Here is a 288,358-nt window from a genome sequence, read left to right as displayed (position 1 = left end):
TAGTTGACACAGTTTACCTTGATTCATGGAACTAACATTCCAGGTTCCTATGCAATATTGTTCTTTACAGAATCATACTTTACTTCTACCGCCAGACACATGGACCATCACCAAATGGCCAATACCAAAATCAAATTGATTACATTCTTTGTAGCCGAAGATGGAGAAGCTGTACACAGTGGGGAAAAACAAGACCTGGAGCTGACTGTGACTCAGATCATCAGCTTCTCATAGCAAAATTCGGGCTTAAACTAAAGAGAGTGGGGAAAACCATTAGACTAGCCAGGTATGACTTAAATCAAATCCCCTAGGACTAGGACTATGCAGTAGAGGTTCAAGGGATTAAATCTAATTAACAGTGTGCCTGAAGAACTATGAATGGAGGTCCATAATATTGTACCTCCAATATTATGGAGGCAGCAAACAAAACCATCCCAAAGAAAAAGACAAGCAAGAAGGCAAAGTAGTTATCTGAGGAAGACTTACAAATAGCTAAAGGTGGAAGAGAAGTGGAAAGCAAGCGAGAAAGGGGAAGGTATATCCAACTAAATGCAGAATTCCAAAGATCAGCACGGAGAGACAAGAAGGCCTTCTTTAATGAACAGTGTCTAAAACTAGGAGAATATAGAAGTGGAAACACCAGAGATCTCTTCAGGAAAGTTGGAGACATCAAGGGAACATTTTGCCCAAAGATGGGCACAATAAAGGACGTAAATGGCGGAGACCTAGTAGACACAGAAGAGATCAAGAATAAATGGAAGGAATACACAAAAGAACTGTAGAAAAAAGATCCAAATGAACCACATGGTGTGGTAAGCCACACAGAGCCAGACATTCTGGAAAGTGAAGTCATGTGGGCCTTAGGAAGCATTGCTGCTAATAAAGCTAGTGGATTGATGAAATTCCAGTAGAACTGTTGAAAACCCTAAAGAATGATGCTATCAAGGTGTTGCATTCAATATGTCAGCAAATCTGGAAGAGCCAGCAATGGCCACAGAACTAGAAAAGGTCAATCCTCAGCCCAGTTGCCAAGAAGGGCCGTACTAAAGAATGTGTTAACCATCTGACAGTTGCACTCATCTCCCGTGCTAGTGGGGTCATGCTTAAAATCTTGCATGCTAGGCTTCAGCATTATGCAAACCAAGAACTTCCAGATGTCCAAGCTGGATTTAGAAAAGGGAGAGGGGCCAGAGATCAAATTGCCAACATTCACTGGATTGTAGGGAAAGCTAGGGATTTCCAGAAAAACATTTACCTCTGTTTCATCTACTATACCAAAGCCTTTGACTATGTGGACCATAATAAACCATGGAAAGCTCTTAAAGAGATGGGAATACCAGACCATCTTACACGTCTCTTGTGAAACCTCTATGCGGGTCAAGAAGCAACAGTTAGAGAACCCTGTATGGAACAACTGATTGGTTCGAAATTGAGAAAGGAGTACAACAAGGCTGTCTGCTGTCACCCTGTTTGTTCACTATATGCTGAGCACATCATGAGAAATGCTGGGCTGGATGATTTACAAGGTGGAATCAAGATAGGTGGGAGAAACATCAACAGCCTCAGATATGTGGATGACACCACCCTACTGGCAGAAACTGAAGAGGAACTAAAGAGCCTCTTGATGAGGGTGAAGGAGGAGAGCGAAAAAGCCAGCCTAAAATTAATTATTAAAAAAAACTAAGATCATGATGAAAACAAGGCCCAGCTGTGAATATGCCTGGTGGTGGAAGTAAAGTCCTATGCTGTAAAGAACAGTATTACAAAGGAACCTGGAATGTTAGGTCCCTGAATCAAGGTAAATTGGAAGCGGTAAATAGGAGATGGCAAGAGTGGACATTAACATTTTAGGAATCAGTGAACTAAAATGAACTGGAATGGGTGAAATTAATTCAGAAGACCATTATATCTACTACTGTGGGCAAGAATCCCTTAGAAGAAACAGAGTAGCCCTTATAGTCAACAAAAGAGTCAAAATGTGGTATGTGGTACAATCTCAAAAATGACAGAATGATCTCTGTTTGTTTCCAAGGCAAACCATTCAATATCACAGTAATCCAAGTCTATGCCCCAACCAGTAATGCCAAAGAAGCTGAAGTTGAACAGTTGTATGATGACCTATAATATCTTCTAGAACTAATACCAAAAAGCAATGCTCTTTTCATCATAGGGGACTAGAATGCAAAAGTAGGAAGTCAAGATACCTGGAGTAACAGGCAAATTTGGCCCTGGAGTACAAAATGAGCAGGGCAAAGGCTAACAGAGTTTTGCCAAGAGAACGCACTGGTTATAGCAAACCCCACTTCCAACAACACAAGAGATGACTCTACATGTAGACATCACCAGATGGTCAATTCTGAAATCAGATTGATTATATTCTTTGCAGCTGAAGATGGAGAAGCTCTATACAGTCAGCAAAAACAAGACCAGGAGCGGACTGTGGCTCAGATCATGAATTCCTTATTGCAAAATCCAGATTGAAGAAAGTAGGGAAAACCACTAGACCATTCAGGTACAATCAAAATCAAATCCTTTATGATTATACAGTGGAAGTGAGAAATAGATTCATGGGATTAGATCTTATAGAGAGAGTATCTGAAGAACTATGGACGGAGATTTGTGACATTGTACAGGAGGCAGGGATCAAGACCATCCCCAAGAAAAAGAAATACAAAAAGGCAAAATGGTTGTCTGAGGAGGCCTTACAAATACCTGAGGAAAAAAGAGAAGCTAAAGGCAAAGGAGAAAAGGAAAGATATACCCATCTGAATGCAGAGTTCCAAAGAATAGCAAGAAGAGATAAGAAAGCCTTCCTCAGTGATCAATGCAAAGAAATAGAGGAAAACAATAGCATGGGAAAGACGAGATATTTCTTAAAGAAAATTAGAGATAGTAAGGGAACATTTCATGCAAAGACGGGCTCAATAAAGGACAGAAATGGTATGGACCTAACAGAAGCAGAAGATATTAAGAAGAGGTGGCAAGAATACACAGAAGAACAAAAGAACAAAAAGATTTGAATGACCCAAATAACCACGATGGTGTGATCACTCACCTAGTGCTAGACATCCTGGAGTCTGAAGTCAAGTGGGCCTTAGGAAGCATCACTATGAACAAAGCTAGTGTAGATAATGGAATTCCAGCTGAGCTATTTCAAGTTCTAAATATGATGCTATTAAAATACTGTACTCAATATACCAGCAAATTTGGAAAACTCAGCAGTGGTTATAGGACTGGAAAAGGTCAGTTTTCATTCCAATCTCAAAGAAGGGCAATACCAAAGAATATTCAAACTATCACACACTTGCACCCTGTTTATTTAACTTCTATGCAGAGTACATCATGCAAAATGTGGGCTGGATGAAGGACAAACTGGAAACAAGATTGCTGGGAGAGTTATTAATAACCTCAGATATGCAAATGAAACCACTCTTATGGCAGAAAGCAAAGAGAAACTACAGAGCCTCTTAATGAAAGTGAAAGAAGAAAGTGAAAAAGCTGGCTTAAAACTCAACATTCAAAAAACTAGATCATGGCATCTGGTCCCATCACTTCATGGCAAATAGATGGGGAAACAATGGAGATATATATATATCTATATCTGATATATGAGTACTGCTACTCCCACTTTCTTTTGATTTACTTTTGCCTGGAAATACTTTATCCAGCTCCTCATGTTCAGTCTGTATGCATCCCTAGGTCAGAGATGGGTTTCTTACAGTGTGTATAGGAATCTTCTTTTTTTGTATCCATTCAGCCAATCTGTATCATTTGGTTTGAATATTTAGGCCATTTACACATAAGGTGATTATTGATATATGATCCTCTAACCATTTACTTTATTGTTTTGGGTTGTTTTTTGGATTTCCTATCTAGAGAAGTTCCTTTAGCCATCTGTTGAAAAGCTGGTTTGGTGGCGCTAACTTCTCTTAACTTTTGCTTTCTTTAAAGTTTTTGATTTCTCCTTTGACTCTGAATGAGATCCTTGCTAGACAGCATAATCATGAGTTTAGGTTTTTCACTTTTATCACTTTAAGTGTGTCCTGCCATCCCCTTCTGATCTGTAGAGTTTCTGTTGGAAGTTAAGCTGTTAGCTTTAAGAGGATCCCCTTGTAAATTATTTGTTGCTTTTGTGTTTAATTTTTGTTAGTTTGATTAACACATCTTTTTTGTCAGGGAATATTTAACAGGAGGATTCCTACGTGCTGTTTCTCATAAATTCTCTTTTCCTTATCAGTTCCTATTCCGGAAACAAGTAGAGTTGCACGCAGCTCTCAGGACTGAGATCATGAGAAATGGTATCTGCTTGGATTCCTTTCAGTAACTCCCTTCAGTGACTCTTTTCAGTGTCAGCGACCTTGTATGTATTAGACTATCCATATTGTGGCTACTGATAAAATTTCATCCTGTGTAATAGCTGAGTAATCATCTTACTAAAGGCTATCTGTTTTACATACGGTAATGTAAGGTTCCATGTTACTCTTTCCATACATCTCACCCTCTCCTCCCCTCTCCCCATGCCCATAAGTCTATTCTCCATGTCTGCTTCTCCAGTGCTGTTGTGTAAATAAATTCTTCAGTACCATTTTTCTAGATTCTATATATATATATATGTTAGAATATGATATTTATCTTTTGCTTTCTGACTTCCTTCACTCTGTATAATAGGCTCTAGGTTCATCCACCTCATTAGAACTGACTCAAATGTGTTCCTTTTTATAACTGGTAATATTCCATGTGTTATCTTTCAATTTTTAAATATGGTCTATCATGTTGATTGATTTGCTTATATTGAAGAATCTTTGGATCCCTGGGCTGAACCCCGCTGGACCATGGTATATGATTTTTTTAATGTGTTGGTGGATTCTGTTCATTAGAATTTTATTGAGGATTTTTGCACCCATGTTCATCAGTGATATGGCCTATAATTTTCTTTTTTTGGTGATATCTTTGTCTGGTTTTGGTATCAGGGTGACAGTGGCCTTGTAGAATAGGTTTGAGAGTTTTCCCTCCTCTGCAAATTTTTGAAACAATTTGAGCAGGATAGGCGTTAGCTCTTCTCTGGGTTTTGATAAAATTAGATTGTGAAGCCATCTGGCCCTGGGCTTTTTTTTGTTGGGAGATTTTGATCAGCTTCAATTTCAGTGCTTGTGATTGGTCTGTTCATATTTTCTATTTCTTCCTGGTTCAGTTTTTGAAGGTAGTGCTTTTCTAAGAATTTGTCCATTTCTTCACAGTCGTCCATTTTATTGGCGTATAACTCATAGAACTCTCTTGTGATCATTTGTATTTCTGCATTGTCTGTTGTAATTTCTTTTTCATTTCTAATTTTATTGCTTTCAGTTTTCTCCCTTTTTCTTTTAATGAGTCTGGCTAATGGTTTGTCTATTTTATCTCCTCAAAGAACAAGCTTTTGGTTTCATTGATCTTTGCTATTTTTTCCTTCATCTCTTTTATAGTTATTTCTGCTCTGATTTTTATGATTTCTTTCCTTCTAGTAAATTTGGGTTTTTTATTCTTCTTTTTCTAGTTGCTTTCAGTGTCTGGTGAATTTTTGCCATGCTTCTTCATGTGCTGCATGTTTCTTTGTCTTTTCATTTCGTTTAATTACTGTTTGGAGTCTCCTTTCTGCAGACTGCAAGGTCCCAGTTCATCTTACATGTGGAGTCTCCCCCGAGTGTGTGCAGTTGGACCAATGTGTTGTGAAAGTTTCTTCGTGAGGGGACTGGTTCCTGTCTTCTGGTGAATGGAACTGGATCTTGTCTCTCTAAGGGGCAGTGTCATGCCCAGTGGTGTGTTATGGAATGTCTGTGAGGGTGGTGTGACTTCGGGCAGCCTGACTGTTAATGGGTAGGATTGTGTTCCTGTTTTTGCTAGTTGTTTGTTGTGTGATGTCCAGCATTGAAGCTTGCTGGCCTTTATATGCTGCCAGGTCTTAGTGTTAAGATGGAGGCCTTTAGGAGAGCTCTCACCGATTAATATTCCTTTGGTTTAAGGGTTCACTGATGATCCAACATATTGGATTCAGGTCTCTCACCTTGGAGGTTCAGGCCCAACCCCTTGCTGAGCACCAAACCTCCACAAGTCACATGGTACAGAATTGTAAAAGAAAGAGAGAGAAAAAAAATGAAACCAACCTCAAAAAAAATTAACAGGCAGACGAACCTCCAAGATAAACAGTAAAACAATATTAACTAGACAGGAACACACAAAGAAACTCAAACTCACACTCAGAAAAGGAAGAAAGAAAGAAAGAATAAAGAGAAGAACCAAAAAAAGAAGAGAGCAATCAAATCAATAAACAAATTCATAAATGAAAACAGATACTAAAAACTCGAGTAGCAAAAATACAAAGCCAAAACATGGGAAAGTACATTATAATGAAAAGGTATTGTAGAAATAGGGAGGAAATAAAATAAATTTATTTAAAAAGAAAACATAAAAAGAAAAGGCAAGCAAAAAAAATTAAATGATTATTAAAAAGGAATAAAAATAGAACAAAACAAAAACAGAAAAAAAACTACATATAGATATATAGACAGAGAGGTACTAAGAAGAATATTATCCTGTGGCATTAGTTGTCCTCGCCACACATTTTGCCCCAGTCAATGCGCCTACTCAGAAAGTCCTCCAATATTTCTCAGAAGGTCTCTTTCTGGGCCTGCTCTGGGCACTGTGGAGTCAGCTCCTACTCAGATATGCCCTAACTGAAGCTTGTTCTTGCTTCCAAAGTCCACAACTGCCCCCAGGGTCCACAATCTCAAGCTAATTGTAGGGTTTAAACCCAAAGCACCTGCTTCTGCAGGAGTGAATTCTTTCCTTTTCTTTATTCATACAGCTTCTGTGTTCCGTTTTGGTATTGGTCCTGCCTCTGCTTGCAGGCTGCTCTCCAGCATCTGTTCTCTGCCCAGAAAAGAGGGAGTGAAGGTCCAGGCTTATTAAGGCTTATCTGTTCAGTCAGACTGGGGAGAGGGAGGGGTATGGCAGCCACAATTGGAATGTGCAAAGAGTGCCTGGAGGAGTAGAGACCTGCCATATGTTGCTACAGTCTGAGGCAGGTCAGGAGCTCTGCCAGAGGGATTAGCCCTAGGTCATGGATCCCTAGAAAGAGGCAAGCTGCACAGGCTCACAGGAAGTTGTGGTTAGTGATATGCATCTGCTCACAGGTTGACAGTCACTGAAGCCACCATCACACCCACCTCTGGGATCACAGACCCCAGCCTTGTCTCATCCACACTTCTGGCACTCTTGACAGCCTTGGCAATAGCAGGTCGACAGGTGTGTCAATCTCTGGGTTTGGAGACCACAGCCAGCTCATTCCACCTATGGCACTTGTGAAGGCAGGATCCTGCAATCTGGGAACACTTAGAGTTACAGGATCCAAGGAGTTAGTCCCCATAACAATGATCTCTTGCCTCTCTGCAGGCCCAGAATTTTCCCTGGAACCCCTCAGCTTTGTCATAGTAGACCCTCAGAGTTTCTTCACAGCAGTCAACCTCAGGCTTCTCCCTGGGGTCTAACCCCCAAAGCCTGAACCTCAGCACCCAGCACCAGTTTTGCAGCAATGGACTTACATACAGCTTCTTGGTTGTGAGTTGCTAGTCATCACTGATCTCTCTGCCAAATTCTCTCCTCTTTGTCTTCCACACACTTGTAGCTGCATTTCTCCTCTGAATTTCTGAAATTTCCCCTGGTCCTTGCCTGTGAGAAGGTTTCTGAGTGTGCAGAAACTTTTCCTCCTTCAGACTCCCAAGGTGAAGGATCCAAAGGCTGCAACTTCAGCAAAGGGAATAAATTATTATAGATGAGGCCTTTTCTGTTGCTTCTTATTTACATTGTCTTGTACAAAAGCTTTATCAGCCGTGTAGAAAAATTTGACAGAAGCAGGTAAGAGAGAAGTTAAAGGGTAAATAAGAGCATTTAAAAATTTTACTTATTTTTAATTGAAGGATAATTGTCTTATAATATTGTGTTGATTTCTGCCATTCATCAACATTAATTAGCCATATGTATATATATGTCCCCTCCCTCTTGAAACTCCCTCCCACCTCCCACCCCATCCCAACTCTCTAGTTTGTCATAAAGTTTCCTGCATCATACAGCAAATTCCCACTATCTATTTTACATACGGTGATATGTATGTTTCCACGTTACTCTCTCAAGTCATCCCACCCTCTTCTTCTCCCATTGTGTCCACAAGTCTGTTCTCTGTGCCTGCATCTCCACTGCTGCCCTTCACATATGTTTATCAGTACCATCTTTCTAGATTCCATATATGTCCATTAATATATGATATTTGTTTTTCTTTTTGTGATTTACTTCATTCTGTATAGTAGGCTCTAGGTTTATCCATCTCATTAGAATTGACTCAAGTGCATTCCTTTTCATGGCTGAGAAATATTCCATTGTATATGTATACCACATCTTGATTATGCATTCATCTGTCAAAGGACATCTAGGTTGCTTCTATTGTCCTAGCTTTTGTTAACAGTGCTGCAATGAACATTGGAGTACATGTGTTTTTTTCAATCATGGTTTTCTCAGGGAATATGCCCACTAGTAGGACTGTTGGGTCATTTGGTCATTTTATTCCTAGGTTTTTAAAGGAATCTTCATACTGTCCTCCAATACTTTGACCACTTGATATAAAGAGCTGACTCACTGGAAAAGACCCTGATGCTGGGAAAGATTGAAGGCAGGAGGAGAAGGGGATGTCAGAGAATGGGATGGTTGGATGGTATCACTGACTCAATGGATATGAGTTTGAGCAAACTCTGGGAAATAGTGAAGGACAGGGAAGCCTGGCATGCTGCGGTCCTTGGGTTTGCAGAGTCAGAAACAATTTAGTGACTGAACAACAAACAGTACTGTTCTCCATAGTGGCTGTATCTATTTACATTCCCACCAGCAGTGCAAGAGGGTTCTCTTTTCTCCCCACTATCTCCAGCATTTGTAGCTTTTAGATTTTTTGTGGATGGCTTTTCTGACCAGTGTGATGTAATACATCATTGTAGCTTTGATTTGCATTTCTCTAATAATGAGCAATGTTGAGCATCTTTTCATGTATTTATTAATCACCTGTATGTCTTTGGAGAAACATCTCTTTAGGTCTTATGCCCACTTTTTGATTGGATTGTTTATTTTTCTGGTGTTGAACTGCTTGTATATTTCAGAGATCAAGCCTTGGTCAGTTGTTTCAGTTGCTATTATTTTCTCCCATTCTGATCTTGTCTTTTCACCTTGTTTACATTTTCCTTTGCTGTGCAAAAGCTTTAAGTTTTATTAGAGCCCATGTATTTATTTTTGTTTTTATTGCCACTACTCTAGAAGATGGATCATTTTAGTATCTTGTTGTGATTTATGTCAAAGAGTGTTCTGCCTATGTTTTCCTCTAAGAGTTTCATAGTTTCTGTTCTAACATTAGGTCTTCAATTCCATTTTGAGTTTATTTTCATGTATGGTGGTTTCATGTTTGGTTTTCATGTTTGTTTTCATGTATGGTATTCTAATTTCATCCTTTTACACATAGCTGTCCAGTTTTCCCAGAACCATGTACTGAAGAGGTTGTCTTTTCCCTATGGTGTAGTCATGCCTTCTTTGTTGAAAATAAGGTTTCAGGATATAGTGCATGGGTTTATCTCTGGCATCTCTCTCTTGTTCCATTGATCTATATTTCTTTCTTGTGCCAGTACCATGCTGTTTTGATGACTATAACTTTGTAATATAGTCTGGAGTCAAGAAGCTTGATTCCTCCTGCTCCATTCTTCTTTCTCATGATTGCTTTGGCTATTTGGGATCTTTTGTGTTTCCATACAAATTGTGAAAGTTTTTGTTCTAGCTGTGAAAAAATGCAGTTGGTAATTTGATAGGGATTGCATTTAATCAGGAGAAGGCAATGGCAACCCACTCCAGTACTCTTGCCTGGAAAATCCCATGGACAGAGGAGCCTGGTAGGCTGCAGTCCATGGGGTTGCTAGGAGTCGGACACGACTGAGCAACTTTACTTTCCCTTTTCACTTTCATGCATTAGAGAAGGAAATGCCAACCCACTTTAGTGTTCTTGCCTGGAGAATCCCAGGGATGGGGGAGCCTGGTGGGCTGCCGTCTATGGGCTCACACAGAGTCGGACACTACTGAAGCAACTTAGCAGCAGCAGCAGCAGCAGCAGCAGCATTTAATCTATAGATTACTTTGTGTGGTACAGTCATTTTCACAATATTCATTTTTCCAGTCCTGAAACGTGGTATACTCTCCATCTTTTAATGTCATCTTTGATTTCTTAGACGAGAATATTTTGAAAACTTATACCAGAACATCCTCATGTGTCTCCTTGATTGATAGTTGCTTCAGTTTTCTAAAAAGCTTGCTAGGACTGCCTTAGGCCAATATAGTTCATAAGCTTAAAAACATTCTTAGGAGGAAGAATCTTCACTAGTGCAAGTTGCCAATGTAATATATTAGTTTGTTAACATTCCTTATTAAACTATGATAAATACATATCAATCTGCTTACATGTGTCATTTTAAAAATATTTTCTTAAAATTTTCCTGTAAGTCTACAATTCGTTTTACAGTTTTGTACTTTAGCAACTTTTAGCATTAAGCTTAAAGTGTTAAATCCTTTGGATTAATTTTTTAAAAATTAATCATAAATATTCATTGAATCATTAAATGACAATCTCTAATGGCAAGTCTAATACTACTGTAATTTTTGAAATTAAAACATTTTTATTTTTAGAAACATTTTGGGTTTACAAAAACTGAGCAGAAAGTACAGAACAGATTTATTTTAAATTGGTGCCAGAAATTTTTTACCTTCTAAATTCTGCTTATGATCAGCTTCATTGTCATTATCATCATTCTAATCATCAGATTGTCTTCATTCTTTTTTTTTCCTTAAAATCTTTACGTTTGAGACAGAAGTGTTACAGGTACACATGAGAAAGCAATACATGATCCCAGTTGAAAGTGAAGACGATCTAGTCAGAAAGTTTTTACACCTGTCAGCTAATGCTGACGCTCTGATTATGATATGCCGCGGGGCTCAAAGAAATGGTAATTAGTATTCCTCTCCTTTCTCTCCCTTTCCTTCAACAGAATCCACACCAACCTCCTCATAATCCTTCTCAAGGGCAACCATGTCCTCACAGGCCTCAGACCTTCCTCCATGCCCTCACCCACATACCACTGAACAAAGGCATGCTTGGCACACATCGGGTCAGCTTGTGGTCCAGGCAAGCCCAGACCTCAGTGATGGCTGTGGTGTTGCTCAAGATGCACATAGTTCACTGGACTGGTCAAATCTCCACCAGGTACCACAGTGGGAACCTAGTAATTAATGCCAACCTTGAAGTCAGTGGGGCACCAGGCCGCAGACTGTGAGATGCACTTGGTCTTGATGGTGACAATGGCAGTACAACATCTTTGGGAACCTCGTCACCATAGTACAACAGGCAGCAGGCCATGTATTTACCATCACGAGGGTCACTTTTCACCATCTGGTTGAATGGCTCAAAGCAAGCATTGGTGATCTCTGCTGCAGAAAGCTGTTCATGGTGGGCTTTCTCTGCAGAGACGACAGGGGTATATGTAGCCAGAGGGAAGTGGATGCGGGGATAGGGCACCAGGTTGGTCTGGAACTCTGTCAGACCCACAGTCAGGGCTTCATCAGACCTCAGGGAAGCAGTGATGGGGGACACTATCTGGATAATAGGCAGTTAAGATTTGTGTAGGTTGGGTGCTCAATATCGAGGTTTCTACAACAGGTGTCATAGATGGCCTAATTGTCTACCATGAAGGCATAATCAGATGCTCCAGGATGCTGTGGTGGTGAGGATGGTGTTGTAGGGCTAAACTACAGTTGTGGAAACCTGGGGGGCTGGGTAAATAGAGAATTCCAGCTTGGACTTCTTGCTATAATCAACAGAGAGATGTTCCATCAGCAGGGAGGTAAACCTAGAACCAGTTCCCCCACCAAAGCTGTGAACACCAAGAAGCCCTGAAGACCTGTGCACTGGTCAGCCAATTTCCAAATTCGGTCTAAGACAAGGTCAACGATCTCCCTGCCAATGGTATAGTGACCTCAGGCACAGTTATTGGCAGCATCTTCTTTATCTGTGATAAGCTGCTCAGGGTGGAGGAGCTGGAAGTAGGTGCCAGTGTGAACCTCATCAATGACTGTGGGTTCCAGGTCTACAGACACTGCCCTGGGCACATGCTTGGCAACACCTGTCTCGCTGAAGAAGGTGTTGAAGGTGTCATCTCCTCCCCCAATAGTCTTATCACTTGGCATCTGGCCATCAGGCTGGATGCTGTGTTCTAGGCAGTAGAGCTCCCAGCAGGCATTGCCAATCTGGACACCAGCCTGGCCAACGTGGAAGGAGATGCTCTAACATATGGTGGCTATAGGTCAGCAGGCACAGGCAATAGTAGACACCAGGTCCCAGTTACCATTCCTGACAATCTAAGAGTCAAGGTAAGTAATGTACTCTGTCTTCACTCTTTAGCTATGTACTCATTATTTAGCTAATTCTCCAAAAGTCTGATGGAAATTCTGAGCTTGATTTTTTCCACCTTTTACTGTATAAAAGAATAGGCTAGTCAGGCACATTATCAGGACAAAATAAGAATCAAGACAGTCTCTCTCTTATGAATGTTAATAAATGTATACAGATCCTCAACTTTTGAAAAAATTCTTTTGTAAGTAGGTAAAAGCCAGAGGAATTGACAGGCTCCCAGATACCGCTCAAGATCCTTGTTGTTGTTTAGTTACAAAGTCATGTCTGATTCTTTTGCAGCCCCATGGACTGCCAAACTCTTTTGTCCATGGGACTTTCTAGGCCAGAATACTCAAGTAGGTTGCTATTTCCTTCTCCAGAGGATCTTCCCAATTCATGGATAGAACCCATGTCTTCTGCATTGCTGGCAGATTCTTTATCTGTGAGCCATCTGGGAAGGACAAGTTTATTGAAAGATGAATAGGAGTTTGTTTTGTGGAAAATATTAGAGTACATGCTGGAGAGGGTACAAAATAGGAAACGAGAATGAGTAAAATGAAAAAGACCTCAAGAGAAATGACAATTTTTTGATAAAATAATAAAAGGGAAATAAATTCTAATATTACTACTAACTCAGGTATTTTTAAACTTTCAGAAACAAGGGAAGGCTGTTGTTTCTGGAATGGAGATCACTCTGGATTTCATAGACAGTCTGAGACTCAGTAGTTCTAACATTAGAATGGTATACCTGTCACTGTGATCCTTCTGTTCTGCACACAAGGAAAGCAGAAATGCTTAAAAAAAATACAGAAGCATAACTCTGCTAACAGCATTGACATCTACAGAAAAACAAATCATTTGATGTTACTCTCTTCATTAACTTACTCACGCTGGCCAGTACTCCATCCCCATATAGGCTCAGACTGGAAGATGATGGGGATTCAGTCCCTGAGAGTTCATCAAGTAACATGCAAACCACAGTCCTTTCTTCTGGTTTCTACCTGTAAAAGATGCCTGGTGGTCCATAAAAATAATAATCAGCTTATGATTAAATGCATTCACATCTTTACACATATCCAAATAGCAATTTTGCCTTTTCATACTCTTCATGGGGTTCTCAAGGCAAGAATACCGAAGTGGTGAACAGCTGGCTTAAAACTCAACATTCAAAAAACTAAGATCATGGCATTCGGTCCCATCACTTCATGGCAAATAGGTGGGGAAACAATGGAAACAGTGACAGACTTTATTTTGGGGGCTCCAAAATCACTGCAGGTGATAACTGCGGCCATGAAACTAAAAGACGCTTTCTCATTGGAAGAAAAGCTATGACCAACTTAGACAGCATATTAAAAAACAGAGACATTACTTGGCCGACAAAGGTCTGTCTGTTCAAAGCTATGGTTTTTCCAGTAGTCATGTATGAAAGTAAGAATTGGACCATAAAAAAGCTGAGCCCTGAAGAAGTGATGCTTTTGAAGTGTGGTATTGGAGAAGACTCTTGAGAGTCCCTTGGACTGCAAGGAGATGAAACCAGTCCATCCTAAAGAAAATCAGTCCTGAATACTCACAGGAAGGACTGATACTGAAGCTGAAGCTCCAATACTTTGGCCACCTGATGCGAAGAACTGACTCATTGGAAAAGACCCTGATGCAGGACAGGACTGAAGGCAGGAGGAGAAGGGGATGACAGAGGGTGAGATGGTTGGATGGCATCACTGACTTGATGGACCTGAGTTTGAGCAAGGTCAGAGAGTTGGTGATGGACAGGGAAGCCTGGCGTGTTACAATCCATGGGGCTGCAAAGAGTCGGACACGACTGAGTGACTGAACTGAACTGAAATAGCAATTTTAAATCTGGATAATTTAAAAGATTTTTTCAATTGACAAAGTAATTTCAACTGAAAATCCCATTTGAGAACTGATAATATTAATAAGCCACTGACAACTGATGTTAGTTAAACCCATATTGTTATTTCTTTGAACAAGGATTAAATCAGTAAGAACAAGGATGGAAAACAAGCAAATAAACACAGAGCATGTGTACCTTTGTATTTATGAGTGAGTGATCATTTACAAAAATCCCTGAACTAAGAACATGAATCATAGTCTACCCTAAGCTACCATAGGCCTCTAAGTTCTTATATTGACATTATCAACCCATAAAACTCACAGTTTGTCCAGAAAAGGCTATTAATAGAAGTTCAACAAAAAAAAACACGTGTGCATATGAAAATATTGACTTTTTGAGAGGTCCTCCATAAGTTATCTCAGAACTAAAGTCAAATTTGAGAGCCCAGCACACAATTCTGTTGTTAAAATGCTTGTAAACCATTGATATACCTGAATTAATGTCTGCTTTCCTCTTCTTCTTTCAATTTCACTTGAGATTTGGTGCTCAAGGCTGGTGCATTGGGATGACCCAGAGGGATGGGATGGGGAGGGAGGTGGGAGGGGGGTTCAGGATGGGGAACACATGTACACCCATGGCGGATTCATGTCAATGTATGGCAAAATCGATACAATGTTGTAAAGTAAAAAAAATAAATTGATTAATTAAAAAATTAAAAAATTAATTTTTATTGGAATATAGTTGATTTACAATGTTTTATTATCTGTTATACAGCAAAGTAAATCAGTAATACATGTTGCACTTTTTTATATTTTCCCATATAAGTTATTATAGAGTATTGACTGGAGTTACCTATATTATACAGTAGGTCCAGATTAGTTATGTATTTTATATATAGTAGTGTATATATTTCAATACCAATCTTTCAATTTATTCCTCCCTCCATTTCCTCTTTGGTAACCATACATTTTTTACTACACCTGTGGCTCTATTTCTGTTTGTAAATAAGCTCAGTTGTGACTTTATTTTTAGATTTCACATATAGGCAATATCATATTTGTCTTTGACTTACTTCACTCAGTATGATAATCTCTAGGTCCACCCATATTGCTGCAAATGGCATTATCTCATTTTTTATGGCGGAGTAATTTTCGATTATATATATATATCAGTTCAGTTCAGTCACTCAGTTGTGTCCGACTCTTCGCGACCCCATGAACCACAGCACACCAGGCCTCCCTGTTCATCACCAACTCCCAGAGTTTACCCAAACCCGTGTCCATTGAGTTGGTGATGCCATCCAACCATCTCATCCCCTGTCGTCCCCTTCTCCTGCCTTCAATCTTTCCCAGCATCAGGGTCTTTTCAAATGAGTCAACTATTCGCATCAAGGGGCCAAAGTATTGGAGTTTCAGCTTCAACATCAGCCCTTTCAGTGAACACCCAGGACTGATCTCCTTTAAGACGGACTGGTTGGATCTCCTTGCAGTCTGAGGGACTCCCAAGAGTCTTCTCCAACACCTCAATTCAAAAGCATCAATTCTTTGGTGCTCAGCTTTCTTCACAGTCCAACTCTCACATCATGACTGATCTCCTTTAGGATATATACCACATCTTTTTTTATTCATCACTCCCTGATGGACATTTAGATTGCTTCCATGTCTGGCTATTGTTCAGCTCAGTTCAGTTCAGTTACTCAGTCATGTCTGACTCTTTGCGACCCCATGAATTGCAGCATGCCAGGCCTCCCTGTCCATCACCAGCTCCCGGAGTTCACTCAGACTTGCATCCATCGAGTCAGTGATGCCATCCAGCCATCTCATCCTGGGTTGTCCCCTTCTCCTCCTGCCCCCAATCCCTCCCAGGATCAAAGTCTTTTCCAATGAGTCAACTCTTCGCAAGAGGTGGCCAAAGTACTGGAGTTTCAGCTTTAGCATCATTCCTTCCAAAGAAATCCCAGGGTTGATCTCCTTCAGAATGGACTGGTTGGATCTCCTTGCAGTCCAAGGGACTCTCAAGAGTCTTCTCCAACACCACAGTTCAAAAGCATCAATTCTTTGGCGCTCAGCCTTCTTCACAGTCCAACTCTCACATCTATACATGACCACAGGAAAAACCATAGCCTTGACTAGAAGGACCTTAATCGGCAAAGTAATGTCTCTGCTTTTGAATATACTATCTAGGTTGGTCATAACTTTTCTTCCAAGGAGTAAGTGTCTTTTAATTTCATGGCTGCAGTCACCATCTGCAGTGATCTTGGAGCCCCCCAAAATAAAGTCTGACACTGTTTCCACTGTTTCTCCATCTATTTCCCATGGAGTGATGGGACCGGATGCCATGATCTTCATTTTCTGAATGTTGAGCTTTAAGCCAACTTTTTCACTCTCCTCTTTCACTTTCATCAAGAGGCTTTTTAGCTCCTCTTCACTTTCTGCCATAAGGGTGGTGTCATCTGCATATCTGAGGTCATTGATATTTCTCCCGGCAATCTTGATTCCAGCTTGTGTTTCTTCCAGTCCAGCGTTTATCATGAAGTACACTGCATAGAAGTTAAATAAGCAGGGTGACAATATACAGCCTTGATGTACTCCTTTTCCTATTTGGAACCAGTCTGTTGTTCCATGTCCAATTCTAACTGTTGCTTCCTGACCTGCATACATGTTTCTCAAGAGGCAGGTCAGGTGGGCTGGTATTCCCATCTCTTTCAGAATTTTCCACAGTTTCTTGTGATCCACACAGTCAAAGGCTTTGTAAACAGTGCATATATCTTTTGGTTTTTATCTGGGTATATATACCCAGGAGTAGGATTGCTATATTATATGGTAGTTCTGTTTTTAGTTTTTTGAGGAGCCTCTATATTGTTCTCTGTAATGGCTCTACCAATTTACATTCCCACCAACAAAGTAGGAGGATTCCCTTTCCTCTACATCCTCTTATTGTTTGTAAGTGTTTTGATGATGGCCATTCTGACCCGTGTGATGTGACACCTCATTGTGGGTCTCATTTGCATTTATTTAAAAATCATTAGTGATGTCATACATGTCTTCACGTGTTCTTTGGCCATTTGTATGTCTTCTTTAGATAAATGTCTTTCCAGGCCATCTGCCCATTTTTGACTAGGTTGTTTGTGGTTTTAATATTCAGCTGAATAAGCAGTAAAGCTGCTTTTGTGAGCTTGGATATTGGGCCCTGATGGCAAGAACATTATTTTCCCCTTATGAAAGCTAGAGAGTTGCAGCCTCAAACCTGCCTCTGGTTCATTTATCTTTCCATTACAACAAAAAGTTTGGTCAAGCATTTGAGTTTTCTGAAAGAAACAGTCTGCTTGTCCCTACTTGCTGGGAAGTCAACTGACAGTAAAGTTTCAGCTAATCAGGGTGACAACCGATATGGAAGTCAACACTCATAGAACACTTTCCCAAGACATGTTTACTCATGAAAGGGTGCAGTGTGTCCTATGGGTGTCTTCTACACTGCTCAGAAACTGCAGGGCCAGATGGCAAAAGCAGTGTTATTCCACTTTGAGGCTAGAAAGTTGCAGACTCAAACCTGCTCAAAAAATACTCTGGTTCTTTTATCTCTTGATGTCAGCAACAACTTTTGTCTGCATCTGAGTTTTCTGAATGAAACAGGCTGCTTGCCACTCCTTGCTGGGGTCTTCACATGGTAGAGTTTGGCCTAATCAGGGTAACAACAGGTATGACAGTCAACACTCACAGAATACTCTCTCCATACACCTTTACTCATGAAAGTGTGTAGTGTGTCCTAGGTGTGTGATTTACACTGCTTGGAAACTGTAAGGTAAATAAGGTAAGTTGTTTTTGAGAGCCTGGGTACCAGGCCCTGATGGTAAAAGCAGTATTTTCTCCCTGTGAGAGCTAGAGAGTTGCAGTTTCAAACCTGTAAGAAAAGCAGTGTTGATCATTTATATCTTAATTACAGCAAAATCTTTGGTAAAGCATTTGAGTTTTATGAAAGTAACAGGCTGCTTGTTACTGCTTGCTGGGAAGACATAGATAGTACAGTTTTGCCTAATCAGGGTAACAATATGTATGGCAGTCAACATTGAAAGAACACTCCCCCCAGATATCTTTACTCATGAAATGGTGCAGTGTGTCCTAGGTGTATCTTATACACTGCTCAGAAACTGCAGGGAAAGCTGCTTTTGTGAGCCTGGATCGTACGGACTGATAGTAAATTCAGTATTTTCCACTTGCGAAAGCTAGATAGTTGCGGCCCCAAATCTGCCTTGGAAAAAACCTCTGGTTCCTTTATTTCTTCATTGCAGTGACAACTTTGGTCAGCATTTGAATTTTTTGAGTGAAATCGACTGCTTGTCATTCCTTGCTGTGAAGTCATCACACAGTACAGTTGACTTAATCAGGTTAACAGAGGGTATGGCAGTCAAAACTCACAGAACTCTTGGCTCAGACACCTTTTCTCATGGAAGGGTGCAGTGTGTCCTAGTCGTGTCTTTTACGCTGCTCAAAAACTGCAGGGAAAGCTGTCTTTGTGAGCTTGGTAATGGGAGCCTGATGGCAAAAGCAATATATTTCCCTGGTGAAAGTCTGAGAGTTCCAGCCTCAAACCCACCAGAAAAGCACTCTGCTTCATTTATCTCTTTATTACATGAAAAACTCTGGTCAATCATTTGAGTTTTCTGAAAGAAACAGTCTGCTTGCCAGTAGTTTCTGGGAAGTCTTCAGAAAGTTCAATTTTGTATAATATGGTAATAAATTGTATGACAGTCAACACTTACAGAACATTCTTTCCAGACATCTTTACTCATGAAAGGGTGCAGTGTGTGCTAGTTGTGTCTTTTACACTACTCAGAAGCTGCAGGGAAAGCTGATTTTGTGAGCCTGGATATTAGGGCCTGATGGCAAAAGCAGTACTTTTCTCCTATGAAAGCTAGAGTTGCAGCCTGAAACCAGACAGGAAAACACTCAAGACCATTTATCTCTTCTTTACAGCAAAAGCATTATTTTACCCCTGTGAGAGCTAGAGAGGGCAGGCCACAAGGCCACCAGAAATACACTCTGGATCATTTATCTCTTCATTGGAGCAAAAAATTTGGTCAAGGATCTGAGTATTCTGAAAGAAATACGCTGCTTGCTACTATATGCTCGTAAGTCATCAGGCAACGCAGTTTCACCTAATCAGGGTAACAACAGGTATGGAAGTCAGCACACACAGAACACTCTCCTCAGACATCTTTAACTCATGAAAGAGTGCAGCGTGTCCTAGCTGTGTCTTTTACGCTTCTTGGAAACTGTGGGGAAAGCTGCTTTTGTTAGCCTGGATATTGGGGCCTGATGGCAAATGCAGTATTTTCTCCCTTTGAAAACAAGAGAGAGTTTCAGCCTCAAACCTGCCAGAACACCAATCTGGATCATTTCTCTTCATTACAGCAAAACCTTTGATCAAGCAATTTCGTTTTATGAAAGAAACAAGCTTCTTGCCACTCTTTGCTGAGAAGTCATCGCACAGTACAGTTTGGCCTAATTAGGATAATGATGTATGGCTTCAACATATACTAAACATTCTTCCCAGACATCTTTTCTCATGGGAGGGTGCAATATGTCCTAGGTGTGTTTTTTACATGGCTCAGAAACTTCAGGGAAAGATGCTTTTTTTGAGCCTGAATATTGGGGCCTGATGGCAAAAGCCATACTTTACCCTGTGAGAGCTAGAAAGGTCAGCCTCAAACCTGTCAGAAATACACTCTGGATCATTTATTTCTTCATTGAAGCAAAAAATTTAGTCAAGCATATGAGTATTCTGAAAGAAACAGGATGCGTGCCACTATTTGGTAGGACGTCATCAGATGGTATAATTTCGCCTGATTAGGGTAATAACAGATATGAAAGTCCCCACTCACAAAAGATTCTACTCAGACATCTTTACTCATGAAAGGGGCAGTGTGTCTTGGTGTGTCTTTTACACTGCTCAGAATCTGCAGGGAAAGTTGCATTGCTGAGCCTGTATATTTGCGCCAGATGACAAAAGCAGTGTTTTCCCCCCTGTGAAAACTAAAGAGTTCCAACCTCAAAACTGCCAGAAAAACCCTCTGGATCATTTACATTACAGCAAAAACTTTGGTTGAGCTTTTGAGTTTTTTGAAAGAAGCAGGCCGCTTGCCACCCTTTGCTGAGAATTCATCAGACATCACAGTTTTTTGGTCTAATCAGGGTAACAACAGGTACGGCAGTCAACACTCAAAGAACACTCTCCCGAAACATCTCTTCTCATGGAAGTGAGCAGTGTGTCCTAAGTGTGTCTTTGACACTGCTTGGAAACTTCAGGAAAGTCACTTTTGTGATCCTGGGTACTGTGCTTGATGGCAAAAGCGTTTTTATTTTCTCCCTGGAAAAGCAAGAAATTTGCGACCTCAGACTCCCCGAAGAACACTCTGTTTCATTTATCTCTTCATTAAAGTTAAAAATTTGGTCAATGAAGTGAATTTTCTGAAACAGGATGCTTTCTACTATTTTCTGGGAAGTTATCAGATAGTACAGTTTTGCCTAATAAGGGTAATAACAGATATGGTAGTCAATACTCACAAAACACTCTCCCTAGACATCTTTACTCATGAAAGGGTGCAGTGTGTTCTAGGTGTGTCTTTTTACACTGCTAAGAAACTGCAGAGAAAGTTGCTTTAGTGAGCCTAGATCTTGGGGTCAGATGGCAAAAGCAGTATTTTACCTGTGGAAGCTGGATAGTTGAGGCCTACCTTGAAAAACAGTCTGGTTCTTTTATTTCTTCATTACAGCCACACAGAGAGTGAGATACTTTTGACTGCTGTATTTTGTCCTAAAGAAGTAGCTGTTATGGGTATTGGCCCTTATGGTGAAAGCTTTATTTTGCACCTGTGGAAGCTGGAATATTGGAGCCTCAGACTTGCCTGAAAAACACACTGGTTCATTTTTCTCTTCATTGCAAGAACAGCTCTGGTCAAGTTTTAAGTTTTCTTAAAGCAACAAGCTCAACAATCTGCTTGGCATGTTTTACTGGAAAGTCATCTGACATACAGTTTCACATAATCAGAGAAACAACTGGTGTGGTAAACAAGATTCCCAAAGCCCTCTCCCATGACATCTATTTTCATGAATGTGTCGTAGGAATGTCTTTATACAGCTCTGAAACTGCAGGGAAATATGACTTTCTGAAACTGGGAATGGGACTAATGGCAAAAGAAGTGTTTTCACTCAGTGAAAGCTGCATAGTTGCAACCTTACACATGCCAGAAAAACACACTGGTTCATTTTCCTCTTCTGTAATTACAACAACAGTTTTCATGATTTTGAGTTTTCTAAAATAAAAAGGATGCTTCCAACTTCTTGCAGGGAAGTCATCTGACAAAACAGTTTCTTGTCAGCAGAGTAGCAATGTGTATGGCAGTCAACACTCACACAACAGTCTCCAATGACATCTGTTCTCAGGGAATGGCAGAGTGTGTTCTAGGTGTGTCTTTAGACAACTCTGAAATAGCCAGGAAACTTGCTTTTTGAAGGTGGGAATCAGGCCCTTATGATACAGCCCTTATAAAGCTATATTTTCCACCTGGGGAAGCTGGATAATTACAGCCTCAAATCTGCCAGAAAAGCACACTAGGTCACTTTTCTCTTTATTACAACAGCTGTGGTCTAGTTTTTGCATTTTCTGAAAGAAACAGGCTGCTTGCCATATCTTGCTGAGAGTCATATGACACCATTTCACCTAATCAGGTGTATGTATGGCAACATGTATGGCAGTCAACATTCAAGAACACTTATCCCTGCCCTCCTTTTTCATGGATTGGTATATTGTGTCTAGGAGTGTCTTTAAAAAACTAAGATCATGGCATCTGGTCCCATCACTTCATGGCAAATAGATGGGGAAACAGTGATGGACTTTATTTTTTGGGCTCCAAAATCATTGTAGATGGTGACTGCAGCCATGAATTTAAAAGACGCTTACTCCTTGAAAGGAAAGTTATGACCAATCTAGACAGCATATTAGAAAGCAGAGACATTACTTTACCAACAAATGTCCATCTCGTCAAGGCTATGGTTTTTCCAGTAGTCATGTATGGATGTGAGAGTTGGACTATAAAGAAAGCTGAGCACCGAAGAATTGATGCTTTTGAACTGTGGTGTTGGAGAAGACTCTTGAGAGTCCCTTGTACTGCAAGGAGATCCAACCAGTCCATTCTAAAGGAGATCAGTCATGAGCGTTCATTGAAAGGCCTGATGTTGAAGCTGAAACTCCAATACTTTGGCCACCTGATGCAAAGAGCTGACTCATTGGAAAAGACCCTAATGCTGGGAAAAGTTGAAGGCAGGAGGAGAAGGGGACGACAGAGTATGAGATGGTTGGATGGCATCACTGACTCAATGGAAATGGGTTTGAGTAGACTCCGGGAGTTGGTGATGGACAGGGAGGCCTGGTGTGTGTGGTCCATGGGGTCGTGAAGAGTCGGACAAGACTGAGAGACTAAACTGAACTGAACTGAGGAGTGTCTTTACACAGCTGTGAAAATACAGGGGAACATGTTTTTGTGAACCTGGGACTTGAGGTCTGTTGGCAAAAAAAGTATTTTCTCATTGTGAAATCTGGATCAGTTCAGTTCAGTTCAGTCACTCAGTCATGTCTGACTCTTTGAAACCCCATGAACCACAGCACGCCAGGCCTCCCTGTCCAAAACCAACTCCCAGAGTCCACCCAAACCCATGTCCATTGAGTCGGTGATGCTATCCAACCATCTCATCCTCTGTCATCCCCTTCTCTTCCTGCCCCCAATCCCTCCCAGCATCAGGGTCTTTTTCAGTGAGTCAGCTCTTTGCATCAGGTGGCCAAAGTATTGGAGTTTCAGCTTCAACATCAGGCCTTCCAATGAACACTCATGACTGATCTCCTTTAGAATGGACTGGTTGGATCTCCTTGCAGTACAAGGGACTCTCAAGAGTCTTCTCCAACACCACAGTTCAAAAGCATCAATTCTTCGGCACTCAGCTTTCTTTATAGTCCAACTCTCACATCCATACGTGACTACTGGAAAAACCATAGCCTTGACTAGATGGACCTTTGTTGACAAAGTAATGTCTCTGCTTTCTAATATGCTGTCTAGGTTGGTCATAACTTTTCTTCCAAGAGGTAAGCATCTTTTAATGTCATGGCTGCAATCACCATCTGCAGTGATTTTGGAGCCCAGAAAAATAAAGTCTGACACTGTTTCCACTGTTTCCCCATCTATTTGCCATGAAGTGATGGGACCGGATGCCATAATCTTAGTTTTCTGAATATTGAGCTTTAAGACAACTTTTCACTCTCCTCTTTCACTTTCATCAAGAGGATCTTCAGTTCTTCTTCACTATCTGCCATAAGAGTGGTGTCATCTGCATATCTGAGGTTATTGATATTTCTCGTGACAATCTTGATTTCAGCTTGTGCTTCCTCTAGTCCAGTGTTTCTCATGATTTACTCTGCATAGAAGTTAAATAAGCAGGGTGACAATATACAGCCTTGACGTACTCCTTTTCCTATTTGGAACTGTCACGCAAGTGTATGTTCTTCGGTTCTTTGTCTCATCACAACAAAGATTTGGAATGATGGACATTAAAGCCCCCTTGGCTTGTCACAGCTCTCGGGTCTTGGATAGACCATGTTATAGCTCTCAGGTCGTGAAAGAACCGTATTATAACTCTTAGACAAATCAGTGTTACAGCTTAGTGTTACAGCTCTATTTTATTTAGAAGATAGCAGGAAAATCCATCTTCGAGGCGTGAGGGCACGTCGATCCAAAGACGCGAAGAGAAGAGCGCTGCAGCACTCAGGAGAGAGAGCGCGAGAGCTGGCTTTGGCTCTTCTTTTTATATGTTTTTCTCTCCCTGGGCCTGTCCTATGTGAATTGGGCCAGCTAGGAGTGTTGTTTGTTTTACCTGAGGTCCTCACTCCGGTCCTCGGACCTTCCTTTGTTCCTTTTTTGCGGGCTTTTCCCTTCCTTGTCTTTTAGCCACCGCCAATTTGGACTCCTTTTCCCTATTCTACCTGTCTAACAGAACCAGTGTCTTGTTCCATGTCCAGTTCTAACTGTTGCTTCCTGACCTGCATACAGATTTCTCAAGAGGCAGGTCAGATGGTCTGGTATTCCCATCTCTTTCTGAAATCTGGATAGTTGCAGGCTAAAACCTTCCTGGAAGACACACTGAATGGTTGCAGCTGTGAGCTGTGAGCTACATGGGGATTCATGACCTCCAGAGGAGAGGATTTTAATCCTGGGTCAGAGACAAGGCTTGATCACTTGAAGCTTTTGTGTAATAAAGTTTTATTAAAGTATAAAAGGGATAGAGGAAGCTTCTGACATAGACATAGAAGGGGGCAGAAAGAATGCCCCCTTGCTAGTTTTTAGCAAGGAGTTATATATCTGTTAGAAAATTACTAATTAGATAAAGAATCACATCAAAACAGGGAGTTGCATCAGGCCCCTCTCCAACAACATGCTTTTTCAGATAGCACTGGGACAAGGTGTGAGTCATCCCCAACCATAAAACAATTGACCTGAATCTTAAAGAACGGCAGAAATACTGGTTTGTTGCGACATTATTGGTTCAAGATTTGTCTTAGGCTGAACCAACTCGAAGAAAGGCAGATTCCAAGGCAAATACATAGTTCATTAACGTAACTTAAGATAAATATTTCCATAAGAAAAACACATTGATTAGTTCAAGGTTTGAGAAAAGTTAAGTTCAAGCAAACAGTGTTGTCATGACAATGCAGAATTTAAAAGAAATCTTCTTTTATGTTTGTATACAGAAGGGGGAAAAAAAGGTCTGTGATTTGCAATTTATTTCCTCCTCCTGTTAAGAGAAAAAAATCATCTGCCACTTGCAGTTTATTTCCTCCTCATGGGGACCCCTAGCCTTCCTACCTGCTACCCTCATGAATCCCCATGTAGCTCATGGCTCACAGCGGCAACTGTTTACAGTGTGTCTTCCAGTAAGGTTTTAGCCTGCAACTATCCAGATTTCGTAGTGAGAAAATACTCTTTTTGCCAACAGGCCTCAAGTCCCAGGTTCACAAAAACATGTTTCCTTGTATTTTCACAGCTGTGTAAAGACACTCCTAGGACACAATATACCAATCCATGAGAAAAGAGGGTCTCAACTGGTTCATTTTTCTTTTCACTACAGCTACAGCTTTGGTCAAGGTTTTCAGTTTCCTGAAAATTGTGAAATACTGGGCTGGATGAAGCACAGGCTGGAATCAAGATTGCTGGGAGAAATATCAGTAACCTCAGATACGCAGATACCACTCTTATGACAGAAAGTGAAGAGGAACTAAAGAGCTTCTTGATGAAAGTGAAAGAGGAGAGTGAAAAGCTGGCTTAAAACTCAACATTCAGAAAACTAAGATCATTGCATCTGGTTCCATCACTTCATGGCAAGTTGACGGGGAAGCAATGGAAACAGTGAGACTTTATTTTCTTGGGCTCCAAAATCACTGCAAATGGTGACTGCAGCCATGAAATTAAAAGACACTTGCTCCTTGGAAGAAAAGCTATGACCAACCTAGACAGCATGTTAAAAAGCAGAGACATTACTTTGCCAACAAAGTCTAGTGAAAGCTATGGTTTTTCTAATAGTCATGTATGGATGTGAGAATTGGACTATAGAGAAAGCTGAGTACCGAAGAATCGATGCTTTTGAACTGTGGTGTTGAAGAAGACTCTTGAGAGACCCTTGGACTGCAAGGAGATCAAATCTGTCCATCCTAAAGGAAATCGGTCCTGAACGTTCATTGGTAGGACTGACGCTGAAGCTGAAACTCCAATACTTTGGCCACCTGATGAGAAGAACAGACTCATTGGAAAAGACCCTGATCCTGGGAAAGATTGAAGGCAGGAGGAGAAGAGGTCGACAGAGGATGAGATGGTTGCATGACATTACCATGAGTTTGAGCAGGCTCCAGGAGTTGGTGATGGACAGGGAAGCCTGACGTGCTTCAGTCCATGGGATCTCAAAGAGTCAGACACGACTGAGCGACTGAACTGAAAATTGGCTGCTTGCCAGTTCTGCTGGGAAATCATCTGACAAATTTGTTTCAGCTAATCAGGGTAACAACAGGTATGGCAATGAAAACTCACGGAACACTCGCCCTGAACGTCTTTTCTCGTGGATTCGTACACTGTGTCCTAGGTTTGTCTTTACAAAACTCTGAAACAGCCAGGAAACATACTTTTGTGAACCTGGGAATTGGGCCATTACGCTAAAAATCTTTATTTTCCACCTATGGAAGCTGGGTAATTGCAGCCTAAACATGCCAGAAAACCACACTGGTTCACTTTGCTTTTCATTACAACAGCAGCTTTGGTCAGGATTTTGAGTTTTCTGAAAGAAACAAGCTGCTTGACACTTCTTCCTTAGAAGTCATTTTCACCTAATCAGTGTAACAGCAGGTATGGCAGTCAACACTCACACATGTTTCCTGGCTGTTTCAGAGTTATGTAAAGACACTGCTAGGACACATTGTACCATTCCATGAAAAAAGATGTCATTGTAGAGTGTTCTGTGAGTGTGTTGGCAGCCAACACTCTCCCCTCTTTTCTGATGGAATGTCACACTGTGTCCTAGTAGTGTCTTCACACAGCTCTGAAAGTGAAAGTGAAGTCGCTCAGTCGTGTTCGACTCTTCTCAGTCCATGGAATTTTCCAGGCAATAGTACTGGAGTGGGTTGCCATTTCCTTCTCCAGGGGATCTTCCCAACCCAGGGATTGAACTCCCGTATTGCAGGCAGACGCTTTACCGTCTGAGCCACCAGGGAAGCTGCTGGGAAACATGTTTTTGTGAACTTGGGAATCAGGGCCTGATGGCAAAAGGAGTATTTTTCGTCTGTGAAACCTGTATAATCACAGCCACAAGCCTGCCAGGAAAGCACACTCGTTCATGTTTCTCTTCATTATAACAACAGGTTTGGTCAAGTTTTTAATGTTTCTGTAAGCAACGGGCTGCTTGCCTCTTCTTGCTGGGAAGTCATTTGACAGTAGTTTCATCTAATCAGAGTAAAAACCGGTATGGCAGCCAACACTCACAGAACACTCTACAATGACATCTTTTTTCATGGAATAGTACAATGTGTCCTAGCAGTGTCTTTACATAACTCTGAAACAGCCAGGAAACATGTGTCTGTGAACCTGGGAATTGGGGCCTTGTTTAGTACAGTTCAGTTCAGTTGTGTCTGAATCTTTGTCACCCCATGGACTACAGCACACCAGGCCTCCCTTTTCATTGCCAATTCCTGGAATTTACTCAAACTCGTGTCCATTGAGTCGGTGATGCCATCCAACTATCTCATCCTCTGTTGTCCCCTTCTCCTTCTGCCTTCAATTTTTGCCAGCATCCGGGTCTTTTCAAATGAGTCAGTTCTTTGCATCAGGTGGCCAAAGTATTGGAGCTTCAGCATCAGTCCTTCGAATGAATATTCAGGACTGATTTTTTTGGAGATTGACTGATTTGATCTCCTTGCTCTCTGAGGGACTCTCAAGAGTTTTCTCCAACACCACAGTTCAAAAGCATCAATTCTTTTGTGCTTAGCTTCCTTTATAGTCCAACTCTCACAATCCATACATGTCTACTGGAAAAACCATAGCTTTGACTAGGCAGACTTTGTTGACAAAGTAACGTCCCTGCTTTTTAATATGCTGTCTAGGTTGGTAACTTTTCTTCCAAGGATCAAGTGTCTTTTAATTTCATGGCCACAGTCACCATCTGCAGTGATTTTAGAGCCTGAAAAATAGTCTGTCACTGCTTCCATTGTTCCCCCATCTATTTGCCGTGAAGTGATGGGACTGGATGCCATGATCTTAGTTTTCTGAATGTTAAGTTTTAAACCAGATTTTTCACTCTCCTCTTTCACTTTCATCAAGAGGCTCTTTAGTTCTTTACTTTCTGCCACAAGGGTGGTGTCATCTGGATATCTGAGGTTATTGATATTTCTCCTGGAAATCTTGATTCCAGCTTGTGCTTCATCCAGCCCGGCATTTCACATGAGGTACTCTGCTAGAAGTTAAATAAGCAGGGTGACAATATACAGCCTTGGCATACTTCTTTCCCAATTTGGAACCAGTCTGTTGTTCTATGCCTGGTTCTAACTGTTCATTCTTGACTTGCATACAGATTTCTCAGGAGGCAGATTAGGTGGTCTGGTATTCCCATCTCTTTCAGAATTTTCCACAGTTTCTTGTGATCCACACAGTCAAAGGCTTTGGTGTAGTCAATAAAGCAGATGTTTTTCTGGAATTCTCTTGCTTTTTCAATAATCCAGTTGCTGTTGGCAATTTGATCTCTGGTTCCTCTGCCTTTTCTAAATCCAGATTGAACATCTGGACGTTCACAGTTCATGTGCTGTTGAAGCCTTGCTTGGAGAATTTTGAGCACTACTTTGCTAGTGTGTGAGATGAGTACACTTGTGTGGTAGTTTGAACATTTTTTGGCATTGCCCTTCTTTGGGATTGGAATGAAAACTGACTTTTTCAGTCCTGTGGTCACTGCTGAGTTTTCCAAATTTGCTGGCATATTGAGTGTAGGACTTTCACAGCATTATCTTTCAGGATTTGAAACAGCTCAACTGGAATTCCATCACCACCACTAGCTTTGTTCATAGTGATGCTTCCTAAGGCCCACTTAACTTTGCATTCCAGGCTGTAGTGCTCTAGGTGAGTGACCACACCATCATAGTTGTCTGGGTCATGAAGATATTTTTTGTATAGTTCCTGGGTGTATTCTTGATACCTTTTCCTAATACCTTCTGCTTTTGTTAGGTCCATACCATTTCTATCCTTTATTGTGCCCATTTGTGCAAGAAATGTCCCCTTGGTATCTCTAATTTTCTTGAAGAGATTCCTAGTCTTTCTCATTCTATTATATTCCTCTATTTCTTTGCATTGATCACTGAGGAAGGCTTTCTTAGCTCTCCTTGCTATTCTTTGGAACTCTGCATTCAGATGTGTATATCTTTCCTTTTCTCCTTTACCTTCAGTTTGTGTTCTTTTCTCAGCTATTTGTAAGTCTTCCTCAGACATTTTGCCTTTTTGCATTTCTTTCTCTTGGGGATGGTCTTGATCTCTGCCTCCTGTACAAAGTCTCAAACCTCTGTCCATAGTTCTTCAAGCACTCTATCAGATCTAATGCCTTGAATCTATTTGTCATTTCCACTATATAATCGTAAGAGATTTCATTTAGGTCATACCTGAATGGTCTAGTGGTTTTGCCTAGTTTCTTCAATTTAAGTCTGAATTTGGCAATAAGGATTTTATGATCTGAGACACAGTCGGCTCCCAGTCTTGTTTTTGCTGACTATATAGAATTTCTCCATTCAGTTGCAAAGAATATAATTAATTTGATTTCAGTGTTGGCCATCTGGTGATGCCCATGTGTAGAATCATCTTTTGTGCTGTTGGAAGAGGTTGTTTGCTATGACCAGTGCTTTCCCTTGGCAAAATGTTACCCTTTGCCGTGCTTCATTTTGTACTCCAAGGCCAAATTTGCCTGTTACTTTAGGTATCTCTTGACTTCCTTCTTTTGCATTCCAGTCCCCTATGATGAAAAGGCCATCTTTTGGGGGTGTTAGTTCTGGAAGGCATTGTAGGTTTTCATAGAACCGTTCAACTTCAGCTTCTTTGGCATTAGTGGTTGGGGCAAAGACTTGGATAACTGTGACATTGAATGGTTTGCCTTGGAAAGGAACAGAGATCATTCTGTTGTTTCTGAGATTGTACCCAAATACTGCATTTTGGACTCTTTTGTTGACTATGATGGCTACTCCATTTCTTCTAAGGGATTCTTGCCCACAGTAGTATATACAATGGTCTCCTGAGTTAACTTTGCCCTTTCCAGTCCATTTTAGTTCACTGAATCCTAAAATGTCGGTGTTCACTCTTGCTATCTCCTGTTTGACCACTTCTAATTTACCTTGATTCATGGACCTAACACTCCAGGTTCCTATGGAATATTGCTCTTTACAGCATTGGACTTTATTTTCATCACTAGTCACATACACAACTGGGTGTTGTTTTCACTTTGGCTCCTTCTCATTCCTTCTGGAGTAATTTCTCTACTCTTCTCAGGTAGCTTGTTGGACATCTACCAGCCTGGGGAGTTCATCTTTCAGTGTCCTATTTTTTGCTTTTTCATACTGTTCATGGGGTTCTCAAGGCAAGAATACTGAAGTGGTTTGCCATTCCCTTCTCAAGGGGACCACCTTTTGTCAGAACTCTCCACCATCTCACATAGTTTGCTCAAACCAGTTAACCATCTCATCTCTGCCATCCCTTCTCCTTTTGCCTTAGAATGCCAGTAACAGCTGCCAGTGGCAGAATCCTTATTATTGGGTTGGCAATTTTTTTTCCCATAAAATGTTATGTTAAAATAAAAAAGAACTTTTTGGCCAACCCATTAGCTTAACTAATGTCAAGCTTAGTTCTTAGTGTTGTATCTGTACTATTTATTTAACCCTCTGGGACATTCTATGGGGTAGGTTGTTACTATTATTAGCACTATTTTTTTTTTTTGGAAGGAAAACCAAAGCTCTGAGAAGTTAAGCAAGTGAAAGGAGCACAGATGTTATAACAACATCAAGCAATATTTTCACTGCTCTCAACATTTTTCCAAGTCATTTCATACTGGACTTCAGTCTGCCTACTCGAAAAGATTCATGCTAATTTTCTGTTAGTCTCTACTTACCTTATTTGTATTTTAAAAACAATCTATGTAGAGATTTTCTTGTACTATCAGATTGGTTCCGTTGATGCTTCTGTCTTTCTCTTAATTGACCTTCCTGATGATAATTTTCGGTGTAGTTTTGATGTGTCTGTGGAGCTGCCTGTTTCGAGTATGAAATCTCAGGGCATATTTATCGATCACATGTGTACGCACATGCAAAGCTCTGAGAATTATATCCACTTCTTGCCCCAGTGTGTGCTCCTTAGTGAGGTCTACCCCTTCCTGTGATGTGGGATCTGTCACAGCCTCTATTCTCCAGAAGCAACACTTTAAGATTTCCTTTAGGCATGTTATTCTTCCTGCTCAAATTCTGATTTGGATTTTATGTGATCAAGTTGGTGAGGCTCCTGAAAAAGCATTTGTGCTTAAAGGTGGAGAGCAAAAAAGCACAATCACATGGATTCTTTGTAAGGAAAATGCACTACAAAATTCTAAATAATTGTCCTTGTCTTGGTGTTGGATGAAAGCACCATGTAAGAGCATTGAAACTGAACCAATTAGCACTTTCAGATGATGACAACCTGACATGTGTTCTAACAAAACAAAACAGTCTGAACCAGTCTCTCGCTGGTACACTGAGGTCAGATTCCCATTTTGAATTTTTTATGATCTCCATAACAATGAAAAAAGAACAAAAAAAAAAAAAAATCAAAAAAAAAAAAACAAAAAAAAAAAAAAAAAAAAAAAACAAAACAATTAGAACCAGTCTCTAAAAAAAAAAACCGTGTACAATGGTAACAGAAAGAACTGCCGTTGCACATCTGTAGTCCGTGCATGATAAGGTCACTCTTTCTTGATGAGTCTGTATGCCATTCCATCACGTTTTATTCAGAATGGTTCTCTTGAAATCCAATTTTGAAAATACGAGGTTCAAATGAGCATCTGTTCAGTATTCAGCCAGATGATATTTGAAAAATGACATGAATGGCAATCACTTTGATCAGAAGCACACAGAAAAAAAGAATCAAAAATATTATTAAAAAAAAAAAAATGAGAAATCAGATCTGCTGAAAAAAAATAGAGATGCTATACATTATGAAAAAACAAAAAAACAAAAAAAAAAAAAAGAAAAACAAACAACAGCAACAAAAACTTTATTTCTTATTGGGCTTCCCTGGTAGCTCAGCTGGTAAAGAATCTGTCTGCAATCTGGTTCAATTCCTGGGTTGGGAAGATCGCCTGGAAAAGGGAATGGCTATCCACTCCAGTAGAATTGCCTGGAGAATTCCACTGGACTGTATAGTCCATTGGGTCACAAAGAGTCAGACACAACTGAGCGACTTCCACTTTATTGTGTAAAGGCAGTAGAATGTTTATAATATTTTTACCTTTTCATAAGGTTGAGAAAAGAAAGACCTTATCCGTAGAGAAAGGCTTTGTTTCTTTTGCAAGTTGTATATGAATGTTCCTATAATAGTCCCAGTACTTATGTTAGCATCTAGAATCATGATGCTAATTCAGTGATGACTCTAATTAGTGGAGTACATACCTCACATGCTGAGAAGGAGAGTGTCATGAAAAAACAATGATAAGGAAGAGAGGAGGGAAATGAGAGGAAGAAGCAAGAAGTCATGGAGATCCACCTTTCTCCAGGATCCCACCAGTCAAGCCAAAGGACCCCTCCTCTACTCTCCTCCAGTTGCAGGCCTTCAAGATTATCTACTGCTTTCTGCATCTTTAAATGCTTCCTTCCTGACACACATACATCTTTATCTTCATCCTGTGGCACACGGGACCCTGCTCATGGAACACTTTCCAAGAGGTATACTTTCTTTGTTTTAATCTATTTTTAAATTTTTTATTTATTTAGTTTTGGGTGTGCTGGGTCTTTGCTGCTGTGGAGGCTTTCTCTAGCTGCAGCAAGCAGGGGCTACTCTCTAGTCATGGTGCCCTGGCTTTTCATCGCGGTGGCTTTTCCTGTTGTGGCGCATGGGCATGGGAGTGTGGGCTTCAGTAGCTGTAGCAGGTGGGTTCAGTAGTCACAGCACATGGACTTAGTTGCTCTGCATACCACATGTGAAATCTTCCCAGACCAGGGATTGAACTCTTGTCTCCTGCATTGGGAGGCAGACTCTTATCCACTGTGCCACCAGGGGAGTCCTGAGGCATACTTTCTGGGATTCAAACACATACACTGTGCCTTGTCTCAAGAGATTTTTGCTGTTGGGCAAGCAAGGCTGTGGTTTCCTTGACATATTTCAGCAATTCAGTGACATGATCTCCGCACAGCTGGTCCTACTCGGTCATCATCTGTTGAATTGCTGTGACACATGAGTAAGACATGTAAAATTGACCTAAACACTAGAGCATGTGGGTCTGGAAGGATGGTGCCTGAACTAAACGAAAACCTCTGCAACTTTCCCCCCATTTCCTTACCACATCTCACATTATCTAATGTGAATCTTTCAGGTACTTCTTATGTCAAGCAGTCTCTGTGAGGAATAGTCAGATAAAGATAAACATCTCTTCCTTTGGACCTTTTGCAAAGCAGATCCAACTGGAATAGCCATTTTGTAGAGTCAAAACTCTAAATATCAAGGATTTCAATGCTCCACTCACTTCCCACTGTGCTGAGATGTAGGGAAGGCTGGCAGCGGGGTTTCTTTTTTCCTTCTTTATTTATATTTAATTGAAGGATAATTGCTTTATAGAATTTAATTGCTTTCTGTCAGACTTATGAATGTAAACTCAATCAGCCATAGGTGTACATATGTCCCCTCCCTTTCAAACCTCCTTTCCATCTCCCTCCCCATTCTATCCATCTAGGTTGATACAAAACTCCTGTTTCAGTTCCCTGAGACATACAGCAAATTCCCATTGGCTATCTATTTTACTTATGATAATATAAGTTTCCTTGTTACTCTCTCCATTCATTTAACCCTCTCCTCTCCTTTCCCCATGTACATAAGTCTGTTCTCCATGTCTGTTTCTCCATTGGTCGTTGGTTGGTGTTGATTTAGTCACTAAGTCATGTCCGACTCTTGAGACCCCATGGACTGTAGCCTGCCAGGCTCCTCTGTCCATGGGATTCTCCAGGCAAGAATACTGGAGTGGGTTGCCATTTCCTTCTCCAGAGGATCTTCCCACCCCAGGGATTATACCCAGGTCTCTTGCACTGCAAGCAGATTCTTTACCAACTTAGCTACATTACTGCCTTGCAAATAAATTCATCAGTATCATCTTTCTAGATTCCATATATATATGCTGCTGCTGCTAAGTCCCTTCAATCGTGTCCGACTCTTTGTGACCCCATAGACTGAAGCCCACCAGGCTCCCCTGTCCCTGAGATTCTCCAGGCAAGAACACTGGAGTGGGTTGCCATTTCCTTCTCCAATGTATGAAAGTGAAAAGTGAAAGGGAAGTTGCTCAGTCGTGTCCAACTCTTAGCGACCCCATGGACTGCAGCCTATGAAGCTCCGCCATCCATGGGATTTTCCAGGCAAGAGTACTGGAGTGGGGTGCCATTGCCTTCTCCGATATATATGCTAGTATATAATGTTTATCCTTCTATTTATAACTTACTTCATTCTGTATAATAGGCTCTAGGTTCATCTACCTCATCAGAACTGATTCAAATGCATTCCTTTTTATGGCTGAGTAATATTCCATTGTGCATGTACCACAACTTCTTTATCCATTCATCTGTTGATGGACATCTAGGTGGCTTCCATGCTCTAGCTATTGTAAATGGTGCTGCAGTGAACACTGGGGTACATGTGTCTTTTAAAATTTTTGTCTCCTCAGGGTGTATGCCTAGGAGTGGGATTGCTGAGTCATATGGTGGTTTTATTCCTAGTTTTTTAAGGAATCTCCATGCCATCTTCCATAGTGGCTGTATCAGTTTACATTTCCACCAACAGTGCTAGAGGGTTCCCTTTTCTCCACACCCTCTCCAGCATATGTTGTTTGTAGACATTTTGATGATGGCCATTCTGACCAGTGTGAGGTGATATCTCATTGTAGTTTTGATTTACATTTCTCTAATAATGAGTGATGTTGAGCATCTCTTCATGTGTTTGTTAACCATATGTATGTCTTCTTTGGAGAAATGTCTGTTTAGATCATCTGCCCACTTTTTGACTGGGTTGTTTGTTTTTCTGCTATTGAGTTGTATGAGATGCTTATACATTTTGGAAATTAATCCTTTGTCAGTTGTTTCATTTGCTCTTATTTTCTCCCATTCTGAGTGTTGTCTTTTCACCTTGTTTATAGTTTCCTTTGCTGTATGAAAGTTTTTAACTAAGCCCCACTGTTTACTTGTGTTTTTATTTGCATTACTCTAGGAGGTGTGTCATAGAGGATCTTGCTTTGATTTATGTCATCAAGTGTTCTGCTTATGTTCTCCTCTAAAAGTTTTATAGTTTCTGGTCTTAAATTTAGGTCTTTAATCCATTTTTTAGTTTACCTCAAAAAGTGTTCTAACTTCATTCTTTTACACCTAGTTGTCCAGTTTTCCCAGCACCACTTACTGAAGAGTCTGTCTTTGCACCATTGTATATTCTTGCCTCCTTTGTCAAAAACAAGGTACCTTTAGAAGCATGGATATATTTCTGGGCTTTCTATCTTGTTCCATTGGTCTATAATTCTGGTTTTTTTTGTGCCAGTATCATACTGTCTTGATGACTGTAGCTTTGCAGTATAATCTGAAGTCAGGAAGGTTGATTCCTCCAGCTCCATTCTTCTTTCTCAAGACTGCTTTGGCTATTCAGGGTCTTTTATGTTTACATATGAATTGTGAATTTTTTTCTTCTAGTTCTGTGAAAAATCCCATTGGCAATTTGATAGGGATTGCATTGAATCTGTAGATTGCATTTGGTAATACAGTCATTTTCACAATATTGATTCTTCCTACCCAGGAACATAGAATATCTCTTCATCTTTTTATATCATCTTTGATTTCTTTCATCAGTGTCTTATAATTTTCTGTATACAGTTCTTTTGTCTCCTTAGGTAGGTTTATTTCTAGATATTTTATTCTTTTTATTGGAATGGTAAATGGGATTGAACTCTTTCTGAGTTTTCATTGTTAGTGTATAGGAATTTTGATTTTGTATCCTACAATTTTGCTAAATTCACTGATTAGCTCTAGTAATTTTCTGATAGTATCTATGTATAGTGTCGTGTTATCTGCCAACAGTGAGAGCTTTACTCCTTTTCCGATCTGGATTCCTTTTATTGCTTTTTCTTCTCTGATTGCTTCTCTGATTTATTCTGATACAACTTCTAGAACTATGTTGAATAACAATGATTGGAATGGACATCCTTGTCTTGTTCCTGATTTTAGGGGGAATGCTTTCAGTTTTTCACCATTGAGAATATAATGTTTCCTGGGGGCTTTTATCTATGGCCTTTACTATGTTGAGGTAGGTTCCTTCTATGCCCATTTTTTGAAGAGTTTTAATCATAAATGTGTGCTGAATTTTGTCAAATTTTCTACATCTATTGAGATTATCATTGGTTTTTATCTTTCAATTTGTTGACATGGTATATCACATTGATTGATTTGCATGTATTGAAGAATCTTTGCATCCTTGGAATAAACTCGATCTGATCATGGGATATGGGCTTTTTAATATGTTGTTGAATTGTGTTTCCTAGAATTTTGTTGAGGATATTTGTATCTATGTTCATCAGTGATATTGGCCTGTAGTGTTCTTTTTTATGTGTGCTATCTTTGTCTGGTTTTGATATCAGGGTGATGGTAGCCTCATAGAATGAGTTTGGAAATGTTCCTTCCTCTGCAATTTTTTGAGAGAGTTTTAGAAGGATAGGTATTAGCTCCTCTGGAATGTGAAGTCAAGTGGGCCTTAGAAAGCATCACTACAAACAAAGCTAGTGGAGGTGATGGAATTCCAGTTGAGCTATTTCAAATCCTAGAAGATGATGCTGTGAAAGTGCTGCACTCAATATGCCAGCGAATTTGGAAAACTCAGCAGTGGCCACAGGACTGGAAAAATGTCAGTTTTCATTCCAAGCCCAAAGAAAGCCAATGTCAAAAAGTGTTCAAACTACCGCACAATTGCACTCATCTCACACACTATTAAAGTAATTCTCAAAATTCTCCAAGCCAGGCTTCAGCAATATGTGAACTATGAATTTCCAGATGTTCAGGCTAGTTTTAAGAAAGGCACAGTAACCAGAGATCAAATTGCCAACATCTGCTGGATCATGGAAAAAGCAAGAGAGTTCCAGAAAAACATCTATTTCTATTTTATTGACTATGCCAAATCCTTTGACTGTGTGGATCACTATAAACTGTGGAAAATTCTGAAAGAGATGGGAATGCCAGACCACCTGACCTGTCTCTTGAGAAACCTATATGCAGGTCAGGAAGCAACAGTTAGAACTGGACATGGAACAACAGACGGGTTCCAAATAGGAAAAGGAGTATGTCAAGGCTGTATATTGTCACTGTGCTTATTTAGCTTATATGCAGAGTACATCATGAGAAATGCTGGGCTGGAAGAAGCACAAGCTGGAATCAAGATTGCCAGGAGAAATATCAATAACCTCAGATATGCAGATGACACCACCCTTATGGCAGAAAGTGAAGAGGAACTAAAAACCCTCTTGATAAAAGTGAAAGAGGAGAGTGAAAAAGTTGGCTTAAAGCTCAACATTCAGAAAAGTAAGATCATGGCATCTGGTCCCATCACTTCATGGGAAATCAATGGGGAAACAGTGGAAACAGTGTCAGACTTTATTTTTTGGGGCTCCAAGATCACTGCAGATGGTGATTGCAGCCATGAAATTAAAAGATGCTTACTCCTTGGAAGGAAAGTTATGACCAACCTAGATAGCATGTTGAAAAGCAGAGACATTACTTTGCCAACAGAGGTCTGGCTAGTCAAGGCTATGGTTTTTCCAGTAGTTACGTATGGATGTGAGAGTTGGACTGTGAAGAAAGCTGAGCACCAAAGAATTGATGCTTTTGAAGTGTGGTGTTGGAGAAGACTCTTGAGAGTCCCATGGACTGCAAGGAGATCCAACCAGTCCATCCTAAAGGAGATCAGTCCTGGGTGTTCACTGGAAGGACTGATGTTGAAGCTGAAACTCCAATACTTTGGCCACCTCATGCAAAGAGCTGACTCACTGGAAAAGACCCTGATGCTGGGAAGGATTGGGGACAAGAGGAGAAGGGGACGACAGAGGATGAGATGGCTGGATCAACTCGATGGACATGAGTTTGGGTAAACTCCAGGAGTTGGTGATGGACAGGGAGGCCTGCATGCAGCGACTCTTGGGGTCGCAAAGAGTCAAACACGACTGAGCAACTGAGCCGAACTGAACTGAAAGGTTTGATAGAATTCACCTGTGAAACCATCTGGTCCTGGGCTTTTGTTTTCTGCCAATTTTTTTTTTTTTTAATCACAGTTTGGTTTCAGTGTATGTAATTGGGTTACTCATAGTTTCTATTTCTTCCTGGTTCATTCTTGGAAGATTGAACTTTTCTACGAATTTCTCCATTTCTTCCAGGTTATCCATTTTATTCCATACAGTTGTTCATAATAGACTCCTATTATCTTTTGTATTTCTGCATTGTCTGCTGTTACCTCTCCTTTTTCATTTCTAATGTTGTTGATTTGAATCTTCTTTTTTTCTTGAGGAGTCTGGCTAAAGGTTTGTCAGTTTTGTTTATCTACTCAAAGAACCAGCTTTTAGTTTTATTAATTTTTACTATTCTTTCTTTCATCTCTTTTTTATTTATTTTTGCTATGATCTTTATGATTTCTTTCCTTCTGATAATTTGGGTTTTTTTGTGTGTGTGTGTTGTTATTCTTCTTCTTTTCCCAGCTATTTTAGTGTAAAGCTACGTGTGCCTATGTTTTTCTTGTTTCTTGAGGTATGATTGTATTGCTATAAACTCTGGAGCAGCAAGTGGCCGAGAGGAGATACCCTACGTCCAAGGCCAGGAGCGTGGCTGCAGGGTGCTGGAGCAGCAAGCAGCTGAGAGGAGATAACCTATGTCCAAGGTCAGTAGCAGCAGCTGCATGGTGCTGGAGCAGCGAGCAGCTGAGAAGAGATACCCTAGGTCCAAGGTCAGTAGTGGCAGCCATGAGGAGATACCCCACATCCAAGGTAAGGAGCAGTGGCTGCACTTTGCTGGAGCAGCTGTGAAGAGATAACCCATGTCCAAGGTAAGAGAAACCCCAGTAAGATGGTAGGCACTGAGAGAGGGCATCAGAGGGCAGACAGATTGAAACCACAATCACAGAAAACTAACCAATCGAATCACTTGGATCACAGCCTTGTCTAACTCAATGAAACTAAGCCATGCTGTGTAGGGCCACCCAAGATGGACAGGTCTTGGTGGAGGGTTCTGACAAAATGTGGTCCACTGGAGAAAGGAATGGCAAACCACTTCAGTATTCTTGCCTTCAGAACCCCATGAACAGTAAGAAAGGGCAAAAAGATAGGACACTGAAACATGAACTCCCCAGGTCCATATGTGCCCAATATGCTACTGGAGATCAGTGGAGAAATAACTCCAGAAAGAATGAAGAGATGCAGCCAAAGCAAAAACAATACACACAGTTGTGGATGTGACTGGTGATGGAAGCAAGGTCCAATGCTGTAAAGAACAATATTGCATAGGAACCTAGAATGTTAGGTCCATGAATCAAGGCAAATTGGAAGTGGTCAAACAGGAGCTGGCAAGAGTGAATATCGACATTTTAGGAATCAGCGAACTAAAATGGACTGGAATGGGTGAATTTAACTCAGATGACCATTATATCTACTACTGTGGGCAAGAATCCCTAAGAAGAATTGGAGTAACCATCATAGTCAACAAAAGAGTTCAAAATGCAGTACTTGGATGCAATCTCAAAAATGACAGAATGATCTCTGTTTGTTTCCAAGGCAAACCATTCAATATCATGGTAATCCAAGTCTATACCCCAAGCAGTAATGCTGAGAAGCTGAAGTTGAATGGTTCTATGAAGACCTACAAGACCTTTTAGAACTAACACCCAAAAGAGATGTCCTTTTCATTATAGGGGACTGGAATGCAAAAGTAGGAAGTCAAGAAACACCTGGCGTAACAGGCAAATTTGGCCTTGGAGTACAGAATGAAGCAGGGCAAAGGCTAACAGAGTTTTGACAAGAGAACACACTGGTCATAGCAAACACTCTCTTCTAAGAACACAAGAGAAGACTCTACACATGGACATTACCAGATGGCCAACACTGAAATCAAATTGATTATATTATTTGCAGCCAAAGATGGAGAAGCCTATACAGTCAACAAAAACAAGACCAGGAGCTGACTGTGGCTCAGATCAAAATTCCTTATTGCCAAATTCAGACTTAAATTGAAGAAAGTAGGGAAAACCACTAGACCATTCAGGTATGACCTAAATAAAATCCCTTATGATTATACAATGCAAATGAGAAATAGATTTAAGGGACTAGATCTGAGAGACAGAGTGCCTGATGAACTATGGATGGAGGTTTCTGACATTGTACAGGAGGCAGGGATCAAGACCATCCCCAAGAAAAAGAAATGCAAAAAAGCACAATGGCTTTCTGAGGAGGCCTTACAAATAGCTGTGAAAAGAAGAGAAATGAAAGGCAAAGGAGGAAAGGAAAGATATACCCATTTGAATGCAGAGTTCCAAAGAATAGCAAGGAGAGAAAAGAAAACTTTCCTCAGTGATCAGTGCAAAGAAAGAGAGGAAAACAATAGAATGGAAAAGAATAGGAAACTCTTCAAGAAAATTAGAGATACCAAGGGAATTTGTATATCATGCAAAGATGGGCTCAATAAAGGACAGAAATGGTATGGACCTAACAGAAGGAGAAGATATTAAGCAGAGGTGGCAAGAATACACAGAAGAACTGTGCAAAAAAAGATCTACACAACCCAGATAATCACGATGGTGTGATCACTCATCTAGAGCAAGACATCCTGGAATATGAAGTCAAGTAGGCCTTAGGAAGTATCACTACGAACAAAGCTAGTGGAGGTGATGGGATTCCAGTTGAGCTATTTCAAATCCTAAAAGATGATGCTGTGAAAGTGCTGCACTCAATATGCCAGCAAATTTGGAAAACCCAGTAGTGGCCACAGGACTGGGAAAGGTCAGTTTTCATTCCAATCCCTATGAAAGGCAATGCCAGAGAAAGTTCAGACTACCACACAATTGCACTCATCTCACATGCTAGTAAAGTAATGCCAGGGTTCAACAATACATCAGCCATGAACTTTCTGATGTTCAAGCTGTTTTAGAAAAGGCAGAGGAACCAGAGATCAAATTGCCAACATCTGAAAAAGCAAGAGAATTCCAGAAAAAAATCTATTTCTGCTTTATTGACTATGCCAAAGCCTTTCACTGTGTGGATCACAACAAACTGGAAAATTCTGAAAGAGATGGAAATTCCAGACCTCCTGACGTGCCTCTTGAAAAATCTGTATGCCGGTTAGGAAGCAACAGTTAGAACCGGATATGAAACAACAGACTGGTTCCAAATTGGGAAAAGAGTACGCCAAGGCTGTATATTGTCACCCTGCTTATTTAACTTCTATGCAGAGTACATCATGTGAAACGCTGGCCTGGATGAAGCACAAGCTGGAATCAAGATTGCCAGGAGAAATATCAATAACCTCAGAATATGCAGAAGACACAACTCTTATGGCAGAAAGTGAAGAAGGACTAAAGAGCCTCTTGATGAAAGTGAAAGAGGAGAGTGAAAATTTGGTTTAAAGATCAACATTCAGGAAACTATGATCGTGGCATCCAGCCCCATCAGTTCAGTTCAGTTCAGTTCAGTCACTCAGTCGTGTCCGACTCTTTATAGTTTTAGTTTTAGTTTGAGAGCCTTCCTGGGTAGTAATCTTGGTCGTAGATTTTTCCCTTTCAGTAGTTTAAATATATCCTGCCATTCCCTTCTGGCCTGCAGAGTTTCTGCTGAAAGATCAGCTGTTAATGATTTCCCTTGGATGTTACATGTTGCTTTTCCTTTGCTCCTTTTAATGTTCTTTCTTTGTGTTTAATCTTTGTCAGTTTGATTAGTATGTGTTTGGTGTGTTTCTCCTTGGGTTTATCCTGTATGAGACTCTTTGTGTCTCTTGGACTTGACTGACTGTTTCCTCTCCCATGTTGGGGAAATCTTCAATTATAATCTCTTCAAAAATTTTCTCATACCCTTTATTTTTCTTTTCTTCTTCTGGGAACCCTATAATTTAAATGTTGGTGTGTTCAATATTGTCCCAGGGATCTCTGAGACTATCCTCAGTTCTTTCCATCCTTTTCACTTTATTCTGCTTTTCAGCAGTTATTCCCACCATTTCATCTTCCAGCTCACTGATCCATTCTTCTGCCTCAGATATTCTGCTATTGATTCCTTCTAGAGTAGTTTTAATTTCAGTAATTTTGTTGTTTGTCTCTGTATTATTTAATTCTTCTAGGTCTTTGTTAATTGATTCTTGCATTTTCTGCATTTTATTTTCAAAGTTTTGGGTCATCTTTACTATCATTATTCTGAATTCTTTTTCAGGCAGTTTTTCTATTTTCTCTTCATTTATTTGGACTTGTATGTTTCTAGTTTTTTCCTTCATTTGTGCTGTATTTCTCTGTCTTTTCATTATCTTTTTTAAAACTTATTGTGTTTGAGGTCTCCTTTTTCCAGCCTTCAAGGTTGAATTCTTTCTTTCTTTTGGTTTCTGCCCTCATAAGTTTGGTCCAGTGGTTTGTGTAAGCTTCATGTAGGCTGTAACTTGTGCTTGGGTTCTGGTGGGAGGAGGTGAGTTTTCTTTTCCTCTGATGGGCAGGGCTGAGTGAAATGGTAATCCTGTCTACTGATGACTTGGTCTGTATTTCTGTCTTGTTTGTTGTTTGGATGAGGCGTTCTGCACAGGGTGCTACTGGTAGTGGGGTGATGCTGGATCTTGTACACAAGTGTTGCCTTTGTGGGAGTTCTCACTATTTGATACTCTCTAGGGTTAGGAGTTTTCTGGTAGTCTAGGGTCTTGGAGTCAGTGCTCCCACTCCAAGGCTCGGCGCTTGATCTCTGACCAGGAACAGAGATTCCACATGTGGTTTGTTATGGCATTAAATGGGATTAAGACAAATACCCAAAAATGAGAAACCAAAGATGACTCCACACAAATGGCAATTACAAAATCAGGTAAATAATAATTAAAATAATGGCATATACATGCATATGTGATAGCCATAAGCAAAATCAAAACAGTCCAATGACAATAAAGTACGGTAGATTGACCCAGTGAACAAACGAAACCAAAAATGATATTCACCAATTAAGAATAAAACTAACTAAAGCACAAACTGGAAAGCAAAACTAACAAAGGTATCAACTGGGGAATAAAGCAATGAAAACAAAACTAAAAAAGAAAGAAAAGAAAGACTAGAAATGCAAAGTTAAATAAAGGTACATAAGATTTACATACATTAAAGATTAACTGCAAGGGGAAAATAACAGGAGGAAAAGCAAGCAAAAGAATAAATGCAGAAAAATAATGTTTAAATAATTTAAAAATTAAAATTAAAAAAGAAAACTCTACAGAACTGCAAAAGGCTAACAGAGAGGCAGAAGTTTATAACAGAAGTTAAAAGTCTGACTGAAAAAAAAACCTCAAAAGCTTAAATAGATTTCATAGTGCTAATAAAATTGACAACTACACAGGTGGTGGGGGGGGGGCGAAGAAAAAGAAAAAAAAAATCCAAAAGAAACTACAGAACAAACAAGTCAAAATATAAGAGTAATAAATGTTTTTCTCGAGTCTCTGCTGTCAGCATCCTTTCCTTTGCGGGGAGTCACAGTCCACCTCACCTGCCTAGGATGCCCTCCAACACTGCTGGTCCTACTCCTTGTACAGCTGGTGGGAAGGTTTTGGGTCCTCTTCCTCAGCTACACTGCCCCTGAATTTCAATTGTGGTTTTAATCTCCACCTCTGCATGTGGGTCTTTCACTGGGATTTGCTCCTGAGGCTGGCCCTAGAGGACCTGGGTCTGCTCCAGTGAGTGCCAGGTGTGGAAGTGGTGCAGCTTCTTAGGTCACAGGGCACCTGGCAGTACCAGGTATTCAGTGGAGTTGGCACCTAGGGCAGCAGGAAATGAAATATAGTGCTCTAGAAGGGTATGGCAACCCGCTCCAGTATTCTTGCCTGGAGAATCCCCCTCTTACAGAGAAATCTGGCAGGCCACAGTCCACAGGGTCACAAAGAGTTGGAAATGATTGAAATGACTCCGTGTGCATAGATGCAAGGCTTTCTTTTGCCTGTGGCATCTCTGCCTCAGTGAGCATTGAGAGTGACGCCCCTTGGGTCTCGGGGACCCTGGCGGTACCAAGTGTACAGGGACATCGACTGCCACAGCCGCAGGAGTTACGGCTCTATCAGAGTCTTTTTTCAAGCCTCTAGCAGCTGGCGATCAGAAGGCCTCTTTGGCTAGTCTTTGTCCATTAGCTCCGCTCATTCAGGCACTTAAAGGGCTCCCTTGCCCTGGGTCCTCCTCTGTTGTTTGGTGCCTCTGGCATTTGAAGCAGCACCCTGGGTGGGGTCCTACTCTGTTGCTCTGGGCATCAGGCGCTTGATGAGCCAGCGTTTCTATTGTTCAGCTGCCGATATGGGGAGGAAGAGAGCCTACGGTGATGGCTCCACCCCTTACGCCTGACTTAGCAGTATCGCCTTTCTTCCACGGCTGCCTGGCTTTCCTCCACTGGCATCTTCCACCACAATCTCCTCCCTGACGGCCCCTCGGTCCATCTCTTCACAGTCAACAGTGGGATTGCTCACGATCCTTACACTCCACCCCCCAGATGCTGCACCTTCTTGGGGACCTGCGTTCCTGCCTGGCGTATGTAAGCTGTGGCAAGGACTGTCTGATTTTCATTCCATTTAGGCTGCCACAGATCAACTGCTTCACACTCAGGCGCAAATGTTTCTCCTCTGACTCAGACTATTGCCCTGATGCGGGGATCGGACCCCTGCTTCAGTTCCCCCACCCGCCGGGCGGGTCCAGTCCTACTAACACTCCTGTTTTCCCCCCTAGTTCCTTTGTCCCACCCAATTTTGCATGGTTCTACGTATTCTTTTCCTGTGGTCAGGTACTCCTGCTGGCTCTCAGCTGGTGATCTGCAAGCACTTGTGTCTGAAGGTGTGATCCTGATGTGTCTGTGGAGAGAGATGCACTCCACATCCACCTGCTCCTCCACCACCTTGGCCTCCCTCTTCAGCAGGGCTTCTTTAGAGTCCATTTGCCCATCTAATGAGCCCCTTGAAGCCACCAAACTATAAAAGCTGAAGTCCATTTTTCCACTTGCATTCAGATAATCCCAGCCACTCACATCACACAAGGACGTGGCAGGACTTCTTCAGGGCTGCCCCCAGGAGATGACAGACTGACCTCCCATAGGTGCGATGTGGAAGTCGGCCCTCCTCCTGCCACCCCGGTAGGTGGGGCCGGCCTCGTGCTGGGGCCTGGAGCCCTGCTGTGAAATCCTGCTGACTTTCATGAGTTTCCCTTACAAAGCTGGCTTCCAGCCTGCATCTGGCCTCAGGATGCAGCTGCTTTGGATCTTCCTCATACCTGTAAACCCAGGATCAAGTCTTCTCCAGCTGCCCCTGTCATGTCTGCTCCCGAGGGGCTGGCCACTGTCAGATGTGACATATAGAAGCACATTCAGCTGCAGGGGATCTGGTTTCCAGGGGACATTTTTAGTTGAAATTAGCACCTCCCCCATTTTCCATGTTTCTGTGTGCTGTGCTCAGTCACTCAGGCATGTCAGACTCTTTTGCGACCCCATGGACTGTAGTCTGCCAGGCACCTCTGTCCATGGGAATCTCCCAGCAAGAATTCTTTCCTCCAGTGGATCTTCCTAAACCAGGGAAAGTGGGTTCTTAACCACTAGTGCCACCTGGGAAGCCCAAATCTTTGCTCTTCTATTATTTTTTTTGCTTTTTGGTTGCATCATGTGGCATGTAGGATCTTAGTTTCTTAACTAGGGATGGAACCCACACTCCCAGCATTGAGTGCATGGAGTTTAAACCACTGGACCACCAGGAAACTCCCAATAAGGTTGAAAGTGAAAGTGAAAGTCTCTCAGTTGTGTCTGACTCTTTGCAATCGCATGGACTATACAGTTCATGGAATTCCCCAGGCCAGAATACTGGAGTGGGTAGATTTCCCCTCCTCCAGGGGATCTTCCCAACCCAGGAACCGAACCCAGGTCTCCCGCATGGCAGGCGGATTCTTTACCAGCTGAGCCACGAGGGAAGCCCAAAGCCCAATAAGGTTGGCTCTTATTAATATTACATTCTCTGAAGAGAAATCCAATTTAACCGTTGCCTTTCATAGACTCTTGGTTTCCTTTCTTCATAACTAACAAAACAAAACAAAACTCTCGTCCAAATGGATGTTCAAAGTCTATTAACTGCAAAGAATTGGTTAGTCAAAATGTCACAAGAAAAATGAACATGTTCCACCCCACCATGTTACCTCCTGGAAGATGTCCAGCTCTCAAAGTATCCATCACCATTGTTCTGTAGCTTGTCTTTAAATAAAAATCTTTTCTCGACTGATTGTAAAGAACTTGATGTTAGAAAAATTAGCAACTTTAATGCTCATGCAGAGTCAGAGACAGTTGTCCCACAGGTGCATTTTGGGCTTGTTTTAGCCAAGTCAGTTCCAGTGTTTGGTAAGATCAGATTTTCAGCTGTTCTTCCGTAACACAGAGACATAGCACTATAGTGTTCATTTCATAGAAGATAAACCCTAAGTCTCAGTGTTCCCAAGGGCTCTCATCATAGACCAATGAAAAGAAGAGACCAGAAAGGCATTATTATTATAAGATTCTTAGTTCTGATCTTGGGCTAAGCACAGAGATCTGGGTTTAAATGACTTCATCCAGGATGTGGGATAAAGAGGAATGCTGCTGCTGCTAAGTCACTTCAGTCGTGTCTGACTCTGTGTGACCCCATAAACGGCAGCCCACCAGGTTCCCCCATCCCTGGGATTCTCCAGGCAAGAACACTGAAGTGGGTTGCCATTTCCTTCTCCAATGCATGAAAGTGAAAAGTGAAAGTGAAGTCGTTCAGTCGTATCTGACTCTTTAGTGACCCCATGGACTGCAGCTTACCATGGAACTGTGGAATATTTGGGATGAAATGTAAGCATTTGGGCAATGTCTATCAGTAGACGTGGCTTCCATCCTCTTGCTGCCTGTCTGGGCGTCCATCCACACCACAGCGCCATTGAGCACGTATGAGGGGATACAGCCCAGCATTCCAGGGAAAGCAAGACAGCAAATTAACCTCCATGCTCCTAGCATAGAGCAGTGCTAAGAAGATACATATATGAATAATATAAATGCCAACAGTCGACACATGAATGCAGACATTTCATAGTCTCACACTTTGGTTATAATCACACTGTTGGAGTCCAGGGCTAAATTCTGAAATGTGTATGGTAGCACAGTCTGCATGGATACTTGGGTCTGCTAAGTAGTCATTTGTTGCTGGAACCAGAGAGAAGCTCTATTTTATGATCTCAGGCATGTTGAATGTTTATTCTACTAGGAGTTAAAAAAGAATTTGTTTCTTCATAGTTTAGTTTTTACTCTGAGTTTAGTAGGGAAAAAATAAAATGAAGAGGATAAATAACATGCAAAAGAAGAAACAATAGTGCAGATTATTAATAGTTCCTTATAAATGTTAAGAGTATCAGACATATATTTTTCAAAAATGCATTTGAGGGGGAATTCCCTGGTGGTCCAGTGGTTAGGACTTGGTGCTTTCACTGCCAAGGGCCTGGGTTCAATCTTTGGTTTAGGAACTAAGAACCCATGAGCCATGTGGTGCAGCTGATAAATGCATTTGGGAAACTGAATAGTCGAGGTTCTATAAACTATTGGAATGATCAGCTAATAGGTTGCATGTTGTTGTTCAGTCGCTAAGTCATGTTGGACTCTGCAACCCCATGAACTGCAGCACATCAGGTTCCCCTGTCTTCCACCATCTCCCAAAGTTTGCTCAAGTTCATGTCCATTGAGTCAATGATGCCATCAAACTATCTCATCCTCTGCCACCCCCTTCTCCTTTTGCCTTCAATTTTTCCCAGAATCAGGGTCCTTTCCACTGAGTCGGCTCTTTGCATCAGGTGGCCAGAGTATTGGACTTTCAGCTTCAGCATCAGTCCTTCCAGTGAATATTTAGAGTTGATTTCCTTTACAACTGACTGGTTTGATCTCCTTGCTGTCCAAGGGACTCTCAAGAGTCTTCTCCAGCGGCACAATCTGAAAGCATCAGTTCTTCAACACTCAGCCTTCTTTATGGTTGTATAATTGCATGCAAAAAATTTTTAAAAACCACATGAAAAATTGTGTCAGTCAATAAGTCAAACACTTATTCCTTTGACAAAATAGGTATGAACTAGCCCAAATCACACCCTTCAGATGGCCGGGAATTCTACTTCTGCAAGAAAAGGCTCGGAGTAAAGGAACTGTAGTGTTCAATGTCCTTGCATGGAAAGGTGTAAATCAAATTGTATCCATCTGAAAGGGGCCAACTATTTTGGAATGGTTTTTAAAAGCCAAAGGAAAATCAACTCTGCCATCTGGTGTATAAACGGGTTATTGCAACTTCTTTCTTTAAAAAAAAAAAAAATAATAATAACAGCTAACTCAGTTCTTCTCCCTTTACAAAGAATTTTCAGGACACCATGATATTCCAGCTGAGTTTTCCCTGGGTAATTGAAGCCTTTTATCGATTTTTAAAAACTTGTTGATGGGAGTATTTCTAACACAAGAAGTCACTGCCCATGGTGAACCCAAAGGCCCTTTTCTTCTGAGACTCAGATGCTCATATGAACATCAGTTACTGCGCGGTCCCTCTAGCTCAGGGTTCCCCATGTGGCTCAGTGGTAAAGAATCTGCCTGCCAATTCAGGAGATATGGGTTCAATTCCTAGGTCAGGAAGATCCTCTGGAGGAGGAAATGGCAACTCACTCTATCATCTTGCCTGGAAAATCCCATGGACAGAGGAGCCTGGCAGACCACATTTCATGAGGCCGCCAAAGCGCTGGATATGACTTAGTGACTAAACAACAGTGACAATCCCAGACTTAGTGAGATTCGGCCCTGCCCCCAGGGAAACCCTGGCCTACACTTTTCTGGAGGGCAGCACAGTTGGGAGCTGGCCAGGCCGCTGGGGCTGGGAAACCAGAAAACTGAAGCCATGAGGCAGGGATGGATCTGGTAGGAAAACAGGTGACCTCCAGATGGCGAGGCAAACCTGAAAGATGGGATGGAAAGTCAGCAGGTCAGCTCAGCAGGGGACATTTGGGACAGGAGAAAATGTGACCCCAAAAGGATGATGATGGAGGGAAGGGATGAAGGGAGACACAAGAGCTCTTAGTGGGATTGTTGAGTCATATGGTAATTTTATTCATAGTTTTTCTTAAGGAACCTCCGTATTGTTCTTCATAGGCACTATATCAGTTTGCATTCCCACTAAGAGTGCAAGGGGGTTTCCTTTACTCCATACCCTGTCCAGCATTTATTGTTTATAGATTTTTTGATGATGGCCGTTCTGACACATGTGAGTTGATACCTCATTGTAGTTTTGATTTGCATTTCTCTAATAATGAGTGATGTTGAGCATCTTTTCAGGTGTTTATATTCATGAGGGAGGGACATACATATACCTATGACTGATTCATGTTGATATATGGGAGAAACAAACACAATATTGTACAGCAATTATCCTCCAAATAAAAATAAGCAATTAAATAAAGAAGCACTCTTAGATGGAGTCCTGTAGCCCTGCCCAGCCCTGCCCAGCCCTGGCCCCCACTCTCCTCCACTGAGATCACCATTGCTGCCCACGAGGGACTAGCCTGAGGAGGGCAAGAGGTTGGGTTCAACTGAGTCCCTCCAAATTCACAGCTTAAAGACCTAACCACCAGTTCCCAGAATGTGACTCTGGGTGGCTGCAGATAGAATCAGTTAAGATGAAGTCATATTGGAGGAAGGTGGGCGCTTAATTCAGTATGACTGGTTTCCTTATAAAAAGGATAACTTTGGACATAAACAAGAACACAAAGAGAAGACCAAGTAAGCATGAAGGCAGAGATTGGGGGAACGCATTACAAGGAAAGGGCTTCCCTGGTGGTCCAGATGGTAAAGAATCCACCTGCAATGCTGGAGACCTGGGTTTGAACCCTGAGTTGGGAAGATCCCCTGGAGGAGGGCATGACAACTTCACTGTAGTATTGTTGCCTGGAGAATTCCCATGGACAGAGGAGCCTGGTGGGCTTCAGTCCACGGGGTTGTAAAGAGTTGCACACGACTGAGCAACTAAGCGCATATTACAAGGTAAGCCAAAGTTTCCAGCACACTAGGAGACACCAGTGGGGGCGGGAGGGCTGGGACAGAGACTCAGTAAGATCCTGCAGGAGGGACCATGTCTGTGACCCCATGACCTCTGATATCCGGCCTCCAGAACCAGGGACAATACCCTTGTGTTGCTTGTTACCTGGTGGATGGGCTTTGTCACAGCAGCCTTAGAAACCTGATACAGCTGGGGAGGGGGCTGTTGATGACAAGGGGAATGATTGGTTCTTCTTGCCTTCTCTTCTCACACGTCACTGGCTGCCGGCATTTCAGACGCAAGCCATGTCAGGGCAGGTGGGGGCAGTGAGGACAGTGTTTGGACCGTAAGCAGCTACGTGGACAGCAGCTGGCCTTGGGCTTCCTCCCTGGTTTTCTGTCCACATGTTGGTCTCTGGGAGGTGTTCTCCAGACCTCTAGAAACGGGCTGACTGGCATTTGCCATAAATTAAGAGGCTTAGGTTTGCCAAATGCAAACTCAGGTTAAAGAGAAAGGCCTGCTCTTAGGGCAGCTGATGGGAACCAGGCCTCTGAAGTCCTCCCCTGCAGCCTCCAGACATCCCACGTGCTGGTCATCCTGATGTGCCTCTCAGATCACAGCTCCTGTCTGCACAGCTGGGGCTGAACTCCAGAGTATGTCCTCACATGCCCCCCTGGAGGGAGCTAGTCTCAGGTACAGGACATGAGGAAGGGGCCATCCAGTCACCTCCCTGCAACCCCTCCACACAAGCCCCAAGTCTCCCAACTGCGGGCCCCTCCCACCTGCAGAGCTGTGCACCTGAACACTGGTGGAGACTCACCTGCGCCCCAGGGATTCCTGCTCGCCCAGGGCCTGTGGACCAGTTCCCACCCCGCTATTCCTGCCAGCAGCTCCTCCATCCGGGGCTGCAGCTGCACTTCCCTGGGAGGTCTGCACTGGCCTTGGGGTGGCCTTTCCCAAGTTTGTCCCTCCTTGGACATTGTCCCTCCACCCTGGGAGCCACAGAGAAATCTCTGTACATCTTACATTTACTTTTTAAACTCACAGCATAATAATTCTTTCAACTGAACATCCTCTGTTTAGACCACTGTGTGGTCCTGTCACCCCTTTCTCTACCTCTGTGGTCAGCATGGAAAGGAGGACCACACTGAGTAAGGAGGACCTTGAGTAAGGCCCAGGCAACACAGAGGACCACGTGGATCATGGCTGGGCACAGAGCAGATACTCGGTAACTTCCTGCTCATCATCTCTGCTAATGATATTGATAGATCTGGGCAAATTAAGATTGAGATGTCATGAAATTAGATGACAAGATGAAGAATCTAAACAGCCAACTCGAAACTATAAAAAGCAATCAGATGATGATTCATATGGTTGTATGGTGGAAGCCAATACAACACTGTAAAAATTAAACAAAGAATATGAAAAAAGAATATAGCTGAGTCACTGCTGTACACCAGAAACTCACATATCATTGCAAATCAATTATTGAGCCTGTGCTGTGTCTGGGCCTTTGAAGCTCTGGAGCTGAGTTAAAGCTTGCAGTGAGTACACAGCTGGCTGGGCATGATGGGAGTTTCCAAAGCCCCAACTTGGCCATCATACTCGTCCATGTCCCTGGGGAATTGAGAACAGCTGAATCAAAGCTCTTTTCTAGAGATGTGCTACAGAAGGATAGCATTGCCCCTGACAATCTTTCACATCAAAGTGGCTCCGCATGCAGGCTGCAGCTCTGGGGGAGGACTGGAGTGCCACATCAAGAATGTCTGCTGCAAAGAGGAGTATGGAGATGAAATGAAGCCAACTGTGAGAAAATGGCCCAGCAGTAAAGGCCAGGACGGGACTCTGACCCCGGGTGTGCCATAGCACGTGACTCCTGGGTGTGCTACAGCAACAGAAATGCAAGGGCTTATTTGATTCTAGACAAGTCAGCAGGGTGGGGCTGTTTCCTGGGGCCATTTGCTCAGCAGTGTGGAGTTAAGAAAAAGCACAGAAATCCAGGGAAATCTGGCTCCTCTGCTCAGCAGCTCAGAGACTTCAGGCTCAGTAATGACTTTTATGGATATTGGGGGGCTCATTGATCAAGTGAGGAGAATTCTCACCTCTGTCAAGATTGTCTCCTTCTTTGGGACAATGACTTGGGTCTCTAGTATGCCACCTGGCACCCTGTGACCACCCAGGCCTTGTGGCCTTGTGCTGGGTCCCCTGCTCAGTCCACCCAGCCCAGTCTGATGCATGATCCTATTCCCTCATCAGTGTTGTTGTTCAGTCGCTCAGTGAGTCCGACTCTTTGGGACCCCATGGACTGCAGCATGCCAGGCTTCCCTGTCCTCCACTAGCTCCTGGAGTTTGTTCAAACTCATGTCCTTTGAGTCGATGATGCCATCCAACCATCTCATCCTCTATCGCCTCTTTCTCCTCCTGCCTTCAATCTTTCCCAGCCTCAGGATCTTTGCCCCATTGGTCGTGTCCACTCTTTATTCTGGCTGCCTGACAGTCAACACAGCCTCTGGTGACAGACATAGCAGCTGAGGCTGCTCTGGGTGGTATCAGTGGAACTGGAATTTAGTCAAGCAATTTCTTCCCACCTGATACAGAGAGCCAACTCATTGAAAAAGACTGTAATGCTGGGGAAAATTGAGGGCAGGAGGAAAAGGGGATGACAGAGGGTGAGATGGTTGCATGGCATCACCGACTCAGTGGACATAAGTTTGAGCAAACTCGAGGAGATGGTGCAGTCTGTCGGGCAGCAGTCCGTGGGGTCACAAAGAGTCGGATATGACTGAGCAACTGAACAAACAACATAGCTGATTTACAGTGTTGTGTGACTTTTTGCTGTACAGCAAAGTGAATCAGTTACAGACACATCCACTCTTTCTAGATTATTTTCCAACATAGGCCATCACAGAGCATTGAGTTGAGTTCCCTATACAACATAGTAGGTTCTTATTAGTTGCCTACAGGGGGCACACCTGTCCTGTAGGCAATCAACAAACATTTATGAAATGAATTAACAGATTTATGGACATGGGAGTGGCGAGGAAGAAGAGGGTGGGGTGTATGGACAGAGTAGCATGGAAACATATTCACTACCATATGTAAGTAGACAGCCAGTGGGAATTTGCTGTATGACTCAGGGAACTCAAACTGGGGCTCTGTAACAACCTAGAGGGGTGAGAAGGAATGGGAGGTCAGGGGGAGGTTCCAGAGAGAGGGGACATATGTGTACCTATGGCTGATTCATGTTGATGTATGGCAAAAACAAAAGCAAAATTTTGAAGCAATTATCCTTCAATTAAAAATAAATAATTAAAAAAAAATGAATTAATGCATGAAGAACTACAAACCAAGCCAGGAAGGGCAGTTAAAATACATAAGCAGGATTAATTTAAACATTCAACCCGGTATTCGTACAAACTTTGGATTTTTACTGCTACTGCTGCTGCTAAGTCGCTTCAGTCATGTCCGACTCTGTGCAACCCCATAGACGGGAACCCACCAGGCTCCCCCATCCCTGGGATTCTCCAGACAAGAACACTGGAGTGGGTTGCAGTTTCCTTCTCTAATGCATGAAAGTGAAAAGTGAAAGTGAAGTCGCTCAGTCGTGTCTGACTCTTAGTGACCCCATAGACTGCAGCCTACCAGACTCCTCCATCCATGGGATTTTCTAGGTAAGAATACTGGACTGGGTTGCCATTGCCTTCTCCATGAATTTTTACTGGAAACATTTAAATAATCAGATACAAGTCGGCCTCGCTTGTGTGTCTTTCCCATTTCCCCTGGTGTCTGTTGTTTCTCTGCATGAAGTGGGAGTGGAGAGTTCAATGTCAACAAGAATCTGCCCATCCTGGCCCCAGGGACTTGAGCAACAATATCTTGGAGTGAGGGGGTGGGGGTGGGGTGGCCCTGGAATATTTTAAAACCCAGCATCTCCTCCCAGGGAGCGTGGAATGTGATTATAGCCTGGCCCTGGGTACAGGAGAGTGCGTCTTTGTCTTTTCTGGATGAGCAATGCTCATGAATATTAATTCTCCAGCCTTTGAATAAATGACACCCCAGTGGGCCATGTCCCCAAATCACAGAGACGGGAGCACTTACGCAGGGCCTGTGGATGTGGAGAAGTCAGACAGCGCAGAGTGAGGAAACAAAAACCAGGGTCTGAGGGTGTTTCTGCAGTTTGGAGATGAGCGAAGTGTCCAGGGAATCTTGGAGATGAGCAAAGTATCCAGGGACTCGACAGAGCTAAAAGCAAAGGCGGAACAACCCTTAGGAGCCCTGAGCCCTGAGCTCCTCATGCCACCCCTGACTCCCGGAATTGACTCCCGCCCCATGGAGACACTGTTTGCTGTGACTGACCTACTTTTCCACTGGAAAGATGAGCTTGCTGAGGTGTCCTCCCCCCTCAGTTATTTTAAAGCCTTCTTTTTCTAGCTCCGGCACAGCAGTGCTGGGGAATGGTGAGCCACGCTATGGCTGGGCTGCAGAAACTTCTGGGATGATGGCATGAGTGCAGTGGGCAATCCAGGACCACGGCTGCAAGCCCACCAGCCTGCTGGATGCCTGGACACATGTGGCTACGCATGTGACTGAGGAGCTGAATTTTTAAAATTCAATTTAATTAGTTTAACTTTAGCTACTGCAGCTATTCCAGCTATGGTTAAATTAAATAAAATTAAAAATTTTGATTCCTCAGTCACACATAGCTGGGGCTTCCCTGGTGGCTCGGATGGTAAAGAATCTGCTTACAATGTGGGAGACCTGGATTTGATTCTAGGGTTGGGAAGACCCCCTGGAGAAGGGAATGGCTATCCACTCCAGTATTGTTGCTGGGAGAATTCCATGGACAGAGGAACTTTGCAGACATGACTGAGAGACTAACACACGTAGCTAGTGGCCACAGTACCCACTACATCAAAACAGCCCTGTCAGCACCTCGACTCAACTTCCAGCCTCCAGACTGTGAGACAATATGTTTATGTTCTTTGCAGTCACCAGTTTTTTGGTCCTTTGCTACAGCAAAAGAACATACCCTGTGAAGACCAGGGACAAGCCATGTGACCCGGGCCTGGCCAGCAGAGGCCCCAGCCATCCTTTGCCCACCATGATCACAGGCCAGGAAGGGGTAAGGAACACATGCCAGGCTGATGAGGGGCATCAATGCTAAGTGCTACATCACTTCAGTCATGTCTGACTCTTTTTGTGACACCGTGAACTGTAGCCTGCAAGGCTCCTCTGTCCCTGGAGTTCTCCAGGCAAGAATACTGGAGAGGGTTGCCATGCCCTCCTCCAGGGGATCTTCCCAACCCAGGAATCGAACCCATGTCTCTCGTGTCTCCTGCATTGGCAGGTGGGTTCTTTACTGTCTGAGCCACCAGGGAAGCCCCAGCGCTTCAGGCAGGGGTGTGTGCTGGTAACTTTAAGAATATCACAGCCGTTCACAGGTGGACAGGGCCAAGTCATCTCCCTGAGAGCTAAACAAAGGCACCAGTGTTTGCCAAAACTACAGAGAAGGAGAAGTGTTGTTTTCTGACAAATTCCTCAGCTGCCAGTGTTGGCTTGGAGCATCTGTTGATTGCCTGGATCCAGCCATGCCTGCAGCCATCCCCCTTTTAGACACACAAGCTCCAAATCCCTCTTTTATTTTTCTTGGTCATGCTTCCCTCACTTGTGACCAGAGAGTGGTTGTGTCAGATAGACCCTACTGTCACTGCAGCTCTGTGCTGGGAGCCTGATGGGCCAGCTACCTTCCTCAGTCCCACCTTCGGCACCTGGGAAACTGATGCTGTGGAGTAGCCAGCTAAGAAACTGTTTAGTGACACTGCCAAATCATAGCCTCTTAGAACAGCTCGTGTCTTTTTCTTCATGTGGTTTCCAAGCGGGATGTGAGATTGGCATGTCTCTGCTGGTGACTTACGCAGCAGACCAGGGAAGGAGATTGGGGCCCTGCAAAGCCTCCCCTTCCCCTGCCAGATCTCAACCTGCCTCCCACCTCTCACACTATTTCCCTGGGCTAGGACTTTGCTGCTTTGAGTGAAACTCCAAGGTGAAGTGACTGAAGCCCAGGTTGCAAATTAGTCTGGAAAGACCTTGCTCCTGGAGGAGGGGGAGTGGTTGGAATGAAACCTGCTGAAAGAAGGAAGCACATGACCTTAACAGATGTGTAACCCTTGATCCTGCTGGAAAAAAATTAGATCATTGAGAAACTACGCATTTTACATCAAAATTTGGTACTTTTATAAAGCGAGTATAATTTCAGTATTTTTATTCTGTGCCCTCAGTGCAATTTAAATATGACACACTGAGCAGGCACTCAGTTATGTCCTTAAGAGAAAGAGTCAAACTTGTGACTGTCTAAAATTCAGCATTTCCTTGAACAACCCATGTTAATTGGCAGAATTTTTGAAGTATATATATATATAAACTTGCAAAAGTGAGAAGATGATTTAACTTGAACAGATTAGTAGTGGGTATCTTCTAATACAGGGAACAGAAAACCAAACCATTTTTGGCCCTTGACCTTGAAAGCTGTCAGACAAAGCATGATAAAACTTGAATTTGGGAAAAGTATATGGAATGCTTTTAGTGGCAAAACATAACCTAAGCAATATAGGAAATGTAAAAACTCACAAGAATTTCTTAAAGTCTGAAGGAATGGTGCCTTCATGTAAGGCTTGATCCAGGGCCTCCAATGCTCTGATCAGATTAAGTTTCTGTCTTTCCTCTGTCTCATCATACCCTCCCCATTCTTGGAAGTGTCCTCTCCACTCACCCAACCCAGTCTGTTCTCTCAATCCCTCCACTATCCTGTACCCAGTGGATCAGGAAGAGGAGCTCAGAGAAGCTTTGAATCTGGAAGGCAGAGTATGCATTGGATTGACAATAGAGCACACTGCTGCAGAAAGTATCCTCCCCAAAGGCATGGAGGAGTGAACTTGCTGGAAACTTGAGGAGCTTTGAGTGGCTCCTTGTTGCTGACAAGTGAGTTTTGGGAAGACAGTGAGTTGGGGGTGGGTAGGGTCTCTGCCCCAAGCTGAGCTGAGGAGGCAGCACTGTATCCTGAATGTGATGGAGAACACTCCGCATTGGGTATACAATGATAAGATATGTGCTTTAGAAGGAAAACTAAAGAGACTGGTTCAGACTGGTCTGAACAATAAGGAAGTTTATCATCGCACACGAGGCAAGTTCAGATGGAGGGCAGGTCCAGGCTTGGCAAGACCTGCACCTCAAAGATGCCCCCACAGACCTGACTTCTTCCTACTTCTCTGCTCTGCCAGCCTCGGTGTGCACTTCAGCCAAAGTCTGGCTCTCCTCATGGTCACAAGAGGGCTGCGTGAGACAGGCAAGGTTTATGCCATTCCCTACACACCCAGTAGTAGGCGTCAGGAGGCTGTGAGGGAGAGAACGGCATCAGGAGGGGAAGAGAAGTGGTAATAAAAGGAAGAGAGGGGGCAGCCAAAGAGATAGAGAGAAGCCAGAGTGAGAGAGAGAGAAAAATTCTCTTCCAGGAGCAAACTTGAACTTTTTCTCAAGGAGCCTCTGGTGGGAGACCAACAGTGGCCATATAGCAGGCCCTTGCCTTAGCTTACACCACGGGGGCTATTGTACTTGGGAACTGGCAATGTTTTGATTTTAGAAAGGAAACAGAGAGCCTGTGGCTCGTAACACAGTCCATCCCCAGGGACTCTGGGCTGATGTCACACTCAGCCATGGGAGGCCTGGGCGGGGACAGTGGCTGTGGGGCTGGACAGCTTGGTGGACACAAGGGATTTGGGGAAATAATGAGGCAGACGTGGAGCCAGAGCACCTGGAGAGACAGCAAGCTGGCTCTCCTGCCACTAGAGGTCATGAAGAACTGAGACCAAGTCTGTTCGTAACTGTGACTATTGAGGTGTCTGCATTCATTCCTGTGAGATGCTCCCTAGCACACAGAGCTGCGGCTTCTATTTGCTTTAATACTTTGTTTCAGATGCAGAAGCAGGAGCTCCCCAGGCCTCCCTGACCTATGGAAGCGTGTGTTCCCCTGTGTGCCTTCACCTGTGCATCTCCTCCGTTCACGTGTCTGAAGGACAGGCGAGAGAACACACCTGGGGCTCTGGGCTCAGGCCCCCTTCAGGCCTGCATCCCACACCTGGGGGTCTGCCTCTTGCACCTCTTGCCAGGAAGGGAGGCCGTTTGGGGTGGCAGAGCACATGGAGCAGAACTTGCCCGTGATCGGTTCCCTAGCTGGAAGGACAGACCAGGAGCCGAAGGTACTTGTGTTTCCTCCACGGCCAGCAGCCCTGACCCCTCTGGACCGCTGGTGCTCCCGCCAGAATTTAAACTCCTTTTCCCAGGGTTTTAATGGTTGCTGACTTCCACCCTTCTCTTTGTGGCCTTGGCCTCTTTCTCTCTGACTGGCTGGTTTGCAGCCTGGCCTTGTGGCAGATACTGCTCCCCAACTACAGACACAGGTAAGATCCACCTCCCTCCTCCAAGGCTCTACCTGCCTGGTCTTTCCTGGTTCGAACTTCCTGTGCCTCTTGTCAGCAGCCCCCACCAACCATATCTCTGGATCTATTGTGTGATGCTGACAGATGGAGGCCACACTGCTATCTGGGCCAAGTCCCCACTCTGAGATGACTGGTGCATTTCGTCACACATGTAGTCCTGTATGGTGACTGTGTGTGTGTTGTTGTTCAGTTGCTAAGTCACGTCCGACCCTTTGCGACCCCATGGACTGCAGCGTGCCAGGTTTCCCTGTCCTTCACTATCTCTTGGAATTTGCTCAAACTCATGTCCAATGAGTGGGTGATGAGATCCAAAATCTCATCCTCTGCCACCCCCTTCTCCAGGCCTCAATCTTTCCCAGCATCAGGGTCTTTTCCAATGAGTCAGCTCTTCACATCAAAATATTGGTGCTTCAGCTTCAGTGTCAGTCCTTACAGTGAATATTCAGGGTTGATTTCCTTTAGGATTGACTGGTTTGATCCCCTTGCTGTCCAAGAGATGGTGACTGTACATGAAGCCAAAGATGCGGGTTCCTTTAAGATTGCAGTTAATCCATTCACCTGGATGGGCTCAGATTGTTCCTTTCAAAGTAGGAATCATCTCAGCCCAGAAAGATAGACAGTTTTAAGGATGGGTGTGTGGGTAGGGGGTGGCTCAAATATAGACAAGAGAACTCACCTGGAAGAAGACTTGTTCACAGTAAGCAGTATCACTATGTCCATTGGCGGTTCACTAACAAAATGCCCCATTAACCCTCCATTAGTAGGGCCCATTGGGCATCTTCAGTGGTCTGTGGTTGCTCATAGGAAGCCAAGGTGCAAATAGATTGAAAACAGGATCTCACAATCCCAGAACGCAACTACTGAAGTCTGTGTACCCCAGAGTCCGTGCTCTACCACAAGAGAAGCCAGTACAATGAGAAGCCCAAGCACCACAAGAGAGAGTATTCCCCATTCACGGCAACTAGAGGAAAGCAGCAAAGACCCAGCACAGCCAAAAAGAGATAATAATAATAATAATAAATATTAGCCCAAAGAAAACAGAACATAGTAATAAAGACAAAAATAAAATAAAAACAGAAGCAATATTGTAAGAAATTCAACAAAGCCTAAAAGAAAAAAAAGGTCCACACACAAAATAATCTTAAAATATCCCATGACTGCATGTATATGATTGTTTCTGAATCCCAGAAGGATGGCCTTTTGCTCAGAGAACTGACTTTTCTTTGCAGCCTTCTTTCTGCTCTGTTTATACTTTGGCGTTTCACAGCACCTCTTCTAGGTGAAATGATTTCACAATGTCATTTGTATTAGGCTTCGCTTTGTTATTCAGTTGAAGCCTTCTGTAGGTGGAAGACAGGAGTGAGTTCTGGCTTGTTTACCGTCTCTTTATCTGGCTTGATGACCCCATGTTTGTATAACAGGAGCTCAGGAGATGAATCAGTATTTCTCATGAAGCAACACGCTGCTCCTTTGTGTACAGAATAACTAGGAAAATTTGGGGTGATTGCAAATGACCACTGCTCTGGCCCCTTATTTTCTATATTGGAAGGGTTCTGGCTTTTATTCACCCTGAATTTTCTAAAATGTCAAGTCTCACACCTGTTGAACTCTAGCCTGTGCTCAGCCTCTCAGTCACATCTGACTCTTTGCAACCCCCCTGAACTGCAGCCCACCAGGCTCCTCTGTCCATGGGATTTCCCAGGCAAGAATACTGGAGTGGGTTGCCATTTCCTTCTCCAGGTAAACTCTTGCTAAATAATGTTGAGCTATCAATATGGGAATGGGTGCTTTCCTGAGATGTGTTTTTTCATCCTCCAGCAGCTTTAATTTCCTGCATCTCTTTCTTGTTTTCGATTCTCCTGGCAACCCTCCACTTTTCACCTCATCGTTCTGTAACTAAGCTTCCAGAAACAGAACGGTCCTCCAGGTGTGGTCTCCTCTAGTCTCTGAGCAGTGAGGTCACTCTTCTCTTCATAATGGTACCTTGTTCTTACCTGGCACACACACTCCTTCCAAAAGCCGAGCCAAAGTAAGTTACCAGCTCCTTCAGCAAACAGAGACCTGCCAGCCAAGTGCCACACCCCCCCCCCCGCCCCATATTTTTAGAAACTTACTCAACAGGCATGGTGTGTTCCTAACAGAAACCAGCAAAAATGACCTTGGATGTTCAGGGGTCCTTTACTCTTGGATCTCAAAGTGCAGGGGAAACTTGAGTTTATAACATCCCTGGGGAGTAGCTCCCCTGCTGTTTAGTCTAAGTGGAAGGTGGGAGGCTTTGGGGAAAAGCACCAACCCCCACAAAGGCCTGGAGAGCTGCGGTCCGTGGGGTCACCAAGAGCCGGACGTGACTGGGCGACTGAATGAACAACACCTACCACCCCCCCAGAGGGCGGGGCTTTTGAAACTGGATCCAGGGTGACATCAGGGAAAACGTGCTTGGTAATGGGGCCTCCAGAGTGTCATTTTTACTAAAAGATTTACGTAATTACTGGCCGATTACCAGGTGACTCTAATGGTAAAAAAATCCCGCCTGTCAATGCAGGAGACGTGAGACACAGGTTCAATCCCTGGGTTGGGAATATTCCCAGGAGAAGGAAATGGCAACTCACTACAGTATTCCTGGCTGGGAAATGCTGTGGACAGAGGAGACTGGTGGGCTACAGTCCATGGGGTCACAGAGTTGGATACGACTGAATGACTTAACAACAACAACCAGCAAATCACAGGAATGAAAACAGGATACAGTGAGGAGGAAATTATTTAAGAAATAACAAAGAAGAGTTTCCTAGAACCTGAGAGGGGCTTTCCTAGAAGGATAATATTTTCTAGATTAAAAGGGTCCACCTTGGACCCTGTCTGAAGTCTGAAAATGAGCCAGTCCAAGGACATCACTGCCGAATTTTAGGACCCCACGAAGGAGAAGATCCCAAACACTTCCAGGGGTGAACCAGCCATTCACAGGTCAAGACTCCAGGACAGAATGGCACTAATTGCCCATCCTTGTACCAGGCCTGGAAGATGGGAGACAGTGAAGCAGAGCTTTCAAAATTCCAAGGAGAAATGATTCTGATCCTGGAATTCTGACTCCAGCCAGAAAATCAACGAAGTGTGTGGATGGAAAAAAGACTTGATAGGATGTGTGAGATTTGCGGAAATTTGTCAGGAAGCCGCTGCAGGGTATAGCCTCTAAAATGGGGGAGGGAACCATAGAAGAAGAATTGGGATTCAGAAAACAAGGGCAGAACAGGGCATTTCCTCGGGAAGAACGGACAGACACCCTGACATGTTTGGCTATAGAAATGGGAGATTTACACTAATAAATTTCAGAGTTTGAAAGTATGGTAGTAATAAATAGTTAAATGTACACACACACACAACCCTGGTACAACGGTAAGCTCCAAAGAAAATGTTGTGTAAGAAACAAAAAAACAAATAGCTTGCACTGTGACTCAGCTGTGAACAGCATTTACGAGCATCATTCTGTAGACACTGAACTGCTGTAACCAATTCATGTGGAAACTTTATTGATGCTGAGAGGATGGGAAGCCAGGAAACATGTTTGAGTGAGGTGGGGGCACAGCGAGTGAGGGGGAGCGCTGTTTGAGGACAGACTTGGCATCTCAGGCTGGGGAGCCTGGAGGCAACGCCTAAATGGGAGACTCTGGGAAGAGGAGCAGAAGCGTGTTGTCTGGAGACAGAAAAGGAAAAAACCAAGGATATGCTCAACTGGTGCAGGTGGGCTGCCCACCAGGAGCAGAGTGTGCTCAGAGGCTCTGTCGCTCTTCAAAAAAGCTTGTATAACCCCCGCAGGATTTTAAAATTGCACATAGGTAATTTGTGCTGGAGCAGACTCTTGAGAGTCCCTTGGAGTATGAGGAGATGAAAATAGTCAATCCTAAAGGAAATCAAGCCTGAATATTTATTGGAAGGACTGATACTGAAGCTGAAGCTCCAATACTTTGGCTACCTGATGTGAAGAGCCAACTCATTGGAAAAGACCCTGATGCTGGGAAAGATTGAGGGCAAGAGAAGAGGACGACAGAGGGAGGATGAGATGGTTGGATGGTATCACCAACTCTATGGACATGAGTTTGAGCAAACGCTGGAACAGGGAAGCCTGGCATGCTGCAGTCCATGGGGGTCACAGAGTTGGGCATGACTCAGTGACTGAATAATAACGTACATTATTGGGATGGAAAAGCCCCAGATAGCTAAGTTGGGAATGATAGGGACATTGCTCTCCAAGGGCACTCAGGGGCCAGGGTGAGGACTCAGATGGGGCAGGTGATGCAGGTGAGTCAGGTGTGGGCATCCTGACTGCAGGCTGGGGTGGAGTGAACCTTCAAGGACTCCTCCCTCCTTCCAGGGACCTACAGACCTCACTTTGTGGAACTTAAGATTCCCTTGGAAAACAACTGGTCTCCAATCACTGGACTGGTCTATTGCTGGAAAAAAAAAAAAGCTAAGAGTGTGTTTCAAGGGTAGGACATATGGATCATAATTAGAATTAATGAGTAAAAATTCCAATGTTAGTCTGGGCAGCATGAGGATTCATTACAGATTTGATGAAAGAGATTCGAGTTCATTAAAAGTTAAATGTTCTCATTCCTCAGGACGTTGCTCTCAGTTAGTGACATGAGGGTCTCCATTCTCCAGCACGTCCTGCTGGGGATCCCTGGGCTGAAGCTAAAGCAGGTTAAGTACTGTCTCATCTCCTGGTGCCCCAGCTGTCCTAGAAGCCGTGCTCAATTTCCACGATGAAACCTCTTTAATCCTCTCTGTTTCCCCTCAGGCTGGCTGCAGGCTCTCGACTCTGTGAATTTTTAATTAAGCTTGAGCTGGTGATGCACATGCAGTTCTGCAATCCCTGAGACCCAAGTGGTTTTTCTGCGCTCCTTTTGATGGCCTTTTCCAGCATGGCCTGGGGTATGGTTCTCCAAGAGATGGATGAAGAGGGCTCAGGGTAGAGGAAGAAAGAGAGGTGGTTATCATGGTCAAAGGCCCTGGGACAAAGCCAGTTCTCTTCTCTGCTGGTTATTTGCAGGCGCCCCACCACATGGTCCCACTTTCTGCCTCCATTGTGCTTTGAATCCCAGGATCTAGGCTTTCTAGGCTCCTTTGCTTGTGCCCTGGCTTCTTGATTTCTGGTTAGCTCTGGAGTCATCAGGGGAGGACGGTGGGCAGTAGGCAAGTGTCTCTGGCCCCAAGTTCTCTCAGGGCCTCACTCCATGCTCCCTCTGCTGACCCATCAGCTCCCCAGATGCCAGTCACCACGGGAAACCCCTCCATACCCCCTGAATAGCTATTTAATTAAACTCACTTCACTTAGACTTAATGACTGGGCCATCTGTTTCCTGCCAAGACCCGAGCTGATAAGAGTCTGGTTTCAGCGGTGTCATCTATTTGTCTCTAGGTCTCCCCACCAACTTATGAGTCCCCAAGGGCAATGGCTCTGACCTATTCATCCATGTCTCCCAGGATCTAGAACATGGGCTGGCATCCACAGGCATTCAAGGTATAATTGACAAATGAAACACGCAGCTGCTAGGGAGTGTCTGCATGCGGTGCTGAATTTCAGAGAAACCCTGAAGCTATTCAGCATATGCAGACTCGGAAACAAGAGTGGAGACTATGACAGAGAAAGAAATATTTACCACTGTGCTATTTCACAGTCACTAATTTTTTTTAAGATTTGTTTTTCTTTTGAACTTTTTATTTTGTATTGGGGGTATACCGATGGTATACCCTGGTGGCTCAGATGGTAAAGAATTTGTCTGCAATGCAGGAGACCTGGGTTTGATCCCTGGGTTGGGAAGATCCCCTGGAGGAGGGCATGGCAACCCACTCCAGTATTCTTGCCTGGAGAATCTTCATGGGCAAAGGAGCTTGGCGGGCTACATTCCATGAGGTCGCAAAGAGTCAGACACAACTGAGTGACTAGGAACATAGCCGATTAACAATGTTATGATAGTTCAGGTGAACAGCAAAGGTACTCAGCGATACATATACATGTGTCCATTCTCCCCCAACCCCCTCCCGTCCACGCTGCCACATAACATTGAGCTGAGTGCCCTGTGCTGTACAGTAGGTTCTTGTTGGTTATCCAGTTTAAATATAGTAGTGTGCACATGACCATCCCAAACTCAACATCCCTTGTATGTGGAACCTAAAAAGAAATGATACAAATGAACTTGCAAAACAGAAAGAGACTCAGAAAAGAAACTTATGGTTGCCAGGGGTGGGAGTTGGGGAGGAAAAGGTATAGTTAAGATTTTTTTTAATGTGGGTCATTTTAAAAATCTTTATTGAATTTGTTACAATATTTTTTACATTTTGGCTGAGAGGCATGTGGGATTCTAGCTCCCTGATCAGGGATGGAACCTGAAGCCCATGCATTGGAAGGCGAAATCTTACCACTGGACTGCCAGGGAAGTCTGTCACTAACTGCTTAGGCCAAGCCCTTTTCCACTCCAGACATGAACGTCAAGACTGTCTACAACCTACTAGCCTCTACAACCAACTTCACAGACTCTCACCTGAAGATACTGGATAAACGTGTGAAACAGAAGCCAAGGCATACAGAACCTAGGGTGGGTTTGGACAACAAGCCCACCATTCTGGATGCTTTCAGCCATTTTTAGGGGCTTAAACAATAAAGTTCATTACTTATTGCTGTTGTTCAGTCACTGAGTGGTGTTCAACTCTTTGTGACCCCATGACTGCAGCATACCAGGCTTTCCTGTCCATTACTAACTCCTGGAGCTTGCTCAAACTCATGTCCATTGAGTTGGTGATGCCATCTAACCATCTCATCCTCTGTCACCCGCTTCTCCTCTTGCCCTCAATCTTTCCCAGCATCAGGGTCTTTTCCACTGAGTTGACTGTTTGCATCAGGTGGCCAAAGGATTGGAACATCAGTTTAAACACCAGTCCTTCCAATGAATATTCAGAACTGATTTCCTTTAGGACTGACTGGTTTGATCTCCTTGCTCTCTGTTATTATCAACCACAAAATTCTGGAGGCTCAGGGTCTTCTCTGATGCCTCATAAGCTTGACTTTTATCCTTGCTGCCCCACCAAACTCCCGCATTCAGAGGCCACCACATGACAGCCACTGGCTCAGGGGTCACCATCACACCAAACACAGGGAAGGAGGTTCTTCTCACCTGCCTGGTTTTCTCAGCAAGGCCTCAGTACATGTACCCTCTTGTTCATTGGCCTCAACTGGCTCTCAGGCCCATGACCTGGCCGCAGAGAGGGTGGTGAACGAATGTCTGGTGTTTTCAGGCTCCATGATGAGAAGCGGTCACCACCAGCAAGAAGAAGGGGCTGAGGACGGACTATTGAATAAACAACCAACAGTGTCAGGAACACAGACCAAAGATTCAGTAGAGCACAGGTGCCAGATTCCTGGAGGGCACACACACTTCACTGAGAAAGTTATCTGATGGACATACTCACTCCATTCTTCACGTGGATTGATTTATTTGAGCAGAGTAACTCCGGAGGCAGAAGCCACACAGACTTCAAGCTGCCCCTCCAGGAGATGCTCTGTTGATGGCCGTGTCACAGAGAAGGACAGGTGACAAGCGAATGTTTCGAGGGGCTTTAGGAGGATACACACAGATGAAAGCTGTCATGGGTCTTAAACATACACACACACCTCTGTATCTGACGCGATTCTCACACTATTCCCAACTGCATTTTCATGGTTTATTATATTTACTTGCATTTTATGGTAAAGGCATCTGACACACCAGAAAAGTCAATATTTGTCAGTAATTCTGCTGTCAGTCTCCTTTTGCCAAAGTGCTGTTTAAGCAAAAAAAGACATCTCTGGGTTAAAGCTTAGGGTGGGATAGATCATGAACGTCTGTGCTGGGTGCTCAGTTGCGTCTGACTCTTTGGGACCCGTGGACTAGAGGCAGCCAGGCTCCTCTGTGCATGAGATTTCTCAGGCAGGAATATTGGAGTGGGCTGCTATTTCCTTCTCTGGGGGATCCTCCCGACCCAGGGATTGAATCTGTGTCTCCTGCATTGGCAGGTGGATTCTTTACCACTAGTGTCACCTGGGAAATTCAGTCATGAAAAGTGAGGGGCTAACATTCTCTTTTGATTAATGAAAAGATGTAAGCTTAAAAAAATTGTTTGAAAGAGGAGAGATCAAATGTTTCTCGAGTTCCAAATGTGAGTCAGTTACAGTGAGGTGGCTGAACCTAGAGCCTGTCACACAGAGTGAAGTCAGTCAGAAAGAGAAAAACAAATACTGTATTTTAATGTGTATATGTGCAATCTAGTGAAATGGTACTGATTAATTTATTTGCAGAGCAGGAGTAGAGACACAGAAGCAGAGAACAGACTTGTGGACACAGTGACGGAAGGAGAGGACGTAAGATGAGAATGTAATTGACGGAACTGAGAACGTAAGATGTTATACATGACCACGTGTAAAAGAGACAGCTAGTGGGAAGCTGCTGTGTAGAACAAGGAGCTCAGCTCAGTGCTCTGCAATGACCTAGAGGGGTGATATAGGGATGGGTGGAATGGAGGCTCAAGAGGGAGGGAATATATGTACTCATAGAGCTAATACATACAGCAGAAACGAACACAACATTATAAAGCAATTATCCTCCAATTAAACATTTTAAAAGAATAAAAGAACATTTATCAGGTTCCTTCTGCAGGCTACATATTCTGCATATAATCTCATGGCCCCATGCATGGGGTGCATACTGTGTGTGTGTGTGTGATGTGCGTATCTGGTGTGTGTATCTGGTGTGTGTGTGAAGCCATGTATGTGATGTGTGTGTGTGTGGTGGTGGGGGTATGTATCTATGGGGATGTATGTATGTGGTGTGTGTGTTTGGTGTGTGTATGTGTGTGATGTGTGTGTATTTATGTGGGGTGTGTGTGTATGCTGTGTGTGTATGTGTGTGGTATGTATGGGTGTGTTGTGTGTGGATGTGTGTGGTGTGTGTATATGTGTGTGGTGTGTGTGCATGGTGTGTGTATGTGTGTAGTGTATGTGTATGTGTGTGGTGGGTACATATGGTGTGTGTATGGTGTGTGGTGTGTGTGTGTGTATGGTGTGTGTATGTGTATGGTGTCTGTATGTGTGTGGTGTGTGTATATGTGTGTGGTGGGTACGTATGGTGTGTGTATGTTGTGTGGTGTGTATGTGTGTATGGTGTGTGGTGTGTGTGTATGTGTGTGGTGTGTGTGTGTGTGGTGTGTGTGTGTGTATGGTGTCTGTATGTGTGTGGTGTGTGTATGTGTGTGGTGTGTGTGTATGATGTGTGGGGGGGATATGTACATGAGGGGGTGTATGTGTGTGATGTGTAGTGAAGGGATTGCAAGCCCCTTTTTACAGTGAGGGAGCTGACTCCAGGACAAATCCCACAGCTCATCGGTGGCCGTGTCCAAATTCACAACCAGGTTGGGGCACGATTTTTGACCACCCCTCCCCAGACACTGTGACTGGGCTAAAAACATGTAACCTCACAGGAGCCCTCACATCCGTGAGCCAAAAATCCCCTCTTCCTGAGGGTGGAAACCCCTTCCCTGAGCAATAGGGCGTCCCTGTGACTCAGATGGTAAAGAATCTGCCTGCAGTGTAGGAGATCCCGGTTTGATTCCTAGGTCATGAAGATCCCCTGGAGAAAGAAATGGCAACCCACTCCAGTATTCTGGCCTGAAGAATCCCATGGACAGAGGAGCCTGGTGGGCTATAGCCCACTGAGTTGCAAAGAGTCGGACACAACTGAACGACTAATGCTTTCATTTTCCTTAAGCAATGAGCAGCCCTGGCAGGAAAGACCACTTTCATGAAATTCTGTTGTTGAATGCGTGGCCTGTGGCACTGCAGTGTCCTCAAGCCTGGCCTGTGTTGAGGAAACGACCAGCCAGTTTGCTGACCCTACAGTTCCAGTGGTAGCTGCTGGGGAGGAGGGGAGGCTGTCTTGGTGTGGGAGATGCTTACGTCTAATTATTATCCACAGATACTCCTCCTCCCTTTACTGATTAAAAGTCTACAGTTGTCTTCCTCACATTCTTATTTAATTTTTTCTTAAAGGAGGATAAGAGAATGCAACCTATCAGTACCTTAGGCTACAAGTGAGAAGCCAGGTTCTTCTCCCCCAGGCCCTTAAGTCTGGCTTCTCAGTCAGAGCCCAGCTCCAGTCCTGGGTCACTAGCCAGGCTGGGCCTGTCTGGGCTGTGTGGCCTCCTCCCAGCTGGCAAGTCTCTCTAGGGATCAGTTTCCTCATTTATAGGCAGAAAGGGCTCACTCAGATGCTCTCAAAACTTGTCTCATGCTTTGAAATATTTGATTCTAAGATTTGGGGAAAACAATAGCGTTTTCAGATCAGGGATCATTTCCAGATCACAGCACAATCCATCCCCACAAGAACCTAAAGGAACCTCTGGGACAGGATAGTTCCTTCAGCTCCAAGCATGCCATCTCTAAGGTTGCATCTGAGATCTCTCCTTTCATGGGAGACCATTTATCTAGTCCTCATGTGTCCTTGATTCAGTCTGATGAAATCCAAGAACACAGTAGTTATCAAGCCATGCCCAGGGACAGGCCCAGCTGTAATCCCTCCCTGAGAACAAATGAAGCGAACAAAATTAAGCAAAGAGACTTGTTAACCTCTCTACGAGTTTGTTTGCAAAAGAAAAAATATATATATATGCGAGAACTTTCCTCTAGCTTACCTCTAAAATAGATCTGAATCAGTGGTTTCTTCCCTCAAAAGCAGAGCTGTAAAATGTTTCCCTACATCTCCTGTGCCTCTGTCCTGAGAACAGAGGTTGGCAGGTGGTGTGATCATAACCAGCAGACAGGGTACCAAGCATATCTTAGGAACCCATTTCTACCAATCCCAGCCTCCCGGGGTGTACTTACAATACACTGCACTTGTCATTGCTGTTGTCCAGTTGTTCAGTCATGTCCGACTTTTTGTGACCCCATCGACTGCAGCACACCAGGCTTCCCTGTCCTTCCCTATCTCCCTGAGCTTGCTCAAACTCATGTCCATTGAGTCGGTGATGCCATCTAACCATCTCATCCTCTGCAGCTCTCTTCTCCTCCAGCCATCATTCTTTCCCAGCATCAGAGTCTTTTCCAGTGAGTCGGCTATTGCCATCAGGTGGCCAAAATATAGGAGATTCAGCTTCAGCAACAGTCCTACCAACTGATTATAATGCCTGGGTTGGATGTGATAAACCTCTTAACACAATAGTTTTTTAAAAGTCTGTGCTGAACAACATGAATTGTGGGGTGTCACCTAATGTGCCTAGCAAATATTCCTGCCCAGACTGATTGTTCGAAGCCTTGATAACCAAAGCTGAGCCTTAATGACTCTCCCCTCCAGGCAGAAATGATTGAGTCAAAGAGGAAAATAAAAACTGAGCATACTTATTCCTCTTCACAACTTTACAGTGTTAACCATTTGCCCCAAGGATGCATCTCAAATAATTACACTGTTAACCACTTGCCCCCAGGAGGAATCTCAAATAATTCCATGTGTAACTGTGACTGTTTAATAATTGGTTCTCTGTTTCTCACCATTGCCATGGAGATGGACATCTTGGGCCATAGTGCCAGAGGCATCTCCTGTCTAAATGCGTTCTGATCATCAGTGCGATTCTTGATGAGCCAGAGGCAAGCACGGCTCGAACAGTGTGGTTGATGAGCCAAAGACTAGTGGTGTGCGTGCCATCTGATTCCTTCAGTGACACTGTCAATGCCAAGGCGGCAACTTGAAAGAGTTTCAGTCAGTGAAATGCTCCTTCAAACACAATCTGACTCAGAGAGCTTGTCCATCAAATAGAAAAGTGGAGAAGCTCAGGATGAAGGTTGTAGCTCTGGGGAGAATGGCCAGGTTGGGGGGAGGCTTTGCTCCCTGGTTTCCTGGGGGCACTTCTGCAGGGCCCGGGATGCTGAGATTGGAGGAGGTTAGCACATTCTGCCTGCAGTGCTCTGGGAGGGGCAAAAGAGAAAGCAACCAGCCCTGATTCACTTCTTAGCTAGAAAGGTTAGAACTAACCAGCCTATTTTTTTGTTGTTCTTTTTAAAATTTATTTATTTTGAATTGAAGGATAATTGATTTACAATATTGTATTGGTTTCTGCCATGCATTAGCATGAATCAGCCACAGTTATACACATATCCCCTTCTTACTGAACCGCCCTCCCACCTCTCACCCCATCCCATTCCTCCATGTTGTCACAGAGTACCAAATCAGTCTTTTTTAATTTAATAAATCCACTAGAATACGCACACACAGAAACAAAAACAACATTTTAAAGATTGAATCACAAAGGGACTTCATTTAGAGACACCCAAGAGCTCAAGTTTGAAGTACAACTTAGAGGAAGGGTGGGGACAGAATGACAGGACAGAGATGTGTTAAATCTGGTTTATGCCAGCTAACGAAAGCTGCTCAGCCTCCAGGAATTTTCCAGGACAACTGTTCAACACTGACTTTATTAAAAATTAAAGTATGTATCCAGCAATCGCACCCCTTGGTATCTCTCCAAATGAGTTGAAAACCCTCACACAGATGTTTATAGCAGTTTTCGCTATAATCACCAAAACTTGGAAGCCACCAAGATGTCTTTTGGTAGGTGGTGAATAAATAAACTGTGGTGCGTCCAGACAATGGAGTATGATTCAGCATGAGAAAGAAAAAGAGTATCAAGCCATGAAAAGACGTGGAGGAACCCTAAATGTTACTAATGTTACTAATGAAAGAAGCCAATATGAAAAGTATACATACTGTGGGATTTCAACTCTATGAGGTTCTGGAAAAGGCAAAACAATGGAGACAATCAGAAGGTCAGCAGTCGCCAGGGATTAGGGTAAACAGGCCAAGCAGAGGATTTTTAGGGCAGTGAGATTGCTCTGAATGATACTATAATGGTGAGTACATGCCATTATACACATGTTCAAACCTATAGCCTTGTGGACTGCAGTCCATAGGGTCACAAGGAGTTAGCACAGCACATAGATTACGTAGAGATTCCCAGGTGACTCAGAAGTAAAGAATCTGCCTGCAACTCCGAAGACGAGGAATTGATCCCTGGGTCGGAAAGATCCCCTGGAGGAGGGCATGGCAACCCACTCCAGTGTTCTTGCCTGGAGAATTCCATGGACTGAGGAGCCTTCAGGCTACAGCCCATAGGATCGCAAAGAGTTGGACATGACTCAGTGACTGAGCACAGCATGGAAATTATCCAACACCAAGAGTGAGCACAAATGTAACAGTGGACTCTGGGTGATGGTGTGTCCATGTGTGCCCATCAGTTTTAACGAAGGCACCATCCAGGGTAGGGTGCTGGTAACAGGGGAGCGTGTGAGTAGGGTGGAGGCAGAGGACTATGGGAGAATCTCAGTGCCTGCTCCTCAGTGTTCCTCTGAATCTAAAGGGCTCTAAAAAAGAAAGTTTATTAAAAGTTAACCATAGTGTATGGAAGAAGAGAAGGTTAGCACTCCCCTTGACAAGGATGGAGGAGGCTCTGGGGCCTAACAACTGGCATTCGGTTAAGGCATTACCACCTACTTTGTGGCATCTAACCACTGCTTTTTTCTTCTGCAGTTTTGAATGATCTGTGGCCACATGCAGCAATATATTTAAATCTGATCACAATGCAATTAATCATGTATTACTATTCGGTAATTAAAAGATAGTATTAAAATTTTAAAAATTAAACTAAATTTTAATTCATAAAATACATTAAATTAGAGGTAATAAACACTCAAAAGTCACCACTTTCTCCTTGTTTATCACATTTTACTTTTATCTTATGTTCTCAAGTTTACTCACTTGTATCGTATCTGTAGAGTAGAATTATTATGTATTGCTTGCTACTGGACTGCTCTTCCCAGCTCTGTGATAAGCGGCCTCAGTTGGGTAGCTTGAAATTACACTGCCTGTCATGGGAATACTTACACAATAGAAATCACTATGTACAGGATTTTTCCCCAGGAAGGCTGATTATTAAACACCACACCACTGATAACATGTACAGTATGAGCTCAGATATTGGGATAAGTAACATGTGCATCTGAGGATGCTCATCAAAGGACAGCTTTTGGGAAAAGATTATGGAAACATAGATCTTCATATATGATTAAACCAAGTAATACACTCTGAATGCATCCAAAGACCTCTTTAAAATGGTTCCAATGATTCTCTCTCCTGGAAGCCAGGAACCCTCACCAATTTGAAGAATTAAATCACTCAAATTTGAAGAAGAAACAGCTGCCTCAAGAGCAGCCCTCTTGCCATCAGAATTACTCAGATCTCGTTCTGAGAGACAGAAGTTAATTGCCAAACTGTTTACTGTAATTAAGTCTATCAGCATGGTTTTCTCCTGATGAAAATAAAGATCGGTATATTGCATCTTCTGGGAAAGGAGCCTTTTATCTCCCCTAAATTAGAAATCTATGATTCTATGCAAGTTCTCTTCAAGACATGGCTTCCCCTGCCTCAAAATAGGAAGGACTTAAAAAAATTAATATTTGCCACAATAGAGAAGCTGGTTGCAGGTACTATTAATTCACTGCAAGCACTATTTTTAAAAAATTAATATTTGCCACAATAGAGAAGCTGGTTGCAGGTACCATTAATTCACTGCAAGCACTGTTGTATCCTGATACATCTCATCGAGGTTATTTAAGTGTGTCTGAAGAATGTGTCTTTCACCAGCCTTTGCTTCCAGTGATAAACTATGAAATACTGAAATAGAGGTATTACATACCCTCTATTATCTATCTAAATGTATCCATCTATGTATCTACCATTTATCTGTCATCATCTGTCAACATATCTATCAATAATCTATTATCTATCTACTTGTCTATCATATCTGTCTTCTATCCATTGTACCTATCATCTATCTATCATATCTATCTTAGTGTCACACGACAGTAGCAATAAAAAATAATTCTTTGAGGAGAGATAGGAGTAGAAATAGCTATATTTCAATGATAATGAAGACCACAGATTTGGGGTATATATTTCCAGATACCTCACTATGTTTTATCTATCTCAAAAATTGTTCTCTATATGGTACTTTAAAACCTGCCTTTCTTCTGAATAATTTACTCCAGATATCTTTTTCAGGTCAGTTGACCTTGGTTGCCACACTGGGAGGCGGGACAGGCAGGAAGAGCCCCAAACTGGCCCCTGGTGGCATGCCTCATCACCTGTGGGCTTCACAGGAGTCCTCCCGCGGGACTTCTGCCTGGCTCCGGCAGCAGCAGCTCCACGTGGTGTGGCCAGAGGGTGGGGTGGGTTATGTGTGGGTATGGCCTGGGGGTAGGTTGGGTTCTGTGTGTGTGTGTATGGACACATGGCTCTGGGGCTGTGGAGGCGGGACTGGCAGTGGAGAGACAGGGAGCAGCTGCAGGGGCTGCCCCCATCTTTGGGTGCTGGCACGACAGCTGAGGAAGCTGAGCCCTTAGGCTGGAAGGTGGCCTCTCAGGTCGACAGAAAGAGAGAGAAGGCTAGAACCTGTGAACTGTTGGGCTGGTTTAGAAATTAAACATTTAGACATGTGCTAGGTGAGTTTCCACCCCTCCTCCCCTGGACTGGAAAATACTACGGGGAGACCTGAAGCCTTGTCTGTCTAATTTTTGTGCAGCTTGTCCTCTGGCAGCATTTGCAAACCAACTGGGAAATCATGTGTTTTTAGTGCCACTTTTAGACACGCAAGTTCACGTATAATCCTGGATTTCAAATACCTTGAATCACACTTGCCAGACTATGAAGAGCTTTCAAACACAGTTGACCTTTGAATAACAGGCGTTTCAACTGTGTGGGTCCATTTACACTCGGATTTTTTTCAGTAAATCTGTCCTACAGTCTGTATGCTCCCTGTGCAGGTGAATGCAAGAATACGGCCCCTTGGATAAGGAGGGTCCTTGTATTTTTCACTGCATGGGGGTTGGCAACCCTGACCCTCAGTTGTTCAAGGGTCAACTGTGTGCCATAATTTCACTCAGAGCTCTTTTGCTTTGAAAGGACAGTTGCTTTCTGTCTCTTTACACAGAGAGTGGTGTCCAGATTCAACAAGGCTGCAGGACCCACGTCTTACTCACCTGCCCTCCAGTTTCCTTCCTAATGTCCCCACCATGCTCTATTTTATTTATTTTGATTTTGGTTCAGTGCTGTCCTTATCCTAGGCTTTGTGGGGCTCTTATGATCACAAGTCCTTCTCTGGGTTGGTGTGGTAGGAATGGCTGGAAGCTGCTACTTCTAACCTCCATGCTGTTACTTTGTCTCGTTGTCACTGGCAGTCCTGTGACTCATGCAAGTCACTTCACTTCTGAGTGCAAGTCTCTTCCTCTCAGGAGCCAGGTGACCACGCCCTCCCAGATGCACCCAAGGGGTGGTGCTTTCTCAGAAGAACCTCTCAGAAGGTGTAAGAAGCAGACGCATGTACGGCACAGGAAACTCCACTCCATGTTCTGTGGTGACCTAAAGGGAAGGGCATCCAAAAAGGGGATATTTGTATACGTATCGGTGACTCACTTTGCTGTACAGCAGAAACTAACACAACATTGTAAAACATCTAAACTAATTTTAAAAAATGTACCATGAGAAAACAAAAATTTTTTAAAAATGAAGAATTTTTCTTGAAACCAACGGCAGAAGGGTATGCTTAAAACACCATGAATTTTCTGGATGCCAATAATAATATCAGACTTCCCGGGTGGCTCAGTGGTAAAGAATCTGCCTGAAAATGCAGGAGATGCGGGTCCAACCCCTAGGTCACGAAAATTCTCTGGAGAAGGGAATGGCAACCTGCTCCAGTATTCTTGCCTGGGAAATCCCAGGGACAGAAGAGCCTGGTGGGCTACCACTCAGGGGGTCGCAAAGCATCGGACATGACTGAGCGACTGAGCATGCACACAACAATATTGAAATATTAACAAACAAATCTTGTTGACATTGAGTCCCTCGAGTCCTTCACTTCGTCCCAGGTTACAGATGACAGCGTCACGGCAAGATCCGATCCAAGAGGCTGGGACCTGGGGTGTTTATCTTCCATCCCACCACCTTCTCCTCCAACCTAGGCTTCTTTCCTTCTTGACACCCAGACCTTCCTTCCTGGGTTCCCCAAAGGCTGGCTTTCTGTCTTCATCTTTCTACCAAGTGGACAGATCCCACGTCTCTGAGTGGCTATGGCTGCCATAAGCACAGCCCAACTAACTCAGCTAAGGGAGGAAGAGTGGCCGGGAGTTTATGTGTAGCCCTGTTGTCTCCTCAAGGTGTTGACTGATCACCGGCAGAGTGGACCCCAGAGGGCACCATCTTCCTGAGTCACTCTCTAGTGAGCACCCTTTCTCATGGCTACTGCAAACATCTGAGCATAATTCTCCTAGCTTAGGGATGTGTTATTTTTGCAGCAATTGGAAGCAGACTTGGTACCCTTAAGGGCCCTCCTCACCCACAGCAGTGGCGTCTGTCTCTATTTAGAAAGGACACATGACTGCCTCTCCTAGCCCCACATCTGGATGCTTGAAGACGTCTGGGATGAACGGACCGGGGGGTGACTCAAACACCATGGTTTTCTCGAGATGTCCTGGAGTCCTCCCAGGAAGGGCGGCTGAACAGCTTTCTGTGTCCTGGGTGCAGTCTCCCCAGGCGCCCAGCTGCCCCAGGATAGGGCCAGGCTGCTCCCATGTCACCACCAATTCCCCTGCCCCCATCCCCACAGCCAGCTCTCAGCAACCAACAGCTTCCTCAAGGGCCTGAGGCTGTGGAGCCCAAGGAGGGCTGGAGAGGATGTGGGAGGCAGGCAAGGGCTGAGTCTGGGAGGGGCCTGGCCTGGGAAGCAGCCAGCTTCCTATGTGAGTGGATGCTCTTTGGCTGACTGGCCACTTGACCTTGGCCTGAGCCCCTGGGAAAGCGCACCCTCCATGCTCTTGATTTATTTCTGGCTTCTTGCACGCTTCCTATTTATGTTAACGTTCTGACAGAAGAGGGCTTTCTGGAGAATTCTAAACCCTCAGCGTGACCCACCCCTGCTCCTGTAGGCCTGTCACACTGCCTGCCTCTCACCCTGTCTCAAGATCTTTCCATTTGGGCTTTTAAATTCTAAATAGGCTGAGATATCTGATGCACAGAACCCTCTGGGATGCGATTCTGGAACATTCAGAGTCACACCCTTTTTGAACACTGTGAACTGGGAGCTTGTATGCTCAGTCACTTCAGTCATGTCTGACTCTTTGCAGCCCCATGGACTGAGTCCACCAGGCTCCTCTATCCATGGAATTCTCCAGGCAAGAATACTGGAGTGGATTGCCATGCCCTCCTCTAGGGGATCTTCCTGACCCAAGGATTAGACCTGTGTCTCTTATGTCTCCTGCATTGCCAAGTGGATTTTTTACCACTAGCGCCACCTGGAAGCAGAGTGGAGCTAAACCCACTCATGTGATGAGTTTGCATGCAACCAGGAAAACAGTAGATATGTTGGGGGAGCTTTGTGACTTCCCAGAACACAGTGAGTCTGAAACCAGGGTCTCCTGAGCAGGCACTGGTTTACTGTGGCCAGGTTTTTTTTGCTTTTTTGTGTTTTTTACTGTAACTCGTAGAACAGAGCGGGAGAGGCAGGGAAGTTGGGGGAAGGGTGTCAGCATGCAGGACAGTGTCACATGAGACAAAATGACAAAAAGAAACCAAATTCATATGGGATGATAAGGGCTTCAGTCTGAAAGTGAATGACCTTGGTCTGACCTCTGCTCTGGCCCTACAAGCAGTGGGGCCTCCGGAGCACCCGGAATGTGTGGCACAGAGACACAGGGACCCAGAGGTGACCTCAGGACACATCCTCTGATGCGAAGGCCCAGAGACCTGAGGTTCCCAGGCTTCATCTCTGAGGAGCAGCTGAGGGTCAGGAGCAGGGACTTGGGAAGGAAGTGGGGTCTTTGAGACCCTCTGAAGCCATCCTGATAGATGCTCCAGCCTGGTCATGGTCCTGTGAGATGGGGGTCCACAGGCAGAGCCTCTGTTGAGTGGGCAGGCGGGCCTCCTCTCTGTGACCTCAGTAGACAGATGGTTGTGGACCATGGCATTTTCCCAGCAAAGAAGGTTTCGCTGACTTCCTCTGTTCCCAGGCTTTGTAGGGAGCACTGGGCACAGAGTGGGGTCATCAACCAGGATTCAGCTGCTCCTTCTGCCCACTGGGCAGGCGCTGCCCATGCTTCAGGAAAGGGCGACAGGTGAAGAGGAACCTGCCCACATGTTAAATCAGAGACACAAACTAACCGAGGAAAGAGTCAGTGAAACACAGGGTGCCCGTGTGCCGTGGGTCCCATGTTCGTGCTCCTTTCCTCCCCAGCCTGTGAGTTCTGTTCCCTCATCCATGCTTACAGGGCATGTAGAAGGCAGAGCCTCGGGGATCAACCCTAGGAGATCCAGAAAAGCACTGTGTCTCCATCAACCTATCAGACTTTGCTTGTTCTATCTCTCAAGGTCTCCATGAAGAGGGTCAGAGAAATACGGGGCATTGAGGTAAAGGGTGATAATGTAAAGATGAGAAAATGTGCCTTCAGGGATGGCACCCAGGGGTGCAACCACACACAGGACAGCCTGGTTACCAGTTGATGAAAGCCACAGAGAAACACAGAGAAGACAATGTGTCAAAAATTAGAGGAAACTCATGGATCTGTAGCCAAGTGCATGATGCATTAGAGACAGAATGAAAACAATTGCACAGGTTGAAACTTTGTGAATGACCCAAGATTTAAAACAACTTGAAATGTTTTCAAAGTATTCCTTTATTGCTTGGAAATAGTTTAAGCTTTAAAAATATTTCCAAACCCTACCAATGAAGGACATACTCGGATTCTTAACCAGGTGATGTTTTTGAAATGCAGATTGTGAAAGCAGTTCTTTTAAAAGAACATAGAATGCCTTTCATGTTTGACTTCTAAAACTTGTATATGTTTTAGCAATAATGTAAGACTGCATGGCTTGAAATGTGCAGGGATTCAAGAGTTTTAAATAAATGTATGCTTTTGGGGAAACGATATTTTGGTGGTTCATCTTTGATCTTCAAGTCGACCTGTCGGTAGTATGGATGGGATTTTCTGCTTGTCAAGCCTTCACATTTCTATGAACCTGTGGCAGAGGTTCCTACCTTGGCCACTCACTGACCCACAAACACTGGAGAAGCTATTTATAAAGCTTTGACCCCTCCCTTAAATACATGGGGAATTTGGACAGGTAATTTTAGATTTTAAGCCCCAGAGCTGAGGTACCCTGGGAACACAATTCTGAAGCAAGCTTTGACCAACTGGTCTTGGAATATGATGTCTTGTTTCCTTGTCTTCATGGATTTGCATCCCATATTGGAGTATAGTTGATTTACAACTATATTGTATTAGTTTCAGGTGCACAGCAAAGTGAGAAGTTTGAGGGCAAGAGGACAAGGGGGCAGCAGAGGGTGAGATGATTGGATGGCATCACTGACTCAATGGACATGAGTTTGAGCAAACTCCAGGAGCTAGTGAAGGACAGGGAAGCCTGGTGTGCTATAGTCCATGGGGTTGCAAAGATTCAGACACAACTGAGTGACTGAACAATGATAGCAAAGTATGCCAGTTATACATATATACATATCCTCTCTTTTTTAGATTCTTTTCCCATATAGCCTATTACAGAGTATTGGGTGGAGTTCCCTGTGCTGTACAGTTCAGTTCAGTTCAGTTCAGTCGCTCAGTCATGTCCAACTCTTTGCGACCCCATGAATCCCAGCATGCCAGGCCTCCCTGTCCATCACCAACTCCCGGCGTTCACTCAGATTCATGTCCATCGAGTCAGTGATGCCATCCAGCCATCTCATCCTCTGTTGTCCCCTTCCCCTCCTGCCCCCAATCCCTCCCAGCATCAGAGTCTTTTCCAATGAGTCAACTCTTCACATGAGGTGGCCAAAGTACTGGAGTTTCAGCTTTAGCATCATTCCTTCCAAAAAAATCCCAGGGCTGATTTCCTTCAGAATGGACTGGTTGGATCTCCTTGTGAGTCTCCAAGGGACTCTCAAGAGTCTTCTCCAACACCACAGTTCAAAAGCATCAATTCTTCGGCGCTCAGCCTTCTTCACAGTCCAACTCTCACATCCATACATGACTACTGGAAAGACCATAGCCTTGACTAGACGGACCTTAGTCGGCAAAGTAATGTCTCTGCTTTTGAATATGCTATCTAGGTTGGTCATAACTTTTCTTCCAAGGAGTAAGTGTCTTTTAATTTCATGGCTGCAGTCACCATCTGCAGTGATCTTAGAGCCCCAAAAAATAAAGTCTGACACTGTTTCCCCTGTTTCCCCATCTATTTCCCATGAAATGATGGGACCAGATGCCATGATCTTCGTTTTCTGAATGTTAAGCTTTAAGCCAACTTTTTCACTCTCCTCTTTCACTTTCATCAAGAGGCTTTTTAGTTCCTCTTCACTTTCTGCCATAAGGGTGGTGTCATCTGCATATCTGAGGTTATTGATATTTCTCCTGGCAATCTGGATTCCAGCTTGTGTTTCTTCAAGTCCAGCGTTTCTCATGATGTACTCTGCATAGAAATTAAATAAGCAGGGTGACAATATACAGCCTTGACGTACTCCTTTTCCTATTTGGAATCAGTCTGTTGTTCCATGTCCAGTTCTAACTGTTGCTTCCTGACCTGCATACAGATTTCTCAAGAGGCAGGTCAGGTGGTCTGGTATAGTCCTTATTAGTTATCTATTTATAACAGTATATATATGTCAATTCCCATCTCCCAGTTTATCTGGTAACCATAAGTTTATTTTTCATATCTGCATCTCTTTTTATTTTGTAGATAAATTCATTTGTACCTTTCTTTTAAATTCCACATATAAGTGATATCTTATGATATTTGTCTTTCTTTGTCTGAATTACTTCACTCAGTATGACAATCTCTAATTTTGGTTTTCTGAGCAGGAACCACACAGTTCTTTGTTATGTAGGCCATCCTTTGGACAAAGTTATTTTTAAAGTATCACAGTCTCTTAATTCTGGAACCCCAGGTGGATCACCTATGGGAGAAGACAGGGATGAGCTTACAGAGATGGAGTTGCCTTGGGTAAGCCTCCCCACGCTCCCCCATGGGTGGACGTGGACATGGGGCCCCCCTTCCCCTGGTGGCTTCATCTCCTTACCACCAATTGCTCAGCTTCCACAGAGCTTTAGCCTATAACTCCTGAAGATTCAAGATCCTGCCTGGTTAGAAACAAATCCAGGTGCTAACCTGCAGACATAAGTCATATAATCCAAACACTGAGATGTCACCAATCATAGTTTACATTTTCCCATATTATTTGCAAATGTATAGTCTGGACATAACTGTCCCAATGGTGAGCAAGGCCATCCCAGAGCAAGAATTCTAGGTCAACTTTCAGGCCATGGCAGCTCTGTGCTAGGACATGGGCAGAAAGTCTGGCTATACTTTTTGTTAAGAGAGTCTACATTTTGTTGTCTTTGCTCTGGGTTCTGACACCACCGCCCCCAATGCTAGTGTTTATTGACTCTTTACACTGCTGAACTGGTGGCTCCTGGCTTCTCAGTGACACTTCTTACATCACTGCCAGTGTTAACCATCCTGGTGTGTTGCAGGTGAGAAAAATACAGACTCTTAAGAGCCCCTTGAAAGCCCTGATTCCAGGCCTGAGAAGCCACTGCTCTCTCTGGTGTCTTCTGTCGTTAATTCCACAGGTATTTTCCAAGGGCCTCCTGCACACCTGTGGTGGCGTGTCCTGTCCAGGAGCAGCGCCCACCCGTGGGGTCGCACCAGAGACCCAGCCTGACACTGTAAGTGGTGTGGAAAGGTCACATGTGGGGGCGGGAAGAGCAGATGAGTGTTGGACTGGGCCTGCTATCCCCTACTTTGATGACTCCCCTTCTTCACCCACGAACTGAACCCATGTCCTTATCTCCACTCCTGGTCTGTTTGAGCCATCAGTGGGGACTTCCCTGGCAGGCCAGTGGTTAAGCCTCTGTGCTTCCAGTGCGGGGTTGTGGGTTCCATCCTTCGTCAGAGAGCTAAGCCCCCGCATGCTTCATGGCCAATAAACCAAAACATAAAATAAAACATAAAATAGAATTTGTATTATAAAAAATTCAATAAAGATTTAAAAAATGGTCCACAGCAAAAAAATAAAAGCATCAGGGTAACCACGCAGGAGATGAAGATTTGATCCCTGGCTGGCAAAGATCCCCTGGAGAAGGAAATGGCAACCTACTTCACTATTCTTGCCTGAAGAATCCCATGGACCTACAAACCTGATGGGCTACAGTCCATGGGTCGAAAAGAATTGGACATGACTACCAACTAAACAATAACAACAGAAGGGAAAGAGTGCTGAGGTCAGCTGTAACATCTGGAAGAGACATTTCACAACCCAGGGAATGCACGTGAGGCTCCTTGTATGGGATATTTACCAGCCAATATGTTATCCTCAGATGGGGACGGCTGGACCATAGATGCCAGGAAGGACGGGCAGACAGCCTGTGTTTGGACCAGGTCTCCAGTCTGTGAGTGTCAGTTCATCTACTCAATAAACCCCAAAGCCCATGCGGGGTGCCTTATGGGGGCCCCATATCTGCTAAACAGCCATCGAGAAGGAGCCCCTGGCACGGGACCATCCCAGGTCTTGCCCTGGAAAAGAGACTCAGGCCTGGGGCTAAAGCTGGGGGTGGGGGCAGTGGGAGGGACAAAAGGGTCCAGAAGGAACCCCAGAGCTGGCTGAGGGTCAGATGCCCTCTGACAGCTACTCCTACCTCTGGCCCAGCCTTACCCTCGAATAATGTCTCAACAAGGCCATGTGTTGTCCCCATCTCCTCCCTATTAAATGTTTATGCGTAGGAGAAAACAAGTACAACAATAAAGTTATGCCCGCATATGACCAGCACTAAGGTCAAGACGAGGCAGCTTCCTGGGTGAGCCCAGGCAGAGGAGACAAGGAGGCCCCTACTGGCAGTGACTTTTTAGTCTGGTGGTGCACACACAGGGTGCCTATAGTACCCTCTGTGTATTTACCATTGAGCGGGCTGGGGGTCTTCGTTGCTGCTCGGTTTCTGGTTGGTTTTTCTCTAGGTGCTGTGAGTGCGGGTTGCTCGTCACTGCAGCGCTCAGGGCTCTCATTGCAGTGGCTTCTCTTGCCGCAGCGCACAGGCTCTAGGCATTCAGGCTTCAGCAGTTGTGGCACAGCGGTCAGCAGCTGCGATCCCCGGGTTCTAGAACAGGCTCAGTAGTTGTGGCACACGGGCTTAGCTGCTCTGAGGCCTGCGGAACCTTCACAGACTGCAGATTGAACCCATGTCTCCTGCACTAGCAGGCAGACTCTTTACCACGGAGTCACCAGGGAAGCCCAGGATTGTGTTTTAAATGTCCACAATCAGTGTATTATTAAGAAGACCTCCCTTTGCCTTCTTGACCCGCTAGACTTCGGTTCTGCACCCTACCAAGCAGCCTCGGCCCCTGCTGGGTGTGCCTTGCAATTTCTCCTTATGCTGTGTCTACCTGGGACCCACAACATACTCTTTCAGAAAATGAAGAAAACAGCAGCTCATGTATCTTCCACTCTTACAGCCTGGCCCTTCCACGGTGTACAGTGACAAAACCGCACCAGCACTTTTAAGAAAACTGCTGAGGATCAGGCTTCCCACCATCCAGGCTGGAAACTGCCTTGTGTGCGTCTGGGCTTGTTAGCTGTCTGGTGCAGGGAGCAGTCCTTTCATTTTGTGATCAGCGTCTGGATCATTTTCGTCTCTGTACACACCTGTGGAACAGCCCATCACCCACACAGCATCTTCGCTGGTCACAGAGAAACACTCCTTGCAGGTCAGCCTCACTGCTTCATCTTCTGTAGTCTCTGGACTTTGATTTCCCAGAGATACATCAGGCTCCTAGCTTCTGGGGAATCAGCTGACAATAGTGTAAATCTTTGGGACCTCCCCGCTCTAACTGCTCCAAGCCCTGCAGATACCAATGTACCATTTGGACTGCGTTTTCTTTAAGGCTTGTCTGAGCTCAGGCTGATGTAACAAAATACTGCGGACCAGGTGGCTTAAGCTACAGACTGTGATTTCTCACAACTCTGGCAGCTGAGTCCCAGAACAAGGCACTAATGGGTTTTGTTTCTGGTGAGCGCTGTATTCCTGGTTGGCACAGGACTATCGGCTGCGTCCTAACATGGCAGAGAGAGATACTAAGCTCTCTGATGTCTCTTCTTATTGGGTGCTAATCCTGTCATGGGAGCCCCACATCATAATCTTATCTAACTCCAGTTACCTCCCAAAGACTCCATCTCCAAATATCACCCCAGTGGAAATTAGGGTTGTAACATGTAAATTTTGGGAAGACATGATTCAACCCAGAGCAAGGCTCAGACACCTTGGAGCTTTACAATTTGCATGTCTTGGCGTTTAGCTCAGCCAGTTCCAGGATTCATGTTGAGATGGCTTCTTTCGCCTCTGGGAGGAGGGAACCAGGCCTTTCTATGCCTGGGGCTGTTAGTACAAGGAGATTATCATGTGAAACCAGGCCCAGAATCCACACTGGCCTTCCCTCCTGCTCCCTGGGAGCCCCCCTGTGTGTGCACCCCATGCTAGGACATGGTCACAGTGGTCCTCCCAGACCCCTCTGCCCCCAGAGCCAAGAAGTAACAAGTGTGATGGAGGCTCCCAGATCCACTGGGGCTGCTGATGGCTCCCTGGGACTCACCCTGGGTCAGGACCCTGCATGTTCAGAAGGAGTCCACACCTGATGTGGTCAGTGTGGGGTGCTGGGTGGCTCGACCCCGCGCTTCAGTCTAGAACATCTCCAAAGCGCCTCCCTGCCCTGGAGCTCCCTGGGGGTTGGCTGAGGTATGTGCCCTGTCCCTCTTCTGTCCTGTCCCTGCTATGCCCTGTTTTCTGGCCAACTACACAAAACCTACTGAAACTAAATTTGAAGCTGGAAAGAGCAATGTGGGCTGAGATGGCAGGTTGAACCCACATGTTTTATCTCCTCTCTGTGCCCCCTTCTCCTGTCCTCAATCTTTCCCACCATCAGGGTCTTTTCCAATGAGTCAGCTCTTCACGTTAGGTGGCCAAAGAATTTGTGTTAAACCACCTGCATGTATTTCAGTTAAGCAACAATGAAACAGCAAGATGGAGGTTTTAAAGAAAATCCCTTTTTACTTCTCCCTACTCCCCCTGTGGTCAGAGGAGACCTCAAGCAGGTGATACAGAAACAGGAGCCATGTTATGATGGCTCCTCTTTCTCATGGCCCACCAGACCCTTCAGACAGTTCTGTGGGACCACAGGACTCCAAGGACCGGAGTTTGGGAACCACAGCATAAACTAAGGGCTGGAGACTTCATCTTCTTCAGGCAGTATTTCCTTTCTGGGGAGTGTGGTTTTCGGTTTTCACCCCACCAGTCCTGGGCATGCATGTGTGCCTGCTAAGTCACTTCAGTTGTGTCCAACTACAGACTATGGACTGTAGCCTGCTAGGCTCCTCTGTCCACGGAATTCTCCAGGCAAGAACACTGAAGTGAGTTGCCATTTCCTCCTCCAGGGCATCTTCCCAACCCAGGGATCAAACCCATGTCTCCAGTGGCTCCTGCTCTGCAGGCAGATTCTTTATCATTGAGCCACTGCCGATCCTGTGCATGAGTCTAATCCCAGCAGCCATCTCAATCATGGCATCATTTGAAACCAGAGATATGAGGGACCTGAGTTAAAAAGAAAAACATATCCTGCAACAGTTCATGTATGGAGAGCCTTGAGACGCTCCTGGGGTTTGTGAAGGTCGTGAGTGTCCTTCAAAACTAGTGAAATGCAAAAGCCTGGCTGCACTCCAGAAGGACACTACTGGTGGGATTTTCCATCCCAAGTACCTGGAGCTCCGTGGGGAGCTGCCATGGGAGGGAGCTGGTGAGAAAATATCACCTCGCAGAATGAAGGCATTTTAAAGAGGTTCAAATGGCGATAAGGACGTGGAAGAGATTTGGGTGGGCCAACTTGCCAACGATCTGGAACAATCAGGGAACTCGGCGGCTGAGAGCAGCATGTCTGTCAGTCATTCCACAGCAGGTGTGGGGGAGGCAGGCACAGTCCCTCCTGAGCGTCCCAGGCAGTGATGGGCAGAGAGGACGTGTAGCGAGACAGAGGGAGGGGAGATGCACGCGATGTTCAGCGAGCAGCATCTCAGATCTGTGTAACGCAGGGCTTTTCACAGCGTGTTCTAAGGAAACCATACAGGACTGATGAAGCACGTGGCTGATGACCTTGTATGGGACAGCTGGCGTCGTCAGCCAGGGTCTGAGTACAGTGACAGCTCAGCTTCTGTTGAGCTTCTGTGCTGCTCTGTCTCCCGGTCCCCGCATGGGGCAGCCTGTAGCTTGGGTTTCACTTGGGTCCCTGACTCCCAGGAAGATGGGCCTGGCAGGTGGTCTCTGGATCTCCGAGGGGGAAGGGGAAGCAAACTCCCAGGCCTGGGGTCTTCACTAGTGAGTGACTGCAGCAGACACAGAGCCGAGGTCCCTCCTCAGCTGTGTGGGAGCCTATGTGCTGTAACAGCCTTTCAGGTGATTCTGATGCTCAAGTTGGAGAATCCACGCCCTCTCTGACTTCCCCCCAGAACAACTAACTCAGGTTCACAGGGACCACAAGGGAGGTGTGGCAGAGGTCAAAGTTCAAGGCGATGCTAGCTTGAATTGTGGTGTTGGAGAAGACTCTTGAGAGTCCCTTGGACTGCAAGGAGATCAAACCAGTCAATCCTTATGGAAATCAACCCTGAATATTCACTGGAAGGACTGATGCTGAAGCTGAAGCTCCAATACTTGGCCATCTGATGCGAATAACTGACTCATTGGAAAAGACCCTGATGCTGGGAAAGATAGAAGGCAGGAGGAGAAGGGGACGACAGAGGATGAGACGGCTGGATAGCATCAATGACTCAATGTACATGAGTCTGAACAAACTCTAGTGATGGTGAAGGACAGGAAGCCTGGTGTGCTGCAGTCCATGGGGTCGCAGAGAGTCAGATACGGCTTAGTGACTAACAACAGCAATCAAGGTGGGAAGGTCCTGACACTGCCCTAAAATGAAAGTGCTGCCAGAAGTAGGATTAAGGGGAATCAGCGCGAGAAAGAGACAGAAGCCAGGGAAGCAGGAAGTCATTTTAAATGCACCCAGGATTTAGTTCTAAACAGTCACGGTGAGCTGACAGGTCACAGCCGGAAGAAGACTGTTCTTACTCACAGTTCCCAAGGGTGGGGGCAGCACAGGGGAAACACCAGGGGAGTGTGGAGGTGGAGAAGCAGGTGGAGGGCTTCTGTTGTGGTTTTCCTGATAAGAGGTGGGGAGGCAGGGTAGGGAGGCTGAGTAAACTCAGAATTAGAGGGTCTGAATAATGTCAGCAGGCTCCGGGCTGCAGGGCTGGTCTCTGGTCTCTGGTACCCAGGGGACCTTCAAGGCAGGGGACATAATTGGCCTGGGGCACGAGTTACAGAGAGAAGATGGCTGAATGCGTGGGCTCTGGGCTGCTTGGTTGCACATCAAATGTTTGCTCCTCTAGGAAATAATGAAGCCAGTCCCTCCCCAGGTCCTCGAGGTCCTAAGGTGTCAAACCCTCATTAAATCCCGAGGAGCCTGGCAGGCTACAATTCCTGGGGTCACAAAACAGCTGGACACAACTAAGTGTCTGAGTACACAAACACCGCATTGCCTCTGGGTGGCAAAGGGCACCCGAGAATAAATGTCTGAGAATTTAATGTCTGAGAGAACAAATGTTAAAGCCAACCCCACTGTCTGAATTTGAAGGCAATAGCCCCTCCTGGAGAAGGAGGTGAGCACTTCATCACTGGGGACTCATGTGGAAGAAGTGTGGAGATCAGGATGAGCAGGATCCAGAATCTTGCAGTGGCCAGGCGCCTGCTTCACACACTCGTTTGGTCCCCTCCGCAGCCCTGGGACTCTGTGTTGTGATTCCCAGAACTGAAGCTCCTGAGACCGCAGCACACAAGAGCTTCCCGGTCCTGTTCCAGCCCATCCATGGGCACACACCTGCCCTGCTTCTCTTCTCCCAGGACTCTGTAACTCATGAGTCCAGAGAACACCTTCGTCTGGCTCTGGACAGGTCAGGAGGAAGCTCACAGAGGTTAGCAGACACACCCGATCCCAGGCCAGGCCAGTTTGCATTGGAACCTGGAAACCCTCTCCCATACAAAATTCAGACTGAACCAGGGGATTCTCATACACACTGCATATGGTATCAGTAAGCACCTTTTGTCATTTGAATGTTATTCAGATAAAGCATTAGGAACCCTCCGGCTTACATTACCAGCTCCACATGCAGCAACAAAAAAGACCCAGGGTTTAGGACAAGGGGTTTGTTAGTTGACTGTAAACAAGAAAGGCCTCTTTCACTTTAAATGAAAAATAATGGAAACTCAGGTGTGAACAGTGGGGAAGAAATCAAACTCTGAGTAACTAAAGTCTACAATATAAACAAGAATGGAGGGAATCTGACTGTCGTTTGTTTCTATGTAAACCTCTTCCACCAGAATAAGAGATCCCAGAGGGGTAGCACGCATTCCCTGGAGGCTCAGCCAATGTACCTGAACCGCTGAGTGACTCTCCGAGTTCCTACAACACAGCAGGTGCTTGTTAGATGTTTATTAAACCAACAAGGGGATGAACTTGGCAGGATTATAGAAACAGCTGCCTTCAAAGTAGTTAGTATGAATTTGTTATCACCTTTCAAATAAAAATATTTGGGAGTACACTTGTGTGTTATAACATGAACCCAACTTTCCATTTCAACAATAATAAGGCCAATTATTTAAATAAACTTCAAATATGTTGAGAGTTTTGTCATTCACGTGTGTGTGTGTGTGTGTGTGTGTGTGTGTGTGTGCTCCGTCATGTCTGATCCTTTGTGACCCCGAGGACTGCATCACACCAGGCTTTCCTATGCTTCACCATCTCCCAGAGTTTTCTCAAACTCATGTCCATTGAGTCGGTGATGACATCCAACCATCTCATCCTCTGTCACCCCTCTGCTTCTGCCCATTTCCCAGCATCAGGGTCTTTTCCAAGCAGGAAAGAAATGCAATGGGAAGCTAGGAGGTAGGTGATGGTCGAGGGAGAAGCTGAAAGCAGATAACTCAGAGCAACGTGGGGTCCACAGCATAGGAACCAGTGGACTGTCTCCTGCAGGAGCCACCATGCCTGTAAACCAGCTTCAACCTCTCCCATGAGTCATGCAACTCAAGAGTCGCATCCCCAGAGAGGAGAGTCCTATTGGTCTGGCTCAGGTGGCATGTCCATCTCTCGGTCATTAGAGAACAGGACTGATGACTAAGCACCATCAAGAATGTTCACTGTGGGGACTTCCCTGGAAGTCCAGTAGTTAAGACTTCCCCTTCCAATGCAGGGGGTGTGGGTTCAATCCCTGGTCAGAAAGCTAATGTCCCACATGCCTCGAGACCAAAAGATACAAGACATAAAACAGAAGCAATACTGTAATAAATTCAGTTAAGACTTTTTAAATGGTTCATATCAAAGAATCTTAAAAAAAAAAAAAAAAAGAATGCTCACTGTTCAGGACGGGGAGTTACTCAGGAAAAAAAGAAAGGATATTGTGGCTCAGATGGTAAAGACCCCGCCTGCCAATACAGGAGACATGGGCTCGATCCCTGTTGGGAAGATCTCCTGGAGGAGTAAATGGCCACCCACTCCAGTATTCTTGTCTGGAGAATCCCATGGAGAGAGAAGCCTGGTGGGCTACAGTCCATGGGGTCGAAAAGAGGGACACAAGTGAGTGACTAACACATCAGAAATCAAGAAGGAATGGAGGATGAAGCGTCATACATCGACCACAACCAGCAAAGCTTCATGTCACCCCAGTGCCTAGAAAAAGGAGCATTTGAAACCCAGTTGTTCAGCACTGTTTGTGGATCTGAATTTGTGAGTTCTCCTCCTCACTAGAACGTGTTTGCAACCACCCTGATCAGCACCCTGGTGCTTTCAGGTCCTTCATAGACATGTGTGGGGCAAGTCTGTGCTGCTGGACATCAAGGACACCCACTGGGGTGGACCGAAATCATGCCCTGACTTCTTGGTTTAGCTCCCACACCGGAAACAAGTGTCTTCCTTCCAGCCTACTTAGTACCACTAAACTTTTGTGCTTTTGTTGGTGACTTCATGTTTATTTTATTTTTTTATTAGTTAATTAGTTTTTTGGCTGCACTGGGTCTTCATTGCTGCGTGGGCTTTCTCTAGTTGTGGCGAAAGGGGACTACTTTCTAGTTGTGGTGTGCGGGCTCCTCATTGCAGTGACTTCTTTTGTCGTGGAGCACAGGCTCTAGGGTGCGTGGGCTCCACTACTGGTGAGGCATGGGCTCAGTTGCCCATGAGCAGGGACTGAACCTGTGTCCCCTGCATTGGCAGGCGGATTCTTAACTACTGGACCACCAGAAAAGTCCCTGACTTCGTACTTACAATGGCCCTTGTGAGTTGTGTTGAGGTGCTGTCCATGCTCCCAGGAACAAGAAGGTTGCAACGTGCCTGTTGGAGAAAATGTGTAAGTTGGATGACCTTCCTTCAGATCCTCTAGGCTGTGAGTTCGATGTCAGTGGATCAACAGTATGAGTTGAATAAGGTGTCTTTAAACAGAAACACACATGAAACAAGGCTGTGTATGGCTCAGATGACCAGAAGCTCGCAGGAACTGAATCTGGTCTTACTCCTGGGAGCAGCAGTTCAGTTCTCACCAACTCAGTGTTTGAGGCGATGTTATAGATAGAAATGCCAATGAATAACAAGATTAGGCTGTATGCATGTTGTGATGATTGGCCTTTGGACTTAATTTCCACGCTGCACCTCTCTCAGATTTATTGTGATTTCATTTCACTTCAAACTAGCCGTTTTCTCAGAGCTCTTGCATGTTTATGAATTGATTGCCATTTGATTGTGTGCTGTACTCGCATCTTAAGCCTCTCATCCCAGGGTAAGGAGGGGAGAAAAGATGGGGAGACGGGCAATACAGAAAAAAACATCAAGAGCCTCCCCAGCAGGTTAAAGAGACAGCAGTCCTCCCATTTAAGGAAAGCAATCAGCTGAGCTCATAGATATACTGCATTTCCCTTGCAAATGAGGCTCATCACCAGCTTCTTTATGATTTCTCTCTTAGCTGGAGTGAGCTTCTTTCTTACAGCTCACTGTGTCCTCCTAGAAAATTGTCTCAGACCTGAATTATGTTCTCAGCCACATTGAATTATGAAGCTTGCCACGAGGCTATGTGTGAGCACATGTGTTGGAAGGAGCTGTCTGGTCCTGTGAGATTTCTCCCAAGTAAACGTGTACCCTGGATTTATAGAAATATTCTTTTAACGTATTTTATTTACCTTCAATATGAAACATATGAATGCCAGGCTTATAATTATTAAGAAACTTTATCAAGTGACTTGGCTCAAAATAAAATCTAAACCAAAGAGAAAAAGAGTCTGAATGCATGTAATTATCTAGTTGTCTCCTGATAGTACCACCTGACTTGATCAAATGCCCCGCTCCAGACAGACACTGTTTTACAAAACAGCTTGTGTTTTTATGGGAATTTTTTATGCAACTGTATGGGTAGGAAATTTGTTTTAAATTACAATATTTTCAAATTTCAAGCAATCTTATTCCATGGACATTAATATGAAAACAGGGTCGCCTGCACTGTACGTAGATGCTTTACCGCCTGAGACACCAGGAAAGCTCACGAAAATAGGGAATGAGAATTAATAATTCACAGAATGAGAAATAATCAATAAACACATGATGAGAAGACCAAACTCATGCATAAGGAAGTAACATGCAAATTTAAACAAGTTACAATTGTTCATCCATTAAATTGATAAATACCATTTATTAAGTAATATTTAAGTAGTGTTTATAGAGGAGTAAACCAAGAGGCACACACAGAAGTTGCCAGTTGAGGGGACTTTGCTGGTGGTCAAGTGGTTAAGACTTCACCTTCCAATGCAGGGGGTGTGGGTTTGATCCCTGGTCAGGGAGTTAAAATCCCACATCACTTGTTGCCAAAAAACCCCAAACTCAGAAGCAACATTGAAGCAAATTCAATAAAGACTTTAAAAATGGACTGCATCAAAAACAAACAAGCAAAAATAAATAAATAAATAAATAATTTGTGGGTATGTTCTCACGATGGGAAATTTGGCAATGTATGTAAACACTTTGAATTATGCACATCTTCATAAATTTATCCTAAAGAATGTCAAAGCCATTTTCATTAAAGAGCTGTGTGTGTGCGTGCTCAGTCATGTCTGATTCTTTGGGACCGCAAGGACTGTAGCCCCACCAGACTCCTCTGTCTGTGGGATTCTCCAGGTAAGAACACCAGAGTGGGTTGCCACTTCCTTCTCCAGGGAATCTTCCCCACCCAGGGATGGAACCCATGTCTCCTGTAGCTCCTGCATTGGCAGGCAGGTTCTTTACTTGGGAAGCCTAGTTAAAGAGTTACGTATAAGGATGCTCAATGAAACGTTGTTTACATAGTGAAAAACTGGGAACACACTGTGTGCCCAATAAGAAGGGAAAACTCAATAAATTGTGATCTCTCTTAAGGATGAAATGTCATAATGCATCTATTAAGATTTGTGTTTTGGAACAATGGGCAAGGTAATCAAACCACAGTGATTGTTGCACTCATCAGACAGGTAAAAATCTAAACCTCTAACAGTTACAGTGGGAAGCGATGCAAACTCTGTGCACAGCTCATGGGAATAAGGCTGTGAAAACCATTTTGGGGATGAATTTGGCCAGACAGTTGTCCCCACTTTTCCGAGGGGGATATGGTCCAAGGTCTCCAGTGGGGGCCTGGTTGTACCAAACCATGCACACACTATGGGCTTAGCTGGTGGTGCAGTGCTAAAGAGCCCGCCTGCCAATGCAGGAGACGCAGGTTTGATCCCTCATTTGGGAAGATCCCCTTGGAGAAGGGAATGGTAACCCAATCCAGTATTGTGGCCTGAGAAATCCCATGGACAGAGGAGCCTGGTGGGCTGCAGTCCACCTGGTCATAAAAGAGTCAGACATGGCTTAGCCACTAAACAACTACAACAACAACAAATACACTATGTTTCCTCCTATACATACTTGTTATAAAATTTAATTTATACACTAGGCATAGTAAGAGATGAACAGCAGTAACTAATAAAATAGAACAATTATAGCAGTATACTGTAATAAAGGTTATGTGACTATGCTCTCTCAAAATACTGTATGGTACAAATTTAATGTCTTTTCCATCTTAACTGAACTCTTACCATGCCCTGTGGCTCTAACTTTTTCAGTTTGAGGTGCGACAGCAAAACCAGCACAAATGTCTTATTCCTCTTCACTACTTCACAAATAAGTTTGTTCTTACTGTAGATCTTAGCAACCTTAGGGTACTATATATATATATATTTTTTTTTTTCTTATTGAGAATTTTGAGCTTCATACCTAAAGGAAGCTCTTTACTGCTTATCTCTGCTGTATCTGAGCTGCCATCTCACTTCTCTTGCACTTCGGGGTCATTATTAAGTAAAATAGGGGTCACTTAAATACTAGCCTTCTGGTACTGCGACAGCCAATCTGATAGCCGAGATGGCTACTAGGTGACCAATGAAGGGACAAACCAGACAAAGGGATGATTCACAAAGGATGTCCCCCACTGGGACAGAGTGGGATGACAGATGTGAGATTTCACCGCATTACTCAGGACAGTGCACAATTGAAACATTACAAGTTGCTTAATCCTGAAATTTTCTGCTTAAACATTTGAGATGGTGGCCGACCATGGCTAACTAAAACCTTGCAAAGTGAAACTGGAGATGAAGGGGAGCCAAGGCAGGAAGGTGGGTTGGCAGCACCTTCGTGCAGTGAGTCTAAGGTGACCCGCTGCATAGCAGGGAGCCTAGGGTGACTTGAGTCCACATGTGGGAAACTCCAGACAAAATACTATCTCCCAGAAAAAAAGGTGGACAGAAAGCAAAACAGAGAAAGCTGTGTAAAAATAAGACATCATTTGTTTCGATTTAAAAACATGAAAAACGATATTGTATTTTGCATAAGAATATCAATATATGAAAGGCAGATATGAAGACATGTAATCACCAAAATCTGCAAGAAGGTTGACTCTTTGTGGTTGGGAAATGAGTAAGAACCAGAAGGCGGGGGTGCATAGGGAGATTCAGTTGGGTTAGAATATTTCTTTTTCTTAGAAAAGTAACGCTTATTATTGACAGTTTGACAAATGTAGAAAAGCACACCCCCTAAGATCACTTATTCATCACCTGGGAGTATCTTTCTATATTTTATCTGTACACATAAAAAATATTTTTCCAAGATTAGAATCACATGATATAAACTGCTATGACATTTGCTATTTTCAAATAACATATTATTATTTTCCCAAGTCATTAAAAAATTTACATTATAGAATATTTCATTTCTTTGCCTGGGAGGTGTCTGCAAGGATATTCTTCTTATTGTTTGTGAATTTTATATAATGCATAATTTTTAAAAGAATATGTGATGGTATGAAAAGATACAATAGAACATCAATTGAAAAAGGCAAAAGACAGAATTGCATTCAACAGAATTGTATGTGTGTATACACACACTCCCAAAATGTTTGCAGTCATTACCTCTAAGTGTTGGATTGTGAATGATGTGCACTTATTTCTTCTCACATTTATGCCTCTCTAAATTAAATATCCTCTGTCTACCACTAGAAAATGCAATTTTTATTGAAATATTTTGAATGTATAACGCGTTTGCTATTGGGCCTTTGATTGCTGTGTGTCTTGATCACAATTTTGGGTTAAAGTGCAAGCTTTCTGGTCACTCTAAGTAAATATCTGTAGAGCTGGAATGCTGCAGTGGCACCTTGGAAGCCTCTCAGCTACAAAGTCAGGTCCCCTCGGAGACAGAAATCATCATCAGTATCAGAATCAGAGCTAGTCTCCTATTAGTAGTTACTGGTCTTGGAGAAACCATTCATTGAGCAGAAGGACAAGCTATCAAGGGGCCAGGAAGGATGCTGCTTCCACACTGAAGTATAGTTGCTTTAGGCTTCCCTGGTGGCTCAGTGGTAAATAATCTGCCTCCCAATGCAGCAGACACAAGAGACACAGGTTCGATCCCTGGGTCAGGATGATCCCCTGGAGAAGGGGTTGGCAACCCACTCCAGTATTCTTGTATGCAGAATTCCGTGGACAGAGGAGCTTGGCAGGCTACAGGCCATGGGGTCACAAAGAGTCAGACATGACTGAGCGCACACACACACACACACACACACACACACACACACAGACGCATAGTTGCTTTACAGTGTTGTTAGTTTCTGCTATACGGCAATGTGAATCAGCTATCCGTATGCATATATCTCCTCCCTCGTGGAGCTCCTTCCACCACTCCCCCATCCCACCCCTCTAGGTCATCACAGAGCACGGAGCTGAGCTCGCTGTGCTATATGGCAGCTTCCCACCAGCCATCTATTTCACACATGGTAGGGGTAATATGTCAGAGCTACTCTCCCAGTTTGTCCCACCCTCTCCTTCCCCCCAGTGTCCACATGTCTGTGTCTCTATTCCTGCCCTGCACATAGGTTCATCTGCACCACTTTTCTAGATTCCACATACATACATTAATATAGGGTATTTGTCTTTTTCTTTCTGTCTTATTTCATTCTGTATAATGGACTCTGGGTCCATCCACATCTCTACAAATGACCCTATTTCATTTCTTTCAGTGGCTGAGTAATATTCCATACATCAGACTCCTTGCACACACTCTGGGGAAAGAAGGGGTCATCTTCTGAAAACAGCCTTAAGACAGTTCATAGTTTTGATGATCAGTTGAGGGAAAAACTCATTCAAAATGTTTTTGACCTGGTTTTCCATTTTTCTTTAGTATCTTTTCTCCAAAAAGCTTTCACACATGAGAGGATTTGAGAACAAAAAGGAAATGACTGATGGTCACGTGCTGCTTAGGGTTAGACAAAGCCTGGAACTCCAACCCCAGAGCATCATTTGAGTCAGATTTGTGGAGTTCTATGCACAGAGGCCAGGGCACAGAAGGGTGCAGAGGCCCCTTGCATCTGCTTGTTCAGCCCCAGAACCTTCCTACAGAATTCTGTCACAGATCGTGTGGGCCACACAAATCAGCAGAGTATCAGGGTTCAGCTACCTCCACTCATTAACTGCAAAATACTCCTGGTGAGCCAGAAACGTGCCATAAATAATTGAGTGCTTGGTGCTTTGTTTTCAGATCCAAGTTGGTGAGACCTGAGATTCATATTCTTGGAAAACTGACAGTATTTTCCTTTCACTTATCTGTGTCTGGGTTTGTCCCCTGTCTCTGTGACCTTATCTCTGCTCACTGTGGGGCTCACTCTGGGGTCACCCAGTGCTGTGGCTGCTGGGCAAACCAGGAGTCAGGGCTTGAACTTGGGGCAGGTGAAGAGCAGCCACCTGTGGGCCTGTTGACACAAGGGTTCATGAATGCTGGTTCATGAATGCTCTGAAGGTAAGATGTGACACTCTGTTCATTTTTCAGCATTTTATTGGAGTATAACAAATACAGAGGCTTCCCAGGTGGCTCAGTGGTGAATAATCCGCCTGCCAATGCAGGAGATGTGGGTTGGATCCTTGGTTCGGGAAGATCCCCTGGAGGAGGAAACGGCAACCCATTCCAGTATTCTTGCCTGAAAAATCCAATGGATGGAGAAGCCTGGCGGACCACAGTCCATGGGGTCTCAACGACTGAGTATGCAGACACGACTGAGTAACTCATGTTTTGAGAGGTGCGACTACCTGCATCAAATTCCACATAAGTGTTTCTCTTCAGAGGGCAGACACCACACTCCTAAAATCTGCTGGAAGGGGGATTTTCAAAGAGAAAACCATTTTGAGGGGTGATGTGGAGGTGCTGTAAGGCTGTGTACAGAAACCCACACCACCTATTAGGAGCTGCTGGTCCCGCCTGGTCACCCAGGGAGAGCTTGTCTTGCGTTCTGTTTTGAAAACATGCCTCCAGTTTACAACACAAACAGGATTTTCTTCAGTGCCTCCATATTATTATTATTTTTCTCCATTCTCTTCACCCAGCTTATCTTTCCACATTTTTTCTTCTTTTGATCCCATTCCTGAACTGACATCTGGGTCAGCTTGTCTTCATTTCCAAAGGACACGAGCTTACTAACTTTACAGCCAAAATACAGACACCCACTTGCCTCTTCCAGCCCCCAAATGCCGTGGTGCAGATTAACGTTGTTACAGCCACTTTCTGGAGCAAACGTCCTCAGCTGTCAGTCCGTAGACTGTCAAGGACTGAGAAAAAAAGTTCATCTTCCAGAAGGATAATGTTGCCCTACTTTACAGCCTGAACATCAGTCTCTGGTAGTCATTGTTATGATTTTTATGATTAGCATTCGGCAGCTCATCCATTTATTCATTTGCTTACTTACTCATCCCAGACGTTGGGGTTTCTGCGTGTCCTTATGAGACTTCACCAGTGCCTGTCAACTCTGAGCTGCTGTGCTGGAGGACAGCATCAAGGAGCTGATAGGAAAATCTAGGGAGTGTCAGTGAATTCCCTTCTCAGCGCAAGGGGTGAACCAGAGAGTTAAACAGAGGAAAGAAGAGACAAAGAGAAACCTGGGGTCAAGTTACTCTTCAGACGTGAGATGCAGGAGACCCCCAGGCCTGCTCCAGTCTCCAGGCTGGCTGGCTGGACCAGTCCTCACCCTCCATCCCACACAAGACACACAGGCTGAACCCAGGTACACAGGCTTGTGCTGACCACTCTAAGGCCTCCCACGAAGGTGTCCCACAAAGTGTCTTATTTCCCAATCTCAGTTTATGTCCTTTCTTAAGACTGTTCTTTTTTTAAACTTTTTATTTTAAACTGGAGTATAGCCTATTAACAATGCTATAGTAGTTCAGGTGAATGGCGAAGGGACTCAGCCACGCATGTGCACGTACCCATTCTCCCCCAAACTCCCCTCCCATCCAGGCTGCCACATGACACTGAGCAGAGTTCCCTGTGCTGCACAGTACGAAATTGTTCTTATCCGTTTAGAACTCGTTATCATCATGGGATACCTTGCTTGAACATTATCTAAACCAACAAAATATGAGCACAAAAGCAAAGAATGTGGTTGTTTGAATGAGAAGAAAGTTGAAAGCTTTGGCAAGGAACACCAGGCTGAACCGTCCATAACCCACTGCGGCTGCTGCTGCTGATAAGTCACTTCAGTTGTGTCCGACTCTATGCGACCCCGTAGATGGCAGCTCACCAGGCTCCACCATCTCTGGGATTCTCTAGGCAAGAGCACTGGAGTGGGTTGCCATTGCCTTCTCCACCATAACCCACAATTAGCTTATATTTATGAGAATGATATATTTCAAGCAGGCACTGTCCATTCTTTTATTAAAAGGGCAACTGTTAAGATCTTTGAAAAGGGTGTAAAGGTTAATAAAATTTGTAACATATGCAAATAACAAGAAGAGACAGTTCATGAAAGAAGTGCATACTAAGTCCTGTCCAAATGTTTGTGACCCCATGGACTGTAACCTGCCAAGCTCCTCTGTCCATGGAGTTTTTCAGGCAGGAATACTGGAATGGGTTGCCATTTCCCTCTCCAGGGGGAAACTTCCCCATCCAGGGATGGAACCCAAGTCTTCTCCTGTGGCTCCTGCATTGGCAAGTGGATTCTTCACCTACTGAGGTACCTGGGAAACCCCAGCGTGAATGCACAGCACATTGAAATGCTCATCAAAAATAGTTATCACAGAGATACAAATTAAAACCAGAATTTACCATTTCATATAAAATTGGCAGATGAAAACTAAGACTCAGTGCTACAAAGGGTGAAATGAAGGCCACTTTTATTCACTCTTGAAATGAATCTGTACTGGAAGAGATTCCTGAAAGGCACTTGATTTACATGTAACAACAGCCTTCAGTTCAGTTCAGTCCAGTCACTCAGTCATGTCTGACACTTTGAGACCCCCTAGACTGCAGCACATCAGGCTTCCCTGTCTATCACCAACTCCCGGAGATGCTCAAACTCTTGTCTTTCAAGTCGGTGATGCCATCCAACCATCTCATCCTCTGTCGTCCCCTTCTCCTCCTGCCCTCAATCTTTCCCAACATCAGGGTCTTTTCCAATGAGTCTGTTCTTCGCATCAGGTGGCCAAAGTATTGGACTTTCAGCTTTAGCATCAGTCCTTCCTATGAACATTCAGGACTGATTTCCTTCAGAATGGACTGGTTGGATCTCCTTGCAGTCCAAGGGACTCTCAACAGTCTTCTCCAACACCACAGTTCAAAACCATCAATTCTTTGGCATTCAGCTTGCTTTATAGTCCAACTCTCACATCTATACATGACTACTGGAAAAACCATAGCTTTGACTAAACAAACTTTTGTTGACAAAGTAATGTCTCTGCTTTTTAATACGCTGTCTAAATTGGTCATAGCTTTTCTGCCAAGGAGTGTGTTCTAATTTCATGGCTGCAGTCACCAACTGCAGTAATTTTGGAGCCCATGAAAATAAAGTCTGTCACTGTTTCCATTGTTTCCCCATCTATTTCCCATGAAGTGATGGGACCAGATCCCATGATCTTCATTTTCTGAATGTTGAGTTTTAAGCCAACTGTTCACTCACCTTCTTCACTTTCATTAAGAGGCTCTTTAGCTCTTCTTTGCTTTCTGCCATAAGGGTGGTGTCATCTGCATGCGAGTGAAAGTGAAGTTGCACTGTCATGTCCAACTCTTTGCAACCCCATGGAATGTAGCCTACCAGGCTCCTCTGTCCACAGGATTTTCCAGGTAAGAGTACTGGAGTGAGTTGCCATTTCCTTCTCCAGGGGATCTTCCCAAACCAGGGATTGAACCCGGGTCTCCCGCATTGCAAGCAGATACTTTACCATCTGAGCCACCAAGGTAATTGATATTTCTTCCAGCAAACTTGATTCCAGCTTGTGCTTTATCCAGCCTGGCATTTCACGTGAGGTACTCTGCATAGAAGTTAAATAAGCAGGGTAATTAGATAAAGACTAGAGATCTCTTCAAGAAAATTAGAGATACCAAGGGAACATTTCATGCAAAGATGGGCTAGATAAAGAACAGAAATGGTATGGACCTAACAGAAGCAGAAGATATTAAGAAGAGGTGGCAAGAACACACAGAAGAACTATACAACAAAGATCTTCATGACCCAGATAATCACAATGGTGTGATCACTCACCTAGAGCCAGACATCCTAGAATATGGTCAAGTGGGCCTTAGGAAGTATCACTACGAACAAAGCTAGTGGAGGTGATGGAATTCCAGTTGGGCTATTTCAAATCCTAAAAGATGATGCTGTGAAAGTGTTGCACTCAATATGTCAACAAATTTGGAAAACTCAGCAGTGGCCACAGGACGGGAAAAGGTCAGTTTTCATTCCAATCCCGAAGAAAAGCAATACCAAAGAATGCTCAAACTACCATGCAATTGCACTCATCTCACATGCTAGTAAAGTAATGGTCAAAATTCTCAAAGCCAGGCTTTAGCACTACTTGAACCGTGAACTTCCAGATGTTCAAGCTGGTTTTAGAAAAGGCAGAGGAACTAGAGATCAAATTGCCAACATCCGTTGGGTCATTGAAAACTCAAGAGAGTTCCAGAAAGACATCTATTTCTGCTTTATTGACTGTGCCAAAGCCTTTGACTGTGTGGATCACAATAAACTGTGGAAAATTCTGATAGAAATGGGAATACCAGCCCACCTGACCTGCCTCCTGAGAAATCTGTATTCAGGTCAGGAAGCAACAGTTAGAACTGTTCCAAACAGACTGGTTCCAAATAGGAAAAGGAGTACGTCAAGGCTGTATATTGTCACCCTGCTTATTTAACTTCTATGCAGAGTACACCATGAGAAACGCTGGGCTAGAAGAAGCACAAGCTGGAATCAAGATTGAGGGAGAAATATCAATAACTTCAGATATGCAGATAACACCACCCTTATGGCAGAAATGAAGAACTGAAGAGCCTCTTGATGAAAGTGAAAGAGGAGAGCAAAAAAGTTGGCTTAAAGTTCAACATTCAGAAAAGTAAGATCATGGCATCTGGTTTCATCTCTTCATGGCAAATAGATGGGGAAATGGTGGAAACAGTGGCAGACTTTATTTTGGGGGGCTCCAAAATCACTGCAGATAGTGACTGCAGCCATGAAATTAAAAGACACTTACTCCTTGGAAGAAAAGCTATGACCAACCTAGATAGCATATTGAAAAGCAGAGACATTACTTTGTCAACAAAGGTCCATTTAGTCAAAGCTTTGGTTTTTCCAGTAGTCATGTATGGATGTGAGAGTTGGACCATAAAGAGAGCTGAGCACTGAAGAATTGATGGTTTTGAACTGTGGTGTTGGAGGAGATGCTTGAGAGTCTCTTGGACTGCCAGGAGATCCAACCAGTCCATCCTAAAGGAAATCAGTCCTGAATACTCCTTGGAAGGACTGATGTTGAAGTTGAAACTCCAGTACTTTGGCCACCTGATGCAAAGAGCTGACTCATTTGAAAAGACCCCGAGGCTGGGAAAGATTGAAGGTGGGAGAAGGAGATGAAAGAGGATGAGATGGTTGGATAGCATCACTGACTTGATCAACATGAGTTTGAGCAAGCTCTGGGGGGGTGATGGAGAGGGAGGCCTGGCGTGCTGCAGTCCATGGGGTGGCAGATTTGGACACAACTGAGCGACTAAGTTGAACAGAACTGAAGCAGGGTGACAATATACAGCCATGACATCCTCTTTTCCCAATTGGGAACCAGTCTGTTTTTCTATGTCTGGTTCTAACTGTTGCTTCTTGACCTGCATACAGATTTCTCAGGGGACAGGTAAGGTGGTCTGATATTTCCATCTCTTTAAGAATTTTTCACAGTTTGTTGTGATCCACATAGTCAAAGGCTTTGGCATAGTCATTAAAGCAGTGGATGTTTTTCTGGAACTCTCTTGCTTTTTCAATGATCCAGCTGATGTTGGCAATTTGATCTCTGATTCCTCTGCCTTTTCGAAATCCAAACTGAACATCTGGAAGTTCACGGTTCACATACTGTTGAAGCCTGGTTTTGAGAATTTTGAGCATTACTTTGCTAAGGTGTGAGATGAGTGCAATTGTGCGGTAGTTTGAACATTATTTGGCATTGCCCTTCTTTGGGATTGGAATGAAAACTGACCTTTATCTTTATGTGCATATACATAAGGATATTATATAGCCATTAAAGACCAGATATTTGAACTATGGTAATTGATATATGGACTTTGTAATTTTGAGAGAAAAATAAGTTTACAAAATTATATGGACAAAATGATGTCACTTTTTTATTTAAAAATTACTCTATGTATTTATATTTATGAATCAAAAAAAAAAAAGGACTAAGGAAATACCCCAGAATATTGACAAGGATGTTGAGATTGTTTTTTTCTTTTTGTATTTTTGTTTACTTTCCTAATTTTTTGCAGTGAAGATCTGTATATCATATATGCTACATTTATAAGAAAAATAGTTTACTTTTAAAAAGGTGTTAATAAGAAGCAAAATGTCACAGAGACACACAAACACTACCCACTGCAGAATGAGGAATGGGTGAATAAAATATAGATTCATCCCTAATTCAGAGTTCCAAGAATCATAACTCCTGCTTAGCCACGTAAAACACACATTATTTTCAAAAATGGAAGTACTGAAAATGGTCTTTTTTAAAATTAAGTTACAATATTATCCAAGTAACGTAAGTTTCAAAAGTATATAACCTTAACAAAATTTCCTATCACACAATAACCACCCTTTTTTAACAAATAATGAGTAAAAGTTAGTAAATGAGATTCAGTACGAAGTTCAATTAGATTAAAATGCTTGTTAACTGGGGAGACAACTTGGCTTCAGGCTTTCTCCCTGAAAAGGGCTTGGCAGTTTTAGAAAACCACATGTTTATTTGGAGCTAAAAACAGGTCATGGCTGCCCAAAAGAGCTAGTGCAATTTTAAGCTGTATTAATAAGAGTACAGAGTCCATTACAAGGGTGATAATTGCCCCACTGTGCTGTGCACTGGCTGGACACAGTCCCTCAGGGCCACTGCAGCCCACACCCACCCACTGCACACCAGCATGGAGGCCTGTGCCTGGGGGACCTGCAGGTCAGGGCTACTCAAGGCTCATAGGAGGCAGAGTGGCCTGAGAGATCTGTTTTCCAGATCTAAAGAGTAGTAAGGGAAAAGGTGAACACAGTTGAATGTATAGCATTAGAAGGCAGAGCTAAAATCCAAAGATGGAATTTATAAGGAAGAAGATTTCAGCAACTACACTAAATTTAAATTAATTTAAAAAAACAACAAAACAAACCACAAAATTTGCCGTATGAAAATAATTAGATATTGTTGTTTAGTCGTTCAGTCATGTCTGACTCTTTTTTGACTCCATGCATTTTAGCCTACCAGACTCCTTTGTCCATGGAATCTTCCAGGCAAGAATACTGGAGTGGATTGCCATTTCTTTCTCCACATTGGATGCTAAATTAGATATTAAGATATAAGAATTAATAAACTTAAAAAAATAAAATAAAAGGAGGAAGATTTCCGCAACTACACTCCAATAAAAATTAATTTTAAAAAACAACAAAATTTAACATATGAAAATAATTGGATATTAAAACTTAAGAATTAGTAAACAAAAATAATAGTAAAGTAAAAGGGGGAAGATTTCAGCAACTACATGCCATTAAAAATTAATTTAACAAAACAAACAACAAAGTTTAACATATGAAAATACTTACATATTAAAATATAAAAATTAGTAAACTTAATAAAAATAAATAATAAAAAGAGAAAGATTATAGCAACTACACTCGAATGAAAATTAATTTTAAATAACATCAGTAAAACAGCAAAAAATAAATTCAACATATGAAATAATTAGATCATTAAGTACAAGAATTAATAAACTTAATTTAAAAAATAAAAAATGAAATAAAAGGAGAAAAGTTTCAGCTCCGTTTCAGCAGGCCTTCCAGGGAAGGGGAGTGCTGAGGGCCAACTGCCCCTGCACCAGTCAGAGGCAGGGTGAGGCTGTAAAGTCGAGGTGATTGAACTCTTATCTCATGGGAAGGGAGCTACAAGTGCTTATTGGCAGACTTAGTGTTTGAGAGACCTTGGCAGGGCTCAGTTGGAAACAATCTCCTCCCTTTGCAAACCAGAGCAGGGAGACCCAAGCGGTTCAGTTCCGAGGCAGACCCTTCCCGGTGGCTGAGGCAGGGAGGGTCTCCTCACGAGGATGTGGCTCTGTGACTTTACTTTCACTGGAAACCGAAGCCGTCTATGTTTCCACCTCGCGTGCTTGTGGGGGGATGTAGGGTGAGTGGAGGATGAAGAGATTCTCTGAAGTTCCTGATATTCTCACAGTGATAATGTGAGGAGAGGAACAGGGTCCCAACTCTGACACTGGGGGGTTTATCTCTGGTTGAAAAGAGAAGCTACACTGAATGAAAATAATCCCTCTGCAAGGCCATCTCTATGAGTCAGAGTTGGTTCAGACGCCAGGTCTCCAGGGATTCTGAGAAAGAGAGGCTGGACTGGGGCAGGGGCAATGCATGACTTCAGGGTCAAGTAAGAGACCAGAGGCAGATGGGAGGAAGGGATTCAGGAGCGAGGATGGAGGGAAACAGAGAGGAGGCCCAGGTAAGCCTGGCTGCAAGGACCTCCTTTCCTTTCCCTTCAGAGGTCCTGGGGTCAGAGGTCTGGAGTCCTGGTTCAGGTAGATATGGTCCCAGGGGAGGCAGCTAACTCATGTACAGATGGCTATGAGGGCAGTTCTCACGGCCCCCTTCTCAGGGTGACACTGCTGAAGTCCCCAGCAGGTCTGGGACTTCTCACCAGGATGTTTGGGGATGAGTGTGCTGCAAAGCCTAGCAGGAGAGCCCACCAGAGAAAGTGCTGAGGCTTGAAAAGTGTATTGAGATCACTCTAACACAGGGCAAGTGAGACAGGGGTTCATGGTGGTGTCGGAAAAGGAATTTCTGCAGGATGTTTGTGGGATTTCAGAAGCTCAAATTTACAACGTTGAGTCTGCCTGCAAAAGTATGGAGCCCTATATTCCCGTTTTAGAAAAGTATTATTTGGCTGTGCCGCACAGTATGTGGGATCTTAGACCCCTGACCAGGGATCAAACCTGTGCCTCCTGCTTTGGAAGTGCCGGGTCTTAACCACTTCACCAAACAGAAACAGACTCACAGACTTAGAGAACAAATTTGCAGTTGCCAGTGGGGAAGAATGGGGAGAGGAGAGAGTTAGGGAGTTTGGGATGAACATGTACACACTGCTGTATTTAACATGGATAACAAATAAGGTCCTACTGTATAGCACAGGGAACTCTGCTCAATGTTATGTGTCAGCCTGGGTGCAAGGGTGGGGGGGTGGTTTGGGGGAGAATGGATACATGTATATGTATGGCTGAGTTCCTTTGCTGTGCATCTGAAAGATCACAACATTGTTTGTTAATTGACTGGATGAACAATTTGTAGCTGTTGATGACCAGGATGAAAAATTTATGTGGGGAGGTGTCAGGAGAACATTTCAGGAGCCCAGGACTCCATCCTGCCGGCTCTTTTCCAGCTAGAAATACCTTCTCCTGAGCCACGGTGGTGGACGTGAGGAGAGAGGAACTCAGGTGACCCTGTAGGACCAGTGTATGTGTGTGGGGGGGGCGGGGGGGGGCGGGTGGTGGTGCTGGGTGCCTGAACCCATTTCCAGGCTTCTAATCCAGGTGACTGGGAGAATAGTAACCAGAGGGGAGGTAAGATTTATGTTGCAGAGAAGACTATGAAATTCACTTTCACACTTGACACTGGATCCCCTCAGGAGCCAGGTGGCCCCGAAGGTGTGAGTCCTTCTCTTCACGTCCTTCACTGTCACGTGGCCATACTTTACGTCTGCTTTCACGTCTCCTGAGGCCACACCCTCCAGGGCCTGTTTGATGGAGCCTCAGGCAGCCTCTTGGGCTTCCCAGGGGGCACCAGTGGTAAAGAATCCACATCCTCGTGCAGGAGACATGGGTTCAATCCCTGGGTCAGGAAGAATCCCTGAAGGAGGAGACAGTAACCCACTCCAGTATTCTTGCCTGGAAAATCCCTTGGACAGAGGAGCCTCCTGGGTTACAGTCCATGGGGTGGCAAAGAGTCAGACACGACTGAGCGACTAAGCAATAGAAAACTGTCTCTATCCTGCCCACCTTTCTTTTCAGAGGCTGTAAGTGAAGTGAAGTGAAATGAAATGAAGTGAAAGTCCCTCAGCCATATCTGACTCTTTGTGACCGCATGGACTATACAGTCCACGGAATTCTCCAGGCCAGAATACTGGAGTGGGTAGCCTTTCCCTTCTCCAAGGGAGCTTCCCAACCCAGATATTGAATCCAGGTCTCCTGCATTTCAGGCAGATTCTTTACCAGCTGAGCCACAGTGGAAGCCCAGTAATACTGGAGTGGGTAGTCTATCCCTTCTCCAGTGGATCTTCCCCACTCAAGAATCAAACCAGGGTCCCCTGCATTGCATGCAGATTCTTTACCAACTGAGCTATCAGGGAAGCCCCTCAGAGGCTGTAAGGAGACAGTCAACCCCAAGTGCTGCCTGAGGGGGCTCCTGGAAGGTATCATCTTGGGGACATGACACCCTCTGACAACCTGCCTTCCTTTTATAGGGCAGTGTCTGGTGTGCTGACCCCAGCTGTCAACGTGAGACGCTTGCCCTGCAGTGCAGCCCAGCCCCTCAGTGGTGAATCAGTGCATTGTGGACACAGGTACCAATGTCCCCTTTGCTTTCTGTTTATGAAGAACTCTGTCTTTTAGGGATTGTACTTACATGCTACTGTCAGGGAGATCTTCCACCCATCTCAGTAATTGAAGGATAAATACTCAGCAATGTTTCAAGCACAGTTGCCTCTTTCGTTTGTTATAAACCAAAATACAGCCGGCCAGTTTCCCAGCCAGTGGAAAAATGTCTGTGTCTTGATAGAAATGGGCTTTGGTTTCATACAAAGGAAATTTGAGCGAGGACAGGGCACACAGTCTGTACATGGCGGTTCCACAGTGCTGTGATCGCTCTAATAGTCCTGGTCCTGGGGGCTCTGAACACAGAATCCTGCAGTTTCTTGAATCAGACATTGGGGAAGAAAACAGGAGCTTCTGGGTGTTGACAGCAGAAGCGTTTCCTGGGCCCTGCATCTCCTCTGGGTGGTGAGTAGGGGTGCTTGGTTGCATGGATGGGAGGATGCTCAGCACTCCAGGGGCCAGCCTGGCCTCACAGATCCATGGCCCCACAGCCTCAGACCCACAAGTGGTCTGGCTGTGAAGATTTCACTTAGAGCAGAAAATTCAAACTCTTGAGCACTTACCTTCCTTTGTAAAGGTTCTGTACTAACCACCCTACAACCTTGATGAATTTGTAGTCAACAGGCTTTACGCCCTTTCATTCTTTTAAGAATATTTATCTCATGTATTTATTTTATTTGGCTGCGCTGGCTCTTAGTTGCAGCATGTGGGATCTAGTTCTCTGACCAGGGATTGAACCCAGGTCCCTTGCATTGAGAGCACAGAGCTTAGCCACTGGACCACCAGGGAAGTCCACACTGTTCATTTTTGTGCATCCTGCTTTATCTGTATTGAAGAGAAAGTATCTAACTAAAACATGGCCTTTCATACTGGAACGTTTTTCTGGAGCCCTTGATCTTGACAAATGGAATCCCAAAGGTAACTCTTGGGGTTTTTCCAGAGTAGACTAGGCGGAGTCTAGAGTGAGTCCTTCATCAGCAAGGCAGACTTTGCGACCCCATGGACTGCTGCACACCAGGCTTCCCTGTCCTTCACCATCTCCCTGAGTTTGCTCAAACTCAGGTCCATTGAGTCCATGATGCCACCCAACCATCTCATTCTCTGTCGTCCCCTTCTCCTCCTTCCCTCAATCTCTCCCGGCATCAGGGTCTTACTAGTAATTATTGCCCATTATTACAATCAACCATCCTTTAAAAGACCGTTTAATCGTGACATCTTTTCATGACTCGACACATCCTTGGTCTTAGCTGTTCACTTGAAATAATGAAAAAAGGCTGCTTTGCTGGACTTGAACAGCCTTCATAAGACCTTCACACCATTACCAGATGTCACCTGGCTGGGCAGGTCCCAGGCTGTGGGTTTGCAGGTTTGCAGTATTTTTGCCCTTCCAGGCTGATGAGACATCACTCCTTCTGGACGGGTGTCTATCTTCATGTGACCAGGACAAGAGGTGGAGCCAGGAAGATCTAAATTCCAAGGAATTTTTTTTCCAACCCTATTCTGCAGATTTGGGAGGCAATTTTTATTCTTACTTCAAATCCTCTGAGCCATGAATTTCTCACAATTTAAGAATCTGCTTAGCATCTTTAACAGCCATTTTAGGAGAAAGTTCTAAATTTTCTGGCCTCTACTTTAGATGCTGAAATTTTAATCTCAGGAGTTCAGTGCCTCTTCACTGTGTTAAACTATCCTCTCACCTTTTGGCTCCTGGAAAACAGAAAACGTAAGTCTGAGGATCAGCATGTCGACTCCTGGAATGAACTTGGTTAGAGGAGCCTTGGAACGATTCCTGGAAGAAAGAAGGTGAAATGGTCTATCTGACAGTCCCACCTGGTGTGTGGGTTGTTGGTTGTTTTGTTTTGTTTTGTTTTTTACCCTCCAGAGAGAATGCACAGACTTGAGGATTCTGAGTGAGGTGAGTTTTGACCATCCGAGCTTTAAATCAGATCATCTGCCCAGCACAGAGCTGAGATTTTTCCACTCTCCGTGGAAATGCTCAAGCATGGAAGGTAATCCTCTTAGCTTATCTGGACTAAAATACCACCCACTAAAAAGCAGTTCAAAACTACACATTAGGTTTGGTTAGAAAAAATTTTAAATTTTAGAGTTTGTTTGTGAAAACCCGTCATTTGTCTCAATTTTTGTATTCCTCAAAGTAAAAGTAAGGGAAAGAGCACTATACGAAGAACTGATTCTTTTTCTGGGCAGTTAGTTCAGAGAGAAGAATTTGGAGTTCCATGAGTGTTGTTTTTGTCATTCAGCTGCTAAGTCATGTCTGACTCTTTGCGACCCCATGAACTGCAGCACTCCAGGCTTCTCTGTACTTCACTATCTCCAGGAGTTTGCTCAGACTCATGTCCATTAAACCGGTGATGTTATCTAACCATCTCATCGTCTGCCGCCCCTTCTCCTTTTGCCTTCAATCAGCAGATAAAAAATCATAGAGCCTTAAGGATGGAAGACATGTCAGGATCATTTAGCTGAAGTCCTCCTCTCTGGCAGGGGGATGGAATGAAGCTCAATGAGCCCAGCGAGTCCGCCATCCCCACCGCCCCTCCTCCATGGACCTTCCCATCTGTCCACTCTCAGATATGGCCTGGAATCCAGTCCAAGAGGACCAGCACTTGTAAAACTCTCACCCTGAAGCCTCCTGCTTAATTTGCTTGCAAACTAAACTCTCCCCAGATAAAAGACCCCTCCCTCCCTGGAGCTCACTGTCCCCCTCCCGCATGGGTTCTGCCGTAGTGACAGTGCCTTTAGCATCATACTCAAGATTGGTGGCACCCAGCGGGACTTGCACCCAGCACTTCTGTCGCTCGATCAACGCTGTTTCCAAGCTGCCTCCTGCTGGAGGAAGATAGTGAACAGACCCAACAGCCTGGGCTAAGTGGTCCTTCTTACTAAAGAGCCCCTCTGTGCTCCCCACCCCCGAAACTGTCCAGAGAGCTCAGCGTCCACTGCTGCCCCTTGGCTGCCCCTCCCTCCATCCCATGTCCAGTGCCTTGCAAACCAGAAACATTTCTTTTTTTTTTTTCTCTAGAAACCAGAAATCTCATTTTGAACCAAACAGTTCCAAGTTCTCTACAATTCGTGACATCACCCTGAAGTGATTGGTCACCTGCCTTTCCAGTTAGTTTTGGCTTTGAGATCTTCATTGGGAGCATGTGATTCTAATGTCCTGGGAGAGAGACTGTGGTCCCTCAGAGATGTTTGGAGACCTTTCCTGCCCCTGTCTCTTCCCATGGGTGCCCAGTCTGTTCCGATGCTCACATTTTATTCAGAGTCATCTTTATAACAAGTATTTGCTGCCAGCCTCTTGCAGGCTCTAAGATGAGCTGGCTTCTCTCAGGCCATCTTTACGAGGACGTCAGAAGTGCCCACTTCTCCACCCTCTGGTCCACTTCATCTTGGTCATAAGTGATAGGAAAAGAAGTGGAGGTTTGGCAAATATCCAACTGATTTGATTAATATAGACAGGCTACGTGAATAATTTAGACTGCAAAGTGGACTTTTTTTAGACGCTAAGCCACTCCACCTTGCCAGTGGTGTACATTTATCAAATTAGATGGAAAAATGCCAAGACTCCATTTGCTGTCATCCTATGAAGTATAGCCTGAGGAATGGACTAGACCCTGGGTGGCCTGAAGCAGGGATTGGATAAGAACTTTGGTTCGACATCCCTCCTTTAAATTCAGGCATTGTTTTCTCTTCCCCAGAGGTTTTCAAACTGGATTTCAGTCATGAAATCCTTTATACAAACAAAATTTTAGGGATAAGCCCAAGAAGTAAATGGAGCAGCCCAGGTTGGCCACACACAAAAACGCCGTCCCCCAGCCTTCCTGTGATTGACAAGCCCATGCTTTTATCCATTTCCTCCTCCTAGAAACCTGTCTCAGCTCTGTGGCACTTGGGTGTTTGTTAGGTATAAAGCCATGTTGAAGCCTTACTTCTCAGAAACTTCCACCACTTGCTCTTCAACTAGGAACAAGGAGTGCAGAGAAAGCCAGTTCTTTCACACAAGAGCCATTGGTTCCTGCATTCTAATATTCAGGTACCCAGTCTCCACCTCCCTGGATGTGCCCCACCTGCCTAGCTGATGGGTGAGCCCCGCTTACCTCCCTGCCGCTGGCTGATCCCTTGGAGTTCTGACTGGTGGCTCTTGGTGCATGGAGAGCCCTTGGGGCTTTGACTAGTGGCTCTCGGTGCACGGAGAGCCCTTGGGGCTTTGGTGGTTCTTGGTGCATGGAGAGCCCTCGACAGATACCCATTAATGAATGCCTGCGTCCTGCATCCTACACGTGATTTCACCTCTGCGATACTCTCTCGTCTCAGTTACTTGAACTGAGTAATGTGAGCCTGCAGCTGGAGGCTGTGGCTGGTTTACCAACCCTCCAAGGCTTGTTATCCTGAGTGTTATTCCAATTCCAGTGAGCTTTTAAAAATTTTTTTAAATCAGGGACTTCCCTGGTGGTCTAGTGAGTAGTTAAGAATCCACTTGCCAATGCAAGAGAGAAGGTTTGAATCTGAACTGGGTAGATGCCACATGCCTCACAGCAACCAAGTGCGTGTGCTACAACTGTTGAGCCAGTGCTCTAGAGCCCAGGAGCCGCAATTACTGAACCCGTGTGCTACAGCTAGCCTGAGCACCCTAGACCTTGTGCTCCGCAAGGGAAGCCAAAGCAACAAGAAGCCCGTGCACTGCAATTAGAGTGGCCCCCACTCTTCTCAACTAGAGAAAGCCCAGATAAAAGCAACAAAGGCCCAGCTCGGCCAAAAATAAAGAAATATTATTATTTAAAACAATAAAATAAAAAATTTTGAGCCAAATAGCTGAATCTTACAAAGATTAAGGATGCAATCATTTTCCAGGGCTGCCATAAACAAGTACCACAAACCAAGTGGCTTAAACAACAGAAACATGTTTGTTCACAGTCCTGGAGGCTGGAAGTCCTAGATCAAGGTATCAGCAGGGTCGGTTCTCCTGAGACCTCTCTCCTTGGCTCCCAGACGGCCACCTCCTCTCTAGGTCCTCATGTGTCTTTTTCCCTCTGTGCTAGCAAATGTCTGCAAATTTGGGCACAAATGTCTGTGTCCAAATTTCCCCTCCTTAAAAGGACACCAGTCCTTTTGAGCTTTAGGTCCACTCTAAAGACTTCATTTTGCTTGATCATCTCTTTAAAGAACTTTTCTCCAAACACCGTCACATTCTGAGGTCCTGGGGGTTAGGACCATATGAATTTGGACAGCAAACAACTCTGCCCAGGACCGAAGTTCACTTGACAAAACCTTCATTCTGGTTTCTTTACAGGAACATCTTCCAAATTATCAGTCTTAAACGTCCCTGCAAGGCACCTGCTGGAGCCCCTGTGAGGACAGCTCACGTTTTGCAAGCCAGCAAATTCTTTTTTTTTTTTTTTTTTTAATTTTATTGGCAGGTCGTTGATTTACAACGCTGTGTTAGCATCAGGTGTAGGGCAAAGTGATTCCGTTACACATGTACATATAGTTACTCTTTTTTAGATTTTTTTCCCATATAGGTCATCAAAGAGTATTTAGAGAGTTCCCTGCACTATACAGTAGGCCCCTACTGTTTGCTTTATAAATGGTGGTGTGTCTATTTAAGGGCTTCCCTGGTAGCTCAGAGATGCAGGAGACCACCTGCAATGCAGGAGACAGGGGCTCCATCCCTGGGTCTGGAAGATCCTCTGGAGAAGGAAATGGGAACCCACTCCACCATACTTGCCTGGGAAATCCCACAGACAGAGGAGCCTGGCAGGCTGCAGTCCATACGGTCACAGAGTTGGACACAACTGATCGACCTAGCCACCATCACTAGACTGATGAGGGCTAGAGTTTCAGCGCATGTAGAACCACAGTGATCATCCTTGAATGTTCTTCGCCCTCTTTCTCTGGGAATGGCTGTGGGGAGGGGATCTGCTCCTTCAGCCACATGTGAGCTGCACTTACCAAGGGATTCAGCTTCTCCCTGACCCTCAGCAGAGGGGGCTCCTGGATCAGCCCAGCCGAGAGCCCCTGTTCAGAACCGCTGGTAGCACAGCCCAAGAGGCCCTTTCCTCATGCAGATGTGACACCAGCTCCCTGCCAGGATTTTCCCAGGGCAGCTGCAGCTGGGAACCGCCCCCTCCACTTCCATCCTCCCCACCAAAGTGTGGTTCCGAGTCCCACGCAGGACACACTGTCTTCATGCGCCTCTGTGTCGCCAGCATTTCCACAGCTCCTCAGTGTTGACATGGGATGAATCCATCCCATAAATTTGGTTTAAGAACAGACAGCCCTTTGTTCTTGAGAGCGGAGTCTCGCAGCAAGAGAAAGCCGTGCAGGCAGGCCAAGGTCAGGGCGCCTGCCTCGCATCACCCACTTCTCTTGGCGATGTCTCCAGCCCCAATGACCCTGAGGGGCAGTGTGCAGGCTGGAAATGGCCTGCTTCCTCCTGGCCTTGACCAAACTGCATGTCAGTATCCCCCACTGACATTAATGTTTAATATCATGGCAGCTTAAGCCTTTAAAGGCTTGCTTCTCATCCCAACAATCCTGATCGAATGTCTCCAGTGCTCATCATGGTCTCCAGACTCGGGCAGATGGTGGACTCTAGCCTTTCACACTGTGGATTACATTCCATCCACCCCGCCCACCCCCAGCGGCCTGGCTGTTCTCTGCCTCTGAGAGGCTGGCCCTGTGACTTCTGTTTGAGTCTGAACAGTGAGAAGCAGCAGCAGGAGACAGAAAGATGGAAAGAGAGAGGTCTCATTTTTCTGTCCCTGCTCTGCGCAGGGTCACACCAGGACATCAGGGTGATGGGCTTCTGTCTGCACCCCATATCCGGATGCTCTCTCATCTCTCCCTGAGGCCCCCACCACTGCCCATGACCTTTTGATCTGGCTGAATCGGATTCAGTTTCCTTCCAGTACTGTCATGATGCAAACCCTCTGGAGAAAATACTGGAAGAGAAAAATCTGGTCTTCGTTCTCTCTGACTGTTCCAAGGTGAACCCTGGGCTTCATCGAGATTCCTGTACCCCAGGGCACCAAAAATCAGAGGCCTTCAGCTCAGCTGCATGTCAGAATTCCTCAACAGAAATGTCTTGGCATATCAGTTCCTGGGCCCCACCCTCAGAGCATCCTACCCATGTTGATCTGGGGTGAGGGGATCCTGTGCGGCAGAGCACTGGGCAAGTGGATGAGGTGGGGCAGCCCCGGGCCCGGGCATCACTTGTGTAACATCTTCTAGGTGATGCTGACATGTGGGCAGGCCCAAGAAACACTGTGCCAAGCATCGCTCTTCCTGCCACTCTGCTTCAGAAGGTCCTTTCCCTTCTCCATGGAACAGCCCATCTGCCTCCTTCTCATCATGGAATCCCCTTCCAAGCTCTTCTCACATGGGCTTTTTCTTGAAACTTTCTCCCTCCTCCAGCCCAACCAGGCCCGACGCCTTGGTCACTCGAGTACTCATGGTGTTTACTTCCCGCTGTTACTCCCCCTCTCGGGCCTCGTGTGATGGTGGTTGGCCAGGTAGCCTGACCACACGATGACCATGTGTGCTTAGAAAGGACCTCACGGACATCTTGCCCAACTTCTGGCTCTGTGAGGGAGCAAGGCTCAGGCAGTATTGGGTCTGAGTTCGCAGCTTGGTGTCCTGTTATCCCTTTTCTAAATTAAAAAGGCTGGAATTGATTCCAGTTCAAATGCCATGGCCACTCTCCTTGCACTTCTCTAGCTGTGTACTTCACATCACTTTAACATGCTTTGCAGAATGGGACCTCCCTGCAGTCCGGTGGTGAAGGCTCTGTGCTCCCACTACCAGAGGCATGGGTTCAGGCTCTGTCTGGAAACTAAGACTCCACAGGCAGCACTGCATGGCCAAAATAAATAAACAAAATGAAATGCTTTGTAGAAAATCAATTCTATAATCACGTTGTAGAACAGAAGCATGTTGTTTAGATATTACATCTGAGTATTAATTAACTGTTACAAATCACAATCCATAGCTACAAATACAATCCAATATTTTCAAAACAACCCAATTTTTTCAATAAAAAACTCTAATTGACTTGGATTTCAGTTTCTAAGGCCACTACATGAAATACACTTTTAAAGAATAAGGTGCTACACTTTGGGGGCTTCCCTGGTGGCTCAGATGGTTAGGAATCCGCCTGCAATACAGGAGACCTGGGTTCGATCCCTGTGTCAGCAAGATCCCCTGGAGGAGGGCATGGCAATCCACTCCAGTACTCTTGCCTGGAGAATCCCATGGACAGACGAGCCTGGCAGGCTACAGCCTATTGGGTTGCTGAGTCAGACACAACTGAGAGACTAGCACACACTTTGCTTCTGGGAGGTGAGGTTGTTTGCTGGTTTCCCTCACTGGGCTTAGGCAGTGGTTTCAGTTGAACAGTGAATGAGCAGCCCCGTCATCTTTTCTTACCTTCCTCTTCTCCCCAAATGCTCTAATCCCTGTAGCAGTACCCTAAAGTCTTACGTGTTGGTCCCTAATACTGTGATTACAATAAACGGATAACCAAGGATGTGGAAAACGACCATTTGCTCCTTCGTAAAGTTCTCCACATCTTGCTGGTCTGGACGACAGTATTCCTACCTCCATGAACTTAGGGTACCAGGGGACGGAAGATACACCGTTCTCTGCACCACTAAGGATGAAAGATCTTGGACAAATAAATGGGCAAGCTGTCCATGTAAGATGCCATTGACCAGCCACCGGTGCCAATGTCACGGGTGTTAGCACATGAAAAGATGTGTGTTCTAGGACCTCTGAGGTGGGGAGTTCCAGTTCATCCTTGCTTCCTCCCTGGGATTGCACAATGACTCCATTTTCATCTCCCGTGGTTGTCCAGAGTGGACTCTGGATCCTAGGTCCAGGATCCTTAATAGTGGCCACGTCACCTTGCTCCTCCTCTTGTATAATTTATTGGGTTACTTTGCACCCAAAGGGGCATTGTGTTAGTTTCTCAGTCATGTCCAGCTCTTTGTGACCCCATGGGCTGTAGCTCGCTAGGCTCCTCTGTCTGTGGGAGTCTCCAGTCATTACCATTCCTTAAGAAGGGAGTTTTTCTTTTGGCACAAGGAGCTTTTATCGTGTAGCTATAGCAGAGTCCAGGAGCTGGAAGACATGGTCTCTTTAAGAGTCAAGTTCAGTGGCACTCCATCAACTCTTTCGGGAGCCTTTTCTGAACTCCTCAGTGACTTCCATGGCAGTGACTGAAGTTATTTCCTGTGACAGAAGAGTTCATTACATGATCCCCTTTTGAAACGCCACGTTGTTTCTCAGTTGAAAAAGAGTAATGAACGGTATCACATATATTCTCATGTTACAAGCTGAAATCATTTTTTAGATTCAATTGCTTTCATCTAAACTTTTTTTTTTTTTTTTTACTGTGCAGGAAAAAATAGAAAATCTATTATTTTCAATGCTTGCAATTTTTTTCTTAGGGGGTTTCTCACCAGTTCTAGAAGACTCAGAGATCTTAATAAATATTACTAAGGATGTAGGGGTGTATTTACTGTGACATGAAGGGCCATCCCCTGTGAAAATAGAACCAGATGTCTATTCTCAGCAAAACAACACATTTGATGCTGGAGGAGGCTCGAGGGCTGAGACCATCACTTGGCAGTAAATTTAGATTTCCCTTTCCTAGCTGAGGTCATGTTCTCTTTTGATGTTTAAAATAAACTGTTTCATTTGGTCTCTATGATCCTAATTTCTGGTAGAGGAAATGTTTGAGAACTTGAAAATCAAGTCCTTCTTTTTGTCCTTGGAGAAAATCAGAGATAGTACACACAGGGGTAAGAAGCAGAGACCGGGCCTCTGTTCTGGGCTCTTCAATTCCTAGCTGATTGCCTTTGAGCAAGTTGCCACCAGAGCCTTGTACTAAAGTAACAATCTCAGGGTTGCTGTGACCATCAAACAAGCTGGGTAATTAGGAACAGCCACCAATATTTTATTTATTTATTTAAAAAATATTTTTTAATTATTTGGCCATACCTCACAGCACGTGGGATCTTAGTTACCCAACCAGGGATTGAACCCAGGTCCCTTGCATTGGAAGTACAGTGTAGAATCTTTACCATTGGACCTCCAGGGAAGTCCCCAGGAACAGCCATCAGCATTTTACTTAGTAAATGCACCTATTTTTCAACCCAGTAGTTTTATTTGCATTTTATTACAGGAATTCATGTTACAGATATACTGACACAATTGCACAAATATATGTGTGTGTATAGGCTTCCCAGGTGTTGCTGGTGCCTGCCAATGCAGGAGTCATAAGAGACGTGGGTTCAATCCCTGGGCCGGGAAGATCCCCTGGAGGAGGGCATGGCAACCCAATCCAGTATTCCTGCTTGGAAAATCCCATGGACAGAGGAACCTGGCAGGCTACAGTCCATGGGGTTGCAAAGAGTCAGACATGACTGAAAGGACTTAGCATGTATTCACATGTGTGTGTATATATGCCTACGATTATGGAAATATTCAGGTCTGTGTATGTAGAAAAAAAAGAAAGAAAAGTAGAAAACCAATTATAATGTGCTGAAAAGGATGATTATTCTTAATATATGAAGAGCCTTAAACTTAATCAAGGAAAAAAACTCCATATTATAAAAATGGCAAAGAATAGAAGTCCAGTTAATTAAAGAAGAAATTGAAATAACTGCTATATAACACAGGGAGCCCAGCTGGTGCTCTGTGATGACCAAGAAGAGTAGAATGGGATGGGGAGGGAGCCTTAAGAGGGAGGAGATATATATATATTATAATTATGACTGATTCACATTGTTGTACAGCGGAAACCAACACATTGTAAAGCAATTATCCTCCAGTTTTACAAAACATATGAATATATGTCAACATTCACCACACAATGTAAGTAAAATAAGTATATACTATGTGTCCATTATAAAATTGGCAAGATTTTTAAACATGGTAATAATTATCATCAGATATGTGAAAATGAATTTTCCATGCCATACTGATGGGGGTGTAATTTGTACACACTTTCTGGAGCATATTTTAACAATATGTATCAGACATCCCAATCTTTGTATCCCCTCTGACAAAAGAGTTTCTCTTCTAGAAATCTATCCTGAGGAATTAAATATATATGTATTCAGATATTCGCCTACTTTGGAACAATGTTGATAATAGAAGGGTGACAAGGAAATGATTCAAACTTGCAACAATAGGGACTTTCCTGGTCGTCCAGTGATTAAGACTTCACCTTTCAAAGCAGGGTGCGTGGGTTCCATCCCAGGTTGGGGAGTTAAGATCCCACATGCCTTGGGGCCAAAAAAAACAAAACAAAAAACAGAAGCAATACTATAACAAAGTCAATGAAGACTTGAAAAACGGTCTACATCAAAAAAATTTTTTTTAAATTGTTCAATAAATTCTGTGTGAAAGTGTTAGTTGTTCAGTCATGTCCAACTCTTTGTGACTCCCTGGACCAGGTTCCTCTGTTCCTGGAATTCCCCAGGTGAAAATGCTGGAGTGGGTAGCCATTCGTTTCTCCAGGGGATCTTCCTGACCCAGGGATTGAACCCAGGTCTCCTGCATCGCAGGCAGATTCTTTACCATTCGAGCCACTGGGGAAGCCCCCAGTAGAAGAGAGAAACACTATTCAGTCATTTAAAATCAAGCGACACAAGTGTTGGCTGACAAGAAATTCTCCCTTTGCCCTTCTCTCCATCCTGACTCTGCTCTTCTCAGAGACCTCAGTTTCCTCACCGAAAATCCAGAAAAAAAAATCCAGAAGATATGGGAAAGCCTCTCCTCCCCCTCCCCCTGCCCATATCTCACACCGGCTGCATTCTGTGAGTCTTCTAGGAAGCATGCTTCGTAACTGTCATTAAGCTATTATTTATTAACTAGCTCTCGGTCTATGGCTCCAACTAGAATACAAGCTCTAGAAGGACCAACAGAGAAGCTGGGTCTGGTTCATTCCCCTTGTATAGCCTGGTACCTTGAATACTGTGAGCAGGAGAAAATAAACTTTAACATATTTCATTATAGGGGAAAAAAATTTTGCTACGTGTGCTGGGAGATAATACTGTGAAATATTAATCTTTGCATTTTTCTTTCTTAAAGTTCTTTACATGTGCATTTCTCCAAGTTTCATTTAGTGGTGTTCAGATTGCTAAGAGGCAAATTAGAATCGAAGATGGCTGTAGCAGGAATGGAAAGAGCAAGAAACAGCCGACATAATTTTTTGATTTCTAAAATAAGTTCTGGAAGCTGACATCAGAAGTGATCACTTTGAAAGCCAGAGTTTCTGATTTACAAGTGTCAGCTTTTGGTTAAGAAAAGATTCTTGAGACTCAAAAGCAAAGGCCTAGGAAGGTTAAGGTCTCAAGTTTGCCTCCACAAACTGGATGGAGAAATAGGAGACCCAGATAAGGGTCACCTGGGGAGGCATGGGGGCTGGGAGCCACCTTGAACAGGAGGAGGAAGCCACCGGGGCAGCTGTGGGGTGGAAAGGCCAGGCCACACAGATAGGAGAGGCATTTCTGGTCACCTGCCCTGGGGAACTGTGGATGATGAGCCCGCCCACCATCCAGCCCAGGACCCTTATGCCAAGGCTCCACGAGAGGTGAGCTTTCTCTGGCGTCTAGCAAGTAGAACTTGGCCAGGTTTTAGTTTTCTAACATATAAAATGTGAATAAAATTCCTAACTTCCAGGGCTCATGCAAAGAATTCATTTGTGATACATATTTGACAAAATAGATGGTTGATACATGAATGCCGTGACAGCCCATACCCTTTGGACTTTTGTTTTGATTAGTTTTGTGAATCACATGGACAGAGGAGCTTGGCAGGCTACAGTCCATAGGGTTGCAGGGAGCTGGACACAGCCGGAACGACCTAGCACGCATGCGCATTTTGCAAGTAGCTCTCTGAGTCGTTGGATTTCCTTTGCAGTGATGTTCAAGCACAAACCACCTGTGGGCCAGAATCTTTCCTCGCCACAACCACTTAGTCTTGGGGCTTCCTGATGGTCTAGTGGTTAAGACTCCAAGCTCCCAATACAGGGGCCCCAGGTTTGATCCCTGGTCTGGGAACTAGATTCCACACACCACAACTAAGAGTTAGCATGTTGCACCTAAGACCTGGTGCAGTCAAATAAAAATTAAAAAGAAAAGCAAAATCATTATGTCTTAAGTGCCATTAAACTGAATAAACCAAGCTAATTGACTTTTTTTTTTTTTTAGCTAATTGACTTTTATACAATTCTGTCATTGGAAAATACTAGAAGACCTCAAGTATGGTACTTTTAAATCCTTATTTTTTTATCTTTCTTATTGCACTGAGACGTCAAGTACCACAGGGACTAGGAAAAGTGTTAGTAAACATTCTTGATTCTTCCTGACTTTAAAGGAATAAATACATCAGAGATTATAAAGGGTGACAGAAGATCGGTCGTTGGTTTGTTTTTCATTCGTGGTAATGAACATGCAAAGGATAGAATTTCAAGTTCTACTTTGTCTACTTACCAGCTTTAGGATCTGATTTAGATTGCTTAAACTTTTCTGAGTCTTCACTTATTCAGTTATAATATAAGCATAATGCCAATACAGGAAGTTGTGAGGGACTCAGGGGAAAAGTCTATGAATAGCATCAGGCACCTACATACTCATAACTGTCCCCACCACCACCACCCGATCCAGCGCCTTGTCCCACCTGTGCAATTCTCTAAGGGCTTAAGGCTATCTTTGAACGAGCTATAGAATTGGCCATAGACCCTTCTTCCACTGCTTTTGCAAAATGAATTTATCAGTAAAAGTTATTTTCTAGAATGTTCAAAGACTCCCCAAGAGATTCAACTATAGGGAATAGAATTGGCCGATGGATGTAAGTAAAGTGTAGCTGAGCTGTACAGGGAAATAAAAGATTTCATTCCTACCACCTCTCAATGGCTTCCTTCCGTTTCTGGGCTCTTGGGTGACACACCTGTGTTATAAGCCTACCTGATTCATCAGATTATTATTGTTCCCTCATGTAAGTCATTTCCTTCGGCTATTTGCTGGTAGAATGGATTTCAAGGGGGTGCAGACTGCCTCCAGACCTCTCAATGGATTAACTCTCCTGTTGAAGATGGAACTTAGAAGGAGATGGAGCCAGACTTCTCCTGTCCTCAGAAATTACCTAGTGAAACACCCAATGGTGAGCTGAACTCACTGAATTGTATGTTTGTTTTTTTTTAATTGCAGTAAAATATACATAGGGGCTTCCCTGGTGGCTCAAATGGTAAAGAATCTGCCTGCAATGCAGGAGACTGGGGTTTAATCCCTGGATCAGGAAGATCCCCTGGAAAGGGGAATGGCTCCCCACTCCAGTATTCTTACCTGGGAAATCCCATGGACAGAGGAGCCTGGTGGGCTACAATCCATGAGGTTGCAAAGAGCTGGACACGACTGAGCAACTAACATACTTTCATACTTTCAAAATATAAATAGCAGGAAATTTACAGTTCTAACTATCTTTGAGTGTACAGTTAAGTCTCAGTAAGAACATTCACATTGTCCTGCAACTTTTACCACCATCCACTTCCAGAACTTTCTCATCTTCCCAAACTAAACTCTGCCCATTAAACACTTACTGCTCACCCCCCTCCCTGCCCCTGGCCCCCACCATCTACTTTCTGACTCTATGAACCTGACTCCTCTAAGCAACTCATGTAAGGAGAATTATACGGTATTTGTCTTTTTGCGAGTGGCTTCTTTGAGGACAGGTTCATCCATGTTGTAGAATGTGGCACAATGACCTTCCTTTTTAAGGCTAATACTCCACTGTCTTTTTTTTTTAAATGTGGACCATTTTTACAATCTTTGTTGAATTTTACAAATTTTATTAAGTGTGTTACAATATTGTTTCTGTTTTATGCTTTGGTTTTTTTGACCGCAAGGCATGTGAAGCCCTAGTCCCCAACCAGCAATTGAACCTGAGCCCCTAGCATTGGAAAGCAAAGTCTTACCAATTGAACTGCCAGGGAAGTTCATACTCCAGTGTCTTTAAGGCAGCATTTTGTTTGTTCATGCACCTGCTGTTGGACCCCTTGGGTTGCTTCTTCTCGTGATTTTTGTAAATAATGTTGCTATGAATATGTCACTTGAGTTTTGAATAAAGATAGCTAAGAATTTGAATAATATTTTTAAAAAGAAACCTTGAGTGATTAGTGTTGAACCAAATGGGACATGGAGTGACTGAACTCACAGGACCACTGGGAGGGGCTCAGCCATGTTCCCAAGCCTCTGGTCTTAGTCACAGCAGTTGACTCATCATTAGCCTGGTCCGTGTTCTTTCTTGGGAATAACTGTGAGAGGAAATTGTCTTGGGGATTCTTGATTCAAGGTCTGCTCACCAGGGTGTTTTCTGGACTCCCTCCTGAGGGCTGGGGTCTTCCTGGAGTGGAGATGAGAGGAAGCTAGATCTAGCTTCTAGGAACGTTTCATTTCATTTCGCATCACATGCTTGCCAATGTCACTGTAGCATCATCCTGCAGGGAAGGATGCTGGTTTCGGGATTTCTCTGGGTTCACGCAGCTGGTAATTGGTGGAGCTGGGACTCAGCTGAATCCCAAACCAGCTCCATTCCCACCTTTAATCGAGCTCCACAGGATTTATAGAAATCAGGAACAATTCACAGCTCATATCATATACACCAGTGATTCTCAAAAGTGTGGTCCATGGACCAGCAGTGTCAGCACCACATGGAAATGTTAGAGATGCTTCTCCCCAGGCCCACCCTCGAGTTTTGACTCTGACACTCTGGAGGTGGTCCAGGCACTCTGTGCTTTATGAAGCACCTCCCCGCCGCCGCCCCCACTAAGAGATCCTCCTGTCCTCTCAAGTGTGGGAGCCCTGACCCAGGAGGCTCTGTTGGGGGAGTGGTGGATGCTTGGTCCCTCCATACCCTCCAGGTAATACAGGCGATGGGCTGGGAACCCAGGGAGTGGTGATGGTAGTGAAATTCCAACACAGCCTGGCAGTATTTTGATCCCAAAGAGCTTTAGGTCACCAAAAGGGCAGTGTTAACTCTAAACTAAATTTTCATTTAGCCAATGACCCTCCTCCGTCCACACCCCAGTTGTTGCTTCCTGCATTGAATAACCTCAGGCATCCGGCATTTATTGAATAGACAGCACCTTCCGTCTCTGAGGAATGTCCATCTCATCATCAGCCAACACCTCTCCCCTCCCCCACCCGACCACTTTTTCCTGTGCTCATGTGCATTGGAAATTTTGGACACAGATTTTAGTTTTTTCTATGCATGGAATTTGGGGCAGATTCCTAACAAAGCGGAAGACAGATGCCCAGGAATTTACTCTCCAACCATCGGATTTGTGCCATTTCCTGATGGTCTCTTGGGGGCCAGAAACAATGAGATGCAGGGTTCAACTGTCTGAACAAGATTCAGTGGCAATTTTCAGTCAGTCAGATGTCAACAAAAGTAAAATAGATGTATATGGTGACTTGACATTTCAAAGCCCTAAAGAAATGACAGTGGTCCTTACACGATCACATGGAAAAGGAACACCCTTGCACATGACATGACCCACTGTGACATCCTACAGCCTCCATCTGTGGAAGAATTCAGTGAGTGAGTGGAAGGGATTGGACATGAGCTGGTGAGATGGTCGGCAGAGAGTGTCAGGGGTGAGTCTTGAAGGAGGGTGTTTTCTGGACTCCCTCCTAAGGGCTGGGGGCTTCCTAGAGGGGAGATGAGAGGAAGCTAGATCTAGCTTCCAGGAACATTTCATTTCATTTTGCATCACATGCTTCCAATGTCACTGTAGCATTGTCATCACGCAGGAAGGCTGAAAAGAGCTGAGATGGAGTCATAGTGAATTAGGGTCTTTGAACCTGGGCAATACAACTGACTCAGCAGGAGCTGCCTGTGTATTTAGGATGCAGAAGCCTTGACGGGACAGGGACGTTCACACTCTACTCAGACCAGATAAACCTGCAGAGCCAGGGAGGTGCAATACTTAGAACCAGGTCACTGGTCAAAACCTACCTCTCCAGTACTGACCAGACATGGGGGGTGGGGCCTCCCCCAATCTTGAGGTTTGTTTCTCTCTGAAAGACAGTTGTGTAAACAACCCCTCCAGTGCCTCAAGCCCTGGCTGATGCTCTGAAACTGTCGGCCAGTCTCTTGTTATATAAATATGCAGCCTGATTATTTGAGAAGCACAGTAAATGTTCAGGCATCTCAGATATCCACAGACTCTTTAGGAACTCTCTCAGCGTGTGGATTCACTAAATCCATGAGACCTCGAATGTTATCACAGCCCAGCAAAAAAGGAGAAGGGAAATTAACACTGACTGAGCGCATAGCACCACAGGCACATGTGCGTCCCAAGCTCCCACAGACCTTACACACACACTAAGCCTTAGGACAATGTTTCCTTCCATTATTCTTGGTTGTAAATAAACAGAGGTGTAAAGATATGTGTCTGGGTTCACAGAGGCAAGAATTTGAGCCATGATGCCTGTTCTCCCTGCCTCAAAGTTCTGTCCATTTCCTTTGGTAGTGTCTCACACTCAAGGTCCAACCCGCACTTCTCACTTTGTGCCCAAAGCCCAATGTGGTCGTGCCCTCCCTAGCTTGGCTGGGAACCAAGCTCCCTGTCTTAATTGGAGTTCTTGCTTGGCAGAAAATGCCCTGCTGTAGTCTTCGATTAGCTCACGAACTGGCTCATTTCAAATGCAATAAAAAATTAAATCACAAGCATGTAAGTCAAGCCAGGAAGACATCACAGCTGGACTTTTTACGACAAAGCGTCACCAGCAGTCAACTGGAAAGCCAGGGAATTCCCTGGTGGTCCAGTGGTTAGGACTCTGCTCTCTCACTGCTGAGGGCCTGGGTTCGATCTCTGGTCGGGGGAACTAAAATTCCACCAGCCACCAAGTGATTCAGCCAAAACAAACAAAAACATACTCACAAACTGAAAAGCCAACACCCATATGATACTTTTACTGTTAACTTTTCACAGTTAATTTTGAAAAAAAGAAAAATAATAGACTTCGAAAATTTTTGTGCTGCTCAAACGGTATAACTCAACCACAGAACAGTCTAACTCAATTACAGAGTTGGACGCAACTTAGTGACTAAATAACAACAATTTATTCATTCATTTCTGTCAAAAAGCCAGAGATATATTTCCAAGTCTTTAGAAATAGAGTAGAAGACATTTGGTGGGGAAGAAAACAACATATGCAAGCATGTAATAGCTGACACCCTAAAAATGATTCAAATCAGAGGCGTCAGTTTTAAACAATTCTTTATTTTGTTAATCCCGAAAATTTGAAGTTTAACACATTACAGTTAAGAGGAGTGCAATTGCATTAAATGCAAAACTTCTGTGCTTTTATTGTTTATTTATTATAACATTTTACAATCTGAATATGGCAAATGGAGACACTTAGGAATGATTTTGGGCACCCAGATGCGAGAAGCCTGTCCACACTCTGCCTGCCTCTCAGACCACCTGGCTCCCTTTGTCACCGATCTGCTTTTGAATTCTCTCCTTGGTTTAACTCAGGGCTTCTTTCTTGGGCTTGTGTTGGCCAGCCTTCATTCAAAGCGAAAGATACACCCCCCCCCCCCCCACCGAGTCTACAACTCAGGAAGAGAAGAGCTGGGTGTCTCTAAAGCACTGGTGAAGTTTACAAGTCAAAAATCACCAACTGTTTGAAGAACTGCCTGGAGAAGAATTCTAAATCTCTGATGCTTCATCTTGAGGGTCTGATGGAGAATATGCTGCCAACCGTTTGCATGATAAAGAGCTGATTACCATATTTCAGAACCCCCTGCATTCTAGGTCAAGAGTGACTTCTAAAGACTTAAAAAGAAGGCTCAAGTTGTAAGAGAAGGAAACACCAACTTCCTCCCATCATCTGTCTTGGGTTGAGGGTAATAAACATTTATAAATTTGGGCTAAAAATACATGCCCCTCTTTAGTTCATGTACAAGCCTTAAAATAGCTGCTGACCTGACACCTCCCTCCTCCTCCCTCCCTCCTCCCTGCCCCGTCCCTTCACTCTGCATTGAGAGGCGGAGCAGCTGAAACATCAGGGGATCCAGTTGCTCTGGCCACTGTGATCGCCAGCCAGTCCTGCAGGACCCCAATGCCCCAGCAGTGGGTTCCAGATGGGCTGGTAAAGACTGCAATTCCAATGGAACTTTGAGAAAAATAGATCTGCTCTTGGGCCATCTGGAACCATATAGGCTTTGAGTTTTAACGCGAATTGATGAAAACCAGGGTGTTCCTCACTCATTTTGATGTCATGCTCCAGGAGTGTTCAGAGGAGTGACACCCCACATGGTCCCCAAATTGAGACTCTCATCTCCTCTCATCTGCTCTGCATCTCAGGATATGAGTGAACTCATCACACAGGTTCTTCCATGTTGATACACCGTTTCCACACATGTATCCAGGGCTTTATTTAACTGCATATGGGTGCGTGCTCAGTTGCTTCAGTCGTGTCTGACCTTTTGTGACATCATGGACTGTAGCCTGCCAGGCTCCTCTGTCCATTAGATTCCCCAGGCAGGAATACTGGAGTGGGTTGCTATGCCCTCCTCCAGGGGATCTTCCTGACCCAGGAATCAAACCTGTGTCTCCTCATAGGCAGATTCTTTTCTGCCAAGCCACCAGGGAAGCCATTAACTGCATCACACAGATGCTATTTTAGCAGTGGCAGCTGACAGGTAACCGAGCTTCGCCCAGGTGGCTCTCAGTGCAGTTTCTGCTAAGGGATGAGGCAGGAAACGGGTACACAGAGATCTCAGCACTGTCAGATGCTACCTTCTGTGGCGCTGGAGCAAGCCTGGTCCCGAAACCTGGGCATACACCGATTAGCAAGCTCTGGAAACTGCCATGCAGCCGGGCGGGACAGCACAGGCTCAGGTGCAGCAGAATTGCTGTATGTCAACCTCGATTTGGCACAGGAATTCTTTTAACCTTAAAAAGTCACTTTGTATGCAGTGAGGCATGGTAACATTCTGACAGGTGGGGACAAGATCCGATTACAGAGCAGAATAGGCCCTCTGGTACCGCATGCCCTGCCGTTTCCACAGGGAGACGTTGGGCTTGCTGTCTCCAGCTGGTGAGGGGGAGGGGAGCATCTTGAAAGGATCTTGGCATCTGTGATGCTGGGAGAGGTTGTCCTCCTCCATACCCATGTTCTGACTCAGGCAGTTACAAAGTTCTGGCAAGATGAAGACAGGAAGCCATTGTTTCCTTTTCTCTTGTGAACAGAGTAGTGTCAGCCACACAGACAACTTACTGTGCAATGTGGCCTCACCCAGGTTGCTGTCTGCAGGTAGGAGCTGGATTTGCTTGGAAAGTGGGGACCATCAGAAAAGCCCAAGGATTCTGCATCTTACCCTGCAGCAGGCAGTCTCTGGAAGTACCTCAGTGACATTTACCTCCTGGTGTTAAGGCCCTTGTAATAGCTTCCTCTTGAGGGGGCAATGGACTTAGTCCCTTGCTCCTAATAAAGAGAATATGGGGTGGGACTTTCCTGGTAGTCCAGTGGTTCAGATTTTACCTTCCATTGCAGGGCATGCAGGTTCAATCCCTGGTTGGGGAGCTAAGATCCCACTTGCCTCATGGCCAAAACACCAAAACACAAAACAGAAGCAATATGTAACAAATTCAATAAGGACTTTGAAAAATGGTCCACATCAAAAAAAAAAAAAAAAAAAGAGAGAGAGAGAGAGAATATGGGAAGCCTGATGTCATGGTCAAGATTAGGTTACAAAAAGGCTGCTGTCTCTGTCTTGGGGACGCACTTCTGCATGGTCCTTCTGTCCATGCTGAGGGGAGTCACTGGCCATGATGTGAGCTGACCAAGAAGAAGTCCATGTGGGAAGGAACCGAGGGAGGCTTCCAGCCAATAGCCAGTGAGGAGTTAGAACTCTCAACTCAACAGCCTGTGTGGCTGAATTCCGCCAACCATGCTGGTCAATATGGAAACTGGGAGACTGAACCTTGTACCCCATCAGATGAGACCACAGCCCTGGATGGCTGCATGACCATGCCCCCGGGAGAGACCTGGCTCAGATGCACCCAGGAAACCATTCCAGGTGCTCATCCACAGAAAGTGTGATTTCACCTGTGCATGTCACTCCAAGTGTTACGTTTGGGGGTAATTTGTCACACAAGAGATAACTGATACGTACCCTGGGGCACAGCACCCTGATCGGAGAAACAAAAATTTCAATTGTGTGATACAAGGTTTGCCCAGAATCCATCCTACAGATATTTCATAGGGCAGCACAAAAGACTCAACTATTGTTCCACTTAATAATTCTAATAATTTACTCCACTAAAAGCTTTTTATTAGTTAACAAACCACCCCCAAATAACCTGCTTTCCTTTTTGTTGCTATTGTTGTTCATATTCTACCCACCCTTTGGTAGAAGTAGACAATCAGAGAACTAGAGCAAAAGCAGCTTGAGGGAAGAGACATGGGGACTTATTCATACAAAGTGAATAATCAGAAAAGTTGGCAGGTCTGATTCAGACAGTGACGGAATAATGCAACTAGACCCCACTAGGGAAAGCAAAGCTGGGACAGTGAGACAAGAGTTTGTGTGTGTCTTTGGTATATATGTCCATATGGGTAACATTTCTGTCTTCTGGTTTAATAATTTTGGAAAATTGAGAGGTTCGAGTTCAAATTAGAGGAACAGAGTCTTTAGAATTGAGGAAAAATCAATTAAAAATCAATTGTGTTCATGCTCAGTTATGTCTAACTCTTTGCGACCGTTTGAACTGTAGCCTGCCAAGCTCCTCTGCCCATGGGATTTCCTAGGTGAGAATACTAGAGTGGGTTGCCATTTTCTCTTCCAGGGAATCTTCCCGACCCAAGAATTGAAACTGAGTTTTTTGCATCTCCTGCTTGGCAGGTGAATTCTTTACCACAGATACCTGGGAAGCCACAGAAACCAACACAATATTGTAAAGCAATTATTCTTCAATCAAAAATAAGTAAATTTTTAAAAACTCAATTAGTCTAAGGATTTCAAAATATTTTCCCCCACAAATATCTTACAGAGATAAAATCTTAAGTAAACTCTAATATGTTAAACAAAAAATACGGTATTTTGTTAACACGAATTTATTTATACATTGGAAAAGACCCTGATGCTGGGAAAGATCGAAGACAAAAGAAGAAGGGGATGACAGAGGATAAGATGGTTGGATGGCATCACCGACTCAAGACACATGAATTTGAGCAAACTCCAGGAAATGGTGAAGGACAGGGGAGACTGGCACGCTACAGTCAGTCCACGGGGTTGCAGAGTCAGACACTTACACATTCAAATCCATAACATTGACTCATAAAATCAATCACTGAGATCTATAGTGTGAATACAGAGTTTAGGATTAGGACTTATGGGTCTCAGAGGCAGAATGCCCTTTCAGTATAGCTGAACAGAATTCAAATGATAATAATTCACAAAGACAGGTAGTTCCAAATGGTAAACATTTTAAACACAACTTTTTAGCAAGTGAGGATACATAGCCATTAAACCAATTCAGAAACTTGATGGAGAAATAGTAAGGCAATTTTTATCTAACAATATCAGAGAAGTGCTGTTAGTTCTTAACTGATAGTTGTTTAATTTGATGGTGGTTGATCAAACAGTACAAGATCAGGACTCTACACATGGACATCACCAGATGGTCAACACCGAAATAAGATTGGTTATATTCTTTGCAGCCAAAGATGGAGAAGCTCTACATAGTCAACAAAAACAAGACCAGGAGTTGACTGTGGCTCAGATCATGAACTACTTATTACCAAATTCAGACTCAAATGGAAGAAAGTAGGGAAAACCGCTAGACCATTCAGGTATGACCTAAATCAAATTCCTTATGATTATACAGTGGAAGTGAGAAATAGATTTAAGGGTCTAGATCTGATAGAGTGCCTGATGAACTACGGAATGAGGTTTGTGACATTGTACAGCAGACAGGGATCAAGACCATCCCCATGGAAAAGAAATGCAAAAAAGTAAAATGGCTGTCCGGGGAGGCCTTACAATTAGCTGTGAAAAGAAGAGAGGCGAAAAGCAAAGGAGAAAAGGAAAGATATAAGCATCTGAATGCAGAGTTCCAGAGAATAGCAAGAAGAGATAAGAAAGCCTTATTCAGCGATCAATGTAAAGAAATAGAGGAAAACCACAGAATGGGAAAAACTAGAGATCTCTTCAAGAAAATTAGAGATACCAAGGGAACATTTCATGCAAAGATGGGCTCGATAAAGGACAGAAATGGTATGGACCTAACAGAAGCAGAAGATATTAGGAAGAGGTGGCAAGAATACACGGAAGAACTGTACAAAAAAGATCTTCACGACCCAGATAATCATGATGGTGTGATCACTAATCTAGAGCCAGACATCTTGGAATGTGAAGTCAAGTGGGTGTTAGAAAGCATCACTACGAACAAAGCTAGTGGAGGTGATAGAATTCCAGTTGAGCTGTTTCAAATCCTGAAAGATGATGCTGTGAAAGTGCTACACTCAATATGCCAGCAAATTTGGAAAACTCAGCAGTGGCCACAGGACTGGAAAAGGTCAGTTTTCATTCTAATTCCAAAGAAAGGCGATGCCAAAGAATGCTCAAACTACTGCACAATTGCGCTCATCTCACATGCTAGTAAAGTAATGCTCAAAATTCTCCAAGCCAGGCTTCAACAGTACATGAACCGTGAACTACCAGATGTTCAAGCTGGTTTTAGAAAAGGCAGAGGAAGCAGAGATCAAATTGCCAACATCTGCTGGATCATGGAAAAAGCAAGAGAGTTCCAGAAAAACATCTATTTCTGCTTTATTGACTATGCCAAAGCCTTTGACTGTGTGGATCATAATAAACTGCGGAAAATTCTGAAAGAGATGGGAATACCAGACCACCTGACCTGCCTCTTGAGAAATCTGTATGCAGGTCAGGAAGCAACAGTTAGAACTGGACATGGAACAACAGACTGGTTCCAAATAGGAAAAAGAGTACATCAAGGCTGTATACTGTCACCTTGCTTATTTAACTTCTATGCAGAGTACATCATGAGAAACGCTGGGCTGGAAGAAACACAAGCTGGAATCCAGATTGCCAGGAGAAATATCAATAACCTTAGATATGCAGATGACACCACCCTTATGGCAGAAAGTGAAGAGGAACTAAAAAGTCTCTTGATGAAAGTGAAAGAGGAGAGTGAAAAAGTTGGCTTAAAGCTCAACATTCAGAAAACGAAGATCATGGCATCCGGTCCCATCACTTCATGGGAAATAGATGGGGAAACAGTAGAAACAGTGTCAGACTTTATTTTGGGGGGCTCCAAAATCACTGCAGATGGTAACTGCAGCCATGAAATTAAAAGACGCTTACTTCTTGGAAGAAAAGTTATGACCAACCTAGATAGTATATTCAAAAGCAGAGACATTACTTTGCTGACTAAGGTCCATCTAGTCAAGGCTATGGTTTTTCCTGTGGTCATGTATGGATGTGAGAGTTGGACTGTGAAGGAGGCTGAGTGCCGAAGAATTGATGCTTTTGAAGTGTGGTGTTGGAGAAGACTCTTGAGAGTCCCTTGGACTGCAAGGAGATCCAACCAGTCCATTCTGAAGGAGATCAGCCCTGGGATTTCTTTGGAAGGAATGATGCTGAAGCTGAAGCTCCAGTACTTTGGCCACCTCATGCAAAGAGTTGACTCATTGGAAAAGACTCTGATGCTGGGAGGGATTGGGGGCAGGAGGGGAAGGGGATGACAGAGGATGAGATGGCTGGATGGCATCACTGACTCAATGGACGTGAGTCTGAGTGAACTCTGGGAGATGGTGATAGACAGGGAGGCCTGGTGTGCTGCAATTCATGGGGTCGCAAAGAGTCGGACACGACTAAGTGACTGAACTGAACTGAACTGATCAAACACTTGAGCTCATGTTAAGGATCACTGGGAAGGAAATACTTTTCAAATGTAACCTTGAACAATGTAAAATTATATTAATTTGAAAAAATTCAGACAGAAATGCAGAGTTCTTTGTCAGATGGTCATTTGAAGTTTCTAAATACCATGATCTGCTTTGTTTTGCATGCTGAGTCCAAACTTAAGCTCTCAGTTTCAATCCTGACATTGTAACTATAATTTAAGGCATGCTAGCATAGAGGGCCTTCAGTTGCCAAATTTAGTTCTTTAAAAATATCAGCAAGATGTGCAAACAGCATAGGCCTGCTAGGTTTGAGGATTTTAGCTAAAGATACTCCTGTTACATAACAGTAATGGTGCCTCTCCATGTAACCCGTGACTTCAGTATGAAGACAAAATTCTGCAATTCACCACATTTATCACCATAAACACCTGAGAAGCTCGCAGTGGGAAGACAATCCTTTAATAAAAGCTGTCAGTTTGTATGATGCTATCCAACACCTAAAAAACAAAGTTGCTTTCTTGGTAACAACCAGAGCCTGTTATACAAACACTAGCACGTATATTGGCAATAACTTTTATGGGAGCAGTTTTCCACCACTGCTGTCACTCATTACACAGACACTGCCACATTTGTATAAGGCTATCTGTGGTGTGTTATTGGTGTTCTAAGCAGTTACAGCTTTCTTCTCCTAAAATGTCAGTGGTGAGTGTTTAATAAAATGATAAATAGCTTCTTGTTTGCTGCAAGAACACATACAAAACCATAAAAATGGAGAAGCCACCAACATCCATACACTTGCCTATTCGCAATATAAAGATTTTACTTGTCTCACTCTTCAAGCCGATGGCTTCAGAAGCTTGGACCTGTGTGTGTTCTTAGGTTCTACTTTAGACCCTGTCCTCAGACAGTGATAGTCACCTTACAGTACAAACCCTCTACGATCCAGGCTGAATCTCATTGCTAACACCAATAGTACAGGATTCAGCAGCATTTTTTTTTTTTCTTCCCAAAAGTTAAGTACTGCAAAGAGTCTGAGACTTTACCTGACCTGTGAGGTAAAAAGTTACCTTGCATAGACTCAAGAATGCCTCCAGAAGATACAAGATTCTTGGGTCAGAGACAAAGGGTTTAGTGCTCCCAGATAGCAAGAGGTGTGGGCTTATATCTGCACTGAAAAACCTAGAGTTCAGGGAACTTGAGCTTCTTACTATGGGCAGCAAGCCATCAGATCTGCTCGCCTACTGCCCTGGAGGGAAGCATAGTCCTTGTTACATCAGACAGTAAATAGACCTGTCCACTGGCCTGTTAGAAGATACTACCCGTGGTTCCCAAGGCTCTTTGCCACACAACACCTTTGAAAGGACAGTCTGGAATAAAGGTGGTCAGAGCCTCTGGTTGCAGCATGAGCGGAAACACGAGAGACTCATAATCACCCCCAGTGCCCAACAGCCAGTGAGTTCTTCCTCTGTCAGTTCTTCTCCTGATATTTCTGTCATTTAATTTGAATGACTCTGAGGGCACCTTTTTGTATTCACATTTCAGTTTTGTCTGGAGATCTGGAGAATTTTTAAAGTACAGCAGGGGAATTCTGCACTTTGAGAATCGCTTCTCTAGTTCAGACCCTTATTCCATAACATCTTACGGAAAAACCTGAATTAACTTTTTGGCCAAACCAATACAATACAATAAGGGAGCTGAAGCATGAAGTTAAGTGGCTTGTTTGGTCACAACTGTATAAGTGTCAATCCAGGTAATGGAATAATTAATATAAATCTAAGCAGTACTAGATGACAGCCAAATACCCTTTTTTTTAAAATTTAGAAACAAATTGTTTAAAAGTTAAGAGGGCAAAGGACTTCCCTTTATTAGGGCCAAAGGACTTAACTTGGAATTCCCCATAAGCAAGGTCTGAGATTGGGATTACAGCCCAAGGCTATTTGGGAAGGGAGCCCAGGAGACATTATCAGAGGAGAAGCAGAACGAAGGGATGACAGAAGGTTTTTTTATGAAGCAAGTTACTACTGTGGACACCTGGAGGGTCATCGCACTGGGAACCTGTGAGCCAGTGGATCACATACTCTGGCTACCCCACCCAAGGGAAGACGGAGCTGGTCTGTTTGGCAGAGAGTTTCCATCAGTCAGTGGCTGGAGGACTCTGGGAGGTGTCCTGTCCTAGTACCTCTAACCTTCACTTGGAGAGAACAGACTCTGAGCCAGAGCGAGCCTGGAGCACCGTGCCGCTGGCTGCAGAAGCAGGGTCCACGGGCAGGGAAAGGGCGCTTTCCTGGATGTGAGTGGATGCCAGCTGTGTCTGCTACCCTCAGCGCAGCCCGCCTTCATGGATAGTATGCACCCGTGTTGCATCTTCTCTAGTCTAAGCCTCCATCTCTGCATTGGGGTAAGTTCCTCAAATCTGATAGAGTGGTAGATGGTGATTACAGGAGAGGATTAAAGAATACAGCAAGTGCTGATCAAGGTGAGGAGGGAAGGCCCACCTGAAAATAATTAAAAATACAGGTAGGAGGAGTGGGATGAATTGGGAGACTGGGATTGACATGTATACAGTATTAATACTATGTGTAAAATAGATAACTAATGAGACCCTAGTGATTTCCCTGGTGGCTCAGAGTAAAGAATCCACCTTCAAAGGAGCAGACCACCTGCAATGCAGGAGACCCAGATTCGACTCCTGGATCAGGAAGATCCCCCGGAGAAGAAAATGGCAACCTATGCCAGTATTCTTGCCTGGGAAATCCCATGGACAGAGGAGCCTGGCGGGCTATAGTCCATGGGGTGGCAAAAGTCGGATATGACTTAGCGACTGAACGAATGAGAACCTACTGTATAGCACCGGGAACTCTACTCACTGCTCTGCGGTGACCTAAACGGGAAGGAAATGAAAAAAAAAAAAAGTGATACCTGCATATGTATGACCGATTCACTTTGCTGAACAGCAGAAACTAACACAACATTGTAAAGCAATTATACTCCAATACAAATTAATTTAAAAATAAAACATAGGCAGAAGAAGAGAGCAAGATAGAGAAGCAGAGGCCAAGAAGAACAGAGCAAAGAACCCTGGGTATGAATCCAGTTGAAGGGACCCCTCAGAGGATGAAGGGCTGTGAGCAGGAAGCAAATGACAGACTCTTTCCTGAGTCTCTGTCCACAGAGCTTCGGCTGAGTCAGAACTGTCTTTCTGTTACAGATTAGAACAGTGACTCCAAAACTTTGAGTGGGAGGGTCCCTTTAAACATAAACATATTTCTTTTCAAATATCTTCAAGTGTTAGTGACAGTAGTTTAAATATGATTAGCCAACTATGGGACTAAAAGCTACAGTGAATTCAATAATATCACAAAATTTGTGCTTTCTTCCTCATGATGGCATCTGCATATACTTGAAAAATAGCAGGTAATAATGTCTGTGCAAGAGGGGAGTTTTCTCAGATGGTAGGTGGAGAGAGCACGTTGGTCAGGGACCCACCACAGTGACTCCTGGGTGAAAGCAAGCCTCGGTCTCAAAGGGGGCCATGTGAGGAGGGCCCTGAATGGCTTCCCACGGCACTGCCTTAGATGTGCATCCACTGGGCTTCCCTCAGTGGGTTGTGAAGATCAGACAAAGGACTTGGCAAGTGGTAAGAATACAATGAATGAGCAACTACAGCGTCAATAATAACTTAAGCAATATAAATAGCTAAACATATATTACATTTTAAAAACACTATTTCCAAATTTGTTGTTCAGTTACTGAGTCGCTAACTCCGTCTCCTGCTTTGCAGGTGGATTCTTTACGATCTGAGCCACCAGGAAGCCCCTTCATTTACTCTAGTGCATTTTAAAGATGAGATATAAACTTGCAATATATTTTTCTTTTAATTTCAACTTATGTTCCAGCTAAAGGGGCTTTCTGGTTAATCCTTACCCAAAATGAAAATTTAATTTAGCAGAACAGCCCTATTCCTGAGGCACCCTGATTAACTGAGGTTTTATTATGAAACACAGAAATGCTTCATGTGTGATGTTCGTTCACCTAAAGGCAGATTTCAAAATGGAAATGTCAGTAAAATCCTCTTAGTTTTTCTAAAGTTATGGAGCTCCTGTTAAAATTTTTCCTATCTAAAATTAATTCCACTCTGCTGCTAATAACACAAAATTTTTTTTTGAAGTTTGATCATTTTTCCATCTCAAAGGAAGGATGCTTCAAGAATTAAAGTTCTGATCTGTGTGTTTATAATCACAGGAAGTATTCCTTGGCAACACATCCGTTGATGGAGGAATGCATAAAGAAGATGCGGTACATATACACAAAGGAATACTGCTCAGTCATAAAATATAACGCCATTTACAGCAACATGGATGGACCCAGAGATCACCTTACAGGGTGAAGTCAGAGAAGGACAAATATCATTTGACAATCACTTATACGTAGAATCTGAAAAAACGGTACAAATGAACTTGTGTATAAAACAGACATAGGATCACGGATGTAGAAAATAACCTTATGGTTACCAGGCAGGGAAAAGGGGAGGGATAAATTGGGAGATTGGGCTCGACACACTACTCTGTATAAAACAGATAACTAATAGAAACCTACTGTACAGCACAAGCAACACTGTACAATGTTTTGTAACGACCTATGTGGAGAAAGAATCTAAAAAGGAGTGGATATATATATGTACAACTGATTCACTTCACTGTACACTTGAAACTAACACAACATTGTACATAAATTATAGTAAAAAATTAAAAAAAAGATCGCACAGCACACTAATTTTCCTCTAATTTATTTTAACCCTAAATTGCAGTCTACTTTATGGCGTTGTTTTATCTGTTTTTCTTTAAACAATTATATAATGCATATCTGTTTCCTGAAGTCCTGATCATCATTCAAAGCTAGAAGCAGGAGAATTATATTGATCAGATGGGGAATTCAGCTTACTTTATTTGGTTTGTATGAAATTGACTCTGTATTTGTGTGTGTGTCTTTAAAGCTTAATTCTGTCTGTCCCTAAGAGATGGATTTCATGGGTTTCCAGCCAATTCTTTCTCGAATCTGAAGAGGTAATGGAGACATACTTGGGAGTTTTGGTGAGAAATAGACAAAATGTGGATAAAATGAAGCACTGAAATCTGAAATTCCATCTGCATTTATTTTGAAACTCTTTTTTTTAAAGTTTTTTTTTGATCTGGATCATGAAAAAAAAAAAAAACTCTTTATTGAATTTGTTACAATGTTGCTTCTGCTTTGGTTTATTGGCCAGGAGGCATGTGGGACCTTAGCTCTCCAACCAGGGATGACCAGGGATTGAACTCACACCCCTTGCACTGGAAGGCAAGTCTTAATCACCAGATGACCAGGGAAGTTCCTGAAATTCTGATAGTGAGTTCATCTAGTTCCAGTTCAGTCACTCAGTCGTGTCTGACTCTTTGTGACCCCATGAACTGCAGCATGCCAGGCCTCTCTGTCTGTTACCAACTCCTGGAGTCTACTCAAACCCATGTCCATTAAGTCGGTGATACCATCCAACCATCTCATCCTCTGTCGTCCCCTTCTCCTCCTGCCCTCAATCTTTCCCAGCATCAGGGTCTTTTCAAATGAGTCAGATCTTCACATCAGGTGGCCAAAATATTGGAGTTTCAACTTCAACATCAGTCCTTCCAATGAACACCCAGGACTGATCTCCTTTAGAATGGACTGGTTGGATCTGCTTGCAGTCCAAGGGACTCTCAAGAGTCTTCTCCGACACCACAGTTTAAAAACATCAATTCTTCAGTGCTCAGCTTTCTTTCTTTATAGTCCAGCTCTCACATCCAAACATGACTACTGCAAAAACCATAGCCTTGACTAAAGAGACCTTTGTTGACAAAGTAATGTCTCTGCTTTTTAATACGCTGTCTAGGTTGGTCATAACTTTCCTTCCAAGGAGTAAGCATCTTTTAATTTCATGGCTGCAGTCACCATCTGCAATGATTTTGGAGACCCCCAAAATAAAGTCTGACACTGTTCCCACTATTTCCCCACCTATTTGCCATGAAGTGATGGGACCAGATGCCATGATCTTCGTTTTCTGAATGTTGAGCTTTAAGCCAACTTTTTCACTCTCCTCTTTCACTTTCATCAAGAGGCTCTTTAGTTCTTTTTCACTTTCTGCCATAAGGGTGGTGTCATCTGCATATCTGAGGTTATTGATATAAAGGCTTCTTTTCAGTCCTCTTTGCTAATGCTCACAGCCCTCTGTTCTCCTTGGCAAACTCGTAAAGGTTTGGAGTTTCCATCCATCATTAAAGATGTATTAAGTGTCTGTCTTGTCTTGGGTCCATGGGAAAAGGCGCTGGAGCCACAGAAGAGAATCTGACATGGTCCTGCCCTCAGGCTGTTTACATCTGAGCCAAGACAGATGACACAATGCAAGGGCAATAAAGCTCATTATACAGGTGGAAGACCTATAGCACTAATGCTAGTTTTATAGCCAAAAGTCACTTGAGGGCAAATACTATGACTTGCTCATTTCTGTCTTCCTGTGGAGCACTCTCCCATTTAGTAAGTCAGCAATAAATATTAATTAAATGTAACCAAATGACCAAAAATAGAATTGTTTATCCCACACAAACCAATTTACCCAACTTTTATGTTTCTGATATGGCCACTTTTTCTTTGCCGATACTCACATCCAAATCCCTCGGCGACACTGGAAGTCTGTTCTCTTCTGTCCTCACATCCAGTACTGTCCATTCCTTTTGAGCTTCTCCTCTCAACTTTCCTAGACCTGTTCCTATCCAGTCACACCATCCCAGTTTGAGTTATTACCTTTCTAAGTGTTCCAAACTTCTATTTTTATTTTTAAAAAAAATTTAAAAAGTGTTGTAAACTTCTGACAGCTCAGCATTTTTTGGCAAAGGCACCAAATGAGTTATCCCACCATCACGATGATGCCCACACTTAATTCCTGCTGCTCGGGAGCTTAGAACCCTGAGGACAGAGCCCATGCTTGGTCCTGCCAAGGCCAAGCTTGGGGAGAGGGAAGGAAGAAGTCAAATTTCAACAAGGTTTCTCTCTGGAGCTGAGATGCCTGATGGCCTCTTGGCCCTGCCTGTGATCACTGGAGGAGGAGCTCAGTTGGGAAGTCTCATTCTGAACCTGATGAAACTCAAGAGATTATCAGTTGCCCAGAGGAATGGCAGATGAGCTGGGAGCTCCCTAAGGCTGCAGGTTTGAAAGTTAATCCCCGAAAATCAGACCGGAAATATACAAAAAAATGATTGAGCCTCTCTAAAAAAGAAAGGTACATATTAATGAAAACAAATGGGCCAATATTGTTTTGGGTATATAACTGTTGGAGGTTAGAACATGCCAGATAAGGACAAACGTGGATAAGTTAGAAAGGTAGTGACGTTAGATAAATGAACAGATAGATGACTGCATTTTAGGAAACAGCAGAAATGCCATGTGCACAGAAAACTGCACCAGATAAAGACTGAGAAAGAGACGTTGGGTTTCAGACAGAGAATGTCCTTGGTGAGTTTACAAAGACCCAGAGAAGGAAGAGGAGTTCAACTCTCTATTCAGTGAAGGTTACAAAGCAGAGGAGTAGCAAAAAACTGGGTCAATATTGTTATACCTATTTTGAGTAAACTAATTTAGAACTGGGCCAGACCATTTACTATAAACTCTGCTTTCCTTCTTAGGAAGACAAAGTTTTCACAAAACAGACTGAGGAAGCTTCTTTCTCAAGGATGTAGAACAGGTGGCTGTCTCTGACACCCTGACCTTGGACTGATGGTGGCTCAGTGCCCTGATCCCCTCCAGCCACTGACCACTGAGTGCTTCCTACTGCCTGGAAGTATGCCAGGGACTTCCAGAGGAGCTGGGCAAATATTATCTCCATGTTGGATAGATTTTAGATAGGGTAAGAAACTCTTGTTCCACAGTTGAAGAACCAGACAGTCAAACACTCAACTGGGACTTCAAAGCTATACTGGCTCCAGGACCCTCCTTGGGTACTTGTGTTGGGGAAGAGGCATTCATTCAGTGACATCATCTTGTCACCTGGGGTAAACTACGATTGCTTTAATATAATGAGAGGCCAGGAGCCTAAGGAAGACCCTCATTAACATGGATCCGGGCTATTCCACCAGGATATCAGAATCATTTGAATAGTAGGATTTCCTTTGGGGAAGCCACATGGAGGGAGATTGATGACAGACATCTGGATACATGTGCCTGTTTAAGGAACCCTGTGCCTTGGCCCTCCTCTTGGGTTTCAGTCTTCCAAGTGTGTGTACAGGTAAGCATGTGGCCAGGCGGCCGGACGGTCCCACCACCAGTGACAACTCCTGGGACCTACATTCCTGCAGTTCCACCCAGGATTTCGCCCTGTGGGCGGGTTCGAGCTGGACACAGAGGGAGGAACAGACATTGTGGTTTCCTCTTCTGCTTTCAAGAACTGCTTCCGACGATAACGAGGGAGTCAAAAAGTGTCTGGTTGGGAAAGTAAATAGATACGAGGCAAATAAATAAAAATGCCCAGAAGCAACTACACAGAGGAAGTGACATTTTTCTGTAAGTCACTTTTCTGATGGACCGCAGGCCTGCTTCGCCGAGGCTGCCGTGGGAAGGCTTCCGGGAGAGGGGGCGGTGGCCAAGCCCCAGGGCGTCCTGATAAGAAAATCAAACAGAAAGGGGATGGACAGACCACCCGTCGGTCCTTCGAGGCCGGGCTGCTGCTGTTCTCGCCTCTCCCGTCTTCCTATTCGCTCCCGGACGCGCAGGGTCGGAGCTGGGCCTCCCCTCCCCTCGGCGCCCGGCCCGGCCCGGCCCGGCCCCACGCAGGGTCCTCCGGGCCGGGCGGCTCCCGCGTTTGAGCCTCGAGCCAGTCCCGGCGCCGCCCGAGCCGGGCCGCCGTGCGCGCCCAGGTGGGTCCCGGGCGGCGGGCGCGCGGGCCTGGGCGGCCCCGGCGGCGTCACTGGGCGGAGCGGAGGAGGACGAGGAGGAGGAGGAAGGGCGCGCGGCGGGCGCAGCCGGGAGGGGCGGGGGCGCCGCGGCCGGAGCGAGGCCGGAGCCGAGCGGGCCGGCGGGCGCGGGGCTCGGCGGCGGGGGTCGGCCGGGCCCGCGGGGTCCGCCCGGGCCGGAGCGTCGGCCGAGCGGCGGGAGGAGCGAGCGGCGCAGACAAAGAGCGGCGCCTGGGCGGGCGCAGGACGGCCGCCGCCCGGGACCCGCGCCGCTGCCCCGGCCTCGGCGGGCTGCGCGCGAGGTAAGCGGGGGCCGGGGCGGGGCCGGGGGCTGGGGCCCGGGCGGAGGCCGCCAACTTGGGCGGCTCGCGGAGTTGCGGGGCAGCCGGGGCGGGGCGCGCCGGGGCCGGAGCCGGGGCTAGGGGCCCGGTCGCTAGCGCGGCCTGGCCTCGCGGCTGCGGGCACCTCCGGCTCGCCCCCTCCCCGAGTCGGGCGGGCGGGGCAGGCCTGCGCGGTGGTCCCGGAGCAGGGACCGGGGACCGGGGAGGCCGGGCGCGCCGCCGGCGAGGACCGCGTGGATCGCCGGCCCCGCGCAGGCAGGACCGGGAGGCGAGCGCGGCCCGCACAACTTCTGGGATCGGGACTGTTGGCGACCCCGCGCGGAGCTGCTGTCATTTGGCGTCCGGGAGGCTTCCCGCGGCCCCTAGGCGCTTCGTGCCGTGCTTCGCGTCCGACTGGGGATCGCCGGCCCCGGAAACAAAGTTTCTCACGATCGCGCTGCCCTGGTAGCTTATTCTGGGCGATCGAACCACCCAGCGGTTCTGGAAGAATTCGGTGTGTGACTGTAGGCGTAGACGGTAACTCGTGAGCGCATTCGGCGTGGAGCGAGTGGGGGGCGTGATTGCAAAGCGCTTTCGTGTGTGGACCGTGGCGGTCGCCCTGAAAGGGCTGCGCGTGTGCCGGGGCTCTGGGCTCACTGGCAGCTCGTCCGCGTGGGGACAAAGCTGGAGCCGGCGCGGGGCGACCTCTGGCACTCAGGCTAGGTCGGGTCCCCTGTGTTTGCCTTTGTTTATTTTGCCAACAGGTTTGGGGCTGAGCCTGGCAAGTTTGGCTATGCGCAGGGGATGAGCAGGCCTCAGCGCTGGGCCCGCGCAGGCCCACTCCTGCCCTTGACCCCAAAGAAAGTGAACCCCCGAGAGGCTACGGGGTGTGGCCTGGGGGTGGGGAACCCAGAGGTAGCAGAGTCCCGCCTGGTCCAGGCCCGGCTTCCTCCTGGCTTCCTCCTCGGATTCGCCGAAGGGATTTAGTAGGAATGAGAGTAATTTGAGGCGTGTTTTGTCCCTCTGCATCAGGTATCGTTGGCAACAGGGCTTTTCAAGGCTAAAAGAGACTGAAAATGAAATCACTCTGGGAGCTTTGAGTTATCACAGCAGACCTAAACTTTATTTCCAAACACTGCCCGTAAGTCACTTACCCGGTGTCCCCAGATATTAATAAACGGGTAAATTAATAACAGCAATCGAGCCTGGGCCAAGGGTTTAGTAAATAGGAGGGCAGTGGTGAACAGGAGGAGATGAAGTGGGTTCAACTGCGAGACTGAGCTGTCCATGTAGGTTTTTAGGTGGTCGGAACAGGGATTTCCCCAGATGTGAGTGTTAACCATGATTCTGAAGCAGTGACCAGAGGGAAAATCCTACATTGATGTTTCTCCTCTCCAGGTTGATTAGATGTAGTGTTGATTGACGGAGAAGGCAAATGGCCACCCACTCTAATACTCTTGCCTGGAGAATCCCAGGGACAGAGGAGCCTGGTGGGCTGCCGTCCATGGGGTTGCACAGAGTCAGACAGACTGAAGCGACTTAGCAGCAGTAGCAGCAGCATTGATTGAAGAAAGTGGCCAGATCTTAGTGGTCCTCTGGCTGCAGCTAGCTGAGGCTGAAATTGGAAACTTAAAGCGGTGGTAAGCTGGTGGTAACAAAGAGGCCTCATCTGGGCTCCAAGCTTCTCAGCTGCTCCCTAGACATGCTGCGGGATTGCTCCTGGAACATGGGATGAAGTTGGGTGGTGAATTGTGTCCAGAGAACAGACTGACCCAGTACCTTCTCTCCCCACTTAATGTGGGGCCTGATTAAGGTGATTTCAAGTAGCTGTGCTCACTTGTCAGACTTTGAGGTTTTCTTTATCACATGCCTTGCACTTCAGGTCTCTCTATCCCTCCTCTCTTGGAAGCTGTGATGTTTCCCAGCCTCTGTTGTTTGCATCAAGCGATGACTGAGATTTTCCAGCAAATGCATCATATGTACACGGTATTTGAGAAGTGCGCTATTATCCACGTTAAACATACCCCAAATCTTTCTTGTGTGTATACAAACTGAATAACTTTTTAATTTTTTTACTTTTCATTGCTCTGGGCCTCTCTTGCCACCCACTGCTTCCTCTTGTTGCGGAGCATGGGCTCTAGGCACACAGGCTTCGGTAGTTACTGTATGTGGGCTCAGTAGTTGCCGCTCCTGGGCTGTAGAGCACAGGCTCAGTAGTTGTGGCACGTGAGCTTAGTTGCTCCACGGCATGTAGGATCTTCCTGAACCAGGGATCAAACCCGTGTTTCCTGCATTGGCAGGCAGACTCTTCACCTCTGAGCCACCAGGGAAGCCCTGGATAACCTTTTAAAATACCCTAAAGTCTTCTTGATTGTCTGGAATGACCAGATCCTCTTCCTTGGTCACTTCAGTTGCCCCAACTGGATGAGGCTGTGTTACACAATTCTCCAGGATATGCATGCTTGTAACTACCCAGCATGGCCAGCAGTGTGAGCTGAGGGCGAGGGCCACACATGTTTGTCCCACTCGAAGAATGGAACTGAAGGCTGCTCCCTAGGACTGCATGGCAGGGCAGTGGACCATGTTTGGAAATCTAGTAAGCTGACTTTTAAAAACTGGACAGGAAACTCCCCACAGCTCAACCCCAAGGCTTGCGAAATTAATTTTCCCATCCAGATGAGTGGCAAATGGCACTTCCAAATGGTTTCTCTTTCCTCAGATGAGTGATGGAAACCCCATGTTTTCAGAGGCTCAAAGTGATACTGTGATGGTATTGTTAAATGCTTGAGTTAAGGCAGCTTAGAAGGACAGGACAGCCTTTTAACAGTTTTGAAAGTATGCAGCCAAAGTAAATATAGTTTATTTCTTTAGGCCATTTTAGTGGCATTGTTTTGAAAATTAGACTATTTTCTCCTGCATTTCGTTTTGAATGGATCTCAAAGTATGTCAGTTTCTGAAGGTGTAATAGACATTTGTCGATTATAACTGCTTCCCTCTCCCTGCCCTAACAACACACACACAGACATTTGTCACAGTTGGCCCTGTGGATTCTTTGTGTTCTTTCGAGAAAATACTGATTGAGCACGTGAATGTTGAATTCTGTCAGTCATTAAGGCTCTAGGCTCATAAGGTTTTGTCTGCACTGCATCCAGGTCCAGACAATGGGGGGATTTGGTCTGGTGGCCTCTCTGTTTGAGAAGTTATCTGTCTAATGAATCATTTATAGTCCTGAACCTAAAACTAAAAAAAAAAAAAAAAGAGAGAAAAGGCAAGATGAAAAACAAACCCAACTGCATAACCCCCTGGTGGGATGACTGAATATTTAACTTTTCAGTAGAGTGTCTGTGCATGTTAACCTGAACTGGAAACTCTGGGCAGAGCATTTGTTATCCTGACTGCGGGAAGCTGGTCATTTAGTGTCCTTTTACTTCTTTGTATACCATTTGTGTTTTAAAATGTTTTTAAGAAAAGAAGCTTCAAGTGCACTCAGAAGGGAAATACTGCAGTTTCTCTTTTTGAGACAGTTTTGGAAAGTGGGGTGTTTTTGCTGGTCAGTGGTTAACGTAGATCTGAAATGCCAAAGTCGGATAAAAATAATAGATGCTCGTGTTCCGATATTAGATTACAGTTTACCAATTACTTTCCCATTCGCCACCATAAAGAGAACGTGGGGACCTGGGCTCTGGCCTTGACATCAGTGTGAGGACCCCGGAGCCCAGGGACAGTGGCAGGGTGACAGAGCCCCCTGCCCTGCTCAGGAGGAGGAGGTGACCTCAAAGGTGCTGGGTGAGGTGGTCCTGGGGAGGCTGTGGATCTGCTGCCAGGTCCCAATGGGACCAAGCGTGCAGCCCCTGCCTGGCTGTTGGTGGGACCAGGGTCAGTAGGTGACCTCATGTCCCGGTTTCAGTGTCTGAGCCTCGTCGGCCTGGATGTTCTCTGTGGGCTGAAGGGCGCTTGTCCTGGTTTAGTGTATGCACGTCCACTCAGACTGTCCTCACAGATCCAGACTGAGCGTCAAAAGGAAACTGATTTCTCGCCCTTCTGGAGGCTGCAAAGTGGTCATCAAGGTGCGGGCAGACTAGGTTCTCAGTGAGGCTCTCTTCCAGGCTCCGCTGGCTGCCTTCACTTGTGTCCTCAGGTGCCCTGTGTGTTTGTCCCTCTTCCTAGGAGGTCGCTGCTCCCCTTGGGTTAGGGCCCCACCCTTCTGACCTTGTTAAACTTCAGTTGCTACAGAGGTTCTGTCTCCAGATGAGTCACTTGGGTGGTGAGAGCTTCAGCACTTGAGTACGGGGACAAACAGTTCTGTCCACGACTGTCACTCTTCAAAACCAGGCTGATGATTTTAGGGCATCTCATGGCTTCTGTCTCCCAAGTGCTTGAAGACACCACTGGGGCAGGAGGGGAGGGGTGACAGCTCAGTTTCCCTCACAAAGCCTCGTACTGCTGTGGTAGGCGGGTGCCGGGCCCAGATGCCTCAGGTCTTGAGGAGAGAGGACAGCCCTGACTGACGCCTTTTGTGGACATTTCCCCTTAGCCCGTGTTGGCTCAGCTGCAGCATGGTTTTGGGACCAGGATCAGCGTCAAATAGGAGCTATATGCAAGTGTTGAATTTTGTGTGGAGATGCAGGCGTTTCCTGTGGATGGAACCCACGGCTGGGAGCATCACTGGGACTGCCCTGTGACTGTGGGTTCACCGGGAGCCAGGCAGGTGCAGGCGGGTTTGGTAATGTCCACCCTGATCACATGTGTGTTTCTGGCCAGGGCCAGCATGAGCTGTTCCAGGTGGTCACCTGTGTGACCACAACTGCAAACCTGTCCATTCATGACTCACTCAGTCATTCAAGTGAATCACGCGACTTCTCCCGGCTCATTTCCCCCGGAAACTCTGAACCTCTTGGCTGGGAGTACTATCTCCTGACCTGCCTGCCTTTGGGTTAATGTCCCCAGCATTGCCTCACTGTGTCATCCTGGATTCTCTCTCACCTCCCAGATCCCACATCTTATCAGTTTTACCCCTGAAGATCTCTTCCATCTGTGCCTGAGGTACTTAACTCCTCTCTCACTGGCTCTGGCAGACCCCTCTGTTACCACATTCGCCTGATCACTGCGCCCTGGTACCCACACCTGGCTGTGGTCCCAGCATTGGCTCTCCATTGCCCTCAGGTCAGTGTCGCCGGTGCTCAGCAAGGGCCTGCACCATGGGCTCCTCCCTGCTCCCCCAGCCTCTATGTACACCTCCCACCCCGTACACACTGAGTCAAAGCCTGCTCGTTGTGATAACAGAATACCAGCCTTTATCGTCAGCTTATTTTTAAAGACGTGTGTACTTCGGGGCTGATTCATTGATACCCTTGTAATAACAGCCTCATGACACACAGCAGCTTTGTACCCCAAAACTGTGCTGGACCCTTAAGGAAGGAGGAGAAGCTGGTGCCAAAAATGCTATGTCTTTTTGAACATGGAGTATTTCCTGCAAACACCCGTTGAAGAAATCAATTGTTAAGAGCAGTGCTGTCCGCTTCAAATATACACATGTGAGTCACAGATGGGATTTTAAATGTCTGGTAGCCACATTGGACTCCCCTGGTGGTTCAGTGGGAAAGAATCTGCCTGCCACTACAGGAGAGAGGGGTTGGATCCCTGGGTTGGAAAGATCCCCTGGAGAAGGAAACAGCAACCCACTCCAGTATTCTTGCCTAGAGAATCCCATGGACAGAGGAGCCTGGGACGACAGTCCACGGGATTGTAAAGAGTGGGACATGAATGAGTGAATAAACAACAACAGCAGTAACTACGTTAAAGATGTAAGAAGAAACAAGCAAAATTAATTTTTACAATGTATCCTTTTACCCAGCAGAGCCACAATACTTTTATTCCCAGTGTTCAACGTAAAACCCTCTTAATGAGACGGTGCACATTGTTCTGTTCATGTGCAGCCTGTGACACCCTGTGTGCGTTCTTCATCCGTGGCATGCCTCTTCCCTCCCCATGCTGGGGTGTTTACTGGCCCCTTGAGACCGGTGACTCTGTTTAGAAGAGCACAGGTCTGTACGCTTTCATGATTCAAGCTCCATGTAGTCTGTGTTTTCCTAAGTTGAGATAGCTAAGAAGACATAGTGAGAGCAACCTGGAATCATAATCATGGTAATTATTATTCTTTAGCGGAAAGGTATAATCTCTGTCGTGCTAAGGAAGACTGTAATATTCCATGTACTCACGCACGTTTAGAATACTAGAACCTGAGTTGCTTACCTATAATCAGAATGCTTGTATATTTTACAAATGTTTTAAAATGTATTTTGAATTCTAGAGGTTAAATTACCAATGTGAAATAACTGTTTTGGGGTGTTACTTTTCAGTGTACTTCTGATATATGTCAAGTACTTAATTTCTAAGTACAGAATCTAAAGTCATAGTTTTTTGTTTAATATTTATTTATATATTTGCTTTTGGCTGCCCTGGGTCTTTGTTGCTTTTCCAGCTTTCTCTGTCTTTGGTGCAAGGGTTTCTCACTGCGGCAGCTTCTCTTGTTGTAAAGCATGGGCTCTTAGGGCTCTCAGCACATGGGCTCAGTAATTGCAGTTCCCGGGCTCTAGCGCACAGGCTCAGTAGTTGTGGCTCATGGGCTTAGTTGTTCCGAGACATGTGGGATCTTCCCAGACCAGAGATCGAACCCATGTCTCCTGCATTGGCAGGTGGACTCTTCACCACTGAGCCACCAGGGACGTCCTAAAATCATAGTACTTTAGGAATCACTGGGTTCTTCCCTGACACACACACATCACACACATTGTAGTGATGGTACTAACCATGTTACACACAGTATTAGCTCATTCATTGCTCACGGAAGTTGAGTGTGGTTGGTTGCTGTGTTTCTCTTCAGAGATGAGAGTAGAGAGACCTAGCAGGTTAGGCTGCATAAGGTTCTAGAGCTGGTCAGCAAATCTGGAATTCAGACGCACCCTGTCTGACTGCTGAGGCTCTGCTTTTATCCCCTAAGCCAGGCCACCATTTCTTCATTAAAAGAAAAGACATAAACAGAGCTGTAAACTTTTATGATGGTGTAGGATTGGGGACACATCATGGAGAATCACGACAGTGGGTGGGGCTTGGATGTCACTCATTCTGGACCTCTTATCAGCCCTGGACTCTGGAAGGACACACGAGCAACCTCAGCTGCTCCAGCGGTCCTGGCGGGTGTGCTCTGGAGGTGGTGCAGTGGAGAGCATCCCTGGCCTTGCCGTTCCTCCCCTAGCCTGCCTCCTGAGCACCACAGGCCAGGGAGCCCCAGACGGACCCAGCTCAGAGCTGGGTCTCAGCTGTTCCGCCGCCCCCCGCCCACCCCAGAAAGCTTCCAACTCAGATGGCTACACCCACCCCCTAGAGTGTCTTCAGGGGGGCCTGAGAATTTGCTTTTCTCATGAGTTATCAGGTGCTCTGGAATTTTGGAAGACTGCCGTTCCAAGGTCTTGGTAGGAACCTTGACACTGATTGCCATCTTAGGCGAGGCTTGTAGTACCAGACCATCCTAAACCTTCCCTTCTGTTGTCGGAGGACCCTTGTGGCCCTCTGTGCTGGGCAGCCTCCCCTCAGGGCAGATGGAACTGAGGTATAACTGAGAGTCTGGTTCTTTGTGTGTTCGCAGGTCAGAAAGGCCGTGGTCTCCAATGGGCTGTAAGGCAGGCAGGTGCTCTTAATTCACGGGCTTAGATTTGCAGTCCAGCTGCTGCTCCTGTGGCATGTTCCAGGAGGAGTAGCAGCAAAGATTTATTTACTTAAACAAGCTTAATAATTCTCCCAGCTGCAGTGGGGGCGGCCAGCTGGGGAGGAACCTTCCAAGAGGGAGAGATGGGTGTGAGATGCTTAGTAAGCCGCCAGTGGCTGACTCCTTGGACAAGCCCTTCAGCATCTGCATCCATCTTCCTTAAAGGATGTGCCATAGTTTTGTAAGCCTGTGAGTTTTGGCTGAGCATTTAAGGATGTTTGCAAATCAGTAGGTATTTTAATGATGTTACTTGTGAGCCTGGCCAGAGAAGAAAAGAACAGTTCTCCATCCCTCTTTCCAGCTGGGTTTGTTTCTGTTGTTGTTGGAATTTTTTTTTTTTAAGGATTACTACAAGAGTTCAGTAAGGTCACTGGATACAGACCTAAGTTATACAACTAAATAGCCTACAAGTTATGTAACTAATTATAAAATATGATAGATGAAAAGTATTCATTTTCATTAGAAAAGTGTTTCTAATAAAATATATATTATGCTTCATTAGAACACCAGCTGTGTTCATTTTAAGGACAGTCCCTTTAAAAGATCATGTCCCTGTTTTCAAATGTGTGTATGTGTTGGGGGCGGGGACACGCCGGATTGGTGATGAAGAGCTCTCTTGTTGCTCTGAGTGACGGGAATCAGCTTGGAGACATGGGTGTTAAAAACCACAAGCTGCTTGAGTATTTTTAAGAGACCAAGAAATACCAAGGGATTCAGGGAGTTACTTTAGAAACAGTTTCTGGACATTGGATCTAGGTGAATAGTGAGTTTTCATCAAACTGCTTTTTTTAAAGGAACATATTTAGGAACAGAATCTAGCAAGACAGATATAAAAAAAAGACTTTTCCTTTCGATTCTTTTCTGTATATTACATGTTTGTGTATGACTTCCCCACCCTGATGGTGCGACTTCAGCCACCTGCCTTCCTTACCTGCACTCAGATGGTTTTTCTTCAGGAGTACAGTTACCGCCGTCCATGGACCAGCCTGGCTTGTATGTACAAGCTCTCCTCCCTTTATTCAGCCATCTACTGCTTCATTTCCCTTCTTGGAGTCTCCTTCATAGGTCTGTTTCATGTGGTTCAGGAGGTAAAACTCAGAAGTGACTATAAAGAAATTATCCTCTTAAAAAAAAAAGTAGGGGAAGGACAGCAGACCCTCTGCTGTTGTCATTGTCATGCTGAGGGGGGCCTGCATGGAACTGAGGCTCTGTTGATCCCAGGTGAGGACTCTGGTGCTTAATTGTTGCTGCTTGAACTTGTCTGTGCCTTGCACCCACAGCTCAGGGCTGAGTGGAGGGAGGAGAGGGAAGGGTGCCCCGCTTTCTGGAGGAAGGAGATCCTCTTTTTCTTCATGTCTCAGATCAGAGAGCGTTGTTATCATCAAGAGCAGAAAATGTTTTCAACATAGTGCAGCATGGTGCAAATTCCTATCTGTGTTTGGATTTTCCTAGCTGTTAGGTTTGGATTGAGAAATAAGTGATTCACTTTTGCACATACAAAATAAAAATACCTTTTCAAATGTTGATATTAAAGAAATTTGAGACTTGACCCACTACTCTTGTATATAAATTAGTGGTTCTCAGCTGGGGGTGGTTCTGCCCTTCTGGACAATTGGCAGTGTCTGGGGACATTTTCCAGTTGTCCAGACTTGAGAGTGGTCCTGGTGTCCAGTGGGTCAAGGACAGGAATACTGGCCCGTCTTGGCAATGTACATTATAGTCCCGACTTCAAAGGGTTAACTGCCCAAAGATGTCAGTATTTCAGCAGCCTTATTTTAAGTGAGTACTGCTGTACTTGGCTTAAACCTTTCAGTTAATGGCCCATGTATTCTTTCATATAGTTGCCCTCTTGGAGATCATCCCCATCCCGCCATCCCTGGAATTTTTATAAACATGAAAAATAATGCCTATTTAGAAAGCTGAAGGCAAAAGGAGAAGGGGGCAGCAGAAGAGATGGATAGATAGCATTGTTGACTCAACAGACATGAATTTGAGCAAATGCTGGGAGACGATGAAGGACAGGGAAGCCTGGCGTGCTGCAGTTTATGGGGTCGCAAAGAGTCAGACACAACTTAGCAACTGAACAACAACAACAGAAAGCTGAAAAGTATTTATGCATCTCTGCAGTTAAATATAAAAAGGAGAAACTTTGACATATCATGGTTTATCTGTTGGTGGAAAAGTAGGGCATGCGTTGTTTTTTAAATTTTCTACTTCCATTTGGACCATAGAAATATGAAATGCTGATTTTGTAGGAAGCATTAGGAAATCTAGCTGAACTGTGGTGACAATGCGTTCTCCTTAGAATATCCACTAACAGGAAAGTAATGGGGTCCCTTATCAATTGCTTGTAGTAAGTAGTTGATTTTCAGAGTTTGTTTTGGTGAAATATATCTATTAGGCTCAGCATCCTTACAATTGGTGATGGTCTACAGAAAAAAAATTCTTTTGTTATTACTAAAGTTTATTAGGTTCTAGGTTCAGCCTACTCTTCTTTGAACGAGTCACATCTGTTAGCTTTTGAATGCTTTATTTCCTTTTTTGTAAGGTCTAAAATAAACTCTTCGAGGGAGAGAGAACGAAAATATCACAAATTAGACGTTATCCAGGGGAAAGGAAGGGGAAAATGATAATTTGGCCGTTAGTGTCTGAGTCTCAGGGTCTGGCTCAGGGCAGAGCTGCTTGTTAGCCGCCTCGTCTGGACTGTGATATTCTGTGTGCATTTTCTCTTTTTCCCTTATGAGCAGGTCCTGACTTGAGAAAGTCAGAGAAGCCTTGATAACCAGAGGGCGGCCAGTTAGAAGTTTTTTTGGCTTAATCTTGATCTGTTTTCTGTAAATCATTTCCTGTTGCCTTGCTCTTCCCTTTTGCTTGGTCGCCTCTTATCTGCTCTCTTCCTGTTCTATTACCAGGATAAACACAGAATCAGCACTCAGGGCGTTTTTGAACTTTTTTTGGTAGAGGTGGTTAAAAGTACAATCAGTCTTTTCTTTCCTTAGCCTCCCATCCTTGCGGGCCCAGAGAAAGACCTCTGAGAGAGTCATAGTAACTCTTTGGAAAGACCTCTTAGACAGTCATAGTAATAAGTCTTTGGACAAGCTTGGAAATTTTGCAGTGGTATGCTGGCTGGGTAACACTGTGTGTATCTAATTGTTGTGTGTCATTGTGTCATTCAGTTCCAACACTGGTGGAAGGAGCAAGTGTTACTTGGCCACCGTGGAGAGGGACAGCTGAGGGGCACAGGGATGGGCTGCAGGAGCCCTGTGTCGGGTGATGCCCCAGCTCTGGAACTACAGATGCAGGACTTTTGTAGGGCTTTGCATTTACAGTATTGAAATCCCCTCCTTCCTCAAAATAAACCATTTGCCTGAATGCAGTAATGTCTTGACTTTTAATTGTAACAGTGTGTGCCAGGTTGCTTTAGTGGTATCCGACTCTGTGGACTGTAGCTCACCAGGCTTCTCTGTCCTTGGGATTCTCCAGACAAGCATACTGGAGTGGGTTGCCATGCCCTCCACCAGGGGATTTTCCTGACCCAGGGATCAAACCTGTGTCTCCTAGGTCTCCTGCTTTGGCAGGCCGGTTCTTTACCACTAGCACCACCTGGGAAGCCCAATTATAACAGGGGATGGATTAAAACAGCCTCATCCTGAACTTCATAAATAGCTGGTCTAAATGTGAGCTTGAAAGGTCTGGCTTCCTGTGAGCAGTAGAGGTACGCATGCTCTTTCCCACCTGCTAGTAGTTGTTTTTTTTTAAAATTTATTTGGCTGCATCGGGTCTCAGTTGTGGACTCAGGATCTTTCATTGTGGTGCACAGACCCTAGCTGTGGTGCTGCACGGGCTTTGGTACCCCTCGGCATGTGGGATCTTACTTCCTCCACCAGGGATTGAACCCCTGTCCCCTCAAATACTTAACCACTGAACCATCAGCGAAGCCGCCTCGCACCCCCCTACACACACTGCTAGCTTGTCCAAGGTGCACAGCTCATTTCTAACTCCTCTCCACCTCTGTTTTGTGTTCTGGGAAGCAGAAGCTTAGTTCTGGTGGGGGTGGTGGGGGGGTGTGTGTCTGTGTGTGTCTGTGTGTCTGCATACCCTGTTTAGGAATTGGCAACTGTGCAGTTCCTTTTTCAAGAAGGGTCTTCAGAGCAGCCAGCCTGCATGGTAAACTGAAGATGCTGTTTCCTTTTTGTGAATCTGGCTGGAGGACCGTGCGTGTTGAGGACAAAGCTGCCTTCTGCATCCTGAGCTGACTCACAGATCAGATTACCCCCCAGTTTGTTGTCACTAAGTTGTTGAGTGGTGGCTTGAGAGGAGCTCTGGCAGAAGCTGCAGAAACACACAGGGGCACCAGATAGACCTGCCCTGAGGGAGCTTGTCAGCCAGCCCGGGTAACTTTACCCGTTCATGATTGACTCTCATCTCAGTTAACACGTATCCAAGATGAGTGTCATGCCTCTGTGTGGGGTTCTGTGGGAGGTGCGAGGAAGACCCATGCAAAGTCCCCAGGCCAGTTAGAATTCATTTCAGATACCCCAGGGAGGGATTTCCCTGGTGGTCCCGTGGTTAAGGCTCCATGCTTCCACTGCAAGGACTGTGGGTTCGGTCAACGGTAGAGGAACTAAGACCTCACATATCTCAAAGCGCAGCATAAAAATTAAAAAAAATTTTTTTTTCAATAAAACATCAAATATTTCAGGGGGTGTGAGACAGCCCTGAGACCATAGGGTGTCTGCTGAGCAGGGATTGTCTCACTTGCCAGTGGTAAAGCTCTGTGGTTGCTGTAGCTGGTCAGCACCCAGTCCTCCACCAACCACCCCCCTCCATCCACCCTTCCTGGGATAGTGCTGTCATCCAGAGTCTGCTTGAGGCCATGCTGTTGGTTTACTTAGGATAAACAGATGGTTTTGGAGTCAACTAGTCCATAATTTGCAGATTATATAAACTCTGCTTACATGTGATTTATTTGCTGAAGACTTTTATCTTAAAAAAATAGCGAAATTACTTATTGCTGCTTTTAGTGGAATGCGGGGTCAGGAAGCCCACTGATACTTCTGATTCCCTTTTTTAAGTTGATAATGTTGTAAATGCAGTATTCCATTACATTTTAACCTAGGAAAGATTTATTTAGTCAAATAACTCCTTTGCCTGGATTCGTAATGGATACTGTAAGTCAGCCCGGATCAGGCATTTTGCAGGTTTGTTTTTTATCCTGACAGTCTGTTCAAAGTGTTTCTTTAGTTTGTTTCTTTTGAAATGTAAACTGTGTTTTACTTCCTTATAGATGTGTTTTTTTAATCTTTTTCAAATGCAATGTTTCTGTTTGTTGACCTCTGCTACATCTGGTACCAGATTGTTGTGCCCTGTTGACAGTAAGGTGGAGGACCAGTTTCTGTGTGTCTGTTTAGCATCTGGAAATAATTGAATCCTTAGCATTCAAAGCAGTTCAAGTCATAATTAGTGATTTGTCCTTTTTGTTTCACACTGAACCCATTTACAGTTCCTTTCACTTTTGATGACGTGGATTAGTGTAAACTAGTTTTTGTGATATACTGTAATTAATTTGTAATGCTTAGTGTTTAAATAAATATAATTTGAGAATAAAGAGAATTTAATTTGCAATACACATTTTATGTTGCAATTTAAAAAATTGATTGGAATATATTGATTCCTGGCTCTCAGGGACCTTAACAGGAGAGAATTTAATGCATGCCAAATAAGTTTTTTTGGGTCTTGTTCAAGGGAGCAAGATCTTTTGTTTATCAGTTTGTGTATTTATTATTTTACACTTTGTAGTACATTTATTGTTTTATTTATAGAAGTACACACAAGGTATTCTCTGAAGAACAAGAGTTGTACAAAAATTCAACCATATAATTATTCTATTGTGTTAAGCTAATCAGTAAGTGTTTACGGAGAAGGCAATGGCACCCCACTCCAGTACTCTTGCCTGGAAAATCCTATGGACAGAGGAGTCCATGGGGTCGCTAAGAGTTGGACATGACTCAGCGACTTCACTTTCACTTTTCACTTTCATGCATTGGAGAAGGAAATGGCACCCCACTCCAGTGTTCTTGCCTGGAGAATCCCAGGGACAGAGGAGCCTGTTCGGCTGCCGTCTGTGGGGTTGCACAGAGTCGGACACGTCTGAAGTGACTTAGCAGCAGCAGCAGCAGCAGCAAGTGTGTTTATCTCCTTCTGTTGAGTACAGTTTCTGTTAACTTTTCCAAAGTACACTTTGTAATTGTTCAAAGGTGTTCATGTTACGCTTTGCATGTATGGATTTATATATAGTCATGTCTGACTCTTTACAACCCCATGGACTGTAGCCTGCCAGGCTCCTCTGTCCAGGGGATTTTCCAGGCAAGAATACTGGAGTGGGTTGCCATTTCCTTCTCCAATAATATGTATAGTACGTATATATTTAAAAACAAACCTTTACTTTTAGAAAAGACTTAGATTTATAGAAAAATTCCAAAGAGAGTACAGAGTTTCCACAACCACCATCCTGTCCCCAATGTAAATAGCATCTTCTATTACTCTGGTACATTGGTTGTTAACCAAAGTCTATACTTTTTTTGGATTTTCTAAATTTTTCCTTAATGTTCTCTTGTGCCCCAGAATCCCATTGTGGAAATCACACTGCTTTTACTCGTGGTGTGTCCTGAGGCTCCCTTGGCTGTGACAGTTTCTAGATTTTGCTTGTTCTGATGGCCTTTTCAGTGTTGAGGAGGACCAGTCAGGGGTTTTGTGGAATGCTCCTCAGCTGGGGTCTATCCAGTGTTTTTCTCATGATTGGACTGGGCTATGGGCTATTGCATCCTATCAGGGTGCGTGGTATCATCAAGGCTTATCCCCACTGACCCTGAACCCCTGGCTGAGGTTGTGTCTGCCAGGCTGTCTACTGTGGGTCCTCTGAGGGGTGACCGGGTACTCCCCTGTCTATATTGAAGTCTTGGGAAGGAAGCCTGATGCCCTCGGAGGTCCGGTGGAGGGAAGTGGGGTCACATCCATGAACCCTGCCCTGGATATGTCAGTCAGGACCAGAGCGGGGAGGTCCTTGGGGCCAGGTTCATCTGAAATGTTTTTTTTTTTCCCATGTTATTGTAATAGATATTTTCTTTTTTATTATTAGAGGAAAATTGCTTTACAATGTTGTAGTGGTTTCTGCCATATGACAATATGAACCAGCCATAATTAAACACACATCCCCTCCCTCTCGAGCACCCTCCGTTCCCCCATCCCACCCCCTCTAGTTTATCACAGAACACCAGGCTGGGCTCCCTGCACATGTGTAAGAGCAGGTGAGAGTGTGTGACAGAGTGTCCGTGGACTTTGTCCAATTTGGGCAAATAAAAACCAGCAGATCTTCCTGGTTTCGGCACACGCCCGATCCTTGGTGCTCTGAGACGGACTCTTGGGTCCTTTGGGTCCATCCTGCGCTCAGGCAGACCCCTGGTGGGATGGGGGCCTGAGATCATTCTTCCAGGGGAGGAAGTGCTCTGTGGTGGTGGAGCTCCCACCGAGGTCTCAGCCCAGGGCAGGTGTGCTTCCTCTGTGGACTCAGCCTCTCAGGTGGCCCCTACCACCTGCCCAGTTGCCCTGGCACAGCTCCAAGTGTGCGTGCCAGTAGGTGTGGTCCTGGGAGCTGGCTTGGGGAGGGCTGATCAGGGGAATGACCTTTCTCTTGGGTACAGAACAGGTCAGGGTTAAAGGCAGCAGCCTATTTCACTTTCCTGTTTGCCCCTCCCCTGCCCCCTAGTGATGGTATGATTCTGGGGAGGGGTGGTGGAAGGCCCCTTGTGGGGACTCTACTTACCGTTCTGCCCTCCCTAGAGCTACTCTGATTAGAGAGAGTACATTTATTATTTATTACTTACATTTATTCACATAAATATAACTTGCATTGGTGCATTTTGTTCATTAAAATTGACTGCAAATAAGCATCTACAGTGACTTTTTGGGTGTTATTTTCTTTAAGCCCACGCTTCTGTGTTAAAGTATAATTTACAATTTCCATTTTGACCTGCGGGTTTCTGAAAAATTGTAAAACCCTTTTGCTGAGTTTTTGCTTTGACTGACGTTGTTTCTGTGAGTGTCGGCGTCTGTGCGCAGAAGAATCATGACCATGAGCGCTCCCACTTTGTTGGAAACATGTAAGGAACTGGCTGTCTTGGTTTTCTTCCTGGCAAGTCTGCTGGAAGCATCCTTCCTGTGTAAGAGCAGGGGTGCACAAGGTGATCTCTTCCGCTTGGTGGAAGAATCCTTGCCAGATTCCGGAAGCAGGCAGCAGGTGGGTGGAGAGCGTCGGCCCCAGGGGGCTGGTCCAGCTGCCTCCGCACCTACTGTTACAGCAGCACAGGGGCCTCTGCTCTGATGGGTCCCCCTGCAGCCCCACCTGAGTCTGAAATCTAGGAATTTGTTTGAATCTGACGGCCCCGGTTCACGACATCCTGTGATATTCTGAGTGGTTCTCCAAAGGCGTTCTTAATCCAGGGGCCCTGCCCAGAGAGGATGGACTTCAGGAAGCCTATGACCTTGGGGTGAAAAACACATGTCTATCTTCACTGGCTATTAGCTGAAATTGTGTTTCCTTCCATTCGGATTGTACACAGCACAACCTCAGTTCACGGCCTTCTGAGAAATAACTGGGGCTTTTCTATCAGCTTGTGGTAGGTGCAGACAGGTTGGGATTCAGGCTGTTCTCATTGTCCTTTATTACACCTGCCAGACCCTCTGGGTCAGTGTATTAATAAAGGAGCACATGTTACTATAAGCGCTTCCCCAGTGACTCAGTGGTAAAGAATCTGCCTGCAATGCAGGAGATGCAGGTTCGATACTGGGTTGGGAAGATATCCTGGAGAAGGGGATGACAACCCACTCCAGTATTCTTGCCTGGAGAATCCCATGAACAGAGGAGCCTGGTGGGCTACGGTCCATGGGGTTGCAAAGAGTCATATGCGACTAAGCCCACACACATGTGTTTCTATGTCTCCAGTTCTTCATTTAAATAACATTTCAGTAACTGTCTTTTAATACGGTTGCATAAAATGAAAACCATTTCAAAGCATCCTGAGAAGGAGGGCCTGAGCCTCCCCTCCTGATGTGGGACGGGGTGTGTGGCAAGGGGAGGGGCCAGGCTGATGGGTCTTGGGTGCTGTCTTGTCTGATGTTGGAACTACTGGGACCTAGGCCTTGGGCCACACAGGCATTGTAGAATGTAATTTAATTTTACTGCCTCATGGAACTCCCTCTAGTCATGCAGTGCATATCTAGAATCTTCCTGCAATGCAGGAGATGCGGGTTCAATCTCCCCCCCAGTGCATGTCATAAAATCCATTGCCTATAAGAAAAATCCAAAAATAATTTTAAATTCAATAAAAAGCCCAATTGTTGCTTTTGTAAATTTATTTAAATCGTTATAATGGGAAGGTATATATCAGTTTATTATCTAAAAACGCTGAAGTAACTAGTGTTGTGAGATTTGTGTTTGATTTACTATTCTAGTGTTTGGATTGTGGATTTGGGACTTATGGATTTGTAGTAACTTCTGGTATCAGGAAAATGTTAGTGACTTTTAAAAATCTCTTGCATGAAAGAGTTGGACTTTCTGGTTCTCAGGGGTTACAGCAAAATGGTCTTGGAGTTTTTGACCTTGTATTTAGAAGAAATATATTATAAAATTAGAAATAGTTTGGGAAAACTTTGGGCATCGCTGGTGGCTCAGACAGGAAAGAATCTGCCTGCAATGCAGGAGACCCAGGTTCAGTTCTGGGTTGGGAAGATCCTCTGAAGAAGGGAATGGATACTTACTCCAGTATTCTTGCCTGAAGAATTCCATGGACAGAGGATTCTATAGGCTACAGCCCATAGAGTTACAAAGAGTGGAACATGACTGTGCAATGAACACTTTAACTTTCATGTTACAAAATTAGAAACAGTTGGGGAAAAGAGTTGGAGCATGGAGCTGTAAATGCCAGCTGCTGGGTGGTGTGGAGGAACCTTCCTCAAGCCTAAACAAGGCAGTGACAACCACTGATATTTACCTAATGTTTCATCTGCTGCATCTGATCTGATCTTCTCTGCACCCCTGCAAGCTGCCTCATCCCTGTGTAAACAGGGAATTTATCTGAGTGCAGTCCTGGCAGACTCTCTGGAGCATTTTCCTATGTGGGTGTGTTATACTTGAACTTGTGTGTGGTGACCCTTGGCGGTGGCTGGCTGGGTGTCTTTGCTTGGCAGGTGAGTTGGGGGCAGACACCCCAGGGCTTGGTGGAGTGTGGGCTGCCAGAACTGCATCCCCGAGGGTGCCATCCTGCTGTGCCTCCAGCTCCTGGCTGCCCCCTCCCTGGGAGCTGGATGATCATGGTCAGTTGCTCTGGTCTCCCCAGGGAGATTTGTGTCACTGACAGGTAACAATCTGAAAGTATAGGCTGAACACACACATGCTGAGTAAGACCTGACATTCGGAGACTTATCTTTTCTGATACTCCTCTTTTTTGTGGGATTTCTTTTATTAATCAAGGCAACTACTAGCTCTTAAAAAAAAAAAAAAAGTTTTCATTTATTTATTTGGCTGTGCCAAGTCTTGGTTGTGGGACACAAGCTCTTTAGTTGCAGTATATGGGATCTAGTTCCCTGACCAGGAATTGAACCCAGGCCCCTGCATTTCTTGGGCTGCAAAATCACTGCAGATGGTGACTGCAGCCATGAAATTAAAAGACACTTGCTCCTTGGAAGGAAAGTTATGGCAAACCTAGATGGCATATTAAAAATCAGACACATCACTTGGCCGACAAAGGTCCGTTTAGTCGTGTATGAATGTACAAATGTAAAAGTTGGACCATAATAGCGAAGTGCCGAAGAATTGATGCTTCCAAACTGTGGTGCTGGAGAAGACTCTTGAGAGTCCCTTGGACTGTAAGAAGATCAAACCAGTCAACCCTAAAGGAAATCAACCCTGAATGTTCTTTGGAAGGAGAGAAGCTGAAGCCCCAATACTTTGGCTACCTGATGTGAAGAGCCGACTCTGGAAAAGACCCTGTTGCTGGGAAAGACTGAGGGTAGGAGAAGAGGGTGACAGAAGATGAGATGGTTGGATGATGGCATCATCTACACAATGGACATGAGTTTGAAAAAATTTTGGGAGATAGTGAAGGACAGGGGAGTCTGGCGTGTGTCTGTCCATGGAGTCGCAAAGAATTGGACATGATAAACAACAACAACAAGTGTTAATGATCCTATTGGCTTTATTCACTGATTCATGTGTCAGGCAGCTTTCCATCAGCAGACAGAGGAGTCCTGGGGAGCTGGACAGAATGAAGGACTTTATGGGCAGAAGGGAGCAGAGACCAGGTGGTCAGTTTGGACAGAGTGGGTTGGTTATTAAGGTCACTTTCCTGTGGGGGATGGACGGCAGGGGTCTGCCAGGCAGGTGACCTCACCAGTGCTGGTCACATGATCCCTGATGGATTGAGTTCAGATTCTGTTTCTGGGAGAGTGGAAACTGTGGTAAGTCTCTGCTTGGTGATGTGGGGCTTACACTAGGTGATTCCACTTCAGGGCCATGCTCTTGTTTTTAACAGCATTGAGCAGGGGTTGGCAAACTCTGGCCCTGGCGCCAAACCCACTCCCTACCTGGTCTTGTGAGTGGTCACATTAGGACCTGCCCGGGCTCGGCCATTTACACGTGGTCTGTGGTTGTCTTCCTGATTCCAGGCAGGGCTGGGTCATTGCCTTAGAAACTAACTCCCAAAGCCTGAGATATTTATCTGGTCCTTTTCCAGAAAAAGCCCACCTACCCTGTGTACAGGGAGACAGGGAGATGAGGTTAAGATCGGAGGTCTTCCTCTGTCACTTTGCTGGTAGGAACCCAGCGCTTTTTCACGTGATAAGAGACAGGGATGCTTGTCACTGGGGGGGTGGAGGGGTTGGGGTGTGGAGGGGTTGGGAAAGTGGGGTTGGGGTGAAACTGCTCCACTAGCCTGGGGGGTTCCAGCACATCCCCTACAAACACTGAGTCTGTATCAGCTCCTCTCCCTGTGTTACCCAGAGCCTCCCATCCTGGTAGCCACTTTCTTTCTACATGTAGAGATTGGAGATGCCCAGAGGATTCCAGGCCCTGAATTTTCAGAAATGAAGGCATTTAAAAATAGCATCCCCCGCCCCCCCCCCCACACTCACTCACTCACTCACTAGAACTGTAATATAAGCTGCAAACACGAGCTAAATACCTGTGCTCAGTCATGTCTGACTCTTTGCAATCGCATGGACTGTAGCCCACCATGCTCCTCTGTCCATGGGATTTTCCAGGCAAGAATACTGGAGTGGGTTGCCATTTCCTCCTCTTGGGGATATTCCCAACTCAGGAATGGAACTCAGGTCTCTTGCATCTCCTGCATTGGAAAGTGGGTTCTTTACGACTGTGCCACCTGGGAACTTTAAATTTTTAGTAATCCCATTAAGCAGAAAGAGATTAATTTTTGTAATATATTAATTTAGCTAGCACAGTATCATTTTAGCTTATAAAAATGACGAGTGGGATTGGTGATTTTTACATTTTTGTGTGTGTGTGTGTTTTTTTTTTCTTTTCAGTCTGTCTCTGGGACCTGGTGAGTCCCTAGAGCAGGACATGGCAGACTGACTGCATCTTAGCGTTCAGTAGCCATATGGCCAGAGGCTAGAGAATGGATGGGTCTCATGTTTTCTGACACCAGCTGTGTGTCCTGTAATTTAGTTGAATTCTAATACCAGCTAATAGAGGTTGGCGCTATCAGTTCAGTTCAGTCACTCAGTCGTGTCTGACTCTGCGATCCCATGAACTATAGCATGCCAGGCTTCTCTGTCCATCACCAACTCCTGGAGCTTGCTCAAACTCATGTCCGTCATGTCGGTGATTCCATCCAACCATCTCATCCTCCGTCGCCCCCTCTCCTCCTGCCTTCAATTTTTCCCAGCATCAGGGTCTTTTCCAGTGAGTCAGTTCTTCACATCAGGTGGCCAAAGTACTGGAGCTTCAGCTTCAACATTCCAATGAATATTCAGGAGTGATTTCCTTTAGGATGGACTGGTTGGATCTCCTTGCAGTCCAAGGGACTCTCAAGAGTCTTCTCCAACACCACAGTTGAAAAGCATCAATTCTTCGGCACTCAGCTTTCTTTATGGTCCAACTCTCACATCCATACATGATTACTGGAAAAACCACAGCTTTGACTATATGGACCTTTGCTGGAAAAGTAATGTTTCTGCTCTTTAATATGCTGTCTACGTTGGTCATAGCTTTTCTTCCAGGGAGTAAGCGTCTTTTAATTTCATGGCCGCACTCACCATTTGCAGTGATTTTGGAGCCCAAGAAAATAAAGTGTGTCACTGTTTCCATTGTTTCCCCATCTATTTGCCATGAAGTGATAGATGGATGCCATGATCTTAGTTTTTGAATGTTGAGTTTTAAGCCAGCTTTTTCACTCTCCTCTTTCACTTTCATCAAGAGGCTCTTTAGTTCTTCTTAGCTCTATGCTGTAAGGGTGGTGTCATCTGCATATCTGAGGTTATTGATATTTCTCCTGGCAACCTTGATTCCAGCTTGTGCTTCATCCAGCTCGGCATTTCACATCATGTACTCTGCATATAAGTTAAATAAACAGGGTGACAGTATACAGCCTTGATGTACTCCTTTCCCAATTTGAAACCAGTCTGTTGTTCCATGTCTGTCGTTCCATGTTCAGTTCTAACTGTTGCTTCTTGACCTGCATACAGATTTCTCAGGAGGCAGGTAAGGTGGTCTGGTATTCCCATCTCTTGAAGAATTTTCCACAGTTTGTGGTGATCCACAGTCAAAGGCCTTAGTATAGTCAACGAAGGAGAAATAGATGTTTTTCTGGAATTTTCTTGCTTTTTCTATGATCCAATGGATGTTGGCAGTTTGATCTCTGGTTATTCTGCCTTTTCTAAATCCATCTTGAACATCTGGAAATTCTTGGTTCATGCTCTGTTGAAAGCTAGCTTGGAGAATTTTGAGCATTACCTTGCTAGCATGTGAGATGAGTATAGTTGTGTGGTAGTTTGAACATGCTTTGGCGTTGCTTTTCTTTGGGATTGGAATGAAAATTGACCTTTTCCAGTCCTGTGGCCTCTTCTGAGTTTTCCAAATTTGCTGGCATATTGAGTGCAGCACTTTCACAGTATCATCTTTTAGGATTTGAAATAGCTCAACTGGAATTCCATCACCTCCACTAGCTTTGTTCGTAGTGATGCTTCCTAAGGCCCACTTGACCTCACACTCCAGGATGTATGCCTTAGGTGAGTGATTGTACCATCATGGTTCTCTGGGTCAGTAATCTTTTTTGTATAGTTCTGTGTATTTTTGCCACCTCTTCTTAATCTCTTCTGCTTCTGTTAGGTCCATACCGTTTCTGTCCTTTATTGTGCCCATCTTTGCATGAAATGTTCCCTTGGTGTCTCTAATTTTTTTGAATAGATCTCTAGTCTTTCCCATTCTATTGTTTTCCTCTATTTCTTTTCACTCATCACCGAGGAAGCCTTTCTTACCTCGTCTTGTTGTTCTTTGGAACTCTGCACTCATACGGGTATATCTTTCCTTTGCTCCTTTGCCTTTAGCTCATCTTCTTTCTCAGCTATTTGTAAGGCCTCCTCAGACCATCATTTTGCATTTCTTTATCTTGGGAATGGTTTTGATCTTGGCCTCTTGTACAAACCTCCATCCATAGTTCTTCAGGCACTCTATCAGATCTAATCCCTTGAATCTATTTATCATTTACACTGTATAATTGTAAGGCATTTGATTTAGGTCGTATCTGAATGATCTAGTGGTTTTCCCTGCTTTCTTCAATTTATAGGTCGACCCTATAGATGAAGGGCTTAGTAGATGCCAGGTGTTGAGTCTGGACCCTGCTATGCTTCTGACCCACTAGCTATAATTTCGGGGTTCCCATGACCTTCCTCTTCAGGTTTGAGAATTTATTATAATGACACAGGGTCAGGGAGGCACTTTATATCAATGGTTTATTGCAAAAACACATCTCAGTAGCAGCCGGAGGGAAGAGGGGCACAGAGCCAAGTGTTGTGGTGCTGGGTTGGCGGGGTGGGGGCGCGGTCAGCAATGGTGAGGCAGAGTGTAGGCACCCTCTCTGGGCACACAGCCCTCCCAGCACATCAGGGTGTTGGCCAACTCATGGGCACCTAGATCTGGTTCTGGAGTATTCATAGCCCAGTCTCCAGCCGCCTCCTCACCCTGGTGTCCCACCTTCCAATCTCAAGGTTGCTTTTTCCTGGCCAGGCCCCATGCTCAACTATGGGTGGTGGGAGAGGGCAGCCTTGGGCCACTTCATTAGCATCAGCTTGGGTGTGGCATAGGAGCTGGTTCGCAGTAACCAGAGACACCCCCATGACTGAGGACATGCCCACCTCCAGGGGCTCTGTGCTGGGACCAGGCCGCGCATGTGTTTGAGTGACATGAAGATGCCCGGCACCGCCTCCCGTCCCTCCTGCCCGGGGCCGTGCCCCCGTGGAGAACACCCCTCCTCTGTGGAGCAGCTGGCATGGCTTATGTCACGTTCCTCTCCACCCTCTGGACTAACCGTGCCTCTCACTCCCCCTGTTCTTGGTTCTCAGGAAGCAGATGTAAGAAAAAATATAGTAACATTTCTAGGGAAGCTCAGAGATAAGTACAGCACAGAATTGTGACTCTGCTCCTAATAACTTGAAGAAGAATCATTAAACTAGTGAGGCTGTGGCTGCAGGTTTTCTGAGACATGGGAGGTATGGAAAAGCTGCCATGCCATCCGCTGTGTGTGCAACCCCAGGGTCAATTAGATCTCAGTCCGGGCAGCTCCTGTCCCAGGAGCCGGGCAGTCAGGCTCCTCCCTGGGTGGGAGGACCATGTGCACAGAGGCACTGCCAGGAAAACTGGTTTAGGAGGAAAAGCAGAGGAAAGCTGGGATTTTTATTCCTCACGTAGGCTTCGGTCTGCCTTCCTTGTGTGACGTGTCTGCATTCTTAATGTTTACTTCTTAGCTCTTCCTTAAGGTTTTTAAATCCAGGATTCGGGAAATAGTTCATATCTCGGTCTCCCGGGAGAACCGTGTCTCAGGCCTGTGGTCTTGCCTCTGGAAGCCTCTGTTGCCTGCACTGGAAAATGGGTTGTTGTGGAGATGAAAATGAGGCAAAATGAATAAAAGCGGAAGTCCAGGAGCTGTGTGAGTTGAACACAATTGCTAAAGAAATTTCTAAGAATCAGCACTAAAAAAAATGTAATATTTTACATGTGACTTGGGTGAAATTCCTAAAGCCTTAAGGGCATGATTAAAATTTCTGTTATTGGAGTTTGAGTTAGAAGTGGGCCTAGTCCTAAGCTCTAATGTTGAAGATCTTTAAAGAGTGGTATTTGTATCTGGCTTTTATTTTTTTGAGAGTTACAGCTACATTAGTGATCAAATACAGTGTTTTTCCATAGCTAAGAAGTACTGAAACTGACTGTAAAATGTATGTGTGTGATCAAAATCACATCTAAAATAATTTCCGTGTTGATAGAAGGCTACAGAATGTCTATTATTTCCAAAGAGTGTGCTCCAGAAACAGGAGCTGCTGATTGGTAAAATGAGGAAGGCCTGCTTTAGTGTTGGAATCGTCTGTTACATCACAGAGGGCTGCCTGCCTGGGATATGGATGTTGATATTTAGGGGTCTGAGTTCATTATTTTACATTCAGACATCTTACTTTTAACAGGTCAAGAAAAATACGTTTGAAGAACATATTCTTAACCTTTTTATTTGTTCAGATATTCAAGAAAGTCATTTTGGGGAAGTAAGCTATAGTGCTCATCACTCAGTTGTGTCTGACCCTCTGCCACCCCACAGCCCAGCCGGCTCCTCTGTCCATGAGCTTCTCCAGGCAAGAATACTGGAGTGCGTTGCCTTTTGCTTCTCCAGGGGATCTTCCCAAGCCAGAGATTGACCCTGTGCCTCCTGCATTGCAGGCGGATTCTTTACTGTCTGAAGCACCAGATGGTTGGATGGCAACACTGACTCAATGGACTTGAATTTCAGCAAACTCTGGGAGGTAGTAAAGGACAGGGAAGCCTGGCGTGCTGCAATCCATGGGGTCGCAAAGAATCAGACATGACTTCGGGACTGAACAACAACAGCAAAACCATAGTGCCTTAAGTAGATTTTTAGATGGCTGATGATTTGGGTTTTCTGTGTTGACAGTCCTGCTGTTAATATCACTGTCTCTATCCTCCTCCACAGTTTTCGTTCTGACTCTATAGGAAGAAACACAAAACTGAGTTATATTTTGGGTGGATATTTTAAGAGCAGTTTCCCATTCTTTCTCATCACATGGCCTCAGTGATTTATTTTAAATGTTATTTTCTTGTGAGGCAAGGATAAATTTTTTAAAAGCTAGTGTTTCTTAAACAGAGGCTGTCTTAGCTGGAACAGCTATTACAAAATACCACAGATTGGGGGGTGGGGGGTGCTTAAGCAGCAGACCCTTGTTTCTTGCCCTTCTGGAAGGAGACTGGGAACCACAGTCAAGGGAACAGCTGATTTAACTCCTGGTGGGGCCCACTTCCTGGTCTGTGAAAAGTGAAAGTGTTCATTGCTAAGTCCTGTTCAACTGTTTACAACCCAATGGACTGTAGCCTGCCAGGCTCCTCTGTCCATGGCGATTCTCCTAGCAAGAACACTGGAGTGGGTTGCCATTTCCTCCTCTAGGAGATCTTCTTGACACAGTTCAGTTCAGTTGCACAGTCGTGTCCGACTCTTTGCAGCCGCATGGACTGCAGCACGCCAGGCTTCCCTGTCCATCATCCACTCCCCGAGTGTGCTCAAACTCATGTCCATTGAGTTGCTGATGTCATCCAACCATCTCACCTCTGTCACCCCCTTCTCCTCCTGCCTTCAATCTTTCCCTGTCAGGTGGCCAAAGTTCTGGAGCTTCAGCTTCAGCATCAGTCCTTCCAATGAATATTCAGAACTGATTTCCTTTAGGATTGACTGGTTGGATCTCCTTGCAGTCCAAGGGACTCTCAAGAGTCTTCTCCAACACCAGAGTTCAAAAGCATCAATTCTTTGGCACTCAGCTTTCCTTATGGCCCAACTCTCACATCCATAAATAACTACTGGAAAAACCATAGCTTTGACTATACGGACCTTTACTGGCAAAGTAATATTTCTGCTTTTTAATATGCTGTCTAGGTTGGTCATAGCTTATCTTCCAAGGAGCAAGCGTCTTTTAATCTCATGGCTGCGGTCACCATCTGCAGTGATTTTGGAGCCCAAAATAGTCTGTCACCATTTTCCACTGTTTCCCCATCTATTTGCCAGGAAGTGATGGGACCAGATGCCATGATCTTAGGTTTTTGAATGTTGAATTTTAAGCCAGCTTTTTCACTGTCCTCTTTCACTTTCATCAAGAGGCTTTTTAGTTCCTCTTCACTTTCTGACATAAGGGTGGTGTCATCTGCATATCTGAGGTTATTGATATTTCTCCCGGCAACCTTGTTTCCAGCTTGAGCTTCATCCAGTCCGGCATTTCACATCATGTACTCTGCATGTAAGTTAAATAAGCAGAGTGACAATACACAGCCTTGACGTACTCCTTTCCCAATTTGGAACCAGTCTGTTCCACATCCGGTTCTAGCTGTTGCTCCCTGACCTGCATGCAGGTTTATCGGGAGGCAGCAAGGTGGTCTTATTCCCATCTCTTTTAGAATCTTCCGCAGTTTGTTGTCACCCACACAGTCAAAGGCTTTGGCATCGTCAATAAAGCAGAAGTAGATATTTTTCTGGAATTTTCTTGCTTTTCCTATGATCGAGTGGATGTTGGCAATTTGAGCTCTGGTTCCTCTGCCTTTTCTAAATCCAGCTTGATATCTGGAAGTCCTTGGTTCACTCTTGAAGCCTGGCTTGGAGAATTTGGAACATTACCTTGCTAGTGTGTGAGATGAGTGCAATTGTGCGGTAGTTTGAACATTCTTTGACATTGTTTTTCTTTGGGATTGGAATGAAAACTGACTTTTTCCAGTCCTGTGGCCACTGCTGAGTTTTCCAAATTTGCTGGCATATTGAGTGCAGCACTTTCACAGCATCATCTTTCAGGATTTGAAATAGCTCAACTGGAATTCCGTCACCTCCACCAGCTGGGATCAAACCCGCATCTCCTGCATTGCTGGCAAATACTTTACTGCCTGAGCCACCAGGGTAGTCGCTTCCTTCTTGCTGTGTCCTTCTAAGGTGGAGGGAGGGCTTTGGCCTTGTCCCCTTCCTCTGAGAACATTTATCCCATCAGGGCCCTCCCCCTCATGACCTCAGCTAGACCTGGAATCACCTCCACACGCCATCACCCTGGTGCTTAGGTCTTCAGTGTTTGCATTTTGTGGAGACACAAACATTCAGTCTTAACAGGAGCTACTGAGACTTGCTGTGACTTCATAACCCTTTCTACAAAAAGCATGGGCCTTGGTTTAACAAAAGCCAGACATGGCTCAGATGGTAAAGAATCTGCCTGCAATGTGAGAGACTCAGCTTCGATCCCTGGGTCAGGAAGATCCCCTGGAGAAGGAAATGGCCACCCACTCCAGTATTCTTGTCTGGCAAATTCCATGGGCAGAGGAGCCTGGCGGGCTACAGTCCATGAGGTCACGAAGAGTCGGATATGACTGAGTGACTAATACTTTACACACTTGGTTTAACACAGTTTGCCACTGCTCCTAACGTTATTTTCTTCCATCTCAAGTGAAAGGCCTTCTGCTGTCAGAGACGCCCTTCTCCTGTGAGGCCCATCCCCTCTCTCAACTCTGTGCCTCCCCTGCAGCTGCTGCCAGGGTTTCTGGCAGACTTGCTCCTTCCTGGGGCAGCTAGAGGGCCTGATTTTCCATCCCCTCCCTGCCACCCTCTAGATACCCTCTGCTGCAGAAGCATCCAGGACTTCAGCTTGAAGCCTTGGGGGGAGATCAAGCAGGTGCGCCATCCTGTTTGAAGCCTCGCCTGGAAGCCCTGCTCACCTGCAAGCCCTGCTCACCTGCAGCAGGTGTCTGGTGGGGAGGTGTCCTGCTGGGAATGCTAATGGGGCTTATAGAGCAGTTTCTTCTCAGCCTGTTGGAGATGCTGGTCTTTTCTGGCTCCAGGTTGGAGAACCTTGAGTGAGACTGTTGATTTTAATGTTCTGAAGGCCCAGCAAACACTCTGCTTAGTCCCCAGAGAGAACCTTTGGTCTGTTGACATGAACACAACTGTGTCCCACCCATCTGTCCGTGGTCGGTGAGTGTGAAGCCTAGAAACAGGAAGGTGTCCTGCTGTCTCCTGTGAGTGTGGGCAGCGTCGTGGTTCTCAATTGTATCTGTCATGCAGTCAGCCATCCATCCCAAACTTTCCAGAAGGGCCTGATATCCAGGCGTGGACCACCCACCCCAGCTCAGGGCCAGCCTCATGTTTGGATGCCTGGCCACCCTGAGCCTAGATGTATCGCTGGGGGCTCCACTTGGGGTCCTCCCTGCAGAGGACATGGCAGGAGACGACACAGCTGTGGAGCCTCTGAGTTCTGCTGTCTGAGTCCTCCTTTCTGGAGTCAGCTCCTTGGCCTCTCCCGTGGTCACAGAGAGGTCATCTTGGGGGCACAGCCTCCCTTCTCTGCACCTCCATCTCCGGGCCCCCAGACCCCCTGAAACAGCTTTCATTCTGGCATGTCCTTCTCCAGGGATGCACTCCGTCCTTGCATCCCCCACGTCTGGGGAATGGCCAGGGCCCATCCTGCTTCACTCACCCCAGCCCTCCTCGGACGGCTGCCCCTGTCTCTGGTGCTCTGCTCATGACCCCCTGTGATGTGTGTGCAGCCTGCAGAGCAGGTGTGTGCAGCCAGGTTCAATGGAAAGATCTGTGCCCTGTCACACGTACAGCTCCCCCTGCTTCCTGGTCCTATAATAGCACCCCAACCACAGCGTCTGGGCTCAGCTCATGCAGGTATCATGAGATGCCACACACTGGGTGCTTATAAACATGGGCATTTACTTCTCACAGTCCTAGGGGCTGTACATCTGAGATCCCAGGGCCAGCTGGTCAGCAAGGGCCTCACCCTGCATCCACTTGGTGGCAGGTGTCGGCAGCCCTTGGGGCCTTCTTTTAAGGCACTAAACCCCTTCATGAGGCTCCATGCTCACCACCTGATTGTCCCCCAGAGCCCCCCACCAAGTCCTGTCATCTTGAGGGTCAGGAATTCCGCACAGGAGTTTGGGGGGCACATCAGGGTTCATGAATCATATACTGTGGCTTCTGAGCATGTGGTTATCTCTCCCTTGAAAGATTTCATGCTTCAGTCTCCTGTTGGACACGCATGTGAGCATCTGCTCTCTGCTGGGCACTGTTCTAGGCTCTGGTGTCCTGTAAGGGGAGGAGATGCTCTGCTCCCCAGGCCCACACCCGGCTCCTCCGAGGGTGGGTGGTGCTGTGGGCTTCTCTGGGTAGTTCGATGATCATTTGTTTAACTAGTTCGGTTTGTTTAGGAAAAAGAACCCTGATTTGTATCAAAGTGAAAGAGGAGAGTGAAAAAGTTGGCTTGAAGCTCAACATTCAGAAAACGAAGATCATGGCATCCGGTCCCATCACTTCATGGGAAATAGATGGGGGAACAGTAGAAACAGTGTCAGACTTTATTTTTCTGGGCTCCAAAATCACTGCAGATGGTGACTGCAGCCATGAAATTAAAAGACGCTTACTCCTTGGAAGAAAAGTTATGACCGACCTAGATAGCATATTCAAAAGCAGAGCCATTACTTTGCCAACTAAGGTCCGTCTAGTCAAGGTTATGGTTTTTCCAGTGGTGATGTATGGATGTGAGAGTTGGACTGTGAAGAAGGCTGAGTGCCGAAGAATTGATGCTTTTGAACTGTGGTGTTGGAGATGACTCTTGAGAGTCCCTTGGACTGCAAGGAGATCCAACCAGTCCATTCTGAAGGAGATCAGCCCTGGGATTTCTTTGGAAGGAATGATGCTAGAGCTGAAACTCCAGTAGTTTGGCCACCTCATGCGAAGAGTTGACTCATTGGAAAAGACTTTGATGCTGGGAGGGATTGGGGGCAGGAGGAGAAGGGGGCGACAGAGGATGAGATGGCTGGATGGCATCACTGACTCGATGGACATGAATCTGAGTGAACTCCGGGAGTTGGTGATGGACAGGGAGGCCTGGCGTGCTGTGATTCATGGGGTTGCAAAGAGTCGGACACGACTGAGCAACTGAACTGAACTGAACTTGTATCATAAGAAAAGTATCAGAGACCTGAAATGAACCCCATGTCCAGGAACCCTAACTGACAGGTGTCTGCATGAAGGAAGCTTCAGGTGTGGGGTCCTCCCAACAGCAGACCTCCGTCTGCCCTGTGTGGTGATGTTCTGACTGACGCTCAGTCTTTTTTGTTTGACCGAACATAAGGCTGATGATGAATCAGAATCTGGTGGCCTGTCTGGGTAGGATGTATTGAAAGTGAAAGTGAAGTCGCTCAGTCATGTTGCACTTTTTGCAACCCCATGGACTGGGGCTTACCACGCACCTCTGTCCATGGGATTTTCCAGGCAAGAGTACTGGAGTGAGTTGCTATTTCCTTCTCCAGGGGATCTTCGCAATCCAGGGATCAAACTCAGGTCTCCTGTGATGCAGGTAGACACTTTACCCTGTGAGCCACCAGGGAATCCCTAGAATGTATTGAGTGCTTGCTAAATGCCGGGTACAAGCCAAGCACTTTACTTATTTGATCCTGTGTGTGTATGTTTAGTTGCTCAGTTGAGTCCAACTCTTTGTGACGCCCGTGGACAACAGCCTGCCAGGCTCCTCTGTCCATGGAATTCTCCAAGCAGGAATACTGGAGTGGGTGGCCATTTCCTTCTTCAGGAGATCTTTCCGACCCAGGGATCGATCCCAAGTCTGCAGCATTGCAGGTGGATTCTTTCAGGCTGAGTCAGCCTGGAAACCCCATGATTGATACATAGTATATCATCAGTAAAGCAACTTTTCTTTGGAATTATGTGATTATCTAATGTAACATGGTTACAAAGTTTTATATGATGTGTAATTGAAAAAAGTACTTTCTAAAATTGCTACCAGATAGAACGTTTAGAAATTAAGTAGTGTGCCACTGTCCCAATACCCTGTGGTCTGAGTTTGACTTAACTATATTTCGTGCAAAGTATTAATCAGTGGTGTTCAGGTGCAGGGTAGGAGTGTGTATGTGCCATCCTGCACTAAGTGATTTGCGCTGTGTGTGCTATAGGGGTACACAGTTGGTGAGAATTTGATAGGTTTTTAGATTCCTAAGAGATAGTTTTGAACTACAGAGAGTGGTGAATCCCAGCAGTCACTCAGCCCCAGTGGTCACCTTCTGGGGACCACTCTGGTCCCATCTTTGCCACCTCCTGCTCCTCCCCACCATCATGTTCCTATTACTTTATTGTAAAGTGGACTCCAGGCACATATCATTTCTTGATACATTTTAAGCCAGACTGTAATTTTTAATTTCAAATTGATTTGTTGGAAATTAATTCTGTTTCCTCCCACTTGTTTATTTTTCTCACATTTCAGAATGGTCCCTTTATATTATATTCTTTATTGTCTCCTTTGGGTTTTAAACATTATTTATGGGTTTATGGCTTAATTTAAATAGCTTCTTCTGCAGACAAAGGAGCTGTCTATCTCAGGCTACCTTTCAACTGAAGAATAATCAGTTAATTATACCCTGTTGAAAATTAGTTCTTGTCCCTCTGTGACCCCCATGCCTGGTTGGCCTAACCAGAGTACCACCCCCTCCCCATATATGAGCTTCATGAACTGCACTGATTCACTGGGACTGTTCCATGTGAATGTTTTTCCTTTGTACGCTTGTCATGCTCATACTCTCATTGGTGAATGAGGTGGGCTGACTGGTTGTCAAAGTTCCCATTTGGTTTTGTGATTACAACAACAAAAACCAGTATGAGGCATGATTCCCCCCCACCCCCACCCCACGTTGCTTAGGGAGTGGATGGCACCCACCCAGGACGTAGTTTGAGCAGAGTGGGCCCGTGGTGTTATGCTTCGGCCTGTTTGGCACAGCACTGTGGGTGTCCCCGACTCCAGGCGTGGAGGGTGTGGGGGAGGAGGCCACACGTGGCCCCCCTCCCCTGGGAGCCCAGGGTCTGCACTGTTGCCTGGTGTCACCCGTAGCTCTCACTTCCCCTTCCTGTCCTGGGTGGGAGTGGGAGACGCCCTGCTTCTGTCCCAGCTATAACGGCCACACCTCCTGGATTTTCTGTAACAAACTCCCTTCCTACTGTTTTCCCTGCTTTCTGTAAGCATTCCAAATATCTTGCAATTTCAACATCCTCTGGAAACAGCGAAAGAAATTTTGGGGGTGGGTCAGGATCTTCTGTCACTTCACTGGGCATTTGGCCGGTGGGCCATTCCTATGGCCTGGGCAGGGCCACCCAGCTGTGGTCGCTGGCTGCTCCCTGCGCCTCCCCTCTCTTCCCCACACACAGCGCATGTGGTTTTCCTTGCTGTCCTCTGGCCCAGAGAGGGAACTTTGATGCTTGGAACTTGACTAGGAAAGAGAACTTGCGAATTTTCTCCACGTTTGGCCACTGAGTGACTGATGCAGTTTGCCTGCTTCCCTCTCATGGCCCTTCCTGCAGGCCCCCTCTGCTGCCCAAGCTGGTTCTGGCACCCCTGTCCTGCAGGGCGACATCAGCTTTTCCCAGTTTCCAAGGATCTTAACCATCGGATCACAGGTGACAGGTGCAGAGTGACACACCTTCCTGGTCTCTTTCTGTTTCAGCTCCACTGGGAATCACCACTGCTGTCTCCCTTTTCCAGGTGACCTTTGCTCTACCCAGGCCACGGGGTTCTTCCTTGGGGGTTCTCCTAGGAAGCGGGAATCTCTTGGGTATTTTGGACGGGGGATGTATAAAGGACTGCAGCAGCCACGGGGCAGGAAGAGTCACCCAGAGATGGAAACCAGAAGCTGCTGCTGTCCCTGGTCTGGGAGCAAGTCCAGGACCCCTACCCTGGGTCACCGAGCAGGAAGCAGAGCTGTGGGCCACCCAGCCCCCACGCCGTGGAAGCAGCTGGAGCCTCCCTAAGTGGCAGCGGGGGTGGGGACGGCAAACATGCCCTTCCTTTGGCTGAGTTGCACCAGGGCTGCTGTCCTGCAGAACTAACCAGAATCTGGCTGGCAGGGATCTGGGGAGCACAGCTTTCTGGTTTTCTTTCCTGGCATCACAGAATATGGCCGATACCTGCATCCTGACACCAGCAGGCCATGCGTGGCTGGGGGGACACTCGAGGTGTGGGTGGAGTGAGTGAGCCACCTGCCTGTGGTGGGCGAGGGTGGCGGCTGCCATGTGTTTCCCCTATGGGGTCAGCAGAGATGGTGGAGGGTCCACTCATCTGCAGACCCTGCTCACTGGCTGGTGTGGACTAGTGAGCCAAAGCAGGGCTGGCACAGCCGGCCTGGGCTGACTACACGTGTAGGTGACTACACGCTCCTCCAGTGTGGCTGGGCTTTGGAGCAGGTCGTGGGCGCTGGTGTGCATGTTTCTCATCCGGGTGCCAAGTGAGGACTCGGGGGCCTTTGGTTCCCCTGGCATGTCACATGATGGGTAGAGGGACAAGCTTGTCTCTGAAGCCCTGGTGCAGACAGTTCACCCGCGACAGACAGGAAACAGCTTCAAGTGCCCAGAGGATGCTGAGTCCCCAGTTCTCAGTGAAGGGAAGGGGTTGGTGTGAGGAGTCATGAGAATCAAACCAGGGCAGGGTGCTTTCCTCATCCATCCACCTCTGGGTCCCCTCTGACCTGAGGAGCTGGCTCATTTCAGGCCAGACTCTGTGAGGCTCCCAGCTCATGGGTACCTGTACCGCTGTCTTCCCCAGCAAGCTCAGGGAGATGACAGCTGCCTTCTCCAGCTCCCTGAGCAAGACAGGAAGTTGTCAGGGGGCAGGTGTCTTGTGAAGGGATGTTGGCAGGGGACCCGATGCAGGGCAGGGCTTGTAGGGGCGAAGTAGGGACCCTTCCTCGGTCCCCCTCCCAGTGTGCATGGTGGTAAGTGGCCTCTGCTGGCCATGAAGGGTGTGTGTCTGGCATTGACCCTGCTCTGAAGCCTGCCTCGTAGGCAGGGCAGTCAGCAGACCATCCCCTCAGGGGGATGTGCAGTCTGACCGGATGGTTGCCCAGGTCATTACCATGTGCAGAGGATGGGGAGAAGAGCAGCCCAGGCCAGGCGGCAGCATGGGCTCGGGCAGCCTCCTGGTGGAGTCTGCATGCTTGGCTGAAGTCCTTGTACCCTGCTGCTGGATGGGAGGGAAGGATGCCCTTGTAACTGGTTACACATAAACTGGGATAGATTATTTTTAAAAGAGCTTTAAGAATATGCTCTAAGAATATAGTCTTCTAAATGTGGAACTCTGGTTTTAGAATATTTGAATTGAGCCATTTTTGAGAATAATTTTATTAGGAACAGTTAGTGTTTATAAGAATACCTCCTGAAGAGACAAAAATGCCAGCATTCAGGACTTTTTCATCTTTGCTAGTGCTAAGTTGCTTCAGTCATGTCTGACTTTTTGTGACCCTATGGACCATAGCCTGCCAGGCTCCTCTGTCCAAGGGATTCTCCAGGCAAGAATAAGAGAGTAGGTTGCCATTTCCTTCTCCAGGGAATTTTCTCAGCCCAGGGACTGAACCCTCCTTTCCTGCATTGGCAGCTGGATTCTTTACTGCTGAGCCACCAGAGGAACCTGCTTTAGGATAGTTCTCTTCTAATCACTGTATCGTCTTTGTCAGAGTGTGGCAGCATCTCCTCTACCCCCTGCCAGGGGAGGATGCAGCGTCACAGCCCAACTGGGCATCCTGAACAGAGTTCCATCCCAGAGTCCAGACACTGTGGATGACACACTCTGAGCTGTCACCCAGCTTGCAGTGGAGGAGGTGGGGGTGGGGTGGGGGTGGGAGAGGCAGGAGGGGAATCTTATCCCCACCACAGGGGAGGGGGGATGCAGGAGGAAGAAGGCGGAGGACTCTGATTTATCTTACTAACCAGGTTTGATGGGCTTCCCTGCTGGCTCAGCAGTAGGGAACCTGCCTGCCAGTGCACCAGACTTGGGTTCAATCACTGGATTGAAAAGGTCCCCTGGAGAAGGCAATGGCCACCATTCTGGTATTCTCGCCTGGGAAATCCCAAGGACAGAGGAGCCTGGAGGGCTGTAGTCTGTGGGGCCACAGAGTCAGACACAACTGAGTGAGCATGAGCGTGAACCAGCTTTGGCTCCAGATCTCTTGATGAGTCCATGAAGTAAAACACACACTCATACACACACACATCCTGGGCAGAATGTTGATTTCGGGGAGCTCACATGTCTGTATGATGGGGTTAATTTTCTTTGCTATAGAAAATGAGGAACTGATGTGAGAAAAACAGCACGTGAGAACTACTGTCCAGGGGACTGTGTGTGATCAGACCCTCCATTGCATCCTCATATCACACGTGTACCCACACACTTGGTGCTTTAGAACTCTCTGGGCTTTGTGTGTTTGCTATCCTGAAATGATTTAATTCAGTTCTACTCTGACTTTCATAAGTGACTCCTCCTCCTGTTTATTTACTTTTGCCTTTCCTATATGACATGACGTTATTTTAACCAAGCATGTTTTGAATGCATGAGAAATGAGGCGTACTTTTTTTTGAGGTATATGTTTTTTAATAGAAAAAATGTTCTGATTGCATGATTAATCAAGAATGAGTTTTACTGTAGAATGTTGGTAAGTTTCAGAAGTGAAATTTTCAGTATTTAAACCTTTGCTTCTCAACCTCTAGGATAAGTTGGGGCCTGATGCCATAAACATGTAGATATCCGTCACCATGGTTTTGTACTTTGGCTTCATATGTGTGAATTTATGTAAAGGATGGCGCGCACACACATGCGTGCACACACACCCTTATTTTCATTTGGTCTCTGGCTTTAAATTCCTATGTCCACCCACAAATCCTGCTTCTCCTGTGCCCCTCAACTTGTCCAGATGGGATGGATAAGATGACCATCTTTCTGTCTACATGGAGCCCCCTTTGAGAGTGGAAGGTGCTGAGCCTGCAGCCACAGAGCAGAGGTGGCTGAGGGCACCAGAGTCTTGAGCTGCCGGCGCTCCCTTCCGTCATCCATGCGGGGCCTCTGCCTCTTGCCCGCTGTGTGCTCGTGTCTTCCTGCTCCAGACCTTTCTCCCTCTCATCAGCCTCTTCACTGGGGTCAACCTTCTGATACATACGCTTTCTTTGCTGTTCCCCAAGTCAAGGGGCTCCTTACACATCTGATTCTGCCTCATTGTCCACCGAGTAGCCCCTGTATGGTGGGGTTCCACAGCGGTCATTCCTAGCCAGGAAGCGTCTGCCCACCCCAACCTCTGCAGGTGCAGTTCCTGATGCCTTGCCCACCTCCACTGCCTCCTTGTGGGCCTAAAATGGCATCTCCCCTTCGAAGGCTCTGCATGATCCCCGGGCCTTCCTTCTCCCGTTAATACACGTCAGCTCCTAATTCCCCCACTCCATCTCCTGGGAAGTGGGCACCGGTGTGCTGAGAGCCTGGTCCCCTGACCTGGATCCTGACGCTCCTCTTGGCACTGACTTTGGGCTGGTAAGGCTCTTAGTGCCTCAGTATTCTCATCTGAGAAAGGGGGACAATAGTAGTGGTTAGTTCCTGGGATAGTTGTGAGGTTTATACAGAGCAGGGCCTCAGAGAGCCTGCTGCTCGGCAGGCAGCAACCCTGCAGTTGGTGCTGTCCGTGGCCAGCGGTGGCCGTGCCCTCTCTACAGTGCTCGTCCTACATACGTGTTTCTCCAGCTGCTGTCTGTGTGAGTGTAGGGACTCTGGGAGCATCATCAGGCTCGAAGGCTTTGCTGAGTCACTTTGTGAGTGTGCATGTATATATGTGTATAGTTTCATCACTCAGTCGTGTCTGTTTTGAGACACCATGGACTGTAGCCCACCAGGCTCCTCTGTCCATGGGATTTCCCAGGCAAGAATACTGGAGTGGGTTGCCATTTCCTCCTCCAGGGGATGTTTTTGACCCAGGATTCAAACCCTTATCTCCTGCATTGCCAGGCAGGTTCTTTACCACTGTGCCACCTGGGAAGCCCCATATATATATACATATATATACACACACATATACATATATACATATACATATATATATACATACACATATACATACATACATACATGTATATTATTCCCTGTTTGTTTCTTACTGCAAATACCTTGAGTTGAGATTACAAATGTACAGCTATGGATGTGAGCATATCTGAGTGACCTGAAGACTTGAGGCCACCTGATCCCTTGAGTGGAGGGAGGGTTTCTGATGAGACAGAGAGCTGCTTTCCCAGGTTGGACGTCTGTTGCCTTCTCCTTGTGTCCTATGTCCTGGAAGCTGGGGGCAGGAGTGAGAGAGGCAGGGAAGGATGACCACATGCCAGCCAGTGGCATGACTGGCTTGTAAGGAGGAGCCTCATCCGATGTAGAGAGTGAGCTGTGAGCTGGGGATGGGCTGCTGTGGGGATCCCACTTGATGGTCTCTTCCTCTGCCTCCCTCATTGGCATTTCTTACAAATTTAATTTAAAAAATTGGAGGACAGTTGGTTTACAGTGTTGGGTAGTTTCAGGTGTACACCACAGGGATCCAGTGACGCATCGCTGGTTTGGGATAGTTTGAGTGGGAAGGTTGCCTTCCTGCACTGGTCGTGGGCAGGCAGGCTGGACACACCTGGGCGCTTGTGCTGGGCCCTACTGCTCGGCTCCCCAGGCACAGTCAGGAGGGGCCAGTTCCTCTGCCACCCGGGTTCCTGGTGCCACGTCTCCCGCTCAGGTGATGGTTGGAAAGAAGGCTTCTTGAGGACTCAGGAAGAAAAAAGCAGTCTTTTCCTAACTATTGAACTTAATGCAAATCCTCCTCAAAATCTTCCTAGGGAGTGCCTGCTGCACGTAACATCCCATGTTCCTGTCTGCCCACTCCTGACTTTATTAGTAGGTAGTGTCTGCTTTCCATACTTCTCTTTCTTTTTACTTCCTTAGAATAGTTTCATTTTCATGCCCAATTCAGCTCAACTCATATGATGTCTAATGTTAAAACCTGGTAACTTCTTAGGGTTGGAGGATCCTGCCCATTGACATTGTCTGGCTGCAGCTGTCCTGTCTGTGGAGAAGCCAGGGCTCGGGGTTGGTGGGGGTTGAGGGGTGTACAAGTTATGCCTCTTTTCAGCACTAGTGGCCACAGAGCAGGAGTCCCCAGAGCTGACCTCAGGTCACCTGGGCTAACACAGCATCCCCGACATTCCTGATTGGAAGGCTGTTTTCCGCGGGAGATGGGGCAGTAATGCTGACCGCTGTGCTGCATCCATGGGTGGGGTGTAAGCTGCCCCTTTATTTCAAGGCATAACAAGCCCCACTTGCAACTGATCCATGAGCACAGGCAGCGAGCTGCTCCAGGTCAGGCCCTGTGGTGGGTGCCTCTGATCCATAGATGGGAAGCTGCCTTCCTGAGTCTTGTTGGCCAGTGAGGGTCAGTGGAAGGCGGAACCCTGAGAGGTAGTTGTCACTCTTCTGGGATCTTCCCCGACACACCCTAGGAAGGATAAGCCTGGGTCTCGGTGGCTGCTGAACTTGGACCCAAAAGACAGCAGCAAGTCTTCACGTTGGGCTCTCTTTGTTCTTTAAATTTTTTATAATTTTTATTTATTTTTGGGTGCACTGGGTTTTCGTTGCTGGGCACTGGCTCTCTCTAGGCACGATGAGCGGGGGCTACTCTCGCTGTGGTGTGCAGGCTTCTCATTGTGGCGGCTGCTCTTGCTGGGGGAGCACAGGCTCAGCAGCTGTCCGTGGGGGGCTGCTCTCGCTGCGGTGTGCAGGCTCCTCGCTGTGGTGGCTGCTCTTGCTGGGGGAGCACAGGCTCAGCAGTTGTCCATGGGCTTAGTTGCCCCATGGCATGTGGATCTTCCCAGACCAGAGACTGAACCCGTGTCTCTTGCCCTGGCATGTGGATTCTAAACCACTGCACCCCAGAGAAGTCCTGGGCTCTCTTTCAACTATGTTCTTTGAGAAAGGGCAAGCAGGGTGGTGAGAGTGTGTCGAGTGCTGTTTAGAAGCCTCCAGGGTTTTCTGTCAGCTGCCTGAGCCTGGCTGGCCCCCAGTTCCTGCCCCCCCCCCCAGCCCCCCGGGGAGCCTGTGCTTTGTCACTCACTGGAGGAGGCTTCCCTAAGTCCCTTCTTGCAAGTGGGTTTGTTGTGAACGAACAAGGGTGTCCCAAGTCCAGGGGCATGGATGGCGTGGCGTACAGCCTCTGCTCCTGGTCAGCCCCTGCTCCAGGGAGGCTGTGCTCAGAAATGCCAATGGTCACTGCAGGGATCAACCGCCCAGGGACTCAGATCCTTTCTAAGCTAAGGGCCTGAGTTTGTGTTTTATGGGAACATCTTGTTACTGTTTAATGAGGAGGCACGTGCGGGTACATTTCTGTTTGCCAAGGATGGAGGCAGAGGGAGATGGTAAAATAAGATCCGCATCATCCTGGGATGTCTCCCTCCCCGCGGGCATCTCTTCTCCCACAGGTGGGTGGAGATGGTGCGGGCAGGAAGGGGAAGAACACAGCGTCCCCTGTGATGCTGTTGGCTGATGGCAGTCCAGGACCTCAGGGGCATGGGGTTTGCCTGAAACCTGATCACTTCTGAAGGGTGCTTCGTAAGTTTTCTGTCTGCTGTGTGTGTAAAAAGATGCAGGTTAGTAACTGCTGGTCCTGGCAACGTCACTGTTTGGTCAGTGTTGATATCTGGTTTTTTTTTTTTTTTTTTTTTTTTTTGATATCTGGTTTTTCATGCGTATACCCTGGAGATGCTTTTCTGGGCTCACTCCTATTAAAGCTTTTATTTTGTGGGAGTGAATGATCAAACACTTCTTTTGGTGTTGCCTCAGAGCATTATAAATTCCAAAGAGCTTTGTTTTGTGGTCACTGAGTTGAGTGGTTATTGCAGTGTTTTTCTTTCCTTGGATATTTGAGAGCGCTGTCTGGTCCCAGGTGTTTTTAATTTCTTTGATCCATCTCTAAAAGATAATGCTTTGTGTTTTATGTATGGCTTTACAGCCATTTTTTTTTTAAACACTATTTATTTATTTGGCTGCTTCCAGTCTTAGTTCTGTCACTTGGGATATTTCCTTGCAGCACAGACTTAGTTGCTCCAAGGCATGTAGGATCTTAGTTTCCCAACCAGGGGCCAAACCCGTGTCATCTGCATTATAAGGCAGATTCTTAAACCACTGGACCACCAGGGAAGTCCCTTACAGCCATTCAGAGCCTTCAAATTATTAAACTTGAAGAGAAAATCATTTGGTTCTTTATTGAATTTGGCTCCTTGGTGCCACTCAGTTGTGCCACTAGACTGTAGGGTGTCAGCCATCGAGCCTGGAATTCCACAATTTATTTATTTAAAATAAATAAAATTTATTAAAATTTGTTTTATTTAAAGTAAATATATACGTCTGAGCCACCAGGAAAGTCCATAAAAGATTCCAGCTGAGCTATTTCAAATCCTAAAAGATGATGCTGTGAAAGTGCTATACTCAATAGGCCAGCAAATTTGGAAAACTCAGCAGTGGCCACGGGACTGGAAAAGGTGGGTTTTCATTCCAGTCCCAAAGAAAGGCAATGCCAAAGAATGTTCAAGCTACCACACAACTGTTCTCATCTCACACGCTAGCAAAGTAATGCTCAAATATTCTCCAAGCCATGCTTCAACAGTATGTGAACCATTAACTTCCAGATCTTCAAGCTGGACTTAGAAAAGCCGGAGGAACCAGAGATCAAGTTGCCAACATCCATTGAATCATAGAAAAAGCAAGAGAGGTGCAGAAAAACACCTTCCTCATTGACTACTCTAAAGCCTTTGACTGTGTGGATCACAGCAAACTGTAGAAAAATCTGAAAGAGTTGGGAATACCAGACCACCTGACCTGCCTCCTGAGAAATCTGTATACAGGTCAAGAAGCAACAGTTAGAACTGAACATGGAACAACAGACTGGTTCCAAATTGGGAAGGAGTATGTCAAGACTGTATATTGTCACCCTGCTTATTTAACTTATATGCAGAGTACATCATGAGAAACGCTGGGCTGGATGAAGCACAAACTGGAATCAAGATTGCCGGGAGAAATATCAATAACCTTAGATAAGCAGATGACACCACCCTGATAGCAGAAAGTGAAGAACTAAAATGCCTCTTGATGAAAGTGAAAGAGGACAGTGAAAAAGCTGGCTTAAAACTTGGACTCAAAAAACTAAGATCATGGCAATCCGGTCACATCACTTCATGGCAAATGGATGGGGGAATAATGGAAACAGTGAGAGACTTTATTTTCTTGGGCTCCAATATCACTGCAGATGGTGACTGCAGCCATGAAATTAAAGGATGCCTGCACCTTGGAAGAAAAGCTGTGACCAACCTAGACAGCATATTGAAAAGCAGAGATATTAATTTGCTGACAGAGGTCCGTCTAGTCAAAACTGTGGTTTTTCCTGTAGTCGCGTATGGATGTGAGAGTTGGACTGTGAAGAAAGCTGAGCGACGAAGAATTGATGCTTTTGACCTGTGGTGTTCTTGACTTGGACTGCAAGGGGATCCAACCAGTCCATCCTAAAGGAAATGAGTCCTCAGTATTCATTTGAAGGACTGAAGCTAAAGCTCCAATACTTTGGCCACCTGATACGAAGTACTGACTTATTAGAAGAGACCCTGATGTTGGGAAAGATTGAAGGCAGGAGGAGAAGGAGGTGACAGAGGATGAGATGGTTGGATGGCATCACTGACTCAATGGACATGAGTTTGAGCAAGCTCCAGGAGTTGGTGATGGACAGGGAAGCCTGACGTGCTGCGGTCCATGGGGTTGCAAAGAGCTGGACGTGACCAAGCAACTGAACTGAAGGTTTTTTTTTTTTTTTTTTTTTTTTTTAATGTGGACCATTTTTAAAGTCTTTTTGAATTTGTTACAGTACCGTTTCTGTTTTATGTTTTTTGTCTGTGAGGCATGTGGGATTTAGCTCCCCAACCAGGGATCAACCCCATACGCCCTCCATTGGAAGGTGGAGCCTTAACCACTGGACTGGCAGGGAAGTCCCAAGGCTGGAGCCTTTCAGAAGGATGGCCACAGTCTGGTCTTGGAGGTATCCCTGAGTTCCCAGATACTAACTGTACCATTTTCCTAGGACCTTGGAAACAGTACCGCACACTAGGTGTCTGAAGACAAGGGAAACTGTGCTAGCACTCCCTCTGTGATCTGTCGGGCTGTCGATCCCTCCTGGCCCCTTCCAGCTTCTGCTTCCCAGATGGTGGGCTTCCCTGATGAGTTTTTCTCTCCTGAGATGTCCTGGGAGAAAGCAGTCACGGTGTGGTCATGGGGAGAGACATAGGGGGTGTAATTCCTATTATCCCAAAAGATGGAAGGGACTCAAGTCCAAAGGCAGCTGGTGGAGAGCTGGGCTTTAGTTTTTGCTCATGCTCCGCACAGACCCAAGTGGCTTTTCCTGCCCAGCGCAGGGGAGAGGTCAGACTGGCCACAGCACTGGTGATGTGGAAGCCGGCAGAGCTTCTCTGACGGTGGGCCATTCTTGCTCCTCTCTGGACATGAGGTTCTCAGGGGTTCCTCCTGCTCAGGTAAGTTTAGTGAAAATTCATTAAACCTTGCAAAGCACCTGGCACCTGCCTGCTGCCCTGTGCATGCTCTCTCCCTGGATTAACTTTTCTCCTTAACAGGGATGAAACTACCCTTAAAAGGATGAGACTACCATTGCTCGTCCTCATCTCTTGTCGAGTAAGAGCAGGAACATACTGGCTCACATTTCTGTGTATTGAAATAGCTGCAGCCTGTACCACAGTTTGTGTAGCTTACATCAGACTCTTCTGCTGACCAGTGCAGAGCCTGCTAACCTCCCCCAGTGTCTTCTCCTAGGACTTTTCTTTTTTTGGTTGTCTTTCAATGTTTTTTTTTTTTTTTTAAGATATTTTTGACATGGGTCATTTTTAAAGTCTTTACTGAATTTGCTACAATATTAATTCTGTTTTATTTTGGGTTTTTTTTTTGGGCCCTGAGGCATGTGGGAACTTAGCTCCCCAACCAGGGATTGAATCCATACCCCCGCAAAGGAAGGCAAAGTCTTAACCACTAGACCACCAGGGAAGTCTGTCTTTCGATATTCTTTTCCCATAAAATGCATACTTTCCCCCCACTAGTTTCCCATTTCCTCTTTATTCTAAAGTAGCTTACATCAGTCATAAACCATTGCCATTCAGTGCTCTGTGCTTTGAGACAAAAACCATCTGTACTAATTCTGTGTCTGTTTGACGGAGGAGGAGGAGCGGGGGAGCTCATGGATCTCTTGGTTACTGGTTTGTGTTCTTAAAAGTGTGTTCAAGTTGCATTTCATCATTTCAGAATTCTCAGTGGATACAGACAGATTCCTACTTAGTATACAATGAATGTGAACTGTTTAATGCATGTTCTCTGCCCATCTGCCCCTCCTCCAGGCCTTCAGGCTCCTGCGCTTGGGCTGGTCCAGGGATTGAAATTGTCTCCCTTCATCAGCTGATTGATCGGGACCCCCCTCCCCCCACAACCCTCTATGGGGTGATGACCAAGCCAAGGGTGCACTTGATCCCAAGTGTTCAATAACTTCTTTCATTAAAAAAATTAACCTATTAATATTTCTTTCAATTCAGATAAGAGAGTTCTTTTCCACTGAAGAAGTTTCCCAGGGTCAGGCTGCTGAAGATGATTCTCCTGCCAGAATTTATTAATACCATCCTATTAATATGGCCAGTAGAAAGGTCTGAGAAACAATGAGTAAAGCATTATTGCCCATCAGTCTCTTCTGAGGATCAGGCTCTGAGGTTCTTAAATTTGTTCCAATTTAACCAGAGAGCTTTTTAAGACAGAAAGCCACCCCCCAACCCCCACCCCACTTGGTTTCTGTCTCAGGAGTCCAGAGTGGCCCCAGTTATTTGCATTTCTAAGAAGCTCCCAGGTGATGCTGCTGCTGCTGCTGCTACTGGTCAGGGCGTGGGTGGAGCCCCTAGATGAGGAGGAAGAGCCAACTTTGCACAGGTGGCCGTCGGCTCTGCCTTCTCCCTGCTCTGATGAGGGGAGTGTCTGCTCGGAGTCTAAATCATAACGTCCTCAGGTGTCCCTTGAATGCACAGAGACAGAACTGGCTGGCCTTCAGACACCTCGGCATTTATTGCTTTTGCTGCGTGAAGTGTTATCTCCTGTTGGTGCGGTGGGAGGAGTTAAGAGTTGATTTGTGGGCTAAATACATGGCACCCAGTTCTCCTTCCTTGGAGCCCACAGGAGGGCCTGCATGGATTGATAAAAGTAGCCATTAGGAAACTGCTCTGTCATGAAAACTGGTTGATCCTATGACAGTGACAGGCACTTGTCTCCTCACTTCCTGCAGCTTGTATAATTGCTCACCTCCTATTTTTAGTGGCACTGCTGACTCAAAATGAAAACTGATGCCAGACTCTGCCTCGCAGTGCCCTGTCTGCAGGGGACTGGGCTCTTAGGTGGGTGAGGCCGGGGGCTGGTGCGGGCGAGGTGGCCTGCTAGAAAGTGGATCCTTGGGCAGGGGGCTTGGGAGCCCCACCACTTCCGCTGGCCCCTTATTGCTCCCCCCAACCCAGGCCGCCACCCAGAGGAGCCCCCTGGGGCCCCTGTTTCAGGGCACGGCTGCATGGAGTATCTCACCATTGATGGGGGTCTTGCTGCGCCCCAGCCTGTCTTCACTCTTAGGGGACAGCTCAGCACCAGGTGGGCTGCAGGCACCTTTGGCCTCTGTTCTGGGCGCAGCTGATGGAGGTGGAGCCAGGTGGAGTTTGTCTTCAGCTGCTTTCCCCCTTTCTGTAAGTCCAGGTGGCTGGTGCTGCCAGCTGGTATGCAGTCAGGGCGTAGTTGGAGGATTGGCCCTTCAGCTTTGGCCTCTTGAGTTGTGCCCCAGGAGGGGTCTAGCCAGCTAGCTCATGCCTGTGTGTTCACAGGGATTCACAAAGAATCAGGTAGAACCCAACAGTCCTGCTTTTGTATTAACAGAGAGATGAACCTGAGGATGGTTCTCTTGTCACTGGAGCTTGGCAGGAGGTGAAGGACTCTGCCTTGGTGCTGCCCGTCCAGCTCAGGACACCCTGGGGCTCTGGAAATATACTGGACTAAAGTGACCGTAATTGGAAGGTGCTTGATACCGTGTGAGCCACCCTGAAACCTGGTGGCCTGGGGCTCACCTGTCCTGCACCTACCTTTTCTCCTGGGTTAAAAGAAAGGCTTAGAGCAGAAGAGTTTTCATCCTTTCCTTTAGTATTTAAATCTAGTAATTTGTAAGAGTGATGGCTCAGTGGTAAAGAATTCACCTGTCATTGCAGGACATGCCAGAGACACTGATTCCATCCCTGGGTCAGGAAGATCCCCGGATGAAGAAATGGCAACCTACTGCAGTATTCTTGCCTGGGAAATCCCATGAACAGAGGAGCCTGGTGGGCTACAGTCCATCCAGTCACAAAGAGTCAGACACGACTGAGCACACACACATGCACAATTTGTAAGAGAACATTGACTTCGTCTGGAGGAGCCTGGGGAAGTAATGTCAGTTACAGCCACACTGTAAGGAATTGGCCATTTTTCCTCTCCTCCCTGTAACCTCGTCTGCCTTCGCACCCTGGACTAGTAGCGAGCTATGTGGACTTCAGGATACCTGTCCTGAGGGACCGGCATGAGTTGAGGGTGTGTGGGGTGTGGGCTTAGAGGATGCACTTTATCATTCTCGTGTCTTTACCAGCCAGCGCTTCCAGCAGTCGTATCTTGAGTCCCTGGGATGTCCTTACGCTTAACTTGTACGATCATGTGTGTTGTTTATCACATGTTTATATCGCTTTGTTTTATAAGGTGAACGTCTCCAGAGTAAGGAGCATGTGTGATTGGTTCACTTAATGTCTGAGCTGATCACAGTGACCTCTGTAAGGAAGGGCTTCATGTAGGTTTTCATCTTTATAATTTTATGATTCGGAGAAATCAGTGCCTGGCATCCTTCCTGCAGCCTGTGACTGGGAGGAGCGTGCAGAGTCTGATCAGTGTGAATGTGACACAGCTGCTGTTAGTCACTGTTTTCATAGGACACTAAGTGTTTAAAAAAAAATTGTTTTTAATTGGAGGGTAATTGCTTTCCAGTGTTGTGTTGGTTTCTGCCATACATCAACATGAATCAGCCATAGGTGCACGTATGTTCCCTCCCTCTTGAACCTCCCTCCCACTTCCTATCCCATCCCACCCCTCTAGGTTGTCACAGAACACCAGGTTGAGTTGACTGTAGCCCACCAGGCTCCTCCCTCCATGGGATTCTCCAGGCAAGAGTACTGGAGTGGGTTGCCAGTTCCTTCTCCAGGGGATCTTCCCTTCCCGGGAGGTCGAACCCGGGTCTCCCGCCTTCCAGGCAGACACTTTAACTTCCCTGAGCCACGAGGGAAGCCCATCTAATTTACATATGGTAGCCTATACGTTTCAGTGCGACCCCCTCAACTTGTCGCAGCCTCTCCTTCCCCTGGGCTTCCCTGGAGGCTCAGTGGGAAAGAATCTGTTTGCAACGCAGGAGACGGGGGTTTGATCCCTGGGTTGGGAAGATCCCTTGGAGAAGGGAATGGCAACCCACTCCAGCATTCTTGCCTGGAGAATTCATAGACAGAATCCATAGACAGAAGAGCCTGGCAGGCTACAGTCCATGGGGTCATAAAGAGTCGGACACACACTAACACACACACACACTCCTTCCCTTACTGTGTCTACATGGCTGTGTCTCTATTGCTGCTCTGCAGACGGGTTCATCTGTACCTTTTTTCTAGACTCCACATACATGTGTTGACATATGATATTTGCTTTTCTCTTTTTGACTTACTTCACTCTGCATAACGGGCTCTAGGTTCATTCACCTCACTAGAACTAACTCAGATTTATTCTTTTTATGGCTGAGAACTATTCCATTGCATATATGTACCACAACTTCTTTATCCATTCCTCTGTCGATGGACATCTAGGTTGTTCCCATGTCCTGTTAACTAGATGTTTTAATTGTATATTCAACCTTTGAGTAAATTCTTAAGGCTGTTGAATGAACTAATTTCACTTTGGGCGGGGGTTCAACCTGTTAAAAAGACATTTTTTTTTGAAAGTATGTTCAGCAGCAGACAGGCCTTAGTGTCTTAGCAGTTGACTGTAAACAGCAAGCTTCTGAGTGTGTGCAGGGCTCTGAGATTCCTCTGCAGCCTCCTCAGCCTCTTCCTCTACCCAGTGAGGCCTTGACACCTGGAGGGAGAGGAGGTTCCCCTTGTGGCGCCGCCAGCAGCACACTCTGTCACAGAGCTTTGAGGGCCTTCGTGTATAGAGTAGCCTGGAAGTTTCTGAAGGCCCTTCAAGCTCTCGCATTTTCAGATTCTCTTCATTCTCTCTCATTGCAGCATGGGATTTCTTAGTTAACAGGATAATCAATTCAGTGTCATTTTCTGAAGGTAGAATCAAAGAGGGAATCATGAATATGTCAGCTTCAGGACTCATCAGTTATTGGCTAGTCTCCTTTCATCTAAACTGCCACCCTCTCCAGGGACTTTCATTTAAAGCAGACCCCAGATATCCTTTCATCTGAAAATATAGCAAATATTCCACTAGCAAAAATTCCTTAAGCATGCCAAATAGGCAGTTGGTGTTCATTTTCTAGCTATCTTAAATATTTTATTGAAAATTTACTTGTTCAAACTGTCACGCGAGTATATGTTCCTCGATTTTCTGTCTCGCCACAACCAAGGTTTGGAGTGACGGACATTAAAGCCCCCTCGGCGTGTCACAGCTCTCGGGTCTTGGATAGACCGTGTTATAGCTCTCAGGTCTCGAATGGACCATGTTATAGCTCTTAGACAAATCAGTGTTACAGCTCTATTTTATTTAGAAGATAGCAGGAAAATCCATCTTCGAGGCGTGAGGGCGCATCGATCTTAAGACACGAGGAGAAGAGCGCCCCAGCGCGCGGGGGGGAGAGAGAGAGAGCTGGCTCTGGCTCCTCTATTTATATGCTTATCTCTCCCTGGGCCTGTCCTATGTAAATTGGGCCAGCCAGGAGTGTTGCTTGTTTTACCTGAGGTCCTCACTCCGGTCCTCAGACCTTCTTCTGTTTCATTTTCGCGGGCTTTTCCCTGCCTTGTCTTGTAGCCACCGCCATTTTGGACACCTTTTCCCTGTTCTACCTACCTAACAGAACCAAGATCCAAATAAGGTCTATAAATCTTCATTGTTGTTCATCAGTAAATTGTGTCCAACTCTTTGCAACCAGACTGCAGCACACCAGGCCTCCCTGTCCCCTCGCTGTCTTCTGGAATTTGCTGAAGCTCATGTCCATTGAATTGGTGATGCCATCCAGCCATCTCATGCTCTGCTGCCCTCTTCTCCTTTTGCCTTCAATCTTTCCCAGCATCAGGTCTTTTCCAATGAGTTGGCTCTTCTTGTGGAGCTTCAGCTTCAGTGTCAGTCCTTCCAGTGAGTATTCAGAGTTTATTTCCTTTAGCATTGACTGGTCTGATCTTGCTATCCAAAGGACACTCAAGAGTCTTCTCCAGCACAATTCAAAAGTATCAATTCTTCGGCGTTCATGTCCATACATTACAGTGGAATTATTTATTGATTTCTCTGCCCTCTCTCTCTTTTTTTTTTAAATTGTGGTTTGATTGGTTGGGGAAAATGGGTCTTTTGTCCTCACTTTGGGTTTCCTACCTGTGGTTTGGCATAGAGGCCCCCAGTTAGTGTTCTCCTGTGTGCCCTTGTGTCCTAGAAGCTGCTGGCCACAATGGAGAGCTGATTTTGGCAAGAAGACTCTGATGTTGTGTGTGCTCCTGTTGGAGTGAAGCTGAATCCGGCCTCTGTACCATGATACTGAGTTAAATCTTGGAGATAGAGTTTTGGGTGAAGTAGGAAAAAATAGCTTTATTACTTTACCAGCCAAAGAGGGCCACAGCAGGCTAAAATGCCCAAAACTTTGTGTCCCCTTGGAGCAGGTAGTGAGGAGTGTTGTAATCCTGGTTCAAAGACGGCATGAGCAGCTCTGGACATTGTTCTGATTAGCTGGTGGTGAGGTAAGTGGGAGTCAGCATTCTCAGCCTTGTGGTTCCAACAGGTCTGCGGTCTCCTTGCTTGTAGGCAGCAGACAGTTAACCTCTCCCAGCTGGTGGGGGTTTCAGTGTCAGCAGAGCAGCTCTAAGGTATTGTTGTGTGTGTCCCTTGAGGGGAACCAGGACCTGCCCCAAGGCTACACTATTGTTTCTTGACTGCTCCTCCCTTGTCTCTGCATCCCCTCCCTTCCCAGACTAGCAACTGTTTGAGCTTGCCCATTGGAACTCAGGGAGACATGGAGGCTGAATGAAGCCTATTTCCTGTAATCAAGAATCAAGAAAGGGGGGGACACAGAAGGCTTTCCTGCCCAGGAGTCCCGCAGGGTCCTGCTGGGTATCAGGGGTTATATAGGAGAGGGCAGATGTGGCGGTCTGGGCTCAATCCATGGTTCATTATTCCCATGGGATGCTGGCGCTCACTCCAGACTCCCATGCACTCACACCAGCCCGTCTGGACAGCACAAAGCTGTGTCTAGGGGCCTGTTATGCAGGGAGGTTGGCCCTTTATTTGGCAGTGTTCACAAGTGGTGTTGCTTCCCCAGTATTGTCATGAGCGAGGTTTCTGTTTGGTTTTAGAGAAATCCGGAGCTGTGATTTCAGGAGCTGACCTTGCTACTATGAGGAACACCCACCCGTGGCCAGTGCCCGCTCCCCAGGGTTGGTGGGGGAGGAGTTGAGGGGCTCCAGGCCCCTTCCACTAGTGCCTCCCCTCCTAGCTGTGCTCCCTTCAGCAGAAGATGGAATTTGGGGACCCTAGTCTAGGAGACATGGATGCTCACTCAGTACTCCTGGCTGGGCATTTTATCTGGGCCTTTTCAGTGGCTAAAGGTGTAGACTTAAAAAATAGTCACAACCTAAAAGTTATGTTTTATTCTGGGGAGGAATTTTTAGGACTTCAGGAGACAGCACCTCAAGTGACCCCAAGAGAACTGCTCCAAGGAGAATGGGGTAGGAGTCAGGTTATATAGAAGTCTGCAACAAAGGCCAGGTAGTCTGAACATCAAAACTATTTTTGTGAATTAAAGAAAACCAGGTATCTCATGTTAAGGAATTTAGTGCTTTTCTGTGTATGGGAGGATGTAAGATTCTGGGCTCACTGAAATCTTTCCTTTCATATGCATCTCAGCTTTCTGGGGCCAGCATCCTTCATTTTTCACAACCTGAGTTCTTCAGAGCTCCTCGTAGGGAGTGGCTGCAGCCTGGTAGCTGCTGGATAGCAGCTATTGTCCTCCTTCCTGGGCACCCTCCAGGCTCAGGAATTCGCATTTGGAGGGCTGGAATCACTGGTGGCTGTGACATCCTGGTTTACTGATATGGCAGGAAATACTTAAATTTCTCAAAGATGGTTTCATTTACTTGTTTGTTTTGATTTTTTTTAAACATAATCTATTGTAAATTCACACTATTTCTAGTTCAGAATTAGAATTACAAGGTGTTTTAGTTCTTTGATTTTATATTTATATCTCTTTTCTCTTAGGCTGAAAATTTTTGTCCCTGGGAACATGAACATAATTACCTATTTGCTTGATTATCCCACTTTATTTATACACAACCCATAGAAATGTTTAGAATAGCTCCACCAATATTTTTACCCACACTGTGAGTAGTGAAAACAGCTGAAGATGTTTTTGTCCTCCGGGGTTTATCCCACTAGGAAACTGCAGCCACATGACTGTGTTTCAGAGTCTTCCAGAACAATTCCTCTGTGTGTTCATGCCACCACTTCAGTATATAATTTGGTTAATTTGTTTCCATTTTGCTTTTGATTTTTAGAACTTAAAAAATTAATATCAGTTTATAATTATGTAAACTATTTTCATGATTCCAGAGCCAAAGAGGTGTCTGCAGAGGCCTGCTTTGTTTCTGTCTTCTCTTCTTGTTCCTTCCATCACTATTTTTAAAAGGGTTATTTTTCTTTCCCTCCTTTTATTTATAGCCTTGTAATGCAAAGTACATACATGTCTTCATAAGTTAGATTTTTGTTTTTAAATTTTTATTGGTGTTTAGTTGCTTTACAATGTTCTGTTAGTTTCTAGTGTACAGCAGAGTGAAGCGGCTGTGGGTATACATATAAACCCTCTGTTTTGAATTTCCTTCCCATTGAGGTCACCACAGAGCACAGACTTGATAGCTCTGTGCTCTGTAGTAGGTTCTTATTAGTTATTGATTTTATACATAGTATCAATAGTGTTTATTTTTAATACTTGATGTTTTCTTAGATAAACAATAGCACAGTCTACACACTTACCCCAAACTAGAACTGGAAGATTGTCTTCTAATGATGAGGCAAGTTGTAGCTTAGTTAATCATGACCTTGAGTTAAACTGAGTATGCCTGTCCATTCAGTTATTTTGGACTGGGTAATTACAGCAACTAGGGCTTCCCAGGTGGCTCAGTGGTAAAGAATCTGCCTACCAATGCAGGAGACACTAGAGATGCAGGTTCGATCCCTGAGCGGAAAAGATCCCCTGGAGAATGAAATGGTAACCCACTCCAGTATTCTTGCCTGGAGAATCCCATGACAGAGGAGCCTGGTGGGCTGCAGTCCATGGGGTCACAAAAAGAGTTGGACACGACTAACCGACTGAGTATACACAATTACAGCAACTGCCGCCCAAACATTCTAATCATATTCCAAAATATTAATAGTTAGAAAATACATGAATATTTCTGTCTTGTTTTTGCTGTTGGAAAAATAAAAGAAAAAAGGAAACTTGGTCTGTTTAATTTACATATATTCTAGTTCAGTGGGTCTCGGCCCAGTGATTTCATCCTCAGGGGACATGTGGCAACATCTCAGATGTCTGGGGATGTTTTTGATCATTGCAACTTCAGGCGGGGAGCCCTCAGCTCCTGCAGTGAATGGGGAGCTCCCCCAGCCAAGAAGTATCAGCCCTGTATCTGCCTCTGGTCAGAGACCCTGCACAATGGAAGGGGCCTCGAGACCTTGGGTCACCCCCTTCCCTCCCTCCCTCTCTCTGTCCCTCTACCCTTTCCTCCTCCCTTCCTTCTTCCCTCCCTGCTTCCCTCCTCTCTCTTCCTTTTCCTCCCCTTTCTCTCTTCTTTCCCAGTAAAAGTAGATTTTTACGTCTAGGAGTATAGGAAAACTGTTGACAAAGACAAGCCAGAAGGACACCAGCGACTGTGCTTTACCACCTCGTGTGCAGAGAGTCCAGCACAGGAAGCCCTGTTCCGTTCAGTCTGGTGTAAATCCCATGTGCGACCACGTGCTTTGCGGGAAGCTGATTCTGCTTCAGGGTGGGTCTCAGGAAGACGGGACGTCTTGTTTGGTGCAGGCACATGGATCACCACCTGTAGGACAGTAGTGCTCGAAGTTGAGGTTGTGATGTGCTGACAGCACTGTGGCTTCACGGTGGATCCTGACGTGCTGCCCGCTTAGAAAGATGACCATTCAGAGGCGCATGTGGGTGTGGGCGGCGGTGGGCAGCTGGCAGTTCTGTGCCTCTTAGGACATTCTCTTGTCATTGACAACATTCTGCATTCCTCTGGGGGTCACTTTCCCATCTCTGGACTTTCCATGCCAGAGTCCTATGAGATGCTCACTTTCAACTAACAAAGAGGGTGAGTGGTCCTATCTCTGTGTGGTGTAACGTGATGTGGATGGGGGGCTCCCTCCTTTTCTCACATCGGGGTCCCTGAGGAATATCAGCAAGGTGCCTGGTTGCCCCCAGTCACCACCAGAGCAGGGCGCCTGGAGTGTGATCACAGGGCGTTGGAGGCAGGTGTTGGAGGCAGTCGTGTCTGGTCCAGTGATGGGCTCGCTGGCCTTAGATCTTAGCCTCCCTTCTGCCTGTGGTGATGGAGGAGGCAGGTGGGTGGCACCCTTCCTCTGGTTTCTACATCACTGCCCTTCCCCAGGTGCTACCCACAATCCAGCAGGTCAGCTCACCCAGGTGCACAGGTCACTGGTAAGCATGTGCCTGTGGCATAAGAGAGCGCAGTACAGGCTGATTCTGTGGGAAGAAAGAGGTGTCTTTAGGAAAGTTAGTCGCTAAGGTGACCGCTCACTGGATTTTAGCCCTGGGGAGCTGGGTTTATCTGATCGGTTTGTTAAACATTTGCCTGTGAACGTCAACTCTTGTGACTGCTTTGAAGGGACCTGTGGGGATGGAGAGCACCCTGTGATGGTTACGGGGTGGTCTTGCAGAAATAGCCCAAGTCACCAAAATTCCTTTTGATTTTAACTTCATGGCCCAAAGACAATATTTATTGTCCTTTAAACTCCAGTACTTTGGCCACCTCATGCAAAGAGTTGACTCATTGGAAAAGACTGATGCTGGGAGGGATTAGGGGCAGGAGGAGAAGGGAATGACAGAGGATGAGATGGCTGGATGGCATCACTGACTCAATGGTCGTGAGTTTGAGTGAACTCCAGGAGTTGGTGATGGACAGGGAGGCCTGGCGTGCTGCAATTCATGGGGTCTCAAAGAGTTGGACATGACTGAGCAACTGAACTGAACCAAACTGAGGCCCTTGACTGGAGTCTTATACCACCTCCCCTCCTCGTTCAGCATTTCCCCTGCCTCCCAAGGGTAGCCTTATAAGCCTTGGACACTGAGAACCTGAAGGGCTCACTTCTGTTTCAGTGTTTCTACTAACTCTGGTGGAAGCCCTTAAATACTGACAGGGGTCTGAAGCCTTGGTTCATTTTTGTATTTTTTAGGCACAGAAATAAATGGTTTGTGCTATTTTTGAGTGGTGGATATTGAACTCAGGGTGTAGGGCAAAGTGGTTTCTATGTCTTTCTAAAGAGGAGAAGCAGGCAGCTCTAGCAGCAGGTGACCTTCTGATGGGGACAGGTGGGAGGCAGTTCTTAACCATTCCTGGGTAGGTGTGGGCGGCCACGCTCTGGACAGCCAGCCTCTTGGGCTTCAGGATTGACAGGGGTGGTGGTCCTGGCCTTGCAGGATTCCTGCCCGGTGGTGGGGGAGGCATCTCCTAGCAGTGAAGTAAGACATCATAGGTTCATCATCAGCCTCCTGTGATCAGACTTATGGGCAAGTGCCAAGCCTTTTGTAACCATAATCAGTTAAGACAAAGCAAAGGGCTGTAAACTGCAGAATTCTGCTGGCGTCTGCCTTCCCGTAGAAACAAGATGCTTATGGGACTTCCCTGGTGGTGCAGTGGAGAAGAATTCCTGGTCTGAGAGGATCCCACATGCTGTGGAGCAGCTAAGCCTGTACAATCCCTGAGTGTGCCCTGGAGCCCACGCTCCACAATAGGAGGAGCCACCGAAATGAGAAGCCTGAGCACCGCAGTGAAGAGTCACCCCCCCACCAAAGCAGAACAACACGACAAAAAAGAAGCAGGATGCTTCTAGAAAAGAAAACCAGTTCAGAAACCTGGCACTGAAAACCTTTCAGTGTTGTAGTGTGGACTCGTTAGCTTAGGGTTTTATAACTGGCTAAAGGTTCTGGCGTTTACTGCAGGTTTCCAAGTGGTTTCATCGCCCTCGGTCAGGGCTGACTGCAGGGTGGCTAGTTGTATTCATCTGATTCAGTTCATTTCCTAGGAGAACCAATTACAACCCCATTTTCACTAATTTACGGTTATAATCCATCTATTTCAGAGCTGGGATTAAATTATCGCCTATCTCCAGAAGATGTATATTTGAACTTAAGTATCTGTGGGATTTTCATATTCTGTGAAAGACAAAGGGGTAAAAGTTAGCTCATTGTTAAGTTTTGTTTTCTTCTACTTACTTATTATTTTGTTGGAAAATTTTTACTGCATGTATTTTTTTTTAAAAAGGCAACTGAAACCTAACATCAAGGGAAGCCTTCCTCCTGTCTCAGGCACCCACATGACTTCATTGGAGCAAGACCACTGCTGCTTATGTGTACATCCAGTGATCTGGAAATAGCTAACTACCAGCTTAACTTCAACTCCTCTGTCCATGGGATTTTCCAGGCAAGAATACAGGAGTGGGTTGCCGTTCCCTTCTCTAGGGGATCTTCCAAACCCGGGGATCGAACCCAGGTCTCCTGCATTGCAGGCAGATTCTTCACCATCTGAGCCACTAGGGATACCCAACTACCAGCTTTACTCAGGTCATTTCACTTTCTCCTTGTTTTTTCCCTCCCTTGTTCTTCCTGTAATACAAAGACATCTCTCCTTTACTTACTTTTAAAAAATAAAGTCATTGAATTGTACACTTTAGTTGGTGAATTTTTATGGTCTGTGAATTGCATTTCAATTTAATAAACAGTAACCTTAGAGTCTGGGGACTGATTAGGAGAGAAAAGATGAAGAGTGGAATACTTTCATCTTTATATCATCAGAGGTGACTAGAGAGGGTCCCCAAAGATCTTCACAGCTTGGGTTAAAAACATATTTTTATGGAGTATTTAGATGGAGGAGCCTGTGATGAGCCTGCCAAGGTTCCTGCTACATAGTTAAGTTCACTGGGGTGATGGATCTCAGCATGAGGAGAGTGAACAGCAGGTCAGTAATTGCAGGCAGTTTAACCAGGCAGCAAAATGGTAGTTAAGGTTCTTCATAGATAAATACATTTGTGGAAAAGAATCTGAAATGTCCTTACCTTACTTTTCTGAGTTGAGAATGTAAGTTTGAAGTCCTATCTCTTTAGAACCTAGAGACATCTGTCTTGTTTTACAAGTGGATAGTTTTCAACGTGTGTTCACTCAGTCTTATCCGACTCTTTGTGACCCCATAGACTGTAGCCCACCAGGCTCCTCTGTCCATGGGATTCTCCAGGCAAGAATTCTGGCGTGGGTTGCCATTCCCTTCTCCAGGGGATCTTCACGACCCAGGGAACCTGTGTCTCTCTGCACCTAATGCATTGGCAGGCAGATTCTTTACCATTGAGCCACCTGGGACTTCCCTGTCATTCAGTGTCTGGTGCGGTTTAATCAAGCTGTTCCTCTCCAACAGCATCTCAGCCCTGTCCTTTCTGTCCATTTTGACACGTCCTGCCTGCATTCCCGGTGGAGCCGTGCCTGTCCCTTTGGATGGAGGACCATTGTGGGGAGTGATGGCTGGGAGTATGGGTGTCCCCAGAGTGTGGGCTGTTAGTTTGATTCTCCCCAAGGAAGGTGTCAGGTGCGTCCTGCCCTTGGCCATGGTCTGTACCACAGCGTGGATGGTGGCCTGGAGACGGGTGTGTGGGGTTTGCAAGTGAGGAGAGGATGGAGGGGGGCGGGTTGTCCAGGCCTGAAGCAGAATGAGAACTTTTTGAGAACCTGCAGCGCTGGACTGCAGGTGGTGTGGAAGAGTGGACCAGGAGGGTCACCAGGGGCACGTGCCTCTGCTTCCTCTCAGAAAGCCACCTGCCAAGTGTAGTGTGAGGGGCCAGATGGGCTGTGCAGGTGTGAGGCTGCCTGTGGGGGACGCAGTCTCAGCCAGTGTTGTCATGTCTAGAGCATCGCTGGCATGCCCACTCTCTGCAGTGGACATCCCTGCTGAGGCCACATGCCATGTGCAGAGATGATGTGGGGTGACCCACAGGGGCCTGAGGTCCCCGCTTGGGCCCCTAGCATCCACTCCTCTGTCTGTCTGCTTTGTGGGGGTGAAGCCTACATCTGTCTTGTCTGTTGTATGTCCAGCACCCTGCATAGTGCTCAGAGGGTTTCAGAAATACTCGCGGAGCGATTTGTCTTGAAGTCTGTCCAGAAGAGAGAACTTTTAGGAAACTTGTCATTTTTTGACTTAGGAAGGATTTGCTTGCTGAAGAGGCCCTAAAGGAACTTAGGAACATGCAGTTCCTCTCACTGTTGGGAGGTTAGTCTCAGGAAGGAGAGATGAGACCTGCTTTCTAGTCCATCATAAACCACCTTTATGTAAAACTATTATGTTCATATAAGACACTGCTCATTTGTCTCCTTTAGAGATTTTGAAATTCTGCGGCAGATATTAATGGGTACTTTGGATGGGAACATCTATTTTATTTTAGAAGTTATCTAGAAAAGTTGAACTGAGTTTTTTCAGACAAGTTTTCTTGCAGCAGATAAAGCAGTGCTGCCGTGTCACCTCATGTCTGACCTCCGTCCCTCCCTGGACTGAATCCCCTAAGAAGGATGGCATCTGTGTTGTGCCTTATTTACACACAGTGTCTGCACAGAGCAGATATGTGTCACATTTCCATTGAATAAGTGTGACTTCCATTTATTTATACCAACAAGGTTCTCCAAGGAAACCCGATGTCTGAGGCTAAATGGCAGTCTCTGCAGTGCCCAGCTGGAGAAGGAAATGGCAACCCTCTCCAGTACTCTTGCCTGGAAAATCCCATGGATGGAGGAGCCTGATAGGCTACAGTCCATAGGGCTGCAAAGAGTTGGATACGACTGAGCAGCTTCACTTCATTCACTTCATACTTTATCACTGGAGAAGGAAATGGCTTGCCTGGAGAATCCCTTGGACAGAGGAGCCTGGCGGGCCGTGGTCCATGGGGTCGCAGAGAATTGGACACGACTGATGTGACTACGCACACACGCCCAGTGCCCAGCTGCTAAGATGTACACTGGGCTGTGTGTCACAAGAGAGTCCTTGTGTCCTTTGTCACATGTGAAGGCGTGGCCAGCCTCGTCACCTGGGTGCCCCTTCTTTCAGACAGGCCTGGTGTTCAGATGCTGAGTGTTTGGAGATAAGTGTTCTTGATTCTGTCCTCCTCACTTTCTCCTCTTCCCTTTGCATCCCTTTGTTCTTACCTGGGGCTGATGTCATAACCAGCTGCAGGTGGTCTGATTCAGCAGATCTTAGTGGGTTCTGTGTGCAATGAACAGGCAGTAGGGAAGGGGAACCCTTCCATTTCTGAAATGTGTGGTTAGAACACTCCTATCAGCTCTTACACATCATCCGAAGGTAATTTTTGTCTTTTTGTTCAGTCATTAGGTCATGTCTGACTTTTTGTGGCCCCATATACTGTAGCACTCCAGGCTTCGCTGTCTACCACTGTCTCCCAGGGTTGGCTCAGATTCATGGTCCATTGAGTTGGTGACGCCATCCTGCCCTCAATCTTTCCCAGCATCAGGGTCTTTTCCAATGAATGAGTTGACTCTTGGCATCAAGTGGCCAAAGTATTGGAACTTCAAGATCAGTCCTTCTGTTGACTACTCAGGGTTGATTTCCTTTAGGATTGACTGGTTTGATCTCCTTGCTGTCCAAGGGACTTTCAAGAATCTTCTCCAGCACTACAGATCAAAAGCATCAATTCGTTGGTGCTCAGCCTTCTTTATGATTCAGTTCTCACATCTGTACATGACTACTGGAAAAACCATAGCTTTGACTATACTGACTTGGGTCAGCAAAGTGGTGTCTCTGTTTTTTACTACACTGTCTTTGCTGAGCTGTAAATTTGAATAATGAATCACAAGGTACAGTGGAGGTTTAACTTGTTCCCTAACTTTCTTCTATCTTTGTGTTCACGTTTTCACGGAACAAGTTACATGCATGGAGACCGTGGTGAATTTCAGGATTTACTGATTTCAAAGTATCCTCCTTAAGGAGTAGGCCAGGGAAACGTTGAATTCTGAGAGGGCTTGAAATCATGTCCTGAGTGTTTCCTCTGCACAGAATGGCATCGTGGAGGCCAGTTTGTCGTTTCTCAGTGCATGTAAGTGAATGGATCTCAGCTTTCTTTGATGTGTACAGTGGATGAGGGTTGTTGGAGGAAACCTGGCTGCATGAGGAAGTAGGTTTTCTTTTTGCCAGGTGGCCGTTGAAATGTGTTTCCTCTGTGCCCAGTTGAAAGGCTGGGCATGTAGATTTTCATGCTCTTGTCGAGTCTTAGCTCTGAAAGTGCTTACACAGCTAATCTGGCTTTTATGTTTATTTCCACTTGGAGCTCAGCAGGAGGCTCTTTGGAGATATTCGGACAGAAATGACTTAATTGGATTTCAGCCCAGACACAGTGTATGAATGGCTTTATGGATGGCATTAATTGGGCCGTTGCCATGGGAAGCCATCTATACATTTTTGAGCTTGAAAGTTTACAAGTCCTCTTTGATTCATTCAGTCTCTCTCATTGGCTTCTTGCTAGTTTATTTGATCAATGACATACTCAAGAAAAATAAATTTATAGCAATAAAATGAAGACAGATGGTTCGTTAGCAGAACCATCATTCGGTTTTGGCACGGGTGCACTGATTTGTGTTGAAGGCTCCGTGTTGACACTCAGGAGCTGGATCAGGCTGTGTGTAAGGAATTCAGGGTCTCTTGGTTTGAAATTTGGGAGAAGAGGATTCTAAACCCTGGAGCACTGAATGGTGCCATTGTTGTTCAGTCGCTAAGTCATGTCTGACTCTGCAACCCCATGCACTGCAGCACGCCAGGCTTCTTTGTCCTTCACTATCTGCCGGAGTTTGCTCAAATTCATGTCTGTTGAGTCGGTGATGCCATCCAGCAATCTCATCCTCTGCTGCCCCCTTCTCCTTTTGTCTTCGATATTTCCCAGAATCAGAGTCTTTTCCAGTGAGTTGGCTCTTGGCTCTTTGCATCAGGTGACCAAAGTATTGGAGCTTCAGTGTCAGTCCTTCCAATGAATATTCAGGGTTGATTTCCTTTAGGTTTGACAGGTTTGATTTCCTTGTTGGAGAAGGGAGTCTTCTCCAACACCACAGTTTGAAAGCACCAATTTTTTTGGTGTTCAGCCTACTTTAAGGTCCAACTTCCACATCTGTACATGACTACTGGAAAAACTGTAGCTTTGACTATACAGACCTTTGAGGGCAAAGTCATGTCTCTGCTTTTTAATATGCTGTCTAGGTTTGTCATAGCTTTATTTCCAAGGAGCAAGTGTCTTCATGGCTGCAGAGATTTTGGAGCCCAAGAAAGTAGTCTGTCACTGTCTCCACTTTATCTCCATTTGCCCTGAAGTAATGGGACTGGATGCCATGATCTTAGGTTTTTGCACCATTGTGGCAAATTCTATAGAAATCACTGAGGAAGTGTAAGTTTATTGGATGATGAATGTCTGATAAGAGTCATTCTGTCGAGAGCCTGCCATGTGGCTGAGCCACATGTGGCTGCAGCATGTGGAGGTCCCTTCCTGGAGGCACTTGTGTCGCCTTTGAATGGGGGCGGTTTGGTTATAAAAGAGCAATCGCTGCAGTAATGGACGTTCCTGTAGAATGTTCCAGAAGAGGGGACATTTGGGTTCATTCCTCCTGGACGATGAGTTGGTTTTGGCTGGACAGTGGTTTTGGAAACCTGCAGGTGTGAATCTCTTTCTGAATGGTGGAGGAAATAGACATAAAGGCACAAAGGTGGGAAAATATCTGGCATTTGGGGAAAATGTGAGTGAGTCATGTTGACCATTTTCAGAAAACTCAAAAGCAGCTAAATATACTTTAAAAAATGATATTAAAATTCATTTTCAATTGGCATGATCATGAGTTTGTTCTCTGAAAGTATTTTTTTTAACCATTAGCCACGTACAATTAGAAATGTCGTTTAGATCACCTGTGTGTCTAAGTTATCTCAGATGAGAATTCAGTGTCTATATCTTTCTTCTTTCCTGTCTTTCCTTCCTTCTGTCTTTTTCAACAAAAGAGGTTTTATTCAATAGTGTGTTTTTGTGTTTAAGGTTTATCTTGGTCAGCATGCTTTTTATTTGTGGTGTAATTACCTGGACAACAATGAAATCCTGTGGACACTTCGTAAAGAATGCAGGTGACCGTTTGCAAAATATTTTGTATAACTGGACTATCCAGTTACGGCATTGAGATGTGTATCTATACACAGGTATATGTGTATAGGGTTGTATACACACACCTACATGTATGCTGATTCTGAAAACTGTGATTTGGGTCGGTGGAAATAGCTTCAGAGAAACATCTATGATGACTTTTGGAGGATGGGGACTGTTGTATTAAGAGGCTAGCATCAAATATATACACAGAATCTTACAAAGCCTTAGAACAGGTGTTACTAATGTCATTCCTATCTGCTAGAATTCTGAGGCAGCAACCGTAAAATTTAAGTCCATATTAAGATTTCCCTTATGACTTCCTTGTCATGGTATTTTAGATAAATGTATTAATACATTTTTGGTCCCACATCATCAATTTTGGGTAATTCTCACATCCACTCCCGTGTGCTGAGCTCACAGCTGCAGATTAGGGGCATTGAGACCTCGTCACGACTGAGGACGTGGAGAAACAGGACCGAGGTGGGAGGGGCATGTGGGGGCTGAGTGGGTCCAGGACCCACGGCTCCTGCCAGGTCTTTTGGTCATGGTGTGTGTGGTCAACCCACTGCCGGCAGTGTTGTTCTCTTCTCAGTTCTAGAAGACGTGAAGGCAGATGTCTGCATCATTTCAGAACACAGAACCCTCAGGGCTCGGCATCTGACCAGTGGCCCTGCTCCCCACACCTCCCCAGCCACGTGTGGTATCTCCTTGAGGATGTTCAGAGTTAGAAACTCATGCTCTTTCTGCCCCATTTTCATTAATCAACGTGTGATCCTCGCACAGATGCAGTCCACTGATAACCAGTGTTATCATTTAAATCGATTCCTGCCCATGGCAGAAAAATCTGGCGGTTTCCTTTTCAGGACAGTTTTATCTTGAGTAAAAGCCCAAATTTGGTGGGACTTTCTGAAATGTGGACCCCACATCTGGCTGTCAGCACTGAGCACAGTACTAAGAAGCAAGCGGGGTCCTGTCCCTGGAAGCATTAGTGTTGTTGTTTTCTTTTTAAGAAAAGAAAAAAGACAATTGCCTTTAGCTTATCCTGCAGATTAGGGGTCTGGGCAGTTCACTGGGTGTGTTTTGCATGTTTATCTCATACTCATGTACTATGAGGTTTGGTCATGATACTCATCTGGCATAATCCAAGAGTCTTGAGCTTATTTATGTGCAGTATTCAACACTCAAACAGTGTAACTCAGTAATTTTTTTCTGCATTGACATCTAAGAGAAATAGTGCCTTTGTTTTTATTTATGTATGTACTTTATTAATTTTAACAACGTTGTGTTAATTTCTACTGTATAGCAAAGTGACTCAGTTATACACATATATACGTTATTTTTTATATTCATTTCCATTATGGTTTATCTTAGGTTTTTTTTTTTTTAACTTTTTACTTTATGTTGGAGTAGAGCTGATTAACAGTGTTGTGATAGTTTCAGCTGAACAGTGAAGGGACTCAGCCATACATATACATGTATCCATTCTCCCCCAAAGTCCCCTCCCATCCAGACTACCACATAACACTGAGCAGAGTTTCCTGTACTATACAGTAGGTCCTTGTTAGTTTTCCATTTTAAATACAGCAGTGTGTTCATTTCCATCCCAAACTCCCTACCTATCCCTTCCCCCCATCCCTCCCTCCAGCAACTATAAGTTCATCCTCTAAGTCTGAATCACAGGATGTTGAATATAATTCCCTGTGTTATACAGTAGAGCCTTGTTGTTTATCCATCCTATAGATAATAGTTTATATCTGCTAACCCCAACCTCCCCATCCACCCCCATCCCACCCCTTTGTAAGCACAAGTTTGTTCTCAGATTAAGGTGGCGTGTGTGGTCATGGATTTGTGTCTTAGAAACTATGATACTGTCCTTCCCTGATTTGAGAGGCAGAAGCCGGGCTCCCATTGTGGCAGACACTCCAGACTGATGGCGGTGACAGATGACCTTTGCCCAGGTCTGGAGGTTCTGGCCCTTTAGTGGTGATCCATGTGGGGCTTTGCAGTCAGGCGGGCCTGGGTTTGAATCCTGGCTCTGGGCCTGAGGGTCTGGTGGTTTGGTTCCTGAGCTGACGATGAGGTGCATCTTCCTGGGCTGCCGTGAGGGTGGATGAGGCTTTGGTGACGGTGGAGCCACCAACACAGTGTCGCTGGGCCCTGTCCAGTCACTTCTCTGCTTCTGGGGGTTGGGAGGTGGAGTGCTGGTCTTCATGCGGAGCCTTTAGGGGATTCACATCATCTGGGCAGTAGGCAGGACTGCATGTCCATCCTGCCCAAAGACGGAGGGCTCCAGCCTTTGGCCTCAATGGAAGGTCATGAGCCTCTCATTAATCCTGAAGACTCTATTGCAGGGAAGTGTCAGTGGTGGACACCAGCCCTGAATGGCCACGTCCACTGAGGTTCAGAGGAAACCACCCAGGTGGCCCAGAAAAGCAGCCGGGGCAGGCTCCGTGGGGCACCCGAAGTTCAGGTGGGGCTGGGACAGCTGATTCGGGTTTCTGGAGGCCAGGCCCGTGGGGACAGGCAGGGCTGCTGGTTGGCAGCCACCTGACCTGAGCACTGTCCCTGGCTGAATGCCCCTCCGAGACTGGGGAGAACCCCAGGTTGGGCCCAGGCTTTTCAAAACACAGTTGAGAAAAAGAAAACCTCAGTATTGCAGAGAATTCAGATAGTCCTTTGGTTTTGCCGTGATAGAATGATTGGGGTCCAGATCATTGTGGAGAAAGGGGTGCATTTAGTATTTGTGTTAATTTCCTCCTACTCTGTCCTCATCTCTTTAATTCCTATGGGGAGATGCAAGTGATGCTTGTGGGGAAATGCCTTTAAAGACAAGCATGTACTGTCCCCTCTTGCCTGAGCAGGCTGTGAAATGTCCTCCAATGACCACCTTGGCCCCAGAGACCTTAAACCTGGCAGTGCTGCCACTCAGAGGTGGTTTTCTACAAAGTGTATGCTTTTCTGGTGGATTCTATCACAGATTGTACTGAAGACCTGATCTGAAGTGCTTGTCCTTAACAGAGGCTTTGAATAGTCCACGTTAAATGTGGCAATGGGTGGACTTCATGGAAACCCAGCAAGGGAGCAGCTTGGTCTCTGTGTTCACTTCTGAGGAAGGTGTGTGGTTCGTGCACTGACGCTTGGTCAGTGAGATGCTTTCCTTGAAGAAAACACCACCCCTCCATCTCACACACTCAGATCTCAGGTGACCAGGCCATCTTTGCTGTTGTTCAGCTGCGCCTGACTCTGCGACCCCATGGACTGCAGCACTGTGGGCTCCTCCAGTGTCTCCTGGAGTTGGCTCAAATTCATGTCCACTGAGTCAGTGATGCCATCCAACCATCTCATCCTCTGCTACCCCCTTCTCTTCCTGCCCTCAGTCTTTCCCAGGGAGGCTCTGGTTGGAACCTCGTCATTGGCTCAGATCCTGGGCATCCACCTGGATGGCCACAGCGAGTGTCAGAGGACAAGACTTCCAGACCCAGGCCATGACGCTGGTGAACTGGGCGGGAAGATAAATTCTCTGGCACCAGGCTTGCTGCTGGTGTGGTAGGTTCAGCTTTGGAGGCTTGTGTTCCTCACTCCAAGCCTGCTAAGGAGAATCTCTGCCTCTCTGAGAACATTAAGTCCTGTGGCAACGTGATATTAGTATCTATCCCAGGAGGTTATTGGGAAGATTAAATCGCACACACGTATTCATACACTTTGAGAGCACCATGCACACTGAGGGCAACTCAGACAGCCCCCCAGACGCTCAAGGGCCTTGGCTTGAGCTCTGACTCCAGGCACATTCCCTTTTCAATGAAAATTTTAAAGCTACAGCTTATGTCCAGAAGAACCCCTGAAAATACTAATACAGAGGTGGTGTTTGTAGACACTGCTGTGTTTAGCCAGTGGGTTTCTCCAGTAAGTGGCATATGTCAGGCTGTTTTCTGTCTTGTTTCTGAAAACACTCAGCAAAGAGAAGGCCGCCATCCTGGTGCGCATCTAAGATCTCGTCCAGGTCTCATATCCCTGGTGTGTCTGGGCCAGGGAGAAGCCCAGCACCTTTGCCTTGGGTTAAATCATACATTAAAACAAAACAAAACACAAATCATTCAAGCCCTTAAAATAATGCCAGGGAATGCATAAGTGTAGTTCATTTTTTAATCAACATTTATGAACTTACCTTATAACATTTTTATGAATGCCTTCCCTGAATTATCCTTTTCTATTTGACTAAAATAGAACTTGACTCTTCTGTGGGGTGTTTAATAATGTTGTGAGTCATCATCATGGTTTGATGAATTAATAGATCTAGTACAAGTGAATGGTCAGGACAGATCCCTTCAGGGTTTGAAGCGTAATTAAAGATGCCAGTGAACCCCCTTGGAGTCCACGGTGCCTCAGGGTCCCCTCAAAGGACAAATCAGGACTGAAAATAGGTCCCCAGATGTGGGGGCCATGAGGCCAAGTCCCACGGTCGGGAGGGAGGGGGTTGCGGGTCCCCTCTGTCTGCTCCTCCTCTGTAATTTCAGGATGCTGTCTTCAGATTCCTGTAGCGATATTTTCTTTTTTAAAAAAAATTTATTGAAGTCTAGCTGATGTACAGACACCCCACTCCAGTACTCTTGCCGGGAAAATCCCATGGACAGAGGAGCCTGGTGGGCTGCAGTCCATAGGGTCGCTAAGAGTCAGACACGACTGAGCGACTTCACTTTCACTTTTCACTTTCATGCATTGGAGAAGGAAATGGCAACCCACTCCAGTGTTCTTGCCTGGAGAATCCCAGGGACGGGGGAGCCTGATGGGCTGCCGTCTATGGGGTCGCACAGAGTTGAACACGACTGAAGTGACTTAGCAGCAGCAGCAGCAGCTGGTGTACAATGTTGTGTTAGTTTCCGTTGTACAGCAAAGTGACTCCGTCATGCATACGACATATACATACAGTATAGCCTCTCTTTTTCAGATTCTTTTCCCATATATGTCATTAGAGTATTGAGTAGAGTTCCTTGTGCTATACAGTAGGTCCTTGTTAGCTATCTATTTTATATATAGTAGTGAGAGAGAGAGTGTGTGTGTTCTTCCTGATAAGGACGAAGCTGTGGGTCTGGCGGGGCCTTTCTCAGTGAATTGTCTGCGCAGGAGATGAAATCTCTACGTGATATCCATGCTCTGCAATTCTTCTCCCTAATTAGGCTCCCAGACGGGCTTTTTGAATTTCCACTTGGCAGCTGCTCTTTTGTTTTCAGCAGGCTTGGAGGGCGTGGGCGGCGGTGTTGTAGGGAGGGGGCTGGAAGAGATCTGGGAGCTTGGGTCCCTCGGTTATCCCCCAGGGGGTCCACACCTACCCTCTGCCTCCACATTGACCCAGGGTCTGGAAAGTAGAGCAGGGCAAAGAAGGTTTTGTTTGGGTCGAGGTCAGTAAATATAAAGCACATTTTTTCCTGGGGTCAATTAAAAATATTTGGAGAAGGAAATGGCAACCCACTCCAGTATTCTTGCCTGAGAAATCCCATGGACAGAGGAGCCTAGCAGGCTACAGTCCATGGGGTCGCAAGGAGTTGGACACAACTGAGTGACTGAACAACAAGTGAAAGTATTGGTTTCAGGCAAACAAATAGTCATTTCTCAAGCAGTAACTTAAAATCCAACAAGCTAGCTGCCCTGGTAAACCGTGTTTTCTGTCTCTTTTCAGATTTCCTACGTTCCTTTTCTTCGAGCGACTTCCTGGATCGCCACTCTCTGCTGAGATTTGAATTAGATAGGAGAATTTGGAGAACTCCAGCAGCCTGGTGACGTCAGGTGCAGTCAGCTGAGGAACTCACCCTTTGAGGAGCTCTCTGTTGTGTGTCACCTCTCGTAACTGGGTGCTGAAGGTGAGTGTGGCTTTCCACCTGAGACAGGCAGGAGGAGTGACTGCTTTCGCCTTAGATGCCCATGTTGCGCTGGCAATACGCTTTACGTTAATAAAACGGCAATAAATGTAGCTCTGATTTGTTGAGCCTTGTCAAATGTAAGTTGCCAAGGGATGTGGTTCAGAAATTAGACTCACTGTTCCTGCTTTGGTGCCTGTTAGCAGCAGGTAAGCTGGGAGGCAGGACCGTGGGTGCCTCCGACCTATGAGATGCCCTGTGCCTGAGCTCCTGGCTGGACAGGTAGTCTTGTGTCCGTAGGAAATGGGCCTTCCCTGTGTCGTGTGGGATGGATGTCTGGAATATGTAGGAGCTGTCTTCAGGGTGAGCTCCATCTCATGAGGCTTCATCTTAGCTTGGATGCTGGGAAGATAAGGTTGCATCAGAACATCAAATGGATAAGGATTCCGAAGGAGGGTTTATATGTTCCTATGAGAAATCTTCTCCTGTGTTAAAATTATATTTGTGACACAGCATATGGCTTGAGATTCAGGGCTCCTGGAACAACAGGAACTGGACAAAAGAATGTCTCTACAATAGGCATTTCTCAGCCCTAACATGATTTTGGACCATTTGATTTAGATGATACAAGATGCTGGCTGGCAGTCAGTTCCTCTGGGGTCCTGGCTCTGACTGCACAATAAAGTGCTCTATGAGAAGGTCCAATTCACCTTCACAGTGTTGTCTCCTAAGTGGAGGTTTGTTGTTGTTCACTCAGTCAGTCGTGTCCAACTGTTGGCAACCCCGTGGACTGCAGCACACCAGGCTCCCCTGTCTTTTCACCATCTCCCAGAATTTGCTTAAACTCATGTCCATTGAGTTGGTGATACCATCCAACATCTCATCCTTTGTCACCCTCTTCTTTTGCCTTCCATCTTTCCCAGCATCAGAGTCTTTTCCAGTGAGTTGGCTTTTCTCATTAGGCCAAAATATTGGGAGTTTAAACTTCAGCATCAGTCCTTCCAGTGAATATTCAGAATTGATTTTCTTTAGGCTTGACTGGGCTTCCCTGGTGGCTTAGATGGTAAAGAATCTGCCTGCAATGCAGGAGACCTGGGTTCAGTCCTTGGGTTGGGAAGATCCCCTGGAGGAGGGCACGGCAACCCATTCCAGTTGAACATAACTGAAGTGAATAAGCACAGAACAGGATTGACTGCTTTGATTCTCCTTGCTGTCCAAGGGGCTCTCAAGAGTCTTCTCCAGCACCACAATTTGAAAGCCTCAGTTCTGCAGTGCTCAGCCTTCCCTGTGGTCCAATGCTCACATCTCTACATGACTACTGGGAAAACCATAGCTTTGACAATACAGACCTTTGTCAGCAAACTGATGTCTCTGCTTTTTAACACACTGTCTAGGTTTGTGGAGGAATAACACCCAATTTATGAGCTTTCCTTTCAAGTCTTATTTTGCTTCTATTATTCACAAATTCCTTTATACTATTCTTTTTTAAAAAAATTTTGTTTTACATTAGAGAATATAATTAATTTGCAATGTTTTGTTTCAGGTGTACAGCAAAGTGATTCAGTCTTATATAAATACACACATACACTTTTTCAAATTCTTTTCCTTTTTAGGTTATTACAGAATATTGAGTAAAGTTCCCTGTGTTATACAGTAGGTCCTTGTTAATTATCTATTTTTATATTAAGTAGTGTATTCATGTCAACCCCAAACTCCTAATGTATTTCTCCCCCTGACCTTTCCTCTTTGGTAATCATAAACTTGGCTTTAAACTATTCTTGAACCCGTGACTTTAGATGACAAAATCTCTTGGTTTGAGTGTTTTTTATATTTCTTCAGTTCATTTCAGTTCAGTCGCTCAGTCGTGTCCGACTCTGCAACCCCATGAATTGCAGCACGCCAGGCCTTCCTGTCCATCACCAACTCCCGGAGTTCACTCAGACTCACGTCCATCGAGCCAGTGATGCCATCCAGCCATCTCATCCTCTGTCGTCCCCTTCTTCTCCTGCCCCCAGTCCCTCCCAGCATCACAGTCTTTTCCAATGAGTCAATTCTTCGCGTGAGGTGTCCAAAGTATTGGAGTTTCAGCTTTAGCATCATTCCTTCCAAAGAAATCCCAGGGTTAATCTCCTTCAGAATGGACTGGTTGGCTCTCTTTGCAGTCCAAGGGACTCTCAAGAGTCTTCTCCAACACCTCAGTTATATTTCTTACTTTGATATAAATTAGAATTTTCTTTCATTTGGTCTGAAACTGCTATTTGTAAATCAGGTTTTTCTCCTCAACCCCCTTTTTGTTTTTGAACCACCTGGATTTCAGTTATGTTCCCCTTTGATGTGTGGCCAGCAGAAGGGTATGGAGTCAATATGTCGTGTTTCTTAGAGTAAGAAGTTGAATTCTGCTTTACTATTTCCTTGGAGCGAGCGACACTCTCCCACCTGTTTGGGGAAGAGGCGGGACATCCATTGTGATTTCCAGGTCAGGTCCTGATTTGGAATTGAGAACCTGGAGCTCATCTCAGCAGCTGATCCAAGCCCTCCTCCTTTCTGTGTCCCCTTAAGTGACCCCGAGACTCCCCTTTCCCCACAAGATGTTGCTGGCTGTCTCTGGCTTCATGTCCTCCTGGGCAGTGAACAGTCACTCCCAGGTTTCTCTTCCAGACCTTATGTGAGTGGGTATCATTGGGTGTTTCATGTCCAATCCAGGGAGATTTCCTTTTCATAAAAAAGTCTTAGCTATGACCACTCAATTTTTTAAATAGTCATTGAAGGGAAACCTCTTAAAACTTGTTCATTTGTAAGTATAGTCATATATCAATCGGTTTGTTAGATTTCATGCGAATATAAGCTGGAAATTAGTGTAAATCCTTGAATCTGGTCAACAGAATTCATTAGTGATTCATCAGTAATGGAGTCTTGACGTGACTTCTTTAGAAGCTCGGTCATAGGTGACATTAGCAGACTCTAAGTGACGGTCAGGGTCCTCTTCCAGAAGGTCATAAGTCAGGGGGAAATCACAGGCTTAATTGAGGAAGTGTTGATGTGTTCTGCATAAGTGGCCAGCGAGAGTCTGTTATCATCACGCAAACAAGAGGTGATGCCCGGTGGACAGTTATATGCAGATTATCATGGAAAGATACTTACAAAAATATTTGTATGCATGTAATTTTAAATAGACTTTTAAGTTTATGACAGACACAGCAAAACTATGATTTTCTTATTAAGAATTGCTTTTGTGGTTTTGAAAACTGCCCAGTGGGAAAATCAGTAGATCTGTCCTTTCACGTAATAAATATTGACTGTGAGCACAGCTGGATTCTAGGCTACTGTTCCCTGCTGTGACTGTTTTAGCAGCTACAAAAATAGATGGAATACAGTTGTTCCAGAGTCTTTTTCTCGTGGCCTTGTGGGATGGGGTGTGACCTTGACAGCTCTGCTTTCCGGATGACCACTATGTCAGGTTCTTAGAACAAGTCTCGAGTGCCCGAGGCAGGGAAACTGAGTGAATTTTAAAGAAAGGGACTTGGAGCAGGGGCATCATGGGTCTTAAGGCACAGGACTGCTGCTGCTGATGATTAGTTGCTAAGTCATGCTGGACTCTTTGCAACCCCATGGACTGTAGCCTGCCAGGCTCCGCTGTCCATGGGCTTCTCCAGGCAAGAATATTGGAGTGGGTTGCCATTTCCTAGTCCTGAGGGTCTTTTGACTCAAGGATCAAGCCCACTTACATGGCAGGCAAATTCTTTACCCTTGAGCCACCTGGGAAGCCCATGGTAATCAGTCCGCACATCATTTAAGCAGTAACAGGTTGGGGCTGGCATATGCTATTGGGTCAGTGGTCTTTGATGTGCCCACGGGAAAGGTGACGGTTTGGTCAGCCTGTCACTTGCCTTGTCCTGGAGAGAAAGAAAACAGTGCCAGCCTGGTAAGGTGCTAAGTGAGGAGTCAGCCTTGGAAACATTTCCACATTACTGGGCACCCCAATTTGGTGCCGTCTCAGCTAGCCTTCCCTGGGGCTGGACTGAGGGGAGCAGTCTTGAGGAGGGAAGTCAGCTGCACCTCTGGGTGACCTGAGGGAGCCCCCGAGCCCCCTGTATCCAGGGCCTGTAGTCCCTGCGCTGTATTCTTTTCTCCTCGGATCATCTCTCCCATTTTGAAATTAAGGAGCCAGGTCCTGAGAACTCCCTGGCCTTGACTTTGCCAGATTTGAGGGGAGTGGAGATCATGGGAGGAGCGTGGAGACAAACCCCTTCCATTTCCACTGGAGTGAACGTAACAATGTAGAGTCTGCCCTTAATTATTCCCTGGATAACTCAGCATGGACAGTGACTCACTGTTGTTGGAGGCTGGCTGGTGTTTCCTGGAGATGGAGGATGTCAGTAGTTCGTATGCTGTGCTGAAGATTGTTTGAAAATCTACTTGAGGACTTTTTCAGGAGAGCAGTCTAATGGGTGGAAGGACGTGGGTGTTATGTGGCAAAACGGTGCATAGATGACAAGACGTATGGGTACAGAAAGGTAATCCAGACTGGATTTCATGCTGCGGCAGTTGCTGATGTGAATACCCGAGGTGTAAATGTTAGCATAGGCATCATTGTACTGACCTTTTCTGTTATCTTTTCAGTCTTTATTTCATTTATTTTTTCTCTGATTACTATCGTTCCTTCTACTAACTATGGGCTTCACTTGGTCTTCTTTTCCTTGTTCCTTGAGGTGTAAAGTTTTCTTTATTTGGATCTTGGTTCTTTTTAATGTGGGTTTTTATCACTCTGAACTTCCCTGCTAGAACTACTTTTAATGCATCCCATTAGTTTTGGTCTATTGTGTTTCCATTTTAATTTGTCTCAAGATTTTTTTTTATTGAAATAGACTTGATTTACAATGTTATATTATTTTCACATGTACAACATCGTGATCAATGTTTTTTATGCATTGGAAAGTGAAAGTCGCTCAGTCGGTCCAACTCTTTGCAACCCCCATGGACTATACAGTCCATGGAATTCTCCAGGCCAGAATATTGGAGTGGGTAGCCGTTCCCTTCTCCAGGGGAATCTTCCCAATCCAGGGATGGAACCCAGGTCTCCCGCATTGCAGCTGAGCCCCAAGGGAAGCCCAAGAATGCTAGAGTGGGTAGCCTATCTCTTCTACAGCGGATCTTCCCGACCCAGGAGTCAAACCAGGGTCCCCTGCATTGCAGGCAAATTGTTTACCAACCGAGCTATCAGGGGAGCCCTTTATTCATTGTACTCCATTTAAAATCATTACAAAATTATGGCTATATTTTCTTGTGCTATAAAATACATCCTTGTTGCTTATTCATGGTAGTTTGTGTCTCTTAATGTCTCATATTTTTTTTATTTCTTCTTTGACCCATTGGTTGTTCAGTAACTTGCTATTTAATTTTCTCTTTTGTTGTTGTTGTTGTTATTTTATTATTATTATTATTTTTATTTTTTACTTTACAATATTGTATTGGTTTTGCCATACATCAACATGAATCTGCCACAGGTGTACACGTGTTCCCAATCCTGAACCCCCTCCCACCTCCCTCCCCATACCATCCCCTGGGTCATCCCAGTGCACCAACCCCAAACATCCTGTATCCTGCATCGGCCTAGACTGGCAATTCGTTTCTTATATGATATTATACATGTTTTAATGCCATTCTCCCAAATCATCCCACCTTCTCCCTCTCCCACAGAGTCCAAAAGACTGTTCTATGCGTCTGTGTCTCTTTTGCTGTCTAGCATACATGGTTATCGTTACCATCTTTCTAAATTCCATATATGGAAATACCAGACCACCTGACCTGCCTTTTGAGAAATCTGTATGCAAGTCAAGAAGCAGCAGTTAGAACTGGACATGGAACAACAGACTGGTTCCAAATAGGAAAAGGAGTACGTCAAGGCTGTATATTGTCACCCTGTTTATTTAACTTATATGCAGAGTACATCATGAGAAACGCTGGACTGGAAGAAACACAAGCTGGAATCAAGATTGCCGGGAGAAATATCAATAACCTCAGATATGCAGATGACACCACCCTTATGGCAGAAAGTGAAGAGGAACTAAAAAGCCTCTTGATGAAAGTGAAAGAGGAGAGTGAAAAAGTTGGCTTAAAGCTCAACATTCAGAAAATGAAGATCGTGGCATCCGGTCCCATCACTTCATGGGAAATCGATGGGGAAATAGTGGAAACAGTGTCAGACTTTATTTTTTGGGGCTCCAAAATCACTACAGATGATGATTGCAGCCATGAAATTAAAAGACGCTTACTCCTTGGAAGAAAAGTTATGACCAACCTAGATAGAATATTCAAAAGCAGAGACATTACTTTCCTGACTGAGGTCCGTCTAGTCAAGGCTATAGTTTTTCCTGTGGTCATGTATGGATGTGAGAGTTGGACTGTGAAGAAGGCTGAGCACCGAAGAATTGATGCTTTTGAACTGTGGTGTTGGAGAAGACTCTTGAGAGTCCCCTGGACTGCAAGGAGATCCAACCAGTCCATTCTGAAGGAGATCAACCCTGGGATTTCTTTGGAAGGAATGATGCCAAAGCTGAAACTCCAGTACTTTGGTTACCTCATGCGAAGAGTTGACTCATTGGAAAAGAGTCTGATGCTGGGAGGGATTGGGGGCAGGCGGAGAAGGGGATGACAGAGGATGAGATGGCTGGATAGCATCACTGACTCGATGGACTTGAGTCTGAGTGAACTCCGGAGGCCGTGAACACACACGGAGGCCTGGTGTGCTGCGATTCATGGGGTTGCAAAGAGTCAGACACGACTGAGTGACTGAACTGACTGATACTGTATTGGTGTTTTTCTTTCTGGCTTACTTCACTCTGTATAATCAGCTCCAGTTTCATCCACCTCATTAGAACTGATTCAAATGTATTTTTTCTAATGGCTGAGTAATACTCCATTGTGTATATGTACCACAGCTTGCTTATCCATTCATCTGCTGATGGACATCTAGGTTGCTTCCATGTCCTGGCTATTATAAACAGTGCTGCGATGAACATTGGGGTACACGTGTCTCTTTCAGTTCTGGTTTCCTCGGTGTGTATGCCCAGAAGTGGTATTGCTGGGTCATAAGGCAGTTCTATTTCCAGTTTTTTAAGGAATCTCCACAGTGTTCTCCATAGTAGCTGTACTAGTTTGCATTCCCACCAACAGTGTAAGAAGGGTCCCTTTTCTCCACACTCTCTCCTTGAATTTTCCAATTTTCTTCTTTTAACTGATTATTGTGATGGGAAGAGATGTAATTTCATTTTTAATTTTATTAATACTTGTTTCTGGCCTAACATATGATACTGTGTATCCTGGAGAATGTTCCATGTGTGCTTCATAAAAATATGTATTCTGCCTGCCCCTGTTGGATGAAATGCTTTGTCAATGTCAAGTCCATCTGGTCTAGTGTGTAGTTTAAGTACAAATTTTCTTATTGATTTTCTGTCCGGATGATCTATCCATTGTTGAAAGTGGTATATTGAAGTGCCCTACTATTACTGTATTGTTGTCTATTTCTCAATATTTGCTTGAAATATTTGTTGTTGTTCAGTCACTAAGTCATGTCCAACTCTTTGTGACCCCATGGATTGCACCACTCCAAGCTTCTCTGTCCTTCACTATCTCCCAGAGTCTGCTCAAATTCATGTCCATTGAGTCAGTGATACCATCTCATTCTCTGTTGCCTCCTTCTCCTGTTGCCCTCAATCTTTCCCAGCATCAGAGTCTTTTGCAATGAGTCGACTCTTGGAAATAGGGGCTGAAGTATTGGAGCTTCAGCGTCAGCATCAGTCCTTTCAATGAATATTCAAGGTTGGTTTCCTTTAGGACTGACTGGTTTGATCTCCTTGCAGTCCAAGGGACTCTCAAGAATCTTCTCTAGCACCACAATTTGAAAGCATCAAGGGTTACTCAGTGTCTAGGGTTGGCTGTAGCCTTTGATGTTCTAGTAGATGTACTGGCTAGAGCTGCAGTAATTGGTTTAAATAATTGCCCAGTAAGTACTGAATGTTGCTTTAAAAAAAATGATTGTAGTATTGATTCTACCACAGTTACCCTACTTGTGAATCAGTGGAGGCAGATGTAAGGTACCAGGCAGTTACCAGGGGCTTGACTCAGGCTTGGCCCCTCCAGGACACTATCTGTGGCTGAAATACAGGTCTTATTACCCCCTATTGCATAGGCAGAGACACTGAGAAAAGATGGTTCCCAGGGTCTCAGAGTGGAACTCACACAGCAGTGTTCTGCCCTGCCCGTGGTCCACTGCTTCCAAGCTGGTATTCCTTCTGCTTCCTTCCACATCCCACAGAAGTGTCATGGCGGAGACTGGTATCGGAGTGCCTTCTTAAACCAGGGACCCCTCACTACTCTGAGAGATGGAACAACTTGGCCACAACCCAGTGCTCATAGGACAAAGTGGGCTGTGCACCCATGTCTTTCTGACCCAAAGCCTTTCATTCTTGCTCGACAGTGAATTTTATTTATTTTCTCTTGCAAAATCTCCAGCAACAAAGGTTGATTTGGAAACCAGTCCCTTTGGAATCTCAAGAAATGCATGAAGGAAGCCTTTGGAAGGGGTTGAGGGTGGGAGCCAAGACCTGAATCCCGCAGAGGCTTCATTCCTCCCGAGACCCCAGGGCCAGCTCAGTATCGGACCTGCACTTGTGTCCATCTCAGGTGTCACTGTGTGTTTGTGGCTCCCAGTTGACCATCTGACCTCTGAGAGAAGTCATTTGTGGAGGCAGAGGGACCTCCTACCCTTCCTATGTGTGTGATCATCCCATGTGTCCCCTGTGTTTTCCATAGTACCTGTGTCAAGAGCAAAGCCACAGAAAATCAAGATTGATCGTTTCTTTGTGCAGCCATGAAATCATCCTGTTCTGCTGGTTGAGGCAATGGTCAAAGCTTAGGCAAGCATTTCCCTTTTCTGTCACAACCAGCATGCCCCATCAGTGTGACTTGTTCGAAGGCTGGACACAGATTGTTGCTGTTCAGTCTCTAAATCATATCTGACTCTTTGCAGCTTCATGGACTGCATCTTGCCAGGCTTCTCTGTCTTCCACCGTCTCCCGGAGTTTGCTCAGACTCACATCCGTTGAGTCAGTGATGCCTTCCAACCATCTCTTCCTCTGCTGTCCCCTTCTCCTCCTGCCCTCCATCTTTCTCACCATCAGGGTCATTTCCAGTGAGTCAGCTCTTCACATCAAAGGTGGCCAAATTAAAAACACAAAAAGCAAACCCTTGCCTCTGCCACCCCCATTCTTTTCCTTAGGAAAGATTATAGAAATGAATTCATAGCTTTGCAGTCATGTCTTCACTACTCTCTGAATTGTACCTTATAGTTTGCAAATGAATTTTCATATAAATTCTAAGATCAGGTGATGTGGCTCTCTCCCCCCATTTTATAAAAGGTGGAAAAGAGCCTGAAGAGTTTACTTTATTTGCCAGGACAGCCCAGCAGATGGTGACGCCTGACTCAGGGCTGCATGGAGGCTATGGGGGTGCTGACCACACACATGCTGTCTTGGTCTCAGTGTCCCTGGACCGTGTGTGTACAATTCTAAGAAACAGGCCACTCCAGCCACTTGGAGCTTTAAATAGAGCGCTGCTGCACTTGAGGTTCCAAAATTAGGAGAGGTGAAGAGTTTTTCTTGGCATCCTTCCTCCAGAAAAGCAAAAACATATTCGTCCTGTGTCTGTGTGTGTTGCCGGGTAGTGGTGTCAGCTTTTCAAAAGCAAACTAGACCTCGAATGGGTAAATCTTTTGGAGGTCATGGATGTGTTTATTACCTTGTTTGGGGGATCAAGGGTGTATGCATATGTCCAAGCTCATCCATCTATACACATTCAATACTTGTCACTTCTAAGTGAACGTCAATAAAGATGAGAAATGCTGAACTACATGGCAGGATGAGCATTCCTGTATGGACCCCCTGCAGTGTGTGCCAGTTTGGGGTTTTTTTTTTTTTACCCCCTACACTTTTTCTGAAGTGTAGAAAACTGCAATGGGCAGCCTGGTGGTCCAGGAACACAGTTGGAGGGTCACTGGTGGCTCTGGGGGTCCTACCTTCTCCTGTTGCTGACTTGTCTCAGTGCAGAGCGGAAAGGCACCTTGAGTTTTAGGTTTCTGCTGATCAGAATCAATTTTGCTGTTGGCTGTTATGGAAACTGTTTGGTTCCAAGATGTTGAGACGGTTATAAAATCATATTGAGTGGTATGGTATGAATCGAATGAGTGACTGGTATGAAAGGTATGAATAAAGGGTATGAGTAACTGAAACCATGAAAGATCAGTTTAAGGGGAGCGGTTTTTGGTGTTGTGTTAACGAGCAACACAGTAGCAGAAGCAATTTTGAATGGAGGCCAGTAGCCCTCAGTCCTTGCTGAGGGGGGTGACCGTGTCTACCTGCTGGTCCCCAACTGGGGGCCAACCCTGCATCTCACTGAGAAATGACATCTGCCTTCTGAACCTCTCGGAGTCGACTTTGACCGACAGTCACATTGACACGTGAATTGATGGAGTTGGTGGAGGCTCTCTGGCCTGCCCTGACTCTCCCACCTGTGTGCAGACCTCCCCAGGCACAAGTGGGCAGGCCATGGTCAGGGGCAGCCCAGGGCAGCCCCCAGCTCACCTGGGGAAGTGGAATGCTTCATCCACAGGGGGCGTTTCTGTAGAATGCTGCTTTCTTTCTGGCACCCCTCTACACCCCCAACCCCGCCGTTCAGGACTCGGGAAATGAGTGGGAAATGCAGGGAATCTGAGGACCAGCCCCCTCTGGCCCCCAGTCAGCCTCGCTTTGGTTGGAAGGATTGGGCACGAAGAGCCTGTGCTCTTAACCTGAGTTCTTACGGTAGATTTTGTGACATGTACAGAGACAACAGTTTGCCAACAAAGGTCTAGATAGTCAAAGCTAATGGTTTTTCCAGGGGTCGTGTACAGATGTGAGGGTTGGGCTGTAGAGAAAGCTGAGTGTGGAAGAACTGACACTTTTGAACTGTGATTCTGGAGAAGACTCTTGAGAGTCCCTTGGTCAGCAAGGAGATCAAACCAGTCAATCCTACAGGAAATCAACCCTGAATATTCATTGGAAGGACTGGTGCTAAACTCTAATACTTTGGTCACCTGACAGGCGGAGCTGACTCTTTGGAAAAGACCCTGATGCTGGGAAAGATGGGGGCAGGAGAAGAAGGGAACAACAGAGGATGAGATGGTTGGATGGCATCACCAACTCAGTGGACATAAGTGACTGTCGTGTCTGACTCTTTGCGAACCCATGGACGTAATTACTAAACAATAACAGCAACAAGCAACTCAGTGTCAAAAATACATATAACCCAAGAAAAACAGGGACCAAAGATCAAAATGGATATTTGGCACCTACCCCCAGGTGTGGTGGGGTTCTCTGGTGGCTCAGACAGTAAAGAATGGTCTGCCATTGCAGGAGACTCGGGTTCAGTCCCTGGGTCGGGAAGATCCCCTGGAGAAGGGAATGACTACCTACTCCAGTTTTCTTGCCTGGAAAATGCTATGGACAGAGGAGCCTGGCTAGCTTCAGCCCATGGGGTTGCAAAGAGACAGACACGACAGAGCAACTGACACTTGCACTTTTTCAAAGCCCCTCTTTACCTGTCAGAAGCAGGGTTGCTCTGGACCGAGCACAATTTCCGTGCTGTGGATGAGGCGTGGAGATGCCTGCTGGTACTGTGTCAGTATCCAGCTTTCCATCCAACCCCACATCATCTTCCCAGGCAGAACTGCCTTCCTCCTGTCCTGGCACAATAGGAGAATCTCCACTGCCTCCCAGCCTCCCTGAGGCTCACATCATCCACCTGGCCCATTTCTGTCCATCTAGTGCTAAAAGGCATCCCCCTGTGGTCTTGGATTATGGATGCAGTGAGCTTTTCTGAGTTGATTCATCATCTGTGCTGTGTCCTTCTGGACAATGAATGACTTTGTCTCCACTTGCTTTCCATTGAGTTGTTGTTCTGTTGCTTCTTAAACGGCAGGACTCTTTCTATATTCTGGGAACCGGTCCTTTGTCATTATATGTACTGGTTTCTTTACAGGTATCCTATTTTTTTAAATATTTTTTTGATGTGGACCATTCTTTGAGGTATTTATTGAATTTGCTACAGTATTGCTTCTGTTTTATGTTTTGGTTTTTTAGCCTCAGAAGCATGTGGGAATCTTAGTTCCCCAATAAGTGATCCAACCTGTACCCCCTGCATTAGAAAGTGAAGTCTTAACCACTGGACCATCAAGGAAGTCCCAATTTCATCATATTTTTTCTATTTCTTTATTTTTAATTGGAGGATAATTGCTTTACAACATTGTGTTGCTTTCTGCCACACATCAGTGTGAGTCAGCCATAGGAATGCATTTATTCCCTCCCTCTTGAGCCTCTGTCCACCTCCATCCCCATCCCAGCCCTATAGATTGTCACTGGGTGGAGCTCCCTATGCCACACAACACATTCCCCCTGGCGTCTGTTTTACGTGTGGTGGTGTATATGTTTCCATGCTACTCTTTCCGATGGTCCCACCCTCTCCCTCCCCCACTGTGTCCACAAGTCTGTTCTCTGTGTCTCCCTTGCTGCCCTGCAAATAGGCTCATCAGTGCCATCTTTCTAGAGTCCATATACATGGGTTAATATACGATTTTTTAATCTTTCTCACTTATTTCACTCTGTATAATAGGCTCTCAGTTCATCTACTTCATTAAAATTGACTCAAATGCGTTCCTTTTTATAGCTAATATTGCATTGTATATATGCATACCACTACTTCTTTATCCATTCATCTGTTGATGGACATCAGGTTGCTTCCTTGTCCTAGCTATTGTAAACAGTGTTTCAGTGAACATTGAGGTACATGTGTCTTTTTCAATTATGGTTTCCTCAGGGTATGTGCCCCATAATGGGATTGCTGGGTCATATGGTAGTTTTATTCCTAGGTTTTTTTAAGGAATCTCCTCCAGTCTACATCCATAGTGGCTGTATCAATTTGCATTCCAACCAACAGTGCAAGAGGGTTCCCTTTTCTCCACACCCTCTCCAGCGTTTATTTGTAGATCTTTTTGATGATGGCCATTCTGACCGGAACAAAGTGATAACCTCATTGTAGTTCTGATTTGCTTTTCTCTAATAATGAATGATGTTGAGCATCTTTTCAAGTGTTCATTAGCCATCTGTAGGTCTTCTTTGGAGAAATGTCTATTTAGATCATCTGCCCACTTTTTGATTGGGTTGTTTGTTTTTTCTGGTATTGAGCTGCATGAGCTGCTTATATATTTTGGAGACTAATTCTTTGTCAGTTGTTTCATTTGCTATCATTTTCTCCCATTCTGAGGGTAGCCTTTTCACCTTGTTTATAGTTTCTTTTGCTGTGCAAAAGCTTTTAAGTTTAATTAGGTCCTGTTTGTTTAGTTTTGTTATAATTTCCATTACTCTAGGAGGATCTTGCTGTGATTTATCTTCTATATTTTCCTCTAAGAGTCTTATAGTTTCTGGCCTTACATTTAGGTCTTTAATCCATTTTGAGTTTCTCTTTGTGTATGGTGTCAGGAAGTATTCTAATTTCATTCTTTTATACGTAGCTGTCCAGTTTTCCCAGAGAAGGCAATGGCACCCTACTCCAGCACTCTTGCCTGGAAAATCCCATGGACAGAGGAGCCTGGTGGGCTGTAGTCCATGGGGTCGCTAAGAGTCGGACATGGCTGAGTGACTTCACTTTCACTTTTTACTTTCATGCATTGGGGAAGGAAATGGCAACCCGCTCCAGTGTTCTTGCTTGGAGAATCCCAGGGATGGGGGAGCCTGGTGGGCTGCCGTCTATGGGGTCACACAGAGTCGGACACTACTGAAGCGACTTAGCAACAGCAGTCCAGTTTTCCCAGCACCACTTATTGAAGAGGCTATCTTTGCCCCATTGTACATTCTTGCCTCCTTTGCCAAAGATAAGGTGGTATCCATAGGTGTGTGGGTTTACCCCTGGGCTTTCTATCTTCTTCCGTTGGTCTATATTTCTGTTTTTGTGCCGGTACCATACTGTCTGTATGTTATATACTGATGACTGTAACTTTGTAGTATAGTCTGAATCAGGAAGGTTGATTCCTCCAGCTCCATTCTTCTTTCTCAAGATTGCTTTGGCTGTTCAGGATCTTTTGTGTTTCCATTCAAATTGCCAGTTTCATCATATTTTGATCTGGGAGGATTCAGTTCAGTTCAGTTCAGTCGCTCAGTCGTGTCCGACTGTTTGCGACCCCATGAATCGCAGCACACCAGGCCTCCCTGTCCATCACCAACTCCCAGAGTTCACTCAGACTCAGGTCCATCAAGTCCGTGATGCCAACCAGCCATCTCATCCTCTGTCATCCCCTTCTCCTCCTGCCCCCAATCCCTCCCAGCATCAGAGTCTTTTCCTATGAGTCAACTCTTCGCATGAGGTGGCCAAAGTACTGGAGTTTCAGCTTCAGCATCATTCCTTCCAAAGGAATCCTAGGGCTGATCTCCTTCAGAATGGACTGGTTGGATCTCCTTGCAGTCCAAGGGACTCTCAAGAGTCTTCTCCAACACCACAGTTCAAAAGCATCAATTCTTCGGTGCTCAGCTTTCTTCACAGTCTACCTCTCACATCCATACATGACCACTGGAAAAACCATAGCCTTGACTAGACGGACCTTTGTTGGCAAAATAATGTCTCTGCTTTTCAATATGCTATCTAGATTGGTCATTACTTTTCTTCCAAGGAGTAAGTGAAGTGAAGTGAAGTTGCTTAGTCGTGTCCGACTCTTTGTGACCCCATGGACTGTAGCCTACCAGGCTCCTCTGTCCATGGGATTTTCCAGGCAATAGTACTGGAGTGGATTGTCATTTCCTTCTCCAGGGGATCTTCCCGACCCAGGGATCGAACCCGGGTCTCCCACATTGTAGAGACGCTTTACCGTCTGAGCCACCAGGGAAGTCCAAGGAGTAAAGCGTCTTTTAATTTCATGGCTGCAGTCACCATCTGCAGTGATTTTGGAGCCCCCCAAAAATAAAGTCTGACACTGTTTCCACTGTTTCCCCATTGATTTCCCATGAAGTGATAGGACCAGATGCCATGATCTTTGTTTTCTGAATGTTGAGCTTTAAGCCAACTTTTTCACTCTCCTCTTTCACTTTCATCAAGAGGCTTTTTAGTTCCTCTTCACTTTCTGCCATAAGGGTGGTATCATCTGCATATCTGAGGTTATTGATATTTCTCCCAGCAATCTTGATTCCAGCTTGTGCTTCTTCCAGCCCAGCATTTCTCATGATGTACTCCAGCAAAGCACAGCCACTGCTCCTTGACTTGGATGAGGGGTAGCTCCTCACTACCGCCCCTCCCGACCTTGAATGTGGAATAGCTCCTCTAGGCCCTCCGGCGCCCACACAGCCACCCCTGGGAGGACTGGTAATTCCCATTAGAGAATCGAGATTTATTTGAACTAGAATGATCTTTTACTGTGCCAGCTATGCATACCACTATTTATACACTTTAGTGCTTTCCTATAAAAGGGAGTCTTATATTCTTACAGCTCTGCTGGAAGGATTATGTGTATGCTTTGTGTTGCTTCAGTGTTCAACATCCTGTTTTTAAATTTGGGAACTGTTAAAGATAAATGCAAAGTTTTCGAATCATTTTATTGACAGGCACATCTCCAGGTCTGAGACAGTGCCTCCTCGAGAGTTTAATGAGCTTTGCTACACTTTCATCTTTCCTTTTCTCTTGCTGCTCTCATCAGTTGTCAGAAAAATTTAGAATTTTGCCCTTCGTTATTGATCTGTATTTCATGAATATTTATGTATATTCTGTGTACTTTTCCCCTTTTACTCAATCAAAGTAGCTGAATGACACAAAATTTTAAATTTTAATTGAAATTATCCCATGGCTTCCTTCATGAATGAAGAGCCCTTATTATGTAGAATAACAATGACGGTATCAAAGGTGAATGTGAAAGTATGTGTTAGTCATTCAGTTGTGTCTGACTCTCTGCAACCCCATGGACTGTGTAGTCCACCAGGCTCCTCTGTCCATGGGATTTCCCAGACAAGAATACTGGAGTGGGTTGCCATCCCCTTCTCATCTTCCCTACGCAGGGATCAGACCTGGGCCTCCTGCATTGCAGGCAGATTCTTCACCACCAAGCCACCAGGGAAGTCCCTATCTAAGGTGAGATTGTTTTAAACAAAGTTCCTTAATTGCGAACCCAGCTGCACATCAGGACTTGAGCACAGGAAGCAGCATCTCAGTGTCTTGTGTCCATGAGAGGTCTGGTGGTGGAGGCCACACAGCTGCTGGCAAAGAGCACCCGTGCTGCTGTTCACATGCTCGCTGGGTACCCAGGCTCAGGCCCTTCTAAGTGCTCAGTTTATGAGGAGACACAATCCTTGTTTGCGAGGAATCTTATTCAGTGGAAAAAACAGACAATAAAAATGTACGTGAGGTCCCAGTAAGTGCCAGGGAGAGAGGAAGGAGAGCAGGAAAATGTGTGTGTGTTGGGGGGGAGTAGCTGTGGATGCAGCGGTTCTTTCAGATGGGGGCGCGGAGACTTGGTTTCATCAGGGGGTGTTGTGAATTTGGGAAGGGGGGAGAGGGGCAGGGGAGGCAGGAGGAGCAGGGAGCGTGAGCTTGGAGGAAGAGCTGGCCTCAGATTGTGTTCTTCTGTGATGGGAAGGCGCGAGGCTTGAACGGAGGAGATAGAACCTACCGTCCCTCTGTTTAGGAGCATCACAGGCCACCTTCCAGGGAGGCAGACCGTGAGGGCGGAGACTGACCAGTGGGGGAGAAAAAACCGTGTGGTCTGGGCCCAGGTGGGGCTGGCTTGGAGCTGGGCAGTGGAGGGTCTGACGGGGGTAAGATTTGAGAAATATTTTGAAGGTGAACTGACGAGTGTGCTGATGAAATGAATGGGGCAAGAGACGTGTCAAGATTTTTGCCTTGTGGGCACCTGGACGGATGCTCATCTTATGGTCATGGACTCAGAGGAGGCCTGGGGAGACAGAGAGGGTGGATTTTGTGGTCACTCTTTGATTGGTTTTCTTTTGCTGTGGTTTGGTGTAAATGGCAAAGAGTTCTGTTTGGGTGAGTTGGAGAACAGTTGGAGTGTCTCAGAGAGGGGGGAGTCTGCATCTAGGGGAGCATGTGGAGCATTCAGGTGGAGGTGTCTCAGGTGGGGGAGGAGTCTGCATCTGGGGGAGCATGTGGAGCTTTCGGGTGGAGGTGTCTCAGAGGTGGGGGAGGAGTCCGCATCTGGCGGAGCATGTGGAGCATTCAGATGGAGGTGTCTCAGAGGTGAGGGAGGAGTCCACGTGTGGGGGAGCACGTGGAGCGTTCAGGTGGAGATGTCTCAGAGGTGGGGGAGGAGTCCACGTCTGAGGAGGGCAGGGCTGGAGGCCACACTTGGGAGCAGCTTGTTTAGAGAGGGGGCAAAAGGATGGAGTTGAAGCCCCCAGACAGCCTAGGTCGGAAGCACGAGGAGGGGCCTGTAAGAGAGGAGGGGAGGAAGTGAAGCAGGGCTGGGTGCTCCAGGGAATGGAGCGGAGGGCGGCCCTTCAATGGCTAATGGACAATGTCTGCTGTCAGCAGGCAGGAAAGACAATCCAGGAGAGAGAGGAATGACCCAGCCAAGAGAAATGGGAGTGACCACAGGACGGGTTCCTTCATGAAGAGCAGGGTGGGCCCCGTTCAGTGCAGATGAGGCTTTTCCTTCCCCAGAATCACCTGCGTCACCTGAGGTTACCTGTTCATCTGTTCGCTGTGTGGGAGAGCCCGTTATATGCTGACAGTGGCTGCTGAGGCTGCAGCCGCCCGGCCTAATGGGAAGGTCAAGGAAAGACGCTGATGATTCAAGGTTAATATGCACCTGCCTCATCACCCTTCTTCAGAATGATTGATCTAGCAAGCTTCAAAGAAGACCAGGGTCATAAACAGCTTTAAAATGTTGCCAGTCCCATTGTGTAATATAAACCTTACATGGATGAAATATGATTTATTGACTTCAAAACAGAGACAGAAGGACCCGCAAAACAAATATAATATTTTACTTCTAGCATATTAACCTGTAATTTCAGAGCGATACCTGTGTGCACACATAGATATAGACATATCCAAATATAGAGCTATGAGCAGATAATTGGTTTTAGAGAGCAACTGGTAAGAAGAGACTGACTACATGGGGGAAAAAAATTCATCCTTACCTTGATTTTCAACATACATTCTGAATTAGTCCAATAAGGTAATCTACTTCAATATGGGTCTTAAGGCTTTTTCTTTATAAGAGCTCATGCCTTCAATGTGGTCAACCAATTATTATAGAAATTCACTCAAATAGAGGTTTTCAGTATGACAACCCACTCCAGTATACTTTCCTGGAGAATCCCATGGACAGAGGAGCCTGGAGGGCTACAGTCCATGGGGTCACAAAGTCAGACATGACTTAGCAGCTAAACAAGTAGGAAGAATATTAGCCTGGCCCCCAAAGATGTCCACATCCTCCTCCTTGGAAACCTGTGAATATGTCAGGCTATGTGGGGAAATGCGGGGGAAAGGAGGTTTACTGATCAGCTCATCTTGGGGGAACACCCTTGCAGGCCTTTGCGACCACAGAGGCCCTGTGAGCAGGAGAGGAGGCTGAAGAACAAGAGAGGAACCTGCCTGGACCGGGGCAGTGCCCAGAAGCTGGAAGACGTAAGGACCATTCTTCCCTGGACCTTCCAGAGGGAACATGGCCCTGCCCATACCTTGACTCAGCCCCAGTGAGACCCAGCTGGGACTTCTGCCCCACAGAACTGTAAGGGAATGAACTTGGGCTGTTTCAAGCCACTAAGTCTATGCAGGTGCCTACAGCAGCCCACGGAAAAAGAATGCCACGAGTAACCACGCCACAGTCAGTCCAAACAAAAATAACACTTTCATTGTTTTCTCTCATTTATCACACTGTTTTCCTCCCTTTGTTTATTTTGCAAATACTTTAAAATAGTACACTTGCTTTAAGGAGACCCACTCAGAGAAACGGTGTCAGAAGCAACTTTAAAAGACCTTATGAATTCTTTACTAAAGTTTCAGGTTTATTAAAGTTTCAGATTGCATGGTAGATAAGACTTACCAGATGCCAACTCATTTGACAGGAGTTGGCAGGAGCTTGTGGTGCCCTGAGGGGAACAGAAAGGCCAGTTGGTGGCTTTCTGCACGCGTCTCACTAATTACAGCTGCTAGACTTCAAGTAGGACACGATATGGAATCTCATGTTGCTCCAGCTCTCGGCAAGTTAATTAAGCCATGATGAGAGTCAAGGTATTGCCGCTTCCCTAAGGCACAAAAATACACTACATGTAAAAGAGAAAATAAACAACAGAACGGGCTTGGCACGCCTTCCTCCATGGGGAGGGGCACATGGTCAAAGATTGTTGTTTTTAGTTGTTAAATTGTGTCCAACTCTGTGACCCCATGCAGCATAGCCCGCCATGCACAGACTCCTCTGTCCATGGGATTCTCCAGGCAAGAATAGTGGAGTAGGTTGCTATTTCCTCCTCCAGGGGATCTTCCTGACCCAGGGATCGGAACCCATGTCTCCTGCCTTGGCAGGCGAATTCTTTACTGCCAAGTCACCAGGGAAGCCCAGTCATAGGAGGAGCTGCTAGCATCCCCCTGGTGCCCATGGGGCTGCTTCCTAACTGTGAGCTCATCCCAGCTCTGCAGTCACCCTGTGAAGCAGGGACGATGGATCTACAGAGACACTGAATGAATGATGAAACTGGGGCTTAGAGATGTAAGATAACCTGTCCACATCCACAGGCTGGAAAGTGCCTGAGCCAGGATTCAAACCGACGAGAAGGGTCTCATCCCAAAGCCTGAGCGCCCCACACTGTCCTCTTACATGCTAGAGTACTGGGCAGGAGATTTTGGCAGCCTGGCCCCCTGGCACTAACCATCAGTGCTATACCATGCACAGTGCTTTCATGCTGACTGTGATTCCCGTTCTGAGTCTGTGTGTGGGCAGGGGGCTCAGAGCTGTTTTCACAAACTCCTGGAGGAGGTGTTCTTCTTGCCCTACACGACAGAAGGGCAGCTGGGCTGAGGTGCACAGCTGACTCCAACCCAGGCCTGTATGACATGAAACCTCGCCCCTTAATCACGACATCACTGGGCTGCTTCCAGGGGTCTGGGTACCTCCTAAAGCGAGGCAGGTACTGCTGTCTTGTCCTACAGAATGAGAGGAAGGCCAGGGGGATGCACAGAAGGCCCAGCTAAGCATTGACCCCAGATTATTGTTTTTTATGTTAATTTTTATTTGCTTGGCTGCACTGGGTCTTAGTTGTGGGGTCTTTGGATCTTCATTGTAGCAGGTGGGGTCTTTAGTTGCAGCATGTGAACTCAGGTTGCTGCATATGGGATCTAGCTCCCCATCCAACCTTTTACAGTGGGCAAGAAATCTTAGCCTCTGGACCACCTAGGAAATCCTGAACCCCAGACTCTTTATTCAGGTTTTTTGTTTGCAGTTATGAGTGGTTCAGCTTGGCCCCCGAGACCCCTTTGGGAGTGTCCGTGAGCATTTTGGGGTATTGGTTGTTCTGAGAATTATGTAATCCAGCCCTAAAGCAGCAAGCTGCAGTTAACAGGCTCTTTTTTAGAGAGTCCCAGAATAGGAGTGATATTATTTTAGGAGTTAGTGACAACTGCCGGGCCAAGAAAGTTTTATAACTATTCCAGTCTGTTTGGGGTTTTTTTTTTAAATCTTCTTCCACCCAAGACTTGAAAAAGCAGCTTAGCATGTTAGATTTTCTGAGTTTCTTTAATTCAGTATAAAATAGGGTTTTTCTTGCTAATCTGTATCGCTAACTCTTTAAAGTGTATGACTGGTCGCATGACATGAAACATGACCTGGCTGCAGAATATTAACTTTGTGGCTCTTCTTTCTGTTGGCTATAGGTGGGTGAATATTAGCTTAGTGAATGAAGGCAAAAATTTGATTTTCCTGATCTGCCCAAGCTGGAGGGGTAAATGTACACTATGCTTTGTATCTGACCTCTGTAAGTCCTAGACCACATCAGCGTCCCATTTCTGACATAAAATTTCTGAGGTCAATTAGAAGGTACTTCCTCAGACTTTCTTCTGTTATGGCTTTTCTGTATTAGGAATTTAAGTCAGTTTGTACATCTGGTTTATATTGGGGGATAATCTTAATTCAGTGCCAGCCTCTTCTTGTTACACAGTTCATCCTACACTCATATCAGACTTCTCATCACTGGAAGGACTGGCTCCTCTTGGCCTCCTGGAGCAGTTTCCCAGGACCTTGGGTGGAACCCCCACTCTTGCCCCCCTACCCTTACCAACAGCTCCCTCCAGGGTGGCCGTCCAGCCAGCAGTCTCTACAGCCTGAATGGCTAAGGGAAGGCAAAGTGGGGTCTGTGGCCTGGGTGCTGGTGGACGGGGTGGGTAGACCTGTGCACTGACTGTGATTGGTTGTCGATGGGGGTGTGTGGCTATTGTTGTGGTTGTTGATGGGGGAGTGTGGTCATTGGGGTGAGGTGGTTGTTGATGGAGAGCTGTGATTGCTAGTGTGAGGTGGTGGTTGATGGTAGGCTCTGATCACTCACCCAAGAAGTGATCGCAGGACCACAACCCTGGGCTCAAGTCCTGGCTCTGTTGTTCAGCAAGTCACTGAATCTCTGATTGTCTCTCTCTTTAAAATTTGCACTTGCCCAAGAGGTGGGTGTTTGGAGATTAAATGAGCACCCTGTGCACGCTAGTGTCCTCCCCTAGACTAAGCACTCACTTCAACAGTCCCTGCTCCAGACCCAGGAGGAGCACCTTCAAGGAGGGCTGTCGGAGTCCCCTGAGGCCCGTGAAATGCTAGGGATGTTCAGCCCCCACTCCTGGGGGTCCCAGGTGCCCGAGGAGGGTGGAGCCAGGCACAGCATGTTCTAGGCTCCTTTCCCTGTGATTGTCAACCTGCACTGAAACTTACCATGCCAGCCAGAGCCTAACTTACCAGCTTTTTCACGAAGTTAAATTGTGCAGAAAATTTATAGATTGCTTTGATTGGTCTTGAGTGATGTGCTGTTCTTGTTAAAATCTCTCTTTAAAACAACTGTAATTTGAGACACAAACCTGGTATCCCAATAAAATACTGTCTGAACCTCATTCCTTTTACTGCTCGGGCCCCTCCCCTCATGACTGAAAAAAGAGAAACGACCTCCATGACCTTCAAAAATCAAACCTGACAGTGAGTTCAGTACATATGGAGACACCCATGGACTTGAGATTTTCTGAAAGTAGATAACAGTATTGCCTACAGTTTAGAAATGAGCTTTGTGTAAACTGTCTCCCTGGATATTGTGTACATTATGCGTAAGGTTTATTAATCATCGCCTCCTTCCCCAAAGGTTTGTTATCTGTAAGTTGGGAAGTTAATTCATGAAGGAGGAGAACATGTATTATTTATAAGTGTCTTTAGCATCTAGCAGCAGAGAGTGTCATGTTATTTAAAAATGGGATTCATTCTTCCGTGGAGTCAGTGCGCTAGGTCCCCTCTGTCATCCTGAAGTAGCCCCTGTAAATAATGAGAACTCCTCCCTGTCAGAAAAGGAGAGGGTTTCAGTCAAAAGCCTTTCCATTATTCATGTCTTCCTAGTTTTGAGTAAATGTGTAGTCATTTAAATGACTGAATGTTGAATTTTTCTGTTGCAAACATACTGGCCCATCTTCTACCTGAGAAGTTAGGAAATAGCTCATAACTATAGTCACTGTGGAGCTTCCCTGGTGGCTGAGTGGTAAAAAATCTGCCTGCCAATGCAGGAGATGCGGGTTCGATGCTTGAGTCAGGAAGATCCCCTGGAAGAGGAAATGGCAACCCACTCCAGTATTCTTGCCTGGAGAATCTCGTGGACAAAGGAGCCTGGTGGGCTGTGGTTCATGGGGGTCACAAAGAGTTGGGTATGACTGAAGAACTAAACACTAGCCATAGTTACTGTAGTCATGCAGATATACTTTTTCTATTTGTTACTTTGAGAACTGACTTACTGAGGTATGTAATATACTGAATTCTTTGTTGTTTTAATAAACTTTTGGTTTTGGAGTAATTTTGTGTTACGGTTCACTCTTGGTATTTCTTGACAAATGTGTCATGACATGTGTCCACTGTTACTGTGTCGTGCAGAATTGTCAGACTGCTCTAAACATCCCTGTGTTCCACCCAGTCATCCTTCCTTCTGTCTCTGATCTTTGCAATATCTCCGTAGTTTTGCCATTTCCGGAATGTTATATACTTGGATTTATTGAAGAAAACATGACACTTCTTAAAGCATGGTTTAGCTGATTTTACTCAGGGAAGTACTTTGAAGGATTTTTGCCATAGTGGGGAGAGACTGGGCTCACATCCACCTACAGGAGGGAAGAGGGGGGAAGTTTGTAGTCCAGGAGTGAGGGGGTGGGGAGCACATGAGAGGAAGCATCAGAGGTGAGAGGGGGTTCTGGCTGCACTGACCTCACAAGATGCCTCCTAAGAAGAGGCGTCACCTCTCTAAGGGTCCAGCAACTCAGCAGGATTCTTGCTAGAATGCAGAGAGTTGATGTCTAGTCTGCACAGATAATTCAGAGGAGTCTGACCCAAGTTTGGTCAAGGAGAGAGTTTTTGTAAGAATCACAGTCTGCAGCCTTCTCAGATGGGCTTCTTCCACATAGTCTTATATGTATCTGAAGTTCCTCCACGTCTTTTCATGGCTTGACAGCTCATTTCTTTTTATCACTGAGTAATATTTCACTGGGGCTTCCCTGCTGGCTCGGACTTCCCTGGTGACTCAGACAGTAAAGCGTCTGTCTACAATGCGGGAGACCCGGGTTCGATCCCTGGGTTGGGAAGATCCCCTGGAGAAGGAAGTGGCAATCCACTCCAGGACTGTTGCCTGGAGAATCCCATGCACAGAGGAGCCTGGTAGGCTACAGTCCATGGGGTCGCAAAGAGTCGGGCACGACTGAGCGACTTCACTTCCCTGCTGGCTCAGTTGTAAAGAATCTGTCTGCCAGTGCAGGAGACACAGGTTCAGTCTTTGGGTTGGAAATATCCGCTGGAGAAGGAAATGGCAACCCATTCTGGTATTCCTGTCTGGGAAAATCTCATGGACAGAGTAGCCTGGCAGGTCTCAGTGAGTCAGACACAACTCCGGAACTAAACAACAACAATCAGTAATACTCCATTATTTGGATGGACCATAGTTGATTTACCCATCACCTACTGAGGGGCAGCTGGATGACTCCCAAATCTGGGCATTTATGAATGAAGCCACTATAAACATCTGTGTTTCAGGTTCCAGGGATGATTTTATATTTATGGAAAAGCTGCAAAGATGGTGCAAAGCATTCCAGATATCCCCCACTCAGTTTTCTAAGTGCTAACATCTTGCCTGACAAGGGACATGTGTCGGAAGGAAGAGTTGGTTAGTGGTAAGCTATTGACTAACCTCACTTTGTTGCTCTTCTTATTTAGTCACTTAGTCGTGTCTGACTCTTTGTGACCCTGTGGACTGTAGCCCACCAGGCTTCTCTGTTCATGGAATCTCCCAGGCAAGAATACTGAAGTGAGCTGCCATTTCCTCCTCCAGGGGATCTTCTCGACCCAGGGATCAAACCCATGCCTCGTGTACTGGCAGGCAGATTCTTTACCTCTGAGTCACCAGGGAAGCCCCAGACTTCCCCTGGATTTCTCTAGTTTTCATATTTGAGGATTCAGTCCAGGATACCATTTCAGTTTGAGTGTGCCACAGTCATTAAGTATGTTCACAAAATTCAGCTTATCCTGAGAAAATGGTTGTAACGATGTCAGCTATAAGAATCTGGTGTTACTTAACCGATGAACAGAAGATGAGATGGTTGGATGGCATCACTGACTCAATGGACATGAGGTTGAGTAAACTACAGAAGTTGGCGATGAACGGGGGGCCTGGCGTGCTGCAATCCATGGGGTCGTAAAGAGTCGGACACGACTGAGTGACTGGACTGAACTGAACATATTTAATTATGATACCGTTATTTTATGTAGGTTTTGGAAAGCTTTTGTTGTTTGAAGCAAAGCATACAGAGTTCCAACTGTGCAAAATTAAGATTTGCTTGATAAGGTCAAGCATTTGGTCATTTCTAAACAAAATACTAAAGCTTGTTGAAGGAAGGTCATCTTAAGGTTTTTTCAAGACCCCAGAGACAGCCAGTTGCCAACTTGTTTTTTAAAACCTTTTATTTTGTATTGGAGTATAGCTGCTTAACAATGTTGTGATAGTTTCAGGTGACCAACAAAGGGACTCAGCCATACATATTCATGTGTCCATTCTCCCTTAAACTCCCTCTCATCCAGGCTGCCACATGATATTGAGCAGAGTTCCCAGTGCTCTACAGTAGGTCCTTGTTGGTTAACCATTTTAAGTATAGCAGTGTGTACATGTCCATCCCATGCTCCCTAACTGTCCCTTCCCCCAGCCTTTCCCCTGGCCACCATAAGTTTGTTCTCTAAGTCTCTGAGTCTGTTTCTGTTTTGTAAGATTCATCTGTATCATGTCCTTTTAGATTCCACGTATAGGGGATGCCATACAAGTTCCCCTTCTCTGTCTGACTTGCCTCAGTCAGTATGATGATCTCTGGGTCCATGCATGTTGCTGCAAATGGCACCACTTCATTCTTTCTGATGGTTGCCAAGCTGTAATAAAAGCTGTCAGGGTGTAGTTTTCCAAGTGGAGGCAGTGGTGTTTGGCCAGGGCTCTAATGACTCTCTTCAAATGTTTTGCTGGCAGAAGTACTCCATGAAAGATGACAGAGGAGGTCATCGTCATAGCCAAGTGGGACTACACGGCCCAGCAGGATCAGGAGCTGGACATCAAGAAGAACGAGCGCCTGTGGCTACTGGACGACTCCAAGACGTGGTGGCGGGTGCGCAACGCAGCCAACCGGACAGGCTATGTGCCATCCAACTACGTGGAGAGGAAAAACAGCCTGAAGAAGGGCTCGCTGGTGAAGAACATCAAGGACACGCTCGGTGAGTGGCGGGCGTAGCGGGCCCCTGGGCTGGACCCTAGCCCAGCGCAGGGGGTGGGCACTCTCAGGGCAGGGGGCCGGGGGGTTGTCATTTTCATTCGTGTTTGAAGGAAAAAAGGCATCTTTCTATTCGTCTTTCTTAAAAGTCTCTGGACTTTGAGATGCAGTGCAGAAATAGCCTGTTTGTCATTTCCTCGAGATGTTCAAGTTCGGAGGCTTCTGTAAGCTGACCCTTCCATGTGTTTTGAACCTCTACCTCCCGCCCTGCACATCTCAGTCTCCTGGCATCAGTGTTCTGGAGGGGCCTGAGATGGGAATTAGCCCCTCCAGGCACGTCCACAGCTCCCCCCAGGTCATTCCATCCAGTCTTTTCTCCCACAAAATCCTGTGCATGGGACCTTTGTGAGTAGAGGAGGAGATAGTGAAAAGCTCCTGGAACCTGGTGAATTGTTTCCCCCTGTTGAATTGGCAGCATTTCATACCACAGTTGCGCACGGTGGCAGCTAAGGTGGGGACTCGGAGGGGGTGGTATGATGCCGAGGCCGCTGGGGTGACTCACAGGGGGCCAGCTGGGCACCTGGCTTTCTTCCCATGCGCCTGTCCCCTTCCCTGGTGTCTGGACATGAGAGAGGCCATCTGGGTCCACTGGAGTTGATGGTATCTGGTCTCGCCTTCGTGTAGGCATCAGGTTTCCTTGCAGTAGTCATGGCTGCAGAGGGAGTCAGAGTTACTTCCTGAAGGTCAGGTCCGTGATGTCTCCTTCCATGAGCACCATACAGTGACCCCTGAGACCACTGGCTGTCACGGGAGAGTTTGCTCTCGAAATAGGTCAGTGTTATCACCCACGTTTCATGTCCTTGAAGTTTTCCTTTTTATTTCTAACCTGAGAATTAGTTTCATTTGAGGGAGGGGAACAGGTAGGGAAACTGAAAGGAGAATTAAGCTCTGAGTGTGATGAGTGTTGCAAAATATTCACCTTTCATTTTCTGCAATCTTGAAGAGTCCACTGACTTTCTTTGAAACCATACGAAGCCTTCACCCACTGGAGAGTAATTTTGTGTTATGGGTTAGGTTATTTCCATGACTCTGAAAGAGAAATGAGACACTGGCCTGCGTGTGGATCACATCAGCTACTGTAGACTCTGCCTGATGGAGAAATTCTGCTTTTCATGAGCAATCTGATTCTTTTCCATGAGTGACACCCGTTTGTCTTTTTTTCCAAGCTTGTCACTTGAAAGAAACACTGTTGTCCTGTGCGTATAACTCTCCATTAACTGTGATCTAGAATTTCGGAAAGTATGACTAGGTAAATACTTTAGGAGTGCCCTGAACTTAGTTTTATTTCTTCTTTTCCTCATCCACTCAAGTCCCTTTTTTTGGAGATGCTCAACATTGTTGATTTGTTTTGTCTTCTTTCTAATCCTTTTTAAAAAAATATATTCTCAAGATTCTAGTAAAGAATGATGTTATTTAGTCACTAAGTCGTGTTTGACTCTTTGTGACCCCATGGACTGTAGCCTGCCAGGCTCCTCTGTCCATGAGATTTTCCAGGCAAGAATACTGGAGTGGGGTGCCTTTTCCTCTTCCAGGGAATCTTCCCGACCCAGGGATCAAACTCGCATCTCCTGCACTTGCAGGTGGATTTTTTACTGCTGAGCCATCGGGGAAGTGCAATAAAGAATGAAACACCCAGAAATGGGATGGATCACTGGGGAGTGAAATAAGGTGAAGGTAGCCCTCCAAGTTACCCACAAATCCCCTTGAACAGCTTGTCCTTCCTCCCTTCAGCTTCTAGAACAAGAAGACAGCTGAGCTGTAAAGCACATTTGTGCTCAGGTTCAATTTTTCACGAGCCGTGGTCAGTCTCTGGGACTCCCAGGACTCAGGGGGCATCACTCAGCCAGCTTGTCCACGTGTGGAGTGCCAGGCTTTCTCCCCCGCCCCAACAGATGGCCACCCAGCTCTGCAGGCTCAAGACTCCTTCCACGGAGCCAGCCAGTTCCATTTAGGGAGAACACAGATTGCTAGAAAGCTCTTCCTTAAATAGAATCAACATTCGCTCCTCTGTAGCTCTCTCCGCGCAGCTCTCATTGGCACTTGAGAGCTGTGCTGGGGAACCGTGCTTCTCTTCTGGGGACTGACCACCCTTCTCCACTTTTCCTCCCCCGTCAGGCCTTGGAAATGTTGGCACCAACCGTTATCTACTGTAAAAACACCAACAAAGTTATGTTCTGAACACCCATATCAATCCACAGCAGTTAATATTTATAGTAAGCAGTGGTCCTCAACCTTTTTGGCACCAGGGACTGTTTTCGTGGAAGACAGTTTTTCCACAGACTGGAGGGGAGAGGATGATTCCAGGATGATTCAAACACATTACATTTATTGTGCACTTTATTTCTACCATTCTTACATCATCTCCACCTCAGATCATTGGGCGTTAGATACTGGATATTAGGGACCCCTGCTCTAAAGGCTCATGAGGTTCAGTATTCTCATCGCCTGGGAGAAACTCCCCCTTCATGGTTGGTCTTTCTTGCTTTGATGTGTTTACCCTGCTCACCCAAAGCCTTGCTTTTCTTGGACAAAGAGACCTTGTTGTCTTGGCTTGAGTCCTCCATTGGCCCCTCAAGCAGTGTCACTGAAAAGGGAGGCGCCCGACAAGAGGCACCGTGGTGGAGTGACTTATCTCTCCATCATCAGACCTGACATGGCATCAGTATTGAGAAGGAAGGTACCAAGACTTTCCGCATCCTCTCCTGCCTCCCGCTGGTCTTTGGAGCTAAGCCTCCCAAGGCTTCTGGTTTAAATCGATGTGACCTGTGTGCTGCTGTCGGAATTCCAGTGTGATCCTAGACGGATTACGGAGCCAGTGGATTTTTTCTCCACCGTGTATCAGAAATAGTGAAAACAGGCTCAGAAACCACACCACATGTGTGAAACTTCTAATAGCTACTCATGACATCATCCATGTTTGTGATTCGCCTGCTATGGTTAAAGCCAGATTAAGATTTCCCCGGCAGACACCTGGCTTGGGACAAAACAGCACAGACTTCCCAGCAAAGTCCCTGTGTACCACATGCCTGGTGACATCTCTAGTTGCAGACAACGGTGATCCACAGAGCCTCTCTGGCTTTTTTACATTCCTGCACTGGGCTGAGGTTGGTCGCCAGTTTAATTCAATCACTTCTCATCCTTTGTTGGGCAGAAAGCAGTGCGTGTAGGGCATGCTCAGTCATGTCCAGTCTTTGTGACCCCATGGACTGTAGCCCCCCAGGCTCCTCTGTCCATGGCATTTTCCAGGCAAGAACACTGGGTTGCCATGCCCTCTTTCAGGGGATCTTCCCGACCCAGGGATCAAACCTGAGTCTCTTCTGTCTCCTTCATTGGCAGGCAGACTCTTTACCACTAGTGCCACTTGGGAAGCCCCTAGACAAAAAGCAGCGCCTTCCCCCCAAAGAGCTCTCTGTTAGGAACCAGATAACATTCTTTCTTTTCTTTTAATAATTTATAATGAAGTAAAACAACATGAGCACTTCTTTGCATACAGGCAGCGCATTGATGCATACGTGCAACCATAGATCTCTCATACTTAGCTCACTATCATGAACAGTCAAAGAGAACTTTTCCGCTAATAACAAGGAGCCGTCCTTATGAATTGCTTCTCCTGGCAGAGTGCGGGTAATATTTTAAAGGTTCAGCACATCCCTGGGCTCCAACCTGGCCTTGGTATTTCCATGACCTGACTCATAAAACCATGCAGGTGAGGTGTTATCAAGCCATGTGCTAAATCTTCTTAGCTGGGGAGGTATTTTCTCGAAGAGCTATCTTTCTTGCTACTTCTCAACAGCAGCTAGACCCTGCTGCAGCCCCAAAGGTTAGCTGTCTTCTCAGTGGTCACCTTAGGCCCAGGTACTGACCAGGCTGCCTAGAGAACCACGGCTCCATTATAACCTGTTAGTAGCCACCAGTGGAGGGTTGGCTCCAAGGCCCACATGTCCACTGCAGACTGCCTCCCATGGTGTCTTGAACCAGCAGTGGGCTGCCACCAGGGCTGTTCCTTAGCCTTGGCCTCTATGTGAACTGACCTGAGGCCAGTTAGTCACCTGCCAGCGGTTAGCACCAAGACTCTACCTTTCTGAGTTCACGCCAGACCCGGGAGCAGAGAGAGGCTGCTCAAAGACCACTGCTCACTCTCTGAAGTACACCTCGTGCTGTCTGGGTTGAGGCTTGTGGTTGGAGAGGGACTGGTCCTGGGAGTGAAATTCTCCAGGTTCCTCAAAGCATATCCATGTGGGGTTGACTGAGCAACTTACTTCTGTAAGAAAAGGCACAGATGGGACAACTTGGGATTTTTTTTTTAACTTTATTTTTTATTGGAGCATAACAGATTAACGGTGTTGTGGTAGTTTCAGGTGAAGAGCAGTGGGACCCAGTCGTGCATATACATGTATCCGTTCTCCTCCTAACTCTCCTCCCATCCAGCCTGCCACATAACATTGAGTGGAGTTCCCTGTGCTGTATGTAGGTAAATTTGCTTGTGTGTTTGTTTGTTTTTAACCAACTCGAATATCAGGATTTAACTGGGTGGGCCTTTGACAGGACTTTATAGCAAAGATGAGCAGCTAGGATGTTAAAAGGAAATTCTAGTGGTATGCGGTTCTCTACTTTAGAGATGAAAAACCAGAGTTTTATTCATAAAGCTGGAGGGGTGTGTGAGTATGACAGTGAACGCGCTGGTTTTGATGGCAGGGTTGTGTTGAGGAGGAGGCTGTCTTCGTGTGTGGAGATGCACACCAGACCAGGTATTGAGGTAATGGGACAGGACACTGGTGGCTTGCTCTCAGAGAGCTCAGGGAAACACATCCTTTGTGCTGTTCTTACAACTTTACCAAACATTAAACCAAATGGGCAGACATCAAGTGGCCGAGGTTCTATTCCTGGGTCCGGAAGATCCCCTGGAAAAGGAAATGGCAGCTCACTCCAGTATTCTTGCCTGGAAAATCCCATGCACAGACGAGCTTGGAAGGCTGCAGTCAGTCCATGGGTCGCAAGAGTGAGTGGGACATGAATGAGTGACTAAACCACCATCACCATTCAGAGATCAGAGGATCACCGAGCACCTGCTGAGATCAGACCTGAACATGAGGCTGCCACTGGGCGTGAACGTGCCAACTGAACCTTCCCCAGAATGTCCCCAGGCCGTGGCTCAGAACTTTCTGTAATCATCCAGCAGTCCTTTCTGCAGCAGGCAGGGGAGGGAATCTTGCTTCTTGCTGGACCAGTCCAGACTGCTTCAGCCAGTTCAATAAGCACATCTTTGTTACAACAGAGACGGGAGAGAAAGATGGTCAGAAAGCACCTCGGGGTCCCACCTCTGTGGGGCCTTGGGGTGCCCTTTCAGGCCCCGCAGGTCTGTGGGTCTCTGCTGTGGTCACAAGCATCCTTGGCAGGTCTGAGCAAGGCAGGCAGCAGGCGATCTGTCCAGATGAGCCCAGGGTGAGGAATGCAGCGGTCCGTGATTATCTCAGGCTGAGCTGGAGTTGTCTCTTCCTCTCTCTGTCCCTTGGAAGTCCCTCTAAGCTCCTTGGTTCCTGCTGAGTCACCTCTGGGAACAATAGCCAAAGGCTTTGAGATGGGTGTCGACGTGCTGTGGGACCAGCCCCGTGTCCTTGTGCACGACAGGAGTGGAGCCCAGCAGGGACGGAATAAAGGGTAGCGCTCAGCCCCTGGGTCTTGAGCGTGGGTGGACCGGAGGAGCAACCCTGGCCTAGATGCGTGGGGCTCATTGGAACACTGGTGCTGTCCCTCGTGGGCCACTGCAAAGGACTGGACAGTACCCCTTGGCTCCTCTTTTATCCTTCTGGAAGCATTGGTGCATCCAGTCACTTCTGGCCCCACCTGCAAGGCTGTGTTGGTTTTCTCCCGCCCGTGCTGTCCCCTGGGACTGTAGAGGACTAGCTACTTCGTGAGCCTCCTTTACTCTTGGCCCCGAGGGACTCACTCGTCAATATCTCCCCCGGTTCCTTTAATGTTGAGGGGAGCAGGAGCTGTTAATGAAAATGATTGAGAAGCCAAATGTCCCAGGAGTACACCTCTTCCTCTTCTGTAAATTGATTTCCATTTTGGCAGCAGTCTCTTTGGCAGCAAGCACATTCTCTTGTCTTTGCCATTCACAGGCTTTTGGTATGACACGATTTCTGCACTCGGGTAGCCCTCAGAATTGTCATCTCTTTGAAATGCCTGTCTTTTATCAAACTGTTCATTGAAGGAAGGCATACTTATTTTTTAAATTTTTGGAAAATAGGATAAAACAGAAATCACCTGTGATCTTATCACCCAGAAGTAATGACTGTTGGCATTTGCATCTGTTTGCTCAGTACACACGTAGAATCAAAATAAGATTGCGGAGGGGACTTCCTGCTGGAGTCAGTACCGGCTGTCACCAGGCAGTTGGTGCTCAAGTATCTGCACTTTCTGCTGAAGCCTGATTTCAACACATGCTGGAAAGGAGGTTTACTCTATGGGTTTGGTCCATGCCTCCTTGCTTGGTCAGTGGTCAGGATGCTCAGTATTTTTGTATTTTCTATAAACAACCTAAGAGGAGAAGCTGATTCTTTACATTTGTCTTATAAGTAGTTTGGTTTTCTAGGTTGAATGTCCATAAAGGATAAGAAAATTACTGGTAGTCTTTCTACACGTCACTTAAACATAACTTCCTAAATGAAGTCACCGTCTAAGGAACCAGTACAAAAAAGTACTTTTTTTTTTTTTTCCATTTCAAAAAAGTACAAAACCAAACCACTCCCCTGATGCTGAAGCTACACTACTTTGGCCACCTGATGCAAAGAGCCAGCTCATTGGAAAAGACCCTCAATCTGGGGAAGATAGAAGGCAAAAGGAGAATAGGGTGACAGAGGATGCCATCTCTGGATGGCATCACAGACTCAATGCACATGAGTTTGAGCAAGCTCCAGGAGATGGTGAAGGACAGGGGAGCCTGGCGCGCTGCTGTTCATGGGGTCACAAAAAGTTAGACATGACTGAGGGACTGGACAACAACAAACCACCCCCTAAGTTTTTATGTAGCGCGTGCAAAGAATATTGAGAGATCTCAGTTTGATTTTAAACATCCAGCTTCTCCAGTTGTCATCTCTTTACCATGTTATAGCAAGGACTCTGGGTTTGCAGAGCCACTTTTAACACTTGAGGTTCACCTCCTCAGTCTCTGCTATAATCTATACAGTTGTGCGAACCTGAATTACATACACCGTGCCGTAATGTAGAACTCTCTAGCTCTCTGTCTCACGAGATCATTCACAGTACAGACAACCTGCCAAATGCGGTGCCCACAGACAGCAGAGACATCTACAGAAAACTGTGGTGCCAGCACCCAAAATAAACTTGGATCTGTTTCCGTATATCGTGAGCGTCCAAGTATTTAGAACAAAAAATGTAAAACAACTCACAACAGATCAGTGGGTGGATAATTAGAGAGAAAATAGAGACAGATTGTTCAGAAGAATGCTAATGGGAGAAAAGCCAGGAGGGGCCATGGGAAGGAGGAGGGGCTGCCCCCTTGAGAAGCCGGGGAGAAGCAGGTGTGCGGTGACTCGGGGGTTATGAAACCAGATGTGTCATCCCCTGGCCCCTTGTGCCCCAAGGAAGGACGAGGACAGCAGGTAAGATATTTCCCAGTTTCCTTCCCAGCAACTGGCACCTAAGTTGCTTCTTATTAAAATGATCATTTTTCTATAGAACACCCTTTCTTGACTCAAGTTACTCAAGTGGGAGCCTTCAGTTTTAGAAGGAACGTGGACTAAAAATGCTGAGAGTTTAAGTAAAGCCTTCTTGCTGTGTTTCTAACTGTGCTTCTCCATATGGCCTGGCTCATTTTTAGACCCCATGCATATGTCTCAAACGTTCCTTTCCCCGATTACACATTCACGCCTGTCCCCAGGGGCTAGTGTGGGTGCGGGGGACATTGTTCAGGGCGGGTGCCATGGAGCTGACTGCAGAGCCCCCCTCAGGCTGCTGGCCAAGCAGGCTCCTTCTCTCCTGCACCCCACACCCCACCCTTTGCCCACCACTGCTCTATGTACAGGAGGGCAAGTGGGCATCTGGAGGGCTCCTGTTGACCTGAGCTGGCCAGGTCTGACTGTCAAGCATCAGTGATTTGGGGCAGGCTGGGTGTTCCTTTGCTCCTCGCCGAGCACTTGTTCACGTCATCTTTGTCTCCAAGTCGTTCCCTGACCTCGCCAGGCTGCTGTCGCTTTCTCTCAACTCTCAGCTTCCTTTCTCTGCTTCTGAACTCATGGATTCTGTGAGCGTCTGGATTGTCCCAGTGGTTCTCACAGCTGGGAAGCCTCTGGAGGTCTGGAGTGTTCAAGCTGGGGCTGTGCCTACGTTTCCTCCTGGAAGCCAGCTGTCCTGGGGTAGCTGTTGGCAGGGAACCTTCATCTATTTTGTATTTTTGATTTTTAAGGAGCAAAACAGAAGCAAAACAGTTGAGGGTCTGACTTGGGAAATTTACAAGTGGGCGTTTATAGTGGAGCGTGAATTGGTGGTCAAGTGGTTGGGGTGTCTTTCTGCACTGATGTGAGGTAATGGTCCTATCATATTAGCCCATGTGCTCAGCCAAACTCTAGTGACAAGAGTTAGCTGTAGGAACCAGATGGACCACTTACAGTTCTTCTGTGGTTGTTTCTTGTAGCCTAGTGTGTACAGTTGAGTTTGAAAAGTGAGGTTCATTTGACAGCTTGGTGTCTCTGTAGAATCCTGGCAAGAGCCTGGAGATGACCTGGCCTAGAGCTCTTCTGTGACAATCAGGCAGGTTGACATACTTGTCCAGGGTAACAAAGCGCTTCACGGCACAGCTGGGAGCAGCCCCGGGCCAGGGTGGGTGGCAGGAATTGCAGTCTGGAGCCCAGCCCCTTAAGACCCCTCTTGGAGCCTGCATGTGCCTCGTCACCAGCATATGCCTCGTCCAGAGTGGCATGTGGTCCTAGAGCCTTGGGAGATAGGGTGTCTCTTTTTCTCTCTCCCTGAAGGCCCACTTTGCACTGAGGAGCATCTTCTCCTGGGACACTTCAGAGGGGCCCTTGTGTCTCAGCAGCTCCCAACCCAGCAGGCAGTACTGGTCAGCTGTGCACCCCCCACCCACCCAGTCCCACAGGAGCATTTGAGGGAAAAACAGACACATGCACGTCTCTGGAGAAAGCACCATCTGTTGTTTTCTCCACTGGACCTTTGTCCTCACCCAGAAAAGAAAACAACGTATGGACTGATAATAGCAGTAAACACCACAGTCACAGTTGTACAGCTCTTGCTGTGCGCTGGACACGGCACACATCCTTTCCTCAGGCTTCAGACCCTTACGGTTGCCCCACCCACCCCCGCAGGGCCACTGACATCCTCCTGCTACAGATGCAGAAACCCAGTAGAGAGAGTGCAGAACCGCCAGGCCACAAGCCAGTGGGGCAAGAGCTGAGCTCAGAGCCTGGTCAGAACTGGGGTTCAGTTGTCTGCCAGCCATTTACCCCACAAATGTGTTGACCCTGTGTGCACTCTGTTCTTCGTTACTGTATTTCATTTTACTGAGCAGGTGTGGGCTCAAAAAGTTGCTCTGTGAGCCTCTGCCAGTGACAGATGCTAAGTGATGCTTCAGAAGGTCATAGTGAATGCTTGCCACCTCCCAACCACTCCCTACTCCCCCAGGCACATCACATTCAGAGATGCTTGTGCTGATGGATCGGGTATATGTGTTGAGAGGTACTAAATATGTATTTTTAATTACAATTTATAATGAAAACCTTTCAAAAATTCTTTTCCCTGGCATCTGTGCTACCATTTGACTTTCACATTTGGTAGAAAATCCTATACTTCTGAACCAGTGTTTTTTTTTTTCAGGCTTACACATTCAGTTATGTTATTTGCCTGCCTGCTCATGGGGGAACGGGCTCTCTTAGGAGTAGGAATGGAAGTTCTGCCTCTGGACTCGTGGATCCATGTGATGGTGTGCTCTGCCCTGACACGTCTCCCTCTGTGCCAGCTCCTGGCAAGTCTGCCCACGGGAAAGGGGACCATCTGGGCACGTGGATGGTGACTTGCTCCTTTGTCCCGTCAGCCTGACCCAGGCCATGTGGGTTTGCCACAGGGATGGGAGGTCCCATCCATCCGACAGCCATCCATTTCTCCTTCCTCCCTCCGGTCCTAGATGTCCCCTCCCTGAACTTGGGGCTCCGTATGGCATATAATAGCATGTTTCATTGCAGGGTAAGGTATAAGCCTAAAGTGCACATGCCTAGGAATAAAAAAAGTAAAACCTCCTGGATTTACTGCAAGTTGGGAGAGTGGGGACACAGGCAGGTGGATCAGGAAATGGTGCCCTCAGGTTCTGGGGGCATAGCCTGGCTAGAGTAGGGCCTCCTGCCCTGGCCATGGAGTTGCTGGCTTACAGACATGTGGTGCCTGGACAGGGGAGGATCTCAAGGCATATGGAGGGGTCAGCAGTGCATACTGGGGTGGGGGGGGCAGGGGTGGGTATCAGGCTGCTCCTAATTAACTTGAGCTTTCCTGGCATCCCAGGTGTGTATCCCTGGAGAGATCAGTCTGCAAGGACTGATGAGGCAGACAGACTTGTGATGGTGAGATAGAAAATGGAGCTTGTGAACCCGGCAAACACTAGTTGAATGCCTGGCCTGAGCCAGGCCCCAGGCCCCGGGACGATGAGAGCGGCAAAGGGAAAGGGTGCTGGGCAGGTGGGTGTGTGCGCCGCAGGCCTGGGGGTCCCGGTGGTGTTGCTGATGGGTCTGAGCACATCCAGGGATCAATCCCCGTTTTCCTCTGGAGGGAAGGCATCTAGCAAGTGAGTGACAGTGGTGCTGAGCTGAGTATGTGTCTGGGGCAGAGAATGCCAGCCTGGGTGGGTCCACTCTGGAAGTCAGCACCCAGCTCCCCATGGTTCAGGCCATCACGACACCCCTTTTTATTCCTTTGATCTCCCCACTGGACAGGGGAGTAGGAACTAAGGGAATTCTCAGGACCAAGCTGTCTGTGTGCTGTCTAGTTTCTCAGTCATGCCTGACTCTGTGCAACTCCATGCACTGTAGCCTGCCAGGTTCCTCGGTCTGTGGAATTTCCCAGGGAAGAATACTGGGTGGGTTGCCATTTCTTCTTCTAGGGGATCTTCCCAACCCAGGAATCTAACCCTAAGTCTCCTGCATTGGCAGGTGGGTTCTTTACCAGTGAGCCACCAGGGAAGCCCAAACTGTCTTTACCGCAGGGAATTAAGGGAGAAAGAAGTACAAGCTATCCATAGATGTGCATTGGTATCCTTTTGGGAAAAAAAATAAAGATCTGCCAGTGGCCACAGTTTCCCTACTGTGGAAGCTCCCATGCTGGTGTAGCTCGGAGGCGTGGTGGGCAAGTGGCCACCTCTCAGGAAAGCCCAAGAAGCACAGCCAACCCTGCCGTCCAGGGGCACGTCCCCAACTCGGGCATCGTGCCTTCCTCCCTAGGCTCGCTTCTACAAGGTTGCGGAATTCTGTGCATTATTTAAACAGGTTAAATCATTTTACCCTAGGGCTTTTCAAGCTGTATTCCTCATGCACAGGAAGTGATGTTTCACGTGGCAGCTTGGCCCTGACTCACGTATGTAACTGAAGCAGTTCTGTGTTTAATGCACTCTGACATCTTCTGTTTTGTTTCCTTTTAAAAAGAAGACGGTGCATACATACAGGCTGCTCAGACCCCCTTAAACTGATTTTCTGATCCACTTGTGGGTTTGCCACCAGAATATGAAAAATTCTGCCTTAAATTTACTGCATGCGCTGTTTTTTCTAAGTCACTCATCACTGCTTGTGCGAAATCTGTGCAGTTTTGAAAGAAGGGAAGGAAGGAGAAGGGTACGGGTTTCTACCCAGGGTTGCTGCTCTGTTGCCACCCTGGGAGGGTGCTGAGTGTCCCCAGAGTGGAGGACAGGTGGTGGCCAGCAGAGCAGGACAGGCTTGAGGGGTCTGAGAGGTAGGGAGGGTCTTCAAGGTCCTTTGGTCCAATTTCCCACCCACAACACAGATGATACCTCTGTCCTGATGCAGAAGATATTTTTGTACGGATGCCTTTTTGTTTATTTTGTTTTCCTCCTAGTGGCATATGGCTACTCTCATCATTTTCACTGTTACATCATTATACTGTTTTATCCTCATGGTTCAGAGAAGGCAATGGCACCTCACTCCAGTACTCTTGCCTAGAAAATCCCATGGACGGAGGAGCCTGGTAGGCTGCAGTCCATGGGGTCGCTAAGAGTCGGACACGACTGAGCGACTTCACTTTCACTTTTCACTTCCATGCATTGGAGAAGGAAATGGCAACCCACTCCAGTGTTCTTGCCTGGAGGATCTCAGGGACAGGGGAGCCTGGTGGGCTGCCATCTATGGGGTCGCACAGAGTCGGACACAACTGAAGCGACGTAGCAGCAGCAGCATCCTCATAGTTTGCTGGTGCTCTGGCTTTTTTTTTGTTTGTTTTTTTTTGTAGGAAAGCAGAGATCAGATATGGTAATTCCTAGCTTTCAAGCGTTTGGCCACTGTTACCTCTGTTGGTGACTGGCTGGTCACAGCCAGGGGCCAAGTCCGGGGGGCAAGTCCCTTCTGCATCAGTGTGCACGCGCTGCCCCTTGGCTAGGGCCCTGCGTGGAGCCCTTGTGGGGTCCCACTCCGCTGAACCTGGTCCCTGTCCTGAGCTTTGCTGTTTCTCCACAGGCCTCGGAAGGACCCGTCGGAAGACGAGCGCACGCGATGCCTCCCCTACGCCCAGCACGGATGCCGAGTTCCCCACCAACGGGGGCGGCGCCGACCGCATCTACGACCTCAGCATCCCCGCCGTGGTCAAGTTCGCGTATGCAGCGGAGCGCGAGGACGAGCTGTCGCTGGTGAAGGGCTCGCGCGTCACCGTCATGGAAAAGTGCAGCGACGGCTGGTGGCGGGGCAGCTACAACGGCCAGGTGGGCTGGTTCCCGTCCAACTATGTGCTGGAGGAGCTGGACGAGGCAGCCGGCGATGCGCCCGGGGGCTCAAGCCTGCGGCCCGGTGCCACGCTCAGCAATGGGCAGGGCGCGCGGGCGCTGCAGGTGGTGCAGACGCTGTACCCTTTCAGCTCGGTCACCGAGGAGGAGCTCAACTTCGACAAGGGCGAGACCATGGAGGTGATCGAGAAGCCCGAGAACGACCCCGAGTGGTGGCGCTGCCGCAACGCGCGTGGCCAGGTCGGCCTGGTGCCCAAGAACTATGTGGTGGTGCTGAGCGAGGGCCCGGCCCCGCATGCTGGCTCCGGACCCGCGGGGCCTGCTCGTGCCGGCCGGTTCGCAGGCCGCGAGTGGTACTACGGAAACGTGACTCGACACCAGGCCGAGTGCGCACTCAATGCGCGGGGCGTTCAGGGCGACTTCCTTGTGCGGGACAGCGAGTCCTCGGTGAGTGCAAGATGGGGTGGGTGGGCAGAGGGGTGTGCGTGTGTATGTGTCTGGGTATGCACATATGTGGGCATCTCTGTGTGCACCAGGCGTACAGGGCTACTTCTTCCTGCCTAACAGCGAGTCCTCAGTGAGTACAGGGTTGGATGGGTGGAGAGGTGTGCATGTATGCACATGTATGTGTGTGTGTGCATGTGTGTGTGCACCTCTGTATGTGTGTACCAGGTGTGCAGGGCGACTTTCTCATCAAGACAGAGTCATTGATGAGTGTGGGGCAGGATGGGTGAAGGGGTGTGTACACATGTCTGGGTGTGCACAGGTGTGCATCTCCATGTGTGTGCATGTTTGCAACTTCCTTGTCAGAACAGAGAGTGCTCAGTGAATGTGGGGCGGGGTGGGTGGAGAGGTGTGCATGTGTGTGCACATGCGTGTGCACATCTGGGTGTGCATGTAATGCACATCTAGGTGTGTACACATGTGGGTATGCACAGGCTTCCTCCTCAGGGCAGAGAACCCTCGGTGGGTGGCTGGCGCACAGGAAGGAAGCAGAGAGCATGAAAGTGTGTGGAGGTGTGTGAATGGCCTCAGACAGCAGGGGTATGTGGGGCTCATGTTAAGCAAGATGAACACAGATGCTCTATACAGCCTGTGTCCTGAGGCCCCAGCCCCACCTTATGCTGACATCCACTTGGACTGCCCAGCCTTGGCTGTACCTCTGCTCCGCAAGGTGTGTTCTTGTAGGTGAGATGGCAAGTATGGAGTGTCTCAGCTTCTGGAGACTTTGCTGCCTCTTGAGTGGGGTCCCCCCTGTTCTGTCCTGCAGACCCAAACATCATTTTCTCCCCGGGTTTCCCTGTGTTGATGACCCAAACTTGTTTCCTCTCTTGGTCTGAGGTGCATCAGATGTTCTCAGCAAGGCAGACACCCTGTTTCTGACACAATCTTTTGTTGGTTGGTGTTTTTTTCTTTTTAAAGTGTGTAATCCTCAGTACGTCTCTGCCACAGGCACCACTGAGTTTATCTCTGAAAAGCTTTTAAAGCACTCAGGAACAGAACTAAAAAGGAAAAGGGCAATTGTTTTAAGAGAGGGGTTTGTGTGTACAAGTTGAGTCAGCGGTATGAGGCCTCTCGACTTGGAGCATACCTGTTTCCAGCACAGATTTGGGGTCTGTGTTTCAGGTGTGTGGCCAAGTCTGTCTGGGAGAACTGGGCTGTCATTCCAGGTACCTTTTTGTGTTTTCATTGTGGAGGTACTAAGCTGGTTTTGTCAGTCCTTTTAAATATACCTGCCAGAGTGAAGCAAAAGTTCTGAGGATGGAGTCCAGTATGATCATTTTCTGTTGGTTCCTATAGACTTCAGTTTAATTGTATAAATGCAGCCTGTAAGACTAGTCAGCCCATGCTATGTACTGTAATTGTCCCCTGAAAAGGTTGATACTACGATTACTAAGTGCACAGTCAAGATTCCTGTTGACTGATCTAGAGGGAGTTCAAGCCCACAAAAGTGGTTTCCCTTCAGACAGAGAGGGGCAGCTGTGATGGGGTGGAAACCAGCCCCCCAGTGGTGGCAGCAGTTCATGGTGGTGAGCACATGGGACCTAAACAGTAGCTGCATCTGAAATCTGGGCAATGAGCTTTTCTCATCCAGAGTCAGTGGTTTCTGGCAGGACATCACATTAAGTTGTTCTCACATGAAGTCTGCTCCATGCACAGATCAGGAGGCTTCAGAGAATCAGGTCCAGAGCACTTGCAACCCCCCTGAGCAGAAACTCAAAGAAAGCACCAGAAATCCCGTCACAGTAGGAGGTGATCGAGGGACAAGGATGATTCAGAGTCAAGGAGTCTCATCCTGATTTAGGAGCATTGGGTTTGAAGAAGCTTCTTAGAAAGGAGAGGGATAAGAGTAGCCCCCCAGAGTGAAGACAGTGCCCCCAGGTTCTTCTCTATGGGGCTGGGGAAGGGGAAAGTCTTTAGCAGGAGGCAGACAGTGTCACTGGCTTAGAGAAAACCTGTGATTTGTCCATGAGACAAGCACCTACAGGCCGTGGTCACTGTCAGACCTTGGGACCAGGTCCTTCTAGAGGTAGAGGAGGGTAACTTATCTACACTGCACTCCTAGGAACTTGAAGAAGCAGCAGTGTGACATTTGTCTTGGGTTATGAGAGGAGAAGGCCTTTTCTAAATAACTAAAGTATTGCTTGTTATTTTAACCATTTTTGGGGGGGAGCCTTTCCACATTTTGTTCCTTCTGTTTTAATTTAGAAAACTGAGCTATGACAGCTCATCGTGTAACTGGGCCACTGGCTCTCGGGGTGGGGAAGAGGCTCTCTGGGACTTGCTTAGCTCTGCCGCTGCCATGGCCCCGGCTCGGCCTGAAGGCTGCCATGTGGCCCAAGGGTGTGCTGGGCTGCTTGTCCGGCGGGAACTCGCTGTTACACGTGGCGCTGTCTGCTGTGTATGTGCCTGTCTTGTGCCAAAGAGATGCTCAGGGGCCTCTCAGTCGTGCTGCTGCTCTTCTCCTGATGGCAGGGCGAGCCAGCTGCACTGTCTTCATGCTCGTAACTATCTCTTTGCCCACCTGTCATCTGCAACCGCGAGGAGCCGTTCAGATGGACAAGTCCATCACTTATCCATTTTCTGCCTCCACTGCCTCTGCTTCCTGCCTGCACCTTCCCGTCTTCTTTCTGCCTGTTGTCTTTTTCCCTGTTCACTCTGCCATCTCTAAGGTGAGAGCCTACCGTTCAAAGCTGCGTGAGCCCGAAGCCCCACAGGCTGACCCGGCTTCAGGGTCCCGTTTCTGTAGGATCCACAGGCATCCCCATTCAGTTTCCTTTTCCTTCCTCTAGGTCTGTGTGCTCAGGGCTCACCTCTGGTCACTGCAGGACCTGTGATTCCTCAGTAAGCATAGCCGCTTTTTTAGAGTGCCTCTTCAAGATGCGTTTCATTTTTTTAAATATCCCGAACAATCTCAGTATAAATGAGCAAGATTCTTGCATGATACTTTGCATTTAAAAATATTCCATATTTTTCTGTATTGAAAAGCAAAAAGATCTGAGTTCTGGGAAATCTGTGCTTGGGCGGGGGGTCGGGGGGAGGGGTGGACATATTTCAGAACAACAAGCAAAGCATTGGCATATCCTACGATATCCGCGGTCAGTGATGTGTGGGTATTTCAAAGCCGTGTGTTAGACATGGTTTATCAGCCAGTGAATGGACCAGATGACCCTGCTTTGGCCCTTTTCTATCTTGCATCTCAGTATCGAGTTTTCTCTCCCCCCCACCTCTTGCTCTCATTCCTCGCCTCTAATTGTCATTTACCTTTAGCAGCTAAAGATGGAACAGTGTCAGTTCTTCGTATTTAATCATTATATTCCATCCATATCTCATTAAATCTAGAAAATTCAAAATTCCTACCTGCCTTCTCATCTAATGCTCATTGTAAATCCTTATGTATTTGTTCAGACTTACTCTGTGGATACGGCTAGGAAACTGTATTACAGTGAAGAATAACCAGTAACTAAATTTCTGTGTAATCTGTAAACTGTCAGTGTTTTATTTTTTCAGTTGCTGTAGAAAGTGACAGCTTACAAACTAGGTTGAGGTCTGCAAAGCATCAGCCTGTGTTATAGGAAGCCGTTTTTCTCTGTAAGATGTTAAAGATCCCAAAGAGATCATCTATTTCCCCATATTTTGTGTCCCTATGTTTTTGTGTCATTTATTACAAAGGGCTTTGGATGGAGTTTTATCTCTGCCGTATTATGTGTTAAAGAAGGTGAAGAGTGCTGAATCCCCTTTTTTGGAGGGAGATGCTGTAGAAAGTGGAACAGAGGGCTGCTTGTTACCTGAAACCTGAATTGTGGTGAGAGCAGAAGGAGGCGGTGCAGGCGGCTGGGCTGTGCCACTGGGTGCCCTGGGGGAATCCCAGTCACGTGGCCAAGTGGCTCCTCCTAGTCCACGGAGGAGACCTCCCATCGCCCTCTCCTGCATGCTGCCCAAACTCTGCTCTCTCCTTCTGTGGACCTTCACACACATCTGGAAAACTGTAGAGTACAGCTGCCCCCATCCCCCTAGCACCCCCCTCCCTGCGCAGTCTAGGCACACACGCCGTCCACACCTCACTCCTCCTCCTTTCCGTCTGGGAAGCCTCCGTGAGCCATGCTCCTGGGTCCCACGATGGGGCCTGTGCTCACAGTGTAACTGCCTTCATTCGTGGCTGTGCTGTCCCCATGGCAGCCAGGTTGGCACTGGAGTGCATGGTGTGTCATCCTGTCGGCCGTTGAATCCTAGCACTGCATGAGACCTTAGAAAATATTCTCCACATTCACTGATGATGCAGTTGTCCAGCATGTATGTGTAGATTCAGAGTGACTGGGAGCCAGCAGCAGCCAGAGGAGGTGCCAGCATGCCCAGCCCTTCCTCTGTGCCCACTGACACCTGGGCTTGTGAACTCAGGTCAGACTTGGTGGCCTCTGGCTCAGGATTGCTGCCACCAGGGGTCCAGACAACCTCCCTTCAGGCTGCAAGTGGAACATGAAGAGAGATGAGTGTCCAGTAAATCAGTGGGAACTGAAAAACAGTTCTTTCAAACTAGAGTGTAAGTGTGAGTGTGTGCATGCTCAGTAGCTCAGTCCTGTTCAACTCTTTGCAACCTCATGGACTGTAGCCCACCAGGCTTCTCTGGTGAAATTTCCCAGGCAAGAGTGCTGGAGTGGATAGCTATTTCCTACTCCAGGGGATCTTCCTGACCCAGGCATCAAACCTGCATCTCATCTCCTGCATTAGCAGGCTGATTCTTTACCACTGAGCCACCTGAAAACTCTGTCAAATAATTCATCTGTAACAGTATTCAGAAACATTTTCATAAAACCCCCAGATCATTAGCTCCCTTGATGTAAATGTTTATTGACATACTTGCTGTTGTTGTTTAGTCACTCAGTTGTGTCCGACTCTTTGCGACCTCATGGACTGCAGCATGCCAGGCTTCCCTATCCTTCACCATCTCCTGGAGCGTGCTCAAACTCGTGTCTGTTGAGCTGATGATGCCATCCAACCATCTCATCCTCTGTCACCCTCTTCTCCTCTTCTCAATCTTTCCCAGCATCAGGGTCTTTTCTAATGAGTCAGCTCTTCACTTCAGGGGCCCAGAGTATTGGAGCTTCAGCATCAGTCCTTCCATTGAATATTCTGGGATGGTTTCCTTTAGGATTCACTGATTTGTTCCCCTTGTAGTCCAAGGGACTCTCAAGAGTCTTCTCCAGCACCAGTGTTTGAAAGCATCAATTCTTTGATGCTCAGTCTTCTTTATGGATATACTGCTCTCATGTAAATTCACAAATACCTATTAGAAATGATTCCCCCCAAGAATTAAAAGCTGTAGTGGAAATTAAAAAAAAAAAAAAAGTATCTTGGGACTTCCCTAGTGGTCTAGTGGCTAAGACTCCGAGCTCACAATGTGGGGGACCCAGGTTCAATCCCTGGTCAGGGAACTAGACCCTGCATGCTGCAACTAAGACTCAGAGCAGCCAAATCAGTCAGTATTAAAAAAAAAAAAAAAGAAATGAGTCTAATAAATTGTAATATGAGAAAGGTGTGCACAGCTGGCACGTGTATTAATAGCACCAGTGTAAACCTTTCCGTCTTCCTACTCCATTTCTTATTAGCTGTAACTGCAGAAGGACTGTGAACAGGCTTGTCTCCTAGGCTGGAGGGCTCCATTTTCATTTACAGAAGAGAGGTAATTCAGGCTTTGCTCCCAGTAATCTGCTGACCACTGCAGTCAGTTAGCAAGGAGAAAAGAACATAGAAATTGCTAGGGTTTCTTTGAACTGTATCCCTTGCTTTTAACAGCACGCAAGCACTGGCAGACCCAGAGCGAGGGGTGGGAGGCCCGCAGCCTCGGTAGGCTCACTCCGGCCCTCCCAGCGAATGTTTTCTGCCCTTACTGTGGTTTCTCGGGGGCTTTCCTGGTGGCTCAGATGGTAAAGAGTCTGCCTGCAGTGTGAGAGACTCGGGTTCAATCCCTGGGTTGGGAAGATCCCCTGGAGAAGGAAATGGCAACCCACTCCAGTATTCTTGCCTGGAGAATCCCATGGACAGAGGAACCTGGCAGGTTACAGTCCATGGGGTCGCAAAGAATCGGACATGACTTCGCTTTTCTGTGGTTTCTCAGCAAGTGAAGGGGAAACACCTTGTCCGATGAGATGAGCTGAGGAGCCCAGATGCAGGGAGGAAGGTTTGCATTCTGCTCTGCTCGGCTCTCCGTAAACATTTCTTTCCTGGAGGCCGGCAAGCCCACCTCTTCTCTCTACTGCCAGGAGTCTTTACTGCCTGTCCTTTGAAAACAGTTCCTTCTCGACTTGCAAGAGAAATTCTGCAAGAAGTGTTTACATTTTGGTCTCAAGATGCGGGCGAGGAAAGTACTTGCCCACCGGAGATGGTGTCTGAGGCATCTCACCGACCTCTAGGGGCCAGTGACTGCAAATCAGTCCCACCCCAGATGCTGGGCTCGTGGGCTTCAGTCCTCTTCTCAGTGTGGTTGAGCCAGCAGACCCCTGTCAGGTTTCTGTGACATGCTTAGCTTCAGAGGGTTGCTGAGCCTTTCTGGCCCTATGCCCACAGCCAGTGCAGACCAATGTGGCTCCATCCTTCATGTGACTTCCCCAAGGCTGTTGGGACAGACAAGCCTGTAAGGACCAAGACTGGTGGCCCCAACTTCTCGGGGATCCACTCCCCACCCCTCCACCCCCCACTTCTGGAGCAGCCCCTTTTCTTGTCAGATCCAGGAGGCTGGCTTCTTGAGAAGGGAAGAGAATCCTGGCTGTGCCACCCAGGGGGTCCCCTGCAGGGAGTATCTAGAGCAAGGTCTGACCCCTCAGGGCGGAGTCAGACAGGCTTCCCCAGCCTGGGGGTGGGCTTTGTCACGGAGCCACCTCCTCCAAGGTGCGTCTTAGCATGTAAATCACATTCCTGTCTTGTTCTCATGGCCCTGAACACTTGAAAGCACTGTGGGTGGTTCACTCAGACCTCATTTCAAACTGCATCTGAAGCCCCTGGATGGCCCTGCCCCTGAGCTGCTCATTCAGGGGGTCTGCAGTGGGGCCTGAGAATTGGCTTTTTCTGACAAGCACCTAGGTGATGCTACTGGACTTGGGAGCACAAATTGAGACCCCTTGGCCCAGTTCATCCTCAGGCTTCCTTTAGAACTTGGTGACATGTAACAGTGCATTTTAACACATAGATCAGAAGCACAGAGATGCTGGAATGAGAGTTCTCTGAAGGTTCAGCACCCCCTGCTTGGTATAAACTTAATTCCTCCCATGTCCTTAACTTCAAGGTTTCTGCTTAGGAGCCCACAGAATTAAAAATTACTGTCTCTGCTACAGTGACCAGTTTTACTGCCGTAATGCATATGTACAGGAGACATATCAGGAGGCTAAATTAAGGCGCTTAAATTAAAAGCAAATTCAGAAAGTCAGCTGCTGATTGTGGGGCATAAGTAAAATTGAGCCTGTCACATAGTGACGCCGTCTCACACACTCCCTCCGTACGATGCCACTTTATCTATGAACTGATTAAGAGTCTCTAAAACTAGCTCAGTGCCCGGCTGGTCCTAAACGTAAAACTGAAGTCGCCTTCTATCTTTATCAGAAGGCACAGGCTTTTGGCACAGAATGTATATGCTTCTAAAAATGAACAGATCTTGAAACTACACATTGCTTCTTGAAAACCGGAAACCCCAAGAGAGAGCTGAGCAGTCCCTAACATGTATATACTGCTGGACACAGGGCATGGTGACTACTCCAGTCTTCCCCCCCCAGAACTGACTGCCACATGACAGGGGCCAAGGGGCTGATGCTCAGGCGTCCTGTGCAAAGCACCTGTCTGGCGGTACCTGTTTACTTTGTTCTGTTTTCAGAACCACACACAGCATCCAGCTTGGGTGAGAATACTGATAACAGAGGCCAGCTCACGTTCATCTTGATCAGTAAATGTAAATGTGAAAATAGCAGTGATTTGAGAATTGTGCAGTTGATTACTTAAAATGTCCTTCTGTGCCGTTTAGACTATTTTAACTTTTTTGTATTGAAGTATGGCCAATTAATGAGGCTTTCCCGGTGGCCTCAGCGGTAAAGAATCCGCCTGCCAATTCAGGAGATGCAGGAGACTCAAGTTTGATCCCTGGGTCAAGAAGATCCCCTGGAGGAGGATATGGCAACCCACTCCAGTGTTCTTGACTGGAGAATCCTGTGGACAGAGGAGCCTGGCAGGCTACAGTCTCTGGGATCACAAAGAGTCGAACACGACTTAGCGACTAAACAACAGTGGCCGATTAGCAATGTTGTGATAGTTTCAGGTGCATGGCAGAGGGACTCAGCCATACATACACATGTATCCGTTTTCCTCCAAACTCTCCTCCCTTCCAGGCTGCCACATAACACTGAGCAGAGTTTCTTGTTTTATACAGTATGTCCTTATTGGTTACCTGTTTTAAATATAGCAGTGTGCACGCTGATGGCTGATTGATTCGATGAATCATTCATGATGACTCATTTCTTTTTTGGGGAAGGGGCATAAGAGATCAAGTTGGGAAAATAATTTTCAAGTTCTGTATACCCCTAATCCTCTAATGAATGGCTGTGATTCTGGAAATAACACACAACCCAAGGCCTAACTGGATCTAGATCTTCCCATCTCTTCCTGAAATTTTATTCCCCCAGTGTTTCCTGGGTTCCCCCAAGGCATTGGGCCCTGGGTTTAGCATAGAGATAAGATGAGGTTTTCCCCTCAAAGATTTATTTGGTCTGTTTTGGGCAAAGGGACACACAATTACTAACTAACTAACTGAATATGTCTATCTCTGTGATACTTTTAAAAAATCTATTTATTTTAATTGGAGGATAATTACAATATCGTGATGCTGACAGTTGTGACTGTTGGGGACCAGTGGCCCACCCCAGATCTGGGTTCTCCTAGATACCCCTTTCCCTGTCATTCGTTTATATGGAGTTGTCTCTCATTTTGCAAGATCTGTTCACTTTTGATCAAACATTTGCAGAGTCAGTGTAAAAACCGATGAAGGGATGCTTGTTGGTTTTGTCCTGGTGGGAGACATGTGAGCAGGGGCTGGGTTGGTGGGTCGTCACCAGCAGTGAGTTGCTGGTTTGGGGAAGGGTGAAAGTCTGGGCTCAGAATTCACTTTAGACCTGGATCATACAGCTCCCACCATCTCTTGGGCTCTCTGTGGACACAGCCGTGGATTAGACGCAGCCCTGACCAACAGATGTGTCAGGATGTCTTCTGCTGGACAATAGCCAAGGAGATGTTTCAGTGGAAAAGAATCCATATGCCAGTGCGGGAGACGTGGATTTGATCCCTGGGTTGGGACAATTCCCTGGAGAAGGAAATGACAACCCACTCCAGTGTTCTTGCCTGGATAATCCCACGGATAGAGGAGCCTGGTGGGCTGTAGTCCATGCGGTCTCGAAGAGTCAGACACGACTGAGCAGCTAAGTGACAATAACAACAAAGCCAAGGAGAGTGGAGCTTATCCAGTCTGGGGATGCAGAGGCATCTCCACGTGGCCATTCTGCGCTCTGAGCCCCTCAGGAATGGTTGAGCAGGGAGAGGGACAAGGGGTGGCTCAGAAACAGCAAGAACAGGAGTGACAGTGAGACGGCAGGGTGGGACATCCTTCCCTCTCATTGATTGTCATTGTCTGTGTCACCCATCATGTTCCAATCTCATTCCTTGTAGTTATCCACCTTTCCTAGCTGCTTATTGAAGGCACTGTCTTTTTTCTGTTGTGTATTCTTGACTCCTTTGTCACAGATTAATTGACCCTGAGAGTGTGGATTTATTTCTGGGCTCTCTATTCTGTTCCACTGACTTTTTTTTTTATCAAAGATTATAATTGTACAATATAGAGAAGTATAGAACAAAACACAATTATTGGAGGATAACTACCCTACAATATTGTGTTGGCCTCTGCCACACATCAACATGAATCACCCACAGGTATACATGGGTCCCCTCCCTTCTGAAGCCCCGTCCTGTTTCTCTCTGCATCCCACCGCTCTAGGTTGTCACAGAGCACTGGGTTGAGCTCCCTGTGTCATACAGCAAATTCCCACTGGCTCCCATACACATATGGTAATATGTATGTTTCCATGCTATTCTCCCAGTTCGTCCCACTCTCTCCTTCCCCCAGTGTGCCCAAAGGTCTGTTCTCTGTCTGTGTCTCTACTGCTGCCCTGCAAATAGGGTCATGAGTACCATCTTCCTACATTCCATACACATGTGTTAATACACAATATTTGTCTTTCTTTTTGTGACTTACTTCACTTTGTATAACAGACTCTAGGTTCATCCATCTCATTAGGACTCATTCGCATGCATTCTTTTTTTTTTTCTATAACTGGATAACATTCCAATTGCATATATATATATATATATATACACACACACACACTACAGTTTCTATATTCATTCATCTGTCTGTTCCATTGACTTTGGTGTCTATATTTGGGCCAGCACCATGCTGTTGGCTGAGCTCCTAATAGTGGTAGAAGCCAGAGGAAATGTATTTCTAGCCGCTGCCTATGTACAGACCACTTTCTACAAATCCAAGAACTAGCTGGGGAAATGAAAAATGTGTATTGGTTAGCATCAGTGCTGTACATTTCAGAACAAGTCTCCAGTTTTCAAATAGCGAAAGTACATTTTGCACCAAAAGTACTAAGTACAGTGTCACTTTTCTTCGATCCAGAACATGAGCATCTCACCAGCCTCCGAGTGGTTCTAAAGATCAGGAAGTGGCTGCCCTGGGTGTGGACTGGAGCCCAGGCTCCCCAGCTGGTGCACGGAGCCCAGTGGTAACCTGTGTGTGTTCTCTTTCCCCCACAGCCCAGTGACTTCTCCGTGTCTCTCAAAGCATCAGGGAAGAACAAGCATTTCAAGGTTCAGCTGGTGGACAACGTCTACTGCATTGGGCAGCGGCGCTTCCACACCATGGACGAGCTGGTGGAGCACTACAAGAAGGCCCCCATCTTCACCAGCGAGCACGGGGAGAAGCTCTACCTCGTCCGGGCGCTGCAGTGATGCCCCGGGAAGGCACCCTGGCTGGGCTCTCCTGCAGGCCCCATTCTCTCCGCCTGGTCCCTTCTTTGTCCAGGTCGGTTATTTGCCACCGCCCCACTCTTTGCCATCCCGGGCCCTCCCGGCTGGTTTTCGTGATGAGAGGTGGACAGAGCGAGTCGGTTCACTTTATTCCTCCTCCGTGGGAGACAGCCTTAGTCCATTCACACCGCTCGCGCCAGCAGACCCCCTTACAGACCTCGGGCGCCGTGTGGATGCACCAGAGCTGCCCTTATGTCCATGAGCCACAGAGCAGGCGGCACCTGCCTGGGGACCCCCAGTCCTGACCCCAGCAGTTCTCCATCCGTGTCGTTTGTGCTCCCACGGCTCCCAGGCTCTCCGGGGACAACCCTGGGCGCTGTTAGCAATACTGGAACCACCGGGCAAGACGGGAGGGAAGATGCTGTCCAGTGCCTTTGGGGCTGCGCTTGCAATAAAGAAAAGAGGTCCTGGAATGCCAGTTTGCAGAAGAGGGGCCAGAGACTGGGGGAGACGGTGGTTTCGGAAATTCCCCCCTGACGTGCCATCAGCAGAGTGCTCTTTCCTCTTGCCCTTCGGCTCGTTTGAATCTCACAGTGATGTATTTAATTCTCAAAGTCATATGTACCTGTAGCCATTTGTTGACACTAATGCAGATGATTAAGGAAAACAGGTGATCTTTGGGGAGGGAAGCAACCCACACTTCACACACACACACACACACACACATACACGCACACACAAAATATATATATATATATATATAGTATTTGCTTTACAGGGAAATTTTTCAGGGTTTACAAAAGGATATGTGATTGGTAGTAAGAGACACAGAATGTTTATGAAGAAATTGCATTTTCTTTTCTCTTTACATCCGAACTCCTTTATAGTTCCAGTATACAGTCTTGAGATGGCACATTCCTACAGTTGAGGAAGGGGTCTTGAGACCTCCCAAACTGCATACTCAGTTTTTTGGATATTGTAATAAAAAAGTATTATGACGAGACCCTGTGTGTGTTCGTCCTTTGCCAAGCCTGGACTGAGCAGTGGGGAAGGGGTTCCTATAAGCTTGAGCACTCTGCCCCCAGGGGAGTGCTTTGAGGAGGACTTCTAATAAACTTATTACTTGTGTGTTTTCTTTTTCTACGACCACATTTTTGTATCTTGAAATAATAAATTTTAATTAGCATGACGCCAAGAGAAACCAGAATCTCAAGTTTGGTCTTAAAATTACTCTGCAAATTATATACATCACCAGCCTGTTATCTGCTAGCCTTCTCTCCTCTGATTTCCTCTCCCCTCTCCTGCCTGCCTTGCATGCACTGGGGAAGCCGTTGTCCAGCCCCTCTGAGCACTGGGCACCAGGAATACAGAGCCAGAGAGCACTGGCTTGCAGCAGACGTGTGCCCATCTCTCCCTCTTTGCTGGACTCAGCATCCTCGTCCCAGCTCCTTGAGGTGGTCCTGCGATCATACCCATCACACAGACAGAGAAGGTGAGTCACCAGATGATTGCATGAGGGTGTGGCTGCTGCCTCCTGGAGCAGGTGGCAAGCCCAGGGTCTGGGTTCAGGACCACACCTCCCACCCCCCCACCCACCACAACGCTCCTCTCTGCAAGTTCATTGTATCTTTAGTTGTTGCCTTTGTTAAACGTTTGATGATAAATCAGAAACTTGGTGTCTGGTACCTGAAATTGATGGGACTTAGGTGACTCAGTGATAAAGAATCTGCCTGCCAATGCAAGAGATGTGGGTTCGATCCCTGGGTCAGGAAGATCCCTTCGAGAAGGAAGTGGCAACCCACTCCAGTATTCTTGCCTGGGAAATCCCATGGACAGAGCCTCGCGGGCTACAGTCCATGGGGTCTCAAAAGAGTCAGACACGACTTAGGAACTAAACAATCTGAGGTTAGGGCCACCCAGTTACGTAAGAATGGACCTCATGGTGAGTGAGGCAGACCATCACCTTAGACAAAACAGGTAGATCCTGGGCTTTGTCACGAAAATCCCACTTCCTCCCAACTCTCAGACCTTCCTGTCGTGAGTTCCACCTTGATCTCATGCAGGAGTCCCTCTATACTGAGAGTGCCTGGACACCAAAATGCTTATACAGCCATTCGGGAAGAAATAAAGGACACATTACAAACACATGTTTTGGCTTAAGGAACCTCTTTAAGGCTTATGGTTGTAACTGACAATTATTTTAAATCTCAGACAACTGAGGGGGGAATCTCTAGCTCCCTGGGGTCAATCAGGATTTGCCTCTGTGAGGTTCCGTGAGGGGGGTTTGGGGTGTCCGGCAGGGTCCCCATGTGGTTTGAAGTGTGGATCACCAGCAGTCCGTCCAGGTACACTTGTGCTGTCACCTTTCTGCACACCCAGGGATTCCCTGGACAAGCCTTGTGGTTCCCTTCTTTGCACAGGCATTGGAGGACAGTAACGCCTGGTGGCTTGTGGTCTGTGTGACTCTGCTCATATGTTTGCATTAAATGTGCCTTCATTTTCCAGGAAGAGCCTGTGACTTAGTCTCGAGCCACCAGGATCCCTACACGTGGCTTCTGCAGAATGCCAGACTCATGTTTCTTGGGCACTCAAGCTGCCCATCTGCTCTCCCAAAGTGCCTCTCAAAGGAAACTCTTAACTGGACAAGTCTTGCAGTTCCCTTCCTTGATATCTCCTGAAGATATGCCGTTTCCAAAGCATTTGTGGTGCCGTACCGCTGTGTCTTTGGTTTCCATGTGCTGACGGGTTCATGATCTGATCTTTCACCATTCCTACCATGCAGCACCAGAATGCCGAAATAGTGAGACCAAAGTTCAGATGGAGAGTGTAACAGAGTTGGAAAGTTTTCTCTTAAAATTCTACTTTTCAATAAATATAGGTCTGTTTTGGCCAACTGCTCCCTAGAATCCCTGCGTTTTTTATCAGCAAGTATGTGACTCGTGTATTTAGTATTTCTGCTCTAACACCTGGGCCAGGTGCCATCTGCTGTCCTGGGAAGGGCCAGGCCATACTTACTGGCCCCGTGACTTCAAGCACATTATCCAGCCATTCTGAGTGTTGGCTCACAAGTCAGGAGGGCTGCTTTCACCTCTGTAGTTCACAGGGTTGTGCAAGGTTGACTGGTGTGGCACTCAGGACAGGGTCGTCCTATGTGTGCAGGACCATGGGAGATGCCAGTCAGGCTACCTTGTGTCGAGTGGTCCACGTGACACCATCCTCGTCCTCATGCCCCTCGGCTTCCTCGGGAGCCCCATCCAGAGCCCTGGCTCCAGGAGGCCCTCTGGAGCGTAGTCCTCACTCTGTGGTTTCGGAGCCAGCCCACCCCGGCTTAGAACTCAGCCTCCTCCAGTGTTCAAGGAGGTTCCAGCTGACTCTGCATCCTGGAGCCACCGCCCCTCCTGCCCAGGAGCCATGCTTGATCCTGACCTCACCCTGCATCCTCACCTCGGCTGACTGGCAAGCCCACACCCTTGGAAGTCACCTCTCTGAGCCCCTTTGTTCTCTCTGTGTTATGTGGAACGAAGCCCCCCACCCTCCTCAGCCTGAGCTGACAGCACCAATAGCCATCGAGGGTCAGGCAAAAGTTGAAACCAACGTCCTGAAGACTTATGCTGAGTCTCAGCTCCTGTCACCGTGACAAAATACTATAGCCGAGCGGCTTAGAAACGTCAGATGTATTCCTGACAGTTCTGGAGGCTGGAGGTCACCAGGTCTCGTGGTCAGGCTGTGGCCAGGGCCTGCCCATTTGCAGACATCCACCCTGAACCCTCCAATGGCAGAGAGAGCCAGCTTTTCCTAGGCTGTTCTGATGAGGGTGCTCATGAGGGCTCCACCCTCCTGACACCATCACATCGGGGTAGATGTTAACTTGAAAGTGGAAAGTGTTAGTTGCTCACTCATGTCCAACTCTTGGCGACCCCATAGAGTGGAGCCCCCCAGAGGCTCCTCTGTCCGTGGAATTCTCCATGCAAGAATACAGGAGTGGGTTGCCATTTCTTTCTCCAGGATCTCCCTGACGTGGGATCAAACGTGGGTCTCCCGCATTGCAGGCAGATTCTTTACCATCTGAGCCACCATAAAAGTGGGGGTGATGCACCCTCTCCCAGCAGACAGTACCCCTGGCCAGATATAGTGACTCAGACCTGGAGGGTGACAGCTCCATCCAGAACAGGCTTCTCAAGGGCTCAAGTTCCAGCCTGGAGGGCAGGGGTTCCCAGACCTTCCCGGGCTGTGGGGCCTTGCAGGGCAGGTACTATCCTGACCTCTGACCCTGTGTGCACACCTGCTGCCTTACAGCCTGCCCTTTCTGGGGTCTAGAGAGAAACGTCTGATCATCAGGACTAGAATGGGCTTTTTCTTTTAACTGTATATATTTATTTACGCATTTATATGTATTGTAGAATATTGAATAATATTGGTAAAAATAGCAAACAACACTAAATATTGGTACAATTAAGTTTTTCTTTTTGTGCAATTAAAAAATAGAAGTTCTGATATGCTTTTCCTATCCACCCCCTGGGATGGATGCCTAACCCCAACCCCACAAAGTAAATCGACAGAATGTTGATCAGTCCAGTGAGGACAGTTGACAGAAGTTATGGCCCATGATTAAGCCAGTGGACTTGAGAATGAGCTTAAAAAAAAAATCCTCTTTGCCTGCACCTCCACTTGCATTTCTCCAGGTTAGCTCTGAGCTTCACAAGCAAACTGGAGAGTCTGTGTTCCTTTCTTGAGGGATTCTGTGACTTGACCGTAAGTCACTGCTGAAGATGGATGAACCCCACAGTAATATAAAGACTCACTGTGACAGTGTCTTAAGATGCATGGCCTCCTTGGCCAGGGATGGGCATTTGAAAAGCCTGATGGGCTACAGTCCGTGGAGCTGCAAAGAGTCAGATACAACTGAGTAACTAAGTCACCTCAGCTTGGGGATTGGGTTCTACAACCAAAGTTGGGAACCAGAGGACCAGAGCCTTGTACTTGAGCTTCCATTGATGGTTGAGGACCTGGGGCTCTCCAAGAACAGGTCAGGACCTGCGGAAGGCTCAAGGCCAAGGAAGCAGTGGTCTTCCCTCCCTGCTTTTCGAACCCTGTGACCTTGGTGTCCACACTGGATGTAAGCCTGACTCAGATCACTCCAGTGGTATGATCTTCGCCAAGTCCTGAAATCTTCGCACCTTCACGGCCTCAGATGCTCTCATGCAGAGCTGCTGTCAGTCATTTAGGGACAATCTTAGAACTGATAAACATCGTTCATGTAGAGAAGGTGAGCTGCTTTGCACAATAATGTAAAATGCTTAGAACCTTTGTATAACCTGCTAAATGGTCCTAATGAAAGAGGACATTGGTGGCTCAGTGGTAGAAGTTGGACACGACTGAGTGACTGAGCACAACCCAGCCCTACCTCCATCAGTTCCCATCCTCCTCCTCCTCACTTGAATCACTTGCTCCTGCCTTTCTCGGGCAGTACGCCACCCCGACTCCAGCCCGCACCACCTCTTTGTCCCCTACTCTTGGTACATGATGCTCTGCCCCCTATTCCCCCTGTGCTCTGCTGCACTAAGTGGGAACTGCTAGCCTCTCTGACTTCCCTAATTCCTTCCCTCAACCGCCCTCCTGGGTCCATCCACTCCCTCCTCCCCGTGGACCCTTGGCTGTCCGGACTCTGGATCCAGGTGGGCTCCCACTGCCCCCAACTCTCTGCTCCTCAGCATCTCCTGATCCGAAACGCATTCTCACAATTCCACACACAGCCTGTACCTGGCACTCTGCCACCCTCTGCGACCGTTTTTTGTAACTTGAGTGACTCTGCCCATGGACCCATGTCCCAAGCTCACCTGGTTTCCTCATCAAAAAGGCCCTCTCGGAAGACCTCAGGTTTGTCTGTGCGGGCTGCTAGCCAGCCTTTCTGTGTCTCTGTATCGGTTCTCTTCCATCAGACTAGTTTAGGTTGAACAATATGAAATTGCCTTTCTTCCCCACAGGTCAAAATGGTTGAATGTTGGCAGTGTCTTAAGGTTCACCCTAAAAACTTTTCTCAAAGTTCTTAGCACTGTGCTCCTTGTATGTCATAGGTTCTTAGCACATATCTGTTGATTGATTAACAACAGAAAAAGAGAACCTATAAAATACAATGGACATGAGTTTGAGCTGAACTCCAGGAGATAGTGAAGGACAGGGAAGCCTGGCATGCTGCAGTCCATGGGATCTCAAAGAGTCAGACAGTACTTAGCTACTGAACAAGAATAAGATACAAAGGTCACATCCTTCTCTCTGGTGTAATGAGAGTTAAACCAAACGCACCTTAAAAACACTCAAAGGGAGGCCTTGGCTCAGTCACTTGCTTGCCAGAGAGTGTATTCTAGGTCCCAGGGGTACTTTGACTTCATGCAAACTTTGAATGGGACAGACCATCAGGCCCCTGTGTCTCCATCTCTGATAAGATCACATGTCATCTGGGAATGAGCCAGGGTCTCGTTCAGTAGAGCTATTATTTCATATCTGTCTAATCTCTGGAAAATTCTTTAAGTGTGTTAGTCACTCAGTCGTGTCTGACCCTTTGTGACCCCATGGACTGTCGCCTGCCAGGCTCTATCCACTGAATTCTCCAGGCAAGAATACTGGAGTGGGTTGGTCATTCCCTTCTCCAGGGGATCTTCCCAACCCAGGGACGGAACCCGAATCTCCTGCACTGTGGGCAGATTCTTTAGCATCTGAGCCACCAGAGAAGCCCCGAAAAATCCTTGAAACTAAGCACTAAATGTGGCCTGTGACCACTGTGAGTTTTTTTTAAATTGTGGTAAAATACTGATAACTTTACCGGCCTCACTATTTTTAAGTGTTTGACTCAGTGACACTAAATAAATTCACATTGTTGTACAGCCATTCCCACCATCATCTCCAGAACTTCTTTTTCATATAAAATTGAAACTCTCCCCCAGGCCCTGGCCCCTACCATCTACTTTCTGTCTCTTTGTATTTGATTCCCCCAGCCCCTGGCCCCTACCATCTACTTTCTGTCTCTTTGTATTTGATTCCCCTGGGGACCTCATAAGAATGAAATCATGCTGTATTTGTCCTTTTGTGAGCTTATTTTGCTCAGCATAACGTCCTCAAAATTCATCGATCTTGTAGCAGGTATCAGAAATTCCTTCCTTTTGAAGGCTGCATAATAGCATCACCGACTGAATGGACATGAATTTAAGCAAACTCCAGGAGAGAGGTGAAGGACAGGGAAGCCTGGAGTGCTGCAGTCCATGGGGTCGCAAAGAGTCAGACATGACTGAGCACCTGAGCAACAGCAACAATATTCCACTGTGTGTACATACTATATTTTACTTGTTTATCAGTTGATGGATACTTGGGTGGCTTCCACCTTTGGTATATTGTGAATAGTGCTGCTATGAACATGGGTGTGCAGTATCCCACTTTTAATTCTCTGGGGCACATACCCAGATATGAAACTGTCAGATCATGTGGTCAGATAGTTTTCTATTTTCAACTGGCAGGGAACCTCCATACTATTTCCACAGTGGCTGTACCATTTTATATTCTCGTCAGCAGGGCAGAAGTCTTTCTATTTCTCCACATCCTCGTAACACTTGTAGTTTTCTGTTTTCTTGATAGCAGCCATCCTAATCCATATGGCAGTTGTAACACTTTTATAAGGCTTGGAGAAAATGCCACACCATTAGAACTTGGTCTCACATCCACAACTATCTGTGGAAGCTTACGTTTCAGTGTCCACATATCCTCATTGGCAATTACAAGAACACTCAGCACTATACTATCTCGAAAGACTAATTGCTATGTCTCTTACTCCACAGGTGTAATGCAGAGAACACACTTTACCAACTATTGCATGCTGGCCTCTGTGCTGGCTTGTGTGCAGATTAGCGCAGAGCTGGTGGTGCGGGGAAGGCCCCCCCGCTGGAAAGAGGGCAAAGGGAGCAGGGGAGCAGGACTGCACAGTGATGAGGGAACCAGACTCTGTTGGTACCTGAAAAGAGAAGGGAACAGTGGTACAGCTGGTACAGAGATTTGGTGACCCAAATAGCGGTAGGATATCTGCATGGTGGCTCCCATCTCCCTAAGAAGTATGAGGCCCACAGTGGGAGATTTTTGTGTTCTTAAGGCTTTTGAATATAGAAAAGAAAGATTATTCAAAAGGAAGTTAGTTCAGTTAAAAAAAATAGTTACCAAATCCTGGTTCTTCCTTAAATTTTAAAATCCAACTTACAAATCTTATTCTATTTTCAAACTCAACATTGAGCAATTCCTTTTAATTACTTTGATTAATATCTATTTTCATTTAAAAAATTGAATTAAATAAACTTTAAGTATTTCAAATTGCATTTATGTTTATTAATTAAATTTCCTTTTCTAAGTGCTTAAGTTATATAATTAGCAAACGTTTCCAAGTACTTAAGTAATCCTTGAAAATCTAATTAAATATGGTTAAGCCCTCAGCTCTCTTAAATGCTCTGTTTATATATTTACTGACTCCAACCTAAATTCAAAAGTCTAAAATGAATTATACATTTTAAATCAACAAAATTTTGATTACAAATTCTCAAATTTTGTAAATACATTAACCCAATTGTACAGATTTTGTTTCAAAAATAGTAATGCTATAATTTAATTCAATTAAACGGCTATATACGTGGGCTTCTCTGGTGGTCTAGTGGCTGGGAGTCAGCCTGCCAGTGCAGGAGACACAGGTTCGATCCCTGTTCGATTCACTGCAGTGAAGAGCAGTCCCCGCTCACCCAACTAGAGAAAGCCTGTGTGCAGCAATGAAGACTCAGCACAGCCAAAATAAATAAAAATAAACCAATACACATATTTAATTCAAAAGTCTTCCTAGGCTTAAGAAAAGAAATCATCATCCCCAAGAATGCTGCCATAACTTTCCTGAGAGGAATCTGGGTTCACCGTTTGGACTGGGGGATTTTTATGATGGGGGAAGTCCCGGCCCAGACATCCACCAACTAGGATCCAGCTGAGACCCCCGCACCAGGGTGGACGGGTCTAAGCTCAGCCTCTGCTGTGCCGTTGTCCCCTTCCAGGCAGAGCTCCTAGGGACTCCAGGGGCCCAGTGGCTGTTTCTCTGCTCCTGGAGGCCTGTAGTGGCTTCCACCTTATTAGATGCTGCCAACCTCCAAGGTGGCCCGTTCTGCTGGGGCTTCTTCCCACACGTGTCCTGCCAGGGCCACACCCTTAAATGGGCATCTGGTACCTTGTGCTTGTGTTCAGTTGCTCAGTCATGTCCGACTCTTTTTGACCCTACAGAGCAAATATTCAAAATGGATAACTAACGAGGACCTACTTACAGTGCAGGGAACTCTGGTTCATGTTATGTGGCAGCCTGGATGGGAGCAAAGTGTGGGAGAGAATGGTTACATGTATATGTATGGTTGTGTCCCTTCGCTGTTCACCTGAAACTACCACAGCGTTGTTAATCGGTTGTATCCCAATACAAAATTAGAAGTTTAAAATAAATTTTAAAAATTGAAAAAAATTAAAACAGAGCAAGACCCTACAGGGTTTCCCAGGGGCAGTCTCAAGTAGGTCTTTGCACGTGACAATTGAGGGGAAAAAATGGGAAATACATTCAAATTATCCACTAGGTTAAAAATCATTGCAGTATCTTGGGACTTTGCTAACCCCTCTTAGATTTCAGATTTCAAGGTCCTTTGTCTGAAAACCCAGTTAAAATGTACAGCCGATCCACACCGATTGGACGAGCTTTCCCAGTCACTTTGGACACCCACAGACCAGCCGTCAGACCAGCTTCTCTTCCTCCCGGCCTCCCTGCTCTCCATGACCCCGGGTCCTTCCTGAGGACAGATTTACACAAAGGCTTCTCTCACAGCCATCTCTCTGTCCCTCGAGGTCCCTGGGCTGAGTCCCTGGGTAGCAATGGAAGTCGCAGTTAAAGGCAGCGACACAATCAGTCTATTGTGTGAGCTGTAAGTCATCCAGAGGGCAGTGGGGCCCAGGGCTGAGTCACCAGGCACACCTGCCTGGCCCCTCCCTCAGAGCTTGGATGGGCAGGGCTTCCTGGATGCCTGGCCTGGGGCCACCTCTCCCGCCTCCTGCTGCCGCTTTCCTCCAGATTCTGCCTTCTCTCCACCAGCACTGAGGGGCAGAGTGCAGGCCCTGAACACAACAGCCTCCAGCCCACCCTAGTTCTTGAGCCAGTTGTGACCAGAATTGGGAGGCCCCACACCAGAGTTAGAGGCTGGGCAGGAACTGGTCACGTGCCAGGTCCAGGCTCAGGATATTAGGGCTGAGCCCCATCCGGCCTTTCCTGAAACTTTCAGGCCATAGCATTTCCAGCCAGACTGAGCAACTGGCCAGCTGTGCAGCAGCCCAGGGTCTGGAGGCTGGGGCAGTGAGCCTGGGGTGTACAGGGAACCCAAGGATGACAGTCAGAACCAGACCTGGTAAAGAGACTGACTGGGTGAGCCCTGGGGAACCAGTGCCTTCAAAGGGTTTAAACACGGAGCAAATGCACGGATACAGTTGGTGTCCAAGGCAGGGCTGGCAGGCCCAACTGACAGGGATCTGGGAATCCCCTCCTAGGATAGTCCAGGAGGGTGGTCAGAGCTGGGGGTAAGTTCCACAAAGATAGGACGACATTCTGGGGGAGCCAGGGCAGCTTTGAAGTGAGCCTGCTGCTGACCTGAGCTGCCCAGCCTGGCCCGCACTAGCCTTGTGCAGCTCCTGGGCACCGGAAATGTGATGAGTCTACACAGACATAGTGAATGAACTTATGGTTCCCAGGGGGAATGATGGAGGGAAGGGATAGCTAGGGAGTTTGTGATGGACATGTGCACACTGCTATATTTTAAATGGGTGACAACAAGGACCTACTGTATACCACAAGGAGCTCTGCTCAATGATATATAGCAGCCTGGATGGGAGGAGGGTTTGGGGGAGAATGGATACATGTATATGTATGGCTGAGTCCCTTTGTGTACACCTGAAACCATCACAACATTGTTAATCAGCTCTACACCAATATAAAATAAAAAGTTTAAAACAAAAGAAATGTGGTGAGTCCAGGTGTGCTGAAGTATAAATTACACACCCAGTTGTGAAGACACACTGAGAAATGGAAAAAAGCTCATTAATATGTTTCCATACTGATAATATATGTTGAAATTCTATCTAGGTAATATTATAATATGTTGAAATGAAATGTATTGGATATAGCGGGTTAAAGAAAATGCTGTATTAAAGTAAATTCCAACCTCTTCCTTTTCCCCTTTTAAACTGTATCTATGAAAGAATTTAAAATGACATAATTGGGTCGCATTGTATCTTATGGGACAGAGTTGCTCTGGGCTGTTTATCTGCCTGAATTCCCCAGGTCCCCCAGCTGGGTCCCTCTGTCTCCTTCCAGCCTCTGCCCCACTCTCACTCCTGAACAATTCTGTCCTCGGAGTGCAGTGTGGCCTTGACAGGGACAGGATGCTCCAGTGCAGGAATGGAGAGAAAACAACAAAGCTCCTGGAAAGTAAAAAAATGAGCCACCCTCATTAATAAATTTATCAGAGGGATTGGGGAGTAGTTTGAGAAAATCTTCTAGAATGGAGAAAAGAGATAAGGAAACTATAGGACGTACAAGAGGAACTAGCAGTAAACTATGAAAAGGGGAGAAAAAAGCCCCCAAGTTCGGGGAGATGGAGGAGAGGGTGCTGGTCTGTTGCCACAGGAAGTTGATAGAAAATGTTGAAAACTGAATACCCAGAATAGAGCAGTCTTACCACATTATGCAGATATTAGGTCCAGAAGAGCTGCTAGGTTCTCGTCTGGAGAGAAGATGGAGGGGGCGCTGCAAATCCAAGAAGGGGACAGACCAGCCAGCCCACCACCCCAGACCCCTTTCCCTTTCTTATAACAGGAGATACAATCCCAGGCAAAATAAAGACAAAAATGTGAAAGGTAAAGCTTTTAGAGGGTGCCTTAAACAATATTTTTGTGAATTTGAACTGGAAAAAAAAATTTGTAAAATGTGGAAATCTTAAATAGTAGACAAATGCAACTCCATTAAAAAGGAATTTCCATTTCTCAAAAGAAGTTTGTCAGCATTTTCCGTGCTGGGTTTTGTAACCACATTAACGTAGGTTGTCTCTGCCCCTTTGTCAAGATTATTAATAATGTGTCTATATATGGTGAGTCTACTCTGAATTCTATTCTGTTTACTAATGTTTATACCGGTAACACACTGTCTCTATAATAATTAGTATAGTGATTAGTATAGTGATTAGTATGCTGTGCTGTGCTCTGTGCTCAGTCATGTCTGACTTTTTGTGGCCCTGTGAACTATAGCCCACCAGGCTAGAATTCTGGAATTCTCCAGGCTAGAATACTGGAGTGGGTTGCAGTTTCCTCCTCCAGGGGATCTAGTAGCTCTGTAATAATTATTGACACCAGGCAGTATTAGTCTGGGCTTTCCTGGTAGCTCAGCTGGTAGAGAATCCGCCTGCAATGCAGGAAACCCCAGTTCAGTTTCTGAGTTGGGAAGATCCCCTGGAGAAGGGATAGGCTGCCCACTCCATTCTTGGGCTTCCCTGGTGGCTCAGACAGTAAAGAATCCGCCTGCGATGCAGGAGACCTGGGTTCGATCCTTGGTTTGGGAAGATCCCCTGGAGGAGGGCATGACAATCCACTCCAGTACTCTCATGTGGAGAATCCGCATGGACAGAGGAGCCTAGTGGGCTACAGACCATGGGGTCACAAAGAGTCAGACATGACTGAGTGACTAAGCGCAGCGCAGCAGCATTAGTTCTCTAAGTTTGTTCTAAGTTGTTCCACCTATTCTAGGTCCTTTGTGTTTCCATTTACATTTTAGAAACAGCTGGTTAACTTCTACAAAAATTAAAAAGATTTGTTTGGATTTTGATTGGGTCTGTTTTGAATGTATAGATCAACTGAAAATAATCAAGCCTTCCAGCCTATGAATAAGGTCTATATTTCCATCAATTTAAATCTTCAATTTCCCTCAGCAAGGTTTTGCAGTTTTAAGGGCACAGATCTTTTGCTTCTTCAGTCAGATGTATTGGTAAGTATTTAATATAGTTGACGTGATATTAAATGAAATTGATTTTCATTTCAATTTCCAATCGTTTGTTCCTAGGATATAGGTATGTAAGATTTTTGTGTCTGGATTTTGTATGCTGCAGCTTCTCTAAACTCATCAATTCTAACAGCTTTTTTTGTGAATCCCATCAGGTTTTTGGTGAGACAATTCCATTATCTGGAATCTAAGAGGAGGAGGTGTTACAGAATGAAGGGGCTGCGCTCACCTGGCAGGCTTCTAGGAGGTGATTACAGAGTGGGTGAAGCTGCTGCTGGAGGCAGGCCTGGGGCTCCTTCCTCTGCCTCCCCCAGTGCTTCCTGTTGGCCACATCCGGCCAGAAGCTGGCATCACTTCAGGTCCACCCTCTGATGCAGAGTGGGGAGATTTCATCTAGAACCAGTCATGTGGCCACAACGCCTGCGTGGCTGTGTCAGGAGAGTGGGTGTGTGGACTGGGAGCAGCAGGTGTGGGCTGAGCATGGGCCCTGCAGCCCCTCCTGGTCACCATGGATGCAGCTGGGTCTGCTGGGCGGCTCTGGAGATCTGCTCCTCCTGGAGTCTGCTCCTGCTCTCCCTAGCATCCCGAAAGCCTCCTCACAGCCTGTCATAACACCCTTTTGCTTCACCCAGCTCATGTGGGCTCTGTCTCGCAGCAAACCCTGAGGAATATGACTGCAGTGTGGGCATTGTCTTGGAAAGCGAAGGCAGAAGCCGATGTCCAGATACAGCTGAGTGGTGAGGCTAGACCAGAGGGGCAGTGGGATGTTCACCGCAGAGGTGTCCCACCTCAAGCCTGGCCTAACCTGTGGTCCTGGTAAACATGGGCCTGGACAGACCAACATTTGGGCAAAAAGCATGAATTAGGCCCCTCTGAGCTGCGTGAGAGTGAATTCTAGGTGGTTAAGCCTGGCCGGAATCCAGCATCCCCACTTTGCAGCAGAAGAAAGTGGATGGTGCATATATAAAATGAAATACTACTCAGCCATTAAAAGGAATGAAATAATGCCATTTGTAGCACCATGGATGGACCTAGAGAGAGTCATATTGAGTGAAGTAAGACAGAAGGGGAAATACCATATGACATCCTTTATATGGGGAATATAAAAAGAAATAATACAAATGAACTTACTTACAAAACAGATACAGACTCACAGGGAATGAATTTATGGTTGCCATGGGAGTATGATGTGGGGAAGGGATAGTTAGGGAGTTTGGGATGGACATGTACGCTCTGCTGTATTTAAAATGGATAACCAACAAGGACCTGCTGTATAGCACACAGAACTCTGCTCAGTGTTATATGGAAGCCTGGATGGGAGGGGACTTTGGGGGAGAATCAGTACGCATATGTTTATGGCTGAGTCCCTTTGCTGTCCACCTAAACTATCGCAGCATTGTAAATCAGTTATGCGTGCATGAGCGCTCAGGCGCTTCAGTCGTGTCCCACTCTTTGCGACCCTATAGACTGTAGCCCACCAGGCTCCTCTGTCCGTGGGATTCTCCAGGCAAGAATACTGGAGTGGTTTGCCATGCCCTCCTTCAGGGGATCTTCCTAACTCAGGGATCAAACCCGTGTTGCTTATGTTTCCTGCATTGGCAGACAGGTTCTTTACCACCAGCGCCACCTGGGAAGCCCCATCTGCTATACTCCAGTATAAAATAAAATGTTAAAAAGAAAAAAGTAGATGATAGAAAACATATTTAGAATTACAGGAAGTCACATCTTAACACTGTGACCAGCTTCTGGTACATATGTGGCTCTTGGTCAATTGTGCCCAGGATGGTGTTATAGAAGAACAGAGTGGAATCTGCTATTTTATCCAAATTGGAGACTCATCTTGATGCCCGTGCGCACTGGGCCATCACTGGACATGGCCATCACCTAAAAGCCAGCAAGAAGCAGCAGTTACTGGAACTTGGAGGCAGGGAGGAGCAGGCACCAAGAAATCCAAACAAAGGCTCATGACCATTTTCTCTTGTGTCAAACTTACATAAAAGCAGCTTCCCAAGGACCCTATATATACCAATCCATGAAGTACTTCAATTAAAGCAGTGAGAGGCTGTTTAATTATAACAGGGCAGATAATACACAATACATCAAACATTTGTTTTACATCCAAAACCCTAGAAACAGAAATCAATAGCTTCAAGCAGGAACGCACTTACTTGTGGGGGACCAGCCATGCCAAGCACACCCACAACAACTCATTTTCCTTCTAATTCATTTCTGGGATGGAAACATGAAAAGTGATTTCAAGAAGGAAAACGATTGGGTGGAAATCTGGCCGGTTTTCTCAAGAACTGAATCACTCTTTTGTTTCCTGCCCTGCAGAGTGAGACTGTCAGCTGAAACTGGGTCTCTGCTGTATCCACACGGTCACAGGCCTGCTCAGAGGCAGAGGAAGCTGTGTCTGACCATGGCCCTGCTCTGGGACTGGACACCAAGGAGAAGGAAGGGCAGACCCTCCAAGGCCGGGTGCCACCATCTCAGGACCGTGGGGGAAGATTCCAAAGCAATGGGGTGCTGGAGGCAGATGAGGTCCAGCGTGAATTAGGACCGGAGTTGCACTCAGTTGTCATGAAGATGAAAGAAACAAAAAGGAACAACGAATTCAACCAATGAGGGCTTTTATTAAAAATTCAAATCAACTAATTTTGTCCACACGTGCAGACCCAGAAGAAGCTTGCCTTCCTGGCCCACACTTAGCCCTAAGCCTGGCGCATGTACCTGTTCTTTTATTTAATTAATTAATTTATTTAGGTGAGAAGTGGATTTATTTAGAGACAAATAGTGTGGGCCATCTCAGAAGGCGGGTGCAGATTGTGCATGCCAAGTTGCTTCAGTGTTTCCAACTCTGTGTGACCCCATGGACTGTAGCCCACCAGGCTCCTCAGTCCATGGGATTCTCCAGGCAAGAACACTGGAGCGGGTGCAGACTGTGCCTGCTCTTTTAATAAATGATTGTTAAGTGATGATGAAACCAAGGCTGAGAGTAAAAAACTAAGAGTAACAAAATGCCTGGGGTGGCAAGGCCAGCCTATCAGTGGCATTTGTTTTTTGAAAAAATGGGCCAGATGTGGAATCCTGGTGACAGAAGCTGGAAGCAGAAGCTGTAAGCATCTCTGAGCCCAAACGGAGCCTTTAGGAGGGATCTCAGAGTGGTAGGCGGTGCGGAGGGCAGGGACTCGGGTGGACCATCATAGCAGCCACTGTTAGCAAAGTGGATGGAAGGAAATGAACTTCTTGGCTCCCTTCCAGCCGAACAGCCCCAGTCCACTGGCAGCCCCCTGCCACCAGCCACAGATCTTATCCCCCCCACCCCCCAACTCTGGAAGGCCCAGAGCCCGGATATAACATAATACAGATGATTACTGAGTAAGATCCTCAATCCAACACTTTCCAAGTCTTAAAGCTGCCTATTGAAAATTGATTTTATTTTCCCTGAGTTAAATGAATTAAGCATCTTGCTATAAGGCTCCCTCTCATACTCCCGGTACACAAATTACACATATTTTTTGAGATCTCCCATGATCATGAACTTCAAGGCTGTATATGGTCACCCTGCTTATTCAACTTCTATGCAGAGTACATCATGTGAAATGCTGGGCTGGATGAAGCTCAAGCTGGAATCAAGGTTGCTGGAAGAAACATTAACAACCTCAGACATGCAGATGACACCACCCTAATGGCAGAAAGAGAAGAGAAACTAAAGAGCTTCTTGATGAAAGTGAAAGAGGAGAGTAAAGAAGTTGGCTTAAGACTCAACATTCAAAAAACAAAGATCCAGTCCCATCACTTCACAGCAAATAGATGGGGAAACAATAGAAACACTGACAGACTTTATTTTCTTAGGCTCCAAAATCACTGTGGACAGTGGCTGTGGCCATGAAATTAAAGGACACATGGAAGAAAAGCTATGACAAACCTGGGCAGCATTTTAAAAAGCAGAGACATTACTTTGTTAACAAAGGTCCATATAGTCGAAGCTATGGTTTTTCCAGTAGTCATATACGGATGTGAGAGTTGGACCATAAAGGAAGGTGAGCACCCAAGAATTGATGCTTTCAAACTGTGGTGCTGGAGAAGACTCTTGAGAGACCCTCAGAGACCAAGGAGATCAAACCAGTCAGTCCTAAAGGAAGTCAACCCTGGATATTCACTGGAAGGACTGATGCTGAAGCTGAAGCTCCAATACTTTGGCCACTTGATGTGAAGAGCTGACTCATTGGAAAAGACCCTGATGCTGGGAAAGATTGAGGACAGGAGGAGAAGGGAGTGACAGAGGATGAGATAGTTGGATGGCATCACGGATTCAATGGACATGAGTTTGAGCAAAGTCGGGGAGATACTGAAGGACAGGGGAGCCTGGTGTGTTGCAGTCCATACGGTCACAAAGAATTGGACACGACTGAAAGACTGAACAGCAATAACAGTGGATGGACAAAAGCCCTGAGGGGTCCTGCACCAGGAAAAGCCCCCTCGGAGCTTGCGAGCATGGTTTTGCAGGACTCACCACAGAGCACAAGGAGAACCAGGCACCAGAAGGCAGGCTCTGGGCTTTGCGAGGGGGCCTTATCCAAGGCCCTTCTGAGAGGGGCCCCTGTGGGAGGCACATTTTTGATTCGAGGAGCACCTGCTTGGGTGTCTCTGACTCTGGACAACTGGGAGGACCTGACATTTCCAGCGGAAACTCTGCAAGCCCCCCAGGGCCTTTCCTTGCTGGAGTCTTAGATTCAAAAAAGGTGTGAATGGGGATCTTCAGTTTCCTTCTAGATCAGGGCCAGTTTAATAGACAACAGTGCAATTCACAGATGTCATTTTAAATTTCCCAGTAGCCATGTGTATTTGACATTAATTTTACCAATATATTTAACACAATAGATTAATAAAATTTTATCTCAACATGTAGTAAAAAAATTATTATTGAAATTTTTTTTAAACCTAGTTTCTTTTTATTATTTTAATTAATTTATTTCTTTATTTTACTTTTTGGCAGCATGTGGAATCTCAGTTCTCTGACCAGGGATCGAACTCACAATCCCTGCATTAGAAGCAAAGAGTTTTAACAATTGGACCACAAAGGAAATCCTCAATATCTTATTTTTTTGAAATTTTCTAAGTAAAAATTATGTTCATAATCCAGGGTATATTTGACCCTCAAACACACCTCAGGTCAGACCAGATTCACTCCAAGAGCTCCATGGTCTTGGGTGGTGATGCTTCTGGATGAGACAGCCCAGCCCTTGATTGCCAGGCTCAACCCTTGCAGGAGAAAGGAAGCCGGGCTCCAGGCTTACTCTAATCCACAGAAGTATTGAGTTCAATTCTGCTTTCCTCTCTGAGATGGTTAATTTTGTTTCAACTTGACTGGGTTAGGGGAAGCCTCACTAGCTGGTCAAACATCATTTCTGGATGTGTCTGTGAGGGTGTTTACAGAATATGTTAAAATCTAAATCCGTGAAGTCAAAACTACATTGAGGTACCATCGCACTCTGGTCAGAGTGGCCATCATCAAAAAAATCAACAGACAATAAATGCTGGAGAGGCTGTGAAGAAAAGGGAATCCTCTTATCCTGTTGGTGGGAATGTAAATTGGTACAGACACTAGGGAGAACAGTAAGGAGGTTCCTTAAGAAACTGAAACCAGAGCTACCACGTGATCCAGCAATCCTTCTCCTGGGCACATATCTGGGAAAGACAAAAGCTCTAATTTAAAAAGATACATGCTCCTCAGCATTTATAGCAGCATTATTTACAATAGTCAAGAATGGAAGCAGCATATCAGCAGACAAATGGACAAGAAGATGTGGTCCATATATACAATGGAATACCACTCAGCCATAGAAAATAATGAAATAATGCCGCTTACAGCAACACAGATGGTCCTAGAGATGACCATACTAAGGGAAGTAAGTCAGAGAAAGACAAATACCATATGATGTCATATATATGTGGGATCTTAAAAAAATGATACAGATGAACTTGTTTACAAAAATAGAAACACAGAGAGCGAATTTATGGTTGCCAAAGGGGATGGGGGGGAGGGATAAATTAGGTTGGGGTTAACAGATATGCACTACTATATATGAAATAGATAACCAACAAGGACCTGCTGTGCAGCACAGGGAACCATGCTCAATATCTTGTAATAACCTATAAGAGAAAAGAATCAGAGCTGCCCCCACCCCTCCTTCTGTATTTCTGCCTTCTTCCCACTCACTGTCTCCTCCTGGGGGCTGGAGGTCTTACGAGCGGAAGGGTGGTCATCCAGCCACACTCCCCATTCCCCACCCACTGCTCTTTGTCATTTTCACTGGGACACCCCTCCCCCCAAATCCTACAAGACCAAGCTGCTGATCAATTTATCTTGATTTCCTTTTGCAGCAGAAGGTCCCAACCTTCCAGGGCTGTCTGGAGAAAAACATGTGAAGATCCAGAAGAAGTCACTGCAAGGCAGTGTGGGATGGTATGTATCAGGCCAGGCATGATGGCAGGTATCATGACCTGGGCAGTGAGGTCCCGGCTGCAAGACCTCCAACAAGCCCTTCCTGCTCTGTGTTCCAGAATGAAAGCACCATGTGGGCATGCTCAGTCGTGTCTGACTCTGCGACCCCCTGAACTATAGCCAGGCTCCTCTGTCCACAGGATTTTCCAAGCAAGAATACTGGAGTGGGTTACCATGCCTTCCTCCAGGGGATCCTCCCAATCCAGGAATCGAACCTGCGTCTCCTGGGTCTCCTGCATTGGCATTTGGATTTTTTACCACATTGCCACCTTGGAAGCCCTAAAGTGCCATGGGATGGACTTAAAGGTGTTCCCTTTACAAGGCCAGCTGTCCAAGCAGCTGGAGGCAGGCACCTACAGTTCTGAGCTCCCACAAGCCTGAGCTCGACTTGCTATGTGATCTGGTTCCTCACCGAGGCACCAGGATCCACCACCGTCCAGGGACTTCAAAGCGCTGAGAACATTCACAGCTCACGGTCGGGTCCCCAAGGCCCTGGGAGACTGGTCTTCCTGCTTGCTCTGCCCCAGGCATACCAGCCCCAGGCTGCCCCCTCTGCTCATACGCCGCCTCATTTACCACTTTTCTTTTATTCTTGTTGGGGTTTTTTTTGAGCATTCTCAAAGGAGTCTGAGGAAAAGGAGGCAAAGTCAACCCAGCATCATGGCTGCCATCTGACAGGCTTAAAGAGATTGCTAGGTGACAAGTCTCAAATTAACATCTGGAAAAAAAAAACTTTATTTCAGCGGAAGTGGACTTAGATGAGTCAAAGTCGTGGCTGGACCCTGGAAGGGGGCTCTGTGCCTTTGGGGGGCAGCCCTTTGGTGACTGGTGAGAGGCTGAGTGGAGCGGGGAGATGGTAGCTGAGGCCCCCACCCTCCACTATCTGTCTTATCTTCTCATCAAACACTCATACTTTCGATATGACAGGTCGCTATTTCCATGGGGTTTTTTAAACACAATATCCAGCATTCTGTGACTTCCTGTCTTCTGAGAGCGTGGGGTTGAGGAGCTGCCCCCTCACCTTAATGAGCACGACTCTGCCTGGTTGGGTCGAGGCCTGGATCCACAGCTGAGCTGCACAAACCTCGGGTTGAGCAAGGATCCTCAGGCCCCCTCTCCATTCTCACTTTGAGGATTCACAGGGGCCCTTGTCTCTGCAAACAGAGCCTTGCTGGGTGCAGGGAGGGGGGCTCAGAGGGGGGAGCCAGCCGCCTGCTCACTTCAGGGAGGGAAAGCCTGTGACTCCCCACATGAGGGGCCAGACTGGCTCCTGCGTCTTTCAGTCCTCATCCCAGAGCATCACCTTCCCTCCCTGGAGGAGCATGTGGCCCGAAAAGCAGGTCTCATCCTTTCCCCTTCCTCCTGCTCCAGGCTAGCTGTGTCCATCTCTGCGCTTCTTCCTGCTTCCCCAGGGCTGCCATGGTGTCAGTGTGTCCCAGGTTCCCTGATGTCGCCAGGGACCGTGTGATCTGCAGGCTCTACGGGAATGTCGCTGGAAAGCAAGGGTAAGGTCAAGAACGCTTAAAAACAAAACAAACATACAAACAAAAATGGAAGGAATGAGGCCGGGTATTCTGGAAGACAGATTGGAAACACCCTGAGCAGGAAGTACAAGATGCCAAGGGTGACCAGCCCCTGGAGCTGGTATGCAAGGTCAAGGTTGGAGAGACGGCAGGAGAATGAGAAGGGCTTTTCCAGACCCGATTTGTCCCGAAGAAACTAGGAAACCCCGAGTTGTGGGCTTTGATTGGACCCAGCCTCAGGGGCTCCAGGGGGCTCACTTTCCAGAGTTGCCAGATGTGCCCATCCTCACCTTGAGGATGGAGGTGACTCAGACAAGGAGCAGAAGGACAGACGGATTTACCTGGTGACAATGGAAATACGGAAGTTGTTCTTTATTTCCTGGACTTGGAAACATGCTAAGGAGCTCAGGAAAGACGCCTGGATGGAGCAGTAGTGAGGGAAGGGGTGGCAGGTCATTTGAACACTACTCTAGGATGTTGACTGAATGAACGCCTGGCCAGGCCGAGCACTGGGACTCAGAACACGACGTGGACAGGCCCAGACTCCAGACCTCCTTCCCTCTGACACTTATGCTCTGGGAAGGGAGGTGAGGAATAGCACCAACCTCCTGCTCTGGTCTGCAGGGAGCAGCCTGGGGACAGACACTCCAGAACTTGTGAATCTGGGAGGACAATGGGAGTCTCCATCACCCCACAAGGAGAAGATGCAGGATGTAGCGATTCTAGGCCGTGCGTGGCTGGTGCCTGGGTTTGGGTGAACACTCGGGGCGAGCGAGGGGCACAGGGGAACACAGAACAGCCCCACTTCTCCATCCATACCTGCTGGCCTGTCTATGAGGTGCAATGTGCTCACAGATTCATCTGCTTTAACAATTCTAGACAAATTCTGGAGTGATGGATCCATAAGAAGAAACTAAGAAAATTAGAGATTCCAGGAGAGGCCTTTTTTCTTAAATATTTTTGATGTGGACCATTTTTCAAGTCTTGTTTGAATTTGCTATGCTATTACCTCTGTTTTTTTTATGTTTTGGCTTTTTGGCCTTAAGGCATTGGGATCCTAGCTCCCCCACAAGGGATCAGACCTGCACCCCTTGCGCTGGAAGGTGAAGTCTTAACCACTGGACCGCCGGGAAGCCCCAGGATAATTTTTAAATTGTCTAGTTTGTTGTTCAGTTCAGTTCAGTTCAGTTGCTCAGTCATGTCTGACTCTTTGTGACCCCATTTAACAATATTGGTTTTATATCCTGAGATGTGAAAAATGCCTTATCATTTGTTCAATAGTATAAGGATTATTTAGAATCAGAAAGCTAGGAAAATGCTGTCTGCATACAATGCTGCGCATAGGTCACCCCACCAGGCTCCTGCTTCACCTCTGGGGTCCCTGAGTGGAAGCTGGTCTCTGCCTTTCAGGAAAGCACAGGTAGTTTCATCAGGCCCAAGAACATTTGTGGGTACTGGCTAGGCATCAGGATGGACCATCCTCACCTCACACTGACGCTGGGGAGAAGGGCCCCCTGAGGCACAGGGTCAAGCAGAGAGGCTGTGAGGGCATCTGGCCTTCCCGCTGCCTGGCTGTGTGGGTCTTGCACCTGGAGACTGGACTAGTACCATGAGCTGGCTTTCCAAAGTGAGCTTTCAGAATCCAGAGGGTTTTTCCTGATGACCTTAGAGAAACGAAATCAGCCTGGAGGGGCAAAAAATAAAGATCTTTTTAAGATGATAAGAAAGAACAAAGTATCTTAAAAATACTATTTTTTCTTAAAATAGAGGTAAGTCAGAAATGTGAGAAGCTACAAAGTCACTCAAAAACTTAGAAAGGCGGTGGAAAGTTGTTAAGTAGCTAGTGACGCAAGTCTGGTGTTTAAAATGCCCTTGGATCTTAGAGTTACTCAGAATCAACTTGACTGAATCTACCCTGAATCAGCATTTCCTCCTGAGGTCAACGATCTGTGCATCTCTAACCTATAAGCAGAGGCTTCAGGTGTCCTCAGGAAATGATGGCAACTCATAGTAACGCATCTGCTCCTCTCAACCAGTTTCTTGTATTTGATAAAAAAATTTTTTTTCTCCCTCCACCCAAAATTCGTGGCCAGCCTCTGGAAGGTTTCATTTGCGTTTGTCAACCTTTCAAAATTGCGCCTAAGTCTTCTTTTTTCGCCTGTGTTGAGTGTGTGTGCTCAGATGCTCTGTCATGTCTGACTCTTTGCAACCCCATGCACTATAGCCCACCAGGCTCCTCTGTGCATGGGACTTCCCAGGAAGAGTGCTGGAGTGGGCTGTCATTTCCTTCTCCAGGGGATCGTCCTGACCCAGGGATCGAACCTGAGTCTCTGGTGTCTCCTGCATTGGCAGGAGGATGCTTCACCACTGCGCCGCCGAAGGCTTCTCTTGCCCATGTCAAGGGCCCCACCAAGACTTTTCACTGCCACTTTCCTGTCTTCTGAGATGGTGCGAATCGTGCCCCCTAGACCTCACGCTACCACGCTATGTGCTCACCAGGACATCAGAGTCAGCAGAGAAATGGCCCCATTGTCCTCACAGCCTAGGACACAAGGTCTGAGTTCGTTTTACATTTCAAGAGTTTTGGGGCCGATTTTTCAGCATCTGTTTGTCCTCAGCAACGCACTCTGGTAAAAATGGAAAAGTCTGTCATGTCCACCTGGGATTAGGAATGGAAATACTTATTGTCTCTTTTCTAGATTGATCCACAGAGAGGGCTTCCTCCTGTTGCTCCCCGACATCCATTTTCATCACGTCACCTCCAACCTTGATCGTCTTTATGACATAAACGCTCCCTCCCAGAGCCCTGGCTCCCTAGACATTCTCTGAGTAAAGAGTCTCTCGGATCCTGGTGACAGAGGAAGAGCTATGGGGAGAGTGTTCAGGATGCGAGGAGTGCCCTCGGCTGGCCCTTCTGAAACTAGCAGCTGGGCAGAGGAGCCCTGGGCATCTGTGCCTCCTCTGTCCCTGACTCTCCCTGTTGTGACCAGACCCAGACAGCAAGGGACCTGGGGCCACCCAGACATACCCTGGCCACAGAACTTGGCATCTGAAAGGTGCCCAGCATGACTGGTACTCTGTTCAAGTGTGTCTGGTTTTGACGGGAGCTGCCTTGCCACAGGAGATGAACCACAGGAATGTTGCTCCAATTACCCGGCCCCACACCTGGATCCAGAACCGGTATCAGGAGGGGCCTTGCTGTTTGCTTTTGAGCTCATGCCAGGGGCTTACCTCCAGCTGCCAGAAAACAAAGCCATCCAAATAGCCTCTGACATCAGCGGCCCTTGCATCATGGAAGAATCACATGCACAGAAGTTACACCTTTTTTTTTTTTCTCGGAGAGAGTAGGGTTTACTGTTTGTTGTTGTTCGGTCGTTCAGTTTTGTCCAGCTCTTTGCAACTCCATGGACTGCAGCATGCCAGGCTTCCCTGTCCTTTACCATCCCCTGGAGTTGGCTCAAACTCACGTCCATTGAGTCACTGATGCCATCCAACCATCTCCTCCTCTGCTGCCCCCTTCTCCTTTTGCCTTCAACACTCAGAAGCTGGTTTTGCCATGTAATGAAGGTTCTGAGGATGAGAATCTATGGAGAGAATCTGAGAGTTTGCACCTAAGTAGGGAAGGCACTCTTGGCTGATGGTAGCTCCAGAGAGTGCCCTGAAAGGAGCAGGAACGTGGGCCTTTCTTTCACGTCCCCTGGGGTCTGGCTGCGTCCTGCTGGGGCCCTCATTGAGGTGCTGACCAATCTCATTTGAATGCCACCTGACTGCTGCTGCCTCTCTGGGAAGACCGAGTTGTTCTTGGCTGTTTCTCTGTTGCTTGATTTGGAGGATGCATTGCTCTGTCCTGTCTCTGTCCTCAGTCACTCAGTCATGTCTGACTGTTTGGGACTCTATGGACTGTAGCCTGCCAGGCTCCTCTGTCCATAGGATTTCCCAGGCAAGGATACTGGAGTGGGTTGCCATGCCCTCCTGCAGAGATCTTCCTGACCCAGGGATTGAACTGAAGTCTCTTTTGTCTCTCACATTGGCAAGTGGATTCTTTACCGCTAGTGCCACTATTCTTCAGCCCCTCTATGTCTGAATCTTTGCCATGTGAATTTACAGTTTTCTCCCAAGAAGAGTACATTTCCCTCCCTAAATGTTGGCCATGTGACCTGCTTTGGCCGGTGAATTGAAGTGATGATATGCAGACACTGAGATCAAGCCTGAGAGTGCCTTGCTGTTTCTATTTGCTCTCTGGAGCCTCTGCCTGCACTCTACACATGAAATAATTAAAATGCTAAATCTCATCTTGTGTACACAATGTGTATCTTACCATGATTTTTTAAGTATCTAAAATTTCTAAACATAGATAAGAAAAATGTTTTAAAGTGAATTTTAAACACTTTAAAATAACACACAGTGAAATGAGAAGTTACCTATGTAGTGGTTAGAAAACCTTGATGTTCAACCAATTTTCTTTCAATCAATTCAGTTGGCTCTAAAACCAAAAATTTTAAACTCATGAAGACATTGCCAAATAAGCTCCTTAGGCATAATTGGCCAAAAATAGTTGTGAGGGACAGAAGCTCTGTGTGTCGTTGGGTGGGCACTTCACCTCTCTGGCCATCAGTGTCCTCCACAATCCAGGGGGATCAGCCCCAAGAACCAGGACTCTGCTCCTCTTTGGTCAAAAGAGTTGGGTTAGATGAGGTCCTTCTAAGCTTTACTGCAAGGGCAGGGCCAGTGCTGTCCCAAGGGAAGAGGACTGCCTTCTCACAGCATGACGCCCTCCTGCACAGGAAGAGCATCGAGACCCGTTTTCTTTTCCTCTTGCACCATCACTTTGGGCTCCACAGTTATCCTGCTGCTCATCATCTTCCCTTGGCTATGACCTGCCCAATGAATAAATGCTGAGTTTTGGGAAAAGGAAGAGTGACTCTAAAACCACCCTGATCAGCTTCACAGACTGCTTCACAGAGATGGACACTCACTTAAGAATCACTTTCTTGAGAAAAAGGAAGAAAGAGTATCTGTTGGGTTTGATGCCAAGGTGTCCAGTGAACCTCGACTTTCTCTCCTGTTGGGAGAGAGATGTGAGTGTTTGAGAATCCACCTGCAGTGTAGGAGACCTGGGTTTGACCCCTGGCTTGGGAAGATCCCCTGGAAGAGGGCATGGCAACCCACTCCAGTATTCTTACCTGGAAAATCCCATGGGCAGAGGAGCCTAGTTGGTTACAGTCCATGGAGTCACAAAAGAGTCAGACACTACTGAAGTGACTTAGCATGCACACAGGAGGACATACCCACCTCCTCCGAACCAGCTGCAGGCATCGCCCTGGATGCATCTCTGCTCAGCGGACTAGGGAGTGCTGGGAGGCAAGTTTCCAGAAGGACAGTTCAGCAGAGGTGCAGGGACTCTTGTGCGAAGTCCTGTGCAGAAGCTGAGATGATTCAAGGGCTCGGCATTCAGAAACCAAATGTTGCCAGGGCCCAGGGAAGATTTTCAAGGGGGAACCAAAAGCTCGAGATGCAAGGGGCAACCCAAAAGCAGGGTCAAGATGCACGGTTGTTCCCGAGTATGCGCGGATGCTCAGGTCCCTGATATAAACCAGTGTTATGTTTGCAACCGTGTGGGCACATCTCAGTATGCATCCCACTAGCTGAACCGAAAGGTGGGCTAAACTAAGCGTGGTATGTTGAGGGTGCCTCCGGCTGCTCACGTTTTGCAAAGGAGGGAAGGCAGGGAGAAGCTGTCTTCAGAAGCACAGGGATTATTGTAGGAGGGAGATGGGAGTCCTGGTGATCCTGATCTGGAGGGAGCACAGAACCCAGATACTACTGTGACCCTGATCATTCTGACGTGCTCGGTCTAATCAACAAAGAAACCATCTCTGGCCAGATAGGCAGCTGGTTTGCAGCCCTGAGGAGAGATAAATTGTCAGAGACCAGCCTCTGCTACAGGCGGCCCCTCTTCTGAAGTCTCATCCTGCTTTCAACCCAGCCTTCCTCCCTCTGACCCCCTCTCCCCAAGTTTCTTCCTCCTCTTTTTGTTTCCTTGCTTTTTCTCTACAATTAGCCTCATTCCCAGCCTTCAAACATCAAAAGGCCTCTTGGTTCCTTGGTAGGATTGTCCTCAGACAAAAGCCGGGGTCCCTGGCCCTGGTGTCAGTTACAGCGAAGGCCCTCCTCCCTGACCCAAGCAGCGCTTGTTACTCTTGTTATCCAGACCCTGATTCTATAAGACTCCACACGGTTTCCATGGGTGCAGATTCCAACTAGGTCAGGAGCTGGTGTTCAGCAGATCAGAGGCTCCCAGGGACCCTGCAGATCAGAGACAGTGGGGTGTCTTGTCGTCCCGGAGGCAGCATCTTTTGGAAGCAACTCAGGCTTTCTTGGTGTTGCTGGAAGCAAGTTGGCGATACTGAACCTCTGTCACCTGGAGAGGACGACTGTGTCTACATCACAACCCCTCTACCGAGCCACTTCGGACAGAGTTAGGCTTTCAGTCTCTCCAGAAAAAGGAATTTTAACAAGAGGCATTTCCAAGTGGGAGAGGGCTGCCGTGCCTTCCACGGGAAAGTCGAGTTGTTGAGAGAAAGCCTTTTGCTCAGGTCCACATGTGGGGACCCAGGGGGGCCTGCAGTTCGTGTTCTGGCCCCAGGAGCTGACACGTGCGTGCAGTGTGAGCTGGGTTGAGGCTGGGGTCCTGGTTCTCATTGCTGTCACCCATTTTTGGATAGACTCAGTCAGGCAAGATGCCTTGGGTCTGTGAAATGAAAGGGGTGGTCTCTGCTCCTTTCTTCTGACTGGGAAGCCTGGCATGCTGCAGTCCATAGGGTCACAGAGTCAGACATGACTTAGTGACTAAACAACAACACAGAACAGCTGGGGACCACTGTGCTCTGACTGGTTGATTGATCCAGATCCTGGCTGATGGGAGGGATGCTGAACCTGAATGGGTTAGGGGCCGGTGTTGGGGGCTCTTGGGACTGCTGAGCACAACTCCTCTTTCTGGGCTGTATATGGCCCTCCCCATGCCCTGGAAGAATGATCTCAGCTCCAGGGAGCAATTTGCTCAGCTTATCTGAAGGCTCAGACCCACAAGGCCTTTATAATCCTCCATGCCTCAGGATGGAATTGTCGGTGGTATTCATCCCAGCTATAGCAATGCCACATGAATATTGATATTGTTTTAAATTGCCTATTAAAGGGAACGGCCAACTCCACGAAACCATTTTAAATAAATGCAGATCGCCCAGCTCCTTGGCCTTGGTTTTCATCCCCTAATACCTCAGGGCTTTTGCCTTAAAATGAGCGCTTCCGACAGCAAAACTGGCAATTTGCTGAAAGCCATGCTCAGCTCCATGTCTGTGGGAGGTGCCACTGCCTGATCTCCCTAAGAAAGGGATTGGGGGCCAAGAAATGGAAACAGAAGAGGATGAGTAGGGATGAGAGAGTCTGGGGATTTAAAAAGTAAAAGAAAGAAAAAAAAGACAAAGAGACACAAGTAAGAGAGATGGAATAAAATTTCCCAAAGCACAAGGAGATCATGGCCCTGCCTCTCCCCACTGCCTAGGCTCTTTGGACACTCCTGATTTCTTAAAGGTTCCCAAAGTTTCCAGTCTTGTCCAGTTATGCAAAGGTGCTTGCATAACTCAATGAAGCTGTGAGCCATGCCGTGCAGGGTCACTCAAGATGGACAGGTCATGGTGGAGAATTCTGACAAAATGTGGTCCACTGGAGAAGGGAATGGCAAACCACTCCAGCATTCTTGCCACAAGAACTCCATGAACAGCATGAAAGGGCGAAAAGATATGACTCCAAAAGATGAGCCCACCAGGTTGGAAGGTGTCCTATATGTTACTGGGGAAGTTCAGTTCAATCACTCAGTCATGTCCAACTCTTTGCAACTCCATGGACTGCAGCATGCCAGGTTCCCCTGTCCATCACCAACTCCTAGAGATTGCTCAAACTCATGTCCATTGAATCAGTGATGCCATCCAGCCATCTCATCCTCTGTCGTCCCCTTCTCCTGCTGCCTTCAATCTTTCCCAGCATAGGGTCTTTTCCAATGAGTCAGTTCTTCACATTAGGTGGCCAGAGTGTTGGAGTTTCAGCTTCAGCATCAGTCCTTCCAATGAATATTCAGGACTGATTTCCTTTGGGATTGACTGGTTTAATCTCCTTGCTTTCTGAGGGACTCTCAAGAGTCTTCTCCAACACCACAGTTCAAAACATCAATTCTTTGGCACTCAGCTTTCTTTATAGTCCAACTCTCACATCCATACATGACTATTGGAAAAACAATAGCTTTGACTAGATGGACCTTTGTTGGCAAAGTAATGTCTCTGCTTTTTAATATGCTGTCTAGGTTGGTCATAACTTTTCTTCTAAGGAGCAAACATCTTTTAATTTCATGGCTGTAGTTACCATCTGCATTGATTTTGGAGACCAAGAAAATAAAGCCTGTCACTGTTTCCCTATCTGTTTCCCATGAAGTGATGGAACTGGATGCCATGATCTTTGTTTTTTGAATGTTGAGTTTTAAGCCAACTTTTTCACTCTTCTCTTTCACTTTCTTCAAGAGGCTCTTCAGTTCCTTTTTGCTTTCTGCCATAAGGGTGGTGTCATCTGCATATCTGAGGTTGTTGATATTTCTCGCAGCAATCTTGATTCCAGCTTGTGTTTCATCTAGCCCAGCATTTCACATGATGACCTCTGGATAGAAGTTAAATAAGCAGGGTGACAATATACAGCCTTGACATACTCCCTTTCCAATCTGGAACCAGTCTATTGTTCATGTCCGGTTCTCACTGTTGCTTCTTGACTGGCATACAGGTTTCTCAGGAAGCCGATAAGGTGGTCTGGTATTCCTGTCTGTTTAAGAATTTAGCAGAGGGCAATTACTAATAGCTCCAGAAAGAATGAAGTGTCTGAGCCAAAGCAGAAACAGCAGCCAGTTGTGGATGTGTCTGGTGGTGACAGTA

At 46.0% G+C, this 288,358-nt stretch overlaps 1 protein-coding gene and 1 pseudogene across 2 annotated transcripts; one reads left to right on the top strand and one right to left on the bottom strand.

The window, feature by feature from the left end:
* Positions 11,059-12,378, bottom strand: LOC102176697 (annotated as a pseudogene).
* Positions 140,965-259,396, top strand: NCK2 (NCK adaptor protein 2). 2 transcript variants are annotated; one of them, XM_018055323.1, is made up of 5 exons: positions 140,965-141,078; positions 207,459-207,639; positions 233,442-233,683; positions 246,444-247,153; positions 258,056-259,271. In XM_018055323.1, the coding sequence occupies exons 3-5, from the start codon at positions 233,458-233,460 to the stop codon at positions 258,248-258,250; spliced, it is 1,131 nt and encodes a 376-aa protein (XP_017910812.1). In that variant the 5' UTR covers positions 140,965-141,078; positions 207,459-207,639; positions 233,442-233,457; the 3' UTR covers positions 258,251-259,271. The 2 variants fall into 2 exon arrangements, with proteins under 2 accessions (XP_017910812.1, XP_017910814.1); XM_018055325.1 differs by lacking the exons at positions 140,965-141,078; positions 207,459-207,639 and having other exon boundaries at positions 258,056-259,396.

Source organism: Capra hircus, chromosome 11, assembly GCF_001704415.2.
Source record: "Capra hircus breed San Clemente chromosome 11, ASM170441v1, whole genome shotgun sequence".
NCBI lineage: Eukaryota > Metazoa > Chordata > Mammalia > Artiodactyla > Bovidae > Capra > Capra hircus.
This window is presented reverse-complemented; position numbering and strand designations above follow the sequence as displayed.

What these genes read in the sequence shown, in the direction of transcription:
- NCK2 (XM_018055325.1), top strand. Translation starts at nt 233,458, where the DNA reads ATGACAGAGGAGGTCATCGTCATAGCCAAGTGGGACTACACGGCCCAG. An exon ending in GAACATCAAGGACACGCTCG is followed by an intron (nt 233,684 to 246,443) that starts GTGAGTGGCGGG and finishes GTTTCTCCACAG; the next exon opens with GCCTCGGAAGGACCCGTCGG. An exon ending in TGCGGGACAGCGAGTCCTCG is followed by an intron (nt 247,154 to 258,055) that starts GTGAGTGCAAGA and finishes TTTCCCCCACAG; the next exon opens with CCCAGTGACTTCTCCGTGTC.